General features: G+C 30.6%; 5 protein-coding genes, 1 long non-coding RNA gene and 3 other non-coding genes across 12 annotated transcripts; 7 read left to right on the plus strand and 2 right to left on the minus strand.

The window, feature by feature from the left end:
• Nucleotides 1-9,990: 9,990 nt before the first annotated feature.
• Nucleotides 9,991-18,513, minus strand: LOC139426760 (uncharacterized). The gene is made up of 3 exons (XR_011637966.2): nucleotides 18,371-18,513; nucleotides 11,452-11,644; nucleotides 9,991-10,195 (listed from the first exon to the last, which is right to left on the minus strand). It is a non-coding gene; the product is annotated as an uncharacterized LOC139426760 (long non-coding RNA).
• Nucleotides 18,514-21,993: 3,480 nt separating this feature from the next.
• LOC107457500 (uncharacterized) lies at nucleotides 21,994-39,138 on the plus strand. 2 transcript variants are annotated; one of them, XM_016075667.4, is made up of 5 exons: nucleotides 21,994-22,055; nucleotides 25,238-25,329; nucleotides 30,474-30,557; nucleotides 33,924-34,054; nucleotides 38,318-39,138. In XM_016075667.4, exons 2-5 carry the CDS (start codon nucleotides 25,277-25,279, stop codon nucleotides 38,536-38,538), a joined length of 489 nt encoding a protein of 162 aa, XP_015931153.3. In that variant the 5' UTR covers nucleotides 21,994-22,055; nucleotides 25,238-25,276; the 3' UTR covers nucleotides 38,539-39,138. The 2 variants fall into 2 exon arrangements, with proteins under 2 accessions (XP_015931153.3, XP_015931154.3); XM_016075668.4 differs by lacking the exon at nucleotides 30,474-30,557.
• A 50,866-nt stretch (nucleotides 39,139-90,004) lies between these two features.
• LOC107457497 (neprilysin-1) lies at nucleotides 90,005-141,320 on the plus strand. The gene is made up of 22 exons (XM_087151358.1): nucleotides 90,005-90,891; nucleotides 92,782-92,853; nucleotides 95,874-95,992; nucleotides 99,366-99,440; nucleotides 102,765-102,926; nucleotides 106,317-106,403; nucleotides 107,074-107,279; nucleotides 109,258-109,449; nucleotides 112,699-112,761; nucleotides 116,953-117,095; nucleotides 117,805-118,024; nucleotides 121,070-121,168; nucleotides 122,647-122,724; nucleotides 126,590-126,699; nucleotides 128,692-128,757; nucleotides 130,106-130,213; nucleotides 130,556-130,623; nucleotides 131,721-131,848; nucleotides 134,526-134,591; nucleotides 136,404-136,511; nucleotides 139,065-139,141; nucleotides 140,951-141,320. Exons 1-22 carry the CDS (start codon nucleotides 90,878-90,880, stop codon nucleotides 141,048-141,050), a joined length of 2,361 nt encoding a protein of 786 aa, XP_087007484.1. The 5' UTR covers nucleotides 90,005-90,877; the 3' UTR covers nucleotides 141,051-141,320.
• Nucleotides 141,321-158,113: 16,793 nt separating this feature from the next.
• Nucleotides 158,114-206,654, plus strand: LOC107457501 (uncharacterized). Its single transcript, XM_071186632.2, has 7 exons — nucleotides 158,114-158,252; nucleotides 195,418-195,812; nucleotides 199,035-199,145; nucleotides 201,520-201,668; nucleotides 202,311-202,437; nucleotides 203,386-203,585; nucleotides 204,638-206,654. Exons 2-7 carry the CDS (start codon nucleotides 195,575-195,577, stop codon nucleotides 206,513-206,515), a joined length of 2,703 nt encoding a protein of 900 aa, XP_071042733.2. The 5' UTR covers nucleotides 158,114-158,252; nucleotides 195,418-195,574; the 3' UTR covers nucleotides 206,516-206,654.
• On the plus strand, nucleotides 186,388-186,460 carry TRNAR-CCU (transfer RNA arginine (anticodon CCU)). The gene has a single exon. It is a non-coding gene; the product is annotated as a tRNA-Arg (tRNA).
• TRNAR-CCU (transfer RNA arginine (anticodon CCU)) lies at nucleotides 186,670-186,742 on the plus strand. Its single transcript has one exon. It is a non-coding gene; the product is annotated as a tRNA-Arg (tRNA).
• Nucleotides 186,953-187,025, plus strand: TRNAR-CCU (transfer RNA arginine (anticodon CCU)). The gene has a single exon. It is a non-coding gene; the product is annotated as a tRNA-Arg (tRNA).
• Nucleotides 206,655-216,278: 9,624 nt separating the features above from the next.
• On the plus strand, nucleotides 216,279-227,962 carry LOC139426771 (uncharacterized). Its single transcript, XM_087151590.1, has 3 exons — nucleotides 216,279-216,391; nucleotides 219,554-219,628; nucleotides 225,554-227,962. Exons 2-3 carry the CDS (start codon nucleotides 219,562-219,564, stop codon nucleotides 227,938-227,940), a joined length of 2,454 nt encoding a protein of 817 aa, XP_087007716.1. The 5' UTR covers nucleotides 216,279-216,391; nucleotides 219,554-219,561; the 3' UTR covers nucleotides 227,941-227,962.
• A 7,748-nt stretch (nucleotides 227,963-235,710) lies between these two features.
• Nucleotides 235,711-281,775, minus strand: LOC107442376 (carotenoid-cleaving dioxygenase, mitochondrial). 3 transcript variants are annotated; one of them, XM_043040749.3, is made up of 11 exons: nucleotides 281,587-281,775; nucleotides 269,716-269,852; nucleotides 261,873-261,997; nucleotides 258,045-258,186; nucleotides 254,402-254,552; nucleotides 250,774-250,982; nucleotides 248,825-249,067; nucleotides 245,638-245,746; nucleotides 243,064-243,164; nucleotides 239,932-240,046; nucleotides 235,711-235,991 (listed from the first exon to the last, which is right to left on the minus strand). In XM_043040749.3, exons 1-11 carry the CDS (start codon nucleotides 281,645-281,647, stop codon nucleotides 235,837-235,839), a joined length of 1,548 nt encoding a protein of 515 aa, XP_042896683.2. In that variant the 5' UTR covers nucleotides 281,648-281,775; the 3' UTR covers nucleotides 235,711-235,836. The 3 variants fall into 3 exon arrangements, with proteins under 3 accessions (XP_042896683.2, XP_042896684.2, XP_087007717.1); XM_043040750.3 differs by lacking the exon at nucleotides 281,587-281,775 and adding an exon at nucleotides 270,136-270,250; XM_087151591.1 differs by lacking the exon at nucleotides 248,825-249,067 and having other exon boundaries at nucleotides 281,587-281,745.
• Between the last annotated feature and the right edge of the window lie 6,583 nt (nucleotides 281,776-288,358).

Consider the following 288,358-nt stretch of genomic DNA (forward strand, 5'->3'; position numbering starts at 1 on the left):
ATCACAAATTGGTTTTACTAATACATGTGTTAGAAATTGAAGCACAAAATAATGTTTCATTGATTTCCAATGCTTGACCAATGTGTATCTTATTACAAATTGGTTTTACTACTACATGTGTTAGAAATTATCAAACCAGGCATTTAAAATCACCTTTCATTATTCAAAATAAAAACCATTTTTATATCATTGACCTTTACAAATTTTCCGGAAGTAATTACAAAATATTAATTTGCTTACTCACTCCTTCAATTACAACAATTGTTGGCATGACGATATTATATTTCAATTAAAAAATATTTACTGACATACAACGATAAATCATACAGCGACAAAAATACTTAAATTGAAAGTGCGGAATTCATCTTAACATAAAGCCCTTATTTAAATAATTCTTGTTAAGCTAAATAGTTTCGATTAAAGCTAGATCAATTGGCTTAAACGCTTCAATAATATTGGGGAACGGATACTTATTACAAACATTACATTATTAGGCTTTATTGCACTTCATTCATGCATCCATAAATGAAAAGTTTTTGCTATATTTCTCATGTATGTTGTTTATTTTTAAGGTATTAGTTTGGTGCATATTCAAATGACAAATAAAATAAATAATAATAATAAATAAATGAAATGAAATTTATATATTTATTATTTTGTTCAAGGCCAGAAAGTTTGTTAAAAGTATACATAAGTGAACTTATATACCACTATTGTAATTGTTAATTTTTTGTGAATTGCAATCCTTATGAAAATTGTTCATCAAACTAGTATTCAACTTATAGTGTAATGCGTTTTACAAGTGACAAGTTTTTTCAATAAAGGTTTAGAATCATGAGTCTTTGAACGATTTTTGTCCACTCCAAATAATACTTTCACTCAAACCTGAAAATAGGGTACGAAATCGAAACTAATGTTACACTAGAAACTATAGGTTTCGTTTTCATGAAGTTTTTGTTCTGAAGATATTTTCTTTTTTCGCATCTGCTCATCAAATGAATTTGTTTTAATAAAAGAAATCCATCTAACACTATAAAGCAACGCTCAATCGACCTCGGTCACATAAGATGGACGTTGCTGGGGACCAGACACTTACTATTGTTTTACTTCTAATTTTGTCCAACTGTGGGCTGTTGCCAATAGAAACTAATTGTAAAAATGTTGATTTTTAATAAATACCAAGGGTTGGGCTCCGGCCGGTGGTTTGTCTGCCGGGTGCGTGTGCCGTGGTTTCGGACTGCGGTCTCCTCTGAGGGGCTGTCGCGACGGCGAGTTGACTCATTCGAGTGCCCATTGTCTTGGGCGAGGCGTAACAGCAATTCTTAATAAAAGAAAAGTTCTATTTTTCTTCTTTTGTACTCATTTGAAGAACCAGTAAATTGTAGGTGCAAAGAATACCCACCGATGCCAAAACGAAACTTCTGATGAACTTAAACATTCCCCAAGCTGTAAATAAGATTTTGACTTTCGATTTCATGAAGTAAGATAGCTGTTTGTTTATTTGTTGGTGTAATGACTGGCGGGGAGGATTATAAACTACTTTCCTCACTTCATTTCGCAAGAACTCATCTTCTCTACCGACCCGTGCAGCAGAAAACACCATTGCAAAAAAGGCAATACAAAACACTAGCGTGTAAAAATGCACCGATACATTAAACATTGACATATAAAAATTTAGATCTTCAAACGACCAGAATCCTAAAGCTTTTGCGAAAAGCTGGAAGAGTTCAGTGAAATGTGTCACACTGAGAAAAAAAGCTGTAGTTGTAAAAGCAGATTCTGACAAGATTGCCAATTCATGTATCGTTTCATATTTTTGAATAAACAGATGAATAGATTGAGATTTTAACAAAAGAGTACTATCTTTAAGGATGTTAGCTATTGCTATGCACCACGTTATGTAAAAAATCGTGATTAATGCGAGAACTATATTTATAAACACTTTAGTGGATAAGAAGTATAAAATCACAAAAACTGTTTTTATTGGATAGGTAACTGTTAAATGCTTTCGCATTGTCAATTCTGAAAACCACGCATTAGTAACATTTCTATCTGAAATAACTGCATGAACAGTTGAGGTTAGAGTCATAGCATTAAGGATGAAGCAAAACATACAACAAATGTTTACAAGTTTAGTGTGTTGTTTTTTCTTAACTATATTTAGAGCTTCGAACTTAATTAATGCATCTTCGATTGCTTTTTTGTTCAAATATAAGGAAAACCAAGTCCCAAAGAAGCCTATTCTCCACAAAACTCTAGAAAATTTTTCTTTTTTACACTGAAAATCGTCACAAATAAACATCAATTCATTTGAATAAAGACAAACGGAATAAATCAAATTTGTGTGCAATAAAATCACGCAGAAATAATGCAAAACTGTAGATATCTTTGACGGTGATTTATTTTGAAAACCAGGAACGCCACACATGCTTAAAACATTAAAAAGCATATTAAAATTCTGAAATCTTTTTCTGATAACTTCAATTTCTTTTGAAAATTTATTGATCATCGCGTTTGACATTTATAAAATTCTGTTATAAGAAGAATAAAAATTTCCAATGTATACTTTTAAGTTGTTAAAAAACAGAAATAAAATATTTGCCATTACCCAGTCAATAAGTATTGAACATTAAGATGAATTGTGCAATCACTGGTGTATTTATTACCATCATTTTTAAAGTGTTAATTTTCTTCGACATCTCTCTGATTATAACGTTAGTCCTTCTGTTATTGAATAAGATATATAATGGCTAAACATATAGTCGCTTTATTTCTTAACAAATGCTAAGCGCCAGCAAGCGAACTAACTTCTGAAAGCATATTATAGAAGGGAAATCATTTACGTAAATTACTTTTTTCATGTAATATCAATAAATCTATATTATTTTCGGCAGTTAAAAGTTAATAACAGCAGAGTATAAAACATTGATTTTGCTTTGAAAATAATCCCAATGAAGATTAAAGTCAATTTACGTTAAGTGTGGTAGAGTTATTGATTAATGTGATTGACTCAACCTATATCTAATGCTAGCCTTTTCTAGAATCCAGCTGTTTTTTTCTTCTTCCTTTTTTAACTCCCTCTGAAAAAATCTTTTATAATCAATCATAAATAAATCTGATTTACCAAAACAAATTGTTCTTCGAATAGGATACTAAATATGAAATTGGTCATTCGCTGTTATCAGTTGATACAGATACATTTATCACGAAATTTAAAAAAAATTTGCTCACAAGCATAACTTAACAAAATGTCACGAAAAGATAAAATAGAGTGACTTTTATTCACTAGCTCATTACAGAAATAATTCGAAGAAAGATGGATGTACTGTTTTAAAAGTGAGGTCCAATACGGATACCTAAAGTTTGAGCCATCTTGAATTCATTAAGAGGGTTAAAAAAAGGAGAAGCAGTAATTTTACATATTAGACAAATAAGATATTGTTTCCTATGCATAATTAAACGCTGTATTTAAATGAAATTAATAATTTATATGATTTAAAATATATATCGCTCATTTGGTGAAACAATGACGTAACTGCAAAATCGAGTTACGTCATTGTTTCACCAAATGTGCGATATCAAAATATTATTTTTTCTTTGAAAAACAGCGACCAATGGCAAAGAAAAGGATAAATTCGGATAAATTTTGCATTTTTAAAATTTTTTTTTAGCATCTCCATCGATATTTTAGCGGGAATAGAGTGTTTTACATATCGCTCATTTGGTGAAACAATGACGTAACTGCAAAATCAAGTTACGTCATTGTTTCACCAACTGAGCGATATGATTAAAAGTATATATGATTCAATAAAGCTATTTTATAATTAGAAGTTAGAAATTTTAATTTTAACTTATTTACATGCCTGCTATTTCTATTTAGACAAGTGAGGTACATTTTTTTTATGTATATTATTTTTACACTAAAATCGAATAAAACCAAGTAAATAGAACTGTAGTGCAAAAGTTATGAAATTTTTCCCACATAAAAAATATTGTTTTAAATTTTTTACATGTGTGAGATTGCTATTTACGAAACGTTTATTATGTATTCCGTTATCGTTCATATTTTATTCATTGAACTCACTAAACTTTTGAATCATGAACAATGAATTATTCATTAAACTCACTAACAATAACTACGAAATAATATTAAGTTGGATTCCTAGACGTATCGGCAGTAAGACAAAATGTAAGCAGGAATCTCTTAACACCTTTGGATTTGAAACGAATATGGAAATTTGCAATTCAGCTAGCTTGGAAAGAACATTGGTGTAAACAAATAGACAATAAAATGCATCCAGTTCAGTTCTATAAATTCCATGTGATTTTAGTAAGAAAAATTTGTAATATGTATTTACCTAAGATGTATCTTAAAACTTTTTGTTTACTTTGTGCCATTAAACCCTACATTCAATTCAATTTAATAGGGGTCATGGTTATGTGACGATGATGTGCTTATAATGCGAATTATATGTATTGATTTTTATTTTTAACAAATCGTGCTATATTGATTATTGCAATTTGGCCTAATTCTAGGTAAACATTTTAAATCATTATTGATAAAAAGACGACAAAGCTCGATTATGGATAAATGATTTTATACTAATGCTTCAGTTAATTTTTATTAGACCAGAAAAATTATAATAGTAGTGTGATGTATAGAAATGAAATTTACACATAAATTTGTATTTTAATATTTGGTACATTAGTTGTAACGCAGAATTAAATATATAACAGCACATATTGGATATTACTTATTTGTATTTAGCTGAAGAAGTAATAAATTATATGTGAATAAAATTCCTACTGATTCCAGAAGAAAACTTCTCGTAAATCGAAAGATTCCCCATGCTGTGAGCGATATTTTTTGTCTCGAGTCCATAAAATGAAATAATGCCTTAGCCTGTTCAAGAGTTTCTTTGCTTTGTCTTAGTTGATATACAATCTTTTTTACTTCATTCCTTAAACTTTCATCTCTATCACAAACCCGTGCTGCAAAAAATGCTATTACGAAAAATCCAAAACTTGAACAAATCTCATACACTATCAATTGACCTGAAAAGTTAGCGTCACCAAATAATTTATTCCAAAATCCTAGCAGTTCGGCAAATATTTGTAAGAACTCCAGGAAATGTGCAGCGCTAACAAAGAAAGCTGTCATGGAAAACGCGGTTTCAAATGACATAGCTAAATCGTGGACGTATTCATATTCAGTGACGAAAATAAGACTGGATTGGTTCTTTAAAGTCTTAATGCATGATTTCAAGAGAGAACCTAATGTTATGCACCATGTCAGATAGAAAAGCGTAATCAATATTAGTAATATGGTAATTGTCACCCTAGTTGACACAAACAAAGATACAGCAATTATTTCTTTAACTCGGAATGTTAATGTAACATTATTTTCTCTAAGGTATAGAGCTTTAATCCAATCATCAGTTACATTTTTTCCATTAATTATTCTATCGATTACAAAATCTGTTATAATTATTTCAAGTAATAAATACAACAACAAGCAAACATTCACGGTTTTGACGTGTTTTTTCATAACGCCTTTTTTAAGTGTTTGAAGATTTGCGAAACAAACGTCTATGTCACGTTTTTTAAAATACATCGAACACCAGCTTCCGAGAATGCAAAATCTCCAAATAATTCGTGAAAAATTGATTTTTATACATTGAAAATCATCTTGACAGTGAAAAAGTAGATCATACGTGAAGGTAATGATCTTGAAAATTAATCCGACATGTAATAATATTAAATTAAAAAACTGGAGGATTTTAAAAGTTCTTTTAAAGGTAGGTTCGATGATCTGCAATCCAAAAAGGTACAAAATAATATTAAGCATGTTAACCTTATAGAATTTTATCTGAAGGCATTGCACGTAATTTAAAATTCTTTTTTTTAATCTAGAAAAACTTTGCAAGATCATATTTTATCCGAATTTTTAAAACGTGATAAATTTAACTTGCAATAATATACAGTGTCAAAAGTTCGTTTTGGCAAAGCTGTAGCTATAAAAAGAGAACGACCAAAGCTGCGATGGATAGACACAAATTCAATTCTAAAAGTTTAGAATTGGCGAACCATTGTTACACTGAAAGATGCATGAAAATCTCTTAAAAGAAAAGCCTTGGCAAACTTAGGCCAATGATGAGTTTAATTTTTAATGTTACTTTAAAGGAGACATTTATGAAGAACATAAAGTTAATGGCAACTAGCAGAGTTTTCTTTCTGAATGTTCTATATATTAATATCGACATCAATAGATCATAAGAAAGCTTCATTATTTACAAGGAGTATTTCAAGCTCTAGTAAAATAATTTTTAAGTAAATAAACATCAAGCAGTATTTAAATATATGTTGATTAATCATTAAAGTAGGTCTTAACAAATGATGTACCATACGCGAATCAATATTTCAAAAAGTCCATAGTTTATCTCAAGTAACATTCTAAAACGTGTTATTGCAGTATTATGTAATACGTTTTAAAATTTTGTTATTTTACTTTATTTCAACACTTATTGTTTTTCCTTTTTAAATACTGATATGGAGTAAAACTTTTTTTTAAAATCATTTTTCCTCTTTTATAGCCAAAGTTATTAAAGTAATAGTGACATGAAGAGGTTTTACATCATGTACCTAAAATATTTTGCTTCCTTTAGACAATAGTTTAAAGACAGCAAACTTTTGCGTAATTTTTAACCAACTGAAGCGAAACCGATAGTAAATAATCATATATTTAGAAAAAAAAGTCGTGAAAGTTACCAAATTACGCAGCTGCGTTATTATTTTTTATATTAACGCGTATCATATTTTATGTTTACACATTTTGTATACAGTTGAAACAATATCTTGCAAAATAAATAAAATTGACAGTGACATATTATCTGAAAAAACTAGATCCAGAAACTGCAAAACCGACGAAGCATAAAGTAAAATAGAACAGCATTTGTCGCCTGAAATTTTAAGAAAATACCTCTTCCCAATGCACTTATAAAGAGAATGAGTCATGATTAATCATGCTATACAATTCAAAGCATTGCGTTTCAACTCATTTTTTTAATTCTACTTTTAATGTTTGCATAACAAAAGTAGAATGTTTATTCCCGTATAAGAAGTTATGAAGCTAGAACCCCTTTCATTCAAATAAATAGGAAAACCATTGATTATTTTTTCAATAACCTATTGAGACTGTATTAAGTTAATGAAGAATATTGGACGCTAAGCACAAAACAAGATTCGTCGATAACTTAATTTATTTAGGATTTCCAATTATGTATATTGAATGATTTTTTTATTGGATATTTTATTTTTAAAGATAATTTTCTTTAAAACAATTATTTAAAAGAATATCATGAAGGGTGTTAATTAAATGTACTGATTTTGTTTTGTCAAAAGTTGTAATTCAGTACCGTCATATTGGAGTTATTTTTCACTAACGGTTTATACGTTTTGGTAAATGGAAAACAAACATCAGAAAAAGAGTTCTTTTAAAGATAGCAATTCAAAACTGCACTCGGATTTAATATTATTGTATACACAAGGAGTGCAACTCAAATAGCGTATAACTGTTTAACCAGCTTGCATGAAAGCATTTGAAGTTAATGTAATGCCAATAACATTGGCGTCTAGAACATAGAATCTCGCATTATTACAGTTTTTATTGACAGAATCTTAGTCTAACGTGGACATTTATCATCGAATATGTACTATGTAAGGTGAACACTATTTAACGTAAATGGGTATGAGTCAAAGCCGTAGCCAGGATATTTTTTCGGGGGGGGGGGGGTTATGGTAAGAAGCAAGGAGGGTTTCAGACATGCAAAGTAGGGGAAAACATTGTAACAAATATTGTTTATTCTGTTGTTTGCAAAAGTTAAACTAGTAATTAAAAAATATTACATAATAATTATAATCAATTTGTAAACAAAGTTTACAAAGACATGCGACGGGGATTTGAAGAAAATTTTTCGATTACTTTTTTAGGACTAACCGGAATATCCCGAAATATGCTTAATAAAGTTAGTTATTAAAAGGTTTGATTCGACAGTTTTTGTTTTTCTTTTTACTGAGAGACTCAAAGAAAGACTAAGAAGTTTGAATCCCAGAATTTCGGGGGGGGGGGATTTGTCCCGACGGCTCCCTCCTGGCTATGGACCTGGTATGAGTAATAAGAGCACCGAGAGTCTAGCTATTTATATTTGTCCCTGGTCAGTCTTTAAAATTTCGTGCGGACCTCCTCTATGTACAATCTCTGGCCTAATTATTAGACGCTTTTCTATGTAAAATCTTAATTATCAAGTGATTATACAGCTTTATTGTTTTTGCGCGAATGAAACCTGTTTGCACTAGTTTACGTCCGTTTATCAATTGGTTAAATTAGACGACATAAAATATAAATTAGACGATGTATTATATAAATATAGAATATTTATTTTATCAGTAAACAAGTGCAAACTGGTTTCAGCCGCATAAAAACAATAAAGCTGTATAGTAACACCTGAGGATTTTACATAGAATCTTATAGTGCGTCTAATAATTTGTCCAGGGACTGTATCTATTAAAGAATTCCCACTTCACATCAAAAACTCAACATTATTTATTTTAAAACCCTGCTACGTGATGACCGGTATCCTGGTGTAGTGTTTCATTGTACACTCTACAACAAAAAAATCGACGCACCAAGAAAGAGTTATCCGATTGAAACGAAAATTGGTGGATAGGAAGACAATGTATGGAATAGTAAATAATTAAAATTTCAGAACAATTGAATAATTTATTGCAGAGTTACAGTAGCAAGTTCAATGAGGTGTTGACCCGCCTCTAGCCTGGATACAAGCTGCCACACGGAGTGGCATAGACCGATAAAGCTGCCGGATGGTCTCTTGCGGTATTTCCTGCCAAATTCGATCCAATTGTCGAACGAGGTCATCAACATTCCGTGCCAGATGCAATCGCTTTCCCATCATATCCCAGACATGCTCGATGGGAGAGATCTGGTGATCTGGCAGGCCAAGGAAGAGTTTGACAAGCTTGCAGACAGTTCATAGCAACACGTGCCGTATGTGGTCTGACATTGTCCTGCTGAAAAACCAGTCCATGGCGCTGCAAAAGGAACGGTAGCAAAACAGGTCTTAGGATGTCGTCGACGTACCGCTGTGCAGTAAGTGTACCTCTAATGACGACCAAAGGGGTCCGGCTGTCAAAGGAAATGGCACCCCAGACCATAATGCCATGTTAAGGGCCGGTGCAGCGTGCAATAGTGAAGGCAGGACCCCCCCCCCCTCTGCCCCGTGCGTCTCCAAACACGTCTTCGATAATCGTCAGGACACAGTTGGAAGCGGGATTCGTAGCTAAAGTCTATACGTCCCCAGTCGGCATCATTCCAGCCTGATCGAGCCAAAACATTCATGCATACGAAATTTCAAAGCAATCGGATGATTGCTTCTTGGTGCGTCGATTTTTTTGTTATAGAGTGTACTACCTTTGGTGGGTATCATTTCTAATTCTCCAATTTACCATTTTTAATTTGTGGCTACACTCGTTGATTAATGCCATAACTCTTTTACTAAGTCTCTCTGATTTCCTCTAACTTGAAGCATTTCAGTACAAAAATATTTCAGTGTGAAACACTTTCTGTAAAATGTAACCCGCATTACTTAGATTGAATGAGCCGTTTCAAACCCCGCTTTGTTTGCTGTAGTCAAATACCCAACTTGGTGCAGCATTTTATGCCTTTAAACCCCCTATATTGAATACAATTCTACATCTTCGTTATGTTTATATTTAGTTTGTAGTGTGTCTACTACAATTCCAATTTACTAGTATATAAGACATGTAAACTCGATTCTATGTTGGGTTACCTTTTCATGGATGAAGGTTGACATTGTCGATAACAACGATAAGTTCATACACAAATTTTATCGTGAAATTTAATAAAAAGAATGGGTATGTATTGGTGTTGGAAGTTTTTTTTGCGTAAAAGGATTAATTTTAGAAGCAATTTATTATTTCTCTTCAACTTTATCATATAATTATTGCAAGTAAACGATTATTCTTGCATATTTTCTGTTACAAAATGTAATTTTAGAGGAATTATAATTTTTTTTTTATAAAGAATTTTTTTTTTTAATTTATGAGGTCTTATATTTCTTCCATTACATTACTCTCCAACTTCCTCAACTAGTTTTTCCTGAAAAAAAAAATTAAAAACATGTTAAAACTGAAATTCATTAAAACCAATACTTATTTCGGTGTCACGATGGTACACCTTTATCAGTAGGATAAAAAGACAGGAATAATTCAAACATAGATGATTTAATCCGACAGGGGTTACATCATGCTATAGAGATATTGAATACACAGTTAAAAGTTAAAATTAAAGAAGGTTAAAAATATTAATAATTTCCAAATCTTTCTCAAATATTGTATAATAGTTAAGTCCATTAACCTCTTAATGGTCGTGTAAGATCTTGTAAAATCCATTAACCTTTTAATGGTCGCGTAAGATCTTAAGTGAAAAGAACGGTTTTAAAAGCCTCCTTTTTTTTTTACTCAAGAAAAGTGTATAAAATTAAGTGTAAATACAATATGTGTATTCATTTTTAATTTAGGGGTAAATCGCAAATATGCCTTTAAAAACAAATATCTCTTCACGCATTTCAAATAGTCTGGTGCTGCCATCTGGTGTATTGATTGAGAATTGAACATGATTCCAGTCATAAGAGATATATTGTTTTAATCTTTTTGGCGATAATATTTGGCGAACATTGTAAAACTTATTGTTGCTTTTGAATACTCCAGCCCAGATTTATCACAAGTACAAAAAATAGAAAACGAAACTTCACCTCATCAATTCAGTCAATTGGTTGTTCGAGAATCTGATTATGTGTTTTTTTTTTTTTTTCTCTAATGCCTACCTGTGTTAACATCCGTCAATTCAGGCATATTCAGGGCGATTTTGTTGGCCTCTCTTTCAGGGGCACCATATATTAGGTGAGCCAACGTCACTCCCACAGTGAGGACAGATAATACAGAGAAGGAAAGAACATCCATGCCTTTCCCGGGATTCGAACCCTGAACCTTTCTGGTGCAAGGACAGTTCCCAGCCCCCTACACAGGCCGGTCGGCGAATCTGATTATGTTGTTCAAAGGAAATAGTTTTTGGAATATGAGTTTTGAGAGAATTTTTGATTCTGGACGCTAATTTCTGGAGAAAAAAAACGCGAGAACTATCAAATTACTTGTTTCGTGTTTGACTTTGACATATTGATCTTAAGTATTATAAGTATGTTTGGGCATATTTTTACGAATATTATCTTACATAGATTCTAGGTTAAACATGCCAAAATTAATATTACAAAATTAACATTGTAGAACTTATTGTATCGCCTATTTTTATGAAGAATTATTATTGATTAGTGAAAATTTTAACAAAAAGATACTTACACGCATTTAATTTCGCATGCCTCTTTAGAATAAAATTTGTTAGGTCCAAAGTTACAGAGTGGATGTTCAGATAATTTACATTCATTTGAATTTTGGTCGTATTCATATATAGGACCCTCATCAGGACATTTGCCTACACCACCATGAAATGCATGGGTACAGTCATAGCTAGTATCTGCTTCCCCTTTTTCAACTAAATGTAAGAAAGATTGTTTCAGAAAAATAGTCTTATTCATTAATATAAAATAGTCTTAATCATTAATATAAATCAATCTTAATGAATACAGAAAAATATATCTTAAAGAATTACAAAAAATTAATATACTCGCTTCGTGAAGAGCGAGCTTCCCTTAATAATGCAGTTAACAGCACAGAAATTTACTCTTATTTCTTCTGCTAATTTATTATTATTCACATTTTTATAACATTATTTCACAATAAGCTCCCATAATTATAATTCTGAATATAACTTGTTTACACCGACCCTTTAATACAAACATTCTTGAAAATGATAGTGCTGATATAGCTAAAACCACTCACAACTTAAATAGTAATCTCCTAACACCATTGGACGTTACAGTAAAAGCTTTTTTGGGCGGTGAATAGGGACCGCATAAAAGAAATCGTACAAAAAAATATTCGAAAATTTTATAAATTCTTACATATAATAACAACTTTGTACGATATACAACCTAATTTTTTTTATGCGTTTGATAGGGACCGCATAAAAAAAGTCGGACTCAGAAAATACATCAATGATTCATGAAATAGATAAGAGATTGCTTTCAATTAAATTAAATAATTAAATTAGACCTAAAGAAATTGTAAAAATATTTAATTCTTCATTGCGCATATACATGGAGAAGTTTTCAAATTATACATTAAATAGTTTGCTGCTATTCGTCGTAATCCAAAACGCGCATCTTCTTTTGATGAATTGGTTGAAAATCTCTTTCGTCGCTTGAAGATAGGGTTTCAATTGATTTGTTTTTTGGTACTATAATGTCAGTGATCAGTTTTTGTGACGACGGTCGACTGGTTAATTGCTTGTAAACGTCACGATAGTGAGACATGCATCTCAGCTCTTTTTGGAATTTTAAGCGTCTTTCCGCATTGGTATCTATTTTAAGAAAATGCGTTTCCAATTTTTTCGAAATATGGATCTCTGCATATATTTTATCTGCTGTAATAAATTCCGGTTCTTCTTGTCCATTTAAAGGAGTACTTATGATTAAAAAATTAAATAAAAATCATAAATACTACATATAAATAGAAACAAATGTAATTAATTTATTTACCTTTAATCTCACTATAAAATGAATCCTTAATCACATGAATCGTGTATAAAACTCTGAACACGAAGCTTATAGTATTTGAGATACGCGCAGACGAGAATTTACAGAATAAAAATAATGGTTTACATTTAAAATACAAAGTATTTTAACACAGCAGACGATTTTTTAGTGACTTACTTCAACTTGTTTAGCGTAGAATAAATTTTAAACAAAAGAGAAAATGGAGTTGACAATAAATGAACTAATGAAAATAAATAAACAGAGCATCGCGAAGTCCAGATACATCGTTGTCAAGGAGACCACGCAATTAGAGTTCGTCCACAACATGTATATGCACATTGATAGGAAACATTAAACTGGTGCTAACGCCGCTAAGATTCATATACCGCACAAAAATAAATCGCACAAAAATAAAATCGCACAAAAACAAAATCGCATAAAAAAGGACCGCACAAAAACAGATTGCACTGTATTTGTAAAACCATCAGGTCTTTATTTAACTTAGCAGCATAAAATCACCCCGAGGTCAACAAATTAAAGGTTATATGTTTGACTGTGAGAACCTAAGAGGCTGTTCAAAACTTAACTTATTAAATAAAACTTAACTTCGATAATGTTAACATCCAAAGCACATCTTATCCTCAAAATGACGACATATGCATAACTATCCTCTTAATTCAGTTTTACCGTATATGATAACATTGCTTCACCTTTGCTTTCAGTTGATTGAATAGATTTTTATTTTAGTGGATGTGCAGCTTACTGTTTGCTCACAATGATTTTTTTTAAATTTTTAGGAAGAATAGGTCGTGCATTTCTATGAGGCTTCTTACTATACTAGCTTATTACGTTTTTATGGATGCAAAGTAAGGAAGCAAGAACATCAGTACTTCTTTTTCCTAAGTCTTTAACCTCAATCAACAATTTACATAACAGTAAATGAAGAAACATTCGACTTTTGTCGTGATGAAACATAGCATATAAATAAAAATTTTCAATATATCATTTAATAAAAAATATGTTGTTAACGATATTCAAAGTGGCAAAAACAGATTAATTTAAATTATTTAATGATTAAATTTTTGTCTATGGCTAATAATATTGCTGGATAAAATGCTGTGATTTGTTGCATACCCTACAAAAATTATGGAAATGTATGGTTCAAAAAATGATATTGACTGTGGCGTTTTTATTGAAAATTTTATTATATCTGAACAATTACATCAAGACTCATAAATTTTTTCCGCAAAATGATACGCTATCTCGCTAGCTCTTAATTTTATCTCTGACCAAACCTACCGCAAGTGGATAATTTATACTGATTCCCGCAGTTTTATGTCAAGTGTTGCTCACATCGAGCGAAACCCCATGATATTTTATTTTTATTTTATCCGTCGTTGAACAGCTGAGACCCAATTTTGGGTTTACAACTTCTCATGTACAACTCCGTAGCCTTGTAATTTTGAACTAATCCAGAAGACAAGGAAACTTTTGGATCAGTACCCCCATAGCATACCTGCCAACTCTTCCGGATTTTCCGGGAGATTTTATTTTCATATTTAAAGTGGTAGTAAATATATACTATTTTTTCTTTTATAATTTTTAAATGATTTTGATCACCACTATTCTTACAAAAATTAAGCACATATATAAATATGCGTTACTATCATGGTTGTCAACTTAAGTTTTCTCAAATACAACGTATTTGTTTGCTTAAAATTGAAGTTTTAATACCACTGGGAAAAATTATAATGGAAAGGACTAAAAGTTGGCAGGTATGCCATAGGTATTGTTTTGTTATGAGAACATGGAGGACCTTGCGACTCGACAGATTTCACGTGCATCAGTCATCATTTACTGCACGGGGAGTCTCCGGCAGGCGGGGATCGAACCCACGAATTCTTGGACATGGACCCAGTGCCCTACCAACCAGGCTATCCCGGCCATAAACCCCATGATATTGTTTATTCGTATCTCGACCCGCCCTATACAAGGGCACACGAGAGTAGAAACATACATAAAACTCGAAAATTACATCAACAACAAGTATAAATGGCTTATAAAATATAAAATACAATGTGAAAATATTTAAAACATGAAATGCAATGGTATAATAAAGCATAAAAATATTAGAGTCACTAAGAAGTCTAAAATACTAAAAAGTCCAAAAAGTCATGGATAGCCAAAGAGTCTGACTGAAACAAATATCATAATATGAATTAATAGAATTTGTTGGCACGGTGGAGTGACAGCTAGGTTACATTGTTAATTGAATCTGGTGGATTTAACATATCCTCAAGTGTAGTTTTGATGATGTTTTTAATCATTCTTCTGCAGGCCAAGTTTGAGAATAGCTGATGTTCTGTTTTGTCCTGGAATTCTGTGTCCCGCCGTGCATGAAATTTTGGACAGTGACTAATCAAGTGTATTATATCTTGTTGAGAGTCACAATAAGTACAAATTGAGAATTTTCTAAAAAATCTTGATTGATGGGTGCCAAACACGCCGTGGCCGGTTAAAAATTGATTTATGTAAAAGTTGGCCTGCAGTCTTGATATATTAGGGTCCTTAAAAAATTTGTGTGTTGCAGTCCCTTTGATGAGTATGTCCACTCTTGTTTCCACCTTGTCATGATGTATTCATTAATTACAGACTTGACCTGATTGGGGGTAAGCCATGTGGGGTGTTCTATGAGGTTGAGTTTGATGGCATCCTTATCTGCTCTATCCGCTTCCTCATTGCCGTCATGACCCACATGTGCTTTTATCCAGTTAAGTGTGATATCTTTATTCCAATTCTTTTTAATTTCGTTAACAATTGTGTTTTTATGTATTGGGCTGGTAGGGTCATGCAATGAAGAGAGCGAATCTGTAAAAATACTTATTTGTCCTTCTTTTTCTGCAGCGAAATTCATGGCCTCACTAACTGCCATCAGCTCGGCCTCGAAGATTGAACAATAGTCAGATGCTCTGGAGGAGGTCTTTGCGGTAGTATTTTCGTTGTATTTTGTAACGATTCCAATATCTGTCCAAAATTGCTGTGGTTCGACCTCCATCCTAGAGCCATCTGTATAAATTTCCCATCCTACGTTTTTTGGTGACGCATATCCACAGGGCACAGCGATCTGAGTGGCTGGATGTCTTGGGGCTGTTATTGTCATATTTGATTTGTTTGAAATTGAGTCAAAGACTGTTTTTGGAATGATTGGAAAAATGTCTTTTTTCCATCCACATTTCATCCTTTTTATCGTAAATTGTTTCAATCACCCTCAGGTGTATTGGTTTTACGCCCGCCAGTATCCGCCAAGCTTATCATTGATTTTGACAGTATTTCTATACCAGACACTGGCGGCGTAGAGTATTATGTTTTCGCTGGCTTGAAGATATATCTTTTTAAGGATGAATGGACTTAGCCCCCAGGTGGATCTAGCTACCCTTTTTATCATTTGGTTGAAATTTGTTATCTTTTTCTTAATTTTATTGAAGTGAGAAGTCCACGTCAAACCTGGGTCAAGTATAATGTCTAGATATTTAAGTGAAGTAACAATTTTCAGATTAGTGTTGTTTTGGCTCATCTTAATGGTGCTCGAGTGATCTTTTTGTTACTTTTATTGAAGACAATGATTTTAGTTTTCTCCTGGCTAAAATTCAGTTTATGTGTCTTGGCCCAGGTTGACAATTCGGTAAGAACGTGGGTCGCCAGCAGATCAAATCTGTATAAAATAGCATGTTTTAAAAGAACAAAAACATCATCAACAAAAACAATTATTCTGAAATCTTGAACATCAAAATCCCTAAAAAGACTAAAATCAATGAGTGATGAGTGTTTAAAAATTATGTTAATATAAATAAGCCATAGTATTGGGCCTAATGATGAGCCCTGTGGGACACCCAGTTTAACTTTACGTTTGTCAAAAACATAGCCTTTACTATCTTCGTAAGTGACTGTTCTGTTATTCAGAAAGCAAAAATAATGCATTTGATGTTGTAGGGTATATTTAATTGATTGATAATTGTCTTAATGCCCAGTCTGCGTTATCAAATGCTCCCTTGATATCCAGGGTCACTTGTCGAAAAAGCAAAACAGGATATTTATGTCCATGATATGTAAAATTCAAAACTGCTTTATACAATTATGTGGTTAAAGGCTTACTATCTTCTTTTGTTAGTTATCATCACATGTTGGCATAAGCGGGAATGACCGTGCTGATGTTACGGCTAAAACCACTCAAAATGTAAGCAATAATCTTATAACAGCTCTTGATTTTAAACGAATATGTGAATCTACAGTACAACAGGCTTGGAAAGAACATTTCAATAAACAACTTAATAATAAACTAATTTATCCTTATCTTGAGAACTTTAAAACAATATATCGCTCATGTGCTGCAATAGCGGCACAACTTAAAAAATCATGTTTTGAGATAAGTGGGTTTAAAGTTTTCATTGCTACTGAAAATGCGTAAGAAATGCTTTAGTTTGCTTAAACGAAAATTACCTTCAAGTTTAATTATGAGTTGTTGAGTATTGCGGCTGAAAAGAATGTGTATTTTCCTATTTACACCTGTTCTTAGTCTAAAACGCGTGTTTTTTTAGTTGTGCCACTATTGCAGCCCATGAGCGATATGTTGATCATAAAACCCCGGTTACAATCACTAGACTGCATATTGGTCATTCCCGTTTTACCCACATGCATTTACTAAAATCTGAACTTACCCCTAATTGTTCTCTATGTCGTGTTGACATTAGTATTAAACATATTTTAACAAACTGCAAGCGATTGAAACATTTGCGATTCAAATCTTCAATCATTGCTTGGTGACTCTATATTTCCCAACTTTTTAAAGTTTATCAAGACTATAGGCTTTAGTCTGTACTTTAAGGAAAAAAGCATATCAGTTTGACCTTGAGACTAGTTTGAACCTTGTGAATGGCGCAATATAGGTATTCCTGGCTTTTGTGCTAATAAACTCCAACCAACCATCCTTAGTTTTAGAATGTAGTTACTCGCGGTAGTAAAAGTAGTGTATTTCCATTTTTACAAATTAAAAGAATTCAATTGCATAGAAATATTTCAAACAGCTTTACTTAATATCAATTAGACGGGTGATCATGCTGTTATAATTTGAAAACAGTTTTATAAAAATTCTATTTGTATTAAAATTGCTTTAGTTCACTTCTGCTCAAAAAGGTATTTCACCATAACATTAAATATTGGAGGGTATGATGTAAAAAATGTTCATAAAATTATAATTTTTAGATTTGTTAAAAAAGGAAGCTTCAAAGGGAATATTAACTGAATTATTTATCCCCCACCTCCTAAAACTGTTCAGAGTTTGTCTACCGCCTCTACTCAAAACAACGCTGAAATCCGGACATTACTTTTCTAAGAGGGAAATATAGTTCTACTTTTCCTTCATTGCGATCACGAAAATTATTGTTGTCAACATTGCATAACTGTGAATGAGACTTGAACAAATTTTCTTGAATGAATTCTTTTTATTAAAAAGGAGCTTTGCTGATTATATAATTCATATAAATTGTAGTAAAATAAACTTTAGTTTTTGATGCTTTTTTAATGTTCAGAAAAAGAAATGTAAGTAATAAGTTAAAAATTGTTCTTACCCAAAAGGAAGACCATTATAAAGCAGAAAATAAATACTTTCATCATGATTCAGTACGTTGTTTAAAAAAATTTTACGCAATGTATGTATGTTCATTTATACCTCAGAAATAACAGTGGAGAATATGTTTGCAGTTACAACGCATACACATAGAAAATTTTTTTATATAAACAAAACATAATATTTTTTATCTATCACTTTATATTTGACAAATAAAAAGCCATCAGATTTGCACCTACATTTTAACCTTTATTTCCCGCTGTTTCAATAATAGATTTAATATTTTCGGAAAACTGATCCGTAATGTGAAATAAAAAAAAGTGTTTTTTTTTTTTTTTTTGGTAGTAAAATGGTATATATTATATAATCTATAATAAAATGGGAACAAGACTGGGCAAGATTAGTTGCACAATGATGTATAAATTAATTCTCATCCCGCGATCATTTTAATAGTATCTTTATTATTCAACTAAAATGCATAAATAATAGGAAACAAAATTAATTTATTGAATGTCTCTTTACTTTCAATAGCTGGAGTAAATATTTTTTTCCCCGAGTATTCTCGCTATAATAAATATTTGCCGAGTCAACTCGGCAAATACATACTCGAGTTAACTCGGGATAATCAGAGAAGTAGTTAACAGAAATTGTTGGCATTTGCCTCAATGAGGTAATTCCACTGAAGAAACTTTTAGGCTATTTCAGCCTTTGCGTATTCATTTGCTGTAATTATGTATGTCAACCTCTGTGGTTGATGTTGAATTAACCAGGATAAGCACCATCATATTTACCACAACTCCGCTTTTCAACCTGCCTGTCTACACACAACCTCCAAAATCAGAATCACTGAAGTATTCCAGAACTCCGAGTCTATAGCCTAATTTATTCAAAGTGTGTACTTCCCGTGATCTCGCGCCTCAATGGCTCCCCGTATCATGATGTCACAAGTTTAATACTGAAGAAAAACCGCTGTTTTCTCTAATCGCCGTATCATTCTAGAAATCTATTATAATATTAAAATTATTTAAAAAATCTTCAAATAATGATTTTTATCATTCGCATTACTATTTTTTTAAAACAATATTAGGCTGTATCTTGCATTTTTGAAGACAACATAATACTTAGTTTATAAAAGATTGGCTGTACCATTTTAATTTCATGTGCAACGCAGAAAACAATTATATTGTAAAATTATAAAATCCTCAACTTTTGCATAAATCCTTACCTAACATTAGGTATTTTTACAATCAATAGATTTTCATTATCAAAAAGTCTCGATTGTAACAATCTTAGAATTTGTTTATTTTACTTTTCTGATTTTCTTTCCTTTTTATAACAAAATAAAATCGTACAAATGCCAATATAAAAATTAATGCAATTTAATTTTAAAATTTGACATTTTATTACTATTTACATTGCAACTGTGTTGGTAAATTTCTGTCTCTAACGTTAACAATCATTCAAAAAAAAATTTTGGAAATTTATTATTCGATAGTAAAATTCCGTATCTAGACTAACGATCGATCCTTTGTGGCCTTTTAAATAAAACAGTTAATCAGACGTTAGTTACTTAGATAATGAAGATTATTATTTTCATTATCTAAGTAACGAACTTCGATTATTATCTTCATCAACTTGAATTGGAAATGGAAAACTTGATGTGACGAGAACTGATAACACAGCATGAAAAATATATTTTCTTTTACTCTTTATTTTCTGAGCTACAAAAGAATATATTCATGATTCAGTAGAAAGAATATATTATATAAAATACATATATATATAAAGAATATATTCCATTAGCAAGAATTGAATTTTTCATTTTCATCAAGTTGTGTGTGGCATTTAAAAAAGTATATGTTAAGTATTTCTTATTTAGGAAAAAAAATCCATTTAATACGATATTGATTTTATAATTTGAATGTGTGATACATAAGATACATGTTATTAGAATATTTATCGTAGTCTATGACTCATGTTCTATGCTAGAGCTTAACATCTGAATGTGTTTTACAGAATGCAAAGTTTTTTCAGTATTGTAAAGAAGGAAAACATACTTAGTTTTTCTAAGTATCTGAATTGGTAACATCCGCATAGAAATCTTATTGAATATCTTAAAGTTGCTGGATACTTCCAAATTTGCTCGTTTGTATGTCATCCAACTCTATGCATAAGGAAACCTCCATCAAAGACGAAGTCAGCATGCATTATTTCCGTAAAAGTGACTTGAGTATATAATGTTTTACACCCATTCTATTGTAAAAAATTGTAATAATGTTTATGGACCTAATTCAAATCTGAAATAATCTGTGAAAAATGGTATCAAGATCGACACTGAGTAGTGTGTCATTGATTTTGAAAAAACATCATCACAGCTCTCGGCAACATTACTTTTTTTTCCGGGAAAACTTACCATAAAGTAACAATCTATACTTATTTGTCATTGTTATCTGACAGTACTTTAACTGTGACTTTCAGATTTAAGCAATTTTACTTGGAGACGCACCACCTGCTTACTTAATACTTTGCTTCGAAGACCTAGGATTTTATAACTTAACTTAGTTCAAATTTTAATAAATTGACCAGTTTTACCTAGTTATATTGATTTTAGCCAAATTACTTTAGCTTAATTTGGTTGTTTTTATTTTAACCAAGTTTCTTCAAACTCAACCTTGTGTTTAAAATTTAACCAAGTTATATTAATTCTAACCGACTGCTCCATCATATTTTAATCATTTGCCCTTATTTTAACCAACATCATATCACCTATTTTGGTAGCTCCATTTTATGTATGAAAGACTTGTTAGATGAAACTCATCATTCTAACATATTTGCATTTTTACAAGTGATTGGTATTCTAAATTGTATATAACTGTTTTATTGCATTTACAATTTTATCAAAATTTTATTAACTTTTATAAGTTATACCTATGCAATTTTATTAGTAATCGCCATGTTATCATATCGCTCATGGGCTGCAATAGCGGCACAACTCAAAAAATCATGTTTTGAGATAAGTGTGTTTAAAGTTTTCATTGCTAAGGAAAATGCTTTAGTTAGGATTTTTTTTTTTAATTCTGAAATATTTAGCTTGCCGTTGCAAATTCATATTAGGCACTGGCGCGGCTCTTGTTTGGTTTAATTTGACTGATAGCTATGATGATAACATAATTAGTGTTACCAGTAGTTCGATTTCATAATATTGGAAAAACAATTTGCATGGAATGATATTCTATACATTATACTTTCTCGGCTTGATTAGGAATCTTTCTGCATAACTCTTATAATTATTTATCAACTTAATGTTTACTTTGATGTATCAGTTGAAAATTCGAAGCGTATCAGGATGTTTTAAACGCATTTCATTACAGGAACTTACTACAGACGTTTCTAACTACGACGAAGAATAATTTCATTACTTCAGAGTAACCCAGATTTTATAATAGCAATAAAAGTAACTAATCATTTAGTTATTTTTATCTCCCGTTTATTCAATGTCTTATTGTTTCATGCAAAGAGTTAGGTAGAGAAATTCCCGTTGTGTTAAGTGATAACGATTCACATTATGAAGAATTATCAGACTCGTTATCAAAAAACTGTAAAAAAACGCCTTCGAGATATCAGAAGCAAGTTCTAACAGCATCTAGTCTAACAGAAAAACACTCTGGTATAAGAATACTTAAAAGGTAAATATTGTTTTATGTTCATTTTGCATATAATTTTACGAATTTTTTTTATGTTCAATAATTGCAAAACATAAATCGTAAATTAATTCGCAAGTTTTGTATTTTTTTTTTTCCTTTTTTAATTTTCGGCAGCTAGTGCTATTAAAAAACCGGTGTTTGTATCATGCTTAATTGTATGATTCTATTATGAAGTAAAACACTTTCGTTTGTATTTTTACATAATATTTAATAAGAGAGTAGTAACGGGAATTTTAAATAAAAGTTAAATAAAAGTACATATATATATATACTGAATTTTTTTTCTAACTAAGTTTTGTTTTTAAAATCAAATAAACTAATAAGGGAAAATTATAAAGCAAGAAACAAAAAGTAAGGAGTTCACTATATCCGTTACGCAGGCAATTTAACTAATGGTTCCCAAACTCCTCCCTTTTATTACACATTGTTCAAATAAATGACTGAAAAATATTATGTAGTAGCAAAAAATTTGTTATTTTCCATTACTCTTTGTCTTGCGTACAAAAAAAAAAATTTGTAATCTTTAGCTGATGAGCAATCCTCAACATCAGATACGCAAAAACTTCCCGACTCTCAGATAATTTTTCCTGAATTTCTGTTATTCCGCTTTTTAAACCTGTCTAACCTGCCATTCGAGCACATAAAAGTAGTCTCACAAAGTCGCTTCGCAAATTCATCGACATTTGTTTAGATACTTCGATTGGTGAACCACTTCAGTAATGCTTCTTCAACATCCTTGTGATCTGATTTTCTCAACTTTTTTCTGCCATCTAAATTTTTTTCATGAGCAGAAATTATTAATTGCCTATTTTTCCATACGTTACAAACTGCAGACTTGGATAGTTCATATCCCCTACAAATATCAGCTTGATTGCATCCATTTTCAAATTTTCTGATTATGCCCATTTTATCATCAATTGAGAACGTTTTACGTTTACTGCTCGCCATAGTTAAAATTGAGACACTTGTTTGCAGGATTTTTTAAACTGAACTGAGAGCAAAAAGGAGTTGAAATGAGGGCCTTATCAATATAAAATCATAATCGGACTCTAGTCAGAGAACTTGAGAAAGTGTCCCTAGTATTCCTTTTCTAAACACACCACACGCAGCTATGCTTTTCGAAAGTGTAATCAGACGGACATTTTCCCTTAAAAATAATCAATCTTTCCTGAAGGAATTCACACCTATTTGAGAACAGAGTTGTAAGGGTTACAAAAATCGATTCAAAAATTAATTTTGATAGAATACACATATTTCCAAATAAAATGGATTCATTGTGTAATGTTTATGGAATAACATATATGGTAAACAAATGCTACAGATTTTATAGTATGTACATTTGATTTGTCGAAATTTTCAATAACTGTATTGAGTAAATGTACACTGACTGAGCAAAACTCATGGGATACCCACCTAATATCTGGTCGGGCCCCCTCTGGCCCTGCGGAGTGCAGCGATACGGCGTGGAGGTGAGTCTGCAAGGCTCTGGAACACATCCGGAGGTAGTTGGCACCACACATCCTGCAGAGCGGCAGCCAATTGTGACCTGTTCGTGGGTTGAGGATTCAATGCCCTGAGCCTAACGTCGAGGGCATCCCAGATATGTTCAATGGGGTTCATATCAAGACTTCGGGGTGGCCAGTTCAGTCGTTGGATCTCACCTGCATGCTCGTCGAACCAGGCACGGCCGATATTGGCGTGATGTGGGGCTGCGTTGTCATCTTGATACACAGCAATGTCATCAGGGTGTTGAAACATGACAAAAAGGTGGAGATGGTCTCCAAGCAGCTGAAGATACCGCTGACCAGTCAATATGGTATCCAGAACGACCAAGGAGCCCATTCCATGCCACGAAAATGCACCCCAAACCATGACTGATAGGCCACCGCCCTGGACTGTCCCCACTTGGCATGCTGGATCCATCGCTTCGTGTGGTGTGCGCCTCACACGGTGCCTCCCATCAGCATGGAACAGTTGATAACGTGATTCGTCAGACCAGATCACGTTACGCCACTGTTGCAGTGTCCATCTGTGGTGATTGGTGGCAAATGCACGCCGAATTGTCCGATCACGCTGGGTTAGCAGTGGCACACATGTGGGGCGACGGCTCTTATACCCGAGAACACGCATGTTCCGACGGATTGTCCACTGGGACACGTCTCTATCACGGCCAGTGTTGAATTCAGCCGTGACTTGTTGCACATTTGCTCTCCTATCTCGAGTCACCACTCATCTCAGTTTTCGTCTGTCTCGGTCTTTTAGGGCCTGTGAACGCCCGGTATGGTGTCTGTTGTGGACTGTGACACCCTCATTCACCCATTTTCGGCAAACTCTCGACACGGTTGACCTTGGGAAGCCGAATTCCTGAACCACTTCCGAAATGGAATGTACCATGCGTCGTGCACCCACAACCATGCCGCGTTCGAATGCCATCAACTCACGACGGTGTTGCATTTTACCTGATCACTCACACAGTCACTTCAAGCAATGTCTAACACCAACTGGAAATCAGACGGTAATAACTCAATGAAAACACGTTATTTTCCGTAGTTCTCATCAATCATTATATTGGAAACATTATATTACACTATTGGTACGAAATTTAAATTTCATGAATTTCAGTTATCACTTTAAATATCATCGTAAAATGAAAATGATATTCAAATAAGTCCTTTAACTTATCAACTAATCTAGTCAAAATTTGTTGATTATCATCATTTTGTAGCGTGAATCAGTTTTCTATATTTACAATAGTTTAAAATAGATTCATCCGATAGTGTTATCTTAACTATATCAACCTTGTATTTTTTCCTACATTTATCAAGTGATTGAGAGTAATAACGATAACATCGAACATTTTTTTAAAAATAGTAACTTTTTTTAAAATAGTAATAATCGCAGTTTGACTTGCTGTAAAACTTTAGTTTAACATAGCATGCCCTTTTTTGAAACCACGCGTTTTAATCCCTTTTATTGAAATACTTGGACACATGCGCTCATCTGATAACATTGTTCGATTTAAATAATGTTATCAGATATACACTATTTAAAATTTCAATTCTGTAAGCGTTGATATTTACGTTGATGAGTGTTTTTAATTTTACAATTATCTTTATTCTATGTGAAATATGTTTTGTTAACACATGTATCTATAAATACTGCAGGAAGCAATAGAACCTCTATAATATACTGGTATTTGTGTTATGTCTATGCACTTACGAGGCAGCAGAGACATGATGGGACATCAAGAAGAAGAGTAAGTATTAAAGATTTCTTTCACTATTCCTGAACTTTAATAATATTCTTAAAAAATGTTTTAAGGGGTACCAAGGATTTACCAAAAGATTGTAAAAAGAGTATCAAAAATGTAGACGTTTTAAAATTCGTATCCTATTGCACTATTTTGTAAAATTTAGAAAACCAGAAAAGTTTCATCCCCGTTTTTGACGCTCTATTTATGCACTTATTTTATTTTATAATTTAATTAAAAACCTTCAGAGTACTCATTTTTGTATTTATTTCTTATGTAATGTCTTATATATTTCGTGTAACTTTATTAGATTTACACATTTCGACTGATTTTCTTCACTATTGAACATGCTTGCTTTGCTATTTTCTGTTTTATCAATCTCGTGTATTTATAACGATGCAATTGTATTACATACTTTATATGTAACATTTTGTATGCAACATTTTGTTCGGCACAGAATGTCTTCTTTTGGACTTTTAGCCATTAAAACTTACATTCAATTCAATTCAGTTACTAAACGATTGGCTTCTTATTTTTTTAAGAAAGAAAATGTTGCATTTAATTATTTTTTGTACTTAACCTCAATCTGAGGCTCCGTGTGAAACATAGTACCTAGGTGTAATTTAATTAAATACTAAGAGGCTTCGCCCCTGCTCGCTCGCGCTCGCCAACCCCCGGAACTGCTTTCGCAGTTCATTTCGGATTGCTTCGCAATCCAATGCTCGCTTTGCTCGCTCATTGGATACGTTCTTAACGTCTAGCTTTTGTATACTTTTTTGAACACTGAAGTTCCGAAAACTTTTCACTGTAGAAAATTCTAAACCTGTGCATTTCAATATTAATTTGAAATTGCAAACAGTTCACATATTTTTCTTAATCACACTATTCTAAATTTCAGTTGTTGAGAAAAGTAACTGTTGTAAGTTTCGTTTTAAAGTCTTTCCCACCAGAGGGCTAAAACCATGTGTTGTAAAACAATATGAAATAGTACTGAACGCCGGATGTAAAGCATCGGCTTCGATGAAGATAATTTTGTGAGAATTTTTTTGATAATTCGGTGAGAATTCACCCGATTAGACATATGATATGCTCACTACGTGCACTTGCGCGCCGAAGCCTATCAATTAAAACGTATTAGCGTTTTATATAATATAGATTAGCCATATGATGCTCACTACGTGCTCTTGCGCACCAAAGCCTATCAATTAAAAATGAAAACTGTTGCCAACGCGAGAAAAGAAATATCAACGGTTTTATTGATACATACGTATTAGCGTTTTATATAATATAGATAGATTGGAAAATGTCAACAATTTATTGATAAACGTGGCAGTTTTATTATATATATATATATATTTTAACCCAAGAAGCTTTTTGGGAAATACTTGTATTTGCTACAGCGATATGCTACAGCGATTCTATATTAACAGCTTTGTTATTTTATTCAATTATATATATTTCCAAAGTGGGGAATTAATAACTTTTGTTAAATTTTATCATTGATAAATAAGACTCGCTCTGATATACTTATCTAATTTATTTAATTTGTTATTTTTTTTCTTAAAATAAAGTTCAAAATCTAGCTATTTCTAACTTTTGAGCTATTTACAGAATAACTAATAATTCAAATGATAATTATATTGTTTTTACAAGATACTTATTAACAATTGAGAAGTACTTGTAAAATTATGGTAAATCACTTTATGTAAATAACTTATAGTTTCTGTATAATTCGATGGTGTGCTTTTTATTTTGGACGTTAATGAAACCAGGCACAGCAAAAGTGTCCCAATTGAATGTTAACGAACCTAATTTTCTAACGTTAGTAAAAAAAAAAAAAAAAACACGTTCCAAATTAGCTTAGTTATTTTAACACTGCCCCTAATTTTTCATTCATAAGTTTTTAAGATATAATTGTCCTATCAGTAATTTAAAAGTTAAAATCAAAATGTTACATCCATTATTTTTTCTGTCGTGTATAACCAGCTATATACATTAACGTGCTTTTTGAGCTGTATTAATTTCCTCATTTAAGCGCTCTACAAACAAACGATGGTCAATTTATTAAAATCCCAATTTGAACTACGTCTAAAATAAAATGTGCGCTCGCGAAATGTTTAGATATTTATTTTGTTTTAAAAATTAGTCTCTAGGAAAAAGAGCCCAAAAAATTATTAATATTAAAAGTGTTTTACTGTTATCTAAGAATACACAATGATAATTTACAGTGCAAACAAGTTTTATTGCGGCCGCAATTTTATCTCACACTGATGAGTTGAAAATCAAAAAGATCCGTAGATTCATTCTTAGAAAACTTAGTTGATAAAAAGAGGCTAAACGGATGGTTATTATTAGAAATGCAATTTTTAAGGAGTGATAGAGCATATTGAAGGACTTTTTGCAGGGAAACATAACGTCACTTTTGTAGATGATTATTTTTTGGGAGAAATTTGAAATAAATTGGTTGAATCGTTCTGGAAATATATGATATCGCTCATGGGCTGCAATAGTGGCACAACTAAAAAAACACTGGTTTTGGACTAAGAACAGGTGTAAATATAAAAATACACATTCTTTACAGCAGAAATACTAGCACAACTCCTAATTCAACTTGAAAGTAATCTTCGTTTAAGCATACTAAAGCATTTTCCTTAGCAATGAAAACTTTAAACCCACTTATATCAAAACATGATTTTTTGAGTTGCACCGCTATTGCAGCCCATGAGCAGCGATATATGAATAACGATAATTTGAAGGGGAAAAAAAGGTATTTACAGTAATATACCGCAATACAAAATTATATACCTCATAAATTATTAAATATATTGACGGAGTTATTGTTAGAAAATTAGACATCCAAAAAAAATTTTAAAATTTTTTTTTTCCTTTTATAATCTAGGTTCGGTAACATTATAACAAACTATTGTGAACATAGTTCAATCGTATTTTGAGGCACTTTGCCGCACTTTCCCTACAAAATGACAAATTACATCAAACTTGACTCAACTAGTAAAAATGACGTGTCCATAAGCAAAGAAGTTCATTTTGAACTTATGATGATTTTAAAATGAAGTAATTAGATTATGTTAAGTCGTTGTTGCTTTATTTAGTTATCAGTTCGCTGTTACACAATCTTATATGCATGAGTTTAATTTTAAAGCTTATACTAATTTTTTTGGTGCTCACCTTAACTTAAAAACCTTAAATGTATTATCTTTTGCATTATATCACTTTTCATATCGTCGTTCCAAAATATTCATAAATATTTTCTATAAAATAGCTATTTCTAAGTTGTACATACGGTTATATGCCACTTGAAATAACATTTTATTCACTTAGTACTGTTTTATCAGTTATATTTGTGCTACAATTAAAATTTTGTATACACTTAGGCTTTTGAACTGTTTCACCACATTGTTTGGCACAGCATGTCCTCGTTTGGACCTTGTGCCACTAAACACTACATTCGATCAATCAGCCACTTGAAATAATGAGTAATAGTTTTAAATTTATATTACTTTCACTTTCACATTAGTTTCTCAAACATTATGACCTAAATTTCGAGTATTATTGTAAAAATGACACTCACTAAAATAACATTATGATGCTCAAACATATAAAGCTTATCAATTTAAAAAAGTATGGAATATTAAATTTTCTAAAACTATCATTTTGTGCAAACAAAGAAATAATTCTTTCATAACACGTAGCAAGGTAGATGGCTAAAGTTCGTATTATCTTCTCTACAATAAGTGCTTCTTATCTCTTTACGATAGCAAACATATTTCAGCCATATTTCTTTTTAAGAAGAGGTCTTCGCGCTTTTGAAAAGTAAAATTCTCTAATATGCCATACCAATCTCACTCCGATGATTGCAGGTAAAATTAGTTTTTTATTACATAAGTTTTAAAATAACACTGCTTTCTTTTGTTTTCAGATTTCGTGATCATTAAAAATTCTAAGTTACCTATTTAAAATCAAAAGAGACATGGATTACTTTGTTTTGAAGTCTGCGTGTTTTTATTGGTAGCCAATCTTATTTGTTGGGTTTAAAGGGTTACGTTCGTTTTCATTTGAAGGTTTAAATCACTCTGTCGTTAAATTCTAAGTACAAAAGTGTTCTTATATATTCTTGAGCATAAAAAATTAACAATTTAGTCTTATTTTATATGTTAGTTTCATTTTCTAACGCTATTTATAAAGGGTGGGGCATGAACATGAGCTGTAACAACCATGCACTCAAAAATCGTAGTAAAATGAGAACATATGGTTTTGAGTTCCGATAATGGCTGTATTTTTAAGGGTTTTAAATTTATTGAATTAACACATCGATCAAATTTTATATTTCTAGATGCAACCTGCCTTTTTCTGAAATATTTTTATAAAGCAGATATAGATCTAGCTCTGTATAATTATAACTGTTTTGAATTAATAAATTTTACTTTTCCTGTGAATGTGCCTGTAATCAAATTTTTTAAACTTTCTTAACGACACTTTTCTTAATACCATATTTCTTTACGATTATGTCTTTTGTAAGTGTGATGATTCCCTTTTCATAAGTTATGTATTTTTCTAAAAATTAAAGAGTTACAAAATTTGGAGACATTTTATCCACATTTAAAAGTTTAAAGTGCACGATTCAAGCTTTATTATACAACTAATAAATATTAAATTTTAATATATAAAAGGCTCTTCATAGTGAGCCAAAGTAAAATATGTTTTTGAAACATCTATTTGCAAAATGCTATTTTGCATATTGCTGCAATGTGATTTGAGTATTATACTAACACTTAAAAATTTGGACCTTGTGCCATAAAAAACCAACTTATAATTCAACACTTAAAAACTTTTTTTTAACACTTTTCAAGCTGATGAAACTTTTTAATACAGGAATAAGACAGAAAAAGTGATATAAATAATATTAACAAAGTATTTTTTTTCTCAAAATTATTTAAACAAAAGAAATAAATGGGTGTAAATTCAAGAATATTTAAATATTCTTGGTTGGGTTTTTTCCAGTCTAATGTGCCAAACAAAGGTTCATTTGTATAAACTGTGGGATTTTAAAACAAATATTTATTTGAGTTTTTCTAGTAAAGTAGAGTTAGTATTAAAAGGATTATAAGTTAAAGGTAAATAAATTTATCTAGTTATAAACACCGTTTTGGAAAACTGAGACATGTGACGGATAGTGAGACAGCAAGTCAAACAAGTTCCAACAACGCCCAAGATAAGTAAATAAATATTGTGTTATTATATGATTATGAGTACTTATGGTACAATTTGCCATATGATTGCAATAAGTATCATATACTTATCAACAATTTAAATAACTGAACTGTTCATTTACCAATATACCGTAATTAAAATTTGTTAACGTTGTACCATAATATCGGTACTTTGAACCATAATACTACATCCTTAATAAAGCATTGATTAATTTTATGTAATTTAATTTAAGAAGGGATCAACTTAAATGGTATTATGGTTCAACACGTAACACTGTATTGAAGTCTAAGTTAATTGGAACGATATTATGGTTCGATATTTTTAAAATGAATTTATGAATATATTTCCATTACTTAATGATTTTTATAAGACATTATTTCTACTGATTAACTAACTAAATCTAAAATAGGTCCTGCAATATATGACGAATTTTTCTTTTAATATACATTTTATTACTTTAAATTGATAACATTACTTTTTTTTAAATGATATTGAGACTGTGTGTTATGTTTTCGATTAGTGTTCTAGCATGTATAGTGAATATGCTTTCACTTCATAAAACGATCTGGGAGAATTTTTTTGTGTTTTAAATTTCTTACCCACATCGTAATTTAAAATTCGTTTCTGTTTTTCGGAAATTTTGTCAATCTAACAATCAATACAAACTTCTGCCGTGTTGAATATCCAATCCACACAAGAACTGAAGTTCTATATACATACTTTTTAACGTTTACAATGTTTGTTAAATGTTTTTCGACTTGGTTGTGGATTAAAGCAGTAATTTTTAGACTATTTTTCAAATTTTTGTAAACAGTTAGAAATATAACTTCGTTGATTGCCCTGAGGGATCACTGCATTTTGGCCTCGCCTTTCATCTCTTCTGACCACCATTTCCTTTTTATACAACCTTACCTTGATTCTTTTCTTCACGGATTCTACGTGACATTATTAAAGTCGTTTATGGAACATTTATGCACTTTCAACTTCATCCCACAAATGCTCAATAGTATTGAGATCTGAGGATTGTGGCGTGCTCTCTATAACTGGGCGTGCTCTCTATAACTCTCTCCTATAACTGGGGAATTTTCAGAAAATAACTTAATTATAAGTAACAAAATTAATGTTTTAACGAATTAGAAATAAAAAAAAATTTTGCGGGGCTATCGCAAGAATACTCCTTCATATTCCTCAACACCACTCGTTACTGTGATAGCAGTGTGGCAGGACGCGTTAACCTGATGAATCTACTCTTGCAATCAGGATAAATCAACATCATTTTTGGATGCCCTTGGTAAACAAAGATGTTTCGGTATACTCAAAATAACGACCGCGTGAATCATGCCTGCACTTTTAGTCTTCTAGTATCAACACATTAACGCAATAGCTCAATTTTATATAACAGCCTGGTGTTTATAATGAAGTGTATAATAGGTTATCAGTAAAGAACAAAATATTGCATTGTAGCGACGAACTGTAGTAATAGTTGAAGGCAATTTTAAAAAATGCGTCTATTTTTATCCATGTGATATTGCTTAAGAAGCGTTTGTTATTGTACACAATGCCGACTATATATATATATACTATATATTTACCTTTAAGGATTATATTTACCTTTATTCACCTTTTTTTTAACCATTAAGGAATGAATGGTGCCATGTTCACAGCATTCTGAATATTAAAAAAAAAAAAAATTATCCATTACCGCTTTTGGTAAAATAACACTGAATCAATCTTTCCTTGCTCTGGTCGTAGGGTGGTAACGATCGGAAACAATTTAAAAAATGGTAGATAACGTTTGAAGAAACAGACTTTACTACTTTCTATCTATTCATTTAAATTTGTAAATTAAAGGGAATGCACCCCGATGTTAAAACCAGGCAACTTAATTCCTAAATGTAAAGTGAAATTAAAACCTTTAAAATTGATATGAGCCTTTGAAATTATTTGTTACCACTTTATAAAAATTTTCCCGGTTGAATTGATAACGTAGTTGTAATTAACATATCAAGAATCATTTGATTTGCTGGTCGTTGTTTTGAATAACAGTAATGCACTAAGATTAAAATATTGATGATCAACTTTTTGATAGGGAAAATTTTTTAAATTTCTTATGAAAATTTAAAAAAATGAACTTTGAGAATCATTAATATGTACTGTGCCAGAATGTAAACAATTTATGTTTTTATTTCTAAAATATTTATTTTACTTTGCTTGAAATGAAACCTAGTAATATCTTTGAAAATTTTATCTTTTCCTTGAGCGATGATAAAATTCAATTAATTTCATAATAGATAAATTTCTTCGCAGATAAAACGCATGTTATTTACGCCAGAAGAATTTTATATTTTTAGATATATTTAAAACACGACCGAAGCATAGCGCATTGTGAATTATGATGTGAAGCTAGTATGGCTTAAGTTTACAAGAACCGTCACAGCAAATCAATCGAAATATCGATTATGTAGAAAATTAGACAAATATTTAGCCTTTAAATTGATTTAAGTTTATACAAAAATGATACTTTTTTTTAATGTAATTGATCTTACTTTTAAAAATGCCATTGGAAATGTTTGATATGCAACAGATAACCTAGCAGATTCCATATTTATTAGCTAACTACAAAAGTTTATATACTATACAGGGGCCTCGCTTTAACCCACGACTCAATCTTTTAACGAAAACCTTTGCAATTTTTGGGAAAAAAAGTGGAACCTAATTTTTAATTAATTCTAAGTTGCTTTTATCTGATTGAGAAAAACCGGTGTTTTGAAGACTATATAAATTCTTAGACTAACGACCTATAGCTTTTTGCTTAGAAAGTATTTTTTATGGGAGTTGTGACAAATCAAATTATAATTATTTTTAGATTCATTACAACGCGATATATTTGGGAATTTCACCATTTACGAATGTCATATTTGCACAATTTAAAAACACGTAATTCAGAAGAAATTAAACTGCTCTAATAATTTTTCTTATAATAATTCTTAGAGACTTTCATTACCTTTTTGTTTGAAAATCATTGTTTGGAGCAGCATGTCCTTTTCTACACGATAGGGTTTAATGACAGCATAAATGTTAGGCTTTATAATGGCTGGACCTTGTGCTATTAAACACTATATTTAATTCAATTCACGCAAAGAAATATCAAGTTGATTGCGAAAAATTATTTTTCATACGTTCTTAACCAAATGAACCAAACCTTACCAAATGAAATTTCTCTTGAATGGTGTTTAACAACTTTTTGAATAAGATTTAATCAGTTAGTTGATTTATCTAATGTATAATAAACTAAGGTTTAAGATTACAATAATTTAGCATATAAAAATTTGCATTAATTATTTTGCTGTTAATCAAATTTTTATCATTAGAGGTTGGTGGAAATCAAGAACTGGACTTGAACAGAAGCTATTAATCTTGTCAACTTTATTATTTATACTGTCTTTTGGCCTAACTATCTCGGTAATTGTACTCAAGAACAAGACATGTCCAGCATGTCCTGGTAAGTTTTATATTTAATTAATGGCTCTTATGGTACATAAAATTTAAAATATTATCTAAGCATATTTTGATGATTTTGGATTAACCTCATATATCAGCAATCGAGATAAATAAGATTTTCCCCCTCAAAATTTAATTTAATTTTTTAATTTGAAAAGGATTTTTTCCCGACAAAATGCGTAATGCTCACTTATTTAAGTTCATTTAGTATATCGTGCTTGCAAATTTTCTAAAAGACAAATTGAAATAGTTTTTGGGATCCAAATGTTTAAGGTTTATGTTTGAAAATACAAATAATGTAATTTACTAATACAAATAAGGCAAAGTAATGCAAATAAGACGTTAAACAATTGCATTCACATGAAAAAGTTTCTTGGGGAATATTTAAAATTCTGACTGCAATCCTAGATAGTTCTCTTATATTGCATTCACCTTTCCTCCAAGTTGAGGTAAATATTTTTAAGGCTGCAAAATTTATAAGTTACTACTCATATTTCTCATTAAACTCTACTCTAGATCTTTTGCTTTGCCCGGTATTCTGCTATATCTGATGCTATTCTAACTTCAAGTAGAGTTTTAATTTTTTTCGAGAGCTCTTTTATTATGAAATAGGGTTAATTGGCTTGTCCTGAGTAGCAAATTAAACATTATAACAAATCCTAAGTAAAAAAAAATCGAGCTTAGAATTTTAACCTTTATTTTTTGTTTAAATAATTGTACAGAAATTTATTGATAAAAGAAAATATTAATAGTACAAATATGTTCTATAAAAAGTCTATTAAAAAATCTTCTTTCCACGTCAATAAGTGTACCTGTTCTTTAGTTTATAGGTATAAGTGTACCTGTTCTTTAGTTATTTAGTTTAGAGCACCTAAATAGAGGGACTTATATTTTTGTGTGTATACCGGGGGTTTCATTGTTCTAAATATTAATTTTATTATTTTTGTGAATTATAATTATTTTAATTGCATACTTCGATTATGCATTTTTACAAAAAAAAAGTATAGAAATAAATTTACTTAATTACAGTTACATGACAAATAGTTAATTCAGTAAAATAATAAAAAATGACTCAAATGACATTAATCATGTATAATTAAAATATTTGGAGATAGCTTTATCAAATATATAGATAATGAAAATACAACAGAATAGAAGAACCATTTCAAAAGAGATTAATAATTTACAGATTAATACTGTTGTGTTTAGTTCTAAGCTTTGTCATTTTTATATAACATAATTATACTAATTATAATTTATATGTTTTGTTTGAAAATATAGGAGACTATTTTGTGCCATTATCTTTTTAGAGAAATGTATTATGGTTTAATTTTAATATTTTTATCCTCATTTTAAAACGTTTCTCAGTCAAATTGGAATTAAGTCAAGTGGATATGAATATACAATGATTTTTGTGTTAGTTGTTTCACTTTTGTTAATTTTTTTGCTTAGGACCAATTTTTACGAATAAGCCAATCAATCGGAACACGATATACATGTTGGTTGTGGGTTTTTTTTTTTTTTTTTGAAAACATGCCTACATATAAACAATTGTTTAACCTATCTTCAATTTTTGCCACAGAATTCTATGCTATTTTACTGGTTTTGAATTTTATTTCTGTCCAAACATAAAATACGCAGAGAATAAGAACGGACTCAAGTAGTTTTATTTCAAGTGTTCCTCACATAGGACGGAACACCGTGGAAAAAAAATTCCGTCACAACTGGATTCAGTATTTATTTCAGCTAGCTTCGCATGTCAGTATTCACGGTAATGAGCCTGCCGATATCGTCTCAAAAACTGCCCAAAATGTAAGCAGAAACCTTTGGATCTAATTTGACTTAGTAAATCTTCAGTACATCAGACCTGGTAAACAATTGGAGTAATCAAATTTATGATAAATTACATGAAATTTACCCCACAGTTGATAACTATGAAATAATATCCGCAGATCGCTAAAGACAGGCTATAAATAATAGGCTATGCGAACCTTTTTAATTTAAATGAGTCACATAAACGAAGAACTGAGTAAGTGGAGGTTCTAAATAGATGAAATTTGGTGAATTCGGGTATATTAATTTTACGTTAATACAAAAATTATGTTTTGCCTTTATTTCTGACTCGCAATCTTTCTGTTCCGTATAGCTATAAATAACTAACTCTACTTTAAATTGTTCGTGTCATAGCGTTTGCGCTCTTGGCGTTCCTCCCTGAAGACAGGAATATTAAAGTCACTTTTCGACTGTTAAAGCCAAATATATTGGAACCTTCTTAGAATGTTTTTCCGAAGCTCTGTCGTCAAGAAAAATAAAGGCCAACCTGAAGCAAAGCTTTGATTTTAAGTTATATATTTCATCTTGCTGGGAAGAATTATATGGGCTTTAGAATGAACAAGCAACTTATATTTTAAAAGTTAATTAACTTTTTTAAAATTCGCTACTTTGGTGCAAAATTTTCCACCTTGAAGAAAATTTTCACGAGCCCAGGTAATGCAGCATTAGAGTAAGTTTTAAAATATTAAAAAATTAGACTACAAACACTTTTTATTACAAGAAAACTGTGGCTTTGCTCCATATCGACTTTTTGCACCATTTTCAGAATAAATATAGACAGCGCTAGGTTTAGATAGGCCAAACTTGTCCTAGCAGTCATGAGCAACTGTTGTAAACCCACAACAGTTATGAAAATAGCATATTAGTAAAAATAACTACAATATTAATGAAATTTAAAAAAATATTCGGGAATTATATGCATACAAATAACTACTTGACTTATAATTTTTGTCATACATATGTTTACAAATTTTACTTCTCTTTATAATTTATTTTGTTAAAAGAAAGTTTTTAATTAAAAAATATTTTTAGAAATTATTAAATTTCTGAATAATTATTTAATTCCGCTGCGTAAAATAATGGACAATAAAAATTTTTGTTCCCACTTCAAACTACTAACGGAATTCAGTATAAATTACCACAAACGAGTTAAAGTTTTTGTGCATGATTCCTTGAATGTCCTAAAACTAATTAAATGAAAGTGGTAATATTATTAACATTTAGTGAGCTTTTAAAATTAGAAGTTAGTTAGCATTCGAGGCTGGTTCCTGTTCATTAATTAAATTCTTAACAGTTTTATTCAATCAAAATTTATAGCTCCTTCCAAGATCTTGTTTTGTTGTGTTAAAAGCTTTTCTTTTAAAATTAAAAGGTTTTATTTAACCTGTTTTTTCGAAGCTCTTTCACCCAATTAAATAAAAGAAAAAAACACAGTTTAATTGCTTTACATTTGAAGCAAAGTTATTTTTTAAAATTATATATGCCATCTTGTCATGAAAAATTATCAAGGCTTCAGACCGGTCCAATAATTAAAATATTGTAAAAGTTATTCAACTTTTGTAAAAATCGCCAATTTGGCAATATTTTTCCACATAGATGAAAAATATCAGAAATCACTGCCTTTTTCCCAGCTTTTGCTAATTTTTATGAGTCTTGATGATGTGGCATTGGAGTAAGTTTTTCAGTACAAAAAATTTAGAGCACAAGAGCTTTCTATATTCTCCAGGGGCTTCCTCTGTATAGATGTTTTGGGTCATTTTCAGAATGAGGCAGAGAGCGCCGGTTATAGATAGGCTAAACTTGACCTAAGAGGCATGAGCAACTGTTACAAACTTCAGCAGTTATGAAAATAGCATATTACTCACAAAAAAGCATTTTATACGATGAGGAGGGCTTCGAGAAACAACCTTAACATGCTTACATTCCGAAAACACGCTAAGATTATCACTAAATAACTTCATCCAATGAGATCTACGAAAGTTGTTATGAAATATACTTCGCAAAATATATTAATGTGGAATAGCTAAATAAGACTAAAATCAGATATTTACCTGAGAAATCTCAATTATAAAAAATGGTACATAAAAACATCTTTCTTTTTACTTTGACTTACATTTGACGCATGACTTACTAAATTAGTTTATCTATGGCCAAATGTCATAAGTCTCGTGTTTATATAAACTTAGAACGTCATAAATACGCATAACAAAAATTAAGCATAAATTATTTGTTAAAATTAGAAAACGTGAGACTTATACCGAGATCTTGGTCGCGTACAAAGTTTTAATTACAGGAATGTGAAGACTTTTTCGTGAGACTTAATATTTGATTTACTCATAATTTTTCAATAAGCCGTGAAAATGAATCTTGAAATTTTAATACTTATAAAATCAACATGCGAAATGTAGTGATTGCTTTTTGCATTTTCTAGAAATATCAACGACGACAGAACCGTCAACAGGTAGCACGGAACCAGTCACTGGAGACACAACGTCTGATGCAACAGCAACAGGGCCTACAACAGTAACAGAGCCCACAACAGTAACGGAGCCCACAACAGTAACGGAGCCCACAACAGTAACTGAACCCACAACAGTAACGGACCCCACAGCAGAATCGGAGCCCGCAACAGCATCGTCAGTCGCAGCGTAGATAACAGTTATTAAAAAAAAGTCATGAACTAATAAAAAGAGTGTATTATGACTGAAAACTTGTTTTTTTTTTTTTACTAAATAATAAATAGTTTATTTTCTTGAATTCACTGAGCAGACAAATACCTTAAATTAACATGCGAATATGATCAAAAACCCTACTAATTTCAGTTTCTGTTATAAGTAAAAAAAGTTTGGATTAAACTAAATTTAAAATGTAAAATAAAGTTAGTGATTTGTTTCAATAATAATATTAGATAATATGCATAAAAAAGATTTTATTCATTTATTTTTTCTTTGTTTTAAATAATTATACGTAAAGAGTTTTATTTCATTAAAATAGCGTATGCTTGATCATTCATTGAATAAAGTAATAGTCATGTTTTAAACATATACAGTGCTTCTCTGTAAAACATTAAAAAAATCATACTAATTTGTTGATCAATAAATATTTTTGAAATTTTGATACTTAAAATTTTATGCATCAGATCGGCATTAAATGGATAGTTTTTGATATTGCTTCTAAGACATTATACGAGCGTTTTTTAATGTAATTTATACGTTTTATGAAAATAAAAGCTGTTAAAACATTGATAATAAATATTGCCTAATTTTTTTATTTTGCTTACTTTCTTAGTTTTAAATCTTCTTTTTTAAGCCTTCATATTTCGTGATTTATTTTTTAAACAGTATTAGAGTCATCAGATAGTAACTGGACAAATTACAAATTCTAAAGAAAGTGTTCTTTTTTATTTCTTTTGAGGCCTTTTTGTTATCCAAAAAAAGCGTTCAAAATAAATTAATAAAAAATATTAATTTATTTTGAATGCATTTTTAAAACTTTTTATAAGTATTGAATTTGAAGTTCTATTGAATAGAGAAAATTGATAATGAATAGAGAAAAATTTCGCAGTAAAATCAATGCTATTTCATTTAGATAATAGCTAAAATAGATTGCCAAAATAATGAGTAAAACGTTTAATATATTTCCAATATTTTTTTAATATTACTATCTAAGACGCATTTTTTGTATCCATGGCAAAAGATACAAATAAAAGAAATCTTTTAAGATATTAACTAGTTGTATTAGAAATAGGAGGTAGTAGCAAAAAAAAATTTTAATTATGTATTTTTCTTATTCTGTTTTCATTGGGTATTATTGTATCTGTTCATTTCTTTATTGCGCATTCGAAATTCTAGGAATAGTGCTGTTTCAATTTTGCTTAATGAAGAATTTTTGACTTAAATGTTAAAAACAAATCTGTTGTAATACCTATTGGTTTGCTTACTATATTGTAAATTAAGCAATCTGACAATATCATACATTTCAAAATCATACTTTTCACTTAATTTTTAGCCACTTCTCTGCACAAATATGTCAGATAACTTAAGTTTTTGTTAGCATGGCACAACGTTTTTAGCAAATATCTGAAATTCAATCTGTGTATTTTCATTCAAAAATGACTAAAAATCAGAAGCAAACTTATCTATTGCAATTGCCTAAAAATTCAATGAAGATATCAGCTAATTGCACCTATCATACTGTGTGGAGATTTTTAAAAATATTTGGAATTGATGTCGAAATTGAAAAATCCACCTCATGCCGCAGACTCAAATCATATGGTTTTATTGTTTTCATAACTGCTTCTTCGAGTTATAACCTATTCACCATAAGTTATGTAACGTTTTTTGATCCTTCGGTATTAAGATATTCTCTTTTTACTTTGGGAATGAGATTCTCAGTTGTTCTATTGTGGTTTCTCATGAGAAAGAGAGCATTGCGCATTCATAACTTATTAATCACAATCCACAGGTTTAACTTAAGCAGTTTTGAGTGCAACAAAGCAAGATTTAACCATACTAAAATTCTCTTCTTTATCAGCTTATTTGCTGCCATTCAACTGATTTTAGATATGGTTGCATTAATTATAACTCCATTAAGTAAGTTATATTTTTGGACAATTGGAATACAATTTAAAACAAAGCTGATTTACGTATCAATTGCATTTTTTCAATATATTGCAGAAATTAATTTTACCTACGGGTTTCCAGTTGTAGTCAACTTGGCATTGTGCACTTTGTACAGTTATTGCTCCGATCTGCTCTTGATGTATGAGAAAAGATTAGTTCAGGTGTATGATAAAATGCCTTGTATGAATTTCTTGATTTTATTCTCTGAAATTGTCTATTTCATTGAAGTAGTCAACGAAGTACTGTCAGTGCCTTCTTGTTTAACATGCATTATTTTGTTTTTAAATTTGTGCTCAAGTGTAGCTTGGGCTTTACTAAAATTCAACGAGGTACTTATCAACATTAAAATGAAATTGTGCTTAAATTTTGCCATCGGCATTATTTCGTTTACTCTGTTATTTTTTACAGCAGCTGAAGTACATTCGATGTGCGAAAAAGTAAAACAGCGTTTTTATATAATGTATGAGAAAGCCATGCGAAATAGATTGCATGACAGATATATATTAAAGTATTTGAAGACCATAATGAAAAAAGAACTAGCACATATGTCTGGAGCTGAAATTTTCTTTTTTAAAAGGGAGCATCTGTTGACGATGTTTGGGGCCTTACTGACCTATGGTCTTTTGGTTTATAACTTTATGAACTGAAGTTTAGGAATTTATTAATGCTTTTTAATTTTTTGTTATAAATGTTTGATGTGATTATCTTAGTCACGCACATTTTATGTATATTTATTCATAAATAGTAGTTGTAATTTTCGCTTATGAATCGTTATGCTTTGTTGATAAGGGCTATCAAAAGGAGGAAGAAGAATAAAGTCTCAAAATATAGGAACGAGGTGTCATTTTTGAAAATGGATTTTTTCTTCAGAGTCATGCGAGTTGGGGGAAAAGGGTAGTATTCGTCCTTTGGAGCCTGCTCTTCACACCTTACATTGAATGCATTGCAAATTTTCCAAACTATTCAATTAATGAATTTGATATGACATCATGATCCCATTATTTTTGCTTGAAATAAAATAGTTCGAGATGTAAATATATGCATCATGTTGTGATTCATGTAAATAAATTTATTTTTCCCTTCTTTATCAATGTTTTCTTGTAAAATTGATTTTATGATAATCCTCTTTAAAATCTTTTAGCTTTTATTGAGATATAGAAATTTTACCTTTAAATTTTCAATGTGTTTTGCTAAGTTAAAGATATTTTATGTATGATTTCTATACATTGCTCAGCCCGACGCTGCAGATCGATAACAACAAAATTGCTCGACAACTCATTAGTATGACAGTGTATTTACTCGAGAATAAACAAAAAATATTTGAATGCTCTAATATGACTATAATCATAAATTTATAAATGTAAATAGATCCTATAATTAACAACAAAAAAATTCATAAAATCAATAAAAACTATCTATGAAAAAAAAACTTACTAAAAATTACAACGAATGAAAACTCCATGATTGTGTATTAAAGAGTTAAATGGATATTATCCTTCGCATAAGACCTTTCTTTTACAGGAAAAAAATAAAGTAAACACATTTCGAAAATCTACCAACATTGTAGAAAAACCGCTTAACATGTATGGAGAAAAAATCATTTCCCATGCATGATGTCCACACTGCCGGGCAAATGAACTGTTGCAAAAATGCGCCCTTCTGATAAATCATTTGTCGTGCTAATGATCCGATTCAAATTATCATCTGATCATCAGTTGATAACTCAGTTGTCTTCTTACCATTTCTTGTAGATGGAAGGCTCATTGTCGATGACATTCGAATTATTTGTAAATCTTATGACATGAATAAAATCGAGAAAAAAATTCAACACGCTGTCTATAAGATGTTGCAATAGGCTGATAAGGATGATTTTACTTTTCCCATGACTAAAACATGTTGTGTTCATTTTTGTAGAAAAAGGGATATTAGAAAAGAGATATTAGATATTGAACTAGAAATTTGTATGCAAAATACTCCCATTCCAGTGGTTACAGAAACGAAATTCCTTGGTCTGATTTTAGAGTTCAAACTAACTTTTAAATACCATGTTAAATATCTGAGGCAAACATGTGAAAAAAAAGATACATTTAAAAGTTTTAACAAATACTAATTGGGGGCAGACACAAATTCAATGCTGAAAATTTACAGATGCATAATTCGCTCTAAATTTGATTATGACTCAATTGTATATAGTTCTGCAAGAAAGAATGTTATGAAATACGTGAATACCATACATCACGACGGGTTACATGTATCGACTTGGGCTTCTCGCACCTCTCTCATGAAAAGTCTGTATATATTACATAATGAACCATTTCTCACAATGCTACAGAAAATACGGTGGAGCAAATTGGCACTGAACTATTACTCCCATCTTAAATGTGACCCACACCATCCTATGTATTTTAGAATTGCATCGCCAAATCATTTTAATAACAGATTATTGACAATCCCATCTTTCGAAGTGAAAATGAAACAAGTTCTCCTTAGAACACTACCCCCTGAGGAGGTTTACCTTCTTCAGGTAAACACAGGGAGTCACGCCCCGGGGTACCCTAGTGATCGGTCCTTCCTTCCGTTTCCTCTCTCCTTTCTCCTACTTTCTCCTTTCTCTTCTCCCTTGTCGTGGTTGCCAAATTTACTGGTGAGGGCTTGTCATCTGTGTTTGATTACCACTCTGTTGTGTTGGACATAGATGGGAAGAGACCACTCGCGTGTTTGCCGTGCGTGGAGACCCGTGTTCCTGGAAAAGGGGATCCTGGCAGTTGAGGGGCATCCTGGTATCACAATACACTGCTTTGGCCCGTGCTTCAGGTAAACGGGAGGTGCATATTGACCTGTGTGCATAAATCGGCTAGTCTAGAATGTCATTTGTTGGCTAGGGTCAAGCCCGCCGTTACTTACTGGGCACCTCGTTAAGGGTGGAGGCTGCTTCAGGGGTGGCTTGCGGGCGTATAGCTAGTGGTTAGCATCGGTGTTAAATAACGGATTGGTGGCAGCACTAATTTGTTATTTGCATCCCCTAAGTTGGACTCCGTGGTGGGTGGTGCCTCTGGTAGCTGAAGTGATTGATATTTTCTATGGCCGAAAATAGTAAGGTGTTCAGTTCCGCACACCACTGCAAAAACAGCGGAACAACCTCAATACCGTGTGATTACGTTCGATTTTTCTTGGTAGCTCTTACGAATCCGAATGTACCGAATACTTCTTTCTATAAAGTATCTCCATTTCTTATTCACAAGGCTCTTCTTTCTATACTGGGAGAAGTCGCCTTTGTGAAAAAATTACGCTCAGGTGACCTCTTAGTTGAAGTCTCCTCGATGACACAGGCCAATATTTTATCTAGTTGTACAGTCCGCAAAAAAAAAAGATATCACCCTGAATAACTTTCGTTCTAATGATCGGATTTTCACGAACTAAGTGTCAATCTTAATGGTTCCCGGGGGTGACCTCAAATATACTAATTAATTAGTGCTAACTATTAATTAAGTTACGAAATCAGACACAAAAACGTACTTTCTCTGAATAAACATACATTTTTTTTTACATATTTGGAATCTAGACACTTGAATTAGGGGGGGTAGGCAAAATTTTGAAAAAATTGGGTCATAAATTGGGTAGCAATAAAGGTTTATATATTTGGCGATAGTCCAGAAAACCGCCAAGAAAAGTCGCCAGCGCAAATGAATATTTTAAGATAACCCATTGAGTAATTCAAAAACTTAATGCTTAATTTTACTAGGTTGCTAGGCAACCTAGTAAAAGAACACTGAATGTAAAAAAAAAAAAAAGAAAGAATGTTCATTAATTTCATAATGTAATTGCTGGGAGAGGTTTAATTAATTGTTAATAGAAAATATCTCGAAGTTTCTAGGCAATAGACAATTTTTAAGCTGATTTCTGTCCAAAAAGCAAAAAAAAAAAATTAAATCTCCTTTGAAAAGAAAATTTGAATTGATTTATAAATTATTTATAATTTTTTAAGTTTTTGGAATTTAAATACATGAACTTTTTATCTGATATTATTTAGATATGTTGTTTTTGCTATATTTATTCGAGGATTTCTTACTAAAATCAAATTGACATAACTTATTATAGCTATATACAAATTTTTAGGGATAATTATTTTTACAGATTTAATCGAGTCTTCTAGGCAAGAAAGTTTGAAGAAACAAAAAATGCTTGAAAAATAAAATGTAGATTGTATAGTAATTCTAATACACATTCACAAGGTTTTCTATAATTTACGATAGTTCTTTTTTCTATAACTCAAGGAATTGCTGAATGTTTAGTGGCATTTTAAAAACATTGAAACATGTTGTATTTAAGAATAAGATATTGAAATAATATGTTGCATATTGTATGATTCATTGTTTAAAAAATCGCTTCATTCTGCTAGATATTTAGGCTACATGGTTTTCTTTGGATAAAGATTATTAGCAAATAGCATCCTCATGTTTCGATACATTCTGAAACTTACGTTCGCAAATTCACCATAAAATGTCGCACAGCATATTCTTCAATTACAATAAGCTACATTTACCCCCAAATACTGCTACTATGATTATTTTTGTTTTCTTATATACATCTGATACTCTCTTTTTAAGTAGAGCTCGTAAGATCCTTAAGATACTGAAATGGGGGCACAAAAATTTAAAAGATAAAATATTTAATTTCATTAACTCAAAATATCTGGTCTCAAAATTTTAATTTTTAAGTACTTATAACTTTTACAATATTGATGCTAGGCGTTTTTAAAGACCACATAAATCCTGTTAAAATTTAGAAATGCTTATGTTTACTTTAACGAGTATAAAATCCTTATCAAAATAATGATCAAGACTCAAATGTAAAACGGTATAATTGATGATAAAAACTCACCTGGCTCAAAAAATATGAAGAGGGAAGTAAAAGTCGACATGTTTCGAGCGTTCAAATATAATCGCCCATTCTCAAAACTTGTCAAGCTTGAATAACTTGTGACTTTTATTATTGGACACTCAAAACTATTTTTATTATCATCTATTATTTTTTAAATCAATGAAGTTTTTATATTTTCGATTCAGTTTCTTAGGATTATCTATTTAGTTAAACAACATATTAAATTATTTCACTCGATATTAAAATAAGTTTTACATAAGCTATAGGCACAGGTTCTTTGATTGAAAAAAATAATAATTCACTACTTTGTAAAAAAATAAATGCATTTTTTTTTCTTTTTTTGCTGTAAGCCTTAAATTTTAAAAATCGAATGTGAAAATGGAATGTCCCCTAGCACTAGGAATCGAAATTAAATAGTTTCAAGGACAACTATTTCAAAGAAAGTTTGCGTTTCCGTCATACTCGAAGTTGTTTGAAAAGGTATTTTTTATATATCGATTCCAAAGTTTATTCTACATATATTTTAGGGTATACTTTCGGAGTATTTTGATCGAGTTTATTTTTACACCCTTATTTGTTTAAAATTATTAAATAATTTGCTTAAAATAAAATATTCAAGTTACCTGATTTAATGCATTTATAGTATAATAGTAAACGGGGCATCCATCGCATATCTTTAACCTTGATATCGCTATCATTAAATAAATGGAATAAGCTCATATAAATAATAAAATTAATTGTTTTCTCGTTTTAATTTTCATGGAAATATGTTTCGATCAAACAGATTTCATTCTGGAAATAGTGAAATTATTGAGTAGGTCCCTTGGAGCAATATCATTCTTATCCTATTTTGACGAAATATAGGAAAAATTGGTTTTCACAATTTCTGAAAAAAGTATGTTAGCCTTCTTGCCACGTTTTTTTTTTATTTTTAATCAAAATAAGATCGGAAAATGCATATTTTTTATTGCATTTTTTTAAAAAAATCAGATGGTTCTAAAATTGCCACGGCTTCGGAATCTTCTTACAAATTTCAATTTTTATTATTTCCTGCTTAACAAAATAAGGCATTTCTCCTGATAACAAATTATACTACAATAATATCTTGGGAATCGTGCTAAAGAAAAAAATTAAACAAAATAGTTTAGCATATTATCCGGAAAAAAATCTACATGTAATCATAAAGAAAGAGTAAAAGATAATGAAATAATTATTGAATCACGCGTGGTCAGATAATTAAAAATTTAATTTCACAACTAAGATGTTAGAACGACATTTAAGATACTGAGATATTTTAAGACGCTTAAAAATTTTGGCTACGTATTCGACAGCTTTTTATGTTCGGTTTTCTTTAGACTCTTTGTAATGACTTCTAAAACATCAACACTATTTTAGATAATCTATGTTGAAGTCACAAGAAACAAAACAAAAAAAATACTATCAATGATTTATATTCCTTTTCGAAAAAAATAGTATGCTTAGTAAATAATCAGCTGTTTTGCATTAAATAATTGTAAACAGTGGAATGTTTTCAATTTCTTAACAAGGTTTTATTTTTAGCTAGCAGACAATAATTCGTTTAAAAAAAACTTGACTATAATTTGAAAAGGAACTTCACTTTAAAGAAAACCTAAATTAAAGTACTAAAAAATTGATTAGTATATTAATGAGGAAATAATAAACGTAATAGGGTAAAGAATAAGATTTTTAAAAATGTTAAAATTTAATTAAATAGTTGGTAGAATAGTTCTGCGAAACACTTCTGGACAGGTGATTAAAAAATTATTTCTAACATTAAGACGATATATAAAATGTTGAGAAATTTGCGATGATGTGAGGTATGCTTAAATATGTTTACTACGTATTTTTATTAATATTTATAAAAAATATATTTTCAAGAAATTGAATATTTTATTCCAAATCAATTCATACGTATGTATATTATTGAAATTGTATCAGTTATTGAGAAGATAAAACTAAAAAATAATCACATTAAATAAGCACAATCTGGTGTATAATCATATTCTATCAGAAGCATGCTTTTATGAAACTCGACATTCGTTGAATAAAATGTTTTTTATTCAATAAGATGTTTTATTCAAATTTCTTTACTAAATTGCAAATAGAATTTTAGACTATTAAAAAAGAAACATCGTATTTTATAGTTTTAAAAAAATAAAAATAAAAAGATTTGCAAACGATTATTAGCGAAAAAAATATATTTATCGCCCCACTTAATCATTTCTTCATTGTCGCCAAATTATATTTTTTTAAATAATTAATTTTAATTTTTCTCATCTTCTAATAAATAAAAACAGTTGAAACTTTAGATTTTTCAATTGAAAAATATGTTGATTAAAATGGTATAAAAAAATTTATACCTTATAATTCAACTTTTTTTCATCCTCACTTTAATTAAATAATAAAAAATAATAAATAATTATTAAAAATTATTTTCTTCATGAAATTATCTTTGGGTAAATGAGTTTTATGAGTGGGTGCAATTTTTTTTTGAATTGCTTCATTAGTTTTTAAAATATGACTGAAAACGCAAAAAGCGAAATTAACATTAAGGCGCCCGAACTTTGAATCTCTCTCCTGACCAAACTATGGGGACCACATTTCCCAGATTGCGGCTACCCCCTATATTTTGAAGATGAAAAATCCAAATATGTAAAAAAAAATGTATGTTTATTCAGATAAAGTACGTTTTTGTGTCTGATTTCGTAACTTAATTAATAGTTAGCACTAATTAATTAGTATATTTGAGATCACCCCCAGGAACCATTAAGATTGACACTTAGTTCGTGAAAATCCGATCATTAGAACGAAAGTTATTCAGGGTGATATCTTTTTTTTTGCGGACTGTACGTCTATGTGTTCATTCAAAATTAATGTCACGCCTCATAAATCACTAAAAACCTCTCGAGGTGTAATATCAGCAGCAGAATTTGTGAACGATGACGAAGAAATGCTTGTTGAAAACCTTGCAGATCAAAATGTCATCGCAGTTCGCAGGATTAAGATTCGGAGGGACGGTCATCTTGTCCCTACCAAACATCTTATCCTAACATTCAATACACCAAAGTTACCATCTTCTATAAAACTTGCTTGGTATAATTGTCCGGTTCGACCGTACGGGCCAAATCCTGCGAGTTGCCACCCCTCTGCATTAACTGCAAGGGGGATTCAAACTGTTAAGGTGATGCAAAATCTTACTTTCAATGAAGCTCGCCGTATAGTCACCGCCCGTACTCCTCGGTCGGAAGTGTCCTATGCAGCGGCAGCTAAGACTTCACTGCGTACAGTCAGCACACAAACAGATACTCCTCAGCAAACCAACAAGAAACACCGTTTAATTTCACTGGACCTACCACCCGATCCATATCCATATATCCGCCACCACAGAAAGCACCTAGAACAATTTCGTCTGAAAGATCTCGGCCTGCTCATAAGCAGTGTTCGAACTTAAAACTCCCCCCTAGTCAAAAACCAGGAATTTCTCGCAAGAAAAAAGACTCTAAATTTAATCAATACTCACAAAAACCTACTACCAACAATTTTGAACCCATGGAAGATGAAATAAGTTTGCATCCATCGGATGATGAGTCACTATTCGATGATGCTCCAACTGTTATAACTTCAACATCTAAAACAAAATGTCAATTTCATTTATATCATGGATTTGTCGCAGTACGCGCAATAGGATGTCTGACATCAGAGACATCATTTATAAATATCATCCTACATGTTTCATGCTTCAAGAAACTCATTTATCTCCATCTCACAGTTTTAACATTCGAAATTATGCTTGTCATCGAAATTATTGCATTGCTGGTAATCGACCTACCGGTGGCGTTGCAATTTTTACCTCCACATGTTTCCCTTCATCTCGCCTTTCGCTGTCAACTTCATTACAGGCTATTGTCGTTCAAGTTCACCTTAATATTTTGATTACAGTTTGCTCAATTTATTTACCTCCACACACTTCCATTGCTCAAGCCGATTTAAATTCACTACTTCATCAACTGCTCATTCCATTCATTTTGGTTGGGGATTTTAATGGTCATAGAGAGCTATGGGGTAGTTCTGACTCTAATGCTCGAGGGCGACAAATATAAAGACTTATCCTAGACAGTAATCTATGTTTGCTGAACCAAAGAAAAGGCACGTATTTTCATGAACCCACAAGGACCTTTCATTGCATTGATTTGGCCTTCTGTTCACCTACACTGTTACCTTTCTCCCAATTTACTGTCGACGAAGATCTTCATAACAGCGATCATTTCCCAATCATAATTTCGTATTCAGCTAGTGTTCCTATCACTACAAGACCCCCATTTTTATCTATCATCGTGCGGAATGGATTCTATTCTCGCAACTTGCTGACATTACTGAAGATATGGTGACTGACAACAGTATTGACACTGCGGTTGAAAAAGTAACTTCGGTGATTATGCATGCTGCCGAATCCAGCATACCAAAAACTACTGCATCTCTCCCTCGTCATCGTAAGCCGTGGTGGAATGCTGAATGCGCAGCTGCTCATAAAAAGCAGAAACGTTTGTGGAGCATATTCCGTCGTTCTCCTACCACTGCTAACCTTTTAGCTTTCAAACATGCCAAAGCCATCGCACGTAAAGTGATGCGCAAAAGTCAGAAAGACTCCTGGCGCCGTTATGTCTCTTCTATTACAGCTACGACCTCTCCCAGACAAGTCTGGTCGAGAGTCAAACGAGCTAATGGTATTTACCGTGAATTTCATCTTCCGGTATTTGAGAAAAACGGTACCATATATTCGTCCCCTACTGACATTTGTGAGATCCTTGGCGAGGCATTTGCAACGGTTTCTAGACCTGATAGCTACAGTTTAGCGTTCCAAAGCTACAAGCAAAATGACTATTAACTTTCATACGCGCTGCAACTTTCATTATAACTGTGATTTTAACTTTACAGAATTGCAGAGAGCACTGTTTCGAGCTAATAACACAAGTCCCGGTCCTGATTGTATCACATGCTCCGCCACTTAGATCGAACGTCTTTGTCAAATGTCCTTATACTATTTAATAGAATATGGACTGAACAAGCGTGCCCTTCTGGTTGGCGTGAAGCAATTGTGATTCCTATATTAAAACCAGGAAAAGATGCTAAAGATCCAATCAATTATCGACCTATTGCGTTAACCAGCTGTCTTGGTAAAACGTTTGAGCGAATGGCTAACTCACGACTTGTGTACTCTATCGAAAAGAATCACGTTATTCCAGATTTTCAGAGTGGTTTCCGTAAGGGACGATCCACAATCGACAACATTATAGAACTGGAAACGCGAATCCGTAATGCCTTTGTCCGGCGAAATCATCTTGTCTCTGTCTTCTTCGATATTGAGAAAGCTTATGACCGGACTTGGCGTTATGGAATTCTCAAAGCTCTATTTGAAATGGGTCTCCGAGGTCATTTGCCTATTTTCATCAGAAACTTTTTATTGAAGCGCTTTTTTTGCGTTAGGATTGGATCCAACTTTTCTCAACGATATATCCAGACTGAAGGTGTCCCCCAAGGCAGTGTTTTGAGTGTCATTTTGTTCATCATTCATATTTCACAAGTTTTACGTGTTCTGCCACCTGCTGTCTCTGGCTCTCTTTATGTCGATGATCTGCACATCTCGTGTTCAGGATCCGACATGAGAGTCATCGAGCGGCAAATGCAGTTAGCAGTAAACAAGATTTTAGACTGGTGCGACCACAATGGTCACACCCTTTTACTTTCTAAAAGTTCATGCATTCATTTTTGTCGTAAACGCACTCTTCATAATGATCCCGGTATCACCATTCGTAACATTGCTATACCTGTTGTGCCACACACAAAGTTTTTAGGCGTCATTTTCGATAGCAAATTGACTTTCATACCTCATATCATACAATTGCGAAAACGATGTGAGCGGAAATTAAATATGCTGCGTGTGCTGTCAAATAAGTTTTGGGGAGCGGATCGCATAGCCTTACTGCGCATTTATCAAGCGCTGATTTTATCGCGGCTTGATTATGCATGTGCAGTTTGCGGCTCGGCTACAGCTTCTAACCTACGTTACTTAGATACGGTACATCATGCTGCCTTGCGTATTTGCTCTGGAGCATTTCGAACATCCCCAGGTGAAAGCTTATATGCTATTTGTCATCAATTTCCATTAGATTTACGTCGCATGCAACTGTGTCTGATATACTATTATCGTATCATGTCATGTAAATCACATCCTCGTCGCCGTGATGTGATATCATCAGATTTAGAGCGATTGTACGTAAATAGACCTTCACACATTCGTCCATTTTATTTGCGCACTCGCTCACTCATACAGACCTTTGATATCTGCGAACTACCATCTCAGTCAGTTGATCACTTTCTCATACAGCCGTGGGTCATCTCACCATATCAATTATTGCTCCATTTATGTTGTACAATAAAACCAATGTTGCACCCTGCATTTTCCAACAACTCTTCATTGAACATCGTAACGAATATTCTGAATACATACCAATTTCTACAGACGGATCAAAATCTGCTGGATACATTGGCTGTGGTGTCGTCATTGCTGATGAAACCTATAGCTATAAAATCCCGGATATTTGCTCAGTCTTCACTGCTGAAGCTTTTGCTATCCTTTTGGCACTGAGACTGATTTCCACGCGCTCTACACGGAGGTATTGTATTTACTCCGATAGTATGAGCGTTTTGCGCCAGTTGGATAACATTCGCAGTGAAAATCATCCAATTTTAGATCTTATTATTCATTTGCTATGTAGTCTCCACAGAAATGGGTTTCATGTAATGTTTTGTTGGGTGCCGAGTCACGTTGGCATACCAGGAAACGACCTGGCCGATTCTTGTGCAGGTTCTGCCACTGATCTCTTTCCATTATCTGTGCCTTTTACGGATGTTAAGCTGCATGTTCGAAAATTTATAACATCTTTATGGCAGCAAAGGTGGGATCTCCAAACTCTCAATAAGCTACATAGTGTTAAAACCAATTTGGACCATTTGCCTGTTCTGCACCTGCGTAGTTCAGACGTTAAACTCACTCGACTCCGAATCGGTCACACCCGGTTAACACATCTTCATTTGCTGTTCGGAGAACCTCCCCCTGAATGCATTACTTGTAACGTTCCTCTCACAATTCATCATATTTTAAGGTGTGAAGTTTCTTCAACAAGCTTGGAGAGACTGTATGTAGCTAGACCTTCTCCCGTCCGACCATTACATGCTCGCGTTCGTACACTCATACAAACTTTCGACATTTGTGAATTACCATCGCAATCAGTGGATCATTTTCTCATACCTCCATGGACCATCTCATCCTATCAGTTTCATTCACCGTTTATGATGTACAGTCCGCAAAAAAAAAAACGAATCACCCTGAATAACTTTCGTTCTAATGATCGGATTTTCACGAACTAAGTGTCAATCTTAATGGTTCCTGGGGGTGACCTCAAATATGTTAATTAATTACTGCTAACTATTAATTAAGTTACGAAATCAGACACAAAAACGTACTTTCTCTGAATAAACATATAATTTTTTTTACATATTTGGAATCTAGACCCTTGAATTAGTGGGGGTAGACAAAATTTTAAAAAAATTGGGTGGTAAATTGGGCCGCAATAAATGTTTATATATTTGGCGATAGTCCAGAAAACCGCCAAAAAAAGTCGCCTGCGCAAATAAATATTTTAAGATAACCCATTGACTAATTCAAAAGAGGAGTGCTTAATTTTACTAGGTTGCTACGCAACCAAACTCTGATAGTAAAAAAATTGAAATAATGTTCAGTGATTGCTCGGAGGGGCTTAATTTATTGTTAATAGAAAATATCTCGAAGTTTCCAGGCCATAAACAATTTTTTTAGGGGATTTCTGTCCAAAAAGCAAAAAAAATATTATTTTAATCTCCTTTGAAAAGTAAATTTGAATCAATTTATAAATTATTTATGATAGTTTTTAGAATTTAAATACATGAACTTTTTATCTGATATTGTTTAGATTACACTGTTTTTACTATATTTATTCGAGGATTTTATACTAAAATAAAATGAGCATAACTTATTATAGCTATATACAAAATTTTAGGGATAATCATTTTTACAGTTTTAATCGAGTCTTCTAGGCAAGAAAATTTGAAGAAAAAAAAAAGTGCTTGAAAAATAAAATGTAGATTGTATAATAATTCTAATGCACATTCACAAGGCTTTCTATAATTTACGATATTTCTTTTTTCTATAACTCAATGAATTGCTGAATGTTTAGTGGCATTTTAAAAAGATTGAAATATGTTATGTTTAAGAATAAGATATTGAAATAATATGTTGCAAATTGTAGGATTCATTGCTTAAAAAATCGCTTCATTCTACTAGATATTTAGGTTACATCGTTTCCTTTGGATAAATATGATCAGCAAATAGCATCCTCATGTTTCGATACATTCTGAAACTTATACGTTCGCAAATTCACCATAAAATGTCGCACAGCATATTCTTCAATTACGATAAGCTACATTTACCACCTAATACTGCTACTATGGTTATTTTTGCTTTCTTAGATATATCTGATGATCTCTTTTTAAACAGAGCTCGTAAGATCCTTAAGATACTGAAATGGGGGCACAAAAACTTAAGAGATAAAATATTTAATTTCATTAACTCAAAATATCTGGTGTCAAAATGTTAATTTTTAAGTTAAATATAACTTTTACAATATTGATGTTCTTACATTTTTAAAGACCATATGAATCCTGATAAAATATTAAAATGAATATGTTTACTTTAACTAGTGTAAAATCCTTATCAAAATAATGATCAAGACCCAAATGTAAAACAGTATAATTGACGATAAAAACTCAACTGGCTTCAAAACATATGAAGAGGGAAGTAAAAGTCGACATGTTTCGAGTTTTCAAATATAATCGCCCATTCTCAAGACTTGTCAGGCTTGGATAACTTGTGACTTTTATTATTGGACGCTCAAAACATGTCTATTTTTATTATCATCTATTATTTTTTTAAATCAATGAAGTTTTTATATTTTCGATTCAGTTTCTTGAGATTATCCATTTAGTCACACAACATATTAAATTATTTCCCTCGATATTAAAATAAGTTTTACATATGTTATAGGCACAGGTTCTTAGATTGAAAAAATAATAATTCACTACCTTGTAAAAAAATTAATGCAGTAAAAAAAAATTTTTTTTTGCTGCAAGCTTTAACATTTTAGTTTAAGGTCATAAAAAAATTCCGTTTACAATTGAAATTTCAAAAGTCGAATGTGAAAATGGAATGTCCCCTAGTACCAGGAATCGAAATTAAATAGTAACAAGGACAACTTTTTTAAACAAGTTAGCGTTTCCGTCCTACTCGAAGTTGTTTGAAAAGGTATTTTTTATATATCGATTCCAAAGTTTATTCTACATATATTTCAGGGTATACTTTCGGAGTATTTCGATCGAGTTTATTTTTACACCCTTATTCACTTAAAATAAATTATTCAAGCTACATGATTTAATGCATTTATAGTATAATAATAAACGGAGCTTCCGACGCATATCATTAACCTTAATACCGCTATCATTAAATAAATGGAGTAAGCTTAGATAAATAATAAAAGTTAATTTTTCCCTCGTGTAATTTTCAAGGAATAATATGTTTCGATCAAACAGATTTCATTCTGGAAATAGCGAAATTATTGAGTAGGTCCCTTGGAGCAATATCATTCTTATCCTCTTTTGACGAAATATAGGAAAAATTAGTTTTCACAGTTTCTGTAAAAAGTATGTTAGCCTACTTACCACGTTTTTTTTAAAAATTTTTTGTTAATAAAATAAGGTCGGAAATTGTGTATTGTGTGCACAGCTTCGGAATCCTTACAAATTTCAATTTTTAGTATTTCCTGATTAACAAAATAAGGCATTTCCCTGATAACAAATTATACTACAATAATATCTTGGAAATCATGCTAAAGTAAAAAATTAAACAAAATAGTTTAGTATATTATCAGAAAAAAATTCTACTTGGTATCATAAAGAGTAAAAGATATAATGAAATAATTAGTGAATCACACGTGGTCAGATAATTAAAAATTTAATTTCACAACTAAGATAGTAGGACGACATTTAAGATACTGAGATATTTTAAGACACTAAAAAAATTGGTTACGTATTCCACAGCTTTTTATGTTCGGTATCTTTATCCACTTTGTAGTGACTTATAAAACATCAACACTATTTTAGATAATCTAAGTTGAAATCACAAGAAACAAAAAAAAGAAGACAATCAATAATTTATATTCTTTTTTCAAAAAAATAGTATGCTAAGTAAATAATCAGCTGTTTTGCATTAAATAATTTTAAACAGCTGAATGTTTTTAATTTCTTAACAAGGTTTTATTCTTAGCTAGCAGACAATAATTCTTTAAAAAAAACTTGACTATAATTTGAAAATGAAACCTAAATTAAAGAAAATATAAATTAAAGTTCTAAAAAAATTATTAGTGTATTAATGAAGAAATAATAAACGTAAAATGGAAAAGAATAAGAATTTTAAAATGTTAAAATTTTATTAAATAGTTGGTAAAATAGTCCTGCGATACACTTCCGGAAATTTCTTTTAAGATTAGGATGATATAGGGTAAACCAACAAATGAAGGAGCATTTCATAGATATTTCTTAGAAATAAGATTTTAAACGTTTTCATTTAGATTGATTGGTAAGAGTAGCTTACTACCTAACAATAGGAAGTCCTTTAACAATGCATTTAGTTATCTGGTCTTTGAGTCTTCTCTGGAAAAAGTTTTGAATTTGTTAGTATCTGTTCAACGCCTTGTTTCTTTGACAAAATTATAAGGTCAGTGTTTGTTGTTATCCGTTTAAACTACAATTAATTGCATATAATAATGCTTTTTCTTTTCATTGTGAAAAAAATAATTCAAAATATGGTCATTGAAGTTACGTTTTATTTATTTTAAGCATCATAACATAAGCAAGTACTGAGATTAGGGGGTGTTTATTAACTGGATTACAGAACGATGAAAAACCAATGTATAAACAAGTGTTCCTTTACTGGGATTTTTTCAAGTTAATGAAAATAAAAGAAAAATTTTAATTTTCTTGTACCTTTTGTCATATTATAAATCAAAATTATGTTAAAAAAAAAAAAAAACTTCTAACCAGTGAAGGAACAGGCATGTTCCTTCACTGAGAATAGATTTCCCAGTGAATGAATAGTATGTGTGAAATATGATTTTACTTGGATAATTAGTAGTTCAGCGACATAGAGGACTCCTAAAATTCAGTTAAATGTTGTATGAATAGTTCCTATAACTATTTCATTTAAATATGCAAATTTAATTGCTAAATTTATTTAAAGAATTATAATAATAATTAATTTATTATTTATCTTTATAAATGTAGTGATTAGTTATTACATCATACCTTAGACTCCTTAATAAACTATGTTTATTAACTAAATATAACAATTAAATATAATAATAAAAGCTTGAATGGAATCTTTGCAGGATTTTGTGCCAATAATTAGATAAATTATTATCCTATTGCCGTCTTTAATGTCCTAACGGGAACTGGTAGGAAAAATCCATTTAAAGACAATTATCTAGGTGAAAAATGGGTGAAGTTTTTTTAAGGTGACATCCACCGATAACTCAGTGCAATGCGAAGATAATTTCAAAAGGCAAAACTTCCCTTAGAGAATAATATTCGAAATACTGGGTTTAAGAACTTCAGAGAATCTTTAGGAGGGAAGTAGCCCTGGCATCCTTTTATAAAGTGATTGCATTTACAATGCGAATGAAACAAGAGTTGAATACTGCCCTTAAACGGGAAAAATCTGCGGCCTTAAAAATTATAAGGATTTATATTCTAAAGTACCTAGGAAAGAAAAAGTACCTCCATTGGTAGTTTTTCCTTACAGAAGAATTCGTAGAGATACTACAGAATCAGTCCCTGCTACATATTTCATTGGAAAAAGCTATTCAGGAAATGAAACGATGACCGCAGCAACATTTTACAAATATATTGCAAATGTTTCTACCCATGGCTAATTAAAAATGCAATCAAATTCCTAATTTTGCTTCTTCTGGATAGGTATAAATCTCATATCAATTTGAAAGTGAGCAAGTTTTGTTCCTCAAAACAAATTTTCTGGTTTAGTTTTCTACGTAATTCTTGGAAATCTCGTTGGATCTTGAAAACAAAAGAATTGTAAAACAATATGTCTAGAAAATTTTACATCCATTTTTAAATAAGATTTGAGGCATCAACTGATGAAGTTAAAATGCTTTTATGAAATGCGATATTTTTTCATTCGATGTAAAAAACGTTGACTGTAACAAATGCATTCAAAACAGACACCAAGAGTTAATGAGCAAGACAACTTATAAACAAAACACATGCTTCGAGAGTAACGATGCGCTATTTCTTCAGAAGCTTGAGAAGGAAATCTCACAAGTTATGCTGCAAATTTTTAAAGGAACATTGACAGAAAAGTTAAATCTCCCAAATATCCAATAGCCTGCGCTTTTCTCAATATTGAAGAATTTATTTCAAAAAGAACAATTGTATAATCAAATTTTGGCTCTGAAGCTGAGACAACTAACATTAATAATGAAAGTATCTTGAAAACTGATTTTGAGATAAGTCCTCTTGAGGCATTGTTAGTTGCAAAAACAATTGGTTTCATAAGTAACTACTAGATATAAGTCAATGAGAGATGGGTTTTACTCAAACTTCGAAACTCCTTTTTCTCATTTATTTTCCAGTGAGGAATTCTGGAAATGGAACTGGAAAATCAAAAGAAATTTCGAAGATACATTTACATTGGCCAAAAATTTGGAAAAAAGAGGAAGGTTAAATCAAAAGAAAAAGAAATAAATTACTCATGACGAAGAGAAAAAAAATACTTAAAAAGATTTAAAAAAAAGCTTAAAAAATATGAGGAAAAGATTAAACAAAAAAAATGATCGAATTATAATAATAATAAAAACGTCATCAGATTACACAATGATAAACATTCATAATTTAGAACGGACTATTAAACTGTGAGAAAAAAATGAAAAACATTTTTTTAAAATTATGTATTCAAACATATTTTACTTTCCATTCCATGACTGAAAAAAAAGTAAAATTTTCCACATTAACTATGGTTATATGTCGTAATTCCAAGAAAAATCTTGTTTTTAGACATTTGTGTGGCCTATGGATTCCTAACGAGCATCAAACATTATCAAAATTAAGTGTTCATTTTCTGGAAAATTTAGTGTTTATTCACTGGTAAGAACTGTTCCTTCACTTGGTCATCTTACTACTTATTATTTAAACCACCAAAAGCTTAAAACAATATTATGTAAGTTATCTAACTTTTCTTACATAATTTGCATTTAATAACAAATATGTCGAAACCATCATTTAGCTAAAATTACAAATTTTGAAATTTTTATGAATTTTTTTTAAAGGCAAGCTAAGCTTAAGTGTTCCTTCATTGTTTAGTTTACCCTATAAGATGTTGAGAAATTTGCGATGTTGTGAGAGATGTTTAAAAATGTTGACTACGTATTTTTATTAATATTTATAAAATATATATTCAAGAAATTGATAAATATATTATTCCAAATCTATGCATACGTATGTATATTATTGAAATTATATCAGTTATTGAAAAACAAAATAAAAAAAATAAAAAAAAATCATATTAAATAAGCACAATCTGGTGTATTCTATCAGAAGCACGCTTTTTTAAAACTTGACATTTGTTGAATAAAGTGTTTTTTATTCAAAATTCTTTACTAAATTGCAAATAAATTATTAAATGACTAAAAAAGAAACATCGTATTTTATAGTGTGAAAGAAATAAAAATAAAAAGATTAGCAAACGATTATTAGCGAAAAAAATATGAATGAAATTTGACGCTACGCGCGCGAAGTCAAGTTCCTCCCAAGTTTATCACATTTTAATATTAATCGCCCCAATTAGTTATTTCTTTATTGTCGCCAAATTATTTTTTTAAAAATAATTAATTTTAATTTTTCTCAGCTTCTAATAAATAAAAACAGTTGAAACTTTAGATTTTTCAATTGAAAAATATGTAGATTAATATGGTATAAAAAATTCATACCTTATAATTCAATATTTTTTCATCCTCACTTTAATTAAATAATAAATAATAATTAAAAAATATTTTTTGCATGAAATTATCTTTGGGTGAATGAGTTTTATGAGTGGGTGCAATTTTTTTTTTAATTGCTTCATTAGTTTTGAAAATATGACTGAAAACGCAAAAAGCGAAATTAACATTAAGGGGTACGAACTTTGAATCGCTCTCCTGACCAAACTATGGGAAAACATTTCCCAGATTGCGGCTACCCCCTATATTTTGAAGATAAGAAATCCAAATATGTAAAAAAAAATGCATGTTTATTCAAAGAAAGTACGTTTTTGTGTCTGATTTCGTAACTTAATTAACAGTTAGCACTAATTAATTAGCATATTTGAGGTCACCCCCAGGAACCATTAAGATTGACACTTAGTTCGTGAAAATCCGATCATTAGAACGAAAGTTATTCAGGGTGATTCGTTTTTTTTTTTTTTGCGGACTGTACAGTCCGCAAAAATGTTTCGTTCTAATGATCGGATTTTCACGAACTAAGTGTCAATCTTAATGGTTCCTGGGGGTGACCTCAAATATGCTAATTAATTAGTGCTAACTGTTAATTAAGTTACGAAATCAGACACAAAAACGTACTTTCTTTGAATAAACATGCATTTTTTTTTACATATTTGGATTTCTTATCTTCAAAATATAGGGGGTAGCCGCAATCTGGGAAATGTTTTCCCATAGTTTGGTCAGGAGAGCGATTCAAAGTTCGTACCCCTTAATGTTAATTTCGCTTTTTGCGTTTTCAGTCATATTTTCAAAACTAATGAAGCAATTAAAAAAAAAAATTGCACCCACTCATAAAACTCATTCACCCAAAGATAATTTCATGCAAAAAATATTTTTTAATTATTATTTTTTATTATTTAATTAAAGTGAGGATGAAAAAATATTGAATTATAAGGTATGAATTTTTTTATACCATATTAATCTACATATTTTTCAATTGAAAAATCTAAAGTTTCAACTGTTTTTATTTAATAGAAGCTGAGAAAAATTAAAATTAATTATTTTCAAAAAAATAATTTGGCGACAATAAAGAAATAACTAATTGGGGCGATTAATATTGAAATGTGATAAACTTGGGAGGAACTTGACTTCGCGCGCGTAGCGTAAAATTTCATTCATATTTTTTTCGCTAATAATCGTTTGCTAATCTTTTTATTTTTATTTCTTTCACACTATAAAATACGATGTTTCTTTTTTAGTCATTTAATAATTTATTTGCAATTTAGTAAAGAATTTTGTTTGTTTTTCAATAACTGATACAATTTCAATAATATACATACGTATTCATAGATTTGGAATAATATATTTATCAATTTCTTGAATATATATTTTATAAATATTAATAAAAATACGTAGTCAACTTTTTTAAACATCTCTCACAACATCGCAAATTTCTCAACATCTTATAGGGTAAACTGAACAATGAAGAAACACTTAAGCTTAGCTTGCCTTTAAAAAAAATTCATAAAAATTTCATAATTTGTAATTTTAGCTAAATGATGGTGTCGACAGATTTGTTATTAAATTCAAATTATGTAGAAGAAAAGTTGGATAACTTACATAATATTGTTTCAAGCTTTTGGTGGTTTAAATAATAAGTAGTAAGATGACCAAGTGAAGGAACAGTTCTTATCAGTGAATAAACACTAAATTTTCCAGTGAATGAACACTTAATTTTGAGAATGTTTGATGCTCGTTAGGAATCCATAGGCCACACAAATGTCTAAAAATAAGATTTTTCTTGGAATTATGACATATAACCATAGTTAATGTGGAAAATATTACTTTTTTTTCAGTCATGGAATGGAAAGTAAAATATGTTTGAATACATAATTTTAAAAAAAAATGTTTTTCATTTTTTTCTCACAGTTTAATAGTCCGTTCTAAATTATGAATGTTTATCATTGTGTAATCCTGTAATCCGATGATGTTTTTATTATTATAATTCGATAATTTTTTTGTTTACTCTTTTCCCCATCTTTTTTAAGCTTTTTTAAAAATCTTTTTAAGTATTTTTTTTCTCTTCGTCATGATTAATTTATTTCTTTTTCTTTTGATTTAACCTTGCTCTTTTTTCCAAATTTTTGGCCAATGTAATGTATCTTCCAAATTTCTTTTGATTTTCCAGTTCCATTTCCAGAATTCCTCACTGGATAATAAATGAGAAAAAGGAGTTTCGAAGTTTGAATTAAACCCACCTCTCATTGACTTATATCTAGTAGTTACTTATGAAACCAATTGTTTTTGCAACTAACAATGCCTCAAGAGGACTTATCTCAAAATCAGTTTTCAAGATACTTTCATTATTAATGTTAGTTGTCTCAGTTTCAGAGCCAAAATTTGATTATACAATTGTTCTTTTTGAAATAAATTCTTCAATATTAAGAAAAGCACAGGCTATTGAATATTTGGGAGATTAAACTTTTCTGTCAATGTTCCTTTAAAAATTTGCAACATAACTTGTGAGATTTCCTTCTCAAGCTTCTGAAGAAATAGCGCATCGTTACTCTCGAAGCATGTGTTTTGTTGATAAGTTGTCTTGCTCATTAACTGTTGGTGTCTGTTTTGCATGCATTTGTTTCAGTCAACGTTTTCTACATCGAATGGTAAAATATCGCATTTCATAAAAGCATTTTAACTTCATCAGTTGATGCCTCAAATCTTATTTAAAAATGGATGTAAAATTTTCTAGACATATTGTTTTACAATTCTTTTGTTTTCAAGATCTAACGAGAGATTTCCATGAATTAGGTGGAAAACTAAACCTGAAAATTTGTTTTGAGAAAGAAAACTTGCTCAGTTTCAAATTGATATGAGATTTATACCTATCCAGAAGAAGCAAAATATGGAATTTGATTGCATTTTTAATTAGCCATGGGTAGAAACATTTGCAATATATTTATAAAATGTTGCTGCGGTCATCGTTTCATTTCATGAAGAGCTTTTTCCAATGAAATATGTAGCAGGGACTGATTCTGTAATATTTCAACGAATTCTTCTGTAAGGAAAAACTACCAATGTAGGTACTTTTTCTTTCCTAGGTACTTTAGAATATAAATCCTTATAATTTTAAGGCCGAAGATTTTTCACGTTTAAGGGCAGTATTCAACTCTTGTTTCATTCGCATTGTAAATGCAATCACTTTATAAAAGGATGCCAGGGCTACTTCCCTCCTAAAGATTCTTCCGAAGTTCTTAAAACCAGTATTTCTAATATTATTCTCTACGGGAGGTTTTGCCTTTTGAAATTATCTTCGCATTGCACTGAGTTATTGGTGGATGTCGCCTTAAAAAAACTTCACCCATTTTTCACCTAGATAATTGTCTTTAAATGCATTTTTCCTACCAGTTCCCGTTAGGACATTAAAGACGGCAATAAGATAATAATTTAGCTAATTATTGGCACAAAATCCTGCAAAGAAATTTTCCATTCAAGTTTTTATTATTATATTTAGTTGTTATATTTAGTTAATAAACATAGTTTATTAAGGTGTCTAAGGTATGATGTAATAACTAATCACTACATTTATAAAGATAAATAATAAATTAATTATTATTATAATTCTTTAAATAAATTTAGCAATTAAATTTGCATATTTAAATGAAATTGTTATAGGAACTATTCATACAACATTTAACTGAATTTTAGGAGTCCTCTATGTCGCTGAACTACTAATTATCCATGCAAAATCATATTTCACACATACTTTTCAGTCACTGGGAAATCTATTCTCAGTGAAGGAACATGCTTGTTCCTTCACTGGTTAGAAGTTGTTTTTTTTTATTTTTAACATAATTTTGATTTATAATATGACAAAAGGTACAAGAAAATTAAAAATTTTCTTTTATTTTCATTAACTTGAAAAAATCCCAGTTAAGGAACACTTGTTTATTCATGGGTTTTTCATCATTCGGTAATCCAGTTAATAAACACCCCCTAATCTCAGCACTTGCTTATGTTATGATGCTTAAAATAAATAAAACGTAACTTCAATGATCATATTTTGAATTCTTTTTTTCACAATGAGAAAAAAAAGCATTATTATATGCAATTAATTGTAGTTTAAACGGATAACAACAAACACTGAGCTTATAATTTTGTCAAAGAAACAAGGCGTTGAACAGATACTAACAAATTCAAAACTTTTTCCAGAGAAGACTCAAAGACCAGGTAACTAAATGCATTGTTAGATGACTTTCTATTGTTAGGTAGTAAGCTACTGTTACGAATCAATCTAAATTAAAACATTTAAAATCTTATTTCTAAGAAATATCTATGAAATGCTCCTTCATTTGTTGGTTTACCCTATATCATCCTAATCTTAAAAGAAATTTCCAGAAGTGTATCGCAGAACTATTTTACCAACTATTTAATTAAATTTTAACATTTTAAAAGTCTTATTCCTTACCATTTTACGTTTATTATTTCTTCATTAATATACTAATAAATTTTTTTAGAACTTTAATTTAGATTTTCTTTAATTTAGGTTTCCTTTTTAAATTATAGTAAAGTTTTTTTTAAAGAATTATTGTCTGCTAGCTAAGAATAAAACCTTGTTAAGAAATTAAAAACATTCAGCTGTTTAAAATTATTTAACGCAAAACAACTGATTATTTACTTAGCATACTATTTTTTTGAAAAAAGAATATAAATTATTGATTGTCTTTTTTTTTGTTTCTTGTGACTTTAACTTAGATTATCTAAAATAGTGTTGATGTTTTATAAGTCACTACAAAGAGGATAAAGATACCGAACATAAAAAGCTGTGGAATACGTAGTCAATTTTTTTAGTGTCTTAAAATATCTCAGTATCTTAAATGTCGTCCTACTATCTTAGTTGTGAAATTAAATTTTTAATTATGTGACCACGCGTGATTCACTAATTATTTCATTATATCTTTTACTCTTTATGATACCAAGTAGATTTTTTTTCTGATAATATACTAAACTATTTTGTTTAATTTTTTACTTTAGCATGATTTCCAAGATATTATTGTAGTATAATTTGTTATCAGGAAAATGCCTTATTTTGTTAAGCAGGAAATACTAAAAATTGAAATTAGTAAGGATTCCGAAGCTGTGCCAATTTTAGAGTCATCTGATTTTTTAAAAAAATGCTATAAAAATTACACAATTTCTGAACTTATTTTAATAAAAAAATTTAAAAAAAAAAAACGTGGCAAGTAGGCTAACATACTTTTTACAGAAACTGTGAAAACTAATTTTTCCTACATTTCGTCAAAAGAGGATAAGAATGATATTGCTCCAAGGGACCTACTCAATAATTTCGCTATTTCCAGAATGAAATCTGTTTGATCGAAACATATTATTCCTTGAAAATTAAAATGAGGGAAAAATTAACTTTTATTACTTATCTAAGCTTATTCCATTTATTTAATGATAGCGGTATTAAGGTTAAGGATATGCGTTGGAAGCTCCGTTTATTATTATACTTTAAATGCATTAAATCATGTAACTTGAATAGTTTATTTTAAGTAAATTATTTAATATCTTTAAGCAAATAAGGGTGTAAAAATAAACTCGATCGAAATACTCCGAGAGTATACCCTGAAATATATGTAGAATAAACTTTGGAATCGATATATAAAAAATACCTTTTCAAACAACTTCGAGTGGGACGGAAACGCTAACTTGTTTAAAAAAGTTGTCCTTGTAACTATTTAATTTCGATTCCTGGTACTAGGGGACATTCCATTTTCACATTCGACTTTTCACATTCAGTTGTAAACGGAATTTTTTTATGACCTTAAATTGAAATGTTAAGGCTTGCAACAAAAAAAATTTTTTTTTTTTTTACTGCATTGATTTTTTTACAAAGTAGTGAATTATTATTTTTTTCAATCTAAGAACCTGTGCCCATAACATAAGTAAAACTTATTTTAATATCGAGTGAAAAAATTTAATATGTTGTGTAATTAAATGGATAATCCCAAGAAACTGAATCGAAAATATAAAAACTTCATTGATTTTAAAAAAATAATAGATGATAATAAAAATAGACATGTTTTGAGCGTCCAATAATAAAAGTCACAAGTTATCCAAGCCTGACAAGTCTTGAGAATGGGCGATTATATTTGAAATCTCGAAACATGTCGACTGTTACTTCCCTCTTCATATGTTTTGAAGCCAGTTGAGTTTTTATCGTCAATTATACTGTTTTACATTTGGGTCTTGATCATTATTTTGATAAGGATTTTACACTCGTTAAAGTAAACATATGCATTTTAATATTTTATCAGGATTCATGTGGTCTTTAAAAACGTAAGAACATCAATATTGTAAAAGTTATATTTAACTTAAAAATTAACATTTTGACACCAGATATTTTGAGTTACTGTAATTAAATATTTTATCTTTTATGTTTTTGTGCCCCCATTTCAGTATCTTAAGGATCTTACGAGCTCTGTTCAAAAAGAGAGCATCAGATATATATAAGAAAACAAAAATAACCATAGTAGCAGTATTTGGTGGTAGATGTAGCTTATCGTAATTGAAGAATATGCTGTGTGACAGTTTATGGTGAATTTGCGAACGTATAAGTTTCAGAATGTATCGAAACATGAGGATGCTATTTGCTAATCATCTTTATCCAAAGAAAACGATGTCACCTAAATATCTAGTAGAATGAAGCGATTTTTTAAACAATGAATCCTACAATCTGCAACATATTATTTCAATATCTTATTCTTAAACATAACATATTTCAAACTTTTTAAAATGCCACTAAACATTCATCAATTCCTTGAGTTATAGAAAAAAGAAATCTCATAAATTATATAAAACCTTGTGAATTTGCATTAGAATTACTAAACAATTTTTTTCTTTTTTTAAAACTTTTTTGCCTAGAAGACTCGATTAAAGCTGTAAATATGATTATCCCTAAAATTTTGTATATAGGTATAATAAGTTATGTTAATTTAATTTTAGTATGAAATCCTCGAATAAATATAGCAAAAACAGCATAATCTATATAATATTAGATAAAAAGTTCAGGTATTTAAATTCTAAAAACTTAGAAAATCATAAATATTTTATAAATCGATACAAATTTTATTTTCAAAGGGGATTAAAATAATTTTTTTTTTTTTGCTTTTTGTACAGGAATCAGCTTAAAAATTGTCTATTGCCTAGAAACTTCGAGATATTTACTGTTAACAATTAATTAATCCTCTCCCAGCAATCACAAACATTATTTCAATTTTTTTTTACAGTCAGAGCGTGGTTGCCTAGCAACCTAGTAAAATGAAGCATTCCTCTTTTGAATTAGTCAATGGGTTATCTTAAAATATTAATTTGCACAGGCGACTTTTATTGGCGGTTTTCTGGACTATCGCCAAATATATAAACCTTTATTGCTGCCCAATTTATCAACCAATTTTTTTAAAATTTTGTCTACCCCCCCTAATTCAAGTGTCTAGATTCTAAATATGTAAAAAAAAATATATGTTTATTCAGAGAAAGTACGTTTTTGTGTCTGATTTCGTAACTTAATTAATAGTTAGCACTAATTAATTAACATATTTGAAGTCACCCCCAGGAACCATTAAGATTGACACTTAGTTCGTGAAAATCCGATCATTAGAACGAAAGTTATTCAGGGTGATTCGTTTTTTTTTTGCGGACTGTACAGTAAGTCTAATGTTACACCCAACATTTATCAGCATACCTTCATTTCTCATCGTCACCAATATTCCGAGTATCTGCCTGTTTTTACTGACGGGTCAAAAGCTGCGGGATATGTCGGCTGTGGTGTCATTATCGCTGGTGATACTTATAGTTACAAAATCCCAGATATTTGTTCCGTCTTCACTGCGGAAGCTGTTGCCATCCTTTTGGCATTGCGGCTGATTTCTTCACGCTCCGAACGAAAGTATTTTATATACTCCGATAGTAAGAGCGTTTTGAACCAGCTAGAAAATTTTCGCAGCGATACTCACCCAATTTTATGCTTCATTAATCATTTATTAATCGCTCTTCACAAGAAGGGATTTGATATTTTATTTTGCTGGATACCGAGTCACGTCGGTATACCAGGAAATGAGTTGGATGATTCTGCAGCACGATCTGCCACTACTGCCTTAATAATTTCTGTACCATACTTAGATATTAAATTACATATCCGGCAGATTATCTTATCTCTTTGGCAACAACATTGGGATCTTCAAACTCAAAATAAACTATATAATATAAAATCTGATCTCAATCATATACCAGTATTGCGTCGACGTAGTGCAGATGTAAAGCTTACTCGTCTCAGAATCGGCCACACTCGACTCACCCATCTTCATCTATTATTTGGAGAACCTCCTCCCAAATGCGACACTTGTAACGTTTTACTTACGCTTCATCACATTTTTACCATTTGTCCCTGTTTTAACCAACATCGTATTACTTTTTTTAACAGCACTATTTTATGTATGAAGGATTTGTTAGGTGAAATCCATCATCCTAACATTTTCGCATTTCTGCGAGCTATTGGTATTTTATATTGTATATAGAAGGTTTTATCTGATTTTATTCACTCCTATTTATTATCCATTCACCGTTTTACCTTATATAAATACACCTTTTATTGGATTTTAGTGACTTTTAAATATATTCATCTCGTTATTGACGGTTTTATTACCTTTATGTATTTTATAGAAAAAGAAATGTTCTAAGCATTTTACATTTTAAGCTGCATTAACGAACTGTTTGGCGCAGCATGTCCTCTTTTGGATCTTGTGCCATTAAACTCTACAATCAATCATCATATTTTAATAACGTGTCCATGTTTTAATCAACATCGGAATTTTATTTACGGAACAATATTTGGGAATTCCCTTTTATGCTTTCAAGATTTGTTGGATGACATTCAACATCCTAACATTTTTGCATTTTTACGTGTCATTGGCATTTTTAACAGCATATAAAAGTTTTAACACATCTACTGTTTTATACACTCTTGTAAATATCTTACTACCTTTGTACATTTTACTCACTTCGTGCGTTTTATACTGTATTCATACCTTTTATCTGATTTTAATTAGATTATCTTGTCTTAATCACCTACTAGTACTATTTTATCAATTATAATTGTGTTACAATTAAATTTTGTATGCATTTAGGTTTTTCAATGATTTTACCGTATTGTTTGGCGCAGCATGTCCTCACCTGGACCTTGCGCCACTAAACCCTACATTCAATTCAATTCAATTCTGTTAAAACATTGATAATAAATATTGCCTAATTTTTTTTATTTTGCTTACTTTCTTAGTTTTAAATTTTCTTTTTTAAGCCTTCATATTTCTTGATTTATTTTTTTAACAGTATTAGAGTCATCAAATTGTAACTAGACAAATTACTGATTGTAAAGAAAGTGTTCTTTTTTATTTCTTTTGAGGTCTTTTTGATATCCAAAAAAGCGTTCAAAACAAATTAATAAAAATATTAATTTATTTTGAACGAAGTTTTAAAACATTTTATAACTATTGAATTTGAAGTTTAATTGAATAGAGAAACATTTTGCGATAAAATCAATACTATTTCATTAAGATAATAGCTAAAATAGATTGTTAAAATAATAAGAATAACTTTTAATATATTTTCAATATTTGTTTCAAACATTACTAAGAAGAATTTTTTTATTTTTGTTTCCATGGCAAAAGATACAAATAAAAGAAACCTTTAAGATATTAACTAGTTGTATTAGAAATAGGAGGTTGTAGCAAAAATATTTTATGAAGTTAAAAACATTTTTTTAATTATGTATTTTTGTTAAACCGTATCCTTTGGGTTTTATTATATCTGTTCATATCTTAATTACGCATTCGAAATTATTGGAATAGTGCCTTTCCAATTTTGCTTAATCAGGATTTTTTGGCTTAAATGTTTAAAAAAAATCATTTGTAATACCTATTTGTTTGTTTACTATATTGTAAATGAAACAATCTGGTAATTGCATGCATTTCAAAAGCATACTTTATCACTTCATTTTTAGCCATCTGTCTCCACAAATATATCAGAAAACTTAAGTTTTTGTTAGCATGGCACAACGTATTTAGCAAATATCTCTCAGATCCAATCTGTGTATTTTCATTCAAAAATGACTAAAAACCAGAAGCAAACTTATCTACTGCACTTGCCTAAAAATTCAATGAAGATATCAGCTAATTGCACCTATCATACTGTGTGGAGATTTTTAAAAATATTTGGAATCGATGTCGAAATTGAAAAATCCACCTCGTGCCGCAGACTTAAATCATACGGTTTTATTGTTTTCATAACTGCTTGTTTGAGTTATAACCTGTTCACAATGGGGTATGTAACGTTTAATGATCCTTCGGTATTAAGATATTCTCTTTTTGCTTTGGGAATGAGATTCTTAGTTTTTGTATTGTGGTTTCTCATGAGAAAGGGAGCATTGCGCATTCATAACTTATTAATCAAAATCCACAGGTTTAACTTAAACAGTTTTGAGTACAACAAAGCAAGATTTAACCATACTAAATTTCTCGTCTTTATCAGCTTATTTGCTGCCATTCAGCTGATTTTAGATATGATTGCATTAATTATAACTCCATTAAGTGATTTATATTACTGGACATGTGGAATACAATTTAAAACAAAGCTGATTTACGTATCAATTGCATTTTTTCAGTATATTGCTGAAATTAATTTTACATATGGGTTTCCAGTTGTAGTCAACTTGGCATTGTGCACTTTGTACAGTTATTGCTCCGATCTGCTCCTGATGTATGAGAAAAGATTAGCTCACGTGTATGATAAAATGCCTTGTATGAATTTCTTGATTTTATTCTCAGAAATTGTTTATTTCATTGAAGTAGTCAACGAAGTACTGTCATTGCCTTCTTGTTTAACATGCATTATTTTGTTTTTAAATTTGTGCTCAAGTGTAGCTTGGGCTTTACTAAAATTCAACGAGGAATTTATCAACATACAAATGAAATTGTGTTTAAATTTTGCCCTCGGCATTATTTCGTTTACTCTGTTATTTTTTACAGCAGCTGAAGTACATTTGATGTACGAAAAAGTAAAGCAGCGTTTTTATGTAATGTATGAGAAAGCCGTGCGAAATAGGTTGCCTGACAGATATATATTAAAGTATTTGAAGACCTTAATGAAGAAAGAATTAGCACATATGTCTGGAGCTGAAATTTTCTTTTTTAAGAGGGAGCATCTGCTGACGCTGTTTGGGGCCTTACTGACCTATGGTTTGTTGGTTTATAACTTTATGAACTGAAGTTTAAGAATTTTTTAGTGCTTTTTAATTTTCAGTTATAATGTTTGATGCGATTATCTCAGTCACGCGCATTTTATGTATATTTCTTCATAAATAGTCATCATCGTCGCTGTAATTATCACTTATGAATCGTTATACTTCGTTTATAACAGCTATCAAAAGGATGGAGAAAAAAAAGGCTCAAACTTGAGTATCGAGTAGTGACTTTTGAAAATGGATTATTTCTCTAGAATTTTGCGAGTTGGAGAAAAAGGACGATATTCCGATTTTTGGATCCCGCTTTTTACACCTTTAATTGAATGCATTGCAAATTTTCCAAACGATTCAATTAATGTTTATGATCATGATCCCATTCTTGTCGCTTGAAATAAAATAGTTATATGCATCATGTTGTGATTCATGTAAATAAGTTTATTTTTCCTTTCTTTATCAATGTTTTCTTGTAAAATTGATTTTATGACTAATAACCCCTTTAGAATCTTTAAGCTTTTATCTTAGATACAAAAATTTTACCTTTAAATTTTTAATGTGTTTTGTTAAGTTAGAGATTTTATGTATGATATCTATGCATTCTGATAAAGTATTGCTAAGCCTGACGCAGCAGTTTGATAACTACATTTGCTCGAGAACTCATTTATCCGACAGTGTATTTATTTACTCGAAAACAAAAAAAAGTATACGAAAACACTATAATTACTATATTCATAAATTTATAAATATAAATGAATCCTATATTTAATTTTTTTTAAAAATTAATGATCAATGAAAGATATCTATCAGAGGAAACTTTCTAAAAATTAGAACTTATAAAAACTTCTTGTTTGGGTATTAAAGAGTCAAAATAGATATTATCTTTTGTGTATGACTTTTCATGAACAGGAAAAAATAGAGTAAAAACATTTGGAAAATCCACCATCCATGTAAAAAAAAGCACTTAACATGTATGGAAAAAAGTCATTTCTCATACATGTCATGTCCACACTGTCGGGCAAACGAACTGTTGCAAAAATGCGCCGTTCCGATAAATGAATTGTCGCACGAATGATCCGATTTTAAATTTATTCTTCCAATAATTATTGAGGTTTAAATGATAACTCAGTTGCAACATCAGTTGGTAACTCCGCTGTTTTCCTTACCATTTCAAGTGGGCGGAAGGTTCATTGTCGGCGACATTCGAATTATTTGTAAATCTTATGACATGAATACTATCGAGAAAAAATTCTACACTCGGTCTATAAGATGTTGAGATTTTACTTTTTTCCTGACTAAAACATGTTTCATTCATTTTTGTAGAAAAAGAGATATTAGATATTGAACTAGAAATTTGTATGCAGAATACTCCCATTCCAGTGGTTACAGAAACGAAATTCCTTGGTCTGATTTTAGAGTCCAAACTAATTTTTAAATCCCATGTTAAATATCTGAGGCAAACATGTGAAAAAAGGTAAATTTAATAGTTTTAACAAATACTAATTGGGGGCAGACACAAATTCAATGCTAAAAATTTACAGATGCATAATTCTCTCTAAACCATTTCTCACAATGCGGCGGAGCAAATTGACACTGAACTATTACTTCCATCCTAAATGTATCCATCCTATGTATTTTAGAATTGCATCGCCGAATCATTTTATTCATTTTAATAACCGATCATTGACAATCCCAACTTTCGAAGTGAGAATGAAACAAGTTCTCCTTAGAACACTACATTTCTCTACGTAACTGAAATTTTTCAATCTCCTCAATAAAAGGACAGACTTCGCCAGTCATCTATTAATCTGCTCAGAGAGGATAACAAGGATTTTAATCCAATCTACACAGATGGCTCTAAAAGCGAAAATCACGCAGTTTGTTTCGTTGTAACCCCATAATTTATATTATCCGAAAAGTTACACTCAACTTATTTAGTTGTTACACCTGAAGCACGTGCAATATTTTAGTCATTCAGTTTATCTCCGCCCTGAGTCACAAATTTGAATTTCCACCGTATTTTGGCTGCTATTATCCTACTTTGCATTTACTAATCGGTGATAACTACACTATAATCTTCCCTTTTACCTTAATGGCATTGGATTTTATACCTCAACTTAATTTAATTTTGTTAAAATTATTGATATTTCTTATTTTACCTGAGAATTCGTTTTTCAGGCGGTAGAGCCATTTCTAGCTCTTGCGCGAAAACCACCGACTAGCTAACTCTTCCAAAAATTTGAGGAAGTGGATAATTTATTCCGACTCCCAAAGTTGTATAATTGTAGTTGTAATTTAATTATTAGTTGTATACAAAGTTGTATTATTGTATGCTTTGTTAAACAGATCCAGTAAACCTCATTCCATAGTTAATATGATGTAGTGGTGCATTCCGCACTTCACCAGTTGAGAGTTTATATGTTATTTGTCACCAATCACCTCTCGATCTACGTCGCATGCAGTTGTCATTGGCATATTACTATCGTGTGAAGTCCTACAAATCTCATCCTCTAAAGAAAGATGTCTTTCCATTAAGCTTGGAACGATTGTATGACGCTAGACCTTCACACGTCCGTCCATTTCATGCTCGCGTGCGCTCAATCATACGAACATTTGACATTTGTGACATAACACAATCAGTAGATCACCTTCTCATACCACCCTGGATCATCGCACCATATCAATTTTATTCCCCATTTATGTTGTACAGTAAATCTAATGTTGCATCCGTCATTTATCAACAAATATTCAATTCTCATCGTCATCAATATTTTGAGTATGTACCTGTATATACTGACGGATCAAAATCGACGGGGTACGTAGGCTGTGGTGTCATCATCGCTGATGATACTCATAGCTACAAGATCCCAGATACTTGTTCCGTCTTCACTGCTGAATCTGCTGCCATCCTTTTGGCATTGCGGCTGATTCCTTCACGCTCCGAACGAAAGTATTTGATATACTCCGATAGTAAGAGCGTTTTGAGCCAGTTAGAAAATTTTCGCAGCGATACTCATCCAATCTTATGCTTCATTAATCATTTATTAATCGCTCTTCACAAGAAGGGATTTGATATTTCATTTTGCTGGATACCAAGTCACGTCGGTATACCAGGGAATGAGTTGGCTGATTCTGCAGCACGATCTGCAACTACTGAATTAACAATATCTGTACCATTCTCAGACATTAAACTTCATGTTCGGCAGCTCATCTCGTCCCTTTGGCAACAGCATTGGGACCTTCAAACTCCAAATAAACTCTATAACATCAAACCATATATAGATCCATTACCTGTATTGCGTCTACGTAATGCAGATGTAAAGCTAAATCGTCTCAGAATCGACCACACTCGACTTACGCATATTCATCTGTTGTTTGGAGAATCTCCTCCCAAATGCGACTCTTGTAATGTTTTACTTACGGTTCATCACATTTTAACCATTTGTCCTTGTTTTAACCGACATCGTCTTACCCTTTTTAACAGCACTATTTTATGTATGAAGGATTTGTTAGGTGAAATTCATCATCCTAACATTTTCGCATTTCTGCGAGTTATTGGCATTTTAAATTGTATATAACTGTTTTATCTGATTTTATTCACTCTTATTTCTTATTCATGAACCGTTTTACTTTAAATGTGTATTTTATAGAATTACGCTATTTATCGATTTTGATGAACTTTTTTAAAAATACGTGTCTTGAGATAAACAATTTTATTAGTCTCATTTAATTTATGACAATGAAATAATTGTGTGTAATTTACCATTAGATCTGACTCAACAAATTGTTTGGCGCAGCATATCCTCCTTTGGATCTTGTGCCATAAAACCCCTACATTCAATCAACCATAGTTAATATGATAATGTAGTTATATAATTCTGGGTATGAAATAATTTTCGCATGGATTCCAGGACGAACATTAATTTCAGACAATGAAATTGCTGACAGAGCCGCAAAATCCACACACAATTTAACCTGTAACCCTCACACATTCTCAGATAGCAAGAATGCTACAGAAAATAAGTTACTTTTACATACTGGAATACTGAAGTAAATAAGTTGTATTGCATAAAATTGTTTATCAAACCTTTTAAGGAGTCGCCTTTTCCCTGTAAATATGAAGTAATCCTAATCAGATTGCGCATTGGTCACACGCGCTTAGCCCACAGACATCTTCTATTAAATGAACCTGTTCCAACATGCTCAACTTGCAACTTTAACAGTTATGCATTTTCCCACACAATGCAAAAAATTCATATTTCAAAGGAGGCTCCATTTTGGCTATGAATATCCAATTTTATCAGATTCAATCGCTGACAAACCACATAAAAATAGCTTCTCTTATCTTCGAGACATAAGATTTTATTCTAGGAGTTAAACCTTTCAAATACAAACCATTCTTCTTTTTACCATTTGCAAAGACACAGACACCAAATTCAAATAAGCTTTAATTTTAACCAAAATATATTAATCTTACCCAGTTATTTTAACTTCAATCTAGTTTTAGACGTTGTATAGCCATCAGGGGGTTTACCTTCTTTAGATAAACACAGGGAATCACGTCCCGGGGTACCCCAGCTTTGTTTTCCTCCCCATTTACTCATACGTTCCCATTTCTCTTCCCCCTAGCCATGGTTGCCAAATATACTGGTAAGGGCTTTTCATCTGTGTTTGATTACCATCCTGTAGTATTGGACCCAGATGGAAAGAGACCATCCGAAAAAAGGGGATCCTGGTAGTTGAGGGCCATCCTGGTACTCCAACACACTGCTTTGGCCCGTGCTCTAGGGTAAACGGGAGGTGCATATCGGCCGTTATGCATCAATCGGCTCGTCACGAATGTTATCTGTTGGCTGGGGTCAAGTCCAGGGTCACTTACTGGGCACCTCGTTAAGGGTGGAGGCTGTTTCAGGAGTGACTTCGAGGACGTATAGCTATTAGTTGGTTTCGATGTTCAAATAACAGATTGGTCTCAATACCTATCTGTTATTTGCATCCCCTTAGTTGGACTCCTTGGTGGGTGGTGCCGCTAGTAGTGGAAGCGTTTGAAATTTTTTATGGCTGAAAATAGCATGGAGCTATGTTCTGCATACCAAAGTAAAAGCAGTGGAACAACCTCTTCCCCGAATGATAACTCTCAGTATTTTCTAGTAAAGCTGAATAATCCTTCTGTACCAGATACGTCATTCAGCAAAGTGTCTCCCTTCTTAATACATAAGGCTCTTCTCTCTGTACTGGGAGAAATAGCATCCGTGAAAAAGTTAAGATCAGTTTACCTCTTAATACAGGTCTCCTCTTCAAAACAAGCCGGTACCTTGTCCAAATGTAATACCATATGCACTTTAAATGTAACAGTCACACCACACAATACCCTCAATTCCTCTCGAGGTGTCTTATCTGAATCTGAATTTATAAATGATACCGAAGAAATGATTCTCGAAGAACTTACATGATCAAAACGTTACAGCAGATAGAAGGATTAAGATTAGCAGGGATGGTAAACTCATCCCTACGAAACATCTGATCCTCACTTTCAATAAACCAAAACAGCCGCCTTCTATCAAAATGGCTTGGCATAACTGCCCTGAGTGACCTTGTGTCCCTAACCCTTAGAGATGTTTTCAATTCCAAAGGTTGGGGCATTTCAAAACATCTTGTTGAGGTCGACCTGTCTGTGCTCGTTGTTCTGGTACTGACCATGCTGACATATCCTGTGAGTTGCCGCTCGTTTGCATTAACTGCAAAGGTGATCATGCTGCACATTCCAGGAATTGCCCAAAATTGTCCCAGGAAAAAGAGATCTCAATCTGTAAAAGTTTTGCAAAACCTGACCTTTAATGAATCGTCACCGCCCATACACCTCGTCCGGGCGTGTCGTATTCCACGGCTGTTAAGACTTCTTATTGCTCTGTCGGTACGCAAACTGAATCTCCAGCACTAACATTTGCTTCCAACAAACAAAACACGCCATCTGATCAGACACCCTACTTTAACTTTGCTGCACCTTCCACATCCAATAGAATTGCATCACCTCCCCATACAAAAACTTCGAACACTGACAACGCTGTTAAATCGCTTGCTCCAAAGCAGCACCCAAATATAAAATTTCCACCCAGTCAAAAGCCAGGTCTTCCTCGTAAAAAAATACACTAAATATAATCAGTATATAAATCAAACCGCATCTAGTACTCTGCAGAATATCGCTCATGGGCTGCAATAGGGGCACAACTCAAAAAACACACGTTTTGGACTAAGAACAGGTGTAAATATGAAAATACACATTCTTTCAGCAGCAATACTTGCAAAACTAATACTTCAACTTGAAGGTAATCTTCGTTTAAGCAAACTAAAGCATTTCTTATGCATTTTGATTCGCAATGAAAACTTTAAACCCACTTATCTTAAAACTTGATTTTTTGAGTTGTGCCGCTATTGCAGCCTATAAGCGATATGGATTGTGAATTTGAAATCACACTGCATCCTTCTGATGAGGAAGACTTATTTGACTGACCTCCAATTAATGACATTCCTTCCAAATCATTTTCATCATAATGTCCATACATTTTATCTCTTGGAACTGTCGTGGAAATCGAAACAAGACTTCTGATGTCAAAGATCTATTTTAAAATACCAATCTACAGCTTTATGACGCACTAAACGCCATCAGAAAAATTTAAATTACGTGAGTACTCTTGGACCTGTAATGATTTCGACAATGGGAGTCGACCTCATGGCGGTGTTGCAATTTTAACTTCAATTGCTTTTCCATCAACTCACCTTTCACTTTCGACCTCATTACAGGCTACCGCTGTTCAAGTTCAAATTAATTTTCTCCTTACAATCTGTTCTGTCTATCTACTTTTTCATGCATCCGTTTTCCAAACAGATTTGTTGTTGTTGTTAATTTACGTCGCACTAGAGCTGCACAATGAGCTATTGGCGACGGTCTGGGAAAAATCCCGGAGGATGATCCGAAGACATGCCATCACAATTTTGATCCTCTGCGGAGGGGGTGGTACCCACGCTTCGGTAGCCCGACGACCTGCGCGCGAAGTCGAGCACTTTACGATAGCACAGTTTAACGAGGACCAATACCACACACCCTCGGTCCCTACGCAGACTGATCCAAGTGGTCACCCACCCACACACTGACCGTAGCCAGTGATGCTTGACTTCGGTGATCTGCTGGGAACCGTGTCTTAACGATCAGTCCACTGCGGGACCCAAATAGATTTAAAGTCACTGATTGATCAGTTACCTTCTGTTTTGCTCGGATATTTTTAATGGTCACTGTGAATTGTGGAGTAGTTCCGCCTCCAATGAAAGGGGGCGTAAAATTGAACAACTTATCCTGGACCCATAATCTCTGTTTGCTTAATAAAGGCGAAAAAACTTATTTCTATACACCTACGTGAACTCTCCACGCCATTGATTTAGCTTTACGTTCACCGGTCCTCTTACCTTTCCTGAACTTTACTGTGAGTGATGATCCCCATAACAGCGATCACTTCCCTCTTATAATTTCATGTTCTGCATCTGTTCCCATGAGCCGAAAACCATCAACTTACGTATTTCGTCGCGCTAATTGGCCAGAATCTGCTCAGATCACAGATGATATGGTATCCAAGCGGCAGAAGATAGTATACCCAAGTCGTCAAGTTCGCTTCCTGGCCATCGCAAGCTGTGGTGGAATGAGGAATGCGCTGCTGTTTATAAAAAGCAGAGACGCTTGTGGAACATCTTCTGCCGTTACCTAACATTGCCAACCTTTTACCCTTTAAACAGGCTAAAGCAATTGCCCGAAAAGTTAGGCGCAATAGTCAGAGACATTCTTGATGCCGTTACGTCTCTTCTATAATATCTTCGACTTTTCCCAGACAAGTTTGGTCGAGACTCAAAAGAGCTAACGTCATATACCGTGAATTTCACCCTCCGGTATTCAAACGAAACGGTACCATTTACTCATCTCCTGTCGACGTCTGTAATATGCTTGGTGAGATATTTACTGCTGTCTCTAGTCCAGAAAGTTACAGTGCAGCATTTCAATACCATAAGCAGATTGCCGAACGGAATAACATCAACTTTGATACGTGCCGTCTCTTCCACTAAAACAGTAATTTTAATTTTGTGGAATTACGGTGAGCACTTTATCAGTTTCATTATACAAGCCCCGGTCATGATGGTATCACCTATCACATGCTCCGCCACTTAGATCGGAAGTCGTTGTCAAATGTCCTCGTTCTATTCAATAGAATATGGGCGGAACAAACACCCGTCTGATTGGCTTGAAGCAAGTGTGATACCCATATTAAGAGCAGGTAGAGACTCTGAAGATCCTGTTAATTATCGCCCTGTAGCTTTAACCAGCTGTCTTGGGAAAACGTTTGAGCAGATGGTCAACTCTCGCCTGATAAACTACCTCGAAAAAAATCATCTCATACCTGACTTCCAGAGCGGTTTTCGAAAGGGAAGATCCACGATTGATAATATCGATGCTCTTGAGTTAAGAATTCGTAACGCTTTTTTTCCGACGTAACAATTTTGTCTCTATCATCTTTGATATTGAGAAGGCATACGATTGGACATGGCGATATGGAATTCTTAAGACACTCTACGACATGGGACTTGGTGGAAATCTACCCATCTTCCTCAAGAACTTTCTGTCGAAGCGGTATTTTCGAGTAAAACTGGGAACTTCATTTTCTGATTTCTTCATTCAGGTTGAAGGTGTCCCTCAATGCAGTGTTTTAAGAGTCGTACTTTCCATTACTCATGTTTCATTTATCCTGAATGTACTTCCACATTCCGTATTTGGTTCACTTTGTGTTGACGAGCTGAACGTCTCATGTTCAGGATCTAACATGCGAGTCATTGAGCGTCAACTGCAGTTGGCTGTGAATAAAATTGTAGAGTGGTGAGATCTTAATGGTCATAGCCTCTCACCTGCTGAAAACTCTTGCGTACATTTTTGTAGATCCCTTTTATGCCTCATATTTTACATCTAAGACAACGGTGTGAGAAGACCTTGAATATATTACGCGTCTTGTCGAATACCTTTTGGGGTGCGGATCGTATCGCCCTACTCAGACTGTACAAAGCGTTAATACTATCAAGTATAGATTACGCTTGTGCAGTTTATGGCACTCCAACTTAAGGCGTTTGGATACAGTGCATCATGCGGCTTTACGTATAAGTTGTGGCCCATTCCGCGCTTCACCAGTAGAGAGTTTATATGTCATTTGTCACCAATCATCACTCGATTTACGTAGCATGCAGTTGTCTTTGACCTATTACTATCGTGTGAAGTCCTGCAAATCTCATCCTTTAAAGCAAGATGTCCTTCCATCAAACTTGAAACAATTGTATGACGCTAGACCTTCACACGTCCGTCCATTTCATGCTCGCGTGCGCTCACTCATACGAACATTTGACATTTGTGAGGTACCAACTCAATCTGTAGATCACCTTCTCATACCACCATGGATCATCGCACAATATAAGTTTTATTCCCCTTTCGTGATTTACAGTAAATCAAATTTTGCACCCATCATTTATCAACAACTATTTACTTCTCATAGTCACCAATATTCTGAGGATATGCCTATATTTACTGACGGATCAAAGTCTGCTGGATATGTAGGTTGTGGTGTCATCATCGCTGATGACACGTATAGTTACAAGAGCCCAGATATTTGTTCCGTCTTCACTGCAGAAGCTGTGGCCATCCTTTTGGCATTGCGGTTGATTTCATCTCGCTCTGAACGAAAGTATTTATATACTCTGATAGTATGAGCGTTTTGAAGCAGTTAGAAAATTTTCGAAGCAATAGTCGTCCAATTTTATGCTTCATTCATCATTTGTTAATCACCCTTCACAAGAAAGGATTTGACATTTTATGATTTGACATACCGAATCACGTCGGTATACCAAGAAATGAGTTAGCTGATTCTGCAGCACTATCTGCCACTACAGCCTTAACAATTTCTGTACCGTTCTCAGATATTAAATTACATATTCGGCAGATTATCTCATCCCTTTGGCAACAACATTGGGATCTTCAAACTCAAAATAAACTATATTAGGCTATCTGTCCTCTTCTACTTGACGAAGGTTTATAAGCCTATTTTGAGCACACAAGCCTGAAAATTTATGTAATTGCAATAACCAACCAATCAATAAACTATATAATATAAAATCTAATCTCGATCCTTTACCTGTATTGCGTCGACGTAAAGCAGATGTAAAGCTTACGCGTCTCAGAATCGGCCTCACTCGACTCACCCATCTTCATCTGTTGTTTGGAGAACCTCCTCCCAAATGCGACACTAATTAACGTTTTACTAACGCTTCATCACATTTTAACCATTTGTCCCTGTTTCAACCAACATCGTATTACCTTTTTTAATAGCACTATTTTATGTATGATGGATTTGTTATTTGAAATCCATCATCCTAACATTTTCGCATTTCTGCGAGCTATTGGTATTTTATATTGTATATAGCTGGTTTTATCTCATTTTATTCACTCTTATTTATTATCCATGTTCAGTTTTACCTATTTCATGTATTTTATATAACTACGCCTTTTATTGGAATTCATTGACTTTTAAATATATTCGTGTCACTATTGACGGTTTTATTACCTTTATGTATGTTATAAAAATAAAATTGTAGTATGCATTTTACATTTTAAGCTGCATTACCGTACTGTTTGGCGCAGCATATCCTCTTTTTTATCTTCATTAAGCTCTAGATTTAATCAATCAGTCAATAAAAGAACCGTTTCATAAGAGATTAATGATTTAGAGATTAATACTGTTGTGTTTAATTCTAAGCTTTTATTCATTTTTTATAACTTTATAATTATAGTAATTATACTTTATATGTTCTATTTGACAAATAAGAGGCTGTTTTGTGCAATTATCTTTTTATGCTTTTTGGAGAAATCGCATTATATTTTCATTTTAATCCGCATCCTAAAACGTTTCTCAGTCAAATTGGTAAGTCGTGTCTCCTATTATATTTCAGCAACTTTTCATTTCTCATCGTCATCAGTTTTCTCAATACGTCCCATGTATTTACAGATGGCTCAAAATCTCTAGGACATGTCGGATCAAATTAAGCCTGGAGTCTCAACAGGCAGGGTATAAAGAATTAATAAAAGATGTATGCTGTACAACGTTTTTTCACCTAAGAAATTTAAAAAATGAGTAAAAAACGTAAAACAATCTATGGAAAAGTGAGTAAAAAACCTAAAATTCTTAAACCAATGTATAAAAATATGTAAAAGGGCAAAAAGGGATATTTTTTACAGCCCAATCATATAACTCCCGCGGTGTCATGATTTGATAATTATAATAACATTGAAGGCTGGAACGTGCAGCGTGTCCTTTGATGGTACCCGCAACACCATCACATGGACTTTTTCCATGGGCCGTAGGAAAGAAATGCCACTCGGCTGTGAGACCAAAGTCTATATCATGATTGCACAAATTTATGAAGTTCTTTCGATTTTTGTATCTTGTTTTGTACTGTGAAGCTGCAAGTACAAAATATGTTTTATGTTGTTGTTAAAATGTGAAGTTATAAACTGCAACAATTGGGTCTGAAAAAGGTGAACAGTGACAGTATCACGCTTGAGAAATTCAGAAATAGCAACAAAGGAAACATGATCCAATTTAAGTGTTTCTAAATTCATATCGTGAATGACAAAAGCGTGAATAGTACACTGGGAATTTTTCCAATGGTATCTTTGGACTGCATCCTGCAATAAAAAAGAATAATTTTCAGTAAAATCACATATCACTATGCAGTCATTATCATCAAGCTCTAGTATGTGTGTAATTCCAGGGCAATAATCACAATTGAAAAAAAAAGCATTCTGAAAGAGGAGGATTGCAGACCATTCTTGCGAAACACTCTTTGTATGTTTTAAATGATAATTCTTCATAGGGAGTTAAATGCTGTAATTTGCTGCTAGCTAGCATAAGTTTTATTTTTTCATGAATAAATCAGACACAGACACAATGGGCTCCACTCGCATCAGCAAGCACACAATTTTTCGGACTCAAATCACAGAACTTGGAGAATCCAACTCCAACTTTGGAACTTTTATCTTTACACCCTTGAAAAATTTCTTTAAGATTTCCTAAAACCAGACGCTTTTGTTTCGGTATTTTTAATCCTGATTCAATCATTGTGACAAAATCTTTTTTTCCAGACAAACGACTCACTTCATCACTGTTGTAATATGCAATGATATTATTGATTGTGCTGTCAGTAAGAGTTTTTCCAGGTCTAGGATTTGGACTTCTTAAAACACCCTGGCTAGCAGTTTAGAATTTTGTGCTATATGAAATGTGACATTAAATTCTTCCTGAATTTTACGAATACTCCAGGTTTTAGACAATATTGTTAGCAATTGGAGTTTGAGTCTGTTTCTTGAAAATTTTCTTTCAGCCGTGAAATCATAATCGATTAATCAGACATTGTTGCAGAATTCATGCGTTTTCGATTAATGTAATTGTCTCTTACAACTTTTCCAATTTTCTTAATTTTTTTTCTCTCACTAAATTGCCCAAAACCTTATCTTTTCGGTTTTACAGGAGATTCACTTAAAACGCGTAATGTATTGCTCAAATTTCCCAATTCTGCCTCTTTATCATTCCATATTTCCTTCTGAGCATCCTCTTCTGAATCACTTTCACTGAACAACCTAGGGTTTTTCTCTGTTTCATTTATTTCACTGAACATTTATAACTGAGAAATCTGGCAATTTCGAGAGAGATATTCGGCAAGAAGAATATATTTTTTGTTGCATAGATAAATTTGGGTATTTTTTAATCATACAAGGTGGTACTTTTCTCAAATTCTTTTTGACATAGGTGTGGTCATTTTTAACCAGATGATTAACGCACAAAATTTGACTTTAAAAATCCATTTTGTGAAATGAAACTTTTCATTACAGAAAGTGGTAAAATTATATTAAACAGCAAAATTAGCCTTAAGTTTGCAAAATTCTAATCTAAATGTCATAAATCTAAAGAGTTTTTTGAAAATTCTAATTGGTTATGAAAAATAAATGAATAAAAAATAAACGTGCAAAAACAAAGAAAAAGAAGCACACAGAACAAAAGTGTCAGGATGCTTGCATTTTAAATTCAAACACTTAACTATTCTTTAGCACGCAAATGATAATTTTTTATAATCAAAACATAATAAGAATTCAAATTTACAAAATATAATCTACAAAATATAATTTTATTTCATTAAATGCATTGGTCTTTTATTTTTTTCCCCATTCAGAAATGCTTAAAAATACTTGCTTTTATTTAATAAAGAAACTTCATTGTTATTTTTAAAAGATCTATAAATTTGTTACAAAGCTAGTAAATGTTAATGACTTACAATAACTTAGGACTACAATATCTTATATTTTGAGAAAAAAAAAAGAAAAACTCAGAACTTTATTTTAATTTTAAAAATTCTGAAAATGCTATGAGAAATTCATAAAAATGAGAAAGTTGAAAAAAAGGATGTTTTTATAATTGTTTATTCAAAAGATTTATTATATGTATATTGATTAGAAATTGTGGTGATCATGTTAAATTAGTCTTTAGTTGTCCCAAATTGTGTTTCAGATCTTTTGATTTGCTACAAAATGTGTGTATTATATTATTAAATATTAAACTCAAATTATTTCTGTCAAGAAAAGAAAGAAATATTTGTTGTGTGCATCGCACAGCATAACATTTTTAATTATACAGTATTTCACTTGTGTTAATTCTTTATACCCTTCCTGTTGAGACTCCAGGCTATAAATTTGTAAATGCGTAGAAGAATGTTGCAGTAAAAAAATATTTTTTTTCGTAACTTTTTGAGACCACATGTTTTGAGATATTTCAGGTCAAATCAGATCACTTTCAATGTTTGACCTACCCTGAGAAGGTCATATAAGGCAGTGTTCCCCAACCTTTTTATCATCTCAGACCTGTCAACGTTTGATAATTTCACCGCGGCTGCCCACAGGGGGGGAGGGGCGTTGATTGTTTATATTTTATATTATTTTGATTTATTAATTTTAATTTAATTGTATTTAAGCATGCCTTCAAAATAAAATACAGTTACTCCAAAAAACAATATATTGTAATTGAACATTTTAACTTACTAGAACGTTAAATCAATGAGAACCCTGAGCTTGTTTCTTTGCAATGAGACGGTTCCATCTGGGGGTAATCGGAGACAGTGATACATTACAAACATTGAAAAATTAATGTCACTACCTTCGGGGTCTTCTTTTTTTTATAAATAAATAAAGTTTTAATGGAACACAGATATTTTTAATTTGGGGTATAAACCTAGGAATTTAAATTCAGTTTCAATAAAATGGGCGGCCCGGTACCATTTGATCCACGGACCGGGGGTTGGGGAACACTGATATAAGGTATCAAATGAAAGCACTATATTTTAGCTTTGCAATGGTTTTTGAAATTTTTTTCTGATGCAATTAGAAAAAAAATTACTGCCATTTATATGTATGCAAGTTAGTCGTTTTTTATGAAAATTTTATTTTTTCGAATGTCCATAATTTGGACAATTTTGAAATTAAAAATCCAAAAATTGGTAGAATTGCTTACTTTATAATGAATGTTTATTCCACCGAATTTCATTAAAATCGGAGGAGGGTCGGTCCGAAAGTGATTGATCTGACGTGGAATGACTCTTTGCTGACTTTCTTACTTTAAATTTTCTTTTTTAAGCCTTCATATTTCTTGATTTATTTTTTAAACAGTATTAGAGTCATCAGATTGTAACTGGACAAATTACTGATTACTGAAGTGTTCTTTTTTATTACTTTTGAAGCCTTTTTTAATCCAAAAAAAGCGTTCATAATAAATTAATAAAAAATATTAATTTATTTTGCATGCATTTTTAAATCTTTTTATAAGTATTGAATTTGAAGTTTAAATAGGAAAATTGATTACGAATAGAGAAAAATTTAATCACGCGATAAAATGAATACTATTTCATTTAGATAATAGCTGAAAACAATTGTCAAAATGAAAAGAACAAATTTTAATTTATTTTCAAAATTTTTTTAAAAATATTAACTTAGACGCATTTTGCTTTTTTGTATCCATGGCAAAAGATACAAATAAAAGAAACCTCAGAGATATTAACTGGCTGTATTAGAAATAGGAGGTTGTAGCATAAATATTTTATGAAGCTAAAAACATTTTTTTAATTATGTATTTTTATTAAACCGTTTTCTTTGGGTTTTATTATATCTGTTCGCATATTTATTATATCTTAATTACGCATTCGAAATTATTCGAATCGTGATTTTCCATTTTTACTTAATAGGGAATTTTTGGCTTAAATGTTTAAAAAACAATCAGTTGTAATACTCATTGGTATGTTAAGTATATTGTAAATTAAGCAATCTGACAATAACATACATTTCAAAATTACTTTTCACTTCCTTTTTAGCCACTTGTCTGCACAAATATGTCAGAAAACTTAAGTTTTTGTTAGCATGGCACAACGTTTTTAGCAAATATCTGAAATCCAGTCTGTGTATTTAATTAAAAAATGACTAAAAACCAGAAGCAAACTGTGTGGAGATTTTTAAAAATATTTGGAATCGATGTCGAAATTGAAAATTCCACTTCTTGCCGCAGACTTAAATCATATGGTTTTATTGTTTTCATAACTGCTTGTTTCAGTTATAACCTGTTCACATTGGGGTATGTAACGTTTAATGATCCTTCGGTATTAAGATATTCTCTTTTTGCTTTGGGAATGAGATTCTTAGTTGTTGTATTGTGGTTTCTCATGAGAAAGGGAGCATTGCGCATTCATAACTTATTAATCAAAATCCACAGGTTTAACTTAAACAGTTTTGAGTACAACAAAGCAAGATTTAACCATACTAAAATTCTCTTCTTAATCAGCTTATTTGCTGCCATCCAACTAATTTTGGATATAATTGCATTAATTGTAACTCCATTAAGTGAGTTATATTACTGGACATTTGGAGTACAATTTAAAACAAAGCTAATTTACGTATCAATTGCATTTTTTCAATATATTGCAGAAATTAATTTTACCTACGGGTTTCCAGTTGTAGTCAACTTGGCATTGTGCACTTTGTACAATTATTGCTCCGATCTGCTCCTGACGTATGAAAAAAGATTAGTTCAGGTGTATGATAAAATGCCTTGCATGAATTTCTTGATTTTATTCTCTGAAATTGTTTATTTCATTGAAGTAGTCAACAAAGTACTGTCAGTGCCTTCTTGTTTAATGTGCATTATTTTGTTTTTGAATTTGTGCTCAAGTGTAGCTTGGACTCTGTTAAAATTCAACGAATTCTTTATCAACATAAAAATTAAATTGTGTTTAAATTTTGCCATCGGCATTATTTCGTTTACTCTGTTATTTTTTACGGCAGCTGAAGTACATTCGACGTATGAAAAAGTAAAACAGCGTTTTTATGTAATGTATGAGAAAGCCGTGCGAAATAGATTGCATGACAGATATATATTAAGGTATTTAAAGACCATAATGAAAAAAGAATTAGCAGATATGTCTGGAGCTGAAATTTTCTTTTTTAAAAGGGAGCATCTGCTGACGATGTTTGGGGCCTTACTGACCTATGGTCTGCTGTTTTATAGCTTTATGAACTGAAGTTTATGAATTTATTAATGCTTTTTAATTTTCAGTTATAATGTTTGATGTGATTATCTCAATCACGCACATTTTATGTATATTTATTCATAAATAGTCAGTATCGTAACTGTAATTGTCACTTATGAATCGTTATACTTCGTTTATAACGGCTATGAAAAGGATGAAGGGAAAAAAAAAGACTCAAACTAAGAGGAACGAGTTGTCACTTTTGAAAATGGATTATTTCTTTAGAGTCTTGCGAGTTGGGGAAACGAGCAATATTCCGATCTTTGGAGCCCTCTCCTTACACTTTAAATTGAATGCAATGCAAATTTTCCAAACGATTCAATTAATGATTTTGATATGACATCATGATCCCATTCTTGTTGCTTGAAATAAAAAAGTTCGAGATATAAATATATGCATCATGTTGTGATTCATGTAAATAAATTTATTTTTCCTTTCTTTATTAATGTTTTCTCGTAAAATTGATTTTATGATGATCCCCTTTAAAGTCTTTTATCTGAGATATAGCAATTTTACCTTTAAATTTTTAATGTGTTTTGTTAAGTTAAAGAGATTTTATGTATGATTTCTATACATTGCTCATCCTGACGCGGTAGATCGATAACTACATTTGCTCTACAACTCATTTGTATGACAGTGTATTTATTTACTCGAGAATAAGCAAAATGTATTTGAAAGCGCTAATATGACTATAATCATAAATTTATAAATGTAAATAGATCCTATAATTATCATCAAAAAACTTCATAAAATCAATAAAAAAATAACTTACTAAAAATTACAACGAATAAAAACTCCCTGATTCTGTAATAAAGAAATAAATAGATATTATCCTTCGCATAAGACTTCTTTTACAGGAAAACAATGGAGTAAAAACATTTCGAAAATTTACCATTATTGTAGAAAAACCACTTAACAATGATTGCCAAGTCATTTTGACTGGTTTTTAATTTCGATTAGAAAAACAATGATCTACATAATGACACAATTTCTTAGAATTTTGTGACTTTTATGATTATCTTTATTGCTGATATTTACTAATAACTTGTTATATAACTGAAAATAATAACAAATTTCTTTATACATTAGTTATTCTTTCTCAATGTAGTCATTTTGACTACTTTTGGGCATAGGTATTTCAGTCCTTCTAGTGCTAACATGTATGAAAAAAAATCTTTTCCCATACATGATGTTCACACTGCCGGACAAATGAACTGTTGCAAAAATGCGCCGTTCCTATAAATGAGTTGTCGCGCGAATAATCCGATTTTAAATTTATTCTTCCATTAATTAATATGAATATTGAGCCAATAATTGTTGTGGTTAAAATAACAACTCAGTTGTCTTCCTTACCATTTCTTGTAGACGGAAAACTCATTGTCTACGACATTAGAATTATTTGTACATTTTGTGACATGAATACAATCGAGAAAAAACTTCAACACGCTGTCAAACAACAACAAAACAATGTCGACAAATCGTCGGCAAAAATATCATGTCGAACAAACGATGTGAAAAACAATGTCTTTGAAGTTTATACCAGTGAAATTTCGTATTCATTTTTGATGCGAAATTCAGACCTATAATGTAATTCTGTTTTTTTTTCTTCAAATAGTAGTAAAGTTAAGTCATGCAAGAGATATTCGCAGCTATACAGCGCCTACCATTTGGTCTATAAAAATTATCCTTTTTTCTTTTATACCAAATGGTAGGCGTTGTATATCCGCGAATATTTCTTGCATGATTTAACTTTACTACTATTTGAAGAAAAAAAACGGAAATACACTATTGATCTGAATTTCGTATCAAATATGTACACGAAATTTCACAGGTATAAACTTCAAAGACATTGTTTTTCACACATCAATTTAGCTTTATGTTAAAAACAGAATCGTGTTTATAAACCGTGTTGTAAGTGCGGTATTGCCATGAATAAGTCTTGCACCAAAAACAAAATTCAACACCTCGAGGACATTAGTTTACAAACATCAATTTAGCTTTAAATTACAAATAAAATCGTTTTTTATAAACGCAATTGTAATTTTGGCACAGCCCTGTATGGCTCTTACGTCGACAGTTGCTAAATTACTAAATTTTCTGAGATCAATTTGAAAACACCGGAAATACATTACTGCTCTGAATTTCTTACCAAAGAATAATTCAATATCAATACAAAATTCAACACATCAAGGACATTGAATTTCACACATCAATTTAGCTTTAAGTTACAAATAAAATCGTTTTTATAAACGCAATCGTGATTATGACCCAGACATGAATGGCTCTTGCGTTCAATAGTTGCTAAATCACTAAATATTTTCAGATCAATTTGAAAACACCGGAAATACATTACTGCTCTGAATTATTATCAAAGAATAATTCAATATTAATACAAAATTCAACACCTCAAGGACATTGGTTTTTATACATCAATTTAACTTTATCAATAATACAATTTACAAATAAAATTGTTCTTTGTGAAGACAACTATAATTGTGGCATAGCCATGAATGGCTCTTGCGCCAATAGCTGCTAAATTACTAAATTTTCTGAGGTCAATTTGAAAACACCGGAAATACATTACTGCTCTGAATTTCTTATCAAAGAATAATTCAATATTAATACAAAATTCAACACCTCAAGAATATAGGTTTTCATACATCAATTTAACTTTATCAATAATACAATTTACAAATAAAATCGTTTTTTGTAAAGACAATTGTAATTGTGGCATAGCCATGAATGGCTCTTGCGCCGACAGCTGCTAAATTACTAAATTTTCTGAGATCAATTTGAAAACACCGGAAATACATTACTGCTCTGAATTCAGTATCAAATCAATGGAAACAAATATTCTTTTTATAACTTCTATCACACTGTCTCTGTGTAAGTTAATATTGATTGAAGTCATTGAATGTATATTTTGGTTGAATCGGGACATCACCTGAATGAATATTTTTTTTTAGAGTATACACAAAGCAGCTTTCATAACGGTGCTAAATCAATAAATGCTTTCAGAAATCATAAAATATTAATTTGGGCTTCGAGCTGTGGTGAATACCCTTTTCTCATACACCTGCTCATTACACGCATTTTTTTCCCCAGACGCTGTTGATCAGTTTAGTCATTGATTAGTTAGGTATTCTTCAAGCTTCTTCTTTTTTTTATCGACAACGCTATGGATTTGTTTCGCTTTACGAAAAGTGTTAAGTTGCACGAAATTTAATGAAAATACCAAAATCAAAATAAATTGTGCGTACTGCAGGCAAGCTATATGGGAATAAATTATAAACCATCGAGTTTGTTAATGGTTGAGATGGTTTTTAAATTTATGTTTGAAAATGTCTATCAATAGGTATGTAATGAATACAATTTGTGTCTAGATTTTGTACTAAGTTAATTGCTCATTCGTCTTTTGATGTGTTTATTTTTATTAAATCTGTTATATATAAAAAAAATGTCAATGATGGTTGAAGTCGTTGACGTATCCTTCCATGATGGATACATCAATGACTAAAATCATTGGCTTTTTTTTTTATCTGTGATGATTTCGTTTCGCTTAAAAATGGTTATACTTAAACTGCTCAGTATTTTATAAAAATACTAGGTATAAAATAAATCGTATTATTAGTTGCAAATTATTGGAAATAAATTATAAGCTAATCGAATTTGTTAGCGTCGAGAATGTCCTGAAATTTTTGTTTGAGAATATCTCTAAATAGGTAGGTATTGAAAATAATTTGTATAAATTTATAACGCAAGATTTTATTTTATGTAGATTACAGTTATTAAAATATTTCCTTTTTTTTTCAATGTGTTACTGATAATAAGAAAACGAACTTCCATTTTAATATTTTATCCAATTCCTAATCTACGCTTTCTTAATTGATTTACTTCATTTTAAAGTTGTACAGAATCATGTGGAAATTCAATAAATTTAGTAAAAAATCCCTTGAAAAAATATCAGGTATACCAAACTCAAGGATTTCGTAGAAAGAAACATGAAAAACACGTTGTAATTTTAATTAGCTTCGTTTTTAACAACTAATATGCTGTATACTTAAAAAAAGCTCTTAAGTATTGTCAGCAGTAGAAGTTAAAGCTTTTTCGATAAACTTTTTCCTGTTATACGTTTGAATTACATTAAATCTGGCGTTACTTAAAAGAAGGTTCTAACCTAAACAATTATATAGCTTTTACTTGAATAAAATAAATATATACTTTTAGATATGGTGTTATTCAAAAAGTTACTAAGAATTTTCCCCTAAACCCATACAACGACTAACATTAAGAATTGTTATAAGGTTATGAATATATTATAATAAGAAATACTTTTTTGATCGTCGTGTTACTTCCAGGCTTGGCTTTGCAAATATGCAATTCCTCAAAACGTTTGTCGAACACTGCCGTAGAGAAACTCCGATTTGAGTTTTACGAATCCTTACAATCATTTTCGGCGACGATTCTAAAAAAAACATCGTCAACTCACAAGGATATTATTTTTTGTTCTAATTATTCTTATTATTTTTTTAAAATTTTATCAATTACCTTATGCACCAAGCGTTCGTTTAATAGTGCAATATTTTATATTTTCAAATCATGAAAGCAATACCATAATAAGTTCTAATTTTGTTTAATTGTTTATCTAGTTGTGTACCACAGTAATAAATATGTAAATGCAATTATAAAATAGTCCTTTTTGCAGGGCTGCCAACTTTCTAGGCTTTTGGGGAAAATTTCTTTTTGCGGCAGCTAAGTTTAAGCTTAAATTTATTATTCTTTGTTAAGTTTGACTTAATTTCCACTCCACTGTTGTGAATGATACAAACGTTTTTTCCAACTGTCTTGAGGTGAGAAGCTTTTAAAATGTTGGAAAAAGTACCAAAAATTATGAAAACTACATTTTTTTAACTGTCTACTTTTCTATCATTTTTTTGCTCTAAAAAGCTTAGTAATTGACAGTCCTACTTATTGGAATCTCACAAAATTTTCTTCTAATAGTTTAATAGAAAAGCCCAGAATTTTTTGGCTTTTTCGAATAAAAACTCTTCAATTAGAAACCAAAGTGATTTCCTTATATTTATTTATTATTACTTCTCAAAATATTATTGGAAAAACTGCGACTTTTACACCTATAGGAAACTGAGGTGATTATCTTTAAATATATTCTATTATTTGGACGCATACTTTAAAATCAGTATATAGTAATTAAATGATTAATATTACAACTAAATATCACTTTTAGAATAGCAAATTCACCTCTTGTAAGAAGTACAACATCACTCATAAAAATAGCACCAAGGAACCTTCAAAATGCGTAAGTATAGTTATTTCTGTTAGTAATTTAACTTGCCGTGTTAGTAATTAACTAATCTATGAAAAGTTCCCTGAGTGGTTTCAGAAAAATAATCAAACAGAATGCATCTTACTGGTGTCATTTATTTTGTAGGATTTAAGTTTGTTTTAACATTTGAATTTTGAGATTTTATTTTATTCTATTTATGCCTAAAAAATATTTTACCCATAAAATCTATAAAAACATTTACGTGTATAACTTATTAGGTTATGCTGAAAAATACCTTTTTAACTCAGTATTTTAATAGCGTGGAAAGAGTTCTACGTAGGTAAGATGAAAATTTTCTAACCCTTAATAGAAATGACCTGAGCATGCAATACGATTGGCTGACTAGCTATTGAAGATTAAATTGGAATCTAACCCCGCATCGCATTTTCATTTCAAGAATATATGCAAAATAATGCATTTTTTATTCTATTTAAAGAACACCCCTCATATGTTCACAGGGGGTTAACCTTCTTTAGGTAAACATTGGGAGTCACGACCCTGGGTGATCAGTCCTCCCTTCGTTTTCCTCTCCGTTTCCACTTGCTTTTCCCTTTCTCTTCGCCCTTAACGTGGTTGAAAAATTTACTGGTGAGAGCTTTTTATCTGTATTTGATTATCATCCTGTTGTATGAGACCCTGATGAGAAGAGAGCGCTCACGTGTTCACCGTGCGTGGAGACTTGTGTCCCTGTAAAAGGAATCTTGGTAGTTGAGGTGCATCCTGGTACCCCTACACACTGCTTTTGATCTTGCTTCAAGTAAACGGGAGGTGCACGTTTGCCTGTTTGCACTAATCGGTTAGTTACATATGTCATCTGTTGGCTATAGGGTCAAGCCTAGCCAACAGTCACTTACTCGTTAAGAGTGGAGGCTGTTTCTGGAGCGGGCGTTTAGCTATTGGTCAACATAGGTGCTTAAGTAACAGATTGATATCATGATCAATGTGCTGCTTTCATCTCCTTAATTGGACTACCTTGTGAGTGGTGCCATTGGTAGTGGAAGTAATTTAAAACTTCTATACTAAAGCAAAAACAGCGGAACACCTCTTACGCCGAATGGTTATGGTCAATATTTTCCGATAAAGCTGAATAATCCTACTGAACCTGATTCATCATTTACCAAAGTGCCTCCCTTCTTAATGCACAAGGCTTTTCGCTCTCTCGTGTGCGTGTAAAAAGTTACGATCACGCGACTTCATAATAGAGGTCTCAACAAAAGAAACCGATATTTTGTCCAAATGTAATACCATATGCCCTTTTGAAGTAAGTCATACTCCATAAAACCCTCAACTCCTCTCGGGGTGTCATATCTGAATTCGAATTTTTAATTGATAGATATAAAATAAATGATGGCGATGTTAAACCTATCAGAATCACGATTCTGATAGGTTTAACATCGCCCAGCTTGGCGATCACAACGTGGCGATAATCAAGGGGCACCCTTAAATATAGTCTACCCGCAATATGTTACCGCCAATGATTTGAATTGAGCTCCTCATCAATTTGGAAGCGCGCTCCCTAGCCACCTCTTCAGTTCAGAAAAAAGATGCAAGTCCGTCGGTGCTTGGATAAGACTATATAATAGGTGTTCAAAATATGTCACTGAACTTGCTCAGTGAGCTGTTGGGTTACACGAACATTGTGTGAACTGGTATTGTCATGTGTAAAAAGTATTCTTTAAGTCAGCATGCCTTTCCTTTCTTTTCGAATAATATCTCTGTAATCGTTTTAAAGTTTCCCAATAACAATCTACAGTAATTGTTGTCCTTGCCTACATAAATTTTATAATAAACACACCATCTTTGTCCCCAAAAACAATTGCCATAACCTTACGGTGGTTGAAGGTTTGTTTGGAGAATTTGTGTGTGGCTATTGTTTTGATAGTGTACATAGATCTTGAAACGTCAGGAAATTTAATCGAAGATTCATTTATGATGAACCTGCGAATTTCTTTAACCACTTGGTCAGCTGTAACAACAGACTTGCGTCCTTGATCCCTTTTATCATCCACATCAGTTCGGACATCTTTTAACTTTCGACACCAATCATGAACAACACCATCACTATTAAAGCTGTCATCATACATTCGACTCATTCTTCGATGAATTTCTGCTACACTCATCCCTTCTGCCTGCAAGAAACGAGTAACACTTCGAAATTCACACTTAGCTTCAGCATCAATAGAGATAGCCATATTTCCGTAACTGCAGTTTAACAAGAAATGGCGTGTTGAATTCTGGCGGTGATAAAGCGTGTAGAAGAGGATATGAGCAGTCGTCTACTACGCCCATCAGCCGTTTGTGGTATGCCTTGCATTCCTGCTACGCGATGTGGGTGTGTAATATCAGTAACAGAGAATAATTCGATTGTTTTTAACATCTGATTACCATATACATCTGAAGATTTGTGTGTTTTGTCAAAATGTGTTGTCATTGCTGCTAACTATGGCAATACTTTGTGTTATCATAATTAGCAACATTTTTGAAATGTTATGTAAGATGCCCTTTTACCGTTTCATAAACTGAATTGTGACAAATAATCAAATCCCTTATTAACAATTCATTATTATTATTTTTTATTAAATTCATCATTTAAAATGTGGTCCTTATTTAAAGTTTATTTATTTATATTAGTAGTAGATTTGAATATTCATTTATAATATAGAAATCCCCATCATCTTCTCGACCTTTATTTTGATTTAACATTTCAAACTTTAATAAAATGCATTTTTAACAATAAAAGGGGAGCGGGTAACTTCCTATTTGTTTCAAAATTGAATTACATTATTTGATTTCTTGAGAAAATGTTTTTCGAAGCAAATCTATTATTGAAACAGAAACCAAAATCCTCGTTAAATGAAATAATGGCCAGATTTAACATTTACTTCCAAACGTTAAAGATGGTTGCACCCCTGGAAAAAAAATAGAAGCTCTTATAGATTCTTTAAAATTTATTTATTGTTTTGTTACTATACGATTTATTATTTCTTTTTTAGCCTGTGTCGCGCTCCAAAAACCTTACAGGAAAAATGCTTTTTATTTTTGATATGCCTGCTGTGTGTCATACTCGTAGTTTTCATTGTTACGTTATGGATTATAAGCAGTCGATGGAAAAGTAAGTGATATATTATAATTTAAAAGATTTTCTTTTACTTAAGTCAAAAAATAGTTACAGGATCCCATGGAAGGTTTTGACAAAACGTCTAATGGACTAAAATTTAGAGTGGGCTTTAAAAGAATAATGAGAGTATATGCGGAATAAAACATTCTATACTAGCTCCGTAGTAAAATTGCTGGTACCCTTTGTGAAAATATCGAATCGATTTTTAAAAAAGGCTGCACGATCTGTTACCTCTGTTTTAACTCTATCTGTACCTTTCTTGGACATAAAAATTTGTATTCGACGGTTCATCGCACGAAGTTGGATTTCTAAACACCGAAGAGCCATTACATTATGACCACCCTGCTAATAACATGTAGAACCACCTTTAACCTTCAAAACTGCTAGCATCCGCCGTGGCATTGATTCTACAAGATGCTGATAGGTAGTTTGAGGTATCTGGTACCAAGCGCTCACCAACTGGTCCTGCAATTCCCACACATTGCGAGGGGATAGCATGGCAGAACGAATTTGGTTTTCCAAGTAGGACCACAAATGCTCTATTGGATTAAGGTCAGGTGAATTTGGGGGCCAAGACATGACTTGAAATTCACTGGAATGTTCCTCGACGATTCGACCCTTATGACATGGTGCATTATCCTGTTGGTAAACACCATCCCCCGCAGGAAAAACTGTTGCCATGAATGGGTGAACCTGGTCTGCAACTATGCTCAAGTAGCTTACAGACGTCAGGGATTGTTCTATGAGGATTATGGGCCGCATGAAAACATTGTTCCTGGACGAGAAACCATGAAAACCTGGGCGAGCCCATTGCTATAGATGGAGGGTGGTCATTATGTAATGGCTCTTCGGTGTATAAATAGCTTAAATGTTTTAAAAACGCTCCTAAATATCAAAAGTTTCTAATGAATGCAGGGAAGTCGGAATTTCTACAAGTTTTATAAACTTTTTGTTAGCTACGTATGTTACAAGCACTATGTTAATTTTTACGTATCTCTAATTTTATTTTTACATATCTGTATCAATTGTGCTGTATTGGAGTTCAATGAATTGTTTTAGAGTCAAATTTTCTAAATATTTGTTATGGAATTTAGATATTTACAACACTAAATAAGTCAGAAAATGCATTTGGGTATGTGTCTTCCACTCAAAGCATTAAAACTAGAAACTCTCCATTTAATAAGAATACTGAAGCTGCGAAATTATTCCGAAGCCAATATATTTATTATTAAAAAATGTTATTGGCATTAAATGTCACAGGCATACAGAAAAACAAATATTTTGTGAATGTTCCCCCCAAATTTTTTATTTATTTTTTCTGACTACATCAATAAAATTATTACATAACCGTCCATAACTAAGGATATGTTTGAACTTAATATTATTATTTTGTTGCCCTTACTGATATAAGTTTCGATTGTTCCAAATGAAGTAAAGTGCTGTTTTTTTCAAACGATGTTAGAATTATCAAAAAAAAATCTGTATTTAAACGTAAGTAGTCTGTATTTAACTTGTGTATCACTAAATCTTTCAAATCAATATCAAAGCTATAATTAAGATTGCGTGTTACATTATTTTTAGAGGAATATGCAGACAGTTATTTTTTATAGCTTCGTTTTCTTTACTGTTTTGGCTAAATCATTATATATTGTGCATCTTTAAGCATAATATGCTTTACCCATTAAAAATGAATGCAAGGTGAGTTTACTGAACCACTCGAATATTGATTGGTTATAAATGTTGCTAGGTTGATATTATTTAAACATTCTTTTTCTTAACCCTTTAATATTGAACGCAACGTTTGACATTTAAAATCTAATGGATTTCGTTTTAAGTTGCGTTGGTTTTTACCATCAAATGAAATTCGTTTTTGATTTTAATTGCGCTTTAAATCTATCTTAATGTTTTTGGTCATGGAATGGTTGTCATTGAACTTGAAATTTTATTTTGAAAAAAATGCCTTAATCATAATGTATTTTAAGCGAAACTGTCTATTTTTTATAAAATAAATTTGAAGTTTCTTATTATTATCATATTGCGCGACTCATAAGTTTTTGTTTTATTTCTAAGAAGTACAAAAATAAATAGTAATAATAGTGTTAGAAATTTTAGATTACTAGATTTACTTATCAATTACCAACAAACAAATATAAGGTAAAATAAATATTTCAGTTTATGATTGTAAAATTGTATGAGAGCAAACTTAATATTTTACTCGTATTTAATTATGTACGATTTTATGTCTGAACTCAAAGTTAAAGATCGTAATCAAGAGGTATCTTCCAAGATCGTAAATCTTCCTGAAAATTTTATACTTTTTGTGTATTTCGCCATAGCTGGAGAACTGTTAAAGCGGATCAAAAAAATTTTTGCACGCATTTATAAAATTTGTTCATCCAAAGATAATTCAATGGGAAAAATAGCTTTTAGTAAATATTTATTATTTTAATTTATAAATTTTTGTAAATTTTTGTATTGTAAGATGTGCAATTTCTTGCGCGATTTTATAGAATGTAATTTTACGTGGCAAAATACAAAATTTGAGCGAAATCGGTGTAATAGTTCCTGAGAAAAAAAACTTTAAAAACAAGTCTTCGCTAAAATTCGATTTCTCAAGGAACTATTTGTTCGATTTCGCTCAAAGTTTGTATTTTACCATTTAAAATTGCCTTCCTTAAAATGATGTAAAAATTTGTATGTCTTGCAGTTCAAAATATTTTCAACAATTATTAAATAAAGTAATAAATATTTACTGAAAATTATATTTATCTTTGGATAAACGAATTTTATAATTGTATGCAAAAATGTTTCATTTCGCTAAAAAAGTTCTCGAGTGAAAAATACGCAAAAAGGGAAGAAAAAAAAATATTAAGAGGTCCAAGCTTTGAAGCGCTCTCCTGACCAGTATTCCAAATTGGTCAGGAGACCATATTTTGCACCCAATGGGGCCATATTTTCCAAATTGAGGCTACATTCCAAACTTTTGGGAGTCATAAATCCGAATCCACCGAAAAAGAGGTATATTTATTTAGAGAAAGTACATCTTTGTGTGTGATTTAGTTACTTAAAATATCGTCTGCACAAATTAATTAGCATATTTGAGATTACCCCCTCTGACCATTAATATCAAAAGTTATTCAGACTGGTCCGTTTTTTATTTTAGCCTTCCTCTGCGCTTTTACTATCCAACAATGAAAAGAGATAAAGCAGTAATGATAAAAAATGCAAAGTTCCTTACTTCTTGGTCTGGGTACTAAATTACACATGTAACTGGGTGTGATGTAAAATACCTTTTAAGCAAAATCTTTATTCTGTTTTAGTGTTATTTATTTTATTTGTTGCATTCATTGTAATTTTAATCTCCAAGACACTCTGTCGAAAATCAAGTTTACACATGTTGAAGATGACTACGTGTGCGAAACTGATGCTTGCAAAGAAACTGGTAAGTTAAAATAGTGAAACAATATTTCTATTTAAAATTGTGTAAATAGTGTGTTTGCCTTTTTTCTAGAAATTTTGTAAGATTACAATTATTCTTGTGAGAACTCCTTTGCGAAGTACATAATCACGTGACTCCTCAACGATTTTCTGTGTGTTGAACCCTTTTTCCATTTTTTTTCCCTTTAAGGTGCTATCACGATCTGCAATAGCGAGATGTTCTCTGTAACCTAGACCCTGTTTTTTTTATTTTTTTTTTTAAAAAAAACCATAGCTTCACCTGTTATGAAATCACTACAATACAGAGATGCCAACTTGCTCCGGACGGCAAATATATATTTTAAAGTGGTAGTTTATCAATTGTGATTCTTGGTTTAATAAATTCAATTTAGTATATTTTAATCCACCACTATTTCTAAATAATTTGCAGGCTTATCTAATTCACCACTCTAAAGTACATTTGTCATGCTATATTTTTTAAAAAGCAAGCAAAAGTAGTCAAATATTTGCAAAATATTCTCTGTAGTTATTTACCGTTCATTTAATTCTTTTGGCTAATTAATTAAAAATACGCACGCAACGGTGAAAGATAATCGAGAGACAGTGTCCTCCCCAAAACAAATATCACAAGATTTCTGTCTTAGACTCCGTTGCAATAGTTACAAGCTTCTTGTGTCGTAAACAGTCCGTTTCGGTGAGTCTTGAGCAATCTATGACTGGTTAAAAGTTGGTTGACGTAAAACTCGCCAAAGTGTCTTCTAGTGTCGATTTGCGAAAGATTCTCCTGACTGGTTTGTCTTTATCTGTCGAAGTACATCTCACATTTCATTCTTCGAAGTATTTGAAAATTTCAAATGGTACTTTCAGTGTTGTAGCTTATTTTGCGTCCAAATCGACTTCTTCATTCGCTTTTTCAGCTACGTAGGCTTTTACCCAGTACTATTCGATACCTAGTACTGTAGATGTTTTCTGATGGGTATAGTTTGGTTCCAAATTGATAGAATTTTAGGTTCTCTTGAGTTGCTGCATATCTTGTATTTTTTTGATCTATATCTTCTAAGACTTTTAATAGCGTGACATTTTCTCCCTAGAACGCAATTGCTTCGTCGTTCCGTTTGAATTGTTCGATTTTTTTCACCGTCGCTATTTAAGTATGTTGCTCCTACATTGTTTTCAATATTAGAATCAGCAATGAAGTATGCGATTCCTCTATTTGTTAACTTTTCTATTATTCATTTAATAAATTTTCATTATTTTCTATGTTTCATATTTTTTCATTGTTTTTATTCATTTTAATTTCATACGATAGAAGAAAGAGTAGTAAAATGATATTTGCCAATAACTGATGGCAACACCGGGTTCGAATCCCATCTATGGCTAGTCGATACGAATTCCGCACCGACCGCAGTGCTGACGTAAAATATCCTCGGTGGTAGACGGATCATGGGTTAGAGTTCCCCAGCCGTCCGGCTAACCGTGGGAAGTTTTCATGGTTTTCCTCTCCATGTAATGCAAATGCAGTTTAGCTCCCTCAAACAGTCCTCCATGAAAGCAAAATGTTTCCTAATACTTGATTTCCTTGTCTTCTGCATTGGGTTCAAAATTACAAGCCTCCGGAGATGAACATTGGTAGTCATAAACCCAATATTGGGTCGGCTGTGTTCAACGACGGTTATAAAATAGCTGACAGCGAGACGCGGAGGCTCAGGGGATAGAGCGTTCGCCTTCCAATTATGTGAACCGAATTCAAATCCCAGCGATGACTGGTAGATACGAATTGTTCGAGATGAAATTTACATACGGTTAATTAAATAATCTCAGAGTTTTTTAAAACAAAAAAGAATTGCGAATTTGTGTTAAAATTCTTATGTTATAGTGACAGTTATTTACTTGTTTGCATATTTGAGGTCACCCCCTTGAAGCGATTCCGCACCGAAATCTTATTGACTTTCTTAAAGACAATGAAAGCTTCTCCTTGATTTAAACCATGGTATTATATTAACCAAGTTCTTTTGCTTTTGTACAAGAACATAAAACTAACAATCTGAGGTCACCCCTTTAAACCATTAAGATTGAATCACAGTACGTGAAAATTGATCATTAAATCAAAAATTATTCAGGGTGTTTCCTTTTGTCTCACACTGTACACTATTTTTTTAATAATAATATGGGGGAAATAACTTTTGTTATGAGAGAAAATAACAACGTTAAAGCCAGAAAAAGCAAACAAGAACTAACGCTAAGAGAGCTATGATGTATACGTATAATAGAATTTTACATTAACCGGAAGATTAATTTGAATTTAATTGATTTGTTGATCACGTTTTGGACGTCTTTTTTTTTTGCTTGTTGTTATGCCTTTTAATTGTCCTTTTATATTCATTGTTGTATACCACCTTGATCAAAAAGTTCCCGGAATAACCCCCCGGGTGGCGCTACATTCCCTCTAAATCTTAGCGTCATAGCTTGACGTTTGCAAAAGTTACGTAGCCAAGAGTACATCTATATCTCTGTGTGTGTTGGCGATTTTTTTACAATTTTAGAAATGGTTTAAATTTGCAACAACGAACTAGCATTAAATTTTGCTTAAAAAACGGATTTAATGGTGCGCTAACGTTGGAAAAGTGTTTCGGCAACGATTCTCTAATGAAAACGGTCGTTTACCAGTGGCACGAGCGGTTCAAAAGTGGTCGTGAGTCAATCGAAGATGATGAACGCAGTGGCAGACCATCGACACCGAAAACCGGCGAAAACATTGATAAAGTAAAAGAAATGTTGGTCAATAACCGCAAATTAACCATCAGAGAGATAGCGGAGGGCTTGAACATTGCCTATGGATCCGTCCAAGACATTTTGGTTAATGATTTGGGTTTCCGTCGTGTAGCAGCAAAGTTGGTGCCAAAAGACCTCAATTTCATGCAAAAAAAGAGACCGTGTTGACGTCGCAAAAGACATGATTTGCGAGGCTGAATCCGATCCCACATTCATCAAAAGGATCATTACTGGAGACGAGACGTGGGTTTATGAGTACGACACACAATCCAGACATCAGGCAAGTGAATGGCGTTCATCAAAGTAAAAATCGCAGGAAGCACTGATGGACATACCGAAAACCGAATATAATTTTTTTTTCGAGGATTGAATCAAGCGCTGGCATAAGTGTGTTGCAGTCGATGGGGATTACTTTGAAGGGGACAATATAGATTTAGATGAATAAACTTGTATTTTTAATTTTCTGAATAAATTCCGGGAACTTTTTTATCAAGGTGGTGGATACGTTGTCTGAATCTACATCAAATGTGAATTATACAATTCAATTTTCTTTTAGCTGATAACTTAATTGGAAACTTGGATGCAAGTGCAGATCCATGTGTTGACTTCTATCAGTACGCGTGTGGTGGATGGATTGAAAAGAATCCTATACCTGACAACAAAGAGTATAGTGAATCGTACGACACTGCGAGAGGTGAAGTGCGAGAAAGAATCAAAAGTATGCCCATTATATATTTTGTATACGTCTGCTAAACTTATATATTTTTTTAACTAATTACTGATTAACTAATATTACTTGTGGAGATTTGGTGTGGTATGAAGATTGACTTAACCCATACTTAATTTTCAAAAAATAAACACTGAAAGGGTTTACTAAAAATAGTTACGACTTGAAGCTCATGTTATTGGGTAAGTTAATAAATTAAATTGTGTCTTTACCCTGGGCATTCCCGCTTGACCTACTAATATTTAACACTGTACTCCCATAAATCATTTTTCGAATCACGATTGCTCGAAAAGAAATTGAACTATTGAATGGAAAGACGATGAATATGTAAACAGAAAACGGATCTCAAATCGTCGCTTTGAAACTAAACCTCAGTAACTCAAAAAAAAAAAAAAAAAAAAAAAAAAAAGAGATATTTAGGTCATTTTGTGTAAAAAAACCCACCCGTTTAGAGAAACAACGTGTTATCTTCATAGTTCCATAAAATTAATTTAGAGAGCAGATAAATCGTTATTGCATTGGCGCGATTCGCAATCTTAGCTTTAAGCAGGGATGAGATTCTTCCGCGGATTCGCGGATTTCCGCTTTTCTTCAGATTTTTCCATTTTTCCCGCTAATTTCCGCTGAAATTTTTATTTTGCCCAAGTTAAAATGTTTTATGAGGAATTTAATTTTCCGCGGAGGGAAATTGTTGAAGTCCCTTTTCCTCCCTCTGAAGTTTCTCTAAAAATCATTTCCTTGGGATAAACCTGGTTGACCTTTATACAGGGATGAGATTTTTTTTGTCTCTCGAATTTCAGCCTTTTTATCAAAAACTCCGATTCTCTAAAAGTTTCGTTTTTTTAAATAAGTATCCCGTTTTTTTTATATTCAGTCATTGAAGTAAAATAATTATATTTATTTACGATTTTCAAAGATAAACAGAAAATTCAATCTACGCCCTAGCTGCTAACCCTTCCTCATTTTTACTTATTTTAGCTATTTTCTCCGATTTCACGCACAGAAAATAAGATTTTCCGTATTTTTTATCCGTCGGCTGGATAGCTCGTATTTTCGTAATTCAGATCTCGATTTTTATTCACGCAATTTTAATATCAATCATCGATTTTCGTATTTACCTGATTTAAAAGTTGCACATTGCGATTCTTATTTACGCTATTTAAATATCGTATATTATGATTCTTATTTACGACATTTAAAAATCCAATATCGTGTTTTGTATTTATGCATTTTTAAAATCTCGATTTTATTATCAAATCTCGATTTTCGTATTTACCTGATTTAAAAGTTGAACGTTGCGATTCTTATTCAGGCGATTTAAATATTGTACAGTGCAATTCTTACTTACGAGATTTAAAAAATCAATATCGCGATTTCTATTTACGAGCTTTTAAAGCCCTATGTAGCAATTCGTATTCACGTGAGCTTAAAATCCAATATCGTGATTCGTTTTTGTGGTTGTAATATCGCGCGATTTAAAAATTATGCATTGTGATCAAAAAATTAAAAAAATCATGATTTGTATTTTCGCATTTTTTAAATTCGATGTAGAGTTTCATATTTACGTGATTTAAAAGTCTCATATCGGGATTTATATTCACATGGTTTACAAGTTTAAAAATCGCACTTTTTGTCAAATTTTTGTTTATATATATATATATATTTTTTTTTTCTTCTTTTTTTTTCTTTCTTTTTTTGTTTTTTGTTTTTTGGATTTCCTCTTTTTTACTTTCTGACTACTCTCATCCCTGTTTAAGGAATAGTGTAGCAGTTGCAACAAAACCTTGGAGGAGATAACGTCGCTTTGAAACTAAACCGTGGTAACTCAAAAAATCAAGTTTTTCAGGAGAGCGATTTTTTTCCTACACTGTTGTATGTCGAAATTTTAAATGAAATACGTAATATTTGGGAGGATATTTTGAAGAACATCGTCGTATTTTGAAATAGCTCACCACTTTTAATAAAAGTTTTAGAGAAAACTGTTGCAACTCAAGGTACCTTAGCTTATTTCGAAATTACTACAAAATTACAAATGCTCCCAGAATCTGGCCTGGTTCATTGAAAAACGTAAAGAAACAGGTTTTTTTAATGTTAACTATTTTGTAAGCTTTGAGTCAACCTGCGGTGGAAGTTCCTTAAAAGTTAGAAATCGCTCTCCTGAGAAACTTGCTTTTCTTAGTTACCACGGTTTAGTTTCAAAGCGACGATATATGAAAAACTGAAGTAGTAGTTATTACTGACCTGTTGCCTGATTACAGTTTTTTTCTTCCATTAAACATACCTCAACAATTTTAATCTATTTTTCGACGCAGTATAATAAAATCAATGCTCTTGCACCAAAAATTTACGTCTCTCATTCACTTAACTACGTAGTTATCTCAAAACTTAACTAAGAATCACGCATGAACAAGAAATCGGAACTGGTAAATAGGAGAACTTCAAATATTGATTTTTATAAATGTTTTGAGCAAGGAATAACTCAGAAGTGTGAAGTGGATCAACCATGAACATTAAGTCTACTTTTCTTAAAAATTTATAGCACCCGAAGAAGGGGAGATTCGTATCTGATTCTTAGATCAAAAGTTACTCAAGTGTCTAACGTAAGTACATTACATGAAGACTGTGCTCGAAATTATGGGATAAATTTATGTAGTCTTTAATATCTGACGTCAAGAAATATGCAATAGTGACAATGTGATAAAGTTATTTCTGAAATAGATAGTATAAAATAAAATGTTAAAGTGGTAGATATTGAAAAATGTTTGCTAGGTAAGACAACTCTCAAGGTGTTCGTGGAATCTTTTTTGAAAAAAGTGTAAAGAAAAATAAAAAACTGGGTTGGAGGAATAAGTAGGCAGGTTAGGAGTAGTTATTCCTGCAGAAAATAACTTTATAAAGTTCAATGTTTGGTTTAACTATTTCAGGCTTTTGTGCCAAATTTACAAACTAACTAAATTATTTCTGTATTTATTAATTTAAAATTGCAGTATTTGTGACTTGCTGTGTTTTCTTTATTACTATTCAATGAAATCAAAATAGTGTTTTTGAAATAAATAAGTAAATTTAGTCGATTCGCCTGCTTTCTCATCATTTAACCCTTTACATTCGAAAGGTTTCTCTTAGGCACCACTTTCAGTTCGAAGTTACTAACCAGTCTTTACCTTAATTTTTAATGGCATCTTTTTTTTACATCTTGATGTTTAGTGATTAATTTATTTGGTGGTCTAATGTGAGTACAGAGGTAATTTTCAAGTGGTTAAAACACGTATTTTAACAGTTTAAAGAACTGTAAGACTACGGAGTATAAATGTAAAAGGGGTATTAATAACATTTGGCTATGGTCTTATGTAAGAAAGATGCATTAATATAACTGTTTTCCAGACTTGATACAGAATGAATCAAATATTAGTGATGGACCCAAATATGCTTCACTGGTTGGAAAAGTATACAAGAGCTGTTTAGATAAAGGTAAGTATAAAAACATTTTAGCCCGTGCAATATGAATCCTGTTCGACAAATTATCTAGGTTGCATTGCAGGAGCAAAAGTATCTATGAATATGTCTGACCATGAAAGGTTATCACTAATTGAAATTACTCTCTAATTAATGTTAAACTTTTAGCCTAATCCTTCGTTGTTTTCTTTGACAAATCAAAAAATCTCTTAAGGTTAATATTAAACTGACTACGCATACATTATAAAAAATAAGTTCAGTTTCTCACCTTAAGGAAATGATTTTCTATTCACGACCTGAACTGCTTTATGATATCTGCCATGCAAATTAGCTTTCAAAAATCATATCACGCTACAATATAGTTATTCCTTACATTATACTATTGCTGAAACTCTTCTCTTTAATCTGCTTAGAGAACTTAGTTTTGCAATAGTAGTAAAATCGATTCCTTATCTTACGTCCTTAATTGTTTACTTTCATCATTTTAGCTTTTAGTCCATAACAGAACCAATATTTTGCAAACCTAGTTGTAGGTGTTATGTAGCCAAAACTTGCTCTTGAGCATTAAATTCACAAAAAGTTAACGCTACTTCAAGTTTTCATGAACAACATGAATATTTTCTTCTCTAGCGTAAATTTTTTGAGTACCGGTTCATATGTAACGATACTTTATTTACTGTTTCAGAAGAAAGAAATAATGTTGGTATCTATCCATTGAAAAAACTTGTAAACCAATTTGGTGGTTGGCCAATGCTGAATGATCAATGGTCTGAAGAGGGTTACGTATGGTACCGCCATCTGGCGGAAGTAAACCGGGGGCTTTTTAAAGACATCATATTTGATTTTGATTTCTTACCATTTCTAAATAACAGTGAGGAGTACATTATAAAGGTAAGCTCTCGTGCGTATTTTTTAAAATTTACTGAGTGGCTGATCTCCACATTGTCGTTAATTTATACATGAATAAATGTCGAAATTGAATTTCATTTCACCTTAGAGCATTGAGCAGTTCAGGTTATGTCATTAATCTAAAACTTAATTAGCTTTTCAACCTCCGGCTATTAGAAAAATGGTTATGCAGTTGAAAATCTTCTTATTCAACTTTTATTATAAAACTATGAAAATGTCTTTTTAAAAAGAATACTTTACCTCCAAAAGGTTATTAGAGATATTTAATAATGTATAAAATTAGAACAGCAATCCTCAAAATCATACTGATCTATAGGAAAAAAAGGCCGTAAATCTGCTTTCGAGTTAGTGAACTGAAATTCTTTTTTATTGATTAAAAATTCCTTACAAAATGTCCTATTATTATGGTACAAGTGTTATTAATTGAAATTAGAATTTTATTAATAAAACGAATTTTGTTATTGAAATTGTTTTTAAAACTGCAGATTTTGATATTAAATTTGGTCTGGGGTGACATGTAAGGCTAACTTGTTGTTACGAGCAAGAGATAGTTGCCAAAGTGGTAGGTTAGTTATTCTTCAGCCCATAACATTTCGAGATTCAGAAAAAAGTACAGATGTACATTTTCAGCCCTAAATAATAATAAGTAGAAGAAATATGTCAGGAAGTAACTTTTTCTTTTTAAGATTTTTTTACTATATTTCAAGGTATTAGAGTGATTTATTGGCGTTGTTCAATATCTCAGAAAAATAGCGCCAACTTGGCATCTCTGTCTCAGCATCCTCGCCACCGTTTGTTGTAACCCTAATCAGTTGAAAATTAGTTGTTGATCTTATAGCATGAGCGTGCTCGTAGCACCAATCGTAATAAAAATCTTTAATACAGTCCATTCTATTTTAATCATTTGTTAACAAACGAACCAGCATAGAAATCAATCAATTGGTATCGAACAGGCGTATTTTATTGAACGCTTGGCTGCAAGAACGATTTATCACCTATCACTTACAAACTTATCAGTCCCCCCCCCCCCCCCCAGTGTTAGATCTCTAGAAAATGAGATGTATTCTTTTTAGTTCTAGCGTTATTTTGGTGTTCAATATTTTAACTGCGATATGCTCGCTCATTCAATTTATTATAACTAATTTGAATCTGGCGATCTTTTAATAGCATTGTTCCATTTTCTAAAACGGAATAAAGTGGTAGCATACGTGCTTCAACACCAAGATTTATTTCACAATCTTATAAAGTTTATCAAAGCAATGGAATTATACACTATAATATATATATATATATATATATATATATATATATATATATATATATATATTGATCTGATGCAGTGACTCTTTTGAGTCTAGTGACTGGAGCTGTACTACCATTTCTGGCTCTTGTGCCAATAAATTACAAATACAGATATCTGCAGTATTCAAAAAGTTATCAATCCAAGTGACAATCTGTAAAATATGAGCGGCGATGACTCAGGGGATAGAGCATTCGCCTTCCAATGAGGTGAGCCGGGTTCGAATCCCAGCGTTGGCTGGTGGATGCCAATCCACACCCAGCTTGCACCGACCACAATGCTGATGTGAAATATCCTCAGTGGTAGACGGATCATAGATTCGTCAGGCTAACCGTGGGAGGTTCTTGTGGTCTGCCTCTCCATGTAACACAAATGCAGGTTAGTTCCATCAAAAAGCCCTCCACGAAGGCAAATTTCTCCCATTACTTGATCCAGGAATGCCCTTGTCTTCTGGATTGGGTTCAAAATTACAAGGCTACGAAGTTGAACATTAGTGGTCGTAAGCCCGAAAATTGGGTTGGCTGTTCAACGACGGTCATAAAATCTGTAAACAACATGACTTTATTTTTGTACCTATCTGAAAATAATCCAGATAGCTATTAATACAACAATCAAATAATAGTAACTGAGAATTTTTTATACCATTGTTTGACTCTATAGCTCAACAAGGGTAAGTGTCTGTTTGACAGCATATGGTTCAGAACTGATGAAAATTCTACGACGAACTACACGGACGCTGCAAGAACATATATAGTGGGATTTGCCTTACTTCTCGGTTCAGAGCGAGACCTAAGTTCTTTAGAAGCGGAAGCAGATGCCGTCATTGATTTTGATTATAAGATACATAAAACCGTAAGAGTTATTTTTTTATCTATTATCTAAATTTTATTTTGGTATAAAATAATAATTTTTAAATATAGTTAGATGTGATAAAAACTTTATAATCTTATTATAGTATTTAAATGTTACTAACTTAAATTATTGTTTATTTCTTTAAGATGACCCTTATTAGTAAAACACATAACCTATCCAGCGTATAAATAACTCAGACAACAGTACTTAAACCGGAAGTTTTAAATTTTACATTTTTTTATTGGAAATACTCCATATCAGAATATTTTATCTTATTTAATAATTTGATTCGATTACTACCTTTTAACATCTCTTTTACTGAGTATGAAGTGCGATACTGCCCAATATGGATCTCACACTAGAAATAAAATTAACAAACTAAAAACTAAACTTTTTTCCTTAAGAAGGAAATTATTTTGTTGACGAAAACAAATCCTGCAAACATACTCCGGAATCCGATGACGTTTTTTATATTAAAAATTTATTCAAAGTGTAAATAACAGAATGCGTCAAACTTAATTTTGTTTTTAGCATTGTTTGATTTGGTCTTATTGACTACTTAAAAACTGATGGTAAAATTGCTTGTCATATCTTTAAAAACACCCTACTTTACCTTTTCAGTTTAATATTCTACGAACAGAAATCTTTCGCAGAAATTCTCTAACCGAAATAATTTTTTTAAATAATTAGAAAGGTAAAGAGGTGAGTTTTCGAATGTTCTTTTTGAAATTTCGCTATTAGTTTTTTTTTTTAAATTTTAGGAGGACACTGATCAGTTTAATATTCAACAATCTTTAAAAATGTACATCTAATCAAATATGTTCTATATTGTATTGTTCTGTTTCAAATATGTACCAAAATGTTCTGTTTTCTTAGAAAACCGGTTCACTTATAGTTAACTTTTTCTTATATGACTTAGTTGTGGAATAAATGCAATTTTAAAACCTCAAATAGAAAGGGATTATTGAGATATATTGTTTGAGAAACACACCTATTTGGCCAGTAAATTAGAAACCTTTGCTCAGTATTTTATTGGACTATTTGATTAGTATTTTGTTTTGCATACCTTTCTGCTCGAAAGCATCTAATAGAAAATTTAACTGGTTTTTAATTTATTGGCCGGAGTGTTGGTTGGTTTCGTCAAAGCAATATGTTGTAGTTTAATGCGGAAAAAAATGAATTTCTATGAATAATTTTTGATGTAATGATTGGATCATCATGTGCTAGGTCTCAATCTAAATGGTTCTTGGGGGTGACCTCAAATAAGTTATATAATTAACGCAAACAATATTTGACGTTATGAAAACAAACACAAAAACGTATTTTCTCAGAATAAAAATACATTGTTTTCGATGGATTTGGATTTCTTACCCTTAAATTATGTGTCGTAGCCACAATCTGGGAAATATGGTCCCAATAGTTTGGTCAGGCGAGCTATCTTAGTTTGGACCTCTTCATGTAAATTTCCTTTTTACGTCTTTCGCAATATCTCACGAATTTTTAAAGTTAATCAAAAAAAAAATTTGCACATAATTATAAAATTCGTTTACCCAAAGATAATTCCGTGCAAAAGATATTTTTTAACAATTATTATTAGTTTATTATAAAAGAGTTGGAAAAATTTTAAATTTTAAGATATACAAATTTTTTACATCATTTTAAGGAATGTAACATTATAAATTAAAACACAAAATTTGAAGGCAATCAGTTGAATGGTTCCTGATGGATCAAATTTTAAGTCTACAAATTCTTTGTTCGATGTAATTTTATGTAACAGAAAAATTATTTCAAGGTTATTAGATAATTGTTAAATGAATAATTAATATACAAAGTATAAGTTTAATGTAAGGTGCTTTTAATAATTTATATATTTTTTGCAATTATATTTTCTGTAATAATGTCAATCTCTCGAGGGCTTAATATTTTGTTAAGTTAAAAATATTAACAAAATTGATAAAATATTTCAGTTTAATACAATTTGTTAAAAAGTAGCTAGTTGAGAAAGTGTTATTTGTTTTTTGTATCTCAACACAATAAGTATGTACCCCATATGTACAGTGCGCACAATAAAAAAACAGACCATCTTAATAGCATTTGATCTTCTCAGGTATTGTGATGAATTACAATTTCAGTCACAGAAATGTATTTTCTCTTAGTAAACATACCTCATTTCGGCTGTTTCGTATTTTCTGATCCTTAAAATAGCCACAATTTCAAGAATATGATTCTAAAAGTTTCGTTGGTAAAACATCAGATTTTGATATAGATATAAGGCTACGTAAAAGTTGTAAAGTAACCTTTCTTCTATATTATCAGTACACGAGTATTCATATTTTTTAAACATTTTATTTCTAAAAAAAAAAAAAAAAAAAACGCTACAAAATCTCATTTTGTACAATTTAACATTAAAAAACCTCACGCTTAATTGATTCAAAAATTGATTGTAATTTTAAGTGAAATTAAAGTACGTACTTATGACTTAATCTGTTTTAACGTATTTTTGGAGTAGCATGTCTTCTTTTGAACCTTGTGGCACTAAAATCCTACATTCAATCAATCTATCCTAAAACGCTACAAAATCTCATTTTGTTAAATTTAACGTTAAAAAACCTCACGCTTAACTGATTTTAATTTTAAGTGAAATTAAAGTACGTACTTATGACTTAATCTGTTTTAACGTATTTTTTGGAGTAGCATGTCTTCTTTTGAACCTTGTGGCACTAAAATCCTACATTCAATCAATTTATCCTAAAACGCTACAAAATCTCATTTTGTTAAATTTAACATTAAAAAACCTCACGCTTAACTGATTTTAATTTTAAGTGAAATTAAAGTACGTACTTATGACTTAATCTGTTTTAACGTATTTTTTGGAGTAGCATGTCTTCTTTTGAATTTTGTGGCACTAAATCTTACATTCAATCAATCTATTCTAGAAGGAAATTCTTAGATCATAGAAAATTAAAAATTGATGGACACGAAATACAGTGCACTTAACAAGACTATTATCATAACTTCTACTAAACTACTCTGTTATCTCATAACATATATATTTTTATTTTCAGTAGTATTCAATAATAGTTCCGTTTTTTTATTTTAATTTCTGTTACTTTGTGTTACTTCTATTACTTTGTTTTTTAATTTTAATTTCTGTAACCACGATTAACAAAAATACTGTTTTTTATTATTCTATTTGTCACGCTGTGATTTTTTTATAATAATGTTTTCAATTTTGTATTTATTTTGTAGGTAGATTTGGAATATTATCCGAGTATGTACTCCATAAAAATGGAAGAGGTTAATTCATGGGGTGTAAGTTTTTTTATTATTATTATATTTGATTACTGATATGAGTAGAATATATAAGTATAGGTAGAAAGTACAATTATAAAAATTTTGCTTTATTTAACCGTTATGATCAACTGTTATTTACTGGATAACGCTTATACGATATTTCAGCAATTTTATCAGTTTGGTATTTGATTCTTTAAACCAACTTAGATGATCAACATGCTTAGACAACTTAATAAATTAAACTTTATTATACTAAAATTTGCTGCAATAGTTGAGTGCGTAGTGGAAAATGTTAAGCAAGCATAATGAAAAACTCATCTTTGAACTTACAAAGAACTTTTATTGAGCAAGAAAATAATAAAACTAGACTTAAACATCACATAACCTTTAAAAAGAAAACATAATTCACGAGAGTATTCTACTCTCCGCAACATGAAACAGCTGTAGTCGCTGCATACATTCATGAATCGCTCATGGGCTACAATAGTGGCACAACTCAAAAACGGGATTTTTGAACGAAGAACAGGTGTAAATCAGAAAATACACATTCTTTCAGCAACAATACCTGCACAACTCATAATTCAACTTGAAGGTAATCTTTGTTTAAGTAAACGAAAGCATTTCCCTTAGCAATGAAAACTTTAAACAAACTAATCTCAAAACTTGATTTTTTGAGTTGTGCCGCTATTGAAGCCCATTAGCGATATATAAATCTAATTTGGATCCGTCTTATATATACAAGCATATATTAAATGTCCAATCAAAAACACTTGCATACTGAGGTGAAACAAAACGTAATAATACACTTACAATTTTTATGTAAATTTATCTTTAATGTTCGAAAAGAAACTTGTGGTAAGTTTCTAGAGAAATAAAAAGCTCAGAAAAGCAAGAAAAAATACCTTTTTTTAAAGAACACAAAAGCTTAAATTTCGCCTTCTGAATCAATTTAATCTTTTTCTTCCAGTGACTTTTTGAACTTGGGATTTTTGACGCACCGTTTTTACTTGAACTTTTTTCCTGAAATTCGTAGTCTGGTAAAACCTATATCTCCTATAAACTTTAAGCACTCCCATAATACCAAAAAAAATCCAACATACCCTGAAAATGTACTCCCAAAACTGCAGGCTCCAAAAATAAACCTTGGTTTTGATATCATTCGAAAACAAAACGAAACAACTCTCCTGATGGTAGGATATTAATTGCGAATTCCCGCAATCAGCATCATCACTGCACCATATATTTTGGATTGGCAAATGGGAATCCATTTCTATTACTTATCAGTTCGGTAAAGAATTCGTTAATATGTATGCCCATGAGTAGTTTTGCTATTGCAAGAGAAATGGAAAATGACCTAAGAACCTACCAAAAAGACGAAAATATTTTCTTTTTTTTTCACGGAAAATGTCCTAAAAACCAAGGTAAACAAAGTGACAGCACCCGAAACAAAACAACACCCGAAGTATAGTAGTAATAGTTCAAAAATTTGTCGAAAGATTGCTCTGTGTAAGGAAGAAAGTCCTAAGTGCAAACAGCCCTCGGTGATAAGTAGAGCCCGGAAGTTCAGGCAAAATGCCAATAATGCCCTTTTCTGCCTTTTTTAAACGTTTTCTTCTGAAAATGCCTTTTTCTTTCCTTTTGTTCATAAATGCCTATTTCTGTCTAATTTAAAGTTTTTCTGCAAAGCTTTTTGTACTTTTGACCGAGCATAAATTTTGAAGTACAGAAATGGTTGACTGTCATCCGACGTATTGTAATGCATTTATAGAGATTAGGACTTTATTCCTTTTGGGACAACTCCCTCCCTCTGAGGCAGTGGTCACCCCTCGCACTGTACAATGGCTATTCATCTGAGCTGATAGTGTACTCGTGCTTGAGTGAGCAAGGCAGGTGAAAGACATTTTTCTGTCCATGAGATTGACAGTGTTGTTTGAATAGAGAATAGAATACACTTAAAGCTGGAAATGCCATAAAAGTTTTATTTCCTAATATGATCCATCTAACGTGCCTTGTTCATGCATCGCACAGGATAGCAGAGGAAGTAAAAGGTCTCTATCCTGAGGTAGACTCGCTTGTTTCTAGTGTGAAAAAAGTATTTGTGAAAGCCCCTTCAAGAGTTCAAGTGTTCGAAGAAATTGCACCAGACATTCAATTACCTCCTAAACCGCTATTGAACACATGGAAAAAAGAAATATGCCTTTACCCGAGTCACTAAAGATTTTCGACAATACTACTGAAGAATTAATGTCTGTGCCTGAACCAGCTGGTGACAGAATAAGGAAGAATTGTGAGAACGTCATCACTGCAAATACAGACTTTGAATGCATCAAGAACATTGCAAAAGTACTTTCTGGTGATACTACAGTTGAACTTATCATATCTCCTACCATGGCAAGTTGTTTTAGGTACGCGCCCATAACCTCTGTCGAAGTAGAAAGATCCTTCTCTTTGCTTAAAACTATATTGACTGATAGGAGACAAAATTTCTCTTTTGAAAATTCGAAAAAGCATCTAGTTGTGATGTGTAACAACAACCAATCATCAGAATAAATTTGCATACAATATTATTGTAAGTATGAGTTTTCAATTTTTATTTCACACTTACGCAGTTGAAGGTTTTTTTTTCTGCAATTATGTCCACTTCTTTTGTACTATTGCTGCGACAGTCGAGTAAAATGAATATGTAGGTATACCGGATACTTCTAGCAACTTTTTTTATACCTTGGATACCTATATGGGCTTTTAGGCATTACCAACTAACATTTTGCTCCAATTTTAAGTGCCTTTTTTAAGTGCCTATTTCAAGCTTTTTAAATGCTTTTATGCCTGCCTATTTTTGCATTTTTTATTGCCTGAAATTCCGGGCTTTAGTGATAAGACATAGGTACAGTAGAAATAACAGTATTAAGAAAGTATTTTAAAAACTAAATGAAATTAGGATGAATTTAAGTTGTTGTTGGCTACGAACCCTTTAGGAGTGAAATGCAGAAAGCCCCAAGTGCGAGATTCGAGTGTTTTTTCGTACCTCAGCGGACTGATCGTTAAGACACGGTTACCAGCAGATCACTAAAGTTAATCAGCACTAGCTGCGGTCAGTGTGCGGGTGGGTGAACACTTGGATTAGTCTGCATAGGGACCGAGAGTCTGCGGTATAGGTCCTCGTTGAACTGTTCTACTGTAAAGTGCTCGACTTCGCGTGCAGGTCATCGGAATACCGAAGCGGGTGTGCCATCCCCTCTGCAGAGGATCAAAATTGTGATGGCATGTCTTCGGATCATCCTCAGGTATGTTTCCCAGACCTTCGCCAATAGACCATTGTGCAGTTATAGTGCGACGTAAATGAATTACAACAACAACCAAGTGTTTTTCCTTTTTCGGCTCTCCTGAAATATTCTCTTTTTTGGACTTGGATCAATTTCTAGTTCTCGTTTACAGAGTGTAAAATTATTTTAATGTTCAAACACTATCAAGAACGACTAAAATTCGTTTATTTTTTAAAATCACATCGGTAGGATAAATATTAGCCCGAATTTTCCCAATTTCATAATGATTTACAAAAATAAATTCAAAACAAATTTTTTTTCTTTCTTGAAATCAGATTTTATTGCTTTAACGACGCTAAAATAAATTTGCCAAGTGGAAAAATTACTTTTCTGAGGAATAGCTTTAATTTAACATAAAAAAAAACTTAGTTGACTTTTGATCCCTGTGCTTTTCTTCTATAAACAGAAAAAATTTCAGTGTTTGAGGACTTGACAGTTTTAAGTTCTTTATTCAAATACTAACCCGTAAAGGAATAAAAGCTAGAGAAAAAGATTTAAAAAAAAATGAAAAATTAAGCTTAGTAAAAACTTTTTAAGTTGAATCAATGTCGACGCATCTCTACGTTGATTATAAATCGTCTTTAATACTAAAATATAACTCCTGATTGTGTTATCTGCTTAAATTGTTAAGCTTAATTAAAACAGAAAATATAGAGCAAATGATAAAATAAATTGTTCGCTTTTTATTTCTGCTCAACCTAAAGCTCAGTTTGTTTCATCTTTTTGTTGCCGAGAAAAGGAATTTCATGAATTTTATGATAATATACGCAATGGTTATGAAAAAAATTCGAATATACGTATTTTTTATTGTTTTATTTAATTTAGCTACAAATATATTTTTTATACTTGGTAATTCATCATGACATTATTATCTGTTTTCTTTTAGAATGGAACTATATCTTATCTGGATTATATTAATTTTCATCTGCCAGAAGATTATCCTGCAGATAACAATACATATTTGTACATGAAAATGCTGGATTACTTCGAATACAATCTTCCAGAAGTTATTTTAGGAGCCAATACTAAGTAAGTTCATATATAAATAGTTTATTGAATGTAAATGAGCAACATAAATAGGATTACCACTTATTAGGTACAATAAAAAATGAGTCAGAAATTATTTCATGCAATTTATTTAGTTTATTTTCTTACTAAAGTATTTTCTACAATCGTTTAAGCATCTGTCCCATTGTGACACTACTCGCATAGTGTCACAGTTACAATGCCAATGCTCGCAAAACACCATTGGACCAGTTGCGCACCTACACATCACCTGCTTGCATCGTCTGTTGATGTCTCCGCAGTAACAAATCAACAACAATTCAAAAGTAACAAACTTGAACCAATATCCTTTTTACTAAAATTACAATGCCAATGCTCGCAAAACACCATTGGACCAGTTCCGCCCCTACACATCATCTGTTTGCATCATGGGTTGATGTTTCCGCTGCAAAACAAATCAACAACAATTCAAAAGTAACAAATTTGAACCAATATCATTTTTACTAAAAATATCAGCTAATAAGTTGTGAGGTAATTCCACGGTAAAGGAACATTTAGAAATTATAATTTTACAAAGTTAATGAATGAAATTATATTTATGTATTGGCATTTGGTACTAAAATATTTCAGACATAGATCCATGTTTATGAAATAATTTTTGATGATCATTACTTTTATCAGTATTATAAAATTCGATCAATGAATTAAAAACCATCTATGCTCATTTTTCCAGGACAATAGCAAATTATATTAGCTTTTATATGGTCTCAACTTTTTCGAAGTTTGCTTCTGAAGATCTGCTTACTTTAAGAAATGAATTTCTTTCATCAATTGGAATTGAATTTAATATGTCTGATGAACAAGTGTGTATGACACATATTAAAAGCTTCATGCCAGATGCCGTTGGAAGAATGTATATTGACAACTATTTTCCTCGCCTGACGGAAATGCACGTAAGCCCATTGAATTTAATTATCAATTTTATCTCCTATCTTTTTCTTCAATCATTTTATATGAAGTGATAAAAACAGTTTTGTTTTCAGATTTCGCTTTTATTAACTTCTTTTTTCCTTTACGCATATTTTTCTAATTAGCTCTCCAATATCAAAACTCAAGACATACTAAAAAACATTATTTTTTTTTATTTTATTATTTCTAATGCCAAAAGAAAATGACAAACTCTTACAAAAACAGTGAACAGAAAGGTGAACAACAAGTAAGAGAAAAAAGTCAATATCTCATTAACAGATGTCGGGCACTCCAGTCGCGCCTCCCCCCAGAGTCCTCACGCAGAGACGAGCATTTCAATAGATGGTTCCTGTCCATAAGTTCATTATTCGAGCATAACGGGCAATTTGGGTCAACGAGAATGCCGATGCGGCAGAGGTGGTTCGCCAGGCAATCATGGCCCACCGCAAATCTGAATTCTGCAACAGCTTTATTGCGGGGCTTATCGGCAATACCGTGTTCTAAGCTGTTCCTCCAACTTGTTGAAGAAATACGAGAAGTGAGCAATGTTTTCCAGTTTTGTCTCATAAAATGTTTGATATAGAGTTTTGCCGTGTGAAAGGATTTAAGAGTGCTTGGTTGATGAATTATTTGAGTGCCTCTCTTAGCCAGCATATTGCCGTAGATAGCGCAATGTCCTGGGATCCATTGGAGTGTTATTTGTCGCCCTTCTATCCTCAAACTCTCCAGGAGAACCTTACTAAAAAACATAGAAATTGGAACATTTGTATTAAAGCATTTCTACTCAAAAACATAGAATATATAGATCACGACTATTTATTTAGCTTCTTAGAGATTTTGGAAAACTAAAATTTAAAATTATTTAATTGCAAATTTAAATTAAGAAGCTACATTCAACCTTATGTAGTATTTTAAACTTTTTATTAGAGTTACATGATGGGGGTTTTAGAATTTTGTTCTCTAGGATACCTAGACGCGTTGAACTCTAAGGAAATGAAATAGATGATTTTACAACAAATCTGCAGACAATCTCTCTAATTAATAAACACAGTAGCTTGTATCTCTACTAGTAATTCTGAATATAACGGGATACAGAAACTAATACTGCCATGCAGTACAAAAAACAGTATAAGTGCTTCTCGATTGGTTCCAAAAAAAAGTGGCTTAACAGCTATTTTCCTTCTATTGCTAATATTATGAACGCTAAAATAAAATTTCAAAAAACTAATAATATAAAATACATTCTTGATAAAAATACTTTTTTCAATATGTAGCTTACCATACAAAGATGCCAAATATATAAAAATATCATTTTGAATTTTTTTGTCGTTTTCGTTGATTTTTCAATTGCACGGCAGAATACTCCCTCTGTCCAATTTAATTGCTACGTTTGAATACTTTTTTTGGTTCTGAGGATTTTCTTTGAACGTTTATCAGGGTGCTAGGGTATCAATCAACATCATTTACCTAACAAGTATTCCCTCCATCCCCCTTAAATCAGTACCAAATTAATTTAAAAAAATCCAGGACTTGAGCGTTCTTAAGCCACCCCTCTATTTGTAAAAGTTTCTCCACCAGTAATCCCATAAAACTATCTTCTAGTTAATTAATCGTGAATTCAGTAGTATAAATTCACTGCTGTCGATCTACTAAACGGCTTCGAAAGTTATTTATTGACTCCACATACTTGAAATGTGGCAACTAATTTGGGATAAAATTTTCGACGAATTTGAGACGAAGAGAGTAATAAACTACAGTATTAAATTACAGAAATAAAACCTTTGATTGCCGTACTTGAAATATTAAACATTTCAGAAAAATTGAAGTTCATTCACGATTTAAACTTATACATTACTGAACGACCCGGCACTTACCCGATGTTCTAATTTAAAAATTAAGAGACATCGATTAAGCAATGCTTTCCGCTGCATGTCAAACCATTTTCAGGCTATTTTCTTCATTTATCTGTTTCATTTGGTGGGACTCTGTAACGGAATATTATTGACTTTCTATCTTAAAAATATAGGATACTACCAAAACAATATAAACCAGACTTATAATAGTGTCTAAGTATTAAGTGAGGTTCAGCCTTTTCTGGCTCTTGCCTGTCCAAGATAACTTGATTCTTTGTTTCTCATCACTGATTCTCTTTTTTTAGCTCAAACTTGAACTGAACGGCTATAATGCCTCCTTGAGTTCGCTATTTTGGAAAATTAAAATTTAGGTCTCCCAGTATCAGGTCTCTTAAATTGCGATGTATTCTTTTTCGTTCTTAGTGCTATTTTGGTGTTCGATATTTTAACTGCGATATTTTTCCTCATTCAATACATTATAACTCATTTGAAACTGGCGACCTTTTAAAAGGACGGTGCCTTATTTTAAAAAAGAAAAAAATGGTAACACAAGTGTTTTAATATCTAGATTTATTTCACAATCTTATAAAGTTCATCGAAGGAATAGATATATATTCTATAATTTAAAAAAAATATATTTTTAAATTAATGTGGCTAATGGGCTGCAATAGTGGCACAACTCAAAAAACACGCGTTTTGGACTAAGAACAGGTGTAAATATGAAAATACACATTCTTTCAGCAGCAATACTAGCACAACTCATAATTCAACTTGAAGGTCATCTTTGTTTAAGCAAACTAAAGCATTTCTTATTCATTTTGCTTAGCAATGAAAACTTTAAACCCACTTATCTTAAAACTGGATTTTTTGAGTTGTACCGCTATTGCAGCCCATGAGCGATGTGATATAGTGACCCTTTTGAGTCGAGTGACTTACGCAGTATAACCAGTTCTGGCTCTTGTGCCAATAAACTACAAACAGCCCACCAACCAAGATTTATTTTGCAGAAACAAGATAGTTTTCTGTCTACTATAGTATAATAATAATCTAAATATTTTTAATAATAGCACAGTGCTTGTGTTAAAGCTATAGTGATAGGTGATAATACTATGAATATTTTTTGTCTAGTCCGTTAAAATTAAGTTAGTTTTATAGTGTTTCAAAATTGTTTTTAAGGTACAAAAAATGGTGGATATGATAAAGCTTGCTTACAGCTCAACCTTAGATCAGAATGTCTGGATGGACAAAAACACTCTTCTTTATGCTTTGGTCAAAGTAAGCGTTTTTGGTATTTTTTTTAAAGCAGAATAATATTTTAAAAATTTATAATTAAATTAAAATAAGATGTATGCTTGAATTTGACTTTTATTGATGAACGTATTGATAAAAAAAAGAAAGAAATAATGTTTATTATGCTTTTCTAATTTATTGTAGAGATGATAACTTGCGCCGCTTTGAGGTTTAAAAAATTCCAATGGTAGCCAAATTTATGTTTTAATATCTGATTGTTATTCAGATTTGAAGCTTTTTATTTATGGTTTGAAGTTATTTTGACTTAAGACATAACTAAAACTTGAACGGCTGAAGCTATTTCCTTTCCAGCCACACCAGCTCATCTTAATGCCATGGATTCTTGTTTTATTCATGTGAATGCTGATTTCCTTGTTAGCTACATTAATTCCTCGTATCTCTCCATTGTTCGTGGAAATGCTTTTTACCCTAATTTTCCCCTCTCGGCTACTGTGGTTTTTCCTTTTTTTGCTCATTCTTATTTTCCATTTATCTCAAATAATTTGTATTTCTTCTCATTCATGTCTGGCAATTCTTAAAAATGGGCACCTATTTTTTGAGCGCTTTAAACGCGTCTACTGTTATTTCCAATTTATTGTTTTTTTTTTAAAGCGAATTAAGTTTTTAATCAAGTAATACTAATCTTAGTTAACGATAACTAAAGCATTTTTCTCAAAATAGGTTATTTTTTACTTAGTTTGTGAAATATCTGTGTTCAGCATAATAAAATCTGCAAGAAGCTATATTTGGCTGAAATTCAAACTTGATGAATAAGTAATAATTATTTTTTTAAGAATGCTGTCTATTACTTCTCATAAATTAAATTTTGATCTTTGCTTATTTAAAGAGGTAATCAAAGCTTATGTCCAATTATAAAAAGTGAAGTGACAATTAATAAGTTTGAGTTTCGTTTTTCTAAATAATTTTTAAACATTAAATAAATTAAACACTATTTATTCTATGTTATCACGATTTCATTTTAGGTAATAGAAATTAACTTCATTTTACCTACCTTTTCTTGCTTTATAATAGTTGTATTAGGCGATTTAACGATTTTGTCTCTTCCTTGATGCATTAAATTTATTATTATATTTGGTAAAAGTATTTTGTAAATATGTAACTTAGCACCAAATGTGAGCACATAAAAATAATTTCAGTTATATTCTGATTCTCTTTGTATTTGTTCTTCCACCGTGGTACGCTTTTTATTTTGCAAAACAAGTTTACATTATAATCCTTTAATTTGACTTTTTAATTAAAATCTTACATTTTGTACTTCAAAAGCTGTAAGTACTTTTTTAATTTTTCATTGTCAATTATGGTGAATAAATTATAAAATATATTTAATAATAATAATAATTATATAATGTATGAATAAATTATATATCATCAAGCTGTGAGCTCTTATGCCCTTAAATAAATATGCTTTTTTCTAAGTATTATGTTGTTTTATTAACTTTCAGTTACAGAGTATTGAAATGGCAATTGGCTATAATTCTTGGATATCTGACGATGGATTATTAAATAAACACTATGAGAAGGTAAAAATTATAAGATACAATTTTGTTATTTTATCACTTTTGCAATATTACTAATATTCTTGTATTTGAGTTTCTTAATAGTGTCATTCCATTTTAGTTCATCCAGCCACCTCTGATTTTCATGATAATTTGTATACTCATAGAATTTCGGATACTGATTTCAAAAATATCAATAATATTGGAATTAGTAAAAGAGTTTAAAAGTTACAAGCATTTATTTTTTAGCCGAAATGGCACGTTTGCTGCCATTTTGATTCACACGTCAGAGGCCACTAATTAGTGTAACTCATCTTATATTTGTCCTAGAACAATATTTTTTTGATTTTGTTCAGAATAAAGTAATCTGTCATTTAAACACACTTTTTTACAAATAAACATTTTACTTGTTTAGCAAATAAGTCTACTTTGCAGTTTTTTTGATCAACGGAGTTGAGTAACTTCAGCAGCTGATTTCTGGCAACTCGACCTTTTTAATTTCAGAAATATTTTAACCAAAGATAGTTGAAAGTGCATCCTAACATCTAATAAAAAAAATTTGATGGGCGGGTCAGACATTTTTTTTAAATCGAAATATTTAGTAATAGCAGATTTCACTCGGAATAACAGCATAATGATTATAATTTTTCAAAATAAACATATATGGGCCGGGATTGCCTGGTTGGTAGGGCACTGAACTCATGTCCAAGAGTTTGTGGGTTTGATCCCCGCCGGCCAAAGACTGTAGACCCCGTGTTGTAAATAGTGACTGATGCACGTTAAATCTGTCGAGTCGCAAAGTCCTCCGTGTTCCCATAACAAATCAATACCTCTGAGAGTATTGATCCAGGAGCTCCCTTGTCTTCTGGATTGGTTCAAAATTACAAGGCTACGGAGTTGAACATTAGTAGTCGTAAACCCATAGAATTGGGTCGGTGTTCAACGACGGATATAAAAAAAAACAAGCATATATTTTAAATGAGCTAACTTTCATGAAATTCAAAATTTCTGTGGAAAAGTTTAAAATAACAATATCAACTCGAAAATTTTAAATAAAATCTGGCGCTTTCAGTTCTTTAAACCTATTTTCCTGTTGTAGAAGAATATTTTTTCCATTGTTTACTCTCTGAAGTGTTTGACTCATTGAGCTTGTATATTCTTCCTGTTGTGGTGTTAATATCAACTGTACAAAGAATATTTGTTAAAGGAACTATGCAGCTATCACTTTTTGGCCAATAATATGAAAGGGATGGTCCATGTGTATGCATGAATTTAATTGTTGCGTCTCCTTCTTCTACACGAACTTTCAAACACATTCCAATATACCAGCTTGCATCCTAAACAAAGCCACATTTGTACGATGGTACATCAGTATTTTTCGTAGTACTGAAATCTTAAACAGGCAGTGATGGAAAATTCTGCATCAGTACTTGCCCTTTTCCCTTTGATTTGCATATTACCTTCTGGTTGATAAAAATGCATATTTCTTGTACCTGATACTGTTGTTATGTGCTGCAATCTCTTAAATAAGTCTTTTCGAAGTTCAAACATTTCAATGTTGCAAATGAAAAAAAAAGTGTATACCTTTGATATTACTCTTGCAATGGTCTTTTAACTTGCTTTTGACACAAGCCTTTTACTGTTCCATCTATTCTATCACAAGCAGACTTTCCATGACTGGTAGCAAAAAAACTCAATTCAAAAACACAAATTCAAAAGAGTTTTGCAGTTTTTGTATTGACCAGCTTAGCCATCGGTAAAATATTCAACACTTGTCACATTACGAAAATTTTCATACAAGTATTGCATCATTGGCTTTTGTGTCCGGTATACTAGTGGCACGTCATGATCATATCACCTGAAGAAACAAAAGCTTTCACTAATTAAATTTTCCTTGTGCTTTACATATAATACATCTGTGTGTAAAATACAGCATCTGAATGTCCAGTGAGAGCCCTGTGCTTCATCTAGAACTAAAGAAACATTTTCACTAAAATCCATGATAATAATTGCTTTATTGCTGTTGAGCTCTTTCCTCTTTTTTAGGCATATGCTTTGACATTTTGTTACCTAAATATGTGGAATCAATTTTTTCAATCTTGTTAACAAAAAGATCAATAAAATCATTTAGGTTAGAAGTATATGTTGCCAGATCTATTCTATAAGTTGAAACCCACTGTTTATTATCCGGGTCAAAATCTGGAAATTTTGACTGTAGATAATCTTAAGAACATCATTACCTGGGACATCTATGGCATAAGCGTAGCGTACATTTTCTGTTGTCTATACTACATACAAGTCTTGGTAGTCTTTTTCAGTTTCAGCAGCTGCAGTAAGTAGTTGCACATTTTGATGTATTGTGCACACACATACAGAACGAGTTCCTGAACCACCAGCGAAAGCACAATGCTTTGGACGTAGTTTTGCAAACTTCGAAAATCCAATTTTTCCATTGTGAGTTTGATACCAATGTACATATAGATCACGTAGGTTACATAACATAAGCCTTTTTTGAACATGTATATTCCTTTTTATAGCTATTTTATCTTTCTGCCCTGACATAAGGCGAAAATGTTCAGCATCTTCATAGAAGTTTTGCACTGCCTGTATAGTCTCCCGCGGCAGCTTTTTTCTTGTTCTAATGATCGGAATAGATAGTATTCCTTTCTCTATTAAATGTTTCTGGACTGTTGAACCTGATACTCTGTGTTGTTAAAAAATTAAATCTATCAAATTCTGCAGGCTTCTTTTTAAATTCTATTTCATCTTTATCATCAAAGTTGCTACTTTCAAGGATTGTAGCTGCTTTTTTTCTCAGTGCAAGTTTAGCTTGATCCAATTTCTGCTTACCATATGAAACTTTCCGGTGAACAGAAACTGAGTGCAATTTCAATGGAGAAACTTCTACAGACGTTAAACTTTCACGTTGTTCTTTATCAACTAAAAATGACTGCTGAACAATCTGTATATTTTATCGAACAGCTAGGGTGGAGGTTTAATTCAATTGTTTCTTTTTCAGTGTCTTCATCTTTTTCAGTCACTATTTTCGACTGGGAATTGCTGAAATTTGATCTACATTTATGACACGAAGGGAGACTTTCTTGGTCTTATTGGATTGAGAGTTAACTCACAACATTTTTATATATATATATTTCATGCTGATACAAGAGATACTTATGTACGAGGCATGTAGTTGAATTTTCATTAAATCTAATTTTCTTCTTAATGAAAAAAGTTCTATATTCTCAGAAGAAAGCTTTGAAATCTCCTGAGAGTTTAAACTGCACTTAAAATCTTTCAAAGTTAATTCAATACTACACAATACTTGGGTCTCTGTAATAAAACTCTTTAAAAACCAATTTGATAAATTTAAAATTTTAGAAAACTTATGCTTAAAAATACGTTCCAGCATACTGTTTGATAACTAATTATGACACTAAAAACATATTATTTTGAATGCACTTAATAAGTTTTGTAAGTCGATTGCATTTTTATTCACAATACTTCAAAAATCTAATATATTATGTAGCTTTTAAATAAGAAAATCTGCTTACCGATATGCATTTCGCGGCGCAGTGCACCGTTCAGTGGCCTCACTTAATCGAAGCGAACTGCCATAACGAAAGGGTTAATTACCGTTGTGATACTCTTTAGTTACTCATACTTTTTTAGTTGTCCTGAGTCTGTGAAGATGTGTAATGGAACACATAAATCTTTAATAATGATTACAAACGTATATTACATAGATATAGGTGTCATGTCATAATCGAGATCTGGGATGACTAAGTGCTTATCCTTTGCGTAGGTATGGAATTTATAATTAATTAAAAGAAAAACAATTAAGAATCAGATTCTTGCATTTTAATAACTAAAGTCATATAATTTTCAGGTTGAACGAGTGAAAGATAATGGTTATCTTAATATTATTATTGCATTTTATGAAACATTGAGTGAAAATTCCTATGGAAGATGGAACCGAACTGTTAAAAAATATGAAGTGTAAGCTGGTTTTTTTTTCATACAATAAGTGATTAATGCTGTTTAATCATTTGTAAACAAAGACATTATTTCGCTTAAACTAGAAAAACTTCGAAGTATTTTATTTTCATATACTCATGATGTGAAAATGAGTAGTCCTTAACACGTTCACGCCGGGAAAAGTGAAAATACTGGTAGAAGAACTATTTCAATATTAGATAATATTCAGGAAGAGTTAATCAATTCTCAACAATAACAATTCGCTGTAAGGAAATTTATCACGGCGAAGAAGCAATTCAATATAAAAATTGCATCCGTTAAAAACAATTGGAAGTTATGGATTTTTATTATTCCCGGAAAAAAACTAAAAAATGAAATTTATTTGTTACCAGTTTTTATTCCGGTGCTCTGCCAAGATGAGAAAATCTAGCGTGACCCACCGGTGGGTCTTCCCGGCGTGAACGTGTTAATAAATAACTGAAAAATTGAAATTATGAAAGAATATTTGCTGAACATTTTGTTAGGAATCATGAATATAAGAGTAGAATAGAGATTTTTGTAAACAAATGTTGGCGTGTTATGGAGCAATAAGTCTTAAGTCTAAAATGGCTCTTGCACGAATAATTAAAAACTAACCAACTGAAGACAAAACAGGTAATGAGTTAAATAAAAGGGCAAAATGCAACCAACGTTTAAAGAACATGTTTGGATTAAAATGGGGAAATATGTTTTGATTAGAGATATGTTGAACGTAGTGATCGTCTGAGTTATAAAATAGCATGGAATATAAAGATTACCCACCATTAGTGTGTTCAAGCAGTTTTGATTTACTACATCTATAAATAACTTGCTAAGTATCCATTCTTCTTTCAGGATGATTTTAAGAAAATAACTAGTTTGATCAACAATACGAAACCATGTAAAGCGATACAATTATTACAGCTACACCAGTCCTTTTCTTTTATTAAATTTATTATTATTTGCCCTTGCTTGGCTTTACGTAATTAGATAAGGCAAAACACGTGTTAAGAAGGTCACCCAATCAAAATAAAGATAAACTGTATCCAGTAACATTTGGCATGATGCTGTTGCTCGAAGCCAATCCTAAAACTTACCATGAACAAGTAATTTTCTTTCGGTATACTTATTCCTCTCGGGAACTTGAATTTTTTTTTTACCACAGTGCCTATAATAGTTACCCTGATATCTATTAAAATAGCACCATTAATCATAATACTAGAAGTACCAGTTACCAATATTATTTAAGCATCTTTGGCGTCAGTAGTAGAATGACGATTTTTTACGGTTTTCCTAAATGAATAAGTACATTGTTCTCAAGTAATTTTAATTTTTAGTTCATAACTTTTTTTTAATTACAATTACCTTTGATTCAGCAATGAAGAACGTATCGTAAGCATAGATCTGATATCGTCTTTTAAGCATTTGGAAAAGCAAAATCATCTGCAGCTTAACTTAACAAAGGATGAAACTAAACCGAAAAGAAAAACTCATTTTTTAAATGTACATCAAATAGACTAAGTAAAATTTACGAAATAAATATTTTCTTAATAAAATCCTAGCGTTTTAGCTTTACCAATTTTTTTAGTTATCTTATGAAATAATATTGTGCTCCAAAATGAGCTAGAATTGTTCCAACGAAGTACGAGACAATTAAACAAATTTAAAAGAAAAAAGTGTCATTCATGAAAAAGGGCAATTGCATTTAAAAAATTGCGAGGCTTATTTGGAATTTAAAAAAAAATTAAATATAAGAAAAAGTGAAAAATTACCACCATATTTTGGAAGTACAAAAGAAACTTAGAGAGAATATATATAATATGTAGTTTTTTTTAACAAAAAAATTATTTGTATGATTTTATTTTCTTTAAGATTTAAAAAGCATCGCATCAAGTATCAGGATCTGATTATAAAGTTTTTTTTAAAAAATTTCTGTTTTTTAAATCTTAATAATAACGCATAAAAATAATGATTTTTCTTTCTTTTTTTTTTCAGATATGATGAAGAACCTCTTTACGTTATAAATGCTTTTTATGGTCCCCAAGCAAATTTTATGTGTAAGTTAAAAATAACCTCCTGTAAAAATGATATTTTATAAACTCATTTTACTATTTAGTTTCAATTGTAAATATACTGAAATGAATAATCTAACGAAAATTGAAGAGAATAATATACTTAAAAAAATGCTATTTTTTTCTTCGTTGTTGAAATTGTAAAAAGGTAGCTTGTTCATGCCCTCATCTACTCTACGTTGAATTCAAATTCAATATTGGAGTATTAAGCTATTTTTAAAAGCTATTTAGGGGACAGGGTCTGATGGAGATAATTTTTAAAACCCTTCCATGTTAACGGCACGGTTTAAGTAATTTATAAAACGCTTCCATGTTAACGGCACAAAGTTTTGAGTTTAATTTGAAAAAGTTGCAGGTATAGATTTATTTATAGTTTTGTAACAAAAAATGTATACAAAAATAAACAGAAGAGTTATAAAGAAAATGAAAACATTTCTAATTAAAATATGTTTAATGTAAATAAAAATAAAAAAATTTACTAAAAAGATTATTAAAAAATCGAATGCTGATCCCCCAAATCAGAAAAATACACTCTTTCATCAAACTAGATAAAAATTCAAAGTCTGATAACACTTTCTCTTATAGTTGATACCTGATAAGGCAAGAAAAAAATTAGAAACTCCCTGCTATAGTTGAAGCTTTAAAATCCAGTATTCCTAAACCATAATTACTTGTGTTAGTTATTAACCCACATTACTATCATAGAAAATTTAATCAGAGTGCTTTCTTAGAAGGTGATAACGACCTCGTGACAAACCTTGATCATTTAATTTATGACCACTACTACATATATTATCTTCTAAATTAAATATATCTGCTTGAGAACTATATCCTTCGGAAACTTCTAAACGAAAGTAGTATCCTAAAAATAGGAAATTCATGCTAATATTAACGTAAACTTATCCCAATTAAATTTTAAGACCCTTAAAGACCAATTAATATTGGCATGTCCACAGTCCTCATTGTTTAAGCTCTTTATAGTATAACGGAGACGGGCAAATTAAAAGTGTTTATTAAAATATGTAGCAGGTATATTCAATCAAAACATAGTATCTTATATTAAAAAACTATTAATATAAAGTCGAATAGTGGCAATTTAAAAGAGAAAACTAAGAATTTACTTTTTCTCTTCAGTTTTTTTACCAATTTTTTTTTTTTTTTAATTTGCTACTTTACAATCAAGTGTGCTGTCATGCAACTACGTACGTATGCCAATTTAAAGCTAAATTGAGTGGTAAATAACATTCCTCTCTCTATATATTATACTTGTTTATACTACCTACTTATACTATCGTCTTGGTTTTGTTCTAAAGTATAATACGTAGTTGAACGTTCAGTCAACAAGAAAATGACATTCTTTTTAGTTATTATGTACGATTTATCTTACATGCAGCAGTGCCAGCTGGTATATTGTCGTATCCATTTTACAAATATGGTAGAAATGAGTAAGTAATTTTATCTAATATTTTGCTTTATTTTTTTGTTATGTCGCCCATTCGCTGAAAGAAATTCATTGCCAATTTTAACTTTTCACGAGTTTTTTAATCGATTCATTGCTTGTCTAAAGAGTAAGTAATATCGGAAAACTACGGGTAGATGCGGTTTATATGCTTACTGTTATTTGTTCAGTGCATTGGTCTGATCTAATATTTCTATACAGCATTACATTATATTACACTAATTATAGAATTTGTATTTTCTCTTAAGTTTTATACATTCATCGTAAAAATTAAAAATTCTTTTTCATATCCAAATCATTGTGATAATATTCTAATTAATGTTTATAGTGCCATCAATTATGGAGCTATTGGAACTGTCATAGGACATGAAATGAGCCATGCGTTTGATGATACAGGTATATAAATTTTGAGATTAATAAATATTTTCACATCGCAGAGATACTCACGACTCTGTCTTGAATTCAGGTGGCTAGCATTTTCTGTAACAGATATTTTGTGTATTGTATTGAGTCGCAATTGTTCCGAAGACAGAATTTGTAGTCAGAAAAATCTGCTCGACCCTGATTTCGGTTGAACAAACAATAGTTTTCATTGTATAATATGAAGGTAAAAACGTTTTTGATTATACGAAAATTATTTAGACAGATATTAATAATTATGTGTGCAAAAATTACACTTGAATGAATATTATGACAATCTTTATGTAACTTATCACCAAATTCATTTATCACATGTAAGCATTTTGGAGTGCTAGGAAATTAAATTAAAACTTTAACGGACGTCTAAACTGATTGTGTAAATTTTTGCTTTTGAACTTTAAATGTACAACCAATAGTATTTTTTAATTGAAGTTAATTAAAGTTAGATTTACTTGAAAGAATATGATTTGAATTTAAAGGCGTAAAAGTTTGAAAAATAGCTGGGACCATCGAAGATAGTTTAGATATAGTTGGGAAAGAGTGAAATATCTGTCTTTTTATAGAAGGAGTATGTATATTGAACGAGTATTATATTTTGTCTTTATTATGGTTGTTACTTAAAAAATACTTTCGAGATGTAACTCCTTAATTTAATTATAAAGCTTCAGATGCAATTATAGTTTTTTCTCAAGAGCCGTGATATGGTGTTTCAAAATTTTGGTCATTTTAGCTTTTCTTTTTATATTTTGTATTCAAAATTTGTATTTAAATATTAAATTGTCCACTTGTTTGCCTTTATTGAGAAGGAAAATATAAATTTTAATATCATTTTATTAAGTGGTAGACCGAGAGCAAGTAAAAAATAATTATAAGCAATGAAAATTTTCATTTAAAGGTCTATCAGTGCTTTCTAAGCTAAGTGTTTTCATTTTCGCATTGAGCGTCGCTAAAAACGAATCATTTTCTTGCACTCACCTACACAAACTTAAATTGTATATTGTGCTGAATGTACATTCACCTTTTTTATTAATTGTTTTCTGCAGCATTAAAAAGTGTGACTTTAATTTTTTTAGGTAGCATTTTTGATCACAAGGGCAATCTTAGGAATTGGTGGACAAAGACAACAAAAGAAAAATTCCTGGAAAAAGCCGATTGTTTTTCAAAACAATACGAAGAAAGTGATTCTTGGCTGCCTTTTGCTGTAAGGCATTACTTGTAACATAGTATTATGCTATTGCACGAGCTGTTTAATATAATATATGATGCAAATGTGGCATTCTAGTAGTTGAGAGAGTTTTTGGTACCTTAACACACTACTTTGGCCCCGTGCTTAAGGTAAACTAATGCGTATTGGTCTGTATGCATCAAACGGCGAATGTGATCTATTGACTAGGGGTAAGACCTGGGTCACTTTCTGGGCACCTAGGTAAGGGTGATAGGTGGGCGTATATCAATTGGTCAACATCATTGCCCAAATAACTAGTACCAATTTATTACTTGCAATCCCTTTGGACTCTGTGTTGGGTGGTACAGCTGGTAGTTAAAGTGGTTAAATTTTTTATGATTAAAAATAGCTAGGTGTTCAGTCCCGCACACTGAATGTACGCTCTCGATATTTTACCTCTACGTTAACAAATCCCACAGTACCGAAAACTTTTCTCTTTCCTAAGAAACTTATTTTCATTTGCCGACACAAATCTTTCACACCATTGAATTGGCAATATGTTCTCTTTAACCTTTCATAAACTTTTAAGTGAGTGATGATTTTCATAACAGCTATCACTTTCCTCTCATAATGTTTTAATGCTCCTCATGTGTTAAAAACCATCTGTGTTTTTATATCGTCGTGCAACTGACCCTTATTCGCTTAACTTTTTAAATTATTGATGCTATTAGTACAAAAGAGAGTATTCCAAGAACTTCAGCTTCTTTTCCTCGGCATCATAAGCCTTGGTAGAGCTGATAGTAATCCACAAAGAACAAAAATTACTTAGGAACATCTTCCGTCGTTTCCCTTTCACATCGAATCTCTCATCATTTGAACGGGCCATAGCGTTTGCTCGCAAGGTCCGGTGTTTGTAACGGAGCGCTTCAGTTTTTACGAATGATTCAAAATCCTTAAAACATGTTGGGTTTGGAATTGTTATAGCTCAACGAACGTAGTACAATTATATCATACTACCAATTGCTCCGTTTTTACTGATGAAGCTATTTTCGTAGCTCTGTGGCTTATCTCATCACTAAACACGCGAAAGTATTGCATCTTATCTGATAGCCTAAGTATTTTGCGTCAGCTCTGGATCGTATTAATAACAAAGCCCATCCTATTTGTTTTGTCATTAAGCATCTGTTAGCAGCCATGCTGGTATTTCAGGTATCGACCTGGCTGATTCTGACCCATCTTCATTTACTGGTCGGAGAATTTTATTGAGATTTTAATTGTTTGCCCTTGTTTTAACCATCATCGCCTTATCTTCTTTCGTAGCACCATTTTATATATAAAAACACGTTGTATGAAACCCATCATCCTTACATTTTAGCATTTCTACACGTCATTGGAATTTTAAATTGTATGTATTTTATTGATTTACCTGCTTTTATATGTGTGTTTTATATAACTTTTTTAATCTGGTTTTAAAACCGTGTTTGGCACTGCATCTCCTTTTTTGGACCTTGTGCCGTTAAACCTTTCATTCAATTCTAAAAATGTTAAAAAATTTGTAAGCGTTGAACGTTATTTTTTTCTGCCAAGTCTTCTAATAAGACGATTTTAAATGTGGGTGATATTTTATTTGTTATATTTTCTAAAGTATATGTTACCTTATTTTTACTAGCTATTTATTTACCTTAAGCTAAACCAACTCTTTCTTAACCCTGCTTTAAGAATATTTTATTTATTATGTATTTTAAACATTCTAGTGGGAATGTATAGAATTCATTTAAAAATTTATAACCTTATGCTCTTTAACTAGGCTACAGCATAAATTTAATCGACATAATTTTTTTAAATAGTACCTTAATGGTAATGGTATATTATGTCATTTATCATAAAAGGTGTGTAGTATCAAAATCATTTAAATGTATTCAAAACTTTTTTATATCTGTTCTTCAAACTCTTTCGATAGTTCGTTCTCCCCCAAAAAAATCTCTTTGAAATTAAGAAATGTCCGGATTAAGAAATTGCGAAATGGAAAAACTAGTAAAATATAAAAAATGGTAGTTTAAAATATTTAAAAAGATTATTTTGTGTGTAGCATATTTTTAACAAATAATATTTTTGTTTAAATGCTTTTTACCGAGTTGAAAAATAGTTTTTTATATTTTTTTTCTGGTGTGTTTTTGAATAACAAAACATCAAATAAACCTTCAACTTTTCCTCTGTTTTCTTTGAAAATTTTATAAGAAAATCTTGGAACACATTTCAAAATATGCATTATGTAGTATGAACTTAATATGTTGAAAATTAATTGAGACTATATCAACTTGATTCTTATAAGTTACGCCCAATATTTTATTTCGTACTTTATATTTTTATCAGACCAAAAAACGTAGCGTAACCTTTTAAATATAAAAAAATTAAATCACAAACACATTCCATTCTCACACTACTGTACTCTTTACAAACTCGAATCAAGTGTAAAAATAACATTATTAAAAGTTTATAGTAGTAAAAAGTTTTTCTTACTTATAACAGAGCATTCGAAGAAAAGTTTTCGCTTAAGTGAAAAATTCTATAACTCGTAAACTTATCTACCTGCTTTTACTTAGTAAGTTCTTGAAAACGGATATAGTTGATTTTGAAACTCTACGCTGCTACCCCTTTTCTTTCTTTTTTTCTGTCTTAATATAGTTAAATTGATCAGAAAATGTGTTTTTAGATTGATGGTAATGTAACTTTAGGAGAAAATATTGCTGATAATGGTGGACTTCGCAATGCTTTTAAGGTACGTTTTTTTCCAGTTGATTTGCTTAGCTCGTTCACGCCTTGTGTTACGCCTGAAAACGGGACGGAAAAGAGAAAATACTGGTAGAAGAACTATTTCAATAATAGATAATATTCGGGAGGAGTTAATCTATTCTCAACAATAACAATTCACTGTAAGGAAATCTATCACGGCGAAGAAGCAATTCAATATAAAAATTGCATCCGTTAAAAACAATTGGTAGTTATGGATTTTTATTATTCCCGGAAAAAAACTAAAAAAATGAAATTTATTTGTTACCAGTTTTTACTTCGGTGCGTCGCCAAGATGAGAAAATCTAGCGTGACCCACCGGTGGGTCACCCCGGCGTGAACGTGTTCAAAATATACTGCTCAAAGAAGAAAAAAATCCGGTGAAGTAAATAAAGTCTCCCGGTAATACACAATATTGAAAAAAAAATGAGCGAAATGCTATAAACAAGAAAATGAAGGAAAAATATAATGAGCGAAAATGATATAAATAGATTAACTACATTAATCAACTAGTGGTGTTCGTTCATCGAATTCAATCACAGATAAAATTCTGAAAGGGGAGTAATGTGGTGTAACTAAGACATGTTAACTTTATTCTATATTGAGGTACCTTTTGATAGATGAAGGTTGAAATAGTCGATAATTAATTTCCCACGCACTAAACTTATGCTAAAAGATAAACAGCATATGTGGACTTTGAAATAGACTCCAAAATCGTACCGGCATGATTTAGGATCCCACAGGAGATTCAATTTAGGCAACTACGTCACTTCTTAAACAAAGCGTTATTCCTAGCCTCAAACAAATTGTTCGCTGCCGACGATACAAGTAAAACATAACAGAATAAGTTGTTTAACATTTATATGATATATTTAATAATTTGAAAACAACATTAGATCTATATCCTTACACGGGATGCTCAAGAATTACATTGAAAAAAATCGATAAATTAAAATAAATACTAAACGCTTGTACTCAGTGACTTGATTCTTCTGCATGGATCTTCACCTAAAAAAAGTTCCATAATTTATTCTAACGTCAGTACTTTCTTTAAGAATCAAAGGAGATACGATTTAGGCAACTTTCCACAAATCAATATTGTACCGAGCACAGGGGTTCGTTTCGATTAGAGATGAATAAAACAATCTAAGATTACTAAAATTTATTATCAGAAATTTTTAGAAAATACGCAATTTCCAGCACTCAATTCCAGCACAAATTTCAGTGCAGCTTCATAATCTCGGACGAGTCAATGAGCTCACCAGAGACTCGCAGATCAGAATAATAATGCAGACACAAATTAATACTTAACTGGCACTCTCTCTCTGTGAGGTCCAGTGTTGTTCATATAGGCTTGGAGACGAAACCCCGGAACTTTCGACTTGATTCTATACAATTGTCGTATGATTCCGTAAATATTAGATTGATCGCTTCGAAACAAGAATTTTCCAGAACTATCATTGTGTCGCAAAAATGGTCGCCAAATTTCGCCAGAATTATCGGCAAAAATGTCGCCATACCAAGTATTTCATAAGAAAAGCTTTAGGCGTTATTTTTTCTCTAAATTATGTTAGAATTACTCGATTTTTGAAAATTTTCTTATTAAACTGCCTAGTTAAGGGTTATCTTATATATTTAGCCTAATAACAAAAGAATATTTATAAAATTTATACACATATTTATAAATTTGTAACAATATTGTTTTTTTATTATCAAATATTAATGCAATTATTATAGATGAAAAAGCTTTTAGAAAATTTTAAAAAAAAAAAAAATAACATCATTTTCCTGACATATTTAGGCATTCAAACTTCACTTGGCACTTGCCGATGAACATTTAACCAACAGAAAAATATTATCTGGTTTATCTGCGAGTCCAGAGCAGTTGTTTTTCATTGGATATGCTTCGGTAAGTTACGCTTTTTATTTTCTAATTAAAAGGGGTACACTAGAGTTAAAAAACAAAAAAGTTTTTGACCAACTAATACTTAAATCATAATAAAATAACGTACTAAAATAAATAATTTTTGCCGAAAATTTTATTTCTAAGTTTTTATTTCTCTACAATTAATGAGTTTAATTTTTTAAAATGTTAGCAGGTAATATTACATTTATATTATTTAAATAGTAAAAGAAAAATTACTATACTTTGCTTTTCAAATATGATTTTGCAATTATTAATATTGACAAAAAGAAATATTTTCTCTGAAATCACCCTTAGTTGAATTATTCTGTCATTTTTTTAGATTTGAGTTATTTGTTTTGGATATATTATCAGAAACTCAAATCTTATTTAAAATGCTGTATCATAAAGTCATTATTTTGATAAGTATTTCTTCCTATAATAAAATATAAGACCACAACTGAGTACCACAGTAAGCTGATTTACCTGACTAAAAATTTTAATTTGCTCTCGACTTTACTGTTGACAAAATTTTTATTTGGAAATCAAGTTCGTGTTTCGAACAAAATTGTCAAACTTGATTCTTGCTGAAAAAAAACAACAACTTCAAACTAATTGAAGAAAAATAATTTATCAAGAGATTTTTAACAATGAGCTTAGCATCTGATTGGTACAAAGGAAGAGTGATATTAGGCCTAGTGAGAGCGCTGTTTTAAATGTATTTTGTATCAGGTTTCCAGAAAAAAAGGGTTTTTTGTTTTTGGTAAGAAGTATACGATCAGATCTTATAAATTCCCCGCTTGTAAAAATTTTCGTCGAAGTTGTCATGTCTGTAAAAGTTCATCATAAGTTGCTTACGCAAATGGTAACATAAGGTTTAGAACAATGGAAGGGTGAATACAATGCTGGAATTGGTCGAATTATAAATTATTCTACAAAAAGTTTTCAAACGTTGCAAATTTTAAAATGATTGATATTTATTTTAGTAAAAATGTTGTATTGATTTTTATGACTTAAAAAAATGTTGAAATAGTTTCTAAAATACAAAATGTACGAGTTTTGGGGTGTTTTGTTTTTGTAATTGTATTAGAGAGAAAGGTGTTTGCTAGAGATGTACGGGGTCTTAAAATTTTCCCTGTTCCGGGTACCCTACAATAATGTTTTTTTTTACAACCAAGCAGGTTCAGGTAACCGGTAAAATTTGAATTTATTACCCAACCGTATATTTTAACACTTACGCATAGCAATATAAAAATTGTATAATTGTCGTTTTCTGAAAATAAAATTAACATTTTCACAGCTATCTATTTGTATGTCGTTCAGAAAGATTTTACGTGATAGTATAGTAATACTTAAGATATTTAGAATTTTCTAAAAATTAAGCCACTTTGCCAACATCATAACTGCCTTGCTAATATATTCACATGTTTGAATGATTGATTTATCATGGTAGTTAAAACAAATTTAGATTCAACTATTAAAAATAAAGTTTATACGTCTAAGTATAAATAAGTAGTGAAGCATAAACAGAGTTTTCATCGCAGAAAAAAAATGGGTGAGAATTTCTCACCCTTTCTCAAAAACAGGGTGAGATTTCAAAAAGTTAAGTGAGATTTCTAAAAATATAAAGCACAAAGAGACTTGAAGAAAAAAAATCATTTCTTTAATTATAATACATTTTTAACATCTTCTAATTTTTAAAGCATTGAATATTTTTGCTGCATCATCATATGCAAAATGTTCTACATCTACTTTTTCATCAGCTATTCTCATTAGGTTGCTCAAATGAGTGTTTGTTTCGTTTTGATCGTTTCTACCCACGTTTGTTTCATTTTCATTTGTCCGTTTCGGAGTAGAAGATATTGCCTTTACAAGGTATTTGTCCATCTTACATTAATGGGCAAAAAATTTGAACTTCTTACATGGAGAAACCTTAACTACGGTAAACACGTGGTTGCAGAGAAATGCGTTCTGAAAGAGGTTTCGTGGTTTGGAGGGATGGTGTTCTGTTGTTCTTAAAGGTTCTGAACAATACTGGTAAATAGGGAAGCTAGATAATGGACAGATGTTGAAAATAATGAAAGATCCAGGAAGAAAAATGTAACGGATTTTATTCTAAATGGCGCAATGAGAAATTTTTTTCAAAATGCGAGAAATTCGCGAATTTTGAAATTGGTTTATAGAATGCGCGAATTTCTCGCGGTAATCATTTTTTAATGCGAGAAAAGAAAAAAATATGCGAGATTCTCGCGTTCTCGCGCTGTAGTGAAAACACTGCAGAGAAAATTTTCTCGGCGACTGTTTACATTTTCCTTACGTAAGGTATTGTTAAATTTTATGAACTATAAATTTGATTGAAATCGCCAATTCCATGTATGTATTCTTCTTCATTATTGTTTTTGTGGCATTTTCAATTTTACTTTGAGTTTCAACTTTTTTTTTTGAACAAATTTTAATTAAAGAAAGGTTTTTAAACAAAGTAACTTGACTCACTTAATTGTTCAACTTTAATTTGTTATACTTTTAAAAAGAATGTAGTTTTTGTTTTCTACTATTTAGATCTGGTGTGCCAATATGACAGAAGAATTTGAAAGCCGTTTTGGTACAAGCGATCCTCATAATCATCCAAAACTACGGTATAATTCTGAAAGATTTTCTCTACCTGACATTTTCGATGCATAATCTTGTTTTCTGTTATTATTGAATTTTAAATTATTTCATATAATACAGGGTTATTCATAATTCTCTCCGCCTGTAAACGCCATTTTTCTTTACTACAACTGGCTTCAGTGGTACATGTTACTGCCATCTACCGGCAACTGCTTAAATTAAAACTTGAATACTTTCGGAATAATTAACTTTTCGGAATAATTGAATACTTTTCGTTCTTTTGTTCATATGTTCTTTTTTGCCATATTCGTCTTCGTTTTTTTACTATAACGCTTCGAAACCCCGGAGGGAATTATGAATAACCCTGTATAGATGTAATAATATTCAAGACGTATTATAGTTTTAAACAGGTATTACACAGAGTTATACAAAAAGATAAGACCCAATTTAACTAATGCATATTTTACAAATTATAAATTGGATATAACAGTCTAATATCGTAAAAGCGAGGCTTTCAAACTATTGTTTAGAACCGCTGGGGCATGATTGTTGCGTTATAGACAAATAAAGTCGAGTTGAAACTCCTGTGTTTCATCTTTATTTGAATTCCCTAATTTTTTTTCTTCCATTTTTTAGAATTACCCATATTTTTTTTTTTTGTTCTTATGCTAGTATCCCGGTCGCTAATATGACATTAGATCCTATGAAACTGTACAGGGCCATTCTCAGTGAATGCGGTGAGGAACCTGATTGGGGAGTTTTTCGCGGATCCATCAATTCGATTCGCATGAGAAAAAAAATTGCAGCCAATGAGAGTGATGCTTTCCTTTTTGAACTGTTCATGTAAGAATGTGAACTGTCATTTCATATTCATATTGGTAACCACTTAAAGGTTTGCCGTGCTGTAAAAAAGAAGGGAGCACATTGAACATTTATAACCTGGGATGGAGAAGAAAAAAAATAGTAGCGTTACCTTTTCATTAGTATGTAGGTTGCTCGTATCCAATCTATACCTCATAAAATACAAATCAATTAAATTGGGTAGATCTCTCTTAAAAAAAACTGTGTTTTATGATGATCGTGATATAATTTAATAAGCGTAGTAGGACAACTTTAAATAGTATGAGGAAACAATGTATGAAAAATAAATGATATAAAATTGATAACTCGGTATTTTAAAAAAGTGACTACTATCATTTAAAACAAAATATTAAATATGAATTTGCCAATACTTAAGCAAATTACTTTGTACAAGTTAATTTAAAAATTGGCGTATTTTTTAAAGTTATTTCCTTATCCAATTATGTAAGTAGGCAAATAGCATATTATTAAATTAATTGATAACAAAAGTTGGAGTTTAGGAGCGTCTTAACGACATAAAAAAAAATCAAGCTAAGCTGTCTTTTTCTACAAGCCAGTTCTAGTTATAATCTAAGGGTATGTAATAAGAACTGATTCTTACACAAATGGCTTTTAGACAAACTATTATATTGATTAACCATATTTTTAAAATATATTATATTATATTATACTATTATTATATTATATTATTATTATATTATATAATTATTATTATGTTATATTATTATTACTTGCATACTTACTGCCTTTATCAAAATCAAGTTAGTGTTAATTATTGTGCAATCCGTCGAAATATTACAAACATTAAACACAAAATAGCCAAAATATGGCTTTTGAGGCAATAGTTTACAACACTTCCTGCCTTTATCGAAATCAACTGAATCTTAATTTATTTTTGTGCAATCCATCGAATGTTACGAACAAAGTATTACAAATTAGCAATCGAATTATAGTTTTTGCATAATTTATTTTAGGGTCAACGTTCCTCTTGCTAATTCTAAGGAGTTTGCCAGAGCATTTAAATGTAAATCTGGAACACCAATGAATCCAAGGCGTAAGTGTGTGCTATGGTGATAAACATTATATGTTTGGAACTAACGGTGCCAAGACAAAGAATGGATATTTTTTATAAACATACCAAGAACAAGACGGATCCATATTATGCTTAATTTAATTTCTTTCATGGTGATAAAAAAGATTTGAACATTAAAATTGTATTGCTAACGGAATTATTTTTCTTGCATAATTTCCTCTTATTTTTTGTTGTTATAAATTGTAAATGTATATTAACTGGAATAAATTTAATTTTTATATTTTGCTATATGTATTTTAAACTGTATAAATTAGACATTTTGAAGCGTATTCATAGTGACAGGCAGGCCAATTAATAAAATTTTAAAACAAATTCATACATTTTTAATCGAAGTTTATTAATAGAGACAAACTTGATGCATCTTAAACATATCTGCTTTCAATCAATTTATTAGAACGTTCAAAACTTTAACATGTGTAAAGCGAAATAGTACATTAACTCTATAAATTTTTGTACCAAAAAACAAAACAATGAGAAAAATAACTTGTTGAATGTGTATGTTTGATTGTGATAGACTAAAGTAATTAATTTAAAATTGACCGAGCTAATTATTTTAAAATAAATCGATAATTTTCTTTAAAAAAATCAGAATTAAAATTATCAATGTAAATTTTGAAATTTATTAGTTAAGGCATATTTTTAGACCTATTACGCGAATTAGGCTTACATGTCGATGTTAGTCTAACTCTCGAACATTACTATTAAGCCTTTCTTTTTGCTTTCAGATACTTATTAAGAATCACAGATGGCGACACTAGAGTAAATTTTCAAAAATAAAATGATGTTGACATTCTTTTCACTGTCTAGAAATAAAGATTATCCAATTAAAAATTACATGAAACGAAACATGCTTCAAAGGTTATATCAAATGGAGAAATTCACTGTGCATTTTTTTTTAAATTCACATTCTTTTAAAATATATTCTTAAAATTTTGCTGATGATAGTTCATACTATCTTAGTAACGATCTTTGATTTTCAAAGTGAATTATTGCATATTTTTTATAAATAAACACCTCGCTTTATTATATTGGAAACAAATTTATACGTTATGTTCCAGTTAAGATTCGAAACAAGGAACATATAGTTTTGAATTAGTAATGTTATAATACTGATATCATTTATCAAGACAATAGATGGCAGCACCATGACTTTACAAATACAAATTACTATTTGCAATGTATTTCTTATCATTTCGAATAAATACAAAATTGTAGTTAACCACGAAATTATCGTTGAAAAGTACATCATTAAAAAAATTTCTCTTTTTATAGAGTCTTGTTCGCGTGATTTCGCCTTCATTTTCTTAATAATCTTTTTTTTAGTAGTTACTGCAACAGATATCGCGATTTTGTTTTTATTTTTTTTTATTATTTTTTTTTAACGTGATAATGATTTATAAAATGCGAAAAAGAAAATAGTGTGTTTTTCCTCCAACAAAATGAAAGAATATCGATCATATTAGAATAAAAAAATATTTCAATTACATATTCAATTAGAAAAATGTAGATATTATTTTATTCGAATAGGGTTTTTTCGTTGTAAAAAGTATCTTACGAAAAGATATTAGTGCTAGATAAGTTTGTCGCAGAAAGCCCGAAAAAATACTGCCATAGGGCACACAACTTGATCTCTTTGAGGGGCAGGATTTTTTTTTAAATAAAATGCATTGTCAAAATTATTTTAGTTTGGCTCTATTAGAATAATTTATTTAAAAGAATTTTTACATCATTTTGTGTACATCGTTAGAAGCGACAACCCTTCAAAAAGTATATAACCTGCTCAGCAACTAATTTTGTTCATTCTAGTAAGGAAGTAAAAAAAAAACAGATCTGTTAAAATATGAGGACAATTTGAATAATATTTTATGGTCACTCAATTGCTGAGAGGATTTTAATCCCTGCTATAAATGCATGGAATAGTTGTATAAAAGATAGCACCACAATTTTAAGTGTATTTAAATTCATTGAATTTTACATTTGGAAAATAAACAGTGACATGAAATTAAAGCTATAAATAGCATGTATCAATTTTATATACTTCTCAATAAACGTTTAGTACGTCTCTTTTTTTTCAATAAAAGTTTATTATCATTAAAGTTCAGGAATGAAACAGTATTTGGGTTTAACTCTTACGATTTTGTCAAATTTGAATTCAACTAAGAATGTTGAAAAATTTAGTTTGTCTTTAATCTAAATTTTAATTACTGGTTTAGTTTGATTTATTTTTCAGTTTGTTAAAAACAGGAAAAATTAATAAGAATGAGAAATCAGACAGTATAAAACTTGTAATGCTAGTTCATAAAATATTATCGTAGCAATTTGGTTATTTGTAATCTTATTAAAGTTTTAAAAAAATTGCCTTATAATTAATTCTATTCAGCATAATGAATAGTATAAAATAATTGAATTTTTAAAATACCCCATTAGACAACACTGAAAATGTTAAGAATAATTGAATTTGTTAAAACAACTGTTATTGTAAAAACATTGCTTTGAAATTAATTTTTAAAAAATTTCTTCAGTTTTTTTTATACTACTGAATAAGCTCTAAATTATTATTTTCGATTCAAAGCTTTTAGGATGTGACGTTCCGTTATTTATTTTGCTCATGATAAACAAAGTGTTTCACGATAATTTTCATGAATCATAGTCTCAAATACACACACGTTTAAGACAACAACGATTGTACTTTCTCTGCGTTGCTCAGACGGTGTATGACTATTTTTAAACTTTCTCTGATCAATTCACATGCACCTTCAGTACTGATATTCATTTTTAGTAGTTCCGATCTCTTATCTCTTTATTTTATACAAAAAAATATACAGAACCGAGTAAAAAGAAACTTGTAATTTTTTTAACATTCAGAAAACTTATTTAAATTTCAAATTATGCCTGGATTTTCTGTACCACTTCAGACCGAACCCATAAAATATTTTTTTTCCATTGCCACTGTCAAAAAAAACCCCCAATAAATTCAGCACTTTTTCCAATGTTACATTAGAGATAAAGATGTAAAATATTGAAACATGATTTTTCAGTAAGAAAGTGAAGGTTTATTAAATGCTAATAAGTTGTTTTAACTTTTTTTCCGTCAGAGGGTCAGTTAAAGTTGCGTACCTAATCAGAATCCCAAATATTTCATTCCGATAGGTAGAAATCAATTTACTGACTAATTATTTTACTTTCAAAGTACAGTATTTGCATGCAATTTAGTAAAGTTAAACAGTATATTAGCTTAGACCAGGAAACTTAATTTTTACTTATTCGTTTTTTGGACGTTTTAGGAAAGTTGCTTAAATTGTATCACTTTTCCCATTTAAATTTTTATCAGCCACAAATCACCACATTTGAAATATTTAACAACATAATAAGGTTATTCAGATACTTATATTATTTTACGGTATTAATATATGCGCATTAAATACTGGAAATTAATAATTTTCGTAATATCTGCAAGTGGTACGATTTAGGAAATCGATTTTCTAATTCGTACCACATGCTCCTTAGATCATGCCAACATCAAAAATATTAAGTATGTATTTTAAAATGAATAAGTAGACCACGTGTAACCTGTAATCCTAAACAATTACTTATTAATTAGCATAATAAGAAATACTGGAAATTAATAATTTTCGGTATTAATATTTGCGCATTAAATACTGGAAATTAATAATTTTCGCAATATCTGCAAGTGGTACGATTTAGGAAATCGGTTTTCTAATTCGTACCACATGCTCCTTAGATCATACCAACATCAAAAATATTAAGTATGTATTTTAAAATGAATAAGTAGACCACGTGTAACCTGTAATCCTAAACAATTACTTATTAATTAGCATAATAAGAAATGTGTTATTTAACGGTTACAAGCATAGTAACAGTTTTATAAGCCTCTAAAATATCTCTGAAGCATAATGATTTATACTCCAAAACTCAAAAGTGATTTTTATAAGTCCTGCTTGTGAAGACTACTTCTTTTTGGGATCTGTAATCTACTGCCATCTTAAGTTTTAGAAATGGAAAAATTTGTTCGATTCAAGCGTTCAACATAGAACAGTTCGGTCTGTCAAATCACATTGCTAACCATTAATAACTAGATCATTGCTTCACTAAACAGAAGGCTCATTACTCATATGTTTTTCTTAACTTTTTCTTCCTTGGAATAAAGAACATAGATCTCATCATAAGGATATTAAATCCCATTGAATTTACTTAGTTTCTTTACGATTGATTTACGTTTAGATCGGGGCTTTCTGTTCGTTGAAAATCAGTTTAATTGAAGATTGGCCTATTGATAAGTTAAATCCTTTTAAACAGAGTTCTTAATTGCTGCAATCTCATTACCAGCCACACTCTGGAGATGCAGGGGTACCAACTATCTACGCTTTTGGAGAAAATTTTCTCTAGTGGCAGCTAAGTTTATGTTTCAATGCATTATTCTTTGTTTCGAATTAATTAATTATAATTTGATTTTAAGTTATTTTCCACACCATTACATCAAAAATTTACATGCCTCTTTCTTACAGTTATCTCGTTGGTAAAGCATTTTTTATGATATATTTTGTTTTGGGTGAAAATTTGTCCAGAAATAGTTCTCAATAAGCCGCTTATTGACAGTTTTGGTGTGCTTGAAAACATGTTCAGTAATTGAAATTAATACGTTGTTCATAAATCGTGCCACTACGATTCAGGTCTTGCATGCGCGATACCATATAGGCAACTACGTAACGTTTTAAAAAAGTGTTATTCTAAGCCTCAAACAGTAACTAAATAGTTAATTAACAAGTAAACATGACAGAATAAGTTATTTAACAATCATATGTGTTTAATAAACTGTACATTAGTTTTCTGTTATATCCTTTCACAGAATGTTCGAATATTACTCTGAATCTTGTAAAATAAACTTAAATAAAGACTAAAGGTAAGTACACTGTAACGTAACACTTCTGCATGAATTTCAGTGCTGAAAATGCCTCTTAATTTAACTGCTAGAGCGTTTTTTATGTAATAAATCTTTTAAAATTGGAGGTGGTAATATTGGGGAGCAGTTCGATGCATGCAATTTTCATGTATAGCTTATGACTTCAAAGAAAACTTTGCTTAATTCAGCACTTTATTTAAGTCGTAGCAAAACTGCACGATATTATGGTTCAAATTACTATATTATGATACAAACTTGAACTGAAAACATTCATCGTTTAGAAAGAAAGCACAATCGCTTTATTTTCGTAAACGTAAAAATAATGAAAATATTCTACGTAAGAACTTAGGAGCAACGCGAAAACATGCAATATAGCGACTCTTGAAGCAAAACGAACAACTTAATTTGAATAATGTCAAAGTGAACACATTTCAAACCATGCGCAACATTAACTACTTAGCAAACAGGGAACATCATCTTTTATTTTTTTCCCTCACACCGAACATTGTCGAATTTTGTCGAATACATTGTCGAATTTTGAAAAAAAAAAATGGTTTAAATTCATTTATCGAAGTCATGCTTTGTTGCGCTTTCACCTCAGACACCAGATTACAAAATATCCCGTAAAACTAAGTGTTGTGTGCAACATTTTTAACAAAAATGTTTATTTTTTTCCGGTGTAGGCGATGGCCTACATTGCGACATATCTGTATCGCGGCTTAAATGTTACCTAATTAATTTGACTCCTGTGTTTTTCATTACCTCTTCCTGTAAAAGGTTAGGAGGATGCTGAGATCGCATAATCTTGAACCCACTTTTTCCCGCTCCATTTGCGATAGTGTGAAGAAATTCATAAAGCAAAGTTAAAACATTAAACGTGACTGATTGTAAAGACCTTTAAAGTTCATAATTAGTAATTTTTAAGACTTAACTACTTTTAGCAGACATTAAACAACTAAAAATAATTTACTTATTTAAGAAAAATTATTTTCTTCCATGTTTTTATTGAAATCTTTTAATGAATCTAGAAAATTCAGAAATTTTTCAGTTCAAGATTCAGAAAAACAAACTGACACGAATGCTAGAGAAATCATCGACTGAAGAAAGAAATCATAGATAAATTCTGAGGAAAATAACATGTAAAATATTTTAACCTATATAGAAAATTTAGACAAAAATATTAACCTCTTAATTACAGACATGAACTCTAAGAAAAACTATTGCCGGTGAGAGAAACCATGTGATAAATTCTGTTGAAAAACAACCAATAAGACTTTCTTTGAAATAGCTAATCATTTGTCCTGATATTTTAATAGAAAAATATCAACTGTATTAAAAATAATGCGTTGAACAGCTGACCCAATTTTTGAGTTTATGATTACCAACGTTCAACTTCGAAGCCTTGAAATTTTGAACCCATTCTAGAAGACACGGGAACTCCTGGATCAAGCATTTGCTTTCATGAAGGACTTTTTGATAGAACCAACCCGCATTTGCGTTATATGAAAACTTACTTAATCCATGATCCGTCTACCACTTAGGACATTTTACGTCAGAACTGTGATCGGTGCGAGCTGCGTGCGGAATTTGTATGAACTAGCTATTGCTGAGATTCGGACTCGCGTCACCTCATTGGGAGGTGAGAACTATACCAAAGCCTCCTAGAGAAGTGCACTTCTTCTCTAGGAGGCATTGGCTATACCTTGGCGAACAAAGGTATTCTTTGGCCAAGGGCTATACCCATGTGCCGCCAAGGCTCAGTATAGTGTTATTGAAAATAAAAATAAAACTGCATTCTGTTTGAAATTTGAAGAAAAAATTGTTTAAGAAAAAAAAGGTATGGCAACTTTGAAATTAGCACAGATGTTCAATCGAATTTAAATTATCCCTTTTTCTAAAGCACCTGCTGCCTAGAGTATATTTGTCACAGTTCATTATCACTTAGTTTTTCATCACTATAAGCCTATCGCAATTTGAGTAGTTTCGCCTGCAATATATGAACCGTTGGTTCTGGAAGTGGAAAAAGTTCATTTAGAGCTAAAACGTAATTATTTACTTACGTCTCGTTTGTTGTATTTCGATGTTTCAACACATTATAAATGTTAAAAACAACACTCACATTAAATAATATTTGATAATGTATTTAAATTCATATAAATAATAACCCTTTGATGCAGAGTTTTTTATTTTTCATATTTTGTTTCAATACTTTGTATCAATTTCGGATAAAACAAGTGAAAAATATTATATTTAGTGTTTTAATAATTTATAGTTATGAAATATAGTATGATCTGCGTAAAAGGTAAAATCCTCCAAAAATGACTCGCTTCCAAACAATAAGTTTTTAATTATGCACTTATTTAGATCTAAGATAAACAGTTATTCCGCCATTGAAATTTCTTTAATTTACGATACAATTATTGATACATTTTTAAATATGAATGGAAAAAAAATTCTATTTTTTTCTAAATTTTATATTTTAGGCCAAACATAATTCTGATTATCTAACAGTTTCTTTTAATAACCATTAGACTATTTTTTATAATTAAAAAATGCCAAAAAGTGTTTCTGCTGGTAATTAGTGCGTTAGATAAAAATATATAAAAGGGACACCGGTGTCAAAAGATTAAAATCCTCGGACTTTAATCTGCTTTCAAATATAACGGCGCGTATTTCAGAAAATTTATCTTTATATTACTAATTTTTAAAGTATTATTAATTTTTAAGTTGTTCAATCCTTCCCATACATGCAAAGTGACAGTTGTATTTTTATTGCTCCATTGCATATAGTGTATGAAACCTCCAGTCATAATTTCTAGCATTTCTGGGTTGTTGTTTTTTTCGGAAATGCTTAAGTCCTTCGGTGCTTGTTTTTCTACATTATCTATGTATTCTAAATTTATTTCATAAATTTAAAAAATACTTTTTTAGTTTCTTTGAGTGCTGACACAAGAGCATATTAGGAACATCTCATCCCTGACTGACAATAATGTCAGCTAATCTTTTAGTTCACCCACCCATTCCATCAGATGTTCCTTTTCCGTGTTCTTTAACAAATTATTGCCAATGGAGTCTGTCAGAAACTTTGCTACCATAGTTGAAAATCTTTTGTACAAGTTCGTTTTGAACATTTTGATTTCTAAGATCCTTATTTTAGCGAGAAAAAAAAACATCCAGGAACCGCGATGACTCCTTGGTTAAGGCACTGAGTTGTCATTGTTAAGGACTGGGAGTATCATTGGCATCGGAACCCAGCTTCAGATTGATGAATACCAGCTTGTCTGAGAACTAAATGTGGTTGGTGCGCAATGTTGTCCACATTACCACTATCATACCGTTGGCTACGAAATTGTGGAGCCTTAACCCCATTGACACAGAGATATTTTACTCTATGAACATGAAAAGTGCATACGTATCAAAATTTTTCTTTTGGACATCGAGCAGATTGACTTGTGCTCTTTAGAGTTTTCTGGTATTTTAACTCTGCAGAATTTGTTAGGTGACTCCCATCATCCTAACATTTTTGCATTTCTAGGCGCAATTAGTATTTTATATTGCGCGTAAATAACTGTTTTATACTATCAACACTTTTATCTGATTTTATTCACGTTTTGATCCTGTTTTATCTTGTTTTATAGTTATGTATTAGCTGATTTTATTCGCGTTCGAATACTCTTGTTACGGTATGTTAAGTCCTAGTAAGAAAAAGTAGCAGGAAGCTTTTTACCTACGATTCGTTTTAAAATCGATTGTTTGGCGCAGCATGTCCTTTTGTGGACCTTCTGCCATTAAACCCTACATTCAATTCGAGTTTTCTTTTTCAATACTAACCTATGAACTACAGAATGCAGAGCCACATTTTTTTTTGGAGCCTTCAAACTGTACAGATTTGAATTGGACCGCGTCCATATCGCCGACTTCAGTTCACCAACAACTTCGACAGCTATCATCGTCTGACACGATCATTTTATGGACAATTTAATTAAATTTTGATTTCTGTTTTTGTCCAAATTTTCTTTATTATTTTTTTTCTTCGGAAAATAAAGCATTTTGATTTTTTTTAACATTTAATATACATTTTTTTGCTTCAATCATAAATATTCTCTTAGATAATTTACTCACTCAAAATTTGTTATTGCAGGATCTTAAGATGAATTTGAACAAGGCTCAACAGAGCAGTAGCGAATAGAAATGATACATTATTAAATTATTTAATGCAGTTTACACAGAATTGAAAATTAAAATATAAATATTGCCATTCCACAACTAAAAACATACATATTTTTAAACCTGAAAAAAAATCATTGAAGAAGACTATAAACACTCGATATCTCGTTATCAATTGTAAACAAATATAGACGATATTAAAACGCACCAACATCGGAATTTTTGGAATCGGAAATATTTAGCGTGTAAAGGCGCGTGATTTTGATGTAAACTTTGAGCATTAGGTGTCAATGTTTTTTTATTACGGTATTTGTGTAAAGTAGCTGCAACTATGTTTGTTATTCAGCAACACAAAATTAATTATCACAGTAAGTTATGTTACGCTTGAGAATCAATAAAATTACTTCTACGGTGCAGTATAAAGCAAAAACCATAAATTTTGGATACATATATCGTAAAATAAAATTAGTTTGTTTATAAAACATAGACACAGACAGAATATTAATATGAAGTCGAAGGGAATAGGCGTTAAATATTATCAAAATATCTTATGCAATTGATAGATTTATGTAAAACTTCTAAGGAAACCATAAATATCTTTATTATACAACTAAAAACATACATTCTTCTTTTAAAAGTTTACGTGATCAGTTAGTTAAACTAATCGAACAAGAAGTTTAAAATTACTTAGCTTTAAAATTAGTCAAACACAATCAGTATTCTTGTTCGATTAGTAAAAAGCATTGAGAAACTTACGTGGTATTGAATATGATCAGTTTGTCAAATCAATTCGACAAGAAAATTGTGACAAAGAATCGACGATGATCTTGGAACTTTCGCTGGGGTCGATAGCTAAGCCTAGTTAGGCTTCGATGTCCGCCATCCAAGATCACAAATTCATATTTTCATAAATAATGTTGATAGTTAAGTAAACTGGAGCCGTGATAGCTTCAAAGATAAAGCGATATCCTCTCAATGAGGTGACCCGGGTTATAATCCCAGCGATGGCACGTCGATACGAATTACGCACCCGACCACAGTGCTGATGTAAAATATCCTGAGTGTTAGACGGATGATGAGTTAGTTTTCCTTTCCATGTTATGTAAATGCGGATTAGTTTCATCAAAAAAAGTCCTCCACGAAGGCTAGTTTATTCCAATGCTAGATCCAGGAGTTATTTTATTTTCTGAATTGAGTTCAAAAATTATTATTATCCAGAGTAGAACATTGGTAGTTGTAAACTCACAATTGAGTCGGCTGTTCAACGGCAGTCATAAAACAAAATTAATTAAACTCACTTTTTATAAATTTCCGGAGTAAAATCAAAATTTACTTATATTTTCGAAAATTTACGGAACATTCAAAATCTATAGCACATCTTCCGGCCTGCCAACCATCAATAGAATACATGTACTTAGTGCAAGCTTTATCAAATTTGGGTGTTTATATTTAACTACATCCTTTAAAGTGTGTATCAATGCTCGATTCGGTATTAACTTGAAATACCATTTTAGAAATATTCAACACCAAATTAAGATCCAAGCTAAACATAAATGGATAATTTATACTGACTCCCGTAGCTTTATATCTAGTGGAAACACTGGAAAAAATCCCATAATTCAAAAAATACAAAAACATTTTACGCAATTGCAAGTCCGAGGGTTCAACATATATTTTTGTTGTATACCTTCGCATATCGGCATTCTTGGAAATGACCGTGCTGATATCATAGCTAAAACTACTCAAAACTTAAGCAGTAATCTCTTGACATGTTTGGATCTTAAAGACATATGTACATTTTCAGTTCATCAGGCCTGGAAAAATCATTGGAATGCGCAAAATAATAATAAATTTCATAAAATTTATCCTGACCTTGATTATTGTAAGACATTAACTGCTGATCGCAAAACCCAGACTTTAATAAATAGACTACGTATCGGGCATACTCGTTTTACGCATATGCATTTACTGAAAGCCGAGTCTGCACCCAGCTGTACCCAATGTCAAGTTTACATTTCATTTAAACACATATTAACTGACTGCGGACGATTCAAGTATTTGAGGAAGAAACTTTTTGGCAGATTTTATCCCGATCTTTCATTCCTACTTAGTGACCCTATACATCACAATCTCATCAAAACAATAGGACTGTAGTCATTAATATAAGTAAAAGTGCAATTCTTTTACCTAGTGACTGGCCCAGTATAGCCACTTCTGGCTCTTGTGCCAATAAACTTCAACGAACTAACCAAATTAAGATATGTATTACATCTCAGCTTTTACAGTGTAGCTGAAAAAACAAGGGAGGTAGGGAGGCATCTATTGGTGTATCTTCTTATGCTTATTTTAACAGGAAATACTTTTGCTTTCTTTACCTAATTTGTACATTTTATTCCCTTCTTTAATTCCTTTTTTTTCTTCTATTTTCTCTTTTTTATTGCCACTTTTAACCCTGAAACAAGATTGTTTATTTTTAAAAAGGTTATAAAATAATAAATTTTCTCTTTAAAAGAAATGAAATTTTCCTACGATTTATTCGTTTTCTTTTCTTTCATTGAAGCCAATAAAAAACCACTCTATCATATTTCACAAAAACAAATGAAACTTATTTACTGTTACTGAAAGGGTCAAAAGTGAAACATCGTACAAAAAAAAAATCTTTATGGATAAACTGTATCGCAATTTTTATTATTCACCGCTTATTTTTCCAGTCCATCCTGTGTTAGGACACCACACTTCTAGTTACGTCAGATGGTGAGAGTAATCAATTTATCCAATTAAAAGGTGTCCTGTCTTCCGAAATTCCTGCCCAAAAAAAATTCATTTTTTCTTTCTTTCCCATAGTGGATGCTACTTTCAGGATCCTGCTCTGTTTAATTGGGCCTCGTAAAAGGCGCTTTTTGTAACCAATTGTATCCGAGTGCTCAAAAACCGTGTCGGCTGAAGTGCAACAATGCATGTCGATTCTACAACTGATGAAGATTTCAATGAAAACAAGCGAAGAGTATTTTGAATGGGGGTTATGGCTGTTTAAGTGATTTTGATTATTTGTTTCCTGTTTATAGTTTCGAAATAAGATTTGGAGCGGGTAAGAATTTTTAGGCGTATCTCTTAATCTGTTGATTTAGAACTTTTTTTAGCGAAAAAGCAAACACAGCATCATGTTTAGATTTTCTTAAAAAACATTTACCTAAGATAAGATTACATAAGATAAAAATAATATTCAGAAACTTATTTTTTTAACGTAGTTTCCTATCCTATTAGCGCTCAAAAGAAAAAAAAAGAAGAAAAAAAAATATATATACATATATTCTTTTCTTTTTTGAAGAAGAATTACGGAAAAACATGAGATTTTTCTCCTCAAGAACTTAAAAATAAAAAATTTTTCCATTAGATCTGAAAATTTAAAGTTTCATTTATTAGGCAATGGCCGGTAGATTCTTATAACTTAGTAGCCACCTTTCCCTCAAACTTAGTGAGTCTCTGATATCGATAAGTCCTTTTCATATAAAAGCTTATAAACTTTTTTTTTACCTGAATTTAATTATTTAAAAAAAATTAATATTAGAAATAATCTATGGCTATAAAAATTAATTCATTAATAAAAATAATATGAATATGTGACAAAATTTAGTTTAACATACTGACTTAAAAGAACTTAATTTAAAAGTATATGGTGAGGCAAAATACGTTTAATGTATACATCACAACTTTGAAATTTGTGAATTGTTAAAGAACTCTCCTTCCACGTGAATCTTTACATCAGAAAGATGTAAATAACCCTAGGGTTCCGTGAAAGGGTTACAACGGTTCCCATTTGAGAGGTTTTTTTTAAAAAAAAACAGTTACAATTTTCGTATTCCCAATTTGTAATTCATTACTTCGGTCATGGGCTGCAATATCGGCACAACTCAGAAAATCATGTTTTGAGATAAGTGGGTTTAAAGTTTTCGTTGCTAAGGAAAATGCATAAGAAATGCTTTAGTTTGCCTAAACGAAGATTACCTTCAAGTCTAATTATGAGTTGTGCTGAACGGATGTGTATTTTCATATTTACGCATGTTCTTAGTCGAAAAAGGGTGTATTTTTAGTTGTGCCACTATTGCAGCCCATGAGCGATTTATTTAATATTCCCGTTATTTATATGAATACAACATTGTATTCAATACAGTGTTGTTGTTTTTTTCTATTCACTATTAAATTAAAATGAATTTTGAAAAACATTCTTTAGTTTTTCGAGTGGAATAAAAATAACCTAATTCAACAATGAGGAAGTATGTTTCTCTGATTACCAAGCTCATTTTTTTTTCCATTTTCGTTTTTATTTTAATGTAAACCATATTTCAATTCATTCATTTTCAGTTTACACATGCATTAGAATCGAATTAAGAGCTTGACTAGATCTGTGAAGTCAATTGTCTGGCATAAGAACAAATTTTAAGACTAATATTGATAAAATGATATGATAAAAAAAAATTCATTGACTAAATATTTTCAAAATAATTAATAACATTTAGATCATTATATTTTTTTTCAAAATTAATATGTTTCAAAATTAATATCTTTTGTTAATTACTGTGTTTATAATTGCAGATGAAATGCATTTATTAAGTTTCAGATACCGTCATATGAGGTTCTATTATTTAGGGTTTAACAGCCTATAAAAATCGGGAACCGCTGTTCTATTTCATTATGTACAATTAGAATTAAAAATATTTCCTTTAAAATTACATTTATCATAGCATTACAGTTTAAGAAATAAATTTTAAAAAACATATTTGAACAAAATATTTAAATTATGCACAACTATAATAAGAAAAGAGTTAGACATTAATATCTCACACACATTTATAAAATATCTTATAATAATATTTTTAGTCCACATTTACGAACTAAAAAACTATTGTGGTTGATACATTTTCATTTTCTTAATAACTTTGCAATTAAACTAAACGATAGTAAAGAAAAGTATCGAAACGATAGTCTAGTATTCTAGCTTTATTAGACTACAATGGTCTAGTGTCCTAGCTTCATTAGACTAACTTATAGGCCAGAAACTCTTAACTGATAAACTACTGGCAAGTTTAGTTGTGATTTTTATCATCACCAATCCAAAACAGACGTTTTTTCCGCTAAAATCACTGCAGAACCTCAGGACCTACAACATATACAGAGATGCTAGATGTTCTGGACACGCCAAAATAATTAAAAAAACGGTAAATAACTACAAAGTAAATTTTGCGAATTTTTTTACTATTTTTGCTTGTTTTTTAAAATGTCACACAAGTATTATGCAGTGGTGAATTATATAAGCCTACGAATTATTTAGAAGTAATGGTGGATAAAAATCTACTAAATTAAATTTATTAAACCAGGAATCACAATTGATAAACTACCAATTTAAAATATATATTTGCTGTCCGGAGCAAGTTGGCATCTTTGCATATAGCATGCAAAAATTTTTCTTCCATTACAGAAAAATGAATATTTTATTGAAATTTTTCCAGCCATTTATCTATTACATTCTAAATATAAATTTAAAAGAATTTATATTAAGTAAATTTTTATTAAATTTAAAAAAAAACTATCGTTTTGATTTAGTGTACATATTAGTTTTTTTTCTTCTGAAAGTTTAAGATGGAAAAAATTAATACGATTTAAATGGGATCCTGTAAAAATATATCAAAGAAAGTTTTCCTTCGGTGGTTTGGAAATGGTAAATAAGAGTTGACTATTAATGGTCAACTCATTGACATTGGTGTCTTGAGCTATAGTGTAGTTCAGTGTTTCCCAAAAACTTATTACTTTTGTGTACCCTTTCTAAATTTCTCATAACGCTGTGTACCACTAACAAAAAAATGAATGTGTTTTTTACTATAAAAAATTGCACAAAAGTTAGAAATCACAACTGGCTGTTATCACCACTAATTATTAACTGTTAACTTTGCAAAAAATAGCCAATAGAAAAATACGTACTCGTAAATTTTCATGGCTAGATTTGTTTTTAAATAAAATTTTGCGAAATATCGTTTGTTGTAACATATTTCGTATAAGAACGCGTACCTCCGCTAAACTGTTCCCGTACCCCTGGGGGTACGCGTACCACACTTTGGGAAACACTGGTGTAGTGTATGTCTCATTATATTTTTACTTTTTATGTTACTACATTGTATTAACCATTTAAACGTCAAATTAGGAAAGAATTATCCAAAATAACTTGATATTTGTTAAGCTCACTACGAAAAAGTATCTAAAGGCAGTAAAATATTTAAAAAAATTTAAAGGCGTTTTTAACAATGTTTCATTTTTAGAACATAATAGTTTGGCTGGAGTTTTTTTAAATGAGGGTGCCTTCCGGTACATATCTTCAATCAGAATATAGTGGTAGAATCCACTTAGAAGTCCAAAAAAAAAAAGCAGTAAATATCATTTTTCTAAATCTATTAACAACTTACTATCTATCTATCTATTAAGCTTAAAATTATATATTTAAGAGATATTCACAATTCATGCCTGGAAAATATGTAATAGAATAAAATATATCCATCGGAGCACAAGTCATACATTTTTCGCAAAATCTTTTCGAGCTTTTTCAGTTATTTTGCCTAATCTAATTTCACTTTCTTTTTCAACTATATAAAAGGTTTTTTCATTTTTTTTTATTATTTCAATTTGCACTTGATCCTGGAATTTGATTTTTTTTCATATGCCCTTATAACTTTTTAAAATGATATATTCAATACCACAGAATTAAAATAGAATAACTGGCCGTAAAATATTTTCATCTATGTTTTCCTTTAGCAATTAAATCTCTCAATTCGTCAATCTCTGACTAATATCTACATATTTCAAATCTCAACCAGAAAGAGTGTATAAGAAGGCTCCTTGTATCGTTAGTGACCACATATCCATAGACATCCATAGTTCTGACCACATATCTATAGACATAAGAGCAAGTAAAATTCGTAAATTAGATAAATAAAAAAAAAAGTGCCCACTTTTCTTTAACAGCAAATGTGCCTCGAAAATAATATAAATCGCAACAAGAAGGAAGGAAAAAATATCAGTAACAAGAATCTGTCCAATACCAATATCTGTCCAATTAAAAAAAAGTTAATAAAAATTAGTTTTCAATCCAATAATATTTTTTATATGAGTTATAAAATTTTTTCTTCTAAAGTTCCTCTAAGTGGCTCGTCCACATTATAAATATCACCACTGTCTGGGTTGACACTTGATATTAATTGTTCAAATTACTCTATAAAATTAAAGCCAAGTTCTGGTCTTATTATTATTTTTTTATTATTATTATTTTGGTATTATTATTATTTTGGTCTTATTATTATTAGCTAGATTTTATCTCAGTTCTTAATTTAATATTCATGTGGTCTAATCTAGTTAAAACATTTTGCAAATAATCCAAGAATGTACTTACAAGTTAAAATAAGTTTCATTATAATTTGATTTACTTTTTTCTAACATCCGTTTCTTAATAACAGTCATAGTGCACTCACCTGGCTCTAGTCCTATATCATGGAACTAATATAAGAAAAACAATATTCTTTTGTTTAAAAAAAAAGTATATATTCAACTTAGCCTATCAATTCAAAATGAAGATAAAAGTTCAATGTTTAAAAGAAATACCGGATATATTTAAAAGATTACTAAATATTTTTAAAAAAAATAATCACATTATATCTCCACATTTGATAAAAACAAACACAGAATAAAGTTTTTTTTTAAAAAAAAAAAACTTGTAATCACGAGATTGTAATCAAAATGTAGCTTAATAAACTGTAACTAATTATTCATAGCAATCACTAATCATTTGGCGACACATTAATAAAGAAGTGCGGGGCAATAATATCGCCAACACATGTAACCTTACCTCCGTTTGTTAGTGGCAGTTATAGTGCACTCACCTGGATGTGGTTGAGAGGATTTGGTGGAGTGAACAGATGATGAATTGCTGCGGAGTACACATCTTCATCTTCTCTCTCTCCCCAAAACACGTTCTTGGATCACGTTTTGAAAAAGGATGTTTTCTGATTATCTCTTGTCATGGATGTTTTTGGATTCATTCCGTTTAACAGAGGTATGCAACTAATGTTTTTCACTGTTACTCTAAAAATTAATCCATATTCAAACACTTATAAGTTCCACTACTAACAAAAGTGTATAAGATTTACGTGTTATGCCCAGGTCTTATTGTTACCAGTTAAAAAGAAAAAACGTGAAGTAAAACCATTTCAACAATATATATATATATATATATATATATATATATATATATATATATATATATATATATATATATATATATATATATATATATATATATATATATAGTAGCATCGTCAGGGGGCTGGAAAAATATTTTCTTTAAATAATCTTCAAGTACTAGTAGCTTGGCTTGGCTCTGCCCCGCTACGTGGAATTTTATATCTTATACTTTTTCTTCGATTTTTGTTTTTATTTATTAAATTGTAAATATATATATAATAGAATTAGAGAATCAATGAAAATTTGATGGAAAAACGTAAAAATTCTTTTCAGGATGCAATCCTTTACAACAGAGATATTTCAAAATAAAGAATAATTATACTAAGACAGTATTAAAATATCTATAATATTCTTTTCAGGATGCAATCCTTTACAACAGAGACATTTCAAAATAAGGAATAATTATACTAAAACAGTATTAAAATATCTATAATATTCTTTTCAGGATGCAATCCTTCACAACAGAGACATTTCAAAGTAAAGAATAATTAAACTAAGACAGTATTAAAATATCTATAATATTCTTTTCAGTGTGCATTTCTTTACAACAGAGACATTTCAAACTAAAATTATATTAAGAATAATTATACTAAGACAGTATTAAAATATCTATAGCCTTTAGTTACATGTAATTACTTGATTTCACAAGCTAAAGGCCACTTTATCACATTTTCTAAACTTATTAAATCAACGTGGTTTTACATTTTGTGGGAAAGATTTTAACCGATTGCGTGTGCTCGTTTGATTTAAGCTCGTGCTATAAATTAGATTAAATATGTAATTGTTTAACAGTATACATGTGCAGCGAACTTTCACAAGTAAATATATATGTTAAATTGTAATTGAATCTTGGTAATGGCAGACTCCTGAAAATGGGATATGCGTGAAATGTCTGTACTTGTAGTTTTTCTATTTTTCGGGTAACGGTTTGAATTTCTTATCCAAATTAAAAAATGTTCTTTGATTCAAGAACCGTAAATGTCATGAGCCAATGTCCAATTGATCTAACACCTTCACTAGTTTTAGATAGAGCCATAACTTGAGTATCGTATATTATCTACAGTGGAACCCCGAATTTATGTTTCCTTCGGACTAGCGTTAAAAAATGCCCGAAACTGGAAAACGTAACACCGGGGTAAAAAGAAATATACGATTGTTTTTCAAAAACTGACTATTATGAGATGATGTATTAGAAAAAAATCTGAATTCTTTACATGTTTTTGGATACAATTTCAACAATATACCTCTCAAATACTTACTCTTGTTTGCATTTTGGTTTATATACACAAAAAGTAAATATTACTTCAGAGTCTAGCTTTGAAACTCTTGATCAGTTGTGGGTATATCCTCTGATTTTTTTTTACTCACTTCATCTTTTCATCACTATCAACGGGAGCAGGCATTAAATCAGAAATTTGAAAGTAATGGGATATGAGTTACAGTCGTCCGGACCCGCAATTTTATTCTGATTGACGAATGTTCCCGCTGGATACCGAGAAGCCAGCTTCATTAACTCATTTGTAATGCATTTCAGTTAGCATTGCCCAATGCTGTAGAAATATGCTACCAGAAAATTTATTTTTGCTTTAGAAGAAATTTGCTGGTCACCGGAATCGAGGAAAAGAAATGATTCCTCAACCAGTTGTTTTGTGTAACCTTAATATGATTTAATTATTCAAAGTCCCCACCCGCAAATTTAACAATTTAAGCTCCTATACTTCCCTTAACTGCCCTTCCTGTGCTTCGTCCTTCCCACCCCCCTTCGGTTTTGACTCTAGGGGGAAAAAATCTCCTTTCACAGGAAAAAAAGAGCAATAAGATAGAAAGAATGTCAGAACAGCTTCAAACATTATTAAACAAGTATTTCTTCTTTTTTTAATTAAAAAGAAAGGAAAAGAAAGAACCCAGAAATAGCTTTCTTGACAAAAAATTATTTTGATCTGCTAGAAAAATGTATTAAGCGGGACTGCCTTCAATTTCATAAGCAATTTCACGAATTCATAAGCAATTTTCACGGATTAGCAGAAATGATGTGAAAAGGGGATAACATACGAAACGGACAACGTAAAACTGAGGTTCCACTGTATATGCTATTGCTGGAAAAAGGCAATCCCCGTCACCAATAATTGGTATGACTGTAGGCGACAGCATAGCACCGTTTATGTTCAAAATCTTTTCAGCCATTTTAGAAAGGATCAAAAATAAATCCAAATAATTGCTTCTTAACTATATTTTAATTTCTATGAATATAAAAATATATTCGAAATAAATACTTAACATATCGCACCCATAACTCTAAAATGCAGCATTTGAGAAAAATCAACATAAAGAATACTAAAACACTTATTTTGAAATAGACACAAAACTGATACAACTGCCCTCAGCTGGATAAATTGCGAATTGGAGATGTGACACTTTTTGAGCTTGATGGGGCACTTCATACATATTTTTTATTGACATTACCTCAAAATTGCTGTTTTTTGACTTGTATCACTTTTCTTGCCTGGGTGCGATATAACTAACTATTTAACACTGCTTAAATTATTATTTAAGACATATATATATATATATATATATATATATATATATATATATATATATATATATATATATATATATATATATATATATATATTATAATAATGTTGCTTTAATTTTCACAGAAATACGATTTCTTCCTTAAACTGTTTTGCTTATATTTGTTTTATTTTGCTCCTCAACCTCATGACTAAATATTTTTGTTTAAAAAATTTAATTTAGCTTCTTATAAAAATTTCCTGCTTATTTAATAATTTGGTACAATTTTCAACTTTTACTCATGGCGTGCTGGAAAATTAATTTAAATAAAGTGGCCAGAATGCCTTTCATTAATGGGTAAATAAGATAAATTTCTTATAAATTGCTATTTGAAATTTACACAAAACTATCTGAAACAGTGATTTTTCTTCTTACCGTCAAATTTGAAAATTACACAGCTTTACTTCAGTGAAAGAGCTGAGAGAAGTGGTAAATAAAATCATCTTTTCTTTATATATTTGTTAACTTAACGTGAATCATTAAAATTATTAATTCCAGAGTAGCAATTAATCTCGTTTGTTGTAATCATGCTTACGAGTTCTATCGAACGTAGCATTTAATGAATAAAACCCAGGTGGGAAGTCATCCGAAATTAAACATTTAAACATCTTATATATTTTAGTAATTTAAATTTTTCTTTAAAAGAAGTGGTAGTAATTGATATTTATATTCTTTAATTATTTCTTAAATATGAATTTGCAAGGAAAATGCTTAAATTAATCTTATCGTAACTTTGCTTTCTTTATTGTCTATTTTGAAGCAATTCTTTAAAAATAATCCATTTTCGACATACCTTGAGGATTGAAAATTGGCAGTTAGGAAAAGAATAATTTTACAGTAGATTAACAAAAAACTGTCCAGAATTTGTTTGAAAAAATGACGGAGCTAAATATAAAATCAATAAAAACGGAAAAAATATCATATAACTTAATTTTTATATTAAAAGTGGTGGTGAAAAATTTTCATTTTTTTTTCTCAATATTTTATGAGTCATATTTAAACAATCACACTTGAAGAGGAAGAGTCAGGTATTTTTTATTGTTAAGAGAGGTAAAAAGAAGTGTAACATTTCATATTTTTTCCCACTTCGTTTATTTTAAAAATGATTTTTCTTCTGGATAATTTTGTTTTGGATGCAATAACATCTATACTGATCATGTCCCGTAAGGATAAATCAACCTTTATATCAATGAAAGGAAAGAATCGAGCATTTACACTTTTACAAAAAAATAAAACTCTCTGAGAAAAGAAAATAAACTAGCAATTTTTGACATAATGATTCAAGTTTCAATTGCCCATGAAATTAATCGAATGATATCCATTGCAGTATTTTATTACTATTTTAAATTAATTGTACTTTTTGTTGTAACATCTTATATTCTTTAAAATAATACTCACAAATGTCATTAAAGCGCATAAAAAAGTTTGAAAATACATTAAATATAGATCAGATTAACTTATTAATAATACATTGATAAGTTAATTTGATCTGTAGAGTAATGTTTTTTACACATATATTATAGCATACATAACTGCAAGTATATATTTATGTAACTTAACCTGGCATATGGGGTATTGTAAAGTGCGACACTTCGTGACAAACTGGAGGACGGAATAAATATATCAAAAAATTGTTCTGTTATTAATGGACAACCCTTCAGTTCAACTAAAACTTAAATAACATGAAAATGTTGAAATTAATATAAAAAATAATTTCTATTTTTTAGTTTGCTAAACATAAAAAGAATGATTTTAAAGTTATGTTTCTACACAGATGAATAAAACCTGTTGTTTGTGCTTGTCTTGAACATTTAAAGTTATAATGGGAGTAAAAAATTGGTTATTACCTCTTGATAGAACTGAGGCCCTTCAACAAATCATTGGCGTTTTAAATATTGAAATAATTACCGAAGTCCTGACATATCTATTGAGCTGTTTATACTTTCAATTGCGATTTTCGATCCTATCTCAAATATTAATAAAGAAGCCGTAGTGACTCTGGGATAGAGCGCTCGCCTCCCAGTGAGGTGCACCGAGTTCAAATCCCAGCGAGGCTTGTCGATACGAATTCCGTACTAGACCAACACCTCCTAGAAGAAGGAAGGCCTCAGCACGGATCAATTTAGTAGTCCGATGTGACGAAGTTAACTGCGTAGTAGATGAAGAATAAGAAAGATGTCATTACGTTAGGGGTACTAAGCTGCGCAGTGGTTGAAAATACAAAATATGTCATAACGTTTGAACTACTAAAGGATATTTATGGTAACTCGTGCTGAGGCCTGCTCTTTCTAGGAGGTGTTGACTAGACTCGCACTGACCACAGTGCTGAAGTAAATTGCGGATCATGGGTTAGTCCCTTGAACCAGGCTTACCGTGGGAGGTTTTCCCCTCTCAGCAACGCAAATGCGGCTTAGTTCCATCAAAAAGTCCTCCACCATCAAAAAGTCCCAAATTTTTCCCAACACTTGATCCATAGTCTTCTATATTGAGTGCAAAATTGCAATATGTGGAGTTGAACATTGATAGTCGTTGACACGAAATTGGGTAGGCTGTTTAACGACAGTTATGAAATAAAATAAAATCTTAATAAAGAACCTCATTTAATGATAATAATTTGTGGGAACAAAAAATTGTAAATTTTGTGAAAACAGAGTTAATTTGACTCATGGACAAAGCTTTACTAAGACGTGAAAACAACTGAACATATCTGTATCTTTTTTATTGTGTTAGCAATTAAGTTCCTGCCGTTTTTTTTTAAACTTAGACTATTGGCATGTAATTAAATGTTTTTCGCATAAGGTTTTAGATCATTCAAGAGAGGATGTTTTGTTCTACTGGAATCTATAATTTTTTATGTGAGTTAATATTTAGATCATTAAAATTAAATGTTAAGTTTAAAAAAATGAGCATTTTCGTTCCTTCCTTTTATCGAGGTTCTTAGGCAGCAAAAAACTGCTTGTGACATTTGTGCTATCGATGGAAAAGGTACTATAGCTGAAGGAGTCACTTGTTATTGGTATAATACGCTTAAAAATAGAATTTTAACCACAAAAACTTACCTCGTTCTAGTTGTCCGGTGAAGAGTGATTAAACCAAGTTTTGCACGAAAATTTTCGTCCAACGAAAGGGGAACTGGTAAAGAAAATTGAATTCTTATGCATATATTCATTCCTTAACTGTGCACAAGTCCAGATAAGAGCTTTATCACATTCATATGAATGAGGGTTTTAGTTTAAATTACCTAAGCAGATATGAATTTGGGGAAAATTAAGTCCTGTGCCCAAAAATTGACTTTTTTCCCACACTTTAAACTTTTGAAAATTTAAAAAAGAAACTGTTGGAATTTTGCGGATCCAATGTAGTAGGTTATATAGCATGTTAAAGTTTTAAAGATGAATTAGAAACAATATGTAGTGCAACTAAACATCTTAAACTCTTTTATTCTCCCAATGAAATTCTTAAACAACAACTTTTATTCTTGTAGATACGACTTTTATTTTTGTTATTTAATTGATTTTGTTTTCAACTAGAATTTTGCTTCAAATATACTTGAAGCAAAATTCTAGTAATAAAGTATCAGACGCGTGTCGTTCAGTTTCTACAAAACCAAATGGTCGATTGCACTTAATTATTTATTTTTTATTTTTAAATCTTACTCAGTCAAATGCCTAAACTTATTTCAATGAAACCATAATAATAAAAATTTCAAATACGTATCAAATTCTTTTATAATAGTCTTCAATTCTTTCAATTCATAGTAACTTCAATACTTTCAACTGGGGTTACCTTGGCCAGTTTTAAACTCCGTGTGTTACGTGTACGTGTACTTAATGAACGTGAACTTAATCCGTATACTTCTGCTTGAGTTGGAAAAATGAAAGTAATTTTTAGACACGAGGGACTATAGATGTTAACTTACTACTTAAAATATTATTGAAATAACAGTTAAAGTAATCAGAATTTTGCCACAAGAGAATCAGGTATTTTATCTATGTTAAGTTTGCTTACATGTTTTGTTTTTCAAAAACTCCTTGTTTATCAAATATTTTCAAATCAAAAATCAATTAATGGAGTGTAAAATTTACTACCACTTTGAATATTTTAGATGCTAAATTGGAATTTATGCATGGGAGGGCTTACAGAATTGATTTATGGTGTTCAAATGATAGTCTTTAGCTGCAAAGTTTGTCAAGGTAAGGCGATTTAGCCCACTTGTATTGATGACAAAGATACCCATTAAATGTATTCCTAAAATAATTTTTTGCAAAATATCCGGGGTTACTAAACAAAAATAAATTTTTGAACAGTAAAAAGATTTATTATTTTTACTATTAATTATATTTATGCTAGTCACTAGTTAAATTGTTAGAATATTTTGATAAATTTTTTAACTTCATATGTATTCTACATACATTACATATTAACAAACTTATGTTTAAATGAAAAAAGAAAAATACGGAATTTACTTTAAGAATTTTAGAAATTGTTCTATAGATAAGTTCATTAAAAGAAACTTCCAAACTACTTGTGTTTTAATGTTTTTAAATAAGAAATATTTGTCTAACTTAAAGTTGGTATTTATTTTCAACATTTCCTTTCAAGAAATTCCTCGATAATCCGTAAACGTAATTCTTAAAGTAAATTCTTCGCATTTTCTATGCCTTCATTCAAAACGAAATGCTTTTGCAGATGATAACATTGCGTGTGCTAAGAATATTTTCACTCTTTTCTAATCCTTTTCAAAGTGATGGGATAATGATTGGAATTAAAGCCGCCATGTTTACCTCTTTTTTTTTTTAATTTTTCCCAAGCGATGGTACTTTTTAGTTCTCCTAAAAAGAAACAATAGAAAAAAAAATTTCGCAAAAGATTTTTTTTCTGTTTCGTTATTTTCTCTAGGTCTTAATAATATTTCCCCTTATTAAGACACATGTATTTCCTCTATTCATTGTATAGAATAAAAGCTTTTGTAAAGTTAACACTTTAAGTGGTGTTCTTTTAACCAGGAAAATTCTATTGAAACAATGTTCTTTTATACTTTTGTTCTAATAGAAATAAATAGTTGAAAATCTGTTTAGCTAAAAGGAAAATAAATATTGAAGGAAATAACAGAAGCCTTGTAATGATGTATTTTAGCTAGTAAAACTTCTGAAAAAAAAAAGGCTTCATTGATTAGAGATAGGAAAAAATATTTTATGTAGGGAACTTTTTAGACTTGAAATCGTTGACTGTTTACACCCAAAAAATATTTTGTTACTTCTTCTGTAAAAGATGAATATTATTATACTCGCAAAAATATATGCTTATGCACTTAAAAAGTAATTTAGCAAACTAAGCTTAAAAAAAACATTTTATGTTTTGAGAGATAAAAATGAACATTACTTATGAAGAGAATATTTTCTGATTCGCTGTCGGAAACCACTTTCTCAAAAAGAAAAAAAAAAACAATGTCGTTTTGTATGTTTGAGATTAATATTATTAAGCTGTTTTTTTTTTTTTACTTGTGATAAGCATTGGAGCAAACTTTCGTAAAAAGATTTCTGTTATTTGAGAAATTAAAAAAAAACATCGTTTGATGTAGGAGTTGTTAAGATTTTTCCTTGGAGTTGGAAACCGCCTTCTTCGTAAATATATTTTTTGACACTTAATGTATTAAAAACATCAAAAATCTCTGTAAGAAAGATCTGTTATACTTAAATATCTATTGATCTACTAATGATATGTTTTATGAATGTAAATTTTCGAAAAAAGATTTTATTGAGTTAAGAACAAAAATATTGTTCATGTTTAGAATTTTTAAACATAAAAAAAATCTGAGTCAAAAATCGCTTTCTCACACAGTTAATTTTTACGCCGTTTCATGCGTTAATCTCTAAGTTATTATAACCATTATATATATATATATATATATATATATATATATATATATATATATATATATATATATATATATATATATATATATATATATATATATATATATATATATATATATATATAATAAATAAATACAAGAAAACACTAAGAAAGTTAAGAAGTTAAGATAGAAAGAAAGAAGATAAGAAGATAGAAGATAAGAAGAAAGTTAAGTTCTTTGATAATTTAAATAATTTTTCTATGTGCTAATCCATATCGTGCAAATCCGCGGCTAAAATTATTTGCCAAGCAGGCAATTTATGTTTCTCTTTTCTATTTTATATTTTTTCTTAAATAAACATCTATCTTCTAAAACTATTTATGATCAATTTTTAAAATTATCCAGTATAATATTACCTTGCGCACATCCATTTCGGGCCCATCCTTGGTAACTAACAAATCAAAACTCAGAATAACAAATCACTTGAGCAGTGCAGTAAGAACGACACTTTAAAACCCTTTCGCTACACTCAATTTGCGCTTTTGTTTTCATCTTTTGTTTTCATATTTTGTAATCTGGCAATCTTTCTGCGAAAACATTTTTAAATCATTCTTGAAAAATAACCGTCCGTGTAAGTTGTTATGATTTTGCTACTCGCTTTATAGTCCCCCCTTTTTAATGTTTTTTCTTTTTATTTTATTTTTTTAATCTGTTTTTACATGTTATTTTTACTTTTTATGATCTATTTTTATGTAGTTATTTTATAAAATTTTTTTTTTTTTTTGTCGCGATCGCAACGAACTATAGGGGGCGTTGTTGTATGAGACGCTTACCTGCGATTTCCATATGAACCGTCATTCAGTTACTCTGGAGACGTCGTTAATGTAGCGTGTAGCATTGCAACGTTCCTTCTTTAATGTGGCTTATTAAATTTAAAAAAGAAAAATTCTTGATCTTCTTTCTTGTACAACCGAAAACAAAATGGTATCTCTTTTTATTAGAGAAGGAATATCCAAAACACATCGGAAAAATATTTGTACATTAACAGAAAAAAATATGTATATTCTTATAAGAGTTAAAACCTAATGCCCGAGAAATAGTATTACTAAATTTAATGATATAACATGAAAGGCCCATTTAAACTTTACATTCTATAGTTTTAAGAATCATATTAGTTCAAAAATTAAAATGAACAAAAAGTATACATAAGCCTCATAATTTTATGAAATTTAGTTTTGTAAACAACGTTTTTTGACAACAATTTTTATCAAAAAATTTCAGTTTCAATAAAAATCATTATTTAGAAACTAAGAAACGTAAAATAAAGAATGCTGACGAAACAAAAAAAAAAAAAAAAAAAAAAAAAAAAACCTTTTTTGTCGCCATTTTTAGTGCTACGAATATTCGTCTTTGGGATTTGCCAAAAACAAAACAAGATGCAATTTTATTTTTTCAGGAGGGAAATATTTTACCGAAAAAACGAAAATGTACCAATTCCCACAACATAAAACTTTATCTTGGCAAACGTACGTTTTGGAAATGTTATTTCATTTGGAATCTTATTCATCAGAGTTCATAAGGCGATATGATTGTTTTGAATCTATGCTAAACTCTATATCGGCTCATTTTCCACCGAAATCCAACTAACTGTTTTGATTTTAAATAAAGTGTTTTATTTTATGAACTGTCGCAAAAATTTTAAGTGTAGATTGGCGGCACTTAAAAACCGCCAAATCTGTAGCGGCGGTGGCGTTAATACGTCGTAAGTACCGAATTTTTATTCCATACTTTTCTGAATCATATTATTTCAAACATTGAAATATACAAGAAGTATACATAAACACATAATGTTACACCATTTAATTTTTCAAAAGTATTTTGAGAACAATTTTTATCAAAAAATTATAAACTAAAAAACGGAAAATAAAGAATTCTTAGGATAAAAAAAGCGATTTTAAGAATTATTAACATTGAAATAAAAACTTTCATATTGTTTCTTTTTTTATTATTCTTATAGTTCTTAATCAGACGTAAAAAACCATTCTGTAGAGAACCATCATCAAATGAAAAAAAATATTTACAAGCAAATTTTTTATTGTAAAAATCATTGCACTTACCTGATTTATGATTCCCGGAGAATTCCAAAATAATAAGTTCCTTGTTTGAAAACTTTATTCTCAAATAATAGATACATAGTTTATACCTTCATTACTTTTAGATAACATACTACACAGCAAAATTTTATAATTGATATGAATTTGAATATGTAGCTAAAAACAGAATAGCTGAATTCTAGTTGAACTTATTCTTTCAAAATTAAAAAAAACTTACCAAGAAAACGATTTAAATTAATTAAGAATCAGCACAAATGGCACTATTTCAAGTAACTTGGATAATTTTTTATTGTTGTTTTCCGAATTATATGGATACAGAAATATATACTATTCTATAACGAAGAAGAATATGCTATAACTATTACAATTCTGTATGTTCTGAATTCATATTTATTCACTGGAATGACGAAAGCAATGTTGACTTCACTTTAATTCGTAATGAATTGAAGACAGAAGAAATGCATTTTACCTTAATACACACATCTGTAACAGTATCCGAAATCGGAAGTCATCAGTTGCAAGTTTGTTGATAATAGAAATTAAAAATTATTGAGGAATTTTTCTTCAAATGTTTGGCGTGTTCTGTTCCTGAAAGATTTACTAATATTCTGGAGATTTTTTTCAAGTTCTTCGGCCTTTTCCTTAGGGAAATTTTGTTTCTTATTTGCTGCTAAAAAATGGCGTCTGATTCAGTCAATGACTTTGATGGAACTAAATGAAAACGTGATAAATTAATGTCCGATATTTACAGGCTCCCGCTAGACGGCGTACTCGAGCGTTGCGATCGCGAATTGTATTAATATATTTTGCTTTGGCTTTATTGATACAATATCAGAAAGCACTCTGTTTTGCGGATATAATCGTGTGGGCAGAAGAAAAGATTATATCTTTTTTTTCCGGTTTTTTAATTAACATTTCACTTTTTTTTTTTTTTTTTTTTAATAAAATGTTGTTTGTTATTTTTTTTACTTATTATTTCCCACCCCCTTTTTTTCAGATGTCTATAATTTTTCTTTGTTTTATTCTTCATTTTGAACTTTATATATATATATATATATATATATATATATATATATATATATATATATATATATATATATATATATATATATATATATATATATATATATATATATATATATATATGTAACATAAAAAGCTTCAATTAATCTTTTTATGTTAGTTTCTTTGTTATAAAACTTCATCCTAATTAATTATTCTAAATGAAATACTTTCTCACACTTTTAAAAGCCACATCCTGTTCTTAAATCTATTTTTGGCTCAAGTATGCATTTAATTAAGAGCAGGACATTTTTCCCTTTGCTCTTGTGTGGGAAACGTTCGATCTATCTCATAAACCAATAGCAACTACTAAGATTTCCCTCTTTCCCTAAATTAAGACATTTTACGGATTTTACTTTGCAAGATTTTCCCTAACATATAACCAAGGAGCGCAACTTTTCGTGTGCACTTTTACTCATTCTCATGACTGCTCTTGTCTAATAATTAATAAATAAATTTTGTACCCTCCTTCCCGACCTATGACCTGTTTTAATCCTTCCACTCGGCAACGACGTTATAAGTCGCCAGGATTGAACGGTCGGGAAGGGGTACAGTTCGTACGGTACATTAAAGATATTAAATATCTCTCATTTAAAATTAAATAAATCAACTTCGAAAGAGGGTACTTCAAAAATATGGAATAACTTCAAATCATTTATTCAAATGGACATTTGGTAAATAAGCAGTCAAATTCTTCTTCAACTTATGGCAATAATTAATTCATCCTGTATCTTCATCAAAAAAAAAAAATAATCTCTTCAATCATCAAACGTTTAGTTTATTATAAATTATACCTACGCACAGTGGAACTAAACGATCATCCGTTTTCCATGTCTATGCTGCATATTTTGTCTACGTTCCTGAGAATACTAGAAAGCTGAGCTTCAATTCCTTCCTTGGACTAAAAAGAAAAACTGCATCGAATTCCTGATAATTAAAATGTTTTATTGAAACTATCCCTTTGAGAAAGCGTTGATTTTGCCACTCTTAAGTGCTGAGCTGGATCATATCGTCGATGAATAATTGTTCTCACACCCACGATGGTCTACTTAAATATTCGACATTCAAAAGAAAAATAAGCTTCAATTTCTCCGTCACTATTGGTGTTAATTTACGATTCATCTTAACGAAGAAACAAATTTTTTCCCTAGCAGCTCACGTCTTTGGTTTTGGAATTGTGTTTACGGAATTTCAACGCATTCCCATCTCTGTTGTGGTTTTCAAAATATCTCAGACTAATTCGAACTTTTTCAGGTATCCTTTGAGTTAAAGTTTTTTACAATTCTCATAAAACAATTTCTTAAATGATTATGATTTTAAATTTTTTCCCATATTTGATGTTTCAAAGTGAAACTACTTTTTATATATTGATAATATTTACTGTTGAAATTTTTATTTCTTTAAATTTTTATTTTCAGTTAATTGATTTATTTGATTGAAGTTTCAAGAAATTATTTTCATATTGTTTTATGTGTTACAGCTTCTATGATTTTTTGGTTAGTAGAAATTATATTTTTGTTTTACAGTGATTAGGATTTAAATGAAAATGCCATTTAATTTTTTTTTTCTCTTCGTAATGCAACTGCAGTAATTATTGAAATTTAATTTAGATATGTGAGTGCAATTACGGTGTGGCAAAATTTAAATTAAGAAATGTTAGAACTCATACAATTAGGTTGGAAAAATGAATAAAATACTTGTTGTTAGAATTTGAATTCAAATGTGAAACCAGACATTAATGCTTTAGTTCAACGTTGGTAAATAGTTCATAGCTCAGTTCTAGCTCAGACATTTCCATAGACAAACAACATAAAGATAGGAAAATGATAAAAAAAAAAAAAAAAAAAAAAAAAATTGAAAAGTAATAGTAACCAAATACACTTCAAAAACACGTTTAAAATAGAAATGAAAATATTTGAATCCCCTAACAATAGTGACAAATTAAATTATCAATTAAGATCTCTGCACGAAAAATTACTTTAAAAAATAACCAAACTAAAATTTTGAAAAGAAAAAAAAAAAAATATTTATGTCCAAGAAAAAAGAAAGAAAGATAGAAATGAAAAAAAAAAAAAAAAGGTAATTTGCAAATAAACCAAACTTGCACTTCAGATTAAAAATAAGGAAAATAGCTAGATCAGTCAAAAATTAAAAACTGATTTACCTTAATACCATATTAAATTTGAAAGCTTTGTTTTGGATTTCAATTAGTGATAAATTGTGTTAAACGGGTTGTAATGTAAAATCTGAGAAGACTGATCACCTTTTCTGATTATAAAAGCAATTTGTCTGTACACATATTTCCTGAAATCCGGGTTAATAATTGCAATAAAAATACCAATAAAGAAAAAGTATAAATAAATATAGAAAGTAGATAGAAGAATAAGAGAGAAAAAGAAAAGAAAAAATTTTACAGAAAGCAAATTTTGGACATAAAGAAAAAAAAAATTTTTTTTCCGGATATTTAGCTATTAAAGTGATAAATATGTAAGGTAAATAATAAATTAAGTGAAATAAAGACAATACTGAAATCTTGGACTTGACAATATCAACCACTGTGTCATTTTTTTATTTTGTTTTCAAACAAGGTAAACAATACTCAAGTCTAATTCCAGATTGAAATTTTTCCTGTAAAACTGTTTTTTGCATTTGGTGTTTTACATTTTAACTTGCACATTTTTTAAAATGTTTATAAATTTTTTTATCATGATTGAAGAGTTAACGTAAATAGTGTTTTTATGAAGAATACTTCTTATAGTGCAAAAGCTGTGTTGTGATTTTTAAACAAAAGATTTTTGAAACTGAAAAAGCTGTTAATTCAGAAAAAAAAAAAAAACTATTGAAAATGAAAATTTTTAAATTTGCTGATAATGCTACTACAGGTTTTTGATTGTGTTAAAATTTTTACCATGAAAACATATGAAAATGTTTTATAATTCAAATTACTATTATATATTGTTAAAATTACAAATTTTTATTATCTTAAAAGTGCTTCAATCAGAGGGAAGATTTTGCAAATGGAAAATTTTGGATTGTAACTAAACATTTTGGCTAAGGGGGATGTAACATAAAAAGCTTCAATTAATCTTTTTATGTTAGTTTCTTTGTTATAAAACTTCATCCTAATTAATTATTCTAAATGAAATACTTTCTCACACTTTTAAAAGCCACATCCTGTTCTTAAATCTATTTTTGGCTCAAGTATGCATTTAATTAAGAGCAGGACATTTTTCCCTTTGCTCTTGTGTGGGAAACGTTCGATCTATCTCATAAACCAATAGCAACTACTAAGATTTCCCTCTTTCCCTAAATTAAGACATTTTACGGATTTTACTTTGCAAGATTTTCCCTAACATATAACCAAGGAGCGCAACTTTTCGTGTGCACTTTTACTCATTCTCATGACTGCTCTTGTCTAATAATTAATAAATAAATTTTGTACCCTCCTTCCCGACCTATGACCTGTTTTAATCCTTCCACTCGGCAACGACGTTATATATATATATATATATATATATACCGTTAGCATGACACCTGAATAATTAAAATATATAATAAGCCCTGGTAATTATCTAATGTTATTAAGTTCTGGAGAAATGGAGATCATAATGGAGAAAGTAAGATAATTTCTATTTAATTTAAAATGCTTTTAACCTACTCTGTCATTATTATTATGAAAAGTATTAAAAAAAAAGCGTCTAAGTTGAAACTTACAAGTAAATCAGTTCTAATGGATATAATAAAAAAATTTTTATAATCACTTTTTTTAAAACAGAAATATGGTATTCATCTTCCTCGCAACGATTTATAGATGTTTCAACATAAAATTAATTGTAGGGTAATATTTGAAAATTGAAAGAGGTTGTTAAATAGACGTTTATTTTACCGTTTATCAGAAATTTACTTTTCCCCAATTTTTTTTTATTTAATGTTTCAATATTTAGCATTTAATTCAACCGATAACAAAAAGTATATTGTTTCTTTTATTATATTATAACCCAAATTTCTGTTTGATTGTTTAGGCATTTTGTTTATTTAGGAATTTTTTTTAGTTTTTTTGACTAATCAATACCATTTTAAAATTTTTTTAAATATTATTAGGCCGAATAATATTGAGACCGAACTCACTACCCCCTTATTTTAACATTACAGGATTGGCCGAATCAAATAAGTTAATTTTTAATAACGTACAATAAGTAACTATTTAACATATTTTTCAATCTTTTAAATCAGAGAAAGGATACATATATATAACAAAGCCCCTCTTTTTATCCTTTTACCTCAATTTGAGCTTCTGTTTTCATATTTTGTAATCTGGCAATCTTGTTAGGAAAATATTTTAAATCATTTTTGAAAAATTCCGGTACGTGTAAGTTCTTTGAATTCGATACTCGCTTTATAAATTTCGTTTTCTGCTTTTTTCTGTTTTTTCTTTACATTTTATTTTCTGTTTTTTCTTTACAATTTATTTTCTGTTTTTACGTGATATTTTTACTTAACGTGTTTGATTCTATTTGTTTCGAAATTTTTTTTTGAGTGCTCCTTTTTTTTAATAGAAAATTGCATAATTATTTTTAGCTTTGTGTATGGGGATAGTTAAAAATTTTTTTTGCAGTTGCATAATTGATCAATCAATGTTAGAAAAATTTGTTTTTTGTTACTGTTATTTAAATTTTTTTTATTATTAAAAATTAGTTTTTAAAGTAATAATAAACAGCCCATTTCCATTTTGTTCCAGTGGGGCGTGGGCCCCACGTTGGGAAACACTGATCTAAATTTTATGCCTTTTAACATTAAATTATTTGTTCTAAGTTTTCGATAATATTTGAATTAACAGTAATAATATGTTTATGATATTTATCAGCAAATTCAAAATATTTCTCTTCACAGTATCTTTATTTTTTTTGCGGATATAATCGTGTGCGGAATAAAAGCTGATTACGCGATTATACCTTTTCCTTAATTTATTTTTCAGCATTTTTAATTATTTTTAAATATATTTTATTTTAGTAATTTTTTCTTCTTCTCTTTAAAATTTTTTTATAGATTTTTTCCATACTTGCTCTATATTTTTAACTTATTTTGTGAGTTCTATGTACATATGTGCAGTAAATAAAGCGTATTATTTTTTTTAATTTTTTTTCATTAACTCTCTTTTCTGTTATCCTTTTTGTCTTTATTGTGTTATATATATGTAATAACAGGGCTACATTCCTGTTATCAGTGTTGTATTTAGCTTGAAATAATTGCAGTCTTAAGCCATCAGACGTTCTAAACAGGTTTATTTAAATGTAGGCTGGTATTGCTAACAGCTCACGTCCCCACTCCTGCAAAGGAGGGGAAGTGGACAAGACTCCGGACAATTCCGGCACAGCTTATCAGGATCAAATCATGATGAAAAGGACACGCAAAACTATGCGTTCTTACGTTTTATACCAACACAGATTTGAGGTAAAAAGGCACACTGTCGTACATTCCTTGTATCCTTACGCATTAAGGAAAATCATTTCTGCTTCCTCATATGGAAGTGAAAAAGGGAACGATTCTAAAAATAACTCTTCCTTTGAAATATAAATCTATTTATATTTCAATGGTATGTTTTCAGCCTTGAATTCCCAAAATAGAATCTCTCTACGCTTATTCTTTAACAAAGACATTTTATGAAAACGAAAGAAATTTAATTCTTTTATTAATACAAAAGTATTTACTTTTTGTATTACATATATATATATATATATATATATATATATATATATATATATATATATATATATATATATATATATATATATATATATATATATATATATATATATATAGCCCTTAATTTTTAATTTTCGAATCTTATTTCCGGTTTATCTGTTAATATATCTTACAATTGTAGGTTAAAAGCTCTTAAAACTTGCTTCTTTTTACTTATTCAATAATTATTCGCGACACGCATTACAAATTGCGCCAACTGTTCATTTTAATTTTATGCCGGAGCTCACCTCTAAGATAGATATATAAATATTAATATTCATCTTGTACCCTTTCGTCATATTTACAAGAAATTCCGAAACGTAAAATAAACAGAAGGTCAAGGTCAAGCAGAAACGCAAGGTCTGCGACCTTAAAGATCAAAAAAATAAGGAACTAAATTATTTCCATTACGTTTGTTACGTAGCATTTGTACTCGAGTCTAATAAAAGAGTAAAAAAAAAAATTCAATCATTTCACTTCCTTTCACTGCAGGAGACGATGTTTTCTTTAGCTTCCTTCAAGCTTAATTAAATGACCTAATTTACTATAAATTCTTTTCTTATAGCCATTTCAACTTGACATTTGTAAAGATTCGCTTCAATTCGCTTCGTTTTTGCTTGACTTCTCTTCACTGCACACGGGCAGACGATAATGGAGTTTAAAAGAAGGCGCAAATTAGTTAAGCAGCGATTGAATTGTTGATAAGTTCATAAATAGCAATAAAAAACAATGGTGTTTTCTGTTACTTTTTGTTTGTTCTTTGGATTTAAATAGAAGTGTGCTTGGCTGACCACGAAGTTTGTCGATAATTGACTGTCAAGTCGTGAAGAATTTTTCACAAAAAATAAAAAAAAAATTGTCTTTGTCCTCGTTTAAAATAAGTCTCATTTTCGAAGTTCTACTTTCACTATGTTTTCTTTTAATTTCTATAACTTTTTTGTTTTTAATAGAAATAGATCGTTACGATTCAAGTGGTAAGTTTTGTTTTCACAATTACAAAAAAAAAATAGACTGCCAGAAAAGAATAGTTAACCTAATTTTTCGACGTATATTTAGAACATATTAATGTGTAGAAACGAAATAAATATCAATGTATTCTTTTCCGTTCGTGCTAGTAGCCGTCTTATACACGTTGTTTCAATAAGGTTTACAGTGTAGCGTTCTATTTAGTAACCTCTGTGTTACTTGCAACAGAACTTAAGTATTGTATTGAGCAAATTTGAAGATATCTTATAAAGGAATTGATTTAAACCATTTTTGTGTAACCATTTAAACCAACCATGTAAACCAATTTAAACCAACCACTAAAGTGAACAGTAGTTTTACGGAGCAAATGAAATGGATGAATGATTAACTTCATCGATAATATATGGAACAAATCGTACATTACTAAAGTCTCTGTAGTACAATAAATATTTAAATCTAGCAAAAAATTTGTTTAGAAATATCCCATTTTTTGGTGATGTTTGTGGGATAGTTTCTGGGTTAGTTACATTTAATTTAATTTTTAAAAGAATTGTAATTCGTTCCCCAAACATATTTTTTCATTGTTAATGTCGTCGGCCATTAAGGCAGAGAGGGTGCGATTGTTCTTGTTTTCCTGTGGCGCCATCTCTAGCCACGAATTCGACTTCTGCCACACCCATACATCACATTCGTTTATTGTGCGGACCCATTCATACTTACATTCATTCGTCCACAAATCGTAATTTTGACCTGAATCAGAGAACGATCAACGTCCAATTCAGTATCTCCAGAGGTATTGATTTGTTATGAGAAGACTTTGTGACCAGACAGATTTAACGTGCATCAGTCACCTTTTGTTACACGGGGAGTCTTCAGCCGGTTGGATTCGAACCCCCGTTCTCACAAACGTGAGTCCAGCGCCCTGCTAACCAGGCTATCCTGGCCACTATTTTTCGATTGAAAACCACATTATGTAAAGATTTACCAACCAATCTTAACTGTATATAACTGTTTTATCCTATTTAAAATTTTATGTGATTTTATTCAGCTTTAAATACAACTGTTTTATGATACTTAACTACATTTAAATTTTATCTTGTTTTACTCACTTTTGAATGCGTTGGTTTCGTTGTATTCAGTTTTATAAATTACGTGTGATTTTTGATGGGAAAAACTTGTAGTATACATCTACCTAGGATTTTATTTTAAAACCGTTTGTTTGGCGCAGCATGTCCTTCTGTGGACTTTGTGCCATTAAACCCAACATTCAATTCAATTCAATTCCAACCAATCTTACTTTTTGCAAGGATGATTTTCTCTAGTGGCAGTGAAATAACAATTGAATTAGGATTGTAAACAGCAATATTTTTTATTTTTATTTTGTCAGTGCTTAAACACACTCTGGTGAGAGATGTTCGTTGGCTGACGACAGGGTTTGAACTATAAGGACCCTCGCAATTGCAGCCAGATGCTGTAACTCCCCAGAAAAAGGTGTACTATACATTCCCAACCACAACGAATCGGAAAGCTTTATATAGTGGTTAACTGCAGCACGAATGTATGCTTATCTTGTATTGATATGTCGCACCCTGGCAAGAACAGTGTCATAACTCTAAAATGAAGCATTTGAGAAAAATCAGCTTAAAGAATACTATAAAACTTATTTTGAAATAGACACGAAATTGACACAACTGCCCTCAGCTGGATAAATTGTGAGTTAGAGATGTGAAACTTTTTGAACTTGATGGGGCACTTCATACATATTTTTTGTTGACATAACCTCAAAATTCCTGTTTTTTGACTTATGTCAACTTTTCTTGTTGGGGTGCGATATATGTTTAGTTAATTTATATCTAAAGGTGTTTAAAAATTATTTTAAATTAAATTTAAAAATCTAAGAATTAAGATGAAAAAGCATAAATTGTACCAATATTTTAAATCGTACAGAAAATCTATATATAAGGTTATACCTCTAAGGTAAGGTAAGGTTATAATATTACATGCTTAAAGTTGACCTTAACATACTCTGAAACTCTAAAACCTTACCTCTTTTATGAATGTTAATTAATTGAGATTTGCAAAAAAGACTCTTCAAATTCACGTAACTAAGCTATTCATTTTGTAACTTTTGAGTTGAAGTTTTCTTTAATTACAAAATTTTGTGAATGTTAATTGAGTTTTGCAGAAAGACTCTTCAAATTCACGTAACTAACAATAAGCTCTTCATTTTGTAACTTTTGAGTTGAAGTTTTCTTTAATTACAAAATTTTGTGAATGTTAATTAATTGAGTTTTGCAGAAAGACTCTTCAAATTCACGTAACTAACAATAAGCTCTTCATTTTGTAACTTTTGAGTTGAAGTTTTCTTTAATTACAAAATTTTGTGAATGTTAATTAATTGAGTTTTGCAGAAAGACTCTTCAAATTCACGTAACTAACAATAAGCTCTTCATTTTGTAACTTTTGAGCTGAAGTTTTCTTTAATTACAAAATTTTCTCAAATAAAGTAGCGTTGATTTTGCTTACCATATTAAACTAACCTTATAGAGTAGGTTAATTAGTTAATTGTCTTTCCATAATACGCCACCAAGAACAATTGATGAATATTAAACATTTGTCATACATTGAAGGAATGGTCATGTAACTGTCACGGATGCGAGGTAATTGTTGACAACAAAAGACATGCATTTTTGCTGCTTTTATTCCTCCATTGTTAATGTTTCTAAGTTAGTTGGTTCAATTACGATTAAGTTTAATTCCGTTCATTAGTGTAATCGGTGTCCTTAATTGCTTATAGGAACAGCCAAATGACACTCTTAGCAGGGCGTGGGGTTTCATAGAATAATGATTGTTAAAACAAAAATTGTAAATGATTTTGAATATAAAATTTGCTTTAGTAATGTAATGTTCTTTTGGCATTAATAAGGATTTTTAATCCAATAATGATATTGGTAATAAATTTCTTTTTATTACAATAACATTGTTTATTTCACTTTGTGGAGACTAGAGATGATGGGGAAAAAATTCGGATAGAAGAGGCTTATGCTCACCCTGACTATGACTAAATATCAGACAACTTTGATTTGATATATGTCTAGTAGAAATATGTTTTCCTCGAAAAAGTTGGCGCGATAATTTGGTGATAAAATGTAAAAGTAAGTGTTTAAACAAAACATTAAATTTTCAACTGTTTGAATTTAAGATAATTTTATAGGTCCGATAAATATTTAATTTTATGTTTGTTTTGTCCAAAAAGTTAATGTGCCTGGAGTAATTTTTACCATAAAATGTGTTAACCAAACTCAAAATCTGATAGCTTTCTTTAGCAGAAAATCTGATAAAATATTACCAGATGAAATGTAACTATCAAATATTATGAAATTTATAAATCTTCTTTATTTTTTAACTTTTAATCCAATAGTAAAAGAAAAATTGCAAAAAAAAAACGTTGAATTATAACAGAGTAGTAACAATTGATAAAAATGTTGGACCTCATGGCCTTAAAATTAAAGGTTTATAAACTCTATATTTTTTTACAAATTGATTTCAATAATATGCACATTTATTCTTTGTCTGATCTACTGATTCGATTAATTTATATTCTCGTTTTTTCTTCCTCATTTGTTCACTGGTTACATTAATGATTATTTAAAGCAAAGGTTTCTATAGCAACGCATTATTCATTAAGAAAATAATAAATGTCGGGGAGTTTAAACCCATATTCACATTCTTCAAATTTTATATATGCAAACCCATAATGGAATTAGTTATAAAAAGAGCGGTAGTTCAAACTTAACTATAATTTATATTTTTAAAATTATTATTTATTAGAATATATTGATCTGGTTTCGTTTAAATGTTGTTTTTTTTGTATATAGTGTGTTTTTAGTATATTAGCAATTTAAATTTCTTGGCGTTAGAGGACTGGGGGAAGGGATGACAACTCAATCCGACCGTTAGTGAGTGTTGCAAAAATTGTTGTATAAAAATAGATGCCTGAGTAGAAACTGTCTTCGTCTCTGTAAAGAGAAGATTAATATTTTACTAATATTATTTGTTTTTTAAAATTATAAGTACGGTTATATTTGCTAATAGACAACTCATTTATTCTGATATTAATAACACAATAAGTCTTACTTTACAATCAAGATGGAAAACAAACTGGGATGATGAAACAAACAACAAATTGCACGTCCTTAAACTGAAAATTGAACCATTTTCGGGAATATCTTTGCCTAGGAAATATGAAGTTATACTGAATCGTTTTCGCATTGGTCACACACAAATTACGCACAGGCAATTATATTTATAGGCAATTTATAGTATTTTATTTTGATTTGGTTATTCTAACTGTAACTATACCTTTTTTTTTATTTCTCTTATATGTGGGAGCATCAATATTAAGTCTTACTCTGTGTACTTTTAAATTGTGTTTGTCATTAATTTTTCCTTGCATTTACATTTACATTTTTCTAATTGCTTTTTCTTACTTGTTTATCTATTATGGGGACTCAGGGCACTGTCAGTTTTTAGTATTACCACTGACGACAGAAAGGCTCCTGTGTGTTGGCAGGCAGTGTGTCCCCTGATGAAGTGCTGTCTTGCTAACACAAATATTTCAAATTTGTGCTGGAATAGTATTTCTAAATTAATTTCTAAAATCACAGGCGCCTTCTATTAGGCGAACCTTCAACAGACTGCTTTAGCTGTCATGAGCTTTTACCTGTGAAACACTTTCTAATTCAGTGCTACGAATTTGAATATAGAAGACAACGTTATTTTGGCTGCCAGTACCCTACTTCACATGTACTCATTGGTGATAAACCTCATTATAATATTTTGTTCTACTTGTAGGACATTGGATTTTATAATTTGATACAGTGTAGGCGATTAGAATTACTGTAAACCGAAGGACTTAAATTTTAAAAATTAGGAATCAGTGAATCATACCAAGTTAATGGTGTGGTGTAGCCATTTTTCGCTTTTGCGCCAGAATTATAAATTAACCATTTAAAAATGCTCCCTCATAAAGCAAAATGCTTTTCTTTGTTAGATCATATCTCAGCAGTATCCCAGAATTGTGGTACAACGACAATGTCAAAGAATTTTCATGATTACCAATCTGAAACGATACATTTGTAACTACTTTTTTTAAAATTTTTCAAGTTGTTGCGACCACCCTTGTCTACCACAAGAGGTAATTTATGTGAATGCTGATTAGGATCAGTAAACGATTCAACCAGCCATTGATGGGATTCCAACCTGCGTTAGCCATCACTATAAAAATTTCAGCCCTGTTACATGAATGATCTTTGCCGTCAAACATATTCCAGGAATTCGATAAAACCGCAATAAATATGTTTTAAAAAATATTTAAATTTTCGTTATCTTAAAAATAATTAAAATTCAAAATTTCCCCTGACACACGGCCTCAGGCTGTACAAAAACCTAATTTCCTTGGGAAGCATAAACGATTCTAATAAGCCTTCCGGAAATTTTTTTTCCATCATGCATCAAAATTTAAATCACTTGCTTATTGAGACAGAAAATCGTTTAAAAGCCTAATCGGAATTCCGGAACTTCGGCATAAGGTCATGCGGCTAACTACTTACACGTTATGTTTTATAAGTACTATTATCAGCGCATCGATGCGTTGGAGAAACGCTTAAGTTACTAATAATGCTTCGTATCAGTTCATTTTTATACAAATATTCTGAAAATAAATTTTGTCTTTAAGATAGTTCTGGTGTTAGGAAAATGGTTGTTATGGGATTTGTTATTTTGAGTGGAGCTCTTAATGATTCACTGTCGATTTTTGTAGAAAAAAAATTTCATTTTTATTTTTACTAGACTATCTAAAGAGAATTAAACTGTCCAGGAATACCATTCTACAGTTGCGAGTTCTATATTCAATTTTGAAAGTTCACTGATATAATTTTACTAGGAGTCTATCACCCCCTTCTCTATTGCTTGTCAACCCCTGTAACTTCTTTGTGGTCACTTTGCTACCCATTTTCCTTTCACTAACTCACCAAATACTATAATATCAAAGCTGCCAACTACTACTCTTTTTATAAAATGTTTCATAAAGTGTTAAAAAATTAAAAACTAAAGTTTTTGGAATTTTTGGTAATTTTGCCAATATTTTAAAAGCCTCACCACAAAGGAGCTGGAATAAAGTGGCTTTTCTTATACAGTAAACTAACTTTACAACTATACAGTAAACAACTAACTTATACAGCATATCCTAACTTATACAGTAAAATAACTTTGAATAAAATTTACAAAATAAAGAATCATCAGCGTAGCTACCAAGAGAAGAAAATTTTCCAAAAAGCATTGAAAGCTGGCAGCCCTGAAATATAGTAGTCTCGTATTTTTGTTGAAGCAATATGCTGATGCATGGAATATTGTCCGGCACTTCATCATAAAAAATCTATGTGTACTAAAGCAAAATCTATACGTACTGAAATTATTGAAGGCGGTGATACGCATAATAGTTACGTATCAACATTGAAAGCTGGCAGCCCTCAAATATAGTAGTCTCGTATTTTTTATTGAAGCAATATGCTGACGCATGGAATATTGTCCGGCACTTCATCATAAAAAATCTATGCGTACTAAAGCAAAATCTATACGTACTGAAATTATTGAAGGCAGTGATACGCATAATAGTTACGTATCAACATTGAAAGCTGGCAGCCCTCAAATATAGTCTCGTATTTTTTATTGAAGCAATATGCTGACGCATGGAATATTGTCTGGCACTTCATCATAAGAAAATCTATGCGTACTAAAATTATTGAAGGCAGTGATACGCATAATATTTACGTATCAACATTGACAGCTGGCAGTACGGAAATATAGTAGTCTCGTAGTCTTGTTGAAGCAATATGCTGACGCATGGACTATTGTCTGGCACTTCATCATAAGAAAATCTATGCGTACTAAAGCAAAATCTATACGTACTAAAATTACTGAAGGCAATGATACGCACTATAATTACGTATCAACAATGAAAGCTGGCTGTCCTGAAATATAGTAGTCTCGCATTTTTGTTGATGCAATATGCTGATGCATGGAATATTGTCTGGTACTTCATCATGAAAAAAAATCTATGCGTACTAAAGCAAAATCTATACGTACTAAAATTTTTGAAGGCAGTGATACGCATAATAGTTACGCATCAAGATCTGCCTTTTGTACACTAAACTTAATTGGTAAAACTTTCTCTTTAAAAATTAATCTTATTTGTGTTATTTTAGAAATGAATTAACAGGCTAATGCTGACCAATTGTTTTATAACTGGAGAATTGAGTGTTATCATCATCATAATGTTATTTTTAGTTAAATTCAGCTTTTGTAGCTTAAAATCGAAGTTCTTTTAAATGTATTAACAAATAAGAATATACTGCAATGTTTTTTTATTAGTGTAAAACTCATTACTCGGTAAGATTTCATATCTATTTCAGTTGTGCATAGAAATAGTTACATAAATATAGGCTATATTTATGTAATGCATGCATAATATATCTTGAATAAACGATGTTAACATAATGGTAGTGCAATTTAAAAGCGTCTTTAATATACAAAATTATTTCTCCCTCCATTTGTGTGCAATTTGCATACGACATGGACTTAATAGCACTTAAATATCACATTCTTATTAAAGGGCTCCTTCTTTTTGAAATGAAACAAAATAAAATAATCTCATAGCCACCATGTCACAAATTTTTATGAAATTTCTTTGTGGAAAAGTACTTGAGGAAAATTGACAAAAATAATTTTTCAAATGTTTTGCATCAAAACTAAGATTTGGAGGCCATTTTGAGATTTGACTAAATTTAATAAAATGGTGCAAGTGCAGATGGTGACTTACATGCTTGTACTTTCTATCTTTTTTCTATTTATGAGCCAATTGTCTTAATTTTGCTGCCATTAGAGAGGAAAAAGAAATAAGTACTTGAGCTATTAAAATACTAAAAATATAGATGTAATTAATTTTTAAAAAAAATTTGAAATACGTTTTGGGGAAATTTTTTTGCAAATTTTAAGAGTTTTCTACTAAGAAATGATAACTTTACTACCTCCGTTTTTTTTCGCATAATATTAAATGCGAGAACATAAAAAAAATTTCGTAAACATTTATTTTATTTTAAAAATACTTTCTAACATAAAAACAGAATATCAGTTTTTTTTTTCGTCATCAAAATAATAAAAGTGGTTTGCATACTTTTCCGCATATAAAAAATCAAAAATGTGTCAGAAAAAAATGCTAGTTCCCATTTACCATAAAATTCTAAGTTGTGGAGAAAACTGACTTTTTCTTAAGAAGTACATAAACGCAATTATTTGTATAGACAAATACCAAATTAATGTCTAAATTATTAAAAAAAAATGAAGTAATAAATTTTGACAATATTTGAGTCCTCACACACTTGTCACTCACACACTTTCATCGATGAATTTTTTATAATCATTTGCTAGAAACTGTTATACGAAATCGAATTAAATGTATGTAATTTTTTAATGTAATGTAGTGTAAGTCTTAAATGAATGTATTTTGAAAATTGGAAAGCGTATATAGTGAACCGTTTTAAAGAGGACATCATATTTCAGTGAAAAATAAAGGTAATTGGGGTAAACTTTGGTGTATTTTGTACTGCATTGAATAAAACAAAAATGCTTCGGGACAATGACCTCTCTGTCATTTGGTGTTTAAACACTAAGCTATGTTCTTGTTTACAGAACCGAAACTATAATATTCATTTCGTTATCCTTATTTGTGTTTTAGTCGCGTTGATCTTTTTTATTCATAATTTTAATTACCTCGATTTTATTATATTTAAAATGCCTACTTTGGAAGAATTTGCCCAATTTTCATACTTGACTGAATATTTTTTTAAGATTCGATTTCCATTTGAAGCAAGCTGAAAGCTGAAGATTAAATACAATTGCGCAATGTTATTCTGTATTTTGAAATAAAAGTTGTGGTTGAAAGATTATTTTTAGAAATAAATGCAACAAGTGGCACACCGGACACCTGGAAATAATAAACCGATATTTAATTGGCACACTAATCTAAAAAGATTCCCAATCCCTTCAAATTGCTTTTAGATAAAATTTCAAGGCTGTAGAGTGCGTCAATATCGCGACTTTGATACCTTAATTTTTTACTGTTTTTCTTTTTACGAGTTTCACAATCTATTATACTAAAGAAAAAAGTATAAAACTGTGGTTTAAAGATTGGTTTTGTGTGAAAGAAATAGTCTATTTCTTAAATTTAATATAAAGTAAGTAAATAAATAGATAAATCAGTTTTAGGAGGGAGGAAATTTTTTTTTCAATAAAGCAAATTAAAATCTCCTATCTGTTCCAAAGATATTATAATTTTAGTTCTATATTAATGGTTTGTTGTGTTTTCTCTTTATTCCCTGATAATTGTTCGCTAAGTTTTTTTTTTCTGTTGTCCTATAATAACTTCTGTTACGTTTTTCACTATTGTTCAATCAAAGTTATTCGACAATTTTATCTATATGATCCCATAATAATTGGTCATTAAATGCCGCTGTTTTATAATGACTGATTATTATGAATCATTCAATTACAATTATCTTTAGTATCGCTGAGCCCTCGTGGCCTAATGGATAAGGCATCGGTCTCCTAAACCGGGGATTGCGGGTTCGAGTGCCGCCGAGGGTATAAGTCTCTTATTTTAGTTTAATTCTTAAATTTGTACTGCACGTATTGAGTCTGTTTTGTAATTGTCATAAGTTAATGCTGAATGCCGCTGCACATTATTCTTTTTTTTATCTCTGTACTTAAAACAGTAACTTAGTAAAGATACCAATTTTGAGCTTCACATAATTAACAACATTAACAAGATTCACGTCTGTTCCTTATCGCCTCGAGCCCTCGTGGCCTAATGGATAAGGCATCGGTCTCCTAAACCGGGGATTGCGGGTTCGAGTGCCGCCGAGGGTATAAGTCTCTTATTTTAGTTTAATTCTTAAATTTGTACTCCACGTATTGAGTCTGTTTTGTAATTGTCATAAGTTAATGCTGAATGCCGCTGCACATTATTCTTTTTTTTTATCTCTGTACTTAAAACAGTAACTTAGTAAAGATACCAATTTTGAGCTTCACATAATTAACAACATTAAGAAGATTCACGTCTGTTCCTTATCGCCTCGAGCCCTCGTGGCCTAATGGATAAGGCATCGGTCTCCTAAACCGGGGATTGCGGGTTCGAGTCCCGCCGAGGGTAACGTGTCATAACAAAGGTTTGAAAAGTGCATTTTTTTATTGCAAATTTTTTGTTATCCCTAACTGAAAATGTAATATAAAATTGAAGAAATCGAAGCTATTATTTTCTATCACACAAAATTTTATTTCATATATTTTTTCGAAAAATTAATCTACGTCGTGGAATAATTATTTTTATATGTCTGTTTCGGAAGTTTCCTCATTGTTATTAAATGTCGCTTCTGCTTTACTTTATTTCGACTCTTTGTGTTTGATGAAACGGTTTTGTTGGTGATAAGTTTTTCTTAACGGCTATAACTTTGAACATATAATTAATCAAAGTATAAGAAGCCTAATGGTTACCAATCCTTATTTCCATGCAAATGTGCAAAACCGTCAAAATGTTGCAAAAACGTCAAAAGATAAATAGCCGGACATTTGATCAGGGTCCCACGCATTTCTTTAACTCAAAAGAATCTCTTGGCAGAAGTGATAACCAAAAAAAAAAAAAAAAAGATTTTTTTGAAATAATTATTGTTTCTTTTATAATTTATATTTGTTATTTGAAATTTTTGAATCATATAGAGGTAATAACTTAGGTCCTAAATAACCTCCTGCAAGCTATGGTATTCACATTTCTATTCATAGAAATAAAAATCATAAAATTGCAAAATATCGAATATTAAAATTTTTTACATGGTTATTTAAGCACATATTTAAACCAGGAATAATTCCTTACTTCTAACTATTACCGACTTGCACGCTTTATATATCCATGATAGACAACATTAGACAATTAAGACAAGTAAACGATAATGGGATACCTGCAAGTGACATACCTGTAGTTTGGGTTTCTCAATCCTGATTGGTTGTTGAAGCGTGGCATTTGTTTACATTATCAACTGTTCTTTCCATTCTATATCCAAAAAGAACAAAACTCAAGTATCAATTCTCGTAAGTGACACAATCTATATTCTTTTACAACGATTCTTTCACAACTATTTCAATTCTTTCTATATATATTTCTTACTTAACATAACGACAAGCCCGTAGAGCATATAAAAAACCTAATAATGCATCGAAATTGTCAATAACACAAAACAAAATTCTATTACGGTTACAATTAAATACATAAAAAAATAATAAATTTAAGTTAAGTAAAAGACGTAGACAAGAAAGAATTATATTTTAACAAATTCGATGGTGATATAGCGTAGTATTTAATTAACTCCACGTTAATTAACATTCTAACTCAAGTGGATTAACACGCCGTCTTATTTATAAACGATCAGCTGCCACTGAGGTCTTAGGCCACAGGTCTGTGTATTAGTGATCGTCTTTTTCTCTAGTTGCAAATACCCAAGTCTGAATTAGAAAAAATAAATAAATAAATAAAACAATAATTAATAACATTGAGTGGGAAAAAAATACAATCTAAAAAAATAATATAATCGTTTTTTGTAAACTAGACGTCGATTTAATAAATTAAAATCGATTTTAATACACTAGATAATCTGTGATAATAAGTTGTTCAAGTTCCTAGGGACTAAGCTTTCATGTGATTTAATTCTCTTATACCATTTTATCAAATTGGATTTCACGACAATTTAAGTGTAACATGCATTTTAGTTTAGATCTATTTTATCATTTTGCTTGGTGCAGCACGTCCTTTGTGCCATTAAATCCTATATTCAATTCAATCCTAGGGACTAAGCCATATTTTTTGCCTCAGGCTTTGCAAAGTCTAACGATAGTTCTGAGGATGTGCAAAGTATATTAAGAAAAAAAAGGTTTGCGTTTTCTCAATAACTATGAGCAAAAAATATTTGAGAATCTAATTATCTAATTTATGCATCAAAGTTATGATTGGTTGCTTAATAAAATAATTTTTTCCAGATTTACAGATAATATTTCAAGGTGCAGTCTTAATAGTCAATAACGTATGCATTCCTACCTCAAATTATCATATTGATAAAGTAAAATATAGGAAAATATTTCTTAAAGCAGTCGTTATAGTACCCATTTTTTCCCATAACAAATCACAGAAACGATGAATCGTTCAATAATTTATACCATTTCGACAGATTTAGATAAATTGGATACAAATTTTAAGTTTATTCTATCTTTTTTCATTTTTGTTATTTTAAAATCAGGGATGATTTCTAGACATTTATGTAACAATAACTCAATTATCACAATGAATTTGCATTTTCCCACAATTTGTCACATTTCTGTATTTCAAATGTTGCTAAAACAGTTTTGTGCCATGTCTTACCGCAATCAGTCAACCGCGAACTTTTTTGTGATTTTTTTTTTAATATGCACGAAGAGACCAATGTAAAAGGGACAAAAAGGAATATGTAATAAAAATGCTTGAACTTGAACTACATCCTTCAATAGCTTAAGGCAAATGGTTCACATTTTTCATGTTAGATAAATTTCGAAAAAAAAAAATATTTTGGTTTATTTTTGGTGCTTGTTTCAATGGTGTGAATCTTGTTAAAATAGGTTGCAGTTCGCTCTACTTAATGCTATAAAGATAACACTACGAGTTGAAGGAAATTAAAAACGAAAAAAATAATAATTGAACAGACTTAAACTATAGATAATGGAAGTGAACTCTAAGAATTTAAAGAAAATAAGAAAAACTAAAAGATACACCTGTGCATGAGGTAAACTTTTTATTTAAAAAGTTCTGAAAATGAAGAAATACTAAAAATTGCGTAACACTTACTAGAGATAAGAATTTTGAAGTCAATGTAGCGTTTTTGAAGAAAAAAAAGTGACAACTAGTATTTGATGATAAATATTTTAATTCAATCATATAAACTATTATTTTTGTTAAATAATTATTTTAGATTTATTAGATATTTCTGATCTATATAATCTAAATAATTTATTATATATAATTCTCTTACGTGGCTCCCAAATTTTGGCTGTATTTCTTTTCCGCCGGTGGCAACGTTTGCTTTGTTTTGTTTACGTTTTGAAAACACCAAAGCATTCTGCCTTTTAATGATGTGTTTCTGATCTAATATATATAATTCTCTTACGTGGCTCCCAAATTTTGACTGAAGTACTTTGTACAACTAAATAAGATTCTTTTCACAACACTTAAATATTTACTTTATTTTCTTCATTTATAGAGAAAACAGTCGGCAAAGAATTCTGTTAGGTTAAAAAACATTTCGCTAAAAAAATAACGAATTCTAACAGAAATAAAAATAAACAACTTATAAAATAAAAATGCTGTTGCCAGCCATAGAATTTTTTGAAAGTTAACTTAGCAACATAAATCAAAATGACTTAGAAGCGCAACTAGATCAAAATTATGATACCTGAGCGCTTGACGTAACAAATCCTTCAATTCTATAAGTATTGTATAGCCAAATGCTCAAATTAACAATTGAGTTTTTAAAGAAATTCTATAAACAGTTTTTAATAAACAACCTACTTCTACAACTGCTTCTTGAAAAACTTGGCTCATTGATTAAAAATATTGTTTTAATTTTACAGTACTAACTTTACTTCTACTTTCATTATTGCTATGACTCTCTTTCATTACATTTTACAACTTCATGCTAAATTTGAGGACTTTAAGTTGTTTTGTGGTTGAATACTGACATTTAAAAATGTGTACATAAAAAAAATAATATTTGGAGGTTAAGAGTTGCCTCAGAAAAATTTGAATTGTTGACATTGAATTTAACAATGGAAGCAATCGTTTTTGTGAAAAATTGAATTGTATTGTTGACATCAAAACTATAAATATTGTGTTTCAGCTTAACAATACTACCTTAATTTATACTTTATAATTGCCTCGGAGAAATTTGAATTGTTAGCAAGGACTTAAACAAAAAGTTTTATTTTAACTGACAAATACTATATTAAAATTTTAACTTTTTCTATGACTATACTCCTTTTCTTACTCTTTTCTTTGTTTTTTATAAATTTTATATTTCTGTGATAAAATAAAAAACTTATAGTTGTTCTGCTTCTAAACACTGATGAAAACACAAAATGATGGGCTTCATCAACAATCAAAAATATAGAAATTTATTTTACAAATTCCACATTATTAGGGTGGCGCCCTTCAGAGAATTAAAAATACAAAATTATCTTCATCAAAGCCGATGCTTTACATCCGGCGGTCAGTGGCAGACTACTATTTCATATTGTTTTACAACACATGGCTTTAGCCCTCTGGTGGGAAAGACTTTAAAACAAAACTTACAACAGTTAATTTTCTCAACAACTGAAATTTAGAATAGTGTGATTAAGAAAAATATGTGAACTGTTTGCAATTTCAAATTAATATTGAAATGTACAGGTTTAGAATTTTCTACAGTGAAAAGTTTTCGGAACTTCAGTATTCAAAAAAGTATACAAAAGATAGACGTTAAGAACGTATCCAATGAGCGAGCAAAGCGAGCATTGGATTGCGAAGCAATCCGAAATGAACTGCGTAAGCAGTTCCGGGGGTTGGCGAGCGCCAGCGAGCAGGGGGCGAAGCCTCCTAGTTATTAAGAAAAATCTGAATAATCATTTAGATTTTTCTAATCTATTTATTAATATATATATATTATTCTTATATGGCACCATAAACTCGGATATTTCTCAATTTATTAGCAACACTATAATTATTTTTCATTTTGTTAGATTGTCTTCAGTAATAATTTAAGTAGTGTTAAATTATTTATACGTTAAGTGTTCACTTAGATTCATTTAACCAAATGAATCTTAGGTTGCCTTAAGCATTAATTTTAGTATTAAAATTCAATGCGTTCTCTCTCATAGCGTATCCGTTCTAAAGTTTCGTTAAATATTAAATTTCGTAATTTAAACTAAAACAAAATCCATAAATGTATTGGAAAAAAATTTAAACGCGGTTGAGTACTCAAATGAAAATATCTGTAATATGAAAATGATGAGTTTCTCAGCTGAAACATACATTACACCCTAAGTTCCAACTCACACTATTGCAATAAGAATATGAAAATTCAATGCGTTCTCTCTCATAGCGTATCCGTTCTAAAATTTCGTTAAATATGAAAATTCGTAATTTAATTAAAATAAAACCTCTAAATGTATTTGAAAAAATTGCAAACTAGATTGAGTACTCATATGAAAATATCTGTATCATGAAGATGATAAGTTTCTCAACTGCAACATTCATTACACCCTAAGTTCCAACTCATAGTTTTACATTAAGGAATATGAAAATTCAATGCTTTCTCTTCCTCAGCGTATCCCTTCTAAAGTTTCGTTAAATATAAAATTTCGTAATTTAATTAAAACAAAACCTATTAATGTATTTGAAGAAATTGCTAACTAGATTAGTACTCAAATGAAAATATCTGAATCTTGAAGGTGATGAGTTTCTCAACTGAAACATTCATTACACCCTAAGTTCCAACTCACACTTTTGCTATAAGAATATGAAAATTCAATGCGTTGATGAGTTTTTAAGCTGAAACATTCATTACACCCTAAGTTCCAACTCACACTTTTGCAATAAGAATATGAAAATTCAATGCGTTGATGAGTTTCTCAACTGAAACATTCATTACACCCTAAGTTCCAACTCACTCTTCTGCCAAAAAAATATCGAAATTCAATGCGTTGGTGAGTTTTTCAGCTGAAACATTCAGTACACCTTAAGTTCCAACTCACACTTTTGCAATAAGAATATGAAAATTCAATGCGTTCTCTCTCATAGCGTATCCGTTCTAAAGTTTCGTTAAATATGAAATTTCGTAACTTAATTAAAACAAAAGCTATGCGTTTGAAACAATCGTAAACGAAGGTGAATATGTAAACGAACATATCTGTAACATAAAGAGGATAAGTTTTTCAACTGAAACATTCATTTCAACCTAAGCTCCAGCTCTCAGTTTTGCATAACGGAATGGGGAAATGCAATGCTTTCTCTCTCATTGCAGATCCGCCCCAGAATCTCGTTAAATGTCATGGCTAATGTATATATAAAAAATATATATACAATTAAATCATTTTATCACTTTCTTTCTTTTTTCACTGTCTACTTCATTCTTTCGCAACCCGGTAGCAAGGGTTGCTGACCGTTTCGTTCGATTTAATACGCATCAGTTCCTCCCTTAATAAACTATGACCATTAAAAAAGTATTTTCTCTGCACTTCCAACGCATTGTTTTCATTTCAATGATGCTTTCGTGAGATTCTCACTCAATTAAAAACCGAGCACGCGGCTTCATTAAAATATTTCTTTTGGGTGGATTACTTAAGAGCTTAGAAAATCATTTTAATTTGTTGTTAGACAAAGGTGGGATTTAATAGGTGACAAGGCACGTGACATTTTTGTTTTTAAAGCTAGCGGAATGAAGGTCCTCGCTGTTTTTTTTAAATTAAATTTTCTCGTTTTTCACCTCTAAAAGAAAAAAAATTATTTGTTAAGTGATTCTAATTCGCCTTGTTGAAAATTGTCTGTATTGATTTGCAACATGTCGTCTGTATTGATTTGAAACATCATAGAAAAACTTTACAATTTAATTTATCTGCAAAGCGTTCTGTAAAATATTTGTATTCAAAAGTACATTTGATACTAGACTTACTCATCTTCATTTGTTGTTTGGGAAACCTCCTTTCAAATGCAATAATAGCAACCTTTTACTCACGATTCATCACATTTTAATCTATTACTTCTGTTTTAATTAACATCGTCTTGCATTTTTGAAGCTCCAATTTTATGTACGTAAGATTTATTAGATAAAACTTATAACCTTAATATATTAGCCTTTTTGAGTGCTATTATTTTATATTGTGCATAACTGTTTTATCCTAACTACAAGTTTATCTGATTTCAATCACTTTCAATTTACCTGATTTATCATGCACCGCTTAATCAATGCTATGTGTTTTAGCGAGTGAAATTCATAATATGCATTTTACTATTGATTTGTTTTAAGTCCCTTCAATTGGTGCAACATGTCCTTTTGGAACTCCTGCTATTAAAACTTACATTCAATTCAATTCAAATGTAGGTTTGCAAGCTTATTTAAGGCAAGAATATCTAATGCTACTATGCAAGATAAATTAACTGCATTACTAATAGAAAGGAGCCGGAATAGTTCAGTGATTATTAGAATGAATTGTCATTGTGACGAACTGGGATTTAATCTCAAGTGGAGGGTGGAAGCCCACCGACCTCCAGGTCGATGGATACCAGCTTCCATGGTATGAAAAGGCGCGCTGACCACAATGCCATAATTCCAGCATTGGTCACGGAATTTTATGGACTTAACCTCCATGACTCCCTATTTTGTGATTAAATTGTATTTCTTAAAAAACAAAGTTAAAAAAAATTTTTTTTTTGAATAATCACAATGTACTGCGCAATTTATTTGTTTAATTATTTACATTTATTTCATTTTTGAGTTATTAAAAAAACAGTTTGACCAGGTAAAATAGTAAAAATAATATTAATTGGAAAAAAAACAACGAGAATGGTTTTCTAACAAAAGGTTCTCGTATTGAATGTTTTTAAAGACTGCATTGAAAACTTCATTATAATACCTCTGCATGTATATCTCTATTTCATAAATACTTTAATTATATTACTTTGATATCTTTATATTCACTATAACATTACTTTGATGTCTTTATATTCAATATAACATTACTTTGATATCTTTATATTCATTATAACATTACTTTGATATCTTTATATTCATTATAACATTACTTTGATATCTTTATATTCATTATAACATTACTTTGATGTCTTTATATTCATTATAACATTACTTTGATGTCTTTATATTCATTATAACATTACTTTGATATCTTTATATTCATTATGACATTACTTTGATGTCTTTATATTCATTATAACATTACTTTGATGTCTTTATATTCAATATAACATTACTTTGATATCTTTATATTCATTATAACATTACTTTGATATCTTTATATTCATTATAATACGGGGCAAATTGAGTAGGACTTCATTTTGTCACAAGGTTTTTTAAAGCAGGGTTTTTTTAAAACGTATTTCTGCAATAATTCAAAGTAAAAAACGTATCTTCGTTAATACCGGATTGATTTTTTTAAAATTAAAAATGCTTGGTATGTATTTTAATTATTGACGTTAACACGTTATTTTAATTATTGTCGTTATAAGCAATTAACGGAATTTTGAGATTTAGAAATACGAATTAACCAATACACATGAACAGTTAAAACTGGTTTCAAACTATTACTATGCTATTTATTTTCCTATAAGCCTTTACAACGAATTTAAGCTATCGCATCGACCCAATACCGGATCGAGAACTATTGTACGTTTCTCTTGAAAGTGGTAATTGTTATGAAGTGAAATATGCTAATTATTTCTTATTTTACAGTATGTGGCTGAAATAATTTTTTTCTTTCAGATTACATTGATTATAGGCCCTGATTACATTGCATACAACTGCTTTTAAACATCTCTTATTGAACAACTGAATGTTTCTTCACAGGCTACCAATAAGACAGACACTTACGCCACCTACAGTTTTCAAAGAGAATCTAGAAGTCACATGACCCGAATGGATGGTCATGCTGTGTCTTTTCCTACTCATCTACGTCACACTTGCAGTCGGAAGTGACATCACGCGTGATTTTTATGGTGACATATTTCGCATGCGGGACTGTCACAATGGGTCCAGGTGCGATAATGGGGGCGCGCGCCCCGCCTTGGAAGTTGCCGGGCGCCCCTGCTACTGCCAGTGCGCACCAACTCATCTTACTTACAGAGAGGACAAGCAGCAGTGCGTTAAAGATATAAAAGGTAATGTTTGTGTCTTTTTAAATCTTCGTGAGAAAGAAAAACCACAACTGTAATTTCTTGGAATACCTATTTCGAGATATTTTATTATTTCTACGAAGGGGTATAAATACTTCTTTATATGAAACCTCATACCTTAATCTTTTCTTCTGAATGAATTACAATTTTTGGAATTCATCTCGTATAATTTTTAAACGTTTTATTGCAATCGCTAATATTTGTTGGTTTCATACTTCAATTACTTTAATGCTAAGTTTTTGTGAGAAAATTTTATCTCGTTATAAATGTTTAGGATAAAATATTGGATTTTAAGATCGTTGTGGAATCCAATGTATAATATTATTATTTTTTTATGAAAATTTCAATTGAGACGTTAATTCGAAGATTCTTGGGAAATGAAATGAACCGTGGAGGAAAATTATATCTCATTCAACTCATCATTATTCAACTTCATTAATTGTTCTAATTTGCTACCACTGTAGCAGAATAAACCGTATTCTACAAGGTAAATAAAGATTGTTTTTAAAAACTTGTATGCAAATAACCATTAAAATAAGCGAGAGAAAGGCTTTGATTGTATCTAATTTCTAGAACAAGATATTTTATTTTTCCTTAAACACAAATTTTCTTTTTTTTCCTATGAGCTGCACAATCAGTCTTCCCGATGAGCAGACCTAGTGCGTTCTCCAGAAGTGGTATCCACTCTTTCAGGGCCACCACGATGGGTGAGATACCGTTGGCCATGTTAATTTGGACGTCTAGTTTCTGCCACACTAGATGGCAGCACCGAGACTCTATTTGGATGCTAAAGTGCACTAGGAATTTAATTTTGCCGGAAATGCCAAGAGCCAATAAGGCACTCCAGGGATCTTTTACACACCGCATAATCCAACGACATGGGCGCTGAGGATTTTCTGCATCCCGAAAATCCGGTGTCAAGGCCGGGGATCGAACCCGCAGACTTGAACTCAGAAGGCCGACAACAAACCAATTAAACACACATTTTAGTATATAAATTTTTTTAGATAAAAAAAAATGTTTTTAGCGCATCACCGAGTTAAGTTTTTTTTTAATTTGAAAAGCTTAAGTGAAAGAAATTGTTGTGTTGTATGTTCTGAAAACGCTTAAAGGATCTTGTTAAAAAAAACATTTTAGGATCAGTTGCAAATACAAAGTGAAGCAGTCAGTTGTAGGCGAGAGACCAAAGGTAGCGTGGTGACAGTGGGCTTATCCAAGCTGGTATCGATCGATTTGAAGCTGTGCGAGCTTCAAGCTGCCAGAACTACAATCCTTCACAATGGCAATCAGTGCTGTAACCTCTATGCTATCGAGACTCGATTTAACTATGGAACATTCGTTTTAGGTTATTAGGAAATAAATAGAAAAGACTTTAAAAAACAGCTATCCTTATTATATTTTCTGAAACTGATATTCATAAACTCATTAGTTAAGAACTGGCATGTCGGTAGCAAGTTTTTGTCAACAATTTCAGGGCATGACTCTAATTTTTGTGTATCAGCAAATGAAGAAACGAGTCGCAATAGCAATTGCAAACATTCTCTCAGATATTAATCTTTTTGGGGTTACATATCATTGAAAAGCTTTGAAAATTATTTTAGAATCACGGCAAGAAATTAGTATTTCTTTATACAACATAAAAACATAATGGTTTAACAGTTTTCCATTGTTGTCGGTTCATTTTTATTGGATTAGTTCTACGCTAGGTTTTAAGAAAGAGTTATTTAATTGTAGTTGTAATTGTAGTTCATTTATGTCTCACTAGAGCTGCACAATGGGCTATTGGCGATGGTCTGGGAAACATCCCTGAGGATGATCCGAAGACATGCCATCACAATTTTGATCCTCTGCAGAGGGGATGGCACCCCCGCTTCAGTAGCCACGTGAAGTCGAGCACTTTACGGTCTAACAGTTTAACGAGAACCAATACCGCACACCCTCGGTCCCTACGCATACTGATCCAAGTGGGTCACCCACCCGCACACTGACCGCAGCCAGTGATGCTTGACTTCAGTGATCTGCTGGGAACCGCGTCTTAACGATCAGTCCACTGCGGGACAAGAGTTACTTAATTCAGTGTCTAATTTTATTAAACGTTTTACAATGGGATACCTGTAAGTGACGTAGTGTGTGTATATCGATACTGATTGGTTATTAAAACGTGGCATTTGTTTACATTAGCAACTATTCTTTCCCTTTTATTTCGAGTGAGCCAAGCGTCGAGTATCGATCGACGTGACACATTCTACATTCTTACACAAAGATTCTTTCACTGTATATTTCTTACTTAACACAAAGAGAGGCATGAAGCCATGCCGAACATAAACTAATAATGCATCGAAGTTTCCAGTTACACAAAACAATATATCACGGTTATAATAAAACACACAAACAAATAATAAATCTAAGTTAAGTAAAAGATGTAGACGAGAAAGAATTACATTTCAACAACTTTTATGTGCGATACGGCTATGCATTCATTTAACTTCACGTTAATAAGATTTTAACTTATGTGAAGAAAGTTAGTTCAACTTAACACGCCATTCTGCTTATCAACGATCAGCTGGCGCTAACGTCATAGGCTACATGTTTGGATATCCGTGATCTGCTTCTTGGAATTCAAGTACCCAAGTACCAATTATTATTTTTTTGTCCAAATTACATTAATGTACTTTAATAAATTGCAGTTAAAGATATTCGCTAAATGATTTAAAATTAGAAATCAGCAACTATGTGATGCATGCAGAAATTGTATTTAATACATCCGCCTTTTTGTTTAGCAATATTAAATTAAAACATTAAATTACTATTGTGAACTCACTAAATTTGTTATAACAATAAACTTTTAATTTTAAATTTTATATTTAAGAAAATTATCACTTAGATAAATGACTTATATTCACTTATAGATTAGGATAGAATCATAAGGAAAATATATTGACGTATGCACAAAAGCATAAACCGAACCGAATTATTTTTAGTACACACATTTTAAGCGAATAATTTCGGTTTAAGTAGAAAAAAAATGTTTTATGTCATGATGAAACAACAACTATTGCAAAGTAATCACGGGGCAACTACAGAAAAAAAAACAACCTTCAGTATTAATGCTGTACTCATTATTATGTTTATTAATGCTATACATATTAAGTAATTGTCTTATGTATGTAATAATTTTTTAAGTTTTTTTTTTCTCAATATTATTAGAATGCTACATGTCCGTGTTTTACCGTCCCTTCACCGTTGAAGCCATTCCTCTAGTCTATCTTCCTACAAGTGGTCAATTAGTGCATCCCGAAGCTCATCTTTCACTTTCTGGTAAGATGTATTTTACATTACTCAACTAAAAACACTAAATGTATTTCTAATGTTCGTCGGTGATTTTAATCTTTAGGCTATGATATTTGTATTTGATAAGTGTTTAATGTTTTTTAAAAATTGTCTTTAACTCAAAACTAATTAAAAACACTGGAACTTTTATTATTTTTTTTATTTATTCGTATACGTATGTGAATGGGTTGAATTTGTCATTCAAAATTTCGACCATTTTCCGTAAAGCTAGAGTACTCATTCTGTACTGAAGCCTGATAATAAGAGGTTTCTGCTGTTTTTTGCCGCTACAAGCAGTATTAAAACTATTTTATTGCCGACCAGAATTAATAGTCCATCAAAATTTTGCTATAATTTTAACTAGAGCTCTGTGTCTGAAACCAAAATAGATTACAATTGTTTATTAAACGATGCAAGCACACGGACCTAGACGTGATCTCGATTCGGTACTCTCGTATTGCACATACGTACTCTATAGTACGCATAAATTCGGAGTGTGTGGGCCTAGAGAAAAGCTTTTTTCCTACAGCTGGTTCTGAAGGGGTTAATGTCATAGTAAGAACAACAGGTTAACAACAACACCAGTTTCACCAAGTAACAACACCAGTAACATCACCAGTTTGAAAATTCCAAAAATATAGTGGGATCTTGGTAGTGTTTAGTAAAAAAGAATGCTGAAACTGTGTTTTTATGACTGAAATCATTGCAATTTTATGAGATGAAGTTTAGGGTTATATAAAAAATTATCAAAAAAATATTTTGCAAGGTTGATGGTTGTAAGATTTTCTTGATAATAAAATGAAACAAATTTAATAATTACTTATTTTTTGCGTTGATTAAAATCTTACTATCGACAGTAACTGTATAAAAATATTTAAAATTTTAAAAAATTATGAAAAATGGCAAGTGTTCAAAATGCATATAAAGATATTAAAAAAATAGAATAGTCTATAAATCTTATATAATACTGTAGATAATATGATTTTAAATAATGTAAAAGCAGATTTAAATTAATAGTTCAAATTATTCATTTAAAAAAGCTACCAAACAGCAGAAACAAATTTTGCTTTAAAATAAGTTTAATGGCTCTATTTGAGTTTGAAAGCTATGTCTTTGAAATGGCTTAAAATATCAGTATGCTATTTGCTGCATTCCTGATAGATATTACAAACATGCGGATGTTTGTTCTATTATTTTTATTATTTAATATTTGAAATTGTTTCCCAGCATAAAGGTCGAGACTCGTTACGTACAGGGCATAAAAAAATAAATAGACCACACTAAATAACTTTTAATCTAATAATCGGATCTTCAAGTTCTAGGACTCAATATTAATGGCTCGAGGGAGAGATCTCAACTTTGCTTATTAATGCTTAACAATAAAGAAAAGCATGACTTCTTTTAAAATTTAATCTCTCAGGAACTATTCGATTGATTTCGCTCAAATTTTGTATTTTGGCTTTTAATATTACATTCTTTAAAATGATGTAAAAAACTTTTATACTTTACGATTAAAATTATTTTTTACTATTGTTAAATAGAATAATTAAAAATAATAAATATTTATTAAAACTTATTTTTTACGTGGAATTATTTTTAGATTAACAAATTTTATAATTGTGTGCCAAAAAAATTTCACTTGGTTTAAAAAGTTCTTGAGATTTGATGAAATTCCCAAAAAGTAAAATTAACATTGAGGGTTGCTGCCTTTGGACCGCTCTCCTGATCAAACTGTTGAGACCATATTTCTCAGATTGCGGTATTGTATTTCTGGGGACAGAAATCCAAATCCGCGACAAAAAAAATAAATAAATAAATAAATAAAAAATAAGTAAATGGTACGTTTATTTAGGAAAAGTACATTTTTATGTCTGATTTCGTAACTTAAAGTAACGTCTGCACTAATTAATTAGCATATTTGAGGTAATTCCCTCTAACCATTAAGATTGAGTTCTAGAACGTAAAGATCCGATCATTAGGTCTAAAGTTACACTGTTCATAGGAGTTTTCGACTGTTTTTAACTCCGTTGTCAGAAATTAATAAAAACTGCTATATACCAATTAAATCCATTAAAAAAAATTTTAAATAAAATGCTAGATACCAATTAAATCCATGACAAATTTTAAAAAAAAACTGCTAGATACCAATTAAATCCATTGCAAACTTTTAAAAAAACTGCTAGATACCAATTAAATCCATTAAAAATTTTGAAGTTGTTCGTGTCATGACACTGTTCCGACAAAACTTAAGTGAACTCTTTCCGATTAACTATCATTGAGTTAAAAGATTTAATGGGTTTAACACTTATTATTATCATCTGATGAATGTGCTAAATAAAAATGATTTCTTATTTTATTAAAGGTCGTAGGAACTCCGAAGGAGCCTTCCCATCATGCAAAGCGGCTGTATCTCAGTATCTCACACCAGAGGGATGGCGTACACTAACCCGTGTAGATGGAGGAGGACCTGTTTTTGGTTTGTTTACTGATGGCAATAAAACATTTTTACAGGTATAACTTCTTCACCTTGATAATGTTATGGTTAGTTGAGATAAATTAACACACATTTAATCGAAAAACATTATTTCCTCTTCCTAAAAAAGTACCAGGAGAGAATTATGTAACTTCACTTCTCATTAATGCTATAGAGGGTGTTTTATAATCACCACCCTCAATATACTTTTTTAAAATGCTTGTCAAAAATGAAGTAAAAAGTACGCAAGTAATATTATATATGAAGGTAAAAAAAAAATGTTTTTAAAATCTAAGGAATCCGTACGGAGAAAGGCAGTACTTGAAAAACAAAACCTGCTTGGTTCAGAAAAAAGAACAGGAGTTGGAAAACCAATAAGATAACCACTCAAGTTTTGTTGTTTTTACAAGTGATTTGGCAGATTTCGATAATGTTTTTGTTTCTTCTTCGCTTGAATATTAATTTGCGTCCCCTAATATGGGTACTTTTAATTGCTTTTCTTTTGACAAGGATTCTAAAAAGACACACTAAGGGTTGTCATTATGAAACACCCTGTATAAAGCTATGTCCAAAATATATTCTACTCCTTTGCTACTGAATAATATCTGAATGAAACACCCTGTATAATTTTTTATTTCTACTCTTTGTTTCTATTTTTCTTAATTAGTATGAAATTTAAGTTTTTAGGTAACTCTCATGATCGCCGACAGCTTCAGCAACATCTAGCTATGGTTCGCCTCTTTTGCAGAATTCCTGAGTATTCCCCCTTTGAAACTTGTGTGGCTGTTCGAGTGGGATGGGTACCTGGTAATATGTTAAACATATCCAAAATTGTTGTTTGTCTATTAAAATATACTAATTTGAGAGAAGTATACCATAAATAGAGTTACAGTACTGTTTTCAAATTACTATTTAAATTTTTTTTCTTCCATAATTTCAAGTTTGCAATATTATATATTTGTTGGGAAATATTTTTAGAAGGCACGAATTATTTTTAAGTGACGAATATATTATAGCCATAATTTTAAAAAGGAAACAGCTTATATTTAATAATAGTGTTTCTGCAATATAAGATTTAGACAAAATTTACAGTTATGTCAGCAATATACTGAATAAGGTTATTCAAGCAAAACTCTGTTTCAGAAAATAAATGTAAAATAGTGATAGTGAAGATAATTATGCGCCAAAGTACATTTAAACTTGTAAAATGTTGACTTTAAAGACACAGCTTTAGTTTTGGATATTTTGGAAAGAAAACGCATAATAATTTTTGAGTTGGAAGTTAATGTTTTATTTAAATCCTGGCTTTAAAAAATTTTATATCAGTAATTTATTTTATACTACAATTACACATTCATTATAAGGCTGGCAGGGCTAAACTTAAAAACCTCTTAGATTTTGAAAATAATGTTTTTGTATTTTTCCTTAAGATTTGTCTTCTAAAAGTCTAAGTAAGCAAAAATTAAATTAAATATAAGATTAAATTCTCTTTATAATCTTAATTCCCTAACATTATAAATCCTTTAAAAGCATTTTGTACATAAACATGATGTACATTTAGCTCAATATTAGGATTTCTAAATCCGACCCAGATGTATTACTATTAATGACATAGATTACAAAAAATGTTTAAAAATTATGTAAATATAAGGTAAAACGTGTGTTATTATATAAAGTAGAAACGTATGTTATTATATAAAGTAAAACGTACACCGTGTTACATATATTAAAATGTGCTGTTAATCTCTTCCCCAGGAATTGATTCTGATGATATGGAAGGATCTTCGACGAAAACTAACATGATGGTTGTTGGTTTATCGCTTGGAATTTTGGGACTGGTTTACGTATTAGCTGTACTCGTCTATCTAAAAATACGTCGCAAGCAACTTTCTAAAAGAAGACGAAGAATTGACCATGAAGGTCAACTCCAAACTGGAGATGATCATCCAGGAAACGTGAGTTGCATTATTCGCACAACGAATTTTTAATTTGATAATTTCTCATTTAAAAAAATTATAATAATTGTATCGAAAAATAAGTCTTGTCAATGGCTCATAGTAATAATAAAGAATTAAGGCATGCATAGTAATTAAATAAAATTTACAAATTTAAAGTTTTTACTTTGTAAATATGGCTTTATTGAAGAAATTTTGTTAAATTTTATTGTTTCGTGTTCGTATGCTCAATCGTTTTGTTAAAGCGTAAAATCAGATACAATTTACTGTTATTGGAATGAATAATACTAATTATAATTTAATCGCATCATTTAGGTTTAATTGCTGTATATTTATCTTAATTAAACATAGGTTGAAGAGTGTTTAAATTGAGTAAATCTTTAGATTGGGTGTTGAACCTGTTAGAACAAGGAAATACAATTTTATTAAACTCGTTTCATAATGGGAATTTTTTCTTCATAGTGTTAGTTTCATTTTCTTAATTTCATTTATTTTCGTAACAAAGTAGCGATTAATAAATAATACCATCATACCTTAAGTAATTTTCCCAGACGAAATATTTTGTTTCATACCCAGTTAACAGGTTAAACATGAGTTTATGAAATTTTTTAATCTAATGTATGAGAAGCTGTAATGAGATGTGATTGTAGATTGCTGTTCTTTTTTTAAAATTATATTTATGTTAGAAGTTTGCGAATTATACAAGTTATGCAGCTCAATTTTATTTGTCCTTAAAATTGGCAAAAATTCAAATTGTAGAAGTTAAAGAAAACGTGGGTATGCATCTGAATCAAAATATGAACCAGGTATGATTTCGAAGGCTTTATCTAAAATTCAGTTGCTTTCGCGTATCAAAACCGTTAAGATTTTTCATATTCTTTTATAAATACTCTCAACAGTCAACCTTTATGATCCAACAGCTAAAAAAGAATGAATTTCCCCTGCACATATAAGAGTTTATTTAAAGAATTTAAATCTTCATTGACATGTATCTAAAATAATTTATTGCCATAGGAAGCTCTCATTGAATTTTATCATTTTTTTTATTGTAGGCAGGTAGAATGGAAACATCAAAAAGGCTCGATATGTATCACACTATGTCTATGGGGAAAAGAAAACTAAACCATGAACCTTGGTCTGAGTTATCTTCCATTGTTGAAACATACAACCGTACTTGGACTGATAGGATGGGACAGGGTTGTGAATTTCGAGCTCAGGATTTCCAAATAGAACCAGAGTTTTTTGACCCCGAATTTCTGGCATCACCTCCTCAAGAAGTTCAGGAATATCTCGAACGCCTACAGAGTTCCGTTACGTACGCACGTCACCGACTGCGTAGTTGCTATCGGTATCAACCTACTTTGAATGGCATACCAGAGGATGACTATTTCTATCAAGAACTGAAAAATTCGAAAAACAGTGAGATACGAACAACTCCTGATGGTGGTTCGTCTTCCTCAATAGCGTCTCTTTTGGAAATGTCAGATAATTCAGATGAAAAGAGCCTGAGAGATCATCAGAAAGTACCGCCAAAAAAGCCCAAGAGAAAGGATCCGGGAAATAAATCGAACAGTGTAAAACGCAATATAATATCTGAAGAAGAGGAAAAAGATATTCAGAATGCTATGAATACTCTCAACGATACGCTGGATGCTTTAGAATATGATATTTATAAACAGGATTTATTACAGCAAAACAAAAGTACTAATTTATTGAGTGCAAGTTGTCCGAATTCTACGGAAGGTGACACGGAAGATTTTGATTCTTCTTCGTGTAGTTCATTGTCAGCTGTGACAGTTTTAGGAAGGAACCTTACTAAGCAGGTAGACATTAACTCGACAGGAAGCCGGAGTGTGGAGAAGAATCAGTCAGAAGAATTCAGTACTTTCAGTAATTCAACATTTAGTTTAAACTACGAGGCTGTGCCAGGGTTGTTCAGTCATCAGAACGAATCTGATGATTCAAAAAGTTGTACGGTGGAAGAAAATTCGGCAGAGTCAGAGGAACAATCGGATACAAATAGCAGCACTCAATCGCAAAGCGATTACAAATCATGTGCTTTCTCAGACTCAACCTCAGGTAATTTTAGGAGATCAAGCCCAGTTAAATCGCCAAAAAAGTGCCAAGAATACTTCGATCGTGTAGTTCTACCTGATGGAGAGGAAACTAATAGCAAAGACGGCAAGGACAATGGACATTTGCTCAAAAAATCCTCATCATCAGAGAGTATGACAACTATTGCAACGGATATGACGTCTGATTCCTTAGAATCTCGAGCTTCGTCGCCAAGTCGTCGCCGACGTAGGCGAAAGCCAGTTCCATCGCACACTCCGAGTTTAGTGGACATGTGGATTGGAAGGATCATACAAAACTCCGTGCCTCCTTCCATGTCGAAACGGAAACCTAAAAAAATGATTTTGAGTGAGGACGAAATTCAAGGCTGGGAACATATTTGTCAAAAACAACAAGAAACATGTCCGGTCCATGACTTGAATGATGCAGAACCTAATTTGATAGATAAATTGGCTCACTACAGCTCAAAAACCATGGCTGGAAGAGACGTTGCTGGCTACTTCCAGTCATTGAAACAAGACATTCTGAAAGATCATTTAAAATCTTGGTTGAGTTCAAATAACCAAACTAATAGAAAAGGTATATCCGTGAAATATAAAACTAAAGATTCTTGTCCAAAGAAACCGTTGGTTCCATACACTCCAGATACAAAAGATTCGAACAAAAACGGACTGAGCCCACTATGGACCACTTTTAATTCTGTAAATGGAGAAGGTAAAACTTTACATGACTCAATAAACAGTGGGAATCTCTATGCAAACTCTTTGGATTCAAAATCAGAACTGATAGACTCTTTAGATTTGAATTCAATTAAATCCCGCGCATCTAACGAAGTTCAAGTTGATAAGGTTACATGACAATCTAAAAAGGTGTTTTAATTTAGGTTTACCAAATGAGATTTTATTAACAGATCATTTTACGTTACATTTCATTTTCCCATTGTTGTAAATATTTAAAAATAACACTTAATATTATAATAAAATTGTTCAAATTTGTTTATTGTGATTTTGTCTTCAGAAAATATGAAAATATCATAGCATTGTGACAACCTAGTTTAAAAAGAAGGTACCAGTTTTTACTGAGTTACACTAGGACAAAAATAATTGAAAACCATCTTGGGACTGATTCTAACAGTTATTGCTCTGGATAGGTCAACGATATAATTCGAGTGCCACAAATATCGTTTTACATTGTCTCGAATCAGTTGATACTGTTCTACTAAATGAATCGTTTTGATAATTCGTTTTACAGAATTCTTTCTTTAACGCATAGCATGGTTTTAACAAAATTAGTCCAGCATTAAATGTTTCCCTCACATTTATACATTATCTCTATAGCGACCTCAATTTTCTCTTGGTCAACAGGAATCGTTAGTGTACGCTGAATATAGTAAAAAGTTAGATCGCAAACGGTTTTCAATATTCACAAAATAAATTTAATAATTTATTTTTTAATGTTGACGATTTGTGACAGTTTCGTTGTTAGCATAGAGGGCGCGTGCTTAAGAAGAAGAAAACATATTTACCTAACAACCATGGTTAACTTTTAAAAAGTCTTAGCAGTTCTTAAAATTGCATCTTATTCGCTAAAAATTGTCGCTTGATATGACGACTGAGCTTTTGGATTGACAGTAAAACAACTTTTATCAAAACTAAGAATTGAAGATTTTAATGTCGTACCATTATCTCCACCTCTTTCACTTTGGCAGATCATACATTAAACAGTTACCATTGCATATCATCGATATTTTTAGGCACCAGACTAAAAAGGTAATAATACCTCCTGCAGCTTTTGAAATAGTATATTTTACTCATAGAGCTTTGTATAAAGATTTTAAACCTTTGTTCACAGACGGCTCTAAAATAAATGACCATGTTGCAGCTGTGATATTTTCAAACAATGAAACCTATTCAGAGAAACTTATATCTAATAGTTTTGTGTTTACATCTGAATGTCATGATATATATTTCGCCCAAAAATCGATAACTTATTCAGATTCTAACAGCTATCTGGAAGCTTTACGAAATTCAAATATTGAAATGCATTCTCTCACAATCTATATACTAAAGTTATTGTTGAATCTTTATGAGGAAGGCTTTAAAATACTGTTTTCCTGGATACCTGCTCATTTTAGAATCTCTGGGAATGAAATATGCCGATTTAACAGCAAAAACCACTAATAATCTTTCTAACAAACCTATTTCGCGTCATGGCGTAAAAGCAGTTAGAACAAATACTTTATATACCCATTGGCAAACAGATTGAAATGCGGAGATAAACAATAAATTTCATGAAATAAAACCTTTAAGTGCCTTTTGAAACTCTTAATAACTCCAACTCTTATAAACAGATTGCGTATTGGCCAAACAACATTAAAATACGGACACCTTTCAGTTAACGAACCAGCGACTATTTACACTAGTTGCGGAGAACCACTAACCATAAAGCACAACTTGATCCAGTGTTCTAATTTAAAAGTTAAGAGATGACAACACTTTAATCGTGAATATCCTGAATTATCGACTTTAATTGGAGGCTATACAGATAGAAACCTTATTGAATATCTTAAAAACGCTGGATATTTCCAAAACTTTTGAACCATCAGACTTTTAATATCGATCAGGGGTTGAGTGCAGACTCTTGGGCAAAAAGTTTAAAATTGAAACTAAATTAAATCGTGGCATAATAATTTATTTCTATTTAATTATGGTAATTTTTTAAAAAGAAATGAAAACGGATGTGTAATATTGTTTCTATAAGAGGATTTAATCGAATTTTCTGAATGGAAAATTTACGTTTTCTTGTCTAAAATAAATAAACCGGTAAATAAAAAAAAAAATAAAACTCGAACACAGGACCTTGGACGTCTAACAGCTATCTTTTGTAATATAAATTTGAAATACAACAGAGCATATAGACTCAAAATTAAATAAAAAAAAAACTAGTTTGTTGTCTATAAAAAAATATTTACTTAAGAAAACAATTAAATTAATAAGAACAATTTAAATTGACAAGAATCACTTATGCGTTTAGCAGTATAATTAAACTGCAACTCTCTGAAATTCAACATGTGTATAGATATCATATATGGCAGTACTTTTACTTTTGTTACTTGTACCGCCGGTACAAGTAAAAAGTACGTACTTTTACTTGTACTTCGTTACTTTTTAAATTTAGTACTTTTACTTGTACTTTCGTTACTTTTTTAGGGAAAAAGTACAAGTATTTGTAACGGAAATATCGAATGAAATCGTTACTTTTTTCTAAAACTCGTTAAACTTTCTAAAAATTTTTTTTAACGAAATGCTTATGTTTTTTTAATTTATAAAATTAATGTGCAATATATATGCATTCACAGGTATCTTCGTGTTTAAATACCTTCTGTTTCAACTCATACCGCACATTCAATTATTTTTTACTAGCTCAAAAATCACAAAGCTATCTGAAACCCCGTGTTTGCTTTATGTTTGTGCTTTTAAAACGCGTTTCTAAAGAGTAAAACAATTTTAAATCAATGGTAATTTAAATAAATAAAAATAATAAACTAAAAATTAAAATCAATAGATAAAATTTCTTTTTAGTGTAAATCTATAAAAAGTTTGATATTGAAATTACATTTGATTTTAAAATTATATTAGGCGATTATATTATAAAATTATATTATAATATTCTTCCGAATTTAATAATAAATTAATATCCATAATTTTCAAAATTAAAAATAATTAAATAAATAACAACAATTTTGCAAAAACATTAAAGAACATAAGAATATTATTCAATAAAATTTTAGGTTACTTTGAATTTTCGCTTTCCTAGAAATGTACTTTTAAATCGTTACTTTTTTTGTTTAGTACTTGTACTTTTTGCTCGTTACTTTTTAAAATAAGAACTTTCTACTTTTTACTCGTTACTTTTTTAAAATATACTTGTACTTTTACTCGTTAATTTTTTAAAATATACTTGTACTTTTACTCGTTACTTTTTTAAAGTAACGTTGCCATACATGATAGATATTCATAGCTTAAACATGCCAGTAAATGAAACTCAAAATGTTCCATTCAATTTATGTTCAAAAAATTATCTTATGAATTGGATAGTTGCAACTCGAGAAGTGCTGTGAGTATGCTAACCATGTGATTTAAATCGGATTTAATTGAATTCCTGTAATTGACTTCACGCTAGTGTATCGAACCTAATTGCCTTCTGCATCGACAAATGCCACGATTTACCTGTGATGACATCAATTGAAAGTATCAAATTATGAAATAGATCAATTACTTTTTGAACTTAGTACATTAAAGTTTACGGAAATCTCTTATAAATTTCAACTTTGTCCATAAATCCAAAAATAGAGTTTAGCAACGTATTTAAATCAATCTATAATAATAAAATCAAAATTATTAAAATATAAATTATTGCTAAAGATCAAAATCAAATATCACAATTAATAATTGAATTCAACTAATCCAATGTTTTAGCTATAAATTTGTGAAAGTTTCTCTCAATAGTTAACTGAATAGAAAACAGAAAACTGAATAATTCAAATAATTGAATGCACGTTTTAACTGAGCTTCCATCAAAAATGGAATTGCATACGAATATCGATAGCAGTGATTTTAATTAAGATTTATTTAGTTTGCAACGAGATGAAACAGAGATTCAAATAACTGAACAACTAATTCGAACTGAAATTATATTCAACTTATTCAAATCGCTATTGGAGTAGTTTAAATTTTTGAACGAGGTGTCAATATGCCTGGTAACAAAATCTTTAAGTCAGTTTGGTTAATGTAAAGATTTTTTGCTTCGAAAATTACACTTGATTTAGTAAAGCGTGATTAAACACTGCTACTATATTTTTAACTTTTGAAGCTTGTATATTTTCCCCAAAAAGCACATTATAGACAACTCTATATAAAAATAAAAAAAAACTGTAAATAATTGCATTAATAATTTATGTGATTGCAAACGAATCTTATTTCGAGAACTTCGAAACGTAAATAAATATCTGAAATAAAGTTTTATATTTAAATTAAAAATAAATAAATTAGTAAAATAATTTTTTTATTTCAGATAGAAAAAAAAAGATTAAGGTAAACAAACTTCTATTTAAGTTAAGGTAGCATAAATTTCTTTATTACATAATAAGTTAATGCAATTAGCGTTATAGTTTATTTCCTTTTTTATTTCCTCCTATTAATTATATGTGGGTGAAGTACATTAGTTGTATAACGTCACAAATCTTTATCAACAATTTTCTATGCATAAAACTACGGTAATTCTAATATCTTCTCAAACCCCAATTCTCTTATAAATTTTAAAATACTGTATATAATCTTAATATTTCTATTAATAGATGGCAGCATCATAAATCAAAAGGATTCTTTTAACTAACAATTTTTAAAGCAATATAACTGTAAAACTGATTTTTAAAAATACTATAAGAATTAAAAATTGCGAGAAGACCTTGTTTGATACATAATAGTTCGATTACGTACTTAATAGGAAGTAATTTAATACTGTTTTCTTTAATAGTTTTAAAAAATTTTATTTTAATAAAAACAAAAAATGTTAATGATAAAAAATCTTCAAACTCAAAATAAAAGAAAAATTTATTTCTTAACAATGAGTAACTTATGTATACACAAATTGCAAACAGTTTCTTTTTTCAAGCTAACCATTTAAAAGAACTGCTTTTAGTACAAAATGATAATTATTATTGTGATTAAGAACAATAATCATTATTATTCAAAATATATTAAAAATAAATATGATTGACATTGATTTTTAAAAAATGAACTCAGATATTTAAGTAAAATACGTATGCAAAGAAATACTTTATTAAAATAGTTGCAAATGTTCATGATTGCATTTTGACGTTTGCGACAAGCAATTTATCTATAGCTTTCTATAACTAGATGGCAGCACTATATTACGTTAAAATTAACTTTTAACTCATTTAATTTCAACTGTCATTCTCAAATAAACTCATAAGGTTACCTCAGTACATGCGTGGGAAATAGTCTATCTCGGATCACAGCGGCATTAACCGATCCAACGGCAATGAAATAACGATTTTGAAGAGTATGTGATGTGGATCTAAAAAAAAAAAAAAAAAAAATAGTGCGTGGAGTCCCTCCGCGCGGAAGAAGTTAAACTTCGCAACCTGCGACGTTAATTGTAGAAGAATCAACAGTCGTAGAAGGATCACTAGTTCTATTCAACAACTCTTTTTCCTGCTCCGCTCGCTTCCGTGCTCTGTAATCACGGTAATATTGTGCATTTTTCCCTCGTCGACCTCTTGAACCAGTGGAAGTGCTTGTGGTTGCCTCATCGTCTCGCCCGCCCTGGAAAATGTATTTGTATTAATAATGTATGTGATATGTGAATGCGTCATAATGTAATTTCAGAAGAGAAGCAATCAATTGATATTCACAAGAGACGTTCCTTGACATAACCTTATAAATCCGTCGCATTGTCCGTGGAATTGTTTTCACTCATTTTTTACAATTGTTATCCACTAAATTTGAAAATAAAAAATACTACCCTATTAAATTATATGTGTATCAAAACAAACTAAAAAATTATTGATAGAAAAACAATACTCTTATGACTTTTATTATTTTTATGCTAGTGAGATCCAAAACAATATGGAAATGATAAAGGGAAAACTGGATCCTACCACGTGATTTCCCGACCAATAAAAATGTAGCGTTAAACGTTTATTGCAACCTTGTTGGAAGTCGCATAAGAAGTATCACTTCAAAAAAAAAAAAAAAAACACATAACACAGTGAGGTCAGTAAAATAAAAAGAGGGATTAAAATCATTTTAGGTTAAGATAGAATTCTAGTGTTACTAATGAAACACAAAAGCTTTCGCACAAGAAAAATAAACTGTCGTTGGATGGTTTTAATTCATTCTTTGCTCTTTCCGAGCGTAACAATAAAACGCACCAATTTGAAAAATTAAAGTTTTTTTGAAATACTTGCACTATTAAAATACTAGTTTGCTTCATCTTTAATAAGGAATCTGAAATTGTATGTTAAAGGTGTTCTTTATAGAATACCCTGCATTCTGCAATTTTTACATAATTTCGTGCAAATATGGCATTCTTCTACCTGAATGTTTATTTTATTTCATTTAAGATTTAAAATATTATCCTCTTTTCTCTCTTAATTTGAACTATATACGTTAAAATTTACAAATTGGGAAATATTAATATATAATTTCATAATAATATTTAACTTTATATTGAATTTTAAGTATCTTCTATGAATGAAAAAATATTGTTAAATTAAATCATTGAAAATTTGTTGTGTTTTCCGTAGTGGTTTTGAGCTTAGAAAACGTAATAAATTTGTGTAAAATACAGTCCCTGGTGGCCAAATTATTAGATGCACTATAACATTCCATGTAAAATCTTAATTATCAGGTGATACTATACAGCTTTATTGTCTTTACGAGACTTTGCCCCTGTTTACCTTCATGTATCACTTGGTTGAATTTGACGAAATTCAATATAAATTCGACGATTGGATAAATTCGACGATACATTATATAAATACAGAATGTTTGTTATATCTGGTATTATATTAGTATATTATAATAATTTGACCAAATGATTAGACCCACTTTTAATACTTACATGTTTTGCACGAGTTTATCGGCAACACCTTTATATTTAAACATACATGTAGTGGGTTTTATTCAAGAAATTTTTAATATACTTCCTATTTGTATTTATTTTTAACGCATTGCATTAGATGGTTAACCAATTGATACACAAGCACAAACAAGCGTAACAACAGTAAAGCTGTCATAGAATCTTATAGTGCGACTAATAATTTTCCCAGGGACTTTCATTAGTTTCTCTTAATTTCTGATGTAACTGGCTACTTTTTATTGGGGAATAGGAACTCCATGCAAATGATTAACTAATGGGCTTTCCAATAACAAAAGGGCCAATAGATTTGTTCAAAAAGATGCAAGAATCGAGAAATGGATACCTGATACATATGCATTCTCTCTTTTTTTCATCAGAAAAATGCCAAATAAAGGTTTAACATTTGATAATGTCTTTCGTGAGGTTTGAAATAAAATAAAATAAAATGAATTTTCGTAAATATGCCGTACGGCCAAGCAAATTTTCTGGATTAGTTCAAACCTTTGGCCAATAGATTTGTTCAAAAAGATGCAAGAATCGAGAAATGGATACCTGATACATATGCATTCTCTCTTTTTTTCATCAGAAAAATGCCAAATAAAGGTTTAACATTTGATAATGTCTTTCGTGAGGTTTGAAATAAAATAAAATAAAATGAATTTTCGTAAATATGCCGTACGGCCAAGCAAATTTTCTGGATTAGTTCAAACCTTTGGGAGCGACCTCCCATGAGCTCTGAACCTGGCGCCCCTGCATCCTTTCATTTGAATACATCATTGTCATTTCAATGTCAATATGAAGATGAAATATCTACCATTTCTCCTCTGTAATTTGAAGTACAAAAGTGAATGTTATCAGTGCCTTAGTAGAAAGCGCCTGGCAGTACTCACTGTACGTTTCTACTCCCTGTTATCTCTTACTTTCAAGGTTAACATTCGATATTTAATTAGTTTTTATGTTTAGTTATAATATTTATATAGTCTTCATTTTATAACACTCAGTATATTACATAGTATTTCATATAAGAAAAGATGCTTGTGGAAAAATATATCGGTGGTAATAATGTCTCGGTAAAAAGAGTACCGCCATAGGTTGAACTTTAACTGAGACAGTTTTTTGCTTTAATTTAATGTTCTTAAAATAGCTTTATAGTTTTTATTTTTTTATTTTTTTTAAGAAATAAAGTTATCGTTATTAAAAATAAGATAGTTAAAAAGGCTACATTTTAACGCAATTTTTATACTCCATTGTGTAAAATAATCTAGAAACAAGAAGTTATACTTTAATTATAAAAGTTAATTGTTATCGATTTAAAGGAAACTTTTTTTCATTTTTTCGATACAGGTATCAAATTACGAGTTATTTTTCAAAAGATATTCATTTTCATTAACAGAAGGAGAAATTTATGATTTTATAAACGAAATAAACTCAAGAAATTACAAGACATACTCATTTTTTTTAGTTATTTTTCGAGATCAGTTTGAAAAACTAAATGTTACTGATCATAAAAACACTGCATATATATATAACATAATAAAGGGAATAAAAGAAAAGGGAGATTAGAGAAAACAATTAAGAAAATGAAGAAATATAAAAATATAATAAGTTTTATTCATTGCGCATATAAGCTGCAAGTACATGGAACCTATAAAATAAATCAGGAATTTTTTTAAATATTTTTTCAATAGAAGACGAAAAATTATTAAAAATATATACATTTAATAATATTTACATTAATTATTATTTTATGTGTTAATTTGTTTTTATTAATTATTTATTTGTTATTAATGTAACTAATAAGTGTTAAAACTGGGTTTACAATGAAATCACATCACTTTGGCTCTTGATAATGTTTAAAACATTTAGCTACATCATTATTTCAGCATTAACTTTATTGCGTTCTGGTCAATTATTAATTAATTGTCTTGATGCAGTTTTTATTATTTTTTTAATTTCAACATTAACTTTGTTGCTTTCTGGTTAATTATTAATTAATTGTATTGATGCAATTTTTATTATTTTCTTATTTCAGCATTAACTTTGTTGCTTTCTGGCAAATTATTAATTAATTGTTTTGGTGCAATTTTTATTTTTTTATTTATTTCAACAATAACTTTATTGCTTTCTGGTAAATTATTAATTAGAAGTCTGTATAACTTAATGCAATTTTTTTTAAAGGCATATTTTTTAAGCTAGTCCTGTAAGCCACCGCCATAAATATTGGTATTAAAAAATAAATATTCTAACATGTATAAGTTAAAATCTTTAGTTAGTAAACTTCGGTTTCTTATTAAATTTAATGTATGGATTTTGTTCTCAATTTAAAACTAACTTTCTAAAACATGAAGTAAAAAATTTTGCTTTTGCAAAATAAATGATGCCGTAAATAAATTGTTTTTTGTAGAATTAGGATTGTATTGAAATTTTCTTAGAAATCTAGCTAAAGATAGAGAATTCTCTTTAGGACATTGAGAGAGCACCTGCTTGAATTGCAAATTCTGAATATACCTCCCCCCCCCCCTTAATTTATTTGTCATTCTGATATATTCTGTTAGCATTCATTAGCCATATAAATTCAGTATAAAATATTTTTTTAACCATCATCTATATTCAGTCATTATTATGGTGGTGTACTAAAGTTAGTACTAAAAAAAAAAAAAAAAAGTTAGTCAACTCTTGTTGACTATGACCGAAATCCACACCCTTTTGAAAGGTAGACCAGAAGAAGCATTGAATGACCTTTGAACCAGTAAAATGACCTACACAAGTCCTATTAAAGACTGTCAAACAAGAAAAATGAGTTTTGATGGATGAAATATAAACTATAACATGCGCATGCCCGTGTTAAATCCTGACAGAGTACCTTGTAATACAGTACTGAGGGCTTCTTGCAATTGTTGATAAACCAAACCAGTTTTGTATGGCGCATGCGCATAGGTGTGATTTTCGCATTGGTGCATCTATCCTCCCCCATAGTACTATGAATACTTTATTCATTCATTTATTTCGTGTGAGATAGCTACAAAAGTTGTTTTCTCCATTTCTGCTGCACGTGTTTATAAATATTGGTAAGTGCAAATTTTATAAATATTAGATTTCATTATTATTTAATATTCAATTTAATTATTCAATCTAGAAAATGAAATTAAGTTGATCAGATTTTTATTTAAAAACAATTAATAATCTAAAAACTTTATTAATAATTTAAACTTGTGGTTTTACAACAGGTACTGTTACAGTACTGTTAATTTTATTGCATTAAGATAGTGATCTTAAACTATCTCATTCTTTTCCTCTCAGTGTTCTTCCGTGGATATTACTTTTAATCCATTTCTTTTAATCCATATGGCAACAACTTAATCATATTATATATATATTATTTTATTTAAAATTTAAAACTATTAAAATTATGATTGTGATATAGCCCATGTGGTTTTTATTTTAATGTTTTAAACTATTAAGATAGTGATCTTAAATTAACTCATTTTTTCCCCTCTCAGTGATCTTTCGTGGATATTTCCTTTAATCCATGTGGTAATAACTTAATCATATGATATATATTTTTTTATTTAAAATTTAGAACTATTAAAATTATGATTGTGATATAGCCCATGTGCATTTTATTTTAAGGTTTTAAACTATTAAGATAGTGATCTTAAATTAACTTATTTTTTCCCCTCTTAGTGATCTTTCTTGGATATTTCCTTTAATCCATGTGGTAACAACTTAATCATATGATATATATTTTTTTATATAAAATTTAAAACTATTAAAATTATGATTGTGATATAGCCCATGTGGTTTTTATTTTAAGGTTTCAAACTATTAAGATGGTGATCTTAAATTAACTTATTTTTTCCTCTCAGTGTTCTTTCCTTTATCCATGTGGGATTTTAATCACTTTCACATCTTTAGTGTTGTAATAAATTTTATTCCGCAAATCTGACATGTTTTTAAAATTATTGTAATACATTTTTACTATAAACTATTAACTTTATTATTACTACTATTGACTTTGCTATTAACTGAGAATAGCGGTTATTTCTTTTAATCCATGTGGTAACACCTCAATCATATGATATATTTTTTTTTTTTTTTTTGATTTAAGATTTAGAACTATTAAAATTATGATTGTGATAACTCATGTGGTTTTTATTTAAAGGTTTAAAACATTTAAGACAGGGTTGGCAAGGTTTAGGACAGAACGGATTAATCCACGGTTTAAACCCTGGTTTAAACCGTCCTGTCCAAAACCCTTTTACTCAAATTATGTCACAATTTTATCTGAACAATATTTATGAGGTAAAATAAACATAGAACTAATAACTTATTGATAATTAAATATACCAGAGAATATTTGTTTTTAAAAGTATAAAGTTTTATTAATATTGTTTGACTCTTCAATTTAAGCAAAGGAAGATTAATTAGTAATCAAGTTCAATTGGTCCTCTCATTCAATAGTACATAACTGAAGTTTGGCCTTGCCATACAGGTTAAAATATTAGGGACTAAGTGCCTGGTTCGTCATAAACAGGTTTATTTATCTATAGTACTATTCAAGAATACTTTTATTTCATTCATGTTCAATTCTGATACATCACCATTGTCAGTAACTGAAACTGATGCTATGCCCTTCAAAACTGGTAATACATTTTTCAGTTATTTTGTATTTTCAATTTAAACTAATATATTTATATTTAAAAAACATTTTTTTTAAATAGATGTCTTTATCATCCTGTGATGCAGAAATTATAAAATTTTTTTAAAAAAGTATTGTGAAAAATAAAAGGTTAATTTTTGAACAAATTTAGTATTTTTATTAAGAAAAATTATTATTTTTTAATATTGCCATATTTATCCTTATGCAAAAATATTATTTATCAGTATTAAAAGCATATTTATATTTAAAGGATTAGGTATTCACTTTTGTTGTTCAATGAATTGTGGAGCTTCAAAAATTATTAACCTTTTCCTATTATATTATTTTCTTTTAATAAGTTACAGTAAATTGTATAAAAAATATCAAATATTTATTGATACATGTAATTATTATGTGTACAATGGTTACACCTATACAAGTTTTACTTTTTACCAAAGTTCAAGGTTTTGGACACTTTAGTTTAACCCAGTTTAGGACAGTTTTACTCAGTTTAAGACAGTAAAACCCACGTGTCCTGTCCAAAACCAGTTTAGGACGTCCAAAACCCCAACACTGATTTAAGATAGCGATCTTAAATTGATTCATTTTTTCCTCTCAATGGTCTTTCCCCTATCCATGTGGAATTTGAATCATTTTCACATCTTCAGTGTTCTAATAAATTTTATTTTAATCATTCTAATGCTACTCAATATAATTCTTCAGCCTCTCCAATTATGTTTTATAACGAAGAGTGCTTATTTCTAGTTACAAGATTGTCACATCTATTTTAATTTAATGGTCGATATGAGTTTCTATCAAAGCTATATTTAAAATGGAAAAATGATGCACAAATAGTTTTCAAATCATAGTTACTTTTTTCTAGCTAAAATCGAACTTATCGGTAAATTATCAGGCACAAAACTAAGAGAAAAAGAATAGTAATAAAATGTATCCTTATAAAAGTGTATCCAATATACATTGTAAAATGTATATTGGATAATTTGGATAATTATAAAATGGATAATTATAAAATGTATCCAAACAAAAAATAAAAAAATGTAAGTCCAAGAGGAAAGAGAGGAAAGCACATCAATATTATAAGAATTGGTTAAATTAGGAATGAAACAGACAGGTTAAAATAAAACTTTTCTGAGAAATTTAACAATGCTCAAGGTTTGAAATTCTAAGTGAAAACTTGTAGCTAGAACTGTGTAGTAATTTTTGGAAAAAAACAAAGCAAATTTATATAATTCATACGCTGTATAATTCTCAAAATGTGTATTTATATAAATTAAATTCTTAATACTTAAAATTGAGCTATTTTCACTTTGCTTATTCTTTGTTCTTAAGACATTAAATATTTTTCATTATTTTTTTAATGGCTAGTTTTTATATTTTAAATTGGTTAAATTTCTTGATTAAAATGATTGATTTTTAGTTTCATCTGGCACTTATAAATTTTCGTATTTTTTGGGGTTAATTTTCCTAGTTTTTGAATTATGTTTTCTTTTTTATTTCCTTCTATTTTTAATTTATCTAATGTTCTAGCCTGTTGATTTTTTTTATTAACTAATGTTAAAACTTCATTTAGGACAAAACATGAGCGATTATGCTACTTTGGGGGCAGAGTTTGGAGGCAGTTTTTCAGAGGTAGCCATTCGCATTGGTAAGTATTTTGGTAACTTATACTTGCTTATTTCTTTGATATTTGAACTATACATTTTTTTAATTTTTAGGGAGATATGTCATATACTCAATGGTTCAAAACACTTCTTTTAAGCAAAAAAAAAATCTGTTTTTTTTTGTTGTTGTTTATATTAAAAAAAAATAAGGTCAAGTGATACTCAAAGACAAATATTAATGGTAATTAAATAATTTATGAGTATTTCATTGAGACCTTTTCCCTTCCAACTATTAATCGATGTTTCTAATAAACAATTCAAAATGTTTTCACTTTTATTTTATAACTCAACTAATATGATGCAAAAGAAATAACGAAATATTTTTAATCTGTTTACATTCTGCTTTACAATCCACTTCAGATGCTAGTAAATATTCAACATCTAAAAGTGTTATTTAAGTAATGCATATAAAAGTGATTTCCTTCTTGCCACCAATATAAAAGTGATTTCCTTCTTGCCACCAATATAAAAGTGATTTCTCCCTTTTCGAATAATGATGCAGATTAACATCCCAAAACAGTAATACTGATTTATATTCGCTATTAAGCTCAAATTTAGGAAATTTAGTATTTTTTTCAGTTTGGCATAGTTAAATAAAAAGTATTTTTCCCGATTAATACAAAAATATTTCTTTTTATTGCATATATAAATACTTTTATTTAAAAAAAAGAAAGAAAAATACTTTAAGCATTTTGGCTTAAAAAAAATCTTTGTTTAAGCAATCTAATGCTGCATACACTTAAAATTTTTATTGACAAAATGTTGCAACCTATCTAATTATTTATATTTTTTGTTAATTCAGTCTTTTTTTTTTCCTCCTTAAAAAATGACCATTCTAATGTTACTCAATATGATTCTTCAGTCTCTCCAATTATATTTTATAACGAAGAGTACTTATTTCTACTTACAAGATTGTCGCATTTATTTTAATTTAATGGTCGATATGAGTTTTTATCGAAGCTATATATAAAATGTAAAAATGTTGCACAAATAGTTTTAAAGACGTAGTTACTTTTTTCTAGCTAAAGCCTATTTGTAGATAAAATTATTATTAATTGGGTACTTGGATTATAGATTTCATACTTACTTGTACTAGTTTGGTATATATTTTAATATTGCTAATTGTACATTTTAAATTTAATATATATTTAAATATTTTTGGTTCTTTGTTAAACTTAAATATTTTATATTTTTTTTTTACGATGCTTGATCAAATAAAGTTAGAACATAAATTTGACTTTTTTTACTTCTTTAGCTTTTTACCTTTTAAATTTGATCCTAATTACTTTGAATTCTGACATGAAAGTAGTTGTGTATTCACGATTGTTAGAAAAAGAGAGTTAAAACACTCTTTTTCTTCATATTGTATTCAGTAAATATTTTAAAAGACATAGATTCCTTATTATATATGGTTTATAGCAATTAAAAATTAAGTACCTGTTTTTTCGTCTATTTTTGGAAATAATGTAAGGAATGCCTCGACGTATTTATTAAAAAGTAAGATTAAAAACACATTACAAGTATAAAAAAAACATTTTTTACGGATATTTTGTAAGCGAAGTATGTACTATTTTAAACAAACATTGTAAAACAGGCCTTTTTTTTTTTTTTTTTTAATTTTAAATATTATTGAGAAAGATTTTCTTTGTTTTCTCTCTCTTTTTGTTAAAATAATATTCATGAAGTAATATTCTTAAAATAAATGAAATATTTGCTTTGATATGCTGCCAAAAATACATAAGCATTATATATGTATACATTCAACATTCAGTCGGGATTAAGTTCAATATATTTTTCCCCTTAGGACATAGATATTTAGTGAATTATGAGAGATTTTATGAATATTAAACCTTAAAATGGTCTTTTTTAATTACTTTTTTAGCCTACCAAAAATTAGAAACAAAGCTTAAAAAATAAAAAATAAATAAAAGGTTTCTTTTTAATGCATCTAAATTTATCGCAACTTAATAATAATTCAAAACAGACAGTACAGAGAAGTGTTAATATTTGATTTTTTCCTGTTATAGTAAGAAATTAACCACTAAGAAAAAAGTGAAAATTTCAAATATTTCTTTTTTGAGCTAAAAAAAAAATCTTTGCATATTTCCTTGTGTATTAGAAATTTCTTTGTTCGTGAAGTTTATTAAAAAAATAGTGCGTGGAGTCCCTCCGCGCGGAAGAAGTTAAACTTCGCAACCTGCGACATTAATAATAGAAGAATCAGCAGTCGCAGAAGGATCACTAGTTCTATTCAATGACTCTTTTTCCTGCTCCGCTCGCTTCCGTGCTCTCTAATGTTGTGCATTTTTCCCTCGTGGACCTCTTCAACCAGTGGAAGTGCTTGTGCTTGCCTCATCGTCTAGCCCTGGAAAATGTATTTGTATTAATAATGTATGCGTCATAATGTAATTTCAGAAGAGAAAACCTAACAATCAATTGATATTCACAAGAGACGTACCTTGACATAACCTTAAATCCGTCGCATTGTCCGTAGGATTGTTTTCACTCATTTTTTACAATTGTTATCCACTAAATTTGAAAATAAAAAATACTACCATATTAAATTATATGTGTATCAAAACAAACTAAAAAAATATTTATAGAAAAACAATACTTTTATTATTTTTATGCTAGTGAGAACCAAAACAATATGGAAATGAATGAGGGAAAACTGGATCTTACCATGTGATTTCCCGGCCAATAAAAATGTAGCGTTAAACGTTTAACGCAACCTTGTTGGAAGTTGCATAAGAAGTATAACTTCAATAAAGTTTTTACATTTAAACTCACTTCTTTCTTACTGAATTTAATTTTAATTTCCTATTAAAATTGATAGTTACCAGGAAGTCATTAAAAATGATAAAAATTAAGATTTATATGCCAAAATAGTTAAAATTTTTGTTCAACAAAATGAGAATGTTGAAAACATTTGAAAATTTTTCTTTGCAACGCTTATATTTTGAATCAATAAATTGGACACACAGAAAAATTACCTTAATTTTTAAGCATATAACAGGATAAAACAAAAATTAAACATTTAATTCATAGTGCTAACAACTGGCATCAATATTGTTTTCTTTGATATTATGGAAAAGCACTTTTTCTTTTGTTTAGATAAATGGGACATTTCTTAATATTTTGTCTATAGAAAATAAAAAACAGTTTTTATATTTTGTAGCTCAATTAGGCTAAAAATTTGTCAAAAACAATTGGATTTCAAATGTAGAAAATACAATAGCAATAAATAGATTTTTAAGCAAATATTTATTCCATAAATAATTGTTGTATCAAATAAAAAAATTGTGCATCAATATAAAAATAAAAAGTATGTCAAAACAAAAATAAAAAAAGAAGTTGTTAAACATTCAGGTCCTATTCAGTACATTCAGCAACTGAGGTTATTCCGGCTCTCGTTTCTCTATAAAATAAAATGGAAAAATTTACATCAGTGGAATTGAAATTACACTGTAAAAACAAACAAACAAGCAAAAATCCTGTATTATTATAGAACAGGGGTTTCCAACTGGCGGCCCGCGAAGCCCTTCTTTGTGGCCCGCGAACTAAAATATATCAGTTGTCATTTTTTGCAGACTATTTTCGTAAAAAATCTGTATGGGTTTAAAATACTTTTCTCGTTAATAAAAACCTAAATTCTTCGCTTCTGTAAAATTTAAAATACTAACGGTGCAAAAAAGTTTATTTCTCAGGTTTTGCACCCAAGAAAATATTTATTCAAATACAAAAATAATCGTGTATGTTTCTCTTTTTTATTTCATTTTTTTGTATTTTGTGAATATAATTTAGCATGTGCGTATCAGAAATTTTCTCGAAGAAATTCTCCGATTTAACTTTTTGAAACCACTCATTTAGGACGAAAATATTTACACGCACATTTGTAAATTTTAAATTTAAAATATAATATCTATTCTCTGGTGGTTGCAGCAGACAAACCTCAATTTTCTCATTGAACATTTTGTGTGCTATTATGTAAGTTTTAATACCAACCTTTTTAAAGTTTTATATCTTAACAAATAGATATCTGTTGCACGTTAATTGTTTAATACATAGGTGCACATTAAAGTTATTGTAGCCCGAATTTTTATTATTTATTTAATATTTTTAGAAATATTATTAATAACAATTAAATATTTTTAAAAATCTACTTCTTATTTTAATTTGTAATTCAATACTTTTGTTTTGTACAACTTGGTAAAAATCTGACAGTATTATTTAATGTTCCTTCAAACATGAAAGAGTCCTACATAAAATTTTGATAAAGTTGCGGCCCGCCATTTGATTTGTGTTTTGAATTGTGGCCCCCGGCCTCATGTAAGTTGGAAACCCCTGTTATAGAAGATCACTGATGACCAGAAAATTTCTTCATGCTACTGGAAAAAAATTGTAACTGAATTTTTTGAAACAAAACTATTAAAAAAATCTTCGTAAAAATCTTCTTCACAAGGAACTGTTGGGCGAATTTTTTGCATCGAATATTTTAAATAAAATTCTCTTGGTGCGGATATTTTATTGCTATATCATAATTAGGTCTGCAATAAGGTAAAATGAACGAGAAGAGGCCACACATTTTAAAGGAACCGCTACGCATAGGACCCCTAAAGCCAAATTTGAAAGAAAAAAAAATTCAAATTTCTAAAAAAATATTGAAGATTAAATTGAATTTTTTAAAAACTTTTATTCATTTTTTAATGAGATTATTCGAATGAAAAGTTTCGAAAAATTAACTTTAACTAGTATTTGTTGTGTCCACATTTCCTTAAAAAGGCAAAACTCGAAAACTGCTAAAGTATTTTTCGTTAGTACAGGAAGACGGTAAAGCCGTTGACTAGATATGATTCATATTCAACAGAAATGTTTTCCCAACTTTTTAAATCTAAACCGTGACTACGAGAAAGCTTTGAAAGAAGGTTTCCGCAATGTACGTTCGCAGACCTTAGAAAACAATCCAAAAACATGGTTACTCTGCTCGTTTATTTGCTTTCCCTTAAATGAAGTTTTTTGCAAAATATTTTCTAATTATTTATTAATATTTTCGCTGGAAAGGTTAATATTTGCCTTATTTCGTTTCGTAGGAAAAAGGTTTCAGCTTTATATTTCTGCTGACCTTAACATGACAACAAACAAAAATGAGAAAAAAGTAGCTGGGTGGCGCAGTTGGTTTGTCGTCGACCTTCTGAGCCCAAGTCTGCGGGTTCGATCCTAGGCCCAGACACTGGATTTTCGGGATGCAGAAAATCCTCAGCGGTCATGTCGTATGATTATACGGCATGTAAAAGATCCCTGGAGTGCCTTATTGGCTCTTGGCATTTCCGGCAAAATTAAATTCCTAGTGCACTTTAGCATCCAAATAAAAGTCTCGGTGCTGCCATCTAGTGTGGCAGAAACTAGACGTCCAAATTAACATGGCCAATGGTATCTCACCCATTGTGGAGGTCCTGAAAGAGTGGATACCACTTCTGGAGAACGCACTAGGTGTGCTCATGTGTGCGCACTCGTGCAGAGCTCATTGGAAAAGAAAAAATAAGGGTTGCCATTTGCTTATTTTTTAACCTAAGAAACAATATTTTTTTAAAAAACCTTTAAAAATCATTTATAGTTTTCCTTTTAGGATAAAAGGGTGGAAATGGCAATATTTTTGCTACATTGAAAAAAGGTTTTTACTGCAAACCTTTTCGTGACAATGATAAGAAAATTCTGGCACAACGTTGTCGTAAGGTAACATGCTTTCTGGGCAAAGTATTATAAACAATACTTTATTTCTAATTAACTAATAACATGTAGATTAAATGAATGACTTAGGTTCGTGGTAAATTACGTATGCATTATGTTCTTTGAACTGTTTTCATTCGAATCTTTAATTTAAAACTAAAGTTAAAAATTGTATTTTACAGATGGAGTCTGTAAAGAAAAGAGATCTGAAAGCTGGACACACAAAACTTCAAAAACAGAATCGAATGAAAGAGCTGACTTCATAAACATTTTTTCTGAACCTCCTTCCCTGCAGCGTATTGCAATCGTGTCGATTGCAATTGGGCTATGTACGGCGTCTGATATAAGGAATGAACTGGCGTCTTATATCAGTAATGAACTGACGTCTGATATCAGGAATGAACTGACGTCTTATATCAGGAATGATCTGGCGTCTTATATCTTTTGCGATATCGGAGGTATAGCAGAGTTAAAGGAAAGAATATTAGGGAAATTGTTCGATAGCCCTTTGCCCTCATCCTTGAAGTCCGAAATCTCATACGTCGTTCGACCCATTTTGTTGCAGTTGTTGAAAGCGTTTCGTAGTTACTGTACATGGACAGAATGGGAAATAAATCTCTGTGAGTATTACATGAAGCGAGGTACAATTTATTGGACAGTTGAGGGGACAGTTGACATAGTGAAATCCCTTACGGAACTATTGGATAATGGAAGCTTAGAAAGCTTAGATATTTGCGATTTGTATGAGATAGCCTGCTCTCACTGTTTAGGGGAATATGCTTCAATTTTCTGGGAGAAAATTCCAGAAGAACTTAGAATCGCTCGATTTAGAGGAACGTATATTCATTTTCGGATAACAGATATATACAATGATGATTTGATAATATATTGGACATGTGTCCTCGAAAATAATTTAGGGAGTTTTCTAACTAGGCTCATAGATCACGAAAATATATACGATGATAAGCTTAGTATTGATGTAAATATGATTGCTTGTTCGATTCGGGTAGGTAACATAGTTGCCTTAAAATATTTTTGGAAAAAATTGTCGGTGCAAGAGAAAAACGATCATTTGAGTAAATGGCTTTTGCAAGCTACTCGACGTATGGGATTTCTAAATCCTTCATCTTATCAGTATTCTTCAGAAACTTTAGATGTTTTATGTTTCTTATTATCTCATGTCAATCGTATAACTCAAATGACAGAATTTTTTCGGAATCATTCTTGCGTATTAGTGTTTTTGTTCGACAGTTGGCCATATCAAAGAATATTCTTGTCCACTATTTTTGAATTATTAGATAATCTTCAAGAAAGCCTTTATTCATGTATAATGGTGAATATTAGTTTTAACATGAGTAAAAGAGGAAATGAAATGATGATTTTTAAAGAAATATGGAGTGCCAGTCCTTTAAGACTAAGGCGATTTGTTCTGAAAGATGAGATTCTTTGCGTCGAAGTGTTGAAGTATTTGCTGGAATTAGAAAATCTGAACATGGTTGTTAGGATATTAAATGATGCTTCCGAAGAAGAGATTGAACTATATATCTGCTTTATGTTTGGGTGTTATGAATTTAAGCGTGCTTTTTACTCAAGCAATCTGAATTCGCTTCACATGTTATTATCAAAATCTACCTTACCACCAGAATGTTATCCCTATAAAATCAATCTTATAGAGCAAAGGGAGGAGGATGCACTGATGGTATCGTGGCCTTTTATGAATTTCCATTGGCATATTTGCATTGAGTGGATATGCTATGGTAACATCCAAGCAGCTGAATCTTTCGTGAGATGGCTTTATCAATCTGTGCGAATTGAAACAATTAGAAAATTAAGTTATCATGAAATGTCATCGTTTCCGTATGTTTTCTATTTGGCATTAATATTTTTGTCCAATTATGAGCTTGTGGACCAGTTTATGAATTGGTATTTTGAGACGACAGAAAAATGTCAGCAATTTAAAGTAGACTTTTTGCGAAAAAGGGGCAATTATTTTTTCAAGCAATTCATAGACATGCCGTTCATTGTATCAAAAACAGAAGGCGATGTGTTACAAAAATTTATAAACTACAACTTGTCTTCTCTTGAAAACATTGCAGAATTTCGACTTATTTGTCGTAGTTGTATAGAATATGCACTGAGTAAAGGTTTTTTTGAAAGTGCCATCTTACTTTTAAATGCATCTTTTGATAGTATCAATGAAGTGAAGCGATACAAAAATGAACTTATACTATCTGAGAAAGGAATTAAAAAGGCTCTAATCTTAAATCAATCAGATGATGACTGGGATCACGTGAAAGAGATTGTAATGTGGTCGTCACCTCTAACCCTAAATACAGTCACAAAATTAAAGTCTCTAGTTCTGGAGCAAAAGACTAGTCACTCTTTCCAAGATGAATTGAATCCAGAGATTTCAGCTCTCCTTGATTTACTGGAGATTGTTGTTGAGAAAGATACTACATCAGAGCTCATTCTAGGCAGAAAAAAGGGCAGGGAGCAAAAGTTTAAAAAAGGCGCATTATTATTCCAAAAAGTCATTCATTTCTTTCTATGGCCTTACACGTTCTATTAAAAAACGTCAATTAGTAAAAGAATTTTTTTTAATTTTTAATTTTATTAAAAGTAGCAAAGTAATCATATTAATTACTAATTTTTATTAATAAATTAACATATATATCGAGTTAATGAGCTAATTATCTTAGTAATTTATTTAAAATGCATGCATGCATTTTAAGTGTCTGTAGTTATGATTTAATAATTTAAATGATTAATAATTATGATTTAATGATAGTGGAAGTAACTGCAAACTTTCAAAGATAAGTGCAATAAGGGGGTGTGGTGGCAATTTTTCCTTTCCCATATAAATCTATGTATTGACAACAACGACAAACTAAATAAAAAGCGTTGAAAGGTTTAAGAAATCCATTGTAGAGTTTGGTTGAAAAAGTAAAGAAGGGTTGAGGAAAGAAAATGTATGGAGTCTATTACATCAGGGCACTAATTTACTTCAGGGGCAACAGGGTGGATTCTTTTGACTAAAAGGGCAGCAGGGTGCTGCGCCCTGTTTACCCTGCCTAGAATGAGCTCCGATATATATATATATATATATATATATATATATATATATATATATATATATATATATATATATATATATATATATATATATATATATATATATATATATATATATATATATATATACATATACAAAGTAGTAATATATTGTACTGGGTAATTCATATTTTTAAAATTAATAAAATGTCGAATTTTTAATGCAACATTTTAATTCGATGATTCTTATCAAAATCAATAACATTTGTTGAATACTATTAATTATTTAATTGAATATCTGAGCAGATTATTGGTAGGGTAAACTAACCAGTGAAGGAACACTTAAGCATCGCTTGCCTTGTAAAAAATCATATTAATTTCAAAATTCGTAATTTTAGTTAAATGGCAGTGTCAACATATGTGTTACTAATTGCAAATTATGTAAAAAAAATTGTAGAGAACTTGCATAATATTGTTTTGAAGGTTCAAATAACAAGTAGTAAGAAGACCAAGTGAAGGAACAGCTCTTACCAGTGAATGAACACCCAGTAAAGGAACACTTAATTTTGGTTATTTTTTAATGCTCTTAATGAATTTATAAGTCATACAAATATTTAAAAACAAGCCTATTCTTGAAATTATAACATATAAATACTTGGAAAATGTTATCTTTTTTCTGTAATCATGAATTGAAAATTAAAGTGTCAACATATTAACACATACTGTTCATTCACTGGGAAATCTACGCTCAGTAAAGGAACATGCCTGTTCCCTCACTGGTTAGAAGTTGTTTTTCGTATTTTTAACATACTTTTGATGCGGAACATCACTAAAGGTACAAGAAAATTAAAGTTTATCTTTTATTTTCATTGACTTAGAAAAAAAACCAGTAAAGGAACACTTGTTCCTTTACTGGTTTTTCATCGCTTGGTGACCCAGTGAATAAACACCCCCTTATCTCAGTACTTTATTATGCTATGATGCTTAAAAATAAATAAAACGTAACTTCAATAAATATATTTTGAAGTCTCTTTTTCGCAGTGAGAAAAATAAAGCTATTGCATGCAATTAATTCCACTTCAAACATATAAATACAAACACTCATCTTATAGTTTTTTCAAAGAAACAAGGTGTTGCAGAGATAATAGCAAATTCAAAAATTTTTCCAGAGAAGTCTATTTGACCAGGTAATACAAAACATTGCTAGATGACTTCCTATTGTTTGGCAGTAAGCTATTGTTGCCAATCAATCTAAAGAAAAACTTTCAAATTCTTATTTTTAATCAATATATATGAAATGTTCCTTCACTAGTTGGTTTACCCTATTTAAATTAAAAATAAATTAGTAAATTAATTTTTTAATTTTGATAGAAAAAAAATTATTAAGGTAAACAAACTTCTATTTAAGTTAAGGTAGTATAAATTTCTTTATTACATAATAAGTTAATGCAATTAGCGTAATAGTTTGTTTCCTTTTTTTCTCCTTCCTATTAATTATATATGGGTGAAATACGTTGGTTGTCTGACGTCACAAATCATTATCAACAATTTTCTATGCATAAAACAACGGTAATTCTAATATCTTCTCAAACAAAATATTGTATATAATCTTAATATTTTTATTAATAGATGGCAGCATCATAAATCAAAAGGATTCTTTTAACTAACAATTCATAAAGCAATAACTGTAAACTGATTTATAAAAATACTATAAGAATCAAAAATTGCGAGAAGACCTTGTTTGATAGTATTAACACTAGAAAGACGGAAACTTAGTATATACCTATATTGCCCGAAAGCAGTCAAAATGACTGCATTGTGAAAGAATAACTATTATGTAAAGAAATTTGCTTAAAATTAATTTTTAATATTATTTACAGTCATACAGCAAGTTATTAATAAGTATTTACAAAAAAAAAAAACTTACTTCACTCGGAAAAAAATAATTTATTCATTATTTGAACATTTTAAGCAAATGAAAGTGGAAATCCGCAAACATACTTTTGACATTTTTCACACATATTATTTGTTTTGTTTTTGTGGCAAAGTCGTACTTGACAAATTTTGCGTTTGTTCGAATATGTTGTATTTGATGATGTTGCAGTTGATCTTTGTGGGTCTCCATGTTCTGATGAATTTTTCTGTCTTGTAGCTCTGTAATCGGTGGAAAGCTGTTCTGCTAATTGAAACAAGAACTGTTTTCGTTGCATTTGTATTCCTGTCACTTCCTTGTTAAGGATCCAAGCATTTATAGCAGCTAAATCTAAAATATTGAAAAATATTTGGAGGGTCCATCTACGAGAACTAGATTTTACTGTATATTTTCTGCCCATTTGATCCGTCATATCAACTCCAAATTTTGTTTTGTTATAAAATTGAATAGAGTCCGGTAACATTTTTTTATTACTTTTGTCAATTTTCACAAATTTATGCCTGGAACTTAGAACAGCTACTCTCTTATTCGGTTTGCTTTTATATATTGTAAGGACACAATTTTGTGATTTATATAGGAGAGTCGAAAAACGAGGCATGCTATCCTTCGTTTGTTTGGCTGCTTTGGATAGTTCTCTTTTATTTCCTCTAATAGTTCCAACAAGTGTTGTTTTTTTTGGCCAATAATTTCGTCGCGAGTGACATGCTAGTGAAAATGTTATCGGTCGTGATATTCCTTCCGCAGCTTGTGTATGGCTCGACAAGTTTCAGAACAACGTGCTCACTGAGAAGCATTGACGATGGTCGTTGTTCATCTTTCCCCAAGTAAGGAAAACCATTCAAAACGTACTTGCTACTAACATCTGATGCAAGCCAGAATTTGATGCCAAATTTATTGGGTTTATTAGGCATATACTGTATAATCTTGCACCTGGCTTTTGTCGGAAATAATTGCTCGTCAACTGTTATATTTTGCCCTGGTTGATAGCAAGATTGACTATTTTCAATGAATTTGTCCCATATTTCCGAAACCAAGGCAAATTTATTTGTTTGGAGACGTTTACTTCTTTCGCTTTTTTTGTCAAAACGAATAAATCGTAGGATTTGCTTGAACTTATCTCTGGTCATAGTTCTTCTAAAAAATTCGGGACCCCACTTTGCTGACCATAAATAACTCAGTTTTAAATTTTTTGCCTCGTAGGCTCCACGAGCATATAAAATCCCAATAAATGCACGGATTTCCGGTAATGTTGTTGTCCAATCGTTCCCCAAAATTCGGCGGCCTTCTTCTTCAGTGCAATTTTTTATATGTTCGATAATATAGTTATCTATTATCAACGAGAATGCACTGACAAGATTATCTGCCATAATGTTCCTTTTTGCGTAGCCTGTTGGACCTTTGACACCCTTGAAAACACAAGTAGATGGTAACCTTCCAGGAATTCCACCTTCGTCAAATTTTAACCACACAGTACCATCGGCAGCTGTTTCGGTCTCTTGAAAGGTGTTATCAGTTTCTTCATCAGAGTCTGAACTACTTAGCACTCTACACCTTTTCCTGGACACATTGATGACACTTTCATTTTCATCGTTAGTGATCGCCTCTTCATCGCTATCTTCAACATCAGATGTCTCACTTTGAATATAATCCGATTCATCTTCAGATGATAGTTCCCAATTTGTTGTATCTGATTCGATATCGGAACACTCTTCACCTATGTTCTTTAGCTTTTCCAATAACTCTCTTCTATTCGACATTTCTTTCATGAATTTAGGGCGCAAAAGAAATCAACTGAACAACGTGTCAGAACGACTATCACTGCATAAAGCAGGCCTATCCTAAGTCGACACGTGTGCAGCTCACGGTTATTACGTTGTAGCGCGTTCAAGCGGAACGAGGCGCGTGGGCAAAAATCAGTCACCATTTACGACACGGGGAGTCTTCGGCCGGCGAAGATCGAACCCACGACCCCCTTGGACTTGTGCCCAGTGCCCTATAAACCAGGCTATTCCGGCTTTCCCAAGTAGTCAAAATGACTGCTTTTAGGCAATATAGGTGTAATACATATATTTTTACCGGAAATTACGGAGGGGGAGGTAACTACAATGATTAATAAACGCTTCTATATGTTGTACAAAAAGTCATAAAATTCTAAGAAGCTGTGTCATTATAAACATAATTGTTTTTCAAATTTAAATTGAAAAGCAGTCAAAATGACTTCCTTAGGCAATCTAGTGTTAAATTACTTTCTATAAAGCAGTTTCTTTTTTCAAACTAGCAATTTAAAAAAAAAAATTAGTACAAAATGATAATTTTTATTATGATTAAGAACAATAATCATTATTATTCAAAAGATATTAAAAATAAATATGAATGATTGACATTATTTTTGAGGAAATGAACTCGGGTATTTAAGTAAAAAACGTATGCAAAGAAATACTTTATTAAAACAGTCGCAAATGTTCATAATTGCATTTTAACATTTACGACAGACAATTTATCTACAGTTTTTTATAACTAGATGGCAGCACTATAATGCGTTAAAATGAAATTTTAACTTTAATTTAAATTCAACTGTGAGTGGGAAATAGTCTATCTCGTACGCAGCGGCATTAACTGATCCAACGGTAATGAAATAACGATATTGAAGAGTATGTGATGTGGATCTAAAAATAAAAGTTCGTGATCATTGCAGAGCTGTAATCGTTATGTAGAAAAGTCCATATAGCAAGATTAAACTTGTTGAGAAGAAATTAGAGTTGTAATGTTCATGTTGAAGAGGTATAATTAATCCCTTTATTTTTAAAAGAATAGTGGTAGCTAAAATCTTGTGGTCATTTAGAAGAATATGGTTTTACACTTCTAGAGGTTTGTAGGATACAGCCGATGCCTTAAAAATATCAGTTTATAAAGATATAAGTTTCGTGGTACAAATATGTGAAATTAATTTCTAAACTTCAACGTCAATTCGCATCACAACTATAAATTTAGCTGTCATTCTTAGAAAAAATTAAAACTCAAATTATAACAATAACAATTTTACTAAACGACGCTATTAAAATATATTTAGGTTAGAATATTTATGAAATATTTAGGTTACATATTTAGGCTAGAGTAGGTTTCGTAGGGCAAATTATGTGTTAGTTTAACTTCTTAACTTTATTTTCACTATTAAAACAAAAGTCATATTTTCATTTAAAAATAGAAAACATCGGTTGAAATGCTTAGATTTAGTTTATAGAATAACGCTACTTGAAAAAACACTTATTTAAAAGAGAAAAAAAAATTAGGTGCAATTGTATGAAAAAAAAAATGGTTTGAGAGCATGAAGATTTCAAAGTACTAAACGTGAACAACTGGAACATTCTGGCGAGGAAGAGAATAGAATGGAAAAGGATACCAAGGAAGGCCCTGGCTCACAAAGGGATATGGAGTCAATAAAGAAGAAGATTACAAGTTTATTTGAATTTCTTTTTAACATTATAAATTTGACAGCCATTTTCAATAATAAAATAAATTGTGTAAAATTAAAATTACTACAATAATAAATCTCAAATGCAAAGTATGTATGATTCTTGAAGTGTGTATGATTCTATTTAAAAAAAAAAAACTCTTAGATCTTGTGCCATAATACCCTACATTCAATCAATCAATCAATTTAAAAAAAAAAAGAAGCTTAGCAGCGTATATAGGTAAAATTAGTTTTTAAACTATCACTTTAACGTTAAAATAATTATTACATTTCCCCTTACTAAAATTCAACTGCCTTCTATCAGAAAAACCACAACTTAAAAAAACATAGCATTTTTTAACTGAAATATTCCAAATTTTTGTATGGATTTTAATAAGGAAATAATAAAAACCATTGAACTATCAAATACAAGATTATTTAGAATATAGCCGCAAAAAGTTCTTCGTTCTTTCAGTCTTCTTTGTAAGGACTGTCGCCTCAGTCTTTAAGTTGTAAATAATTTATTATTTTTGGCAACTCAAATGTGTGGGCACCTTTCGGGAGACTTTCCGAAAAACCAATAGGCTATCAAATACAAACTTATTCAGAATATAGAATGTATTCAGAATATATATATTCTTTGTTCTTCCTGTCATATAATTTTAATTTTTTAAATTTTTGCAATCATTTCAATTCGAAATTAAAATACTTGCAGGGTATGGACAATATTATATGTTACATTTTTGCATTGTTCAAACGAGTGCCTTAAGTGAAAAACGATTTTCATTTAGTAAATAAAATGCTTCACAGCATTGTATAGAGCGGCTTTCGAGAGAAATCCTCCAGACATCAGTCTCGCGTCGTGGCGGTTACCATGGTAACGAGGAAAAGTAATTTCGAATAGAGGTGTGGAGTGAATAGTTTTTTCTTAATCTTGACATAGGTCGGCGTGAGTAAACCAATAGACTCCTTCTTTCCTCCATTTCACCCCCATTAGAGATGTGCTCTCGCTTGTTACCATAGCAGCAGACAACCCAAGACTTTTAGTCTGAAGGAGTTTTTCTCAAATTAGCACTATAATTTTATCTCCGCGAAGCTAATTTACAATACAGCGGCTCCTTTTTGGAGATTTTTCTCTTGGTTGTGTAGTTAGTCCCAATCATAATGTTAGCGTTTGTTTGAAAATTTGTCTCCTAAACTAAAAACAGGTCAAGAATAAAATGTCAAACAGAAGAGTGAGTCATTAAAAACCTTTAGGTTGAAAAATTGCTTCCGGGGAACTAGTTTAGTACCTATCAGAATACTAAGTATGCAATGTAAAATTGTCACCTTGTCACTAAGAATTTTGTGCTACACTTAAGTTTTTAAAGTTATTATATACAAAATTTTAGAAGGATTAAAAGTTAAAATATTGATTATCATGGAACATTCTGTTTTTAACCAGTTTTCTTAATTATATTCAAGCTTTGCAATATTAAGTAAAGTTATTCATCGTTTTAGAGGCAAATGTTTTTCGATTAAATAAAAATAAGTCTATTTTTCTTTTCAAAAAAAAAAAAAAAAAAAAAAAAAATTAAATTTACAGTTTTGTTTTACAGAAGTTTCTATTTTCTTACTTTTGCTGATCACAAATCAGTTTGCTGTTACAGATCAGTAATTACTCTTTAGAATTTAACTGAAACTTTCCTTTTCTTTATGCAGTCAGATACTGCATAAGCTAGGAGGGGATTTTTCGCTTCTCTTACTCATTATGAACAACGTTTCGGTACTAAGTACTTTGTACATTTAAAAGCTGTTGCTTTCTACCTATAACAAATATTTCCTTGATGAAACTGAGCTAAAGATTTTTTTGAAGGAAGTTAATATTCGCCGAAACTTTTATGGAACAAAAACCGTAAAGCGTGTTTTGAAGTATAGCAAAAATTTATTAAATTCAGTTAGAAAAAAATTAAAATTTTATCAATAAAACAAGTATTACATATGTACAAATAACTCCAATAAATACTGAAACAATTCAAACATCAACAGTCTTAATCCATTAAAAATACCCCATGTACAGATGGCGGAAGTTTAACATCATTTGGCACTATAGCGCGGCCCAATTCCTTGAATGTACGGGCATCCAATACCATAAGGAAATCTGGTGCATCAAGATCGGTGTCTAACACTACAGAAAGTAATACACCTGAAAGTATTAAAACAATTTGAGTAGCATATACAAATTATATACTAGTAGTAATAACTCGACGGGGAGTTTTTAAATCTAGACACAGATTGAAATCCTCAAAATGAGTCTTCTGTATTTCACCAAAATTTAACAACTCCTCAAAGTGCTTACTTTTTCTTATTTAAACACTAAGCGTTATAATAACGGGGCAAAGTCCCGGATTTTGGGGTCGGAGTTACTAGATAAACACTTTTCAAGCATCTCTTCATATTGAAAACTCTGAGGGGAGAGTAGCTATCGACAATGTCAACAGTCATTTCTATTAAAAGGTACCTCACCATAGAATCGAGTTAACATGTCTTATATACTTGTGAATTGTAATTTTATTTTTGTAGTGGTAGATACACTACAACATTAAATAACAAAGTGAGTTAGTTTTTAAAGTGAGTAATTTTTTACGACGATTAATAAGGACGATCTTGTAGTTGTAGATACACTGCAGTACTCCCCCACCAGAATTATATCTGTGACAGAATTCGATGAACGGACACCACTAGTTGTTTCATTGCTGTTTTGTGAGAAACCGGGAGAGCTGTATTAAGATCACCTTACTTTTGCTGATCATGAGAACTGTATTAAGTTCACGGTCGTTTTTCTCTTGTGTTGCCATTAGAAGTAGAGTGTATGCAGGCCGACGTTGTACGTGATCGAGACTGACTAGCAACAGCGCGAGTAGGTGGATAATGTCGCAGTAACAAGTCAACTGTTCAATGTGGACCATCAATCGAAGTAGGCGTGTGCACAACACGTCTGAAGGTCACCAACGTGGGGAGAGCTATCGAAAATGTCAACAGTCTTCTATGAAAAGATACCCCATCAGAAAATTGAGTTAACATGTCTTATATACTAGTGAATTGGAATTTTATTTTTGTAGTGGTAGATACACTACAGTACTCCCCACCAGAATTATATCTGATAGAATTCGATGAATGGACGCCACTAGTTGGTTCATTGCTATTTTGTGTGAAGCCCGGAGAGCTGTATTAAGATCATCGTACTTTTGTTGATCATAAGAGCTGTATTAATTCGTGGTTGCTCCTGTGTTGCCATTAGCAGTCGAGTGTATGCAGGTTGACGTTGTATGTGATCGAGACCGAGTAGCAACAGTGCGAGGAGGTGGATTTTGTCGCAGTCACAAGTCAACTGTTCAATGTGTACCATCAATCGAAGTAGGTGTGTTCAGATTGAAGTGGGCGTTACTGTCAAGAAAAGCGTGTTCAGATCGAAGTAGGAGTCTCTGATAAGGTAAGCGTATTCACATCTCGTTCGAAGGTTACCAATGTGGGAAGAGAAGCTATCGAAAATGTCAACAGTCATCTATGAAATGGTACCCCGTCATAGTATTGGTCTGGTTTTGTTGGTTGGTTGGTGGGTCCCCTTTACCCCTTCATCATGAGATGGGATCCTTGAGGTGTTTCCTTCTGGTGGTGAGCATAGTATCGGGTTTTTGCCTTATATACTAGTGAATCGGAATTTTATTTTTGTAGTGGTAGATACACTACAACACTAAATAATAAAGTGAGTATATTTTCCTAACGATTAATAAGGACAACCTTCAGAAGTGTACATAATCTCAAAATGAAAGATAAGATTTTGAAATTGCGAATCTTTGTTTCCAAAGAATGGCAATGGAAGACACAACTTACTTTTCATCAATACAATCACTTTTAGATCAACGAAATTGCATTTTTATCGAAGAGATTTCGGTAATCAGGGATCATGGCATGGTTTATCGTGTAAGTAAACGCACTGAGTACAATGTATACATGAAGTACAGTATATCAGAGTACAGTGTATTATTGTAAATTAACAAACAAAATCTCAATTTTAAAAGACTTCTTGTAATTATGCATGCTACATCCCGTTAAAACGGGATATAATATATTTTTAAAATATTAATACTTTTATGTTTATTGAGTTTCATGATTTACAATTTTATTAAATTTGATTGCAGTGATTTTGAACATTTTATGTAAACAATTTAAACACGTACACAAAACCTGTGAATCTAGCCGTGAATTTTTTTAGTCCTTGCAAAATTGAACGTATTAAATTTGTTATTCCTCGGTGTTTTTAAAACATTGTCGAGTGCTGGGAGTTCCGGGTTGAAATATACATGCAATTACTTGTATACAGTCTATGGTCTTTACAGCTTCCAGTGCAGCGTCTTATTCATTAAAACGATTGATAAATAAACTATACACTGTTTGGACAAAAGTGAATAGCTTACTTTGACAAAGCGACTGAAATTTAGGTTTCACATATATATATATATATTTTTTTTATTTCCATTAAAATCTTTACGAAAATACGCATTTTTACGCTTCAATTACGCTATTCTTCTATCAATAAAGCGTTATTCGATTAAGCAGCAAAAGTTTTTAAAAAAAAATTAAAATCACGATATCTTTTTATTTTACCTCATTTTAAATGTGAAACATCTTTATGACATTTTAAATGTGATCAATATGTGTTAATAAGTGGTTAAAAGGTGGTGAAATAGGGATTATTTAATATCAATAGTTAAAAGTGCATATAGTACTGTTACGCTGAAATCGGCATGGAGTCCTGTTGGTTCCCTTTATTAGGTTTATTAGGATGCATTCCCAATATTCGTAAATGTCTTTTCAAAAAGTTCATACTTTTCTTGTTTAAATATGTCGCTCACTCCTTTCTGCCCAATGATAGTTCTCTTGGATTGTTTATTTTCAAGTTAAAACAGGATCTTTGACAGATCTCTCTTCTGTTACGTAGTGAAAATAGCTGTCCGGTTCCAGATCATCTTTTAATTTATTTTTCATTCATAATATAACATTTTAAAAAGGTAGTTAATTCATATTAAAGCATTGTTTTCATTGTATAGCATTTAATTGTTAAAATCAGTCTAGTATTTCATAGTTATTAGTTAATAATTACGATATTACTTACGATCTACTGACTTCGTTTTATAACTTACGTTTTCATTTGCAGGTCATATTGACCTTAGACTGTATAATGTTTGCTCAACTTTATGTAGAACTTGAAACCATGGAGCTGTCAATTTGTCAAGGTCAACGTGATACGGTGAAAGATTGAGTTCGTGAAGACTTAGTGGTCAATAAAAGAAATTGATTTTTAAAAAAATAATAATTAAGAGACAAGGTAAAATTACAAAGTCTTGAACAAGCCTTTCCGACTGATTAAGACAACTATGTTGTCTTTTGTATCAGTAATAATTCGGTAATAGTTTGTCCGAAGCGTTTTTTTTCCAGCCCCTTTTCAACATAAGGTGACAATGGTTGACTAGCATATTACCATAGTGATTGATTTGTTTATTTTATGAAGTTTTTATAGAGGGGAAAAACATCTCAGATTTCTGATGATTTACTCTAAAAAATTTTCGCTAAACTTGTCTCTTTAGCAAATTCTTTATAATTAAGGTCATTCAATTTTAATCTACTACATGACGTAATTTATTACATCAGAAATATAATTGATTTATATTTAATTAAAATCCGAACAAACCAAAATGACTTTAAATAGAAGACATAATTAAATCTAGCTTTGTGTTCGGATTAATTAAAAATTGGAAAATTCATTAAAAAGTGTTCGGATTACTACCGCCGTCTGCTTATGGACTGATCGTTAAGACACGGTTCCCAGCAGATCACCGAAGTCAAGCATCACTGGCTACGGTCAGTGTGCGATATTGGTCCTCGTTAAACTGTTCTACCGTAAAGTGCTCGACTTCACGTGCAGGCCGTCGGGCTACCGAAGCGGTTGTGCCATCCCCTCTGCAGAGGATCAAAATTGTGATGGCATGTCTTCGAATCATCCTCAGGGATGTTTCCCAGACTGTCGCCCATCGTGCAGCTCTAGTGCGACGTAAATTAACTACAACAACAACAAATCTAATTACCATCATCCTCTTCAACGGATCCAGGTCTTGGTACATAAACAGGTTCACTGGGATACATTGAATCTTTTTCTTTCCATGTGATCGTTTCTCCCGTAGCAATATCCAGTTTCAATAACTGAAAAATGCAAAGTGTACTCAATCATTCAAGCAAATTCTTTTTACGACGCTATTCATAAATAATCAGGTATTGCAAATAATAGCTCAAACATTTTATTTGTATAATCAATAAATTACAGCAATAAAATGTTGATATCAAAAGCACAAAAATTGTCTACTTAAATTTCACTATCTCTCTCAACTATATTTACATTAATTTTCATTAGAAATTGTGCTAATAATTATGAATATACAGTCGGACTTCTATTTAACGAACTTCCATTTTGCTAATTTCTCGATTTTGCGAATTTTTTCGAGGAACCAAGAACATTTTGGAAATTTCTTCGTAAAATAACTTCCAAATAGCGATGTGAATTTTCTATTTAACGAACATCGAGATCCACTTTCTCTATTTTTCAAAATATTTCGGAACATTTCAAACTTGCTAAGGCATTATGGGGGAAATTACCTGGAATCATTTTTCGAACCCACTCCTTTATGTAATGTTTTACTATTTACTCTAAAAGTTATTTTAGAGGAAGCAGTAAAATCCCTTTCCCTTTTTGTTTTCATTTCAAACGAAAAACTCAGTCCAAATTAACGGATTTCATCAGTAGCAATTAAACTTAACGCATGTGGTAATGCATGTTTAAAATTTTTTTTGTAATAAATGCAGCTATATTTTTATGCATAAATTTAGCTTTTTTTAGTTGAAAATGTATGTAGCATAATAGTGTAACACTGGATAATATTTTGCTCTATTCTTGCTTTCCATGCAAATTTATTTTATGGTTAAGATTTATAAAATAAATAGTAGATACTAGTGCACAAGATAACGGTGTATCCATTGCTACTTTAATTATGCCTAGTGTTTATGAATTTGAAACCTGTTTTGTGTTGTTCAAGTATTTTAAAAGGTCATTTTCTATTTAACGAGTTTTCCTTATAACGAACTTATTATCGGGATTCAGCGACTTCGTAAAATAGAGGTCCGACTGTATTCGTAGGTTTAAATAAAATGTAGAATTTAAAGTCTATATTTGCTGTATGAAACTTATTCTGTAAAAAAAAAATAGTATCTGTGCTCTAAGTATGAAGAACAGCTAGTGTTAGGGCATATGCGTGGAAGTTCGATAAAACTCTCAAGATATTATGTAAACAATGAAGAAACATAGATACGTCAATAAGTACAGGAACAAAATTGTACTTATTGTACACAAACCCTTATAACTTCTAAACTGTTAGTCCTAATGTCTCGGGATTGCTCTCATAATTCAATTCAGCATGAAGAAATAGACTAGAAACTTTGCCTCACTTGCTTGTATAGAAGAAATTAAATTATTCCCTTCCAATTATCCTTATTTCCTTCAGGAAATAAAGGGGGGGGGGGAGTGTCCAGATTAGAGTACAAAAGAGAAATATTCAAGTATCATTTATAATAACATAAAAGTTTATTTTTTTAATTAAAACCCTTGGATATTAATTTTTTCGAAGAAAAGCAATTTTACAGGACTATATTTTAAAAAATTTTTAAAACCATTTGAAACTTTATAGCTTACCTAAATTCATTTTTTATATACTTTTAATTTTAAATTACTCATGTAAATGAAATAGAATTCGCAATGAAGGGTTTCCATCGTGTTATAGTGTCCTTTTATTAAGATCTTGTGAAGCATTTGTAGCCAAATCTCTTTAGTGAAGTCTTTAAACACCGGAAAATCGCTTGTGCCTAAACTTTAAACTATGTAAAATAACCTGAATTTTTAAGGTCTAAGGGTTTATGGCATTTGATAGTTAGCTCATTTCTCTAGAAATGCTTATTCTGAGGGAGAATATGCAAATTTCAACCACACTTATTTTAGAATTTTTTTTTCTTTAAGAGACTTTTCGAATGAAATCTTATGCCTTTTTCATTTTGATCCACACACAAAATAAAAAAAAAAATTTGAAATCATATTTGAGAGAAAGATTTTACGGGGTATACTTGGTGGTGTAAATGAAAACAATAACTGGAGAAGGAGATTTAACTTTGAACTGTACAAGATTTATGAACAACCTGATATTATTAAATACATAAAAATAAATAGAATGAATTGGATCGCCCACGTGATTCGAATGAGTGACGACAACACAAAAAATATACTACTTTTTAGACACACTGGAAAAAGAAAGCGGGGAAGGCCGCGGTTGAGATGGGCTGACTCAGTGGAGTCTGATTTTCTCGCAATTAATGAAAAGAATTGGAGATCAAAGATAAATCGGAAGTCATCATGGAGAAATCTTCAGAGGAAGGCATTGGCTCACATTGGGCTGTCTGGCCAACGATGATGATTTAAAAAAAAAATTAAGATCCTGGTAAAAATTTTCCCACAGAGAACCATATGCCTGCGTTTATCAGAGAAGTGAAAAGTCAGCAATATATAATGCTAATAATAAATTAAATATTTCTAATTTTTTTTAATTTTTCTAATCATAAAAAATCAGGAATATGTAATATTAATGACAAGAATATATAATACTAATAATAAATTTTATCGTTTATTAAACATGTGAACTATTGTTCCTATTATGTATTTGTATTAGAGTTTTCAAAATAAAACGAAAATTATACAGAGTGTTCTGTAATAACCGTTATTAATATGGTTTTAAAATTCCAGCTGAAAAGACAAAAATTTAGGAGAGGAAAAGTTTATAAAATGTCATCAAAATTGACAAATCATTAGTGAATTCAGTTTATCACAATAATTCTGGGCTATATATAAGGCACCAAAAATAGTTTGGTTGTCAGAGAAATTAGAAAGTTTTATCTATCTCTAGGTTTTACTTCATTTTAAATACATTCGATAGTTATATATATTTTTTGATGCTTTTAATACCCCCACACGGTAACAAGACTTCACAGTTTTAGATTTTCCATTTACGGCAACCAAGATGTACAATTTTATTAATAAATTTTTTTATCTACATATATTAAAGGCGGTGATTATGGAACACCCTGTATGTGATAGATGTAATTGGGAAAAAGAAAGACCATACTGAGTTTTTAAATATTCCAGTCTCGAACACTCCACTTCCATACATATACCTGTACTTCTGAGTATTGAACATGGAGTAGTTTATTACTGGCATTTCGTATCCTAAAATGATAAAAGAAATTTACAGTGCGCAAAAAAGAGAACACCTAAATGACATCTGTTCTAATTTTCTAAATAGCATTTTCTTTTGCTAACAAGCAGTCATAATGATTTGAGGGTAAACTTTTAATGTGCTAATTGATTTTATATAACAGTCATTGAACAGCCGACCCAATTTTAAGTTTACGACTACGAATGATCAAATCCGAAGTCTTGTAATTTTGAGCCAGATCCAGAAAGCCACGTTGACACCTCGGCCCATGATAATTGATTTGTGCAGAAACTGTACAATTTAAAGTGACAATTTTTAAAAATTGAATGAAACTGGTTGGAAAAAATATCCCAAAAGCCCAAATTTTTAAATTTTCACCACTTAAAAATTATTTTACTAATTTTGTGCAAAAAATTTTCTTTTCATTTAAAACTACACAGTTTAAAATTATGTAAAAACAAATAAATCTTGATATCTTTGAATTGTTTCAGAAATATGTCAGAGAAAAAAAAAATTTAAAAAAAAAAAAAAAAAAAAAATTCAAAACAACTCTACTAATTAGTTTATTGCGAGCATATTTTCGAGATTGCGTGCATTCTTCATATTTTATAGATAAAAATTCCTGATCAGTAAAAAAAAAAAGTGTTTCAGAGTTTATTCAGAGAAAGTATATTTCTGTGTCAGGTTTTGTAATTTTATATATTATTTGCGCGAATCAAAGCATATTTAAAGACAAAGTTGGGCTAGCAATCCATTAAGATTGCAAGTTAGAACGGAAAAATTCGATTTCTAGATCAAAAGGTGATTCGTTTTTTATTTTGCGAATTGCACATGATATAAATAATTGAATATTATTGCGAAGTTAATAATCCATTCTAAAAGATGAAGGAAATTTTATTTTTTTAATCATCGTTACTAGATGACAGCACCAGTCATACTGGTGTACTTTAAAACGATTTTGACTCTGAATCCTTCTAAACGTAACGAGACTTAAAACTTCAAGTGAAATTATTCAGTGCTGGCATCTAGTAAGTAAAATATAAACTAATTTGTTATTTCAGTGCTGGCATCTAGTAAGTAAAATATAAACTAATTTGTTATGTACGACACAAAGACATAAATACTAAAAGCAAAACAACAATGAAATAACATTGCAACCAAACCCACTTAAATTTCCAGAGTTTTTCTTTTTTTTATGTTTAATGTTTCTATAAAAGATAAACTCAGGAAACTTCTCATATTATGATATAAAGTGTCCAAAGATATTTAAATGTAACAGTTAAAAATAATTTTTGCGTTTTAATAATAGAAACTAAAATTTGTTCATTTAATAACGATGTTTCAAAAATATCATTAATATTGCTTTCATTATTAGAGTGCTTTCCACAGCTTTTTGAATGCTCAAGGTTAAGCGGTCAATGATTTCTTTTAATTGTTGCTTGACCAGCTTGATCAGTTTTCTCAACAAAAAAAAAAAAAAAAAAAAAAAAAAAAAAAAAAATAGAATTTTTCTATACAAATTTTCCTTATTCACTCTTTGATTAGGCCTTTTACAAAGAAGAAAGAACAATTACGTCCTTCAACTCTGTGCGAACCTTTAATTTTAATTTACTGTCTCTCTAAAGAATAAATCTTGTACTTAAAGACGGAAAAATAGCTTAAATATTGAAAAAGTTACTTGTTTCTTTAAAAAATCGCTAATTTGACGTAATTTGTTCCATCTAAATGAAAATTATTACTTTTTTTCATATGAGCTAGACATTACAGCGTTGGGACAACTTTTTAATTATCGTTTTCTATTTTATAATCGTCGTTAAACACCATAACTGATTTTGAGCTTACAACTACCAATGTTCAACTCCGTAGCCATTTAATTTTGAGCCCGATTCAGAAGACAATGGAACTCCTGGATCAAGTAGTATTGGGAGAAACTAGGCCTCGTGGAGAACTTTTTGATGGAACTAACTCACATTTGCGTTTAAGGCAGAAGAAAAATCACGAAAACTTCCCACAGTTAGCCTGACAAGGGGACTAACCCATGAACCATCTACCACTGAGGATACTTTACGTCAGCATTGTGGTCAGCGCGAACCGGGTGTATTAGTCGCACTAATTAGCCATCGCTGGTATTCGAACCTGGGTCTCCGCATTGAGAGGCGAGAGCTCTATCCTCTGAGCCACGCCGGCTATCATTTAAACAAGCAGAACTTTACGTAATAGAATCAGTTAAACCTTCCCAGCGACGAAGATTGAGGCGAATGCTTTCATTGAAAGAGTCGATGAAAAGAACTCCCCTCGCCACTCGTCTGAATGAGTGGCTGTGACCATGGCAGCTTAGTTTTTATCACTAAAATTTTTCAGGATTTTAAACACTGCGATTTGTTTGGGTGGCTGTAATAAATTTTTCGTGCCAATTAATTTGAATGTAATAGAAGTTAATTTCAATTATTATTAATATTATTATTTAATTCAATTATTATTGACCTGGTTCTCCTATGGTTTCGGGAGTCATCATAATTACTCCATTATCTTGTTTGATCGCTTTGGCTTCTGAATAATTCAATGTGACTAAATTTGCACCTTTCTTTCCATCCTATAGAAATATATAAATTCTTTTTAAGCACAAAAGCAAAATTTTACATTCAGTTTTTAATTTTTTGCAACATTGAAAGAATTGGATACCTGCAAGTTACGTCATTGTAGATAAATCGTAACATTTGCCCAGGGCTAAAGAGAATAGATTCTCTTTAGCCCTAGATTCTCTTTAGCCCTGGCATTTGCCGATTTAGAAGACAATCAGGTTCGACACACACGCGTGACGTAGCTTACAGGTATCCAATTATATATGATTTAATAATCACTTCGCATCTTCTATAGTTGTAAGTACCCAATTCCTGAAGACATTAATTTTTGTTGTTGTTGTTCTATCAGTGTAATGGAAAATTGTTTCTTTGGAAAAAAAATTCATGTCTTACGCAGCTCGCCCTTCATATGTATCGTTAAAAATTGTCTAAAAATGTTGATTATTTGCAACTCTTATAAAAGATAACTGTGGTAATATTTTAAATTTATTTGTTTAAACATGATTAGTTTATGAGAAATAGCAATTCACTAGCTATAAATGCTAACTTGTGAATCGGTATTATTCCTTAACTAATCCAGTTTGAGAATTTTTGCTTACTAACGAGCTCATTTTCGGAGTAACTTGCAATTTACGAGTAGATTTAATTTTTGATATAGGCGATTATATTAAAGAGGCATGAATGAATTTACAGTATAAACAATTAAAATTCGATAAATAATTTAGAATTTAATCTTAAATTTATTTCAGAGAATAAACTATCTGAAATTAAATTTTTTTATATATAAATTTGCTAGCAGGCACATGTGAGAACTGTGTTCGAAAAATGCCAAGTCAATAAGTAAAATACAGTCATCTTTATCTTAATTTCATGTAAATAAGATATTGCACTTTTTTCATTCTGACTTGCAAGTCAGTGTTAACTCTCGTAAATTTTTAATGGCTCGAAGGAAAAAGCTCATAATTGCAGTCATGAAAACTCAAATTTTCATTCAATTAATTGGAAAAATATATGTTGAACATAATGCAAGGCTACCAACTACTCACTTTTTTGTAAAATAATTCATGAAGTGGTGGAAAAACTAAAGCATTCAGAATTTTTGGTAATTTTTAATTTCAAAAGTGTCACCGCAAGACAGCTGGAGCCAAGTGGTGTTTCATATAAACTTTAATATTATTTACGTGTAATAGTGTGGAAAATAATCTTAAATCAAATTTATAAAAATTAAAAATCATACATTAAAACATAAACTTAACTACCACTAGACGAAATTTTCCCCAAAAGCCTAGAAAGTTGTCAGCCCCTGGATTACGTAAAATAAGTTTTTAAAAACTTTTAAAAATTTATCGAATTTTTGAGATTATACAGAAGTTTCAAATGGTTAAAACTATTTAGTTTTCACTTTTTCCAAGAAATTTAACTAATTTGTTATTACTTTAACAAGAAATGATTCAGTATTACAGTTACTTAGCGTATTTTTTCTTAAAATTAATGTTTTAACTGTAGTTCGCGCCAATTTCCATAAAATCTTACCTATCACTTCTTTAAAATTTAATCTCTAACAGCAGAATTTTTTTTTTTTTTTTGCAGAATTAAGTCGCATGCAAATATATTAAAACTAATGTAACATGAATATACATTGCAAAGATAAGTATTGGCATGTTTGCATTTACAGTTTTTGGTTAATTAAATGTAAAACCCAGACTTTCATAGTACTTCTTGTCATACTCCACTTTATTAAAGAAATGTCTACGATCAACGGAAACATTATCAATTCTATTTAAATTTTGAAGTTCTCTATAACTTTAAAACGATAATTAATTCCGCATTTTCGGTTATACCGATGTTTTGTTTGAAATAGTTGAATTTAAATTGCTTAGTAAAAAAACATGAGAAATTATGCGAAGTAAAAAACATGTGACTTAGTAAAAAACATGTGAAATTATGACACGTATAGTCGGTGAAATAGCTTTGTTTGTTATTTAAAAAATCAGTTTAGATTGCGCGTTTAAGAAAGTGGTCGTAGCATTGGATTCTGTATTTTAAATTATTATATCTTAAAAGAATTTACCAGGTAAACCCCATAGTATTTAAAAAATTAAGTTAGGCACGAATTAAGAAACTTAATAGGTTAGACAATTTAATATTAAGTCAGACAATTAAAAAAAAAAACGCAATGTCATTTTTTCTGAAATTGTGCTTGTTTTTATGCTCTTGTTTTTATGTTCACAAACCTCAACTTGCTTTAGATCTGCTCATCTTGATACCCTGGAATCTTAGTTTATTCCTTTGAATGCCGAGTTAACGACATTAGTTTCTCCCCACCTCTCCATAACGTACCGAAATACATTTAACTCTGATTTGCCTCCCGACCACTGTGTTTTTTCTGGTCCTGTTTTTGATTTTTTTTCTCTCTTGGTTTCTGTGGGTTTTCTAATTTTTGTTTCTAACCTTTAATTTTTCCATTTTTCGTTGGCAACTTTACATTTTTTTCAAGACATTTTTGTTTTGTTACATTCACGCCTGTCAGATCTTAAAAATGGGTGTCTATTTTCGATGCGCTTGAAACATGTTGGTTGTCATTTCATTTTGTATATTTTTGAAGCGTATGAATTTTTCAATAGGGTAACCTTTTTTTTCCCCAATGCCCACTTGTGTTAACATTTTTCGTCAATTCAGGCATTTACAGAGCAGATTTGTTGGCCTCTCTTTCAGGGGCACCATATTAGGTGGACCAACGTTGCTCCCACAGTAAGGACAGATAGTGCAGAGAAGGAAAGAATATCCATGCCCTGCCCGGGATTTGAACCCAGAACCTTTCTGATGCAAGGGCAGTTCCCTAACCCCTACATAGGCCGGTCGGCTCAATTGGGTAACTAAATAGACATGGTTTTAGATATAATGATTTGCACTTCTGGTGGTTCTTCAAAAAATGGGTGGTCAAAACTTGAGTATATTTTCCCACTGATTCAGAGAAAAATGTACATAGTTTGATACAATTACAGATATTTCCCCTCTTAATACTACTGCTACTACTACTACTACTACTAATAATAATAATAAAGTATTTCGAATTTGGAAAAGCTCACGGCTTTCAAAGGCAATACAAATCGTGTGAAAATAGGTTGGCATGTTTGATCAAATCCTCCGAGTCTGAGTTTCTGGAGATAAAACTTATCAAACACTCCTGGATCAGGAAAAGCCATGATGTCAGCCACCACGTGATCATCTTCTTCATAAGTGTTGATGTGATGAAAGAAAAAGAATGCATCAGACTGAAATTTGATCTTTAGTTCTTGCCCAGATACTCTGTCTATTAAATGAAATTTAGTCTGAAAAGAAAAATGAAACTAAATTTATTTTTTGATATTTTTTTCAAGCAGTAGTTATCAAGTACAACTTAGTTCTATAGCTATGTAAATACCGCTCATTTACTGGGTATAATCAATTAAGAAGTTTTCACTATGAAATGTTTGGCGGGGAAAATGCTTCATACTAATTTACATTAGAAAAATATCAAAATCACATAGTAACAGCAAATTAATTTGCTCTCCTAATATTTATACGACTTTGGCGCTTAATATGGCAATAATGTAGTTAAGAAATAAACTGAATGAGTAAAGCTGCAGTTTACAGAGCAGAAAACTACAGCTTACAGAGCAGAAAACTACAGCTTACAGAGCTGAAAACTACAGCTTACAGAGCTGAAAACTACAGCTTACAGAGCTGAAAACTACAGCTTACAGAGCTGAAAACTACAGCTTACAGAGCTGAAAACTACAGCTTACAGAGCTGAAAACTACAGCTTACAGAGCTGAAAACTACAGCTTACAGAGCTGAAAACTACAGTTTACAGAGGTAAACACTACAGTACTTAGGATCATTCAAAGATTTTATTCTCCTTTTTCCTAAAGAACTGGTTGCTTATTTACCCTACTTTTGCAACACATTTCTAATTATAAACAAGAAATTTTTTAGCAGTATCACGCCGCAAATCTTTTTAAAATGTTTCCATGTGGATAAAGGTAATATTTTTTATGAATCGAAATTTCTTAGACTTTCTCAACTGAAGCAATGAGCTTATTTTCAGAAATTTTTTAAATAAAACATCAGAGCATTAAAAAATGTCTCATCAATAGAAAAGAGCTGTTTTTAAACCGAATCACAAATTATGGTTCAGAGTTTGATTAGAACTGAGAAAAGTTCATTGTACTATAAAAAGTGGGTTAATATTTTTCACAAAACCCAGCAATTTAGATTTTTCGCATCGATAAACTTTTGCAAAACTAACAAGTACACCGAAAAGCCATTACATTATAACCACCCTGCTAATAACATGTAGGACCACCTTTAGCCCTCAAAACTGCTAGCACCCGCAGTGGTATTGATTCCACAAGGTGTTGATAGGTAGTCTGAGGTATCTGGCACCTAGCCCTCACCAACTGGTTCTACATTTCCCTCACAATGCGAGGGGGTAGCGAGGCAGCACGAATCTGGTTTTCCAAGTAGGGGCACAAATGCTGCATTGGATTAAGGTCAGGTGAATTTGGGGGCCCAAGACATAACTTGAAAGTCACTGGAATGCTCCTCGAACCAATCCATAACTATTCGACCCTTGTGACGTGGTGCATTATCCTGTTGGTGAACACCATCCCCCGCAGGAAAAACTGTTGCCATGAATGGATGAACCTGGCCTGCAACTATGTTCAAGTAGCTTACAGACTTCAGGGATTGTTCTATGAGGATTATGGGTCCTAATGTGCCCCATGAAAACATTGTTCCTGGGCGAGAAACCATGAAAACCTGGGCGAGCCCACTGTTATAGATAGAAGGTGGTCATAATGAATGGCTCTTTGGTGTATATTTCCACTTATCTGCATAAATTATAGAACTTATTTCACCCAATTCTATATAAATTTCAACTCCGTCCCGATTTCTTAAAGCATTTATTTTAAAACAGACAATTTGCCATGAATAGTTGTTCAGAGTAAAAGGAAACAAATTGAAATGCCACAAATAGTCAAAAAGGTATTTTTACCTTGTCTTTTGGGCACCAATCAAAGCAATCTTTCACTGAATAGCCTTTTATACCCGAAGCAGCCATTCTTACTGTATTGACATAGAGTGGTTGTTCCAAGAACAATATGTACCGTGGTGTCAGTCCGAAACTGTGGTAGTAACTGAAGCTTGTCTTGTGATTGGCGCTGAGGCTCGACAGAATTGAGGCCCGCTCAAAACCTTTGCCTTCTTTAAAATAAAAAAGCTTTATTAGTCAGACACACACTTATTAATGAAATCACTAGAAGTACAGCACGCAACTTAATAGGAAAAGTAAATCTAGAAAACTAACATTGTTAATAGCTTGCGAATACACTTTTATTGGGGGTGTTTTGGAAAGTAATTTAGTTTTTTTTAATGAAAATAAGAGATTATCTTATTAATAATATTTTATTGAATCATAATATTGTCCAAATACCTTTTACCATCTTTCTGGCACTAGCATGATTCCTCACTCATTAAACTTTCGTTCCTTGCTGCAGGGATGAAAGACTTCCGCGAAAAAGCGGAAATCCGCTTTTTTCTCCCAATTTTTAAGATTTCCGACCATGTTCCAAAAACTAAAATTTTTGGGGAGTCCAATTAGAGAACCCAAGCCTCCCGAACGATAGTCGGATTACCGCGACTTCCGCTATAGAGTGGAAAGGAGTCTAAGCGTTTCGTTTCCGACCGCCGATAGTTAATTTCTTTTGTTTGATGATTTTCAGAATTTTAAATATTAGAAACTGCACCGAAATCTGCTAAAATCGCGATTTTTAATCAGACGATTTTAATATCAATCATCGATTTTCGTATTTAACTGATTTAAAAGTTATGTGTTGCGATTTAAAAGCCGTACTAGCAATTCCTATTCACTCAATTTAAAAATTCAATATCGCGATTTGTATTTAAGCGTTTTTAAAACCCAATATCGCGATTTGTATTCTCGCGAGTTTAAAATCCAACATCGCGATTCGTATTCACGCATTTTTAAATCCAATATTGCTATTCGCTATCACGCAGTTGTAATATCAGATATCGTTTTTCTTATTTGTACGCTATTTAAAAATTACTCATTGCGATTCGTATTCACGTGATCTAAAAATTATGCATCACCATTCTTAATTACGCGATTTAAAAATTCAATATCGCAATTTGTATTTTCGTGTTTTTAAAATCCAACAGCGCGATTCATATTCACTAGATTTTAAAATCCAAAATCGTGATTCATATTCACGTGATTTTAAAATCCGAAATCGCGATTTATATTCACGAGATTTTAAAATCCAAAATCGTGATTCATATTCACGTGATTTTAAAATCCGAAATCGCGATTTATATTCACGAGATTTTAAAATCCAAAATCGTGATTCATATTCACGCGATTTTGAAATCAGATATCTCACAAGTTGTTTTATTCGACGTTTCTCATCAATTAAAGAATTTATTGTAAAGAATTTATTATCTGCTTAAACTGGCGTGGTTCCGGATCTAAATTTTGCAAACCAGTTTAGGTACTGGAGTATATCGGATAATTGTTATACACATCGGATAATTGTTTTCTTTCGGATAATTGCTTTTCAATAACATTTTTACCTTTTTTGATAATTAAAGAAGTAAAATATAGTCCATAATTTTGCTTTTCACTTTCCGTATTTGAAAGGGCACCCAACCAAAAATTACTGCGTAGAATAAATTGAACTTTTTTTCAAGCAAGTGTAGCTATATCAGCTGTCAAGATCTATAATGATTATACAGTTTAAGTGTGAAATGGCTGTGAGAGAAAGTATAAAAGTACTTTGAGAAAAAACGAAATGACTTTCCGAACAACCCAATAACATGCTATACAGTCGGTTGTAAATATTATATGTAAATTATTGAATATAGATTAATAAAATATAATTCATCCCTAATTATATTAAAAAGTATCGTCAGAAGAGGGCTTTCAGAACCTATTGAGTTTAGTTGTTTACATAAATTTGTAATTGAATTATTCTTTAATGTATTATGAGAATATTATAAATCTGTCGTAAGAAACTAAAAGTGTATGGACAATGTCTTTTGAATTAAAAAAACAATTTAAAGTTGTTTTTAACACTGGCTTTAATAAATTTATTGCAAGTTTTCAACTTTCTCTCTGGAAAAATGTTATTTTTTGCTATATGTTACTCCCTTTTTTAATTTTCTAAATAAAGAAACTACATTTGTTTTACCTAGTTAAAAAATTTCTTACGATTCAAAACATAGTAAATAACAGTAGACACGTTTCACGCACTTCAAAAATAGGCGTCTATTTTGAAGACTTGAGTGTGAGATTTGACAGATTTGAATGAGAGGAAATAAAAGTGATTGTGAAATAGGTGCCTATTTTTGAAGCGCATGAAACATGTCTACTGTTATTTACTATTCATATGTTTTTGAAATGAATGAAGTTCTTAATCAGCTAATAACTTACAACTTCAGTTTCTTGGGATTATTTGTGTTTTTTTTCTTCCCATTTTTTGTACAAAGAGGTTTTCCTTAAAATAAATATAACAGTTAAAGGATTCATATATGTTGGAACATTCACATAATACCACATCCTAAAATTTCGATGTTATAATTAACTATTTTGAGTTCATTAAAATTAGTTTGAAAAAGTCATATTTGCAAATTTTATTGTTACTTCAAAATAATTTCTAGTCGTCAGACAATGGTCAAGACATTCAAGGGACAATTCACCCCTAGCTATAAACAGAAGAATCTTTAAATCTCCTAAAATGAATCAGATCGGACTTGCTTCGAATAATTGAAATATTCATATTAAATAGAAGTAAAATTTTTTTTATTATTATCTATATTTCAATCAATAAAACAATAAAATGAATTTTCCTTATATACTAGTACTAACACTCATTCAGCTAATAAATGTCGTTTCGTAAAATACGTGTAAAGAATAAGTTTTATTTTACAATTCACTTCCACTAGTTCCCCAGATAATGATTCTATTTTTTTTATTTAAAGAAACCATTTAAACAAAACAGCATATAATTCTATATAGCTAGCTAATTTTACTGATTTTTAACTTTGATTTCATAAATTTATTAATGTGAAATTTTATTCTAATTTATCAATTTCAGCGATTTTAATTTTATGAATTGAATAAATTTGTTAGCTTCGTAAGGTTTTCTCTCTATTCTTTTCCCACTATTATGCCATATTTTCTTGCATGAATAACACAAAACGCTTTTTTTTCAGCAGAAGTAGAAGCCATGGTTGTAAAAGGTGGTAGAAACAACGACAATTGCAAGGTTCTGACATCTTTAGTCAGAATATTGAATTACAAAATTAGAAAAATAACAAACAAAATCAAATTATCAAACAAATTACCAAAGCGACGAACTTCAAATAATCAAAAGTAAATAAAAGAAGAAAAAAGAACCGAAGAATTGTATTGATGTTATAGACGAAACATGCATACCAGTTTTGAAATGTTTTAACATTAATTTTAATTTCTTAAGACTGATTCTATAAACTGACTGATAAGATAAATCGAGATAGATAGGTGATAGAGCGATAGCACAATGGCCAGATATCATTGCACTGCGACAGTTTTTAAGTAACAAAATGTTGTAAATTTTTGAACAAACCTTTCGTTCCCCCGTCTTGAGGATTCACTTTGACGATGTGGTATCTCAATCCAGTCATAAAACTGGCACCGAGGTTGTAAATAGTTCCATCTAAACATTTATGAGGATGGGAACTAGCCAGATTGACAGACAAAACTTCATTTAAATTTATCTGGAAAAAAAAAAAGAATTTGTCAATATATTACAAAAGTTTTCTCTATCTTGAAAATTCCAGCTTCTTAAAACATTAAGAAAAAGAAAAATGCGCAACGTTTACTTTATATTTGTTGTTGTTGCTTATCCTCTTCTGGCCTGACGAAGTCAGACCAGATCTATGAACCCGTTGACCTGAAGAAAATCAAAAACCAAAAGAGGAGTAGAGTAAATGTCTTCCCAGAGAAGATCAAGACAGTTCAGGATGTGATCGGCGGAAGACCGTTGTAGATGGCATTTAGGGCAGAGGGGGTAGGCTTTAGTTCCCTCAGAAAATAGTAGTAAACCTTTAAGATGGCCGGTAGCTAGGCGGGAGATGGTGGTGCAGACTCTCCTTTCAAAGGGAAGGGTCAAAGAAGCTCCAGGCTTATTTCCCTTGTACCAATGGTGGGTGGGGGGAATCAACCAGTCTCTGAGAAGCTGGGATTTCTTCAGGGAGTAAAGTTCAAGATAGGTAAGATGAGAAGAGGTAGGGTGCGGTTGGCTGCAACCCTCTTTAGCTAGGCTGTCCGCTAAATCATTACCATAGATACCGACGTGAGAAGGAACCCACTGCAGGTGAATATTATGTTGGAGGGACAAGAGTTTTAGGTTATTTACGATGGAAATACTGGTTTTGTCGCCAATTTGGTTCCGGTTGTTGAGATGGTGCAGGGAGCTGCGACTATCAGAGAATATCCAAAGGTCTTTAAAATAAAGGTCATTTTGCATAACAAATTCCAGACCCCTGTTGATAGCCAGAAGTTCACTTCTGAAAACGGAGCAGAAGTCTGGGTCACGCTGGCAGAGAGAAATTTTTTCACCAGGAGTCGATGCAGACTTCGCTACCAGCATGACTATCGATTTTGCTGCCGTCAGTGAACATTTTTGCGTCTTGTTTTGGAATAGTGAATAATTTCGAGAGCCAGTTGCTTTAAATGGTCGGGCAGGAATTCCTTCTTATTGACAGGAGCGGGAAGGTTGAAATGGAAGAAAACTTCTGGAAGATCTTCAGAAGGGTTCAAAGAACTGTGAAAGGGAGTGCGGCTCTACATTATCGACAAGGAGGTTTTGAAAAACTATTTGGCTAAATGGACTGTTTTACCTGAGCCTTTGGGAGAAAATCCAATTGCTGAGGTATTATATCTTTAATTAATATATTAATACTTTATATTTAAAGAGATTGAATTATAATAAGCTTTCAAATCAATGTATATGTTACCGGCAAAGTATGAAACGCCGGCATTGTATATAATGCCTGACGTTTTTAGGCAAAATATGAAATATGAGAAGTATTACATACCTTCCCTAAGAATTGTATATAATGCCGGATGCTATTTAGGCAAAGTATGAAATAAACGTCCTGATGAGATTATGTAAATGATGTGCATGTTACTGTGAATGACCGAAATCGGTGGTTGTTAACTTTCACCGGTGAATGTTGACAATCACATAGTCGCTTTGGTGAATGTCCGAAATATTTATTACATCCGATTTGATATTAGTTTTTTCGTGGATATAATTACATTTATTCGATATTTCAATACTTACTGATGATAGATTAACAGAAACATCAGTGTTTGGAGTATCGGGCAAATATATACCGGGCAATGGCACTTGACCTTAAAAAATATCAGTGTAGGGTATACTGTGCAAATGTATACCTGGGAATGGCACCCGACCTTAAAAAAACATCAATGTAGGGCATACCGGGCAAATGTATACCGGGCAGTGGCACTGAACCTTAAAAAACATCAGAACATCAGTGTAGGGTATACCGGGCAAATGAATACCGGGCAGTGGAACTGAACCTTAAAAAACATCAGTGTAGGATATACCGGGCAAATGTATACCGGGCAGTGGCACTTGACCTTCAAAAAACATCAGTGTAGGATATACCGGGCAAATGTATACCGGGCAGTGGCACTTGACCTTCAAAAAACATCAGTGTAGGATATACCGGGCAAATGTATACCAGACAGTGGCACTTCACTAGATCTAGTATGACTAGACCTTTGGTAAATGTCCGAAATATATACTAGGTCTTGTTAAGTGCACTGCCCGGTATACATTTGCCCGGTATATCCTACACTGATGTTTCTTCGAATCTATCGTCAGTAAGTATTAAAATATCGAATAAATGCAATTATATCCACAAATAAATTAATATCAAATTGGATGTAATAAATATTTCGGACATTTACCAAAGCGACTATGTGATTGTCAACATTCACCGGTGAAAGTCAACAACCACCGATTTCGGTCATTCACAGAAACATGCACATTATTTACATAATAACCTCATCAGGACGTTTATTTCATACTTTGCCTAAATAGCATACGGCATTATATAGAATGCCTAGGGAAAGTATGTAATACTTCTCACATTTCATACTTTGCCTAAAAACGTCAGGCATTCTATACAATGCCTAGGGAAAGTATGTAATAATTCTCACATTTCATACTTTGCCTAAAAACGTCAGGCATTCTATACAATGCCGGCGTTTCATACTTTGCCGGTAACATATACATTGATTTGGAACATATACATTGACAGGAATCCAGACGGTAGCTTGGTCACAATTTTCAGATCCAAAATAGTGTTGTGGTCAAGCGGTTAAATTTATAAGATTATACATTCCTTGGCCAAATTATTAGACACACTATAAGATTCTATTATCTTAATTATCAGGTGATACTGAACAGCCTGATTGTTTTTACAAGACTGAAACCGGTTTGCACTTGTTTACGTTCGTGTATCAACTGGTTACATTAGACGATGTGCAATATAAGTTCGACGATTGGATAAATTAGACGATATGTTATATAAATGAAGAATATTTATTAGATCAGGTTTTATATTAATATATAATAATAATTAAACCAAACTATCAGACGCACTGTAGTGCTTTAATAATTGCATGTTTTGAACGAGTTTATATGCAGTAATTTTATATATAAAAATACATGTAATAGATTTTTCAGAATATTTTTTTTATATACTTCCAATTTGTATTTATTTTTAAGGTATTGCATTACAATGTTAACCATACACGAACATAAACAAATGTAAACCGGCTTCTGCCGAGTAAAAATAATAATGCTGTATAACATCACCTAATAATTAAGATTTTACATAGTGCGTCTAATAATTTGTCCTGGGACTTTAAAGTTCACTTTAATTTTTTGTTTTACAAGTTTTTAGTTCCATTAAACTTTTTATTTTAAACCAGAATTGATTCAAATTGCATTCATTTTTATTCATTTGAGGTATTTTAAGCTTTTAAAAAACATCAGGATCCAGAGATTTATCTATTGTTACAAATACACGCATTGTAAGAAAGCTTTTCGAACAACAAATGAAGGAGTGTTAATCTTGCATGGCCGTGGCTGAATGGGAGATGAGAAAAAGATTAAACAAAAGTTGGTTCCTAATTTTAATAAACTAAAGATGGAATAATAGAGCACTTACTCTTTTAGTGCATTCTAGATCTTTCGGATTAACTTTCCACAAATGACAAGTCTCAGAAGAAGCATAGAGCTCGTCATCAATAACAAATACATTTGCAACAGCATTATCGGTCAATTCGAGAGGAACCAATTTTGAAAAGTATCTAGAAGGAAAATAAATCACTGAAAATGGTTGCATTCTTAGGAATTTATTTAGACAGCTAGTAAAATATTATTTTCACTTAAAGGAATTGACGAAGGCTGAAGAGAAAAAAAAAGTATTAACACTAGAAAGACTGAAAACCTCCACTTGCCGCGGTTTCATTAACCGCTTAACGATCGGTTAATTTTCAAGAAAACGGTTATAAAAGTGCCTATTTTGCCAAATACACGTATTTGATTAGTGCTGACATCTAGTTTAAAATAAACTAGCGATCTACAATTACCTTAAAAATATCCTACTGCTGCCATCTGGTGTGTAAAATGAGAAATAAAATGTTTTCCGGGCAAAAGAAATGAATTAGTTTTATTCTTATTGGCGCAATACTACAGAACACTCCAGCCCGGAAATTTCACGGGAGCGAAATTTCCGGAGAGCGAGAAATAGAGGGCGAAACCTCTACCAATCATTTTCACGGGAGCGAGAAGGAAGGGGTTAAACAACTGTTTCATCACCTTATCTAGTAACCCTTCATTGAGAAGCAACCCTATGCTAGCCTTAATACAGCACTCGCAACAATTGTAAACGAATCTTCGTGCTCATGGATATTTTTAAAAGTTAGCTTGTTGAATTAAGTGAAGATTTTATCCTGGTTTTAGACAAGAAAAATTCAAATAACGAGAAAAAATACTTCGTCCTTCAATAAAGAAAGAGGTAGAAAAATCTGCCGAATTATCGTATAACGACAATACATACACACAATTATTTCAGTTAATTACACAAATATTTTGGTTAAAATAAATTTTCAAATTGAAACTATTCCTGTAAATTAAATAAAAAATTGGAGTAATAAAATATTTATGCCTTCAGAATAATCAATTTCTTTTGAAAACCTTAATTAAGTTAAAAAAATTACCTCATCACATTAATTCATATTTTTAGCTTTTATTTTTAAAAGAAAGTATCAAATTTTTTTTACGCTGTATGAAAAATAATTATTTCAATTCCTTCATTTTTACAAGGATTTTTCAATTATTTCTATTTTAGAAAAAATATGTATCTTCCTTCAAAATGCTTACAATATCTTTAGAAAATAAAACATTACATATATTTTATAATGAGCAACTTTTGAATGAAAATATTTTCTTCATAAGAGTCTTTAAAAAAAATGAGAAACATTTTCATTAAATTTGTGTAAATATTTTCCAGAATTATGAAAATGAGGGGAAAAATATTTTTAAATAAAGCCCATGATACAAAGAAACAAATTTATATTCACTACTATTTTCGTATAGTTAATTTTTCTTTTATAATATCAAATCATATTTATTAAAACTTTAAATTTTGGCGGCTGAACTTCTTTTTAATGTATCTTAAATTTGTCAGGAAAAATTCCGATATTTTCCTATACTCTTGCTACTATCACTGTTATTTGTGCATATCTCAAATTATTCACCTGCTTTTTATTTGTTTCCTAATTAATTTTATCATATATTTTGCTATGTACTTATCCTTTCATGCTACGCTTCATTACTATCATAACTTATGCATCTTGTAACTTTTTATTCCTAATTTTATAAAAATTTTAGCATACTCGATTCTGTAACTCAGCCATTGGTTTATTTATTTTACAATTTTTTTTCATTCAATTTATGTGCTTCTAATAAAGATATGAGTTTTTAATAATGATAAAAGTACTATGAAAATTATTAAATTTATTGTCACTCTAAAATGAAGCCTTTTTTCCCCTTAGTACAAAAACACATTTACAAACTTAAGGTAACGTAATTTAGCACAATTCATCTATTTTAATACGAACGAATAAGAGAAAATGCAGGATAAAAAAAAAGTGAGATGTGTATTTTAAATTTATATTCTGTTTCAAAAGGAGACACAGAAAACTTTTTGTTATTATTTTTAAAGTATTCATTAGTCTTTAAAATTTCAAAAGAATTTTTGAATTGATCGAATCATAATTGTCTCATTTGTAGCAACTTGTTTTTTTTATATTTATTTTTATTTAATTATTTTTGTTTACACAATTGCTTTAATTGCTTGTAATTTGCTTTAAAAGTTCAAACATTTATTCTTAGATTGTCATGCATTCTGTGTGTCTGAAAACTGTATGACCTATTTTTTTTCTGTCCCTTGCAGAATGGTAATACTTTTATCTTATTTGGTAATTTGGTTTAAAACTACTTTCTTTATTTAAAGTAAATTATTAAATATAAAAATTATTAAGATTATCTTATTTGACTCAATATCTTGCCATACATGAAGTCTTTCCTGAATCAGGAATAAATAAACAGATGGTCTTTAAATTGTTATATAGTTATGATATGAGAATGTCAAAGTAGATGCTTACTGTTTAAATTATACAAGCAATATATTTTTTATTTTACAAATCATAAAAAGTTTTCTACTATCAAAATTGTGTTAACCTAATAAATTTGCTTTAACTGCTACACAATTTTAACCCTTGACGACCAAAGCTGCGGAAATGGCTAACACGCATAAAGGAATTATCGTTTGGGACATAACATTTACAAAAAAGTGTCAAAGCTAACTACGATTGTTTGGACGTAAATATTATTGGCACAAAAACTGTAATTCATTACATCAAATTTAATCATTGATATCAGTCTCAAAAAAGGAAAAAAGGAACAAATTAAGGTATAAAGCTAACAGCAACAATCTCCACATCATTACACACATACAAAAAGAAAATGCTTGAAACTCATAAAGTGTGCAGTTACTTAAATTAAAGGATTTAAAAACTAAACAATAAGGTACAAAAGCCTGCTGCATTATTAAATATTCCTGCCACATACTTGGTAAAGATACCATAAATTATTTGACATAAATTTATGAAAATAATTAAAAAGCTATCGATATATCCTACTCACAGAAGAGGAAGAAAAAAATTCAGATATTAAACAAACTAAATCTTTTCGGAAACGAGATAAGAATTGTAAAAGAAGTTTAAAACTAAATAGGAAACAAAAAAAAACTAAGAAATAAAAAAGTGTTTCTGAAAGGCCGATAATAAAGAGACTGATAATACACAAAAACTTATGAAGCACCTAAATTTATTCACACCTCATGTTCACTCATGCGTTTTTTAAATCGTATGCTCCAAGTGAAACATGCTCGAAATAGTGTTCGAAGATTCTCGCGAGAAAATGCGAGACCCGACTTGGCGAATTTCAAAATACGGTGCCAAAGAGGTGCCCGGGAGTCGCCAATGTGGAAAGTCGCTGCCTGGCAGACTATGAGGAGGACAATTAGATCTTTCAATCCTTCACTGAAAATCTGAACTGGCAAACAGCATTCCTGAAAATGTAGGAACAATTGCCACATGAACTTCGAAACTGATTTTTTTCCAATATGAAATTACGTTGTCAGATAGGCAGCTGTAAAATGGGGCTTTACTATCATTCGACAATCGAACAAAAAAAAAAAAAAAAATACTGACCATTTTCTTATTTGATCTGATTGACCACTATTTCATTCCTCGTGGCTTCAATGAGCGTTAGTGACATAAGATCACGTGCGCGTATTATAAGCGTTGAATGGTTATTTTACTTGTATTACATCAATCTATATTCATACCGAATAATCACTCAGTAGTTCTGGAATAATTCTGAAAATTTGAAAATCAGTGAGAGTATTTTAAAGAGAAAAAGTCACCTTGAGAAAACGTTTTTGCAAGGATCTGGATAGGACTTGGTTCCAAACTCTGTAAAGACAGGTCTATTGACTAGTGTCATCTTCTGGTATGCTACAGTATCCAAAAACTTTGACATAACATCAACCTGTAATAAAATCACATTAGTTCTGCGACTGGAAAGCAGGGATTAGTGGTCCGTTACTAATTTTTGACTCGAACCACTTAAAAATAATTATGAAAGGTACCCGGATCAGCGACTGATGTAGAGGTTTGTTTGATTTTCAGTTTCTTCCTTTGGTTTGTTTTATTGTCAAAAAATAGAATATTTCTTCAGGATTGCACCATGAGGAAGTGATCTTGGCGTAATTTGTTAGCATTAGGATATTTCAAAATCATTTCTTCTGCATTCGAAAGTTCATAGTTTAACTAAACTTACTTTTTTCTATACTATACATTTTAAATTACTTATGTAGGTGAAAGAGAATTTTTCATGAAGGATTTCTCCCGCAGTATATTATTCTGCAAAAAAGACCGACCTATTCGATAGTATATTTGATGTCTAATTATGGAAGTTATAAAAGCATAAAGTCCAAATTACACCACGAATCACTGAAATTGGAATGTACAAGTTATTAAAATTTTTTTATCATTTATTGCAATTGTTAATAAATGTTACCTTTTCCTTAATAAGTGAATCATTTATTCTTAAAGTTTTAAAATATTATTGCATATTTGATTGATTTAAGGTAAAATTCAAGGTTATAAATTAAGGCTCTGATCTAAATCAAATGATTATTATCGAGTCTCGTGAATAGACAAAAATAAAAATGAAATACTACCACGAAAGATTTCAAGAGTTTTCGAAATCTTTAAAACCAAGTTGATTTTGTATTTAAAGCAAATTATTTTTAAGACTTAAAAATTCTTTTTAGTATGTTTTTAAAAAATTTCTTTTATTCCCTTCTCAACTACCTAGCCCAAAAGCTATACAGTGCTTAACTCAAAGCGAAATTTATTTCGATATTGCATACTGAAAGGTTAACAAAATTAAATGTGTGCTTCAGAGAAAAGGTAAAAGATAACGAGGTATAGAAAAGTTAAGTCACTAGGGAACCTGCAAAACCAGTGATTTATGTAAAAGCAATAAACTTTCCAAGAGTGAATCACTGTTGAAGAAGGAGGCTTTATTATCAATAAAATAAAAACGTTCTGCTTAATTGAATACGATAACAAATAGATGAAATTGATGATATGGAAAATCTGTCTCCCCCGGAATATTTTTTAAAAGAAAATAAAAGTTGATTATGCGTTTGAAGGTTTCGAAATGAAATCAAAAGAGATTAGAAATTATCAGATTAAATAAACATCACACTTCTGAAAGCAATTCAGTCATTATTGATAAAATATGATACATATTTATATAACTGAATATCTGCAAATATAGTGATATTAAACTCGATAATCTGACAAATGCTCAATTGTTTTGATACAAAAAACTTTCGCATTAAAATATATTGTTCTGTTATGTTTTTTAAGTCTTTTTCTTGAAAAGTATGATGTAAAAGAAGTGTGGTTACACATTGTAGCATATCAAGCTACACTGAAGAGCTAAAAAAAACTGGTATAGCTGCCTAATATCGTGTAGGGCCTCCGCGAGCACGCAGAAGTGCCGCAACACGACGTGGCATCGATTCGATCAATGTGTGAAGTAGTGCTGGAGATTGACACCCCGAATCCTGCAGGGCTGTCCATAAACCAGTGGGAGTAAGAGGGGGTTGGGATATCTTCTGAACATCACGTTGAAAGGCATCCCAAATATGTTCAATAATGTTTATGTCTGGGGATTTTGGTGGCCAGCGGAAGTGTCTAAATTCAGAAGAGTGCTCTTGGATCAACTCCCAGACATGAACATTATTGAACATATTTGGGATGCCTTGCAACGTAATGTTCAGAAGATATCCCCACTCCCTCTTATTCCCACTGGTTTGTGGACAGCCCTGCAGGATTCATGGTGTCAATAATCTCCAGCACTACATCACACATTGATCGAATCCATGCCACGTCGTGTTGCGGCACTTCTGCGTGCTCGCGGAGGCCCTACACTATATTAGGCAGGTATACCTGTTTTTTTGGCTCTTCAGTGTATATTAAGAAACAGTTCTTTGTTTCATTAAAAAAACATTTATTTCACACCACAACAAATACAGTAACAAATATAAAGTACCCGTAACGGGATGCGTATTGACAAAACATACCGTAGATTGTAAAGGGGTTGGCGAAAATATCTATCGGCGTTGAAGGAGCGTCTCGCAAATCGCCAAACAGCTGTGTGCTTATGTTTTTGTTTTGTTTTCGGTATCACGTATCTATCATTCACCAAGTTATATATGGGTGTCACATTTCAGAGTTTCAAATAAGCTGATCTTCATTAGATTCTTCTGCATTAAATGAAATATAAAGCGTATTTTTTGTTATAGCTCCGACATAATCGTTTGTATTTGTTAACATAATTGTGTTTATTAGCGTTTTTTAGAAGATCGTAATAAAACTAAGATAAAAAAAATTATATATTATTACCTCCATAGCCCCCTTCTGTATTTTCATAACTTTCATTAAATGTATACGCGTATTTCGAGTAGTGAACTTCTTTACCTACTCATCCACTTATTAAAATTAATAATTTCACAATAACCTCTAATCCTTAATAATGAAATGATTATTACAATAAAGTTTGTTTACTTAAAAGATTAAAAAAAAATTATTGTTCAGCAGTGACTTTGTTACTAATTCTATATTCATTAATAAACTTAATGGTTCTGCTCGATAACCATTTACAATTTTTTTTAAATTTTATTTAATTTTCAGTTATTATGGAATTCCTTATATATTTTTCGACGTAGAGGTTATTTAGCAATAATGCGAAAAGCTGAAATTTATAAATGTATAATATTTATAAATGTTTAAGAGAATTATTAGCAGCTATTTTGTACTAATTTTTTTAGTTGAAATGTTCATTATACACAGTTTTATAAAAATAATCGTAAAATTCATTGGACGATGGATACATTGACATTTTAAAATGCAAGTAGAATTCAATAATCATTTCATTTTATAACTGTAAAACGGTAGATAAGTAACTTCGTTATCAAGTTTTACATTATACGAGAATATTATGCTATTGCTTTATAATGAAAGAACAACATTTTAAGTTCTAAACTTTTTGTGGAAAAGAAGAAAAAAAAACGAAATTTTTTTCCTGTCATCGGTGTTAGCGATTAGAGAGTGTTTTATCGTATAAATGTTAAGTCAGTACCGTTCCATTTTAAATAAAAATGCATTTTGTTCCGGAAAAAAAATTACTTGAATTTGTCAATAGAAATTCCCTAATTATTGTAGCAAGAACTTTTAAATTTCTAATCAAACTTTCCTCTATTATAATTTTGTGCAAATAATAATTATTAATAATATAAATGACTATTAAAAGGAATCAATTGAGAATGTTCAATTTTAATAAATTAACTGTTTACGCAATCAGATTAATAACTTTTTTCATAATTTACAAATGGAGAAAAAGTCTTTTACAGTTTAAAAGTGAAAAGAAAAATAAAGTTGAGATTAAATTTATAAAGTAAGCATAACTCGAAGGAGGTTGAAGTAAGGGCATTAGACGAAGTGATTGTGTTTTTTTTTAAATATTATTTAGAAAGAATTTTTCTAAAAGTATTTCTTTTAAAGTTTTTATCAAACTTTTGTTTTTTATTTATCTATAGTTATTGAAAGTTAAGTTGATGATTTTTAAGTTGAAATGAATGCCGCCCTGCTTTGCATATTTCAAATATTATTTCTAAAGAAATGTATAACTTAACATTAAACACCCAGGACCTTACAATTGTAAATCAAACAATCACTACATTTATTTATTAAAAAACACTCTTATGACCTGATAATAAATTGATCTAAATCTTAAATGTGAGTTTTATAACATGTAATTTATTTAAACTCAGCACATACATCTAACCTCTGTTGTCGCCAATGTCTCAATTTTAAAATATAGTTTTTCTTTTATAAATTTTCTGATATTTTCATATAAAGGATAGTATTAAGTTCGAGAATTAAAAATTTGTGCCCAAAAAAGTTGCTAAAAATTATAATTATTATTAATATATGACAACAGGAAGTTTTTAATTGAAGGTTGAAATTTTCCTTAATTATGTTATTTTTTAATTATGTTATTTTTTAATTATATTTTTAATTACCAAACTCATATAACAGTATTTAGGAATCTATAAATTTATGTTACGTATGATAGTTGCATTATAACCTGTACGCAATGCGTGTAAATAAAATATATTTTTAAAATTGTGCATTTTCTATTAATTGCATTTATTATTCTTATATTGAAAAGGTATCAAGTTATCTATGACCTCCATAATGAATGAAGTATTTACCGACTTTTATATATATTAAGGAATTGAATCAATTTTTCACAAAGTTTAAAATCTCATCTCATTCCAAAAAAAAAGTTATTTGATAAAATTATGCAAAAAAGTAATTTAATATATATTTTTTTTATAATGAATGCTTCTAGTAATGAAACAAACGCTTTCAAACTTTATTTTAAAAATATTGATTATTTCGTTTACAAGAAACTATTACTTTAAAGCGTGATAACATTTTTGAATACTCTATTTTTTTTCTAGTAAATAATATGTCTTTGTTAATTTCTAAAAAAATAATCTTTATAAAAAAGCTTACATTATTCTTTTATAGAGAATATTGATTTCATAGAAAATATCACTAAAATAAAACAGGTTATGTTTTCTTACAATAAAAGTTAAATAGAATTAATTCTTCAAAATAACGTTTCAATAAAACATAGTATTAAAATGTTACGTTATTTTTTGTGATTGGTTCATTAATAAATTATTTTTATTTCTTCGCAAACACAATTCTTGTAAAAAAAATTAAAAAATTGAATCTGTTTTATCAAAAAACTAGATCGTTTTATAAAATATAAATTATAGCGCTTAATAAAATATGAATACAGTGTATTTGTAAAGTGATCCTGACAATAAAAAGGTGTTATTTTCTTTTTTATTTTCTCTGCTAAAAGGAATTAATGAGTTATTTTTATTCATAATGGCGCGTCGAGGAAAAAGAATATCGAATTACACTGCTTAGGTTAATGTAATTTCGTTCTCCCACCACATTTACGCGTAATCCATCGCCAACTCCACCTGCAATCGCCACGTTTACAATCTACGGTATGTTTTGTCAATACGCTAACGGGATAGTTAAATCTTATAAAACAAACTACAAAAACTGCCCGTAACGGTATATATGAAAACTAACCCGTAACGGGATAGATAAATTTTTTAAAATATTATAGAACATACTAGATAAACCCGTAACGGGTTGTATGAAAACTCAAATTTCAAAACTAAACTAATCTCTAAAAAAAACCAAACATCTTTCTTGTTCTAAAAAGGTCTTCGAACTTTATCGTCTGCTTTTATTGAGAATTTAGTATAGTTAAGTGCGGCGAGCTCTCTGCTTATCGCTTATAGCTCTACGTTTCAATAGGTAAGGCTTAATTTAGGTTGGGGCTGGGTAGATAGCACAATGTTGGAGTGAACTGCTAGAATCTGTTAGTTGCTTGGAAAAATTTTAAGAGGGATTGGATTTTGGTCCGAGAGTTGATCACTTTTTTGGTAACCACTATGCACTCTGTTATTTTCCAGTCTATTTTATTTTCGCTGACAGCTCCGTATTTTCATAAATTTTCCTGTTTCATTTTCATTATTCAATTGGTTCTTTGACTAGGAGCATTGTGTTCGATTGCTCGTTACATGTCGATCTAACAGTTATGAAGCAAATTGAATATCTTATTTTTAGCTTTCCAATTTAATTGGGATTATTCATTTTTATCAAAACATGTTAATTGTTGGAAGAAATGGATAAGAGGCGGATTTGATTATTCGACCGAGTTTCATTCGGCAATTAAACTAGTTTAATGTTCTTACTTCCACCTTCTTCAAAAACATCTAGTCAGATTACTTTTTAATTTTTTTCCTTACAGATACATTAATTTGAGAGCACCAATTTACCAATATTGTTTGATTTCATTTTTTACTTAAATTAACTGCATTTGAAAGAAAATGATTGCAAATAAAATTGAGACTGACCTTAAATAAGTAGGTTAACTTTTTTTTTTGTCACTTGTGACAATCTCGCAATGAATTATTAGTAATAAAGATAAGATACTGTTAATGTTTGAAACTTATCAGTTATTATAGTATAAAGATCGACCCAAAGTACAAACGCTGGATGATTTGGGTAAAACGGACCTAATTAGATAAATATTAGATTACAGATTTACTAATATTTTGCATTCTTAACCAACTATCAGATTTTAATTCCTTATCAATTACCGAAATTTAGAGGTGATTAAATATCTTTTCTTAATTATCAACTTGCGTGATATAATACTGCAGGACTTTTTCCTTCAGATAGTTTTATCTTTTTTCTGTAATTTTTTCGATATCTTTTTTTCCAGAATTTTTTTTTTTAATCATGTGATTCGATCGGATAAGTGTCAAAATTTTCCAGATTTAGAACGCATTTTTCTGTGTATATTTTTAGTGCATATTTTCGAATAAAAAATACCCACATGCATATACCGTGGGTCTAAAAAATGACCGACGAATTAAAAAAGGACTTGAAGAAAAAACTTCGACGGAGATACTTTTAAAGTAACTAGAAACTGCTTAAACTAGTAACTAGAAACTGCTTAAACTAGTAACTAGAAACTGCTTAAAACAATTTTATAATTAATTTTAAATTGCCCCAAATTTTTTTTATTCCAATGAGTAGGGGAGAGTGGGGTCAATTGTAACAAGGTACGATTGTAACAGAGCAAAAATTTCGAATGTCGGGTTCTAGATTTGGTTCCTAGGTGGCGCACAAGGTGTATTTAATAAATCTACATGTACACCCCTGCTGGCAACCATTTTTATGTACTTTTGAAAGAGTTACATCACAAAAGATATTTTCACGGTACGCAAGTACTTTTTTTGGTATTAGAATATTATATTGTAGCAAAGTAATTTTGTTTAAACAAATAAAAATTCTTAACCGAATATGTAAGTGGACTCCTTAATTAGCATTTTAAAAAAAAAGATTAGTTTTGTTAATTAACTAGCATTGCTTTTAACAAATGAAGCTGAAATGGCGTCTTGGGGACGATTGCAACAATAAGTAAAGGGACAATTGTAACAGCTGAAAATAAATAATCTTATGTTTGCAAACTCTTTACTCTTACTTAACTCTTAAAGAACCACCAATAGTTTTCTATGTCATTTATATTATGTTGCATGTGCATTATTTTATTTGCCACCTTTCCCAGCATAAATTAAAATTTTTAGCCCCTTAAAGTTAAAAGTTTAACCCTTTAGGTCTCTGCTCATTATTATATTAACTCCTAAAATATCACTACTATTTTGATCAATAAAAAAATATATCACAACTATGATAAAATGTATAATTAACTAGGTTTTAGTTGAATTTATGAACTGTTACAATTGACCCCGTAAGTGGGGACGATTGTAACAAGTGCACGACTGTCAGAAATTGTTAATAACTAATATAATAACATTTAAGGTATTTTTTTTCTAGTACAGGATAGTCTACTTTACTCGTCTGTCAATTAATACTAATAATATATTGGATTTTTTGTTAGTTAAAAATAGTTAAGTAAAAAATGTTACAATTGACCCCACTCTCCCCTATTTAAAAACTTACAGCAAAGAAACTATTAATTTACATCATAAATTTAAAAGGATTTAGATAAATTTAGTTACTTACATATCCATTTCTGATGACGAATTTATACATTAAGGCGCATCCATCCAACCAGTGATTAACAAAGAATCCATCTTCGAAATCCCATTTGGCTGGCCCTATTCTGAACAGCTGCCCTTCTACCCAATCAGGAATCTTTCCTGCAATAATAAAAATATATATTAGTTTAAAAATAGATAAGAGCATATGATTTTCAACGAAGTTCATTAAGACTTAAAAATTATAGCAAAAACTCAAATAGTTCTGGTATGATTTGAATCTTAATAGATTAAAACGATTCGTATTTTTATAAAATTTATGCCACAAAATATACTGCTGAAATCAATTAGAGGAGCAAGCAACAAAAAAAAAGGGGAATCATAGCGCAATTCCCATGTATGGGCATAAAGTGAACTATCAACATATTTGTACTAATTTACTTACTTCAGGGTACTATATTTTTCAACTGGATCACGCTCTGGTTTGAAGCTAATTGTGTAAATTTACTTGATTTGCTGTCAAAGAATCACGATCTTAATCAAATCGTAAACTCATGTGATTTACTAACCCGAGAAGATAATTAAAATGACCCACAATGTCAAAGCTAACAGAATCTTATCTTCGCTATCAAAGATGCTTGGAAAAAATTGTTTGTGGGCGCTTTCTTTCAAGCCTCTCTGCTTGAAAAAATTTTTTTCTTAGTTGAAGAAAATTTTAAGTATCATAGAACATGTCTTTATACTTTTTTCCGTATTTCCTTCAGAGTTGAATTTTTGTGAAATTAGTATTTTGAAGCTAAATATTGTTTCTTTTATGTGTCATAAATGCTTTTAAAAAATTGTGTAACAGAAGCCAAACATAAAAAAATATCATTTAGATGAAATGAAAATAAAGCATATTTTACTTCAATTTAACGTTGTCCTTATACTTTTTTCACGTACAGTACTACCAAAATCAGCCAACATATATATCATTTTCCATGTTTACTTTTTTTACAATGTTGAAAGTGGCATGCGTAATGTTTGTTAAGATAATGGCACTCTTTCTGAAAGAGATTTACTAATTTCGACATTGAATCTTTTCCAATTCACACAAGGATTATATGCAGGTGAAACCTACTTGTATTGTATTGAACAAAAAGTGTACTTAGCACTATTTAAAAAATTGGCTCTACTCTGTTGCAAGTAAAGACACTTAACGCAAACAGTGGCTTAAAACATGCCAGAGTATTACGAATATTTACATAAATAAAAAAATCCATGCCAAGTTAGAAAAGAAAGCCTTTCATTCTTATTACTATCACGCGCATTCAAATTACCTAAATAATGTTATTATTTTGTTACGTAATCGGGGCTTTTACGAAATAATAACGTTCATCTTTCTAATTATTGGGTAACGTGTTTGTCCTCATTTTCTTTGATGGATTCATCTTCATCTTGGTCAATGGCCGATTTCACGTGTGTTAGACAACAAGTGATTCGACCGCATACAACCTTCACTTCATGTTTGCACTCAGAGAACGAATAGTGAGAAAGAGAAATTAGATTCGAATTATTTTCCAATTTGAGAGACATTAAGAAACGTTAATTAGATATTGCAGTTAGAAATTAAATGAGATCTAAACGAAAGTTTTTATAAAGTAAATGAATTAATATTATTTAAATACCTATATAAAAACCATAGTTTTTATCTTTTATTATATTTTTTAAATGCAAATCTATGTTTTGTAAGGGTCAAAAAATTAAAGGCAATCAGACTTTTTAAAAAATAGATTTTCCAGTTTTTTAAATGATCCTAAAACAACAATCCCAAGGAACTGACGCGATCTTCTCATTTCTCTCTCGGCTACTGTGATTTTTTTAATTATGTTTCTCACTTTCATTTTTTCGTTGAAAACTTAACGTTTCATAATTTAAATCAATTTCGTTTCGATTCATTCCCGTCTGGAAAGTCTTGAAAATGGGCACTTGTTTTTGAGCTCTTGAAACATGTTAACTGCTATTTTCAATTTGGGTATTTTTAAAGCGAATGAAGTTTTTAATCAAGTAATGATACTAAAATATGTATTGATTAGAACAGCTTTTAAACTACGTTAATTTATAAACAATGTGAATTTGCTTCGACTTAAAAAAAATGAACTTTTGAATTGAAATTTCAAAATGTTTTGAAAGGTTAAGCCTTCCTTGGAATAACATTGTGATTAAGCTAGAAACATTACTATTATTATAAACAATACTTTATCTGAATTCTGGATTTATTTGATTTGATTAGGTTCGATTTCAAAAATTAAATAAATCGCGAGTTCAGATATATCCTAGTTATGAAAATCTTAGATCTCCAATTGTTACGAATCCAAAACTACGCTCTAAATTAGATAAGAAAAACTTACAGTTGAAGTGATAGTAACATTATAGAAAAACTCGTCGAAAAATAATGTATACAAGTGTCATTTGAATAAAAAGCTTAATTACCATTGTAATTATGCGATATCGATGTTAATTACTGTGATTTCATTTCAACATTCTGCAAAATTAGATTAAGATATCATACACCATTTTGTAATGATTTCAACTGAATTTCGTGCCTAATTCTCGATAATTATTAAATACGTTAGGAGATATATCCTTCGATTTTTTTTATTTGCTTACATTAATTAATAAGTTGAGAAATTTTTAACAATGCTTTATCTGAATTCTGGATTTATTTGATTTGATTAGAATCGATTTCAAAAATTAAATAAATCGCGAGTTCAGATATATCCTAGTTATGAAAGTTTTAGATCTCCAATTGTTACGAATCCAGAACTGCGCTCTAAATTAGTTATGAAAAACTTGCAATTGAAGTGATAGTAACATTATAAAAAAAACTCGTCGAAAAATAATGTATACAAGGGTCATTTGAATAAAAAGCTTAATTACCATTGTAATTATGCGATATCAATGTTAATTACTGCGATTTCATTTCAACATTCTGCAAAATTAGATTAAGAAATCATGCATGATTTTGTAATGATTTCAACTGAATTTCGTGCATAATTCTCGATAATTATTAAATACATAAGGAGATAAATCCTTCGATTTTTTTTATTTCTTTATATTAATTAATAAGTTGAGAAATTTTTCCATCCAGTTCTTTGAAGAAGGATTTTAAAATTTGTCTTTAAGATACTTTTTTTAAAATAGATTTACTTTTAGGCACTTTTCTTAATTTCATTGTATTTCACATTAAATGTTGATTTTCAGTATTTTTTTACCAATTAGGACGTGAACTTATCAACCCTTCACAAAATAGTATTTTTACTAAAATTTATCAGATATGATTTGATTGGTAACTTCGCATTAGAGTTGCACTAATAGGCCATTAGTGTATTTTAATTAACTCGCTAAGTTTTATAAAATAAACATACGAAGTAACCACTCTAACGATGTGCTTTCCCAGTTTTAAGAACATTTTTATTTCGTTTCACTCAACTTATTTCAAAATATTATTGTAAAAAAAATAATTTGGTATTTCCTTCAAACCTGTCATCAAAGTATTTGGCATACTAAAATTTTTGTTTATACTATAAATTGCTTCTAGTATATTATCGAAGATATTATATAATTTAACAAATTATAACATCGAGATCAAAATAATCATGCATCATCAAATTTGTTCAATGCTGAAATCTGTCAATTTTGCAGACCCTTATCAACCATTTATTAAGAGATGGAAGCAACTTGCACACGGAAATTTTTGTTCATATTTTCGACGAAAAGAAACCAACATTTTTAATACTTTTTAAACTACTTATTGCATCTGATTTCTAGGTCCTAGCAATTTTCTAGGAGCTTATTTTTAATTATAACTTAATTATTTATTTAATTATTACTTTACTTTTAATTGAATGAAAATAACTTGGTGGAAGGAGGATAATTATTCTTAGTTTTTCTTTTGGAAAAAAAATTACAGTTGAAAAATAAGAAACTCAAACTTTCTCTGCTCATATCAAAAAGCTTTTCGTCAAAGCAATCATTATATTATTAGTTACAAATAAATTTTTTTATTACTAAGTTGTTGCTAGAACAACACGAGAATAATGTTATTGTTGTTGAGAAGGCTTATTTAATTTAATTAAAACCACTCTCACTAATAAAGAAATGTTTCCAAAGATAACATAAAACTTTGATAACATGCAAACTTTATATATTTTGAGACGTTTAATTCTAATATATATTTTTTGAAGCCACATTAATATCGTACTAATAATCACCACAATACAATTGCCATATTGACCCTTTGCGGTCATATGTCCACGCTTAGCCACCAACGCTTTTTTACCGTTACAGTCGTATGTCTGCTCTCAGCCACCGCAGCAAAGATGTTAGCCACAGCTTAATGGCAAAATACATATATTGCGGCACTGTGAAGATAAAAAGATTGTTCCGTATGTTCAAACAGAAAAATTAAAGGCGGAAGACTCGAAACTAATTATTTTTGCTACACAAGTTCTCGAAAACCAGGGCTTCATATTGGAGACTGCTTTGAAAGATACCATACAAGGGAGAACTATAAAATATAATTTTTTACATAAAATTAAAACATATTGTGTTACACATATCTAAAGTTCAAAAAAGAATTAAGAAAATTTTATTTTTCCATAAGAATCTTGCATAGAATGTATTACTGTTCGTTCAACGAAAAATAATTCCGACCAGCATGACGCCCACATGTAAACTTAATACGACCGCAAAGGGTTAATAAAGACTCACAGTTTTTCTTTTAAATACAAAACAGGGAAAAAAAATAATGTAGTTATCACGATATCCCCATGTCATAATCGGAAGTGGCTGTTTGTATTCATGAAGTGTAAGGTTCAAACCCCGAGTCAGCCAGAATTTTATTTTTATTTTCTAAAATTTCTGGTGATTCCCTGATTTAAATCGTGGGTAGGGGAAATGCAGTATAATTAAATCAAAATTTTTGTCATAATGATGAAGCTACGAAGGAATTAAACTATCTTTCAATGAGATATACACGAAAAGATCACATACTGCATGTTTAACCCGTTAGTTTGTGTTTAATCAGTTTTCATCAGGATCACGTCAGACAGTGTTTCTGATTTTCTTAATCTTCATTACGTCGATCCACATTATATAGACCTTCGCTTCTTAACTTCTAAAAAAAAAAGCGCCATGAGAAAATTTATCACTGAAACATTCGTAGAAGTTTAAACTTTCTGGGACCTTTCTGCTAAGCCTTTTCCACGTAAACGGAAGTGATTTTCGAAAAATGACGCTAAATCCACATGCTCGAAAATGTAACTCATTTTAAATATTATATAATTCAGTTATTTTGAAAAATAATTTTATTTGACTTAGTAGTTCTGTGATCTGCATTTTGTTATCTTTTAAATTTGTATTTACTTAATACTTAAAATAATACAGTCAAGAACATGTAGGTCTATGTATGACTTTGGTTCGTAATGACAATTTATGACAGTGTAGTGAAATCTCATAGTATTATAAGTATTCAATTTTAAACTATTTAGTTATATTTTTATGTGTATTTTAATTAATTGTTTTATATTAATGTAACATTTAAAAACTAACTTTGTGTGTGTGTGTTTTTTTTAATAATTTTGAAATTTTATCCCCAAGAATTAAATATTTTTTATAGTTAATGTCAAATTTTCTTCAATAACAATTTTGCTTCGCTTGCATTATTAAAATAGTTTTAAAACTGAGATTTCTAGCTTTGGTAAGTATTGGTATTATGTTTAGTATTGGTATTGTGTTTAGTTTTGCATCTCATTGTAAGAAAACTTCGTATTTTTTAAAATTTACTTTTTCTCTAAATAATTAATAAATCTATTCATCATTGGATTTAAATAGACCATAGTATAACATTATGCATGTTTGTTCTTACTTTGTAATTTAACATTTGAAATATTAATATTCTTTTATTTAGTTAAAACATGAGGTCCACGGTTGTGGGCCTAAAATTATTACCCCCCCCCCTGGCAGTATAATTCGTATTTTGTTACAGTAAAATAGAAAGTTAGAACTGCAAAATATTTTTTTGCTGTATTCCTTTATACTTCAGTAGTGTATAGGTTAATAACTATCTTTTAGCTAACCAAATAAAAATGAATTCGTAGCTGTTTAAGTTCATACAAGCTTTAAATTATCTTGAAACATAATTTAAAAATTTATTCAGCTAGTAAATATCACAAGTATATAATAACCATCAGTTTGCATAGCTTGAAACCACATATACGAAAATTGAAACTTTTGACGAAATTAGTAAGTCTACGGAAATTTCATTTTAATTTGCAGAGAGTGATCAATAACTGTTAATTTTTTTATAAAATCCAATTGATTTCCTAGGGGCGTTTACCTGACATAAAGGTGTTTCAAGTCCAAGAACCGGTGACCCAGATCCAGCTTCCGTTGGACATTATGTTGAAATATGTCTACGGAATCCCCCCGTGGTGCACATTGATTTCGATAATTATCAGTGTAACCTTGAGAGGCGTTTAACTTTCTCATGTAAATGGGTTGATTTCATAAAAAAAGGTCTACGCAGACATGTTTAATTCGGATGCACGATTTGGCTGAGTTTTGTACATAACTGAAAGGTTACAGTGTTGAATAGATTACAGCAGTGTTTCCCAAACTTATGACTTTTGTGTACCCTTTCCAAAATTTTCGTAACGCTGTGTACCACTAATAAAAAAACGAATGTATTTTTTACAGTAAAATATTGCACAAAAGTTAAAAATCGCAACTGGCTGTTGAAACCACTAATTATTAACTGTTAACTCTGCGAAAAACAGTCAATAGAAAAATACGTAATCGTAAATTTTCATGGCTACCTTGTTTTGAAAGAAATTTTTTTTGAAATTTTCGTTTGTTGCAAGATATTTCGCATAAGAACTCGTACCCCCTCTGAACAGTTCTTGTACCCCTGGGGGTACGCGTACCACACTTGGGAAACACTGGATTACAGAAAGGGCTGGGAACGTCTTAAGACAAGTGCATAAAGACTTTGGAATTTCCACGTTTTAGCTTTCACTTCATTTTTAAAATATACGAGAATATCTTTTCAATTTCTGATATCTGATATTTTAATTTATATACAGGTTTTCCATAAATTATGATGAAACAAGCACATTTTTTAAAAAAAAGGGGGGGGCTGCAGAAGCAAAGAAAGTTATATAAAATATAATGCAGCTAGAGCTATGTAATTTTAGTAAACGACAGATAAAGTGCAGCACAAAACGTAATAATTTTTTTTTAGAAATTATTTTTGTTGTTGTTAAAGCTTGTATTTAGACACAAAATTTAAAGCAAATCGGTCGAATAGTTTCGGAGACAAACACTATTTTTTTATCAAAAAAAAATCTATGTAGTATTAAAATTAGTGGGAGTGAAAGTAAGAGAAATGTTAGTGGTTGTATTGTTAAATTAAATCGAAAAGTTACGACTCCATAAAAAATGGATTTTCTAATACTAACATATTGTTTATTTATAGCTCGACCCGCCCTATTCAGGGCACACGAGAGTAGAACAAACATTCTACAGACAAAACATACATAAAACACATAAAACACAAAAAATTACATTGAATTAATAGATTTTTATCAGAAAAATTCTTCATATTTCAGAAATCATGTTTCACAAAGAGAATTGAATGAACAATTAATAAGTAATACTTCAGAAGTCGAGCACTTTACTGTAGAACAGTTTAATGAGGACCAATACCGCACGCCCCCGAACCCTACGCAGACTGATCCAAGTGGTCGCCCACCCGCACACTGACCGCAGCCAGTGATGCTTGACTTCGGTGATCCGCTGGGAACCGTGTCTTAACGATCAGTTCACTGCGGGACCCATCGTGCATAATCTAAGACTTTGTAAATGCCATATCATTAAAAACACAATAAACACATAAAAAATTTCTTTATTTTTAATTTATACAGACTTATTCGTCACTAGTTGAAATTTGACCAATTAAATTTATCAACTTTTATCACATTTAACAATAATAGGTGACTTAAAATATTTGAGTAAGAAAAATAATTTCTAATAATCATCTTTCACCATTTTGTTTTACTTGAGAATTGTCTGATTGAATAAGTCTATTAAACCTTCTAGTAAATTTTGAATTGATTTTGATAATAATTACTTAGTATTCCATAATTTTTTGTCAAATATTAACTTGAGGCCGGAAACTATATTTTTGACAAGGATTTTAAAATTTTGATTTTAAGATTGCAATAAACAGATTTCTTTTGAGTTTGAGCAAAAAATTCCCTACAAAAAGATTTAGAACTGCTAGTTTTGATAAATTTTAGATACAGCATTTTTTTTTTTTAGCTAATAAATGATTCATTATTTCAGGATTCTTGAAAGCCAGTTTTCTTAACAGCTATTACATCATCCAATAATAAATGTCATTTTTGAAGATTCTTTGTATAACTTTAAGGGCTTCGTTACTCGGAACTTCGATATTTTATGTCTAAGAACGTCTGTGCCAATAAGATTTTTTTTTCTTCTTGTTTCAATGTATCCCTACAACTTGTAAAACTCATTCCCGTCAACTTATTATCTCTCCGACACTGATTTTCCACAATAGTAGTAAAATGAAAATTTAATTATCAATTATAGGCAGAAAGATACCTATTTTTTCTTAAGTTCTAAAACACACTATCACATGAATATCATACATTAACATACAATTTATTGATATGTAATGGGCTTGTTAAAATTAATTTAAATTTATAAATCTGAAAAATAAACAGAAAGCAAAAATTTTACTATCACTTTGAATATAAAAATAAAAATTTATGCAAATTGCTTAAGTTACAGAAAAAACACAATAAGTCAAGAAAAATCTCAGTTATCCATCTATATCGCACTACGGAAAGAATAATTCAAAAATCGGTTGGATATAAAATCTGTAAAGCTGAGTTTTAAAATCTGTAAAGCTGAGTTTTAAAATCTGTAAAGCTGAGTTTTAAAATCTGTAAAGCTGATTTTAAGCAAATTAAAGCACAGCTGATTAAAGCAAAGATAAGTTTTAAAAATGTTTAAAAGAGATATTGCAACTGAACTTCTTGCTAATAAGGATATATGTTGCACTAATTGCTCTTTAAAAACTAATTTTTGTTTTCATAAGAACTTTTTCTTTTGCTCTACAGTGAATGGAGGGTTAAATAAATTATTCTAGCCAGGGTGGAACATCTTTTTATCTCAAGAAAAAGATATCATGCTTGAAATCACCTGACTCATATTTAAAATGCTATTTTGTTCAAACACATGACTTTAACTACACAATTTTAAATTTTTCCAAAACTTGGATTTAACTGAAAACTTCAAAACTAAGCGGTTAATATTTCGAATTTAAAAATATTGATTTGGAGTTTTGGTTATTAAAATATAAGATTCTAATAGTCTCAAAAATGGCAAAATTTACATTTACTAGGTTATTCATAAAAGTAGCACGAAGTTTGCATACATTATTGGTAAAGTTACCTCGGAAACTGTATAGGTTATTGGTAGAGGAATCACGAAATTTGTTTAGGTTATCGGTAAAAGTAACTAAAGAATCAGTAAAAGGCATAGTTGTTTTATTTGAGAGCCAATGCGTATCGTTAATGAGTTAGGGATAACGGAACTGCGACTTACTCTCGCAATATAGAATGCAACTTTAATTTAGGAATGGAGTAAGAGTTAAAATATGACAATGGGGGATATACAAGAAGCATAATATGTATACTCTTAATAATAAAAATGAAGGAAGATGCAAGTCGGAAGTGAATACACTGCGTCAAACAAAAAGATTTTCATCAAGTAATCGATGTAACAAGATTATAAAATCAGCACAACTCAAACATTAGAAAAACCAAATTCTCTAAATTTTGAGTCTCTTTCGGACCACAGTTAGGAAAAGTTTGACTGCATTTTTGGTAAAAAATAAATTCGAAAATATTTACAGGAAGAAAACACTATTACAGAAGAAAATCGCTCCCTGGAGCGGTAAAAGTTTTTTTTTTAAAAAAAATGCAAACAAAGCGAAAATTGATTTGGAGTCATATCTTAGCCTAAACATTCATGACTCAGTCCTGAACTTTAATTTTTATTTAGAGACTCAGAACAGACTCCAAACTAATTTTTTTTAAAATTGGAGCATGTATAAACAAATTCATTACTTCTCAAAATTATTTTTTATCGAAGAAAGTTCAAAATAAGGGAAACGTGACGTTTAAAATTAAAAATTTCGGATTTCTTTTGCCTAAAAATTAATTTTAAATGTTATAAACTAAGTTAAAATGTACATTAGCCTAAAAAATATTTCACTCTAATGATAAAATGATTGAAGTTTCACGTATTAAGTACCAATTAAGTTTGGTTTAAAGGGCTATATTTCATTTAGTTTATCAGTGCTAATTGTTGAGTCACGAAATCAGCCTATAAAATGTACTTCTTTTTTTAAATATTAATATAACATTTAGAAAAAGCTAGTTTAAATGTTTTATTATGTGTAAAAACTTATAAAACTAGCAAAAAATTGTTTTTCATTTTTTTTGAATGACCATTTAAGGTAATATGCTGAACACTTAAAAAAATTCTATCATCCAAAACAAAAAAAATCCTTTGAGGATTTTATTTAGAACGCTATGTTTTGAACTATTATCTAAAAAGCAAGTGTAAATACTTCTGAGTTAAGGATCAATGTAGTTAATTTTTTTTTTTTTAATTTCCTCCCGGAGGAATAACATGCAATAAAAAATTAAATTCTACATTTTTCTCTTAGTCTGTAGTTCAAAATATGTGTGCTGTAATCGTAAACACTCATAAAAAATGTAGACAATTATTTTAAAAACAATGAGATATTTTGTTTATGGTGGTGTAAAATCTGAAAAAAAAACCTGATTTGGTGATAAATGCAGTTAAAAACTTAAACTCCATTGTTATCACCTTGCACAAGTCTATTAATTGCTATCTTGCACGAAAACTGCTGTAACTTTGAAGTACAAACAAAAGTAAAAGTTTTTTTTTGAAAGCTGCGACTACAAGGACTCTAAATTTATAACACTAAATTTCAAAAATTTAGTCCAAAATCATGTTTCTGCACTACCTTAATAAACATACTTTTTTTCGGCAGATTTTGGATCCCTGACTACTTTAACATAGTCGCAATTTTAAAAAATAGTGTTTCTCTTGATCAATCGTTTAATTTCCTGACTCAATATTAAAATTAAAAGCTAGAAATATTACGCAAATTATTTTTCCCTAATTTCAAAGTATTTATTTTGAAAAAATAAATAAGCAAATAAAAAAGAGCACATCAACCCAATTTTAGTTCTACAAAATAATTTCGTATTTACTTCGCTAATTTGAGTTCAATTCAAAATTTAATTGTTAGCTTTACATTTTTTTTTTTTTTGCATAAAATATGTTTGCGTACATCAGTGTTTCCCAAAGTGTGGTACGCGTACCCCTAGGGGTACGGGAACAGTTTAGCGGGGGTACGCGTTCTTATGCGAAATATCTTGCAACAAACGAAGAATTCAAAAAATTTTATTTAAAAACAAAGCTAGCCATGAAAATTTACGATTACGTATTTTTCTACTGGCTATTTTTTGCAGAGTTAACGCTTAATAATTAGTGATGTCAACAGCCAGTTGTGATTTTTAACTTTTGTGCAATTTTTTATAGTAAAAAATACATTCATTTTCTTATTAGTGGTACACAGCGTTACGAAAAATTTAGAAAGGGTACACAAAAGTCATAAGTTTGGGAAACACTGGCGTACATAGACTTTACCTTAAAATAAAATTTAATTAAGAATGAAGATATTCGATATAAAAATCATCTTTATTTATTGATAATAATTAATTGCACTTACCGGTAATCACCGCTTTTTGTGGAGTGGTATTGTCTTTGATCGATTGGAATAATCGTTCCATAATCCTGGAGGAAAAAACGAAACACCAAGTAAGAATTGAAAAACACGCGCTTCTTTCGATCGAAACTGAAAGTGAGAAAATTCAGAGGGAAATTCTCTTTGAATTGGAACGGGGAGGCGGTTCTTTTTGTTACATGACGTCATAAAAACGCGTGCGCAATTTCGGACACACGCCGAAAGATAAACAAACCCTTTTTTTTTTTTTCTCTTTTCATCAAAACCACAACTTTTTGATCAAATATGAATTGTATTATGTTTATTGAATTATTTTGAACGGAATAATCATAAATGAAATCTGATAACAAAAATTCTCTAAAAATGTATTTTTTAAAATATTTGTTATTAAATATGTTATCTTTATTAAATATGTCATCTTTATTAGAAGTGTCAATTAGAAATTTTTAAAAATTGTAATCTATCTTTTACACACTTTCGAATTAAGACACTTATTAAAGAAATTTTCGCAGGGCTAGTTTTTGGTCGAAAGCTGAAATATGCTATCTTTATTAGAAGTGTCAATTAGAAATTTTCAAAAACTGTAATCTATCTTTTACACACTTTCGAATTAAGACACTTATTAAAGAAATTTTCGCAGGGCTAGCTTTTGGTCAAAAGCTAAAATATGTTATCTTTATTAGAAGTGTCAATTAGAAATTTTTAAAGACTATAATCTATCTTTTACACACTTTCGAGTTATGCCAATTATTAAATAAGTTTTCGTAGGGTCAGTTTTTGGTCAAAAGCTATGATTAAAGTTAAAGGGTTAGATTCAATTCCCTGCGATAACTGCTTGTTTTGAACAAAGTGTTTATAAAATTCAAAAGTGGTGGGCGACGAATTAATGATATTATCAACCCATTATCCCTTACTGACATCGCATCGGGTTGACAATGGAAGGTTTTCTTTTCATATAACAAGATAGCAGGTTTGTTTCGCCTAAAAACCTTTCATAAAAGAGAATTTACCCACCGTTATATAACACAAGGTCACGATGACTTGAGAGATAGTACTATCGATTCCCTATGAAATGACCTAGGTTCGAATCCCTGAGATGGCTGTTCGATGCGAAATTTGCACCCGGTTCGCACCGATCACAGTGCTGACGCAGAATATTGTCAGTGGTCAACAGATCATAAGTTAGAATTTCTTTGCCGTTGGGTTAACCGAGGGAGATTTTTGTGGTATTCCTCATCACGCAACGTAAATTCGAGTTAGGTCCATCAAAAAATCCTCAACGAAGGCTAATTTGTCTTAATGCTTGAAGCTGAAGTTCCCTTGTCTTCTGTGTCTGGTTTAAAATTACAAGTCTACGGAGTTGAACATTGATAGATGTGCACCCAAAAATATGTCGGATGTTTAATGCTGGTTATAAAATATAATTAGATATTTGTACATTAATTCCTTTGTCCTTTGAGTTTAGTTCATTCATAAGAGAACGAAAAATCCATTTATTGAATGAAAGTTTACTTTTATTGATGTATAAATTGACAATGAATATGAAAAAACGTGAAATAAATTTTAATTGAAATTAGTTACATTTTACAGAAATCTTCAAATTAATGTAATGTTTATAAAACTTTTTTTATAACCTTGATTGGGTAAGTTTGTCATTATGTAATTTGAAGCAATCAAGATGAGATGATCTACATAATTTTTTATGTAACATGCTTAATATTAGAGATAAAAATATTTAGCTTATCTCGTTACATTGTTATACTGATAAGAGTTATAATAAACTCAGAAAAATAAGGGAGGGAAAAACTGAATTTTTCGTTTCCTCAACAAACATTTTATGTTTTCACGAGGCATTTTTTCGTTTATATCACATAAAGTTTTTACAAAAGGTAGCGAAATATGATTCCAGAACGTTTTGTATCTGATTATTGTAGTTTAGTATAAAATTCATCAAGAACAATCTTCGATAATTGATTAAAACTATTTAAGGATTATTTTGTTTCATTTTGGAACAGAATCTATAATATTTGGAGTCGTGAGCTAAGGAAAATAATTTCAAAGTTACTTTATTAAATTTTTGAATTGATTTCTTTTACGATGGTTTCGCTGAAGTGAGAAAATTATATGAATTAATTTATTGGATTTTAGTGTGAAATTCATTTGAGAACTGGTAAAAACCGATTTAAAACATACATAAACAGAGAGTTTAATCAAATATAAGCATCATTAAAACTGAAATAATGTTGTAAATTATAATAAAAGCAGCGGAAATCAATTTATTTACTTGAACGGTTCTGTATTATTATTGAATCTGCAATTGATAAGCATAATTAAAGCAAAAATATAGCTGTCTGGTTTGGTTGAGGAGGGCTGAAGCTTATAATATATTTCTTTTCTTTTTTCATGATTATGACTGCGCACTCGATTGACACGTTTCAGCTTTCATTTCTGCCCAACTTATAGATCAATTTGTTACGCTCTTTGTTGCTCGTGCGAGAAGCAAATTTTTATTTAGACATTTGTAAACATGCCCGTTTTAGCTTTCTTGCTCTTGACTGCTCACTCGCTTGATATTCCAGTTCTTTGTTGCCAATGCGAAAATGAAATTTAACTTTAAACTCTTACGAAATAATTTAATTACAATTTAATAATAAGAGCGAAATAATTTGTCTTACAGGAATATTCGCTATACGCTTTTGTGGCATCAGTGAGTCTTGTTATTGACTGTAATTGTTTATTATTTTTTAAAGTAAAAGAAACAGGTTTTAAAGGAATTTGTGTATTGTTTCAATTTTAACAATGCGGGGGAACTTTTGGCACAGAATTTGATACAAAGGTGCGTCATTCCCGCGATAAAAGTGTTAACAATCTACCTACAATCGCTTTAGTGTTTTATATAACATGAATAGAAGGATACATACTAAGTTACACATTAGAATAACTACGGATACTTTTATAAAAAGAGAATTATCATTTAAAATTTTTTAAAAGAAATTTTTAACTATTATGCTATTACAATAGAATGGAGTATAAGGTCGTTCAAGTATTGCGTAACAACTAACGGGGATTTCCGATTTGCTTATTTTGGGTGACAAGAGCAGAGGAGGAGTGTGAGCAATGCTTACGTAAAACATTAACATTTCAAGCTCTTCTTGAAAAACAAAATATTAAAAAAAATGACAAATTGGAATGTGGAAAATACCAAATTTGGAATAAAATTTAAATTTAAGGAACGAAAAATAAGAAAAAATTTCCATGAAGAGTTTCAGAGGTTGGAAGTGTTGAACACAAAAAAATATCTATGAGGAATATAAAGGATTTAAAGAATATCTATGAAGAATATAAAGGATATAAAGAATATCTATAAAGAATATAAAGGATATAAAGAATATCTATAAAGAATATAAAGGATATAAAGAATATCTATGAAGAATATAAAGGATATAAAGAATATCTATAAAGAATATAAAGGATATAAAGAATATCTATAAAGAATATAAAGGATATAAAGAATATCTATAAAGAATATAAAGGATATAAAGAATATCTATAAAGAATATAAGGGATATAAAGAATATCTATGAAGAATATCTATGAAGAATATAAAGGATATAAAGAATGTCTATAACGAATATAAAGGATATAAAGAATATCTATAACGAATGTAAAGGATATAAAGAATATCTATTAAGAATATATGAAATGAATTAAAATGTAAATTTTGCTTTATACAAAATTAGATCCTATATTTCAATTTACTTTTAAAACTGGACTACTACAGTTAAAGTGAAAACCAAGGGTGGTATTGCGATTTTCTTACGTAAGTAAGGGAGAAGGAGTACAAAATTGCTTAAAATATGTTTACGTAATACGGCCCCTAAATAAATAACTGCGTTTATTATAAATCATAATGAAAGATCGTGAAAATATGGAGTTATTAGTCTAAATATTGTCGAAAAAGTAATTATAATATCCAAAAAACAATACTAAAATATAACACGCAAATGTACGATACATATCATCATTGCAAATAACTTATTACTTCAGAGACTGACAAACACTCCCTTTGAAATCTCAAACTAGCCTTAAATAATTATGGAACTTTTCAAGAATATATTTATTACAAATTTTAATAATTTTCCTTGTTATTTTTAGAAAGAATAGAAAATTTATTCCATTAACCAAGGTTGCGTGAAATTGAACAAATAGAATGCAAATATATTTCGTGACTTTTAAGAGTTTTTTGGCTCGTGTGTCAAAGTATTTCCTTTTCTTTAGTTGGTGTAACTTTTCTTGAAATGACATTATGTGTCAGTTTTCATGGCATCAGATTTTATTGTTTCTAACTGAATAATAAAATTCAAACTTAACAGTTTCCGTATACATCCATACTCTAGTACAGTGATTCTCAACCTTTTTTTTTTGTGGTGGCACACTTTTAACAATTTCGAAATTTGAAGGCACGCAATGAAAAAAATTTGATTAAAAGTTGCTTAATTACCTATTTTACACTGTGTTAAATAGTTTGTGACAATAATTTTGAATGTGAAATAAAATAATATGTACTACCAAGGCACATTTATTAAGGGATTAATTATTTCTCTCGACCAATTTTTTATTAGTGAGTAACAGTTATTTATTTTTTTGCTAGTTATTAATTGTTAGCTTGTTTTTTATAATTATTAACTGTTATTTCTTTGTGATTTCTTGTTAACTAGTTTTTTTGCTAATTATTAATTGTTAGCTTAATTTTTGCTAGTTATCCGTTGTTAATTAGTTTTTTATATATTTGTTTTTTTAGTTATCCTTTGTTAATTTGTTTATTAATTGCATAGCTTACTTTAATGATTAGCTCTTACAACATTTTTTAAAATTGTGTGTCATATACAATTTAAACACTTCCATCTTATTTTAAGATTGTCAGAGACAATACAATCGCCGACAAAGATGTTCACGCGGTTAAAGCGTGGAAAAATTATAAAAAGTATATATATATATATATATATATATATATATATATATATATATATATATATATATATATATATATATATATATATATATATATATATATATATATATATATATATATATATATATATATATATATATATATATATATATATATATATATATATACTGTTCTTTAATTTAAACTTTACTCATAATAAATAAAGCATTATAATTTTTATTGTATCATTTCTAATATTGGACATTTTAAGAATTTGGCGAGGAGGGGCGTACGCAAGGGGGGGTTAGGGGTTTAACCCCCCCTCCTTGAGCTCAGACAAAGTGAATTTACAAAATATTACAGACAAAAATAAAAATTTTAGTAGAAATTATGCGGGTTATTATTTTTTAAGACTATATATTTTTATTTGCCTTATGCCTACTTTTTTTTTCTCACGGTATTTCTCAGAATACTGATAAAACATTTACTATAATAGGGTTGTATTTTTGAAACCAAATTCACGTGATACTGTTACGGGCGAGCCCCGATCACTGGTTCCTTTCTGTCCTGCCAGTCGCGATAGTTTTCGAGACTGGCTGGCATTCGCGAGGTCTGGAATCCTAGACGTTCAGTCGTCTTTGAGACAATTCGAGAATTTTGTAGATGCGGTTAAAAAAATTATATGAAAGGGGGTTACATTTATTTTCGATTTTAGTCAGACTAAGAGTTATCTCTGCCGTTTGTCCTTCGGTGCTTGTTTCTAAATCTGTTTTGTTTTGGAGACTCTGTGCTCGTTGAAGTTATTCATTCCAGCTCGAAACTTTGAGATCGTAGCTTAGTGGATATTTCTGTGCCAATATAAACTGCTGTTTGTAGAAAATGCAACACCATGAAGGAATCATCAGAATCAAATGAAATTCGCAGCAAATGTCAATTATAGGATATTATGCAAATTAATAAAGTTTCAGAGCCATCGCGCGTGCGTGGCGCGCGCAGCGCCCTCTGAATTGATGCTGAAAGCGTATAAATAAAGTGCTGTAGCGGGACGTTGAAAATAGTCTATGATTATTTGTTAGTGGCAAACGTTTAGTGAGACCTGAGTATGCCTCCACGACGGAAGAATAAGAAATTCAAGCAACTTACGGAGTTTGAACGAGGGAGGATAATCGGCCTTCGAGAAGGAGGATTTTCCTATCGCGCAATAGCAGCTCGTATGCAGCGGAACAGTTCCACAGTGATGCGAGTTTGGAAGCAGTGGACCGACGAGCACCGAACAACTCGAAAAACAGGCACTGGACGACAGAAGGTGACGTCAGAGCGCGATGATCGACACCTGCTCCGCATGGCGGTGAATGATCGCACAGCTTCCTCCAGGCAGCTGGCAGCACATTGGTCTACTGCTACAGGTGTACAATTGTCGGCTTCGTCAATTCGTCGTCGTCTGCTGCGCCGTGGATTGCGTGCAAGGGTGCCATTATACAGGATTCCCCTCACGGCGGATCATCGACGGCTGCGTCGGCAGTGGGCTCTTGAGCACAGAGACTGGCGAGCTGATTGGCACCAAGTTGTCTTTTCAGATGAATCACGCTTCAATTTGTGGACCCATGATGGCCGTGTTCGTGTTAGACGTTATGCCGGTCAACGCTGCCTTCCTGAGTGTATTATTGAACGACATAGTGGTCGAACACCCGGGGTTATGGTCTGGGGTGCGATTTCGTATCATGGACGATCCAATTTGATACGAATTGAGGGTAATCTCAATAGCAACAGATACGTCCGTGAAGTGCTACAGCCCGAAGTCGTTCC

This window comes from Parasteatoda tepidariorum, chromosome 9 (genome assembly GCF_982258835.1).
Source record: "Parasteatoda tepidariorum strain Cologne lab strain chromosome 9, Ptep-v5.0, whole genome shotgun sequence".
NCBI lineage: Eukaryota > Metazoa > Arthropoda > Arachnida > Araneae > Theridiidae > Parasteatoda > Parasteatoda tepidariorum.

Excerpts from the sequence above, each read along its gene's own strand:
- LOC107457500 (XM_016075667.4), top strand. The coding sequence starts at position 25,277 with ATGTCTATGCACTTACGAGGCAGCAGAGACATGATGGGACATCAAGAA. Across the intron at positions 25,330-30,473 it reads ATGGGACATCAAGAAGAAGA|TTATAAACACCGTTTTGGAA; the intron begins GTAAGTATTAAA and ends AAATTTATCTAG. Across the intron at positions 30,558-33,923 it reads TCCAACAACGCCCAAGATAA|AGGTTGGTGGAAATCAAGAA; the intron begins GTAAATAAATAT and ends TTTTATCATTAG.
- LOC139426771 (XM_087151590.1), top strand. The coding sequence starts at position 219,562 with ATGAGCGATTATGCTACTTTGGGGGCAGAGTTTGGAGGCAGTTTTTCA. Across the intron at positions 219,629-225,553 it reads AGAGGTAGCCATTCGCATTG|ATGGAGTCTGTAAAGAAAAG; the intron begins GTAAGTATTTTG and ends TGTATTTTACAG.
- LOC107457501 (XM_071186632.2), top strand. The coding sequence starts at position 195,575 with ATGGTCATGCTGTGTCTTTTCCTACTCATCTACGTCACACTTGCAGTC. Across the intron at positions 195,813-199,034 it reads GTGCGTTAAAGATATAAAAG|AATGCTACATGTCCGTGTTT; the intron begins GTAATGTTTGTG and ends CAATATTATTAG. Across the intron at positions 201,669-202,310 it reads GCAATAAAACATTTTTACAG|TTTTTAGGTAACTCTCATGA; the intron begins GTATAACTTCTT and ends ATGAAATTTAAG.
- LOC107457497 (XM_087151358.1), top strand. Across the intron at positions 95,993-99,365 it reads TATAAGCAGTCGATGGAAAA|ACACTCTGTCGAAAATCAAG; the intron begins GTAAGTGATATA and ends TTAATCTCCAAG. Across the intron at positions 139,142-140,950 it reads CATAATCATCCAAAACTACG|GGTCAACGTTCCTCTTGCTA; the intron begins GTATAATTCTGA and ends AATTTATTTTAG.
- LOC107442376 (XM_043040749.3), bottom strand. The coding sequence starts at position 281,647 with ATGGAACGATTATTCCAATCGATCAAAGACAATACCACTCCACAAAAA. Across the intron at positions 250,983-254,401 it reads TCAAGACGGGGGAACGAAAG|AAGGCAAAGGTTTTGAGCGG; the intron begins GTTTGTTCAAAA and ends TTTATTTTAAAG. Across the intron at positions 240,047-243,063 it reads CTGGAATATTTAAAAACTCA|TTATTGAAACTGGATATTGC; the intron begins GTATGGTCTTTC and ends TGCATTTTTCAG.